This window comes from Cyprinus carpio, chromosome A16 (assembly GCF_018340385.1).
Source record: "Cyprinus carpio isolate SPL01 chromosome A16, ASM1834038v1, whole genome shotgun sequence".
Classification (NCBI taxonomy): domain Eukaryota; kingdom Metazoa; phylum Chordata; class Actinopteri; order Cypriniformes; family Cyprinidae; genus Cyprinus; species Cyprinus carpio.
Window position 1 is genome coordinate 16,350,361 of NC_056587.1, and position 288,358 is coordinate 16,638,718.

The following is a 288,358-nucleotide window of genomic DNA, read 5'->3' on the forward strand; positions in this document are numbered from 1 at the left end:
TTGCTGTTGAGACCAGGTTGCTTATTTTATTTATTTATTTATTTATCAGATACACACTAATATTGTTTTCAATACATCTTACAGGTAACCACTAAACAGTTTTGCTTCTAATTTACCTTGGTTTAGGGATGTTTACATATTTTAACCGGAAGGAAAATATAAATACAGTTTAAAAACATTATATTTTTGTGGTGAGCTCATGGTGTTCTTGTTTAGGTGGTCTTCTTGGTGCCATTATTTCATTTTAAATGTAGCTATGTTCCTAGAGAATGGCACCAGGAACATTTCAGTAATTCCAAAAGATCCCTTCTTATTTAAATGCCAAGGCAATTACCCGTTGCAGTCTGACATTAACATTCTTACAATTGTTTCTTTCTCTGTTATTTTCTTCTATGGCTTCTTTGTCTCAGTAGGACAGTGAATGCAGAAAGTTTAAGCAGAAAACCTGTGTGTGAGGAGGTTAGAAGTGATCAGATGGTTCCTCCGTGAGGCGACTGACTTACTGGTGACTCATATCAGTTGTTTGGGATGGAGGCAGATAATGAGCCTGAGTGTGTTTGTGTTCAACAGAAGAAAAAGCAGCTGTGAAAGACTGCTATTCTCATGTGTGTTCATTTATTGGGTTCTTCCATTTATTGTGAATGATCCAGCTAAGATCACAATGCTTCAGGCCTTTATTTCTCTGAAGACAGCCGCAGCTATCGGCAGAAGAATCTACTGATGCCGGCATCTCAGAATAAGTGCACGCTTTGATTAATCATTCATTCACTTGTTTATCGTTCATAAGTATTCAAATTCAGTGCACTGTTTGTGCTACAGAGATGAATGACATCTCAAATCGTGCATGTTGTTCAAGACCGGTGTTTCTATAAGAAATCATACTTACAAAATGTCAATAAAACAGGGAAAAGAAGGAACCCGAGACATCTGGTTGTGGGTTTTTTTCAGTTAATAGGACAATTTATCATTTACTCACCAATATGGCTTTCCATAACATTTCATTCTCCCGTGGAACACAAAAAAAGACATTTCTTGGTAATTTCCAGAATTTTAGGTCTGGTTGTGGACTCTTTTTAACTTAACCCTTTGGTGCTGTTCAGTCATTTTTGACACAAAAAACTTCTATAAATAAAATAAATTACAATTTTTTTTTCAAAAAAACATAAAAGTAAAAAAAATGGTAAAGATTTTGGCACTTGACATGTGAACACACACACACACAAAACTGTGCCCAAATAAAATTAAACTAAAAGCTCATTTTTTGAGATATCAACCTCAAATTTGGAACACAGCTTGTTTAGATTTATGGCTTTGATTTTCATGCAGTTATAGAGTAAAATATGTTTTTGAAAATATATATTTCATAGAAAATGTAAAAACTGTATTTTTCATAATAATCTTAAACTTCTATAACTGGTCTTAATTTTTTTTTTAACTTTTTTAATTTCATCAATAATCTGCCAAGTGCCTTTTTTAAAAAGAGACCAAACTGCATTCAAGATTCACGACAGTTCACATTGGAAAATTCATTTTCAGGTCTATGCTCCAAAAGTGGTCATCAGGTAATAAATGGATCATAACTATTCCATAAATATAATTTAGTACAATTAAGTATAATTTAGAACATTATCAAACTAAATTATAGTACACTCATTTAATTGAAATAACAAAAATTGAGGTTCAAACAACAATTTACTCAACATAATTTCATTATATGAAAAAACTGTATGACTTTCTTTCTTCTGTGAAACATAAAAGTATTTTAAAGAATGTTGAGGTTCAAACAACACTGGACTCAACTGACTTTCCTTATATGAAAAAAAAAAAAACTGTTCCAAAACCTATTCTTCAGAAAAATGAGAGTCATACAGATTTTGAATGCAATAACATAATTTTTGGGTGAACTATCCCTTTAAGCTAGTAAGCAACCACCTATGACAAATGCATAACAACGCCCTGCAAGCACCCTTAAAGCCTCAGCATCATTGTGATATTTTTATATAGAAAAAAAACATAAAAAATCCCCTATAAAAACAAAAAATATACACATTTCACATTCTCCTCATATATTTTTTATCAAAAAACAATAATAAAATAAGCAGATAAATTTTTTCTTATTTTTTCATTTATTTACAACTTATCAAAGCTAACTGTGCTTCATGCAAGCTTTCATTAGATGTTGGTGGCCAGATTGCATTATCGTGTTGTACTGTTCCTGTACAAAATGGCACAACATACTCCATAATCTACTCTGCCACTACTCGCAGACATTGATCTATCTCTGTATCTGCAGACGAGTCTCACAAAATAAAATACTAGCAGTGTGCACATGGAAAAGGATGGAAAGGCTCTGTTTGTCTTCATTAGGTGGCCTTCTGCTGTAAAACTGCTTTCCAATTTCTCATCGGCTTCTCCAGTTACACTATAATGGACTAGAGGACGGAAGTGCTGGAAAAGATGTTAGACTGATCTGTAGAGGCAGCGAGGCACTTACAGCGACGGCCCAGAGCTCAGCACACAGGTTCATAATTACTAATGATCACTTTGATTTGACTTTCTACCAAACTGGACTTGGAATCTACTATGAAAAAAAAGACTAATTACTTGATGATGTTTTTAAAATGTTTAAAAAGTAAATAAATAAATAATACTTAAGACAATAATGTTTAAAAAGATATATAAAGAATTAACTTTAAAGATTTCACGTTTGCATATCTCTCTTTTTATGGCACAGCTCTCTCTAGTAGTCGAGACAGGACATAATGGGATGTAAATTAAGCATTTTTTTTTTTAAACAAAAACATGTTTTTCTTTTTTCTTATTTCCAGCTAAAGAGGTCTAAGATCCTCAAAGGATTCCCTCCAATAAATCAAAACACATTAAAGAAAAACATAAACCACACATATATAAAGAAAAAACTACTGTGTTGTCACCAGGGTGATCTCAGACATCAATGATGTTGTAATTCAACACAATGGAACGGAACCATAATCACTCACCATGATATTTATCAATGACCAACAGAGGGCAGTGTAGCTCACTGCAGCGTCAGAAACGACTCCCACACAGATTTTGCTCAGGAACATCAATCATTGGAGTAAAACAAAGTCAAATCCTCAGATCTCGGACAACAAAGGGGTTTGATTTAGTGGTTTAGTCTGGGAACGGAAGTGTTTAGTAAACAAGCAATGTCTGTGGAGCAGTCGGCAGAAATACAAAGTTTAGGATTTGGGATTGGGATAGGATCTGTGTTGAACTGTGCCAACTATTTCTTGTTTTGGATTGGTTTTGATGGTTTATCTCATTTGTATTTGATTTTCCTTTCATCCTGGCTTGCAGCTACATATGCATATTTATGTAAATTATCAGTTATCCTGTTAAGCACATGCCATGGTCAGATTTTACCTACCTACCTACCTATCTATCTATCTACCTACCTACCTACCTAAATAAATAAATAAATAAATAAATAATAAAGTCATTTGTGTTTGATTCTCCTTTCAACTTGGTATATTTAAGTAAAATATGACACATGTTGAGGTAAGAATTCACCTTTAAATAAATAAAATGTGTTCAATTAATTATATATAATTTTGTATATCATTGTAATAGTATAGTTCTGTAAAAAAAAAAAATATTTTGAAGAAATAAAATGAAAAGTAAAATCAGCTTTTGGAACGTTACAATTTTTGCATTGTGACATTATTTTCACTAGTATTCTTCAATTCAACAATCAATTCAGATACTATAATGCTGCGTTCCAGGCAGGTTTTTGAGCCCGTAAGTCACGACTTCAAACCACGACTCACGACTTTGTAGCATTCCAGGCAAGTCACGCCAAACTTCCTGAGCGCAAGGAATTGTAGCTAGATTATTAATTTTATTGCAATGTTATATTGTCCTAAAATCTATTTTTCAACGTTTACCACTTGCATAAACATCGCATCCGTAGGCAATATTATGCGTAGGGGATTCCCATTGTTGTTTCGTGGGGTATGAGACGTCATAGCTTGGAACTGGGAGTACATCGATCTAGTACGAGTTCACGGATGGGAAGTCACGGGTTTGACTGCCATTCCAGTGCACTTTCACAGGTAGAAGGTTGGAAAAACACGGGTTACGGGTTGCCTGGAACCAGCATAAGTTGCTTATTTTCTGGCGTTTTCTGTGCCTACATAGGTAAAGACTGTTGCACCATAATTTACATAAATTTCATCATCTAATGCTGATACATTCACCCCTAAATGCCACAGGAAAGGTCATTTTACATGTCAGTAAGTGTCGTTTTTGGCTAGGATATGCTGCGACGTGGACCAGACCTTATGCTGCTTACCTTATGGGTTTGGCTACAATAAATATGTTAAATATGATTAATGCATGAAAATTATGCCACAACACACACACACCCACACACAAACTTAAAGGCCATAAAATAGGCCATTTGACAGTCTGCTGCTTCATTGTATTTGTATTTTATGGCCCAAAGATCATCAAAAATTCAATGGAGGTGTACTAGCGCTCCAACTAGCCAGCCTGTCATTATCCCTGCTCCTTCTACATGTGTTTGTTTTGAAGCAAGTATGATAGTCTGGTGTGTTTGGGCTGTGTGTGGTGTCTGTCTCTTATCTGTGGTGTGATCTCTGTACCCTCAGGTGGCGCCAGCGATCAAAGAGCATGATGAAATGCAGCCTGATGGTGGCTTGCTATCAGACATGCCGGAAACAAGGTGAACGTCTTCAAACAGATACTTATCAGTCACCCTGGCCTGCACGATGTCAACCTGCACATTGCCCAAAGCCCTCCACTTCAACTGAACCGGTGAAAGAACTGGAGAAGACCCACAGCAACCTTCACAACCTTTGGTGCAAGTGTTGCTGGCCCAACATTTAAAAAGCCAGTCTTGTTATGGTGGTGCATGTGGCACTCAAGCAAAACTTGATGCTTTGCAAGTTTATAAAAGAAGCAGACAGCAGGGGGAATCACTAAGAATGAATCAATCAAATGAATCAAAACAGGTACCTGAATCTGATCTTTAGAGACAGTATGTAGGAAAGACGGGCCATTTTCAAAGATTTTTTTTAAAGAAAGAAATTAATATATTTATTTAGCAAGGATGCCTTAAACTGATCAAAAGTGATAGATAAAAATCGTACATTTACTATTACTATTACTATTATAATAATATTTCACAATATTATACCGCATCAAATAAATGCAAACTGACTTTGGTTTAATGTTTTGAGACTTAAAAACCAACCCCTAAACTTTTGAATAGTGCACATGTGATTTTAAAAATTTCATACATTTTTAATGCATTTAGGGCCTGGTTGAGATGGATTGCATCTGATTTGTGAGTGTTTTGCGTAAAGCGGTGCCATTTTAGTGAATTAATTTGTTATTTCAGATTGACGATTAACTAATCAATGTAAGATCATCTTTAATGATAAATTTTACTTAGTGTCCTCAATGAAGTTTCGAAAACTTACCGTATATGCACTTTTTCTGAATTCTTCACTTTTGTCTGTTTTCACAGACACATATTTGAGGTCTCGTAAATCTTTTCTTTTAGCGTATTATATTTATACATTTTAGTACTCAAGCTATTTACAGCCACCTCTGAAAATGGAAACTAGAGACTAAATTGTTTACTCCATCTCTCCCGACAGAAAATGTGGATACACTACGGTTTCCTCTGGTCAGCTCTGCTCTCTCTAGAACACCACAACAACAACAAATGCCAAGACTCAGAACAAGCTCATAAATCCTATTCTGAGATCAGTGCCACAGAGAGATATTTATAGCCATTCAGCCCCACAGATACCGGTTTATTCCCTTGTCTGGTTCTTCCCCCCAGATGTTCCAGTGGTTTAGGGGCTAAAATAGTTAAAAAACAATAGACACTAGGGAAAAGAGGGATGGTGAGAGGAACAGGGGTGTGTATGACTGGTCTGAGGGACTCACGTTCCCGGTCAGGATCGTTCTCTCTGTCATTATGGTCACGGCCGTTCCCGGTCAGGAATTTCTAAACTCTCACTCCCAAACAAAGCCCAGATGAACCGCTACTGACTCCAATGTGAGAGCTCAATTCAAAACAGCCTCACGCCACAAAAGACAGTCAAATAGGGACATTATTTCACTCAATTTGACAACCGTCTGGCCCATCTCACGCTTTTGAACAACTAAGCATGCTCAGTGCAAGGCTTAATTTTATAATATATATATATATATAAATCCTAAGAAAAATATTTTACATTTACAGAATACTGATAAATAACGAGTTTCATGCCAATAACCCATATATATATATTACAATTTTATGCTATTTTGTCTGAATAAATAAAAACTACAAGTTTACTGCTAATAACCCATAAATAACAGATATTAAAAGTTTACTGCTAATAACCCATAAATAACAGATATTAAAATTCTATGCAATTTTGTCTGAATGAATTAAAACTACAAGACTAGTTTAACATGAGTTACATGCTGGTTACCGATAAATAACAGACACAAAATTTATACTATTTTGTCTGAATATATTAAAAATACAGCAAAAGTTTAGATAACCCATAAATAACCGATATTAAAATTCTATACCATTTTGTCTGAATAAACTAAAAATACAATATTAAAATCAATCATTTTAAATACTACATTGCAGTAACATTCTAATTATAGTTAGATGAATAGATATTCATTTTGTAATTTTCTAAAAATTATATTATCATTGTTCAATAAAACTGACATATAAGATGACAGCAAATCTAAAAGAAAAAAAAAGTGTAAATGAGTATGGACAATTAAATATCCAGTAAAGCAACCATATATCATTACCATGAAATAAAATGACTTGTATCATGATATAAGGTTTTGGTCATATCGCCCACCCCTACTCTGCTGTTGTGTTTTGTTGTGCTCGCACAAAACAATTCTTCATTTAGCAATAGCTAAAATCTTCTTGTAGTAGAAAACCTGAGGCTTATGTACAGAAATGCAGGTGTCAGTACTCCGAGGCATATCTGATGGTTGTTTTTCAGTTAAAAGGTTCGTTTCAACATTGAACTAGCGGGCATGCGTGACAACTTGTTAATGGAATGTTTGTTAAGACTAACTGAAAACATACTTGCAACAAGCGGCGGTATTACAGGTAATAATAATCTGGCTGTCAATCATCATTCATATGAAAAGAGCCTTCACATATTTCCCAGGCTGAAAGCTAAAATACTGTCTAATGATGGATCCCTCTCATAATTCAAAGTATAATACACAATGAACAGACTGTATTAAAACAAAATGAAAAAAATACAACCATTTTAGTGTTGATACTGTACATGAATTGGAATTTAATCATCAAAGATTTACAATATATTACATAAAAAAGTAGTAAAAGAGAAGCACAACTCAATATCCAGGATATGTGAATATATGAGGCACTTTGTGAACTTCAAAATACTGTTCATTTAACACATTTTTGGTATGTGCAGCATATACTCTTCCCTTTTTGGCTCTCTCAATAGTGTGGGTTGATTTTTATGTCAAAAGCAGTATTTACAATATACTTTTTTCTTTGGCTAACAAGCACAATACATTTCTCGGCAAAAGCAACTCCAAACACACACGCTAGTATTCTTACACACTCATGCACACAAACACACAAATCTCTCACTTAACCCATTCTTCCATAAATCTAGAAAATCCTGAAGTGATCTGTAGAAAATCTTATAATCTCCTATGAATCTTTAGTGTTGAGGCATAACATTTTCCTGATTACATTTGGCTCTTGGTCAGCTCTCAGAGGAGAAAACCAGCATCTGTCCAGCTCCTCTTGCTCGGTAGCATGACCTTCCTCAGTGTGAGCTATGCATAATCTGATAAAGTGCATGAAATCTTTGGTTATGAAAAGCTTAATGAAAAGGCCATATTCTTCCACTCCACCCCACTGGAAGGATCCAAACATTCAGTTTCTGCAGAGAGAGAGAAAGAGTGACCTTTCTCTCTCACTTGTCATCGCTCACGCTCACGGAGCAATCTTCTGGAATCTTCTCCTCAGAGCTGCTGCAGGTGGACAACTTGTCTAAGTCGTCGTCCATCTCGCTGAAGCGTTCAGCCACACAATGTGCCGTGAGCCGGGCTTCGGGGTCGTGATCCCAGCACTCGTTGATGGTGGTACAGACTGTAGCCACACCCTTGAAATAAAACAAGTGTTTTACAGTGCGTTATTATTACAATAGACAATATTTCGTCATCTCATGTGCATACTTTTTTGACTATTTAGGACTTTATTCAACTAATCAACTATAGCTATAATAATAGTTAAGCTAATCAACATATTTGGGATCAAAACTAATTAGTCCTAGTGTTTTTTTTTTTTTTTTTTTTTTACCCTCTTTTAATTTTTGTCACTACACTACCATTCAAATGTTTGGGGTCAGTTTGACAGTCAAACCAATACAAATAAAATTAAACAGCACAAAATAGTTTTCTTACTCAGTATTTTGTATTTCAGTAAAAATATCCAAACATCATTAAAACTAGACACATTAACATAGGAAGCAAAATTACATAAGATACACATTGTTTTCAGAGAAATCTAATAAAATGTTGTGTAAAAAATTGTCTTTATGTCTACTAGTTGTTTTGTTTTATTATTGTTATTTTAAAAGTCTCACCAAGGCTGCATTTATTTGATCAAAAATACATTAAAACTGAAATATTATTACAATTTAAAATAACTGTTTACTATTTAAATATATTTTAAAATGTGATCTATTCCTGTGATGCTAAGCTGAAATTTCAGCATCATTTCTCCAGTCTTCAGTGTCAAATGATCCTTCAGAAATCATTCTAATATGCTGAATTGGTGCTCATGAAACATTTCTTACTATTATCAATGTTGAAAACAGTTGTGCTGCTTAATATATGTATGGAAACCGTGATACTTTTTTTTCAGGATTCTTTGATGAATAGAAAGTTCTAGAGAACAGCATATATTTGAAATGTAAATATTTTGCATCATTATAAAAGTCTTTACTGTAACTTTTGATCAATTCAGATGCTGAATAATATACATTTATTTTTAAAAAATCTTACCGACCCCAAATTTTTAAACAGTAGTGTAATATAACTGATCATATCATCATCTCTTCAAAGAAATGTGCTCTTTTTCCAAAAGCTCCCCAAAAGAGTTGCTTGTCTCTCAGCTAATATGCTCTCTTTCACCATGCTTTGAAATCAAACTCAACCCTATGCTGTTTTACCTGGTGTTTCATCCAGCTGCTGGGGATCTCTGGTCTGCCCCGGTCTCTCAGCACATTGTCTTTCATGCTCTCCACACAGGGGTGCTCTCGGACTTTTGAGCCAAACGGAGGTTCGTAGTCTTTAACCTCTGCAAAGAAACACACGAGACGATCAGATAATCAGACATATATCCCATTTGGTTATAAGAAGTACTGAGGTTGGAAACTGGAAGCTGGAAAAGACCCTGAATGGGGAAAAGAAAGCATGGTTCATATGCTCTGGTTATTCTATCCAGTAAAACTGACAAATGTGGCATCTGGAGAAAAATGGGACAAAATCAGTTGCTCCATCAGACAATGCTGAGTCTGTGGGTCCTTCGTTTTGTTAATGAAAACAAATTGATGAAATATGAGGTTAATAACTGGACTGTGCTAATGAGCTCCAAAAACAGATTTTCCAGACCTTGTGAAACTTGCAGCTGCAGAGGCTCAATTATATATCTGTCTTCAGCCTCCATAGCCAAGTAATTGACCAGAGCCAGCTATAGATAACACACAAACACACACGCTGTGCTAAAAAATCTACAAGAAACACCAAAACCTCCAGTTTCCCTCAAACACCCGGAGATGTCATAAAACAGCAGTTATTGTCCTCTTCTCGGCCAATATAAAATCAATTACAGCGTTAACTTTGGAGTGAATTGCTCTTGATTGGAGAGTGTGTTTTGTGGTTCTTGCCCAGCGCTCTTGGCCTTCAGGAAGGGGCTAGGCCAGCATGCCGCCTGGGACAGGAAGTGGAGGACTGTGATTGGGCCCCTGCGGAGAAGCTGACTCCACAACCGAACGCATCCTGTTTTTGACAAGTGGACTTCCCCTGTTTCAGCTCTTAAACAAAATACTCCAGCCTCTGCGGTGCTATTTCTGCCATCCTCACTGCCCCGTGTGAGGGTCTGACCTGATGCTGGTAAAACGGACAAAATCGGATCTTATCATGCATGCAGTCCATAGACGAGGACACACGGCAGTTTGCAGCATTAAAGTAATCTAGAGTCTTTCTTTTTCAGTCTCTTTTTCTATACGTCTTGATTTGCTCAAGGGGCTGAGCTACTCAAATGCACTCGCTATGTGAGGAATGCCGTGGTTTTGGGAACAGATGTCCTGCCGGCTGAAGCCTCACACCCAGTATCCAGGGAAGCACTTTTTTTTTTACTACAGTTTCCCCTTAAAGGGATACTAAAACCTTTGTTTGTCTAATCAAAACAATCAAATACAACCAAATCTACACAAACCCCTAAAACCCACGCCACACTCCGGAACATAATTTAAGATATTTTGGATGAAAACCAGGAGGCTTGTTACTGTCCCATAGACTGCCAAATAAATAACAGTGTCAAGGTCCATAAAAGTATGTCCATCTGCCATCAGTGGTTCAACTATAATTTTATAAAGTGACGAGAATACTTTTTGTACACGAAGAAAACAAAAATAACGACTTTATTTATTATGCACAGACAAAAAAAAGAGAGATTTAAGAGTTCAGAAATCACAGTGAGAGAGGCAGTCAGTCAGGGCAGACAGTGTTTAAACACTAGGACCTATTTAAACATTGCCTAAAGAGTAATGCAGCAGCAATGTTGCCAGACCAGAGGATTTTTCAGGCTTCAGTCAGAAAATTTCGGGGTGGATCATGAGCGCACAACACCCTTGGCTCTTTTGTGTGTTTGTGAAGAGCTCGAGTCAGTGAGAGGCGTGGCGGCAGTGAATCTGAGACCTGTACTGATGGATGGCCACCCTGCATGGGGTTCTACCACCTGCTAGCCAGCTGCTGTCCTCCATTTACCTCCATCTTTCTCTGAGGAAGGGAGGGAGTTCTCCTCGGCTGGCAGGGTCTCAAGTTTGCTCTACTCCAGACCAGGCCGCACCCCGTGCTAATTCAGGACTTACTAGCATACACACTGAGCCACAGCAGAACAACACAGCCACAGCTTTCCATTTCACCATCACCCACACATAGACTTCTGCAGCTGCCGTCTGCAAGTGTTACATCCCTAAATGTTTCTTTTTATTTTACCCCTTTTTGAAAGAGATCCCCGGTTTTTTACATTGCATTCTGAAGGTGGTACTGCAACAGGGGAGACAGACCCTGGGATGTCTGTCTCTACCCCCCTCAACACAAACTGAAGTGAAAACAGCTCCAGCTCTGCAGATAAGGACTCCTGCAACCCGTCAACCACAGAGGGCATGCAGGGGCATGTGGGTAACACAACTCGACACAGGCAGAGGGACATTGTGTGAAACAATATACACATGCAAATACACTGGCACTCATATTACCAAAGTTGATTAAAGTAGTAAATCGCTGCACCTTCATTCAACGTTAGCAGAATTTTGACTTGTATTTTTGTTTAGTTTTCCAGTAAAATATCTAAATACTTAAAGATACATTTACATGGGAAGCAAAATGAAAATTGTTTTCAGAGAAATCTAACAAGATTTTGCTATATGTTAAAATTTGTAAGTGTTTTTGAAAGAAAACCTTATGCTCGCCAAATCTGCATTTAGCCTATTTGATAAAATACAGTATTATAGTGAAATATTATTGCAATTTAAAATAACTGATTTCTATTTAAATATATTTTCAGTTGTAGTTTATTCCTGTGATGGCAAAACTGCATTTTTCAGCGGCCTTGCTCCAGTCTTCAATGTCACATGATCCTTCAGAATATGCTGATTTATATGCGGATTTGCAGTTAGAGAGACATTTCTTATTGGTAGCAATGTTGTTGCTGCTTAATAGTTTTAATATTGTGGAAACTGCAATCCATTTTTTTCAGTTTTTTTTTTTTTTTTTTTTGAATAGAACGTAAAAAAGTAAAAATCTGAATTTATTTGAAAAATAAATCTTTTGTAACATTATAAATGTTTTTATGGTGACTTTTGATCAATTTACTGCACCCTTCCTTAGTAGAAGTACTAATTCCTTTAAAAAACACTTTTTTAAACACACCAAAACACTAATTAAAATGTTTTTTTTTTTTTATATATTAAATAAAAAAATAAATCATAAAAAATAATAAATATTTATATATACATATGTATGCATGTGTGTGTGTGTGTGTGTGTGTATATATATATATATATATATATATATATATATATATATATATATATATATATATATATATATATATATATATATATATATATATATATATATATATATATATATATATATATATATATGGCTCTTAATGATTAAGTCTTATTCATTCAGATAGGATTAAACTAATGGAGAAATTCTAATAAATATTATCTATCCAGGCGGCTTCATCCATCCTGTGCATTTAGCACTTTCCAAGATGAATATATAGTAGGCATCTGTCTTCCCACCTGACCAAAGAAGGGAAAGTTCTTAGGAAGCCCTTGACATTCCACACATTCCCCAAATAGAGTGAGGAGTATGCCATACCATCTCTGCTCTTGTTGAAAAACAGCTCCTCCAATAACAGGAAGCTGCAAATTGGTCAAAACACACTGTGGGCTGCAGTGGGCTTTCCATGCAGTGTAATCAAACAATAGCCCAACAATGGTAGCAAAAAAACTAAACAAAGTACCACTAACAGAACCAGACAAAAAGCAAGCCTATTTTCATCCCTGTTCTCCTTGAGGGACAATTACAGGCAGAATCGACAGCATTGTCTCAAGTTTACTAACCATATTGGTTTAGGAAATGCCAAAATAACAGCTATGTTTCCGAGTGAGATCTCAATGATGTTTCTGTACTCACCTCCGATGGCGTTACACCTGGACGTGATCTCCCACAGCACTAGGGCCATGGAGTAGACATCGGTTTGCTTGAATGACTCGATGTTCTCAAGGTTGATCCTTGATTCCAGCACTTCTGGAGCCATGTACCTGGCTGTACCCACCTGAGAATCAGATGCAGGACACTTTTTTAACTGCATATAAGTTTGATGTTGCATATCTCTGAATGTCATGACCGCATGAACACAGCATTTAGTAAAAATTATTTCATTTTTATCAGTTATATTATTATTACACACACACTATATATACTGTATAAAATAAAAAAATCTGAAAAAATAACTAGTAATAATTGTGATGATTGACAACAATTATTATTATTATTACAACAACTTAAATAAAATAACAAAATAAAAATAACTCTTATGGTTTTATGACAACACAAATTTATTATGTATAAATCTTAATTTATATGATCATATAACACAAATTTAATAATAATGGTAATAATTGGTAATATTATTATTGTTGTTGTTTTGAGGGAACCAAGCTATTTCGACATATTTTCTATTCCTTTAACTTCAAAACACTTCAGCTCACTTCATTACTTGACCTTACTTTAAGAGTACAAAAGGTCCCACCAATGAACCAACAAATCTAAAATGTTATAAATTAATCGCAACCTTAGCACTTAAGTCTAAACTCCCTTTGAATGTTTATAGGGGTCACAGTCTGAGACCAACTGAATGTTGACATACATCAAAGCACTCTGGGTAGACGGTGCAGAGTCAGGTGATTGTTAGCTAGTTTATTACTGATTCACTCGCCACCTTTGTCTTTTCATTTTCAGCCCGTGAATCATAAATCTGAGCAGACAGTTTGAACAAAGGGTGCACATGTATAAAACACACATTCGCACATGGTGAGATGGCTGAGGGGACTTTCCTTGCAAGTTATGACATGACGTGCCCACCACTGTAAATCTGCACAACTTAGTCATAGACCATGCCAATGCTTCACTTGGCACTTACCAAGCAATACAAGCAAGTGAATCTAGGAAGTCTAGTGCTGCACTGGGGTTGATGAAGTTTCAGTTAAGCTTCAGGTGACAGACTCCATGAAAGAATCAGATTCAGTATTAATAAAATAAACATTTTCGTGTGTGTGTTTTTAAAAATGTTATTTTTATATATTTTCTTTTTTTATTTAAAGCCTAAGGTTTAATCAACCAATAGTGCAACAGTCACTGGTCTATTCCCATTTATTTTTGCATAGGGATTTAAAAATAAAAACCAATGGTACAATATTAAACCACTGATTTACAGTAATTTGTTGCAAGTATAACAACAATATATTAAATATTATATATTTGTCTTAATGAAATCATTCACGATATTTTATGTGAGTGGACGATTGCTGCTGATCTCTTTCATTCTGATGTGTTTACCTATTGGGGAATCTTAAGTTATAATGAACTTCATGGTAATAGTGCCTTGAAAAAAAAAATACAAATCAATCGATTTCTCAAAAGAGAGAAAAAAAAAATTGACTTTGACTTTAGGGACCACCTGAGGGATGCACTCTATTGCATACTTGCGCATTTATATTAAATCTGAAGAAATTAAATTAATACTCCATATATGCATTTACACTACAGGTCAAAATACTTTTTGGAATAATTTACTGTTTTTTTTTTTGTTTTTTTATGTTTTTGATTTCTAAAGATCATTTGACACTGTAGACTGGAGTATTGGCTGCTGAAAATTCAACTTTGCCATCACAGGAATCAATTACATTTTAAAATATATTCAAATAGAAAACAGTTGTAATAATATTTCACAATATTTCTATTTTACTGTATTTATCATCAAATAAATGCAGCCTTGGTGAGGGACTTCTTACAGAAGCATTAAAAAATATATATTTGACCAGTAATGGATAAGCATTTTTTTTAAGTAGTGTTAACCAAAGTTTGTTGTATGCAGACAGACAGTCTAAATCCAACTATGAAGATGAAATATTGTTGCATAACCTACCTGTCCACTGTTGGCCAAGTCATCCACTGACAGCGAGTTGTCAAGACGGAGACCAAGTCCAAAGTCACAGAGGCAACAAGTGAGGTCATTCTTCACCAGGATGTTAGAGCTCTTCAGATCTCGGTGAACGATGGGCACTTTGGGCCGCCCACAAGGGGTGTGGTCACTATGCAAATGAGCAACACCTTGTGCCAGCGAGCTCCCGAGCAGCCGCAGGTCCTCCCAGCTGATGAGGTGTCGAATGAGGTACTCCTGCAGGTTCCCGTGTGGATGATAGGCGGTGACCAGCCAGTACTGTTTCTCCACCTTCCTCTCCTCGGCCGTCAGGAAGTGCAGAATGTTCTCGTGCTTCAGATTGATGTCTGAGAAGATGTCCTTTTCATTCTTCCAGGATGCGTACTCTTCGTAGGGGAAGATCTTCACCGCGACTGTCTCAAACTGTTCCGAGGGGCTTTGTCTCAGCTTGGCTTTGTAAACCTCGGCGAAGCGGCCTTTGCCCACCTGAAGGTCCAGCTCGATGGGCAGAGGTTCTGTGTTGTGGTTGAGGTTGTTGGCATGTGTGGAGCTGCTGTCGGAGCCGTCATCGTCCATCATGATGGCGCAGGCATCGCTACAGTCCAGCGGGCCTTTGGGGCCCTTGCGTTTTGACGGCTTCTTCGTCTCCCACTCATCGAGTTTGCGGCGGTGGTACATGCGATACCAGTAAAAGGAGGCGATGACCAGCACAGCCAGAACCAGGAGGGGCAGCAAACTGACCAGGATCACCAACACCACCTGGTTATTTGTGGGGTCTGGACCAATAGCTGGAGAGAAAGCATAACAATGTCAACATTTACCTCTACACAGCAAATGATCTTATTCAAATTGGCTAAACATTGTAGCATTACTGGGAACATTTATAAAAAATAGTTAAGTGAATAAGAAAATTAAATAAAGTTGAGACAAATTTACTTAAAGTACCTAAATAAAATGTTATTACAATACATTTAATAATAATAAACAGCTAATTCTATTATTATTTTGATCAAATTCAATTTGACTAAACAATTTGGTCTCACTAGGAATTTGTAAAAATCTAAGTAAATAAATAAATAAATGCAAAACATTTTATTTATTTATTTGATTTATTATTATTAAAATAAACCAACTTAATTTTAAATAATTATAAGACTAATTAACAATTAGTTTATAAAATAATAATAATAACAATAATAATAATTATTATTATTAATTTTGATCAAATTAAATTTAGCTTAACAATATAGCAATACAGGGCACATTTGCAAAATATGTAAATAAATTCATAACATGTTATTTACTTAATAATTTCAGCATTTTATTTAATTTAGAAACAAAATAACTATAACTTGTAAATTAATTTACAATGAATGTATTAAAATAAGAAAACTATAAATAAAAGAATAATAAAACATTTAAAAGATTAATTATAAGATTAATAACTTATTGCAATATCTAGAACAGAAAAAAAGTATTACAACTTGCCATTTGATAAAATTCAAAAGATCTCAATGCATCAAAGTTTTTGCATTAATTTTTTTTTTTTTTGATGATATGCATTCTAGTAAAAGGTAGTGAATCTTTGTGACCTTGAGCAAAGTATACTCTAAGTCATTTTGGATAGAAGGATCTATTAATTGACTACTTAGCAGAGAAGTTTAGAGCCATTTAAAATATGAGCCATAACCATCTAGTTACCTAGTACCCAGGTTAACTGAACTCTTTATCATTAACTTGCACAGTTAATGATAAAAGCTCACTGTGCAAGCTTGAGCAAATCTTGCACAGTGAGAGACTGTTCTGTGACTTCATCCTTCAAGGGAAAGTTTACTCTGCTACGATGTGTGCCTGCCAACCTGAGGACAGGCTTGGAAGCCCTAGCGCTGCAGGTTCAAACCAGAGACAAAGTGAGAGCTGCCAACTACGTGGGCAGAGAGTGGAGTCAGTGTTTCGTCTGTCTGCATGCTTCCATCAAACACACAGACACGCCTTATCATTGAGACACAGACATAAAAAGAACAGAAATGGATACACAACACTGAGAGAGGGAAACCGTCAATAAATGCCAAAGCGTTTGGCAGACAGAAGAGTCAGCAAAAATATTTACGCATTTTAGCAGACACTTTTATCCAAAGTGACTTACAGTGCATTCAGGCTAACATTTTTTTTAACCTAACATGTGTTCCCTGGGAATCGAACCCACAACCTTTTGTGCTGCTAACACAATGCTCTACCACTGAGCCACAGGAAAACAGATGCAAAAAGCATAGACATGCGTAGCAGAGGGAGCACTCAACTCCTCGCATACAGCGACAGAAACCTCTTCTCAAGCCAAACAACCAATATAAACAGGCATGGAATCACAGAGCCTTTTCCAGCCATATAAAACAGGATGCCAGGCACACTGCTGCGGTGCATGACATTATCAGGTAATAAGAGGCACTTTTCTGCAGGCTCCACTGTTAAACGCATCACTGTATATCTGTGCCAAGGTCTTAACAAGAATCAAGTGAATCACACTTTCCAAAGCCTCTGACTCACAAGTTAATCTATTAAAATGTAATTGCTTCTCACAACCATTAGACATGTTTCTCATTAGTGCATTAGTGAACACCACTAATACTACTACCATTGGTCACACTTACAGTAACTGGAAAAGGATTCATTTAGGATGCAGAATTTATCTGTACCATATTAGGTTTCTAAGAGTGTTGGTCGATATTGTATATTTAATTAGGTAATTTCTGCCCATGTTTACATGACCTTTGCCTTCCTGTTGCTCAAGCAGTAAAGTATGGTGCTAGCAACGGCAATGCCATGGGTTCGATTCCCAGGGAATACATGAATTAAAAAAAAAATGTAGAGCTTGAAGTCAAGTCAAGTCAAGTCATCTTTATTTATATAGCGCTTTAAACAAAAAAGATTGCGTCAAAGCAACTGAACAACAATAATTAGGAAAACAGTGTCAATAATGCAAAATGACAGTTAAAGGCAGTTCATCATTGAATTCGGTGATGTCATCATGCAGCTCAGTTCAGTTTAAATAGTATCTGTGCAATAATTTGCAATCAAGTCAACGATATCGCTCTAAATGAAGTGTCCCCAACTAAGCAAGCTAGAGGCGACAGCGGCAAGGAACCAAAACTCCATCAGTGACAGAATGGAGAAAAAAAACCTTGGGAGAAACCAGGCTCAGTTGGGGGGCCAGTTCTCCTCTGGCCAGACGAAACCAGCAGTTCAATTCCAGGCTGCAGCAAAGTCAGATTGTGCAGAAGAATCATCTGTTTCCTTGTTGAATGCAGTGTAAGTCACTTTGCATCTCCCAAATGCATTAAATAATTGTAAGATAATTTTTTTTTTTTGATTGGTTTGATAAAGAGCCATATGGCTCAAAACATCAGAGTTGGTGAGAACTTATAATAAATCATTTTTCACATATCCTTTAAGTTTATCAATGTAGACAGGCCAATTCTCTCCACCCTCTTGCGTACTAATGATCAATGCCAAACAAGCTTCACCCTGATTTCATTTGCTGGCTGGGCACATGGTGTGCTTGCCTTAATTTTGAAAATGTCAGAATTAAAAGTGAGGATTCCCATATGTACACGTTATTGCCTTTTACATCCCTGTCCCGATGCAAGTTTAGAGTACGCAGGAGTACTTCCAGACTCAGATTACTAATATGCTCTACATGAGAAACACAGACCTGTTACTGTTTGTTTGTTATGACTACGACTTTGTTTTATAGCATGGCTCATACCGCAAACAAGTCTGAATTTTCTTTTTTTTCTCTCATTAACACCCTCTTGGTCTCTTGTTGGCTTTCTCTGTGACTCAGACCTCTTAACTATTGGCTCTATCACCGGAGGCCAAGATTCCTCAGCATGTGAGTGTGGATGTGTTTGCGAGCCAGCATATATATATACGTGCAGGTCGGAGTTGGGTTGAAAATAAAGTCTGCAGATCCTCAGTCTGCACTCTTCCCCCTTTCCTTTATGTTCTTCTTTCCATCAAAATAACCTATGATAAAAGATCAACTGAGTAGAAACATACTGTCAGGTTGGAAATATTCCAGTGAGACAGACACATGCTGCTGCTTATTTGTCCTGTCAGGCAAATGGCCTGGATTATCATCCTGGAAAAAAATAATGAGTACTTTCCACAAGATCTGACAAAGAATATTTTGGCATCAGTCATTTTTGTGCGACAGTAAGATGAAGTCAAAATAAGCATGGTATATGGGTAATCAAACCAGCAGTGTTGGGAATCTGAATTTAAATCCTATGGAATCTAAATATTGGAATATAATAAAATTAAAAAAATAACAGATTTTCCATAATAGTTTAAATGACTATGAATAGATTGATAAATTTGTCAAAAATTAGTTCAAGGTTCCATATTCACTTCATGTTCCTTCCGATTGAGCCAATCACGTTTACAAGTCGAAAAACAGAAAAACATGTGTGCAAACCACAATGAAAAGCACAACACGCTCCTTCTGACAAGCTTTATGAGTTGCTTATTAGAAACAAATGTACTTTTGCTGGAGGACTCAGGCAATAACGGCCATCACTGTGAAGAGAGTAGCAGCAAATGTGTCTGTTTCAATCAGTGACATCAATCTGTCTTCATACCTCATCCTCATCCCATTTCAGAGCCAAATTTAAACTGTAGAACATCATGTTACAAAATCACTTTCATTAAACCGTTAACCATTTCCTTGGTTTATGTTTCCACTCAGTGGTTGCTTATTGTAATGTTTGCATAAACTCCATTTTGAAGAACAGCACTAACAGTCTGCAAGTGAATCAGATATATTTTAGCAGAAACTGCATTACAACATTTCTTTCTCTTTTTTTTTGGTCTGCTAATGACAGTAATCCTCAGTTAACCACTGTTTCTCCATTTCTCTTTTTTCTAGATGAAGCTCTATTCATTTGTCTGAAGCTTATTTGTCTGAAGGCATAATGATGTCTTCATGCAGACAGACAGTTTCTGATGCAGCATTCACATATGCAAACACCATAATGGCTCTGAATGTGGAAATTAAATATTGTAGGAATATCCTACTGGATGAAGACTGTGGATAGACCAATACATCAGTCACTATTTATCCGTTGCAATAATTTGTTCATCAGTGTTACTGAATTTTTTTTTTTTTTTTTTTTTTTTTTTTTTTTTTTTTTTTTTTTTCAGATTCAAATCCTTTTTTCACTGATTTCTTCACACTGTAAAGTGTCTCACCCTCCGAGAAGGCAAGGGAGGCAGCGCCTCTTCAAAAAATTGGATGAGAAAAAAAATTGTAGTACAAAAATAAAACAATGCAATGCTACAAACTACATAATTAAAATGAATGGGGAATGAATGGGAAAAGTCACATCAGAGGAGGCAATGCCTCCATCGTGATATGATTGGATATGACTGGTTATGATCGGCTCTGATTGGTTCATGTGATAAATCCTGCCTCTTGTGTTAATAGGAAGACTTATTAAAAAAAGTAAAAAACTCACACACTTATAATATAAACAACTCAAATACTTAAATGTTTGTCTGGTTTGAACTAATTCGTCTTGGCTAAAAGACACTTGCTAGGAACTGCTTTTTTGTGCAAGCTTCATGTTTAGTGAGAATAAAATATTTAAACTCAAATCAATATTTTGTGTCCAGCTATTTACTAATGAGGGAAGTTGCCATGCAATAAGTTATATAGTGAACATCCAGCCGGTCTTCAGAATGACACAAGACCTGATCATCCTGTCGGGTTTATTCGGTGATAATATTATAAAATAATATATAATAGAATATATGTATTACTATTAAATGTGGAAGAATATATCATATGATAAAGTTTTTTTTATATTTTGCTAATATTTTTATAATTAAATTCAATTAAAATACAAAACGTAAGAATAAAAATAAAATTAAATATCCGCTTTAAAAAACTTCTAAGAAAATATGGCAGTACTGACACTGTAACTGAAAAACCGTAACAATGAAAATAACTTCATGATTAACTTCAATATAAACTTTTGACAGTTCCTCTTGTAACCCATCATGATGATGAAAGAAGGTTTTGGGGCACTTGAAATATATGTTGTAGAGTATTTCCACCTAAAATGTCCACCTAGGCCAAAAGCAGTGCAAGCTTGACTTTCAGTTTATTTGATTCAGCAAAAAAATATGTGTGAAATTGCTATATGACAAAGCTCTGCTCTGCAGAATATAATCACGAACTGGCGTGTACACCATGAAGCTGCCATAATGAAGTCCAAAGAAACGGCGGCATCTCCAGTCCAATACAGAATAGGGAGCTTATCGCTGGAACGTGCAGGCTCTCAGCAACAGTTAATGTCATAAAAATTTTATGGTCCAGGAAAACAATGCCTGGCATTTCTGGAGAAATATGCCATGGAACTTATCCAATAAGTAAACATGGACTTCCTGCGATACTTCCTCACTCTGGCAGGGAATGAGGCCTCCTTCACCGGATGGAATTACAGCCTCCCTCGACTGCTCCTACATAGCAAACACTACAGGCATCAAACACCTGCTCAAACGACATCTTTTTGTAACATATATCCTCAAAGTAAAATCGGTAGAATCTGTCTTCATTAGCTTATGATAATTGTGTTTATGTACTGAAAGAAGGAAGCACACTCGCCTCAGGATACCCCATACCTCAGAAATCCCCACGTACTGTTTTAGGTTTTAGAAGGAAAGGAAAGGATGTGACTTGTGGCCAAGTATGGTGTCCCATACTCGGAATTTGTGCTCTGTGTTTCATTTAGAAACCATACATTGCGGATATTCCTTGCTTAAAAACGAAAATGTGGCTCTTTAAAATGTACGAAACATGTAATAAACTTTCCAAATAGTGTTAAATAAGGTTATTTTAGTGCATGCCTAGTGCACAGCTGTTTTGCCATGTGGTTGTGATGTCTCTGCTTCAAGTTACACAGACAGGAAACCACATGTCTGAGATCCTCAGCCGTCCACACAACCAAAGCCAGTAGAAAGTCTGCCTGAGACAGCACAGCCCGGCTAGCAACAATGCAGCTGCTTTAGAACGTTACGACAACCTGAGCTCACATACCAGAGCGTGTTACACGCTACGAGCCAGTGCTAAATAGTTAGCATTGTACAGCTCGTGTGTGGTAGATAAACATGTTCTGCTAGGCTTTGCAATTGATTTATTAGCTCAGTTGAGTGCCGTTTATCTAATGTGGTGAAACCAATGAACCAAAAATCAAAACCAAAACTAGCTGAAACACGGTTCATTATTTATACACTTACGCAGTGTTTCCATAGTCAATGGAAAACCTCAGAGAAATGTGATGTAGGTTGTCACTTGTCAACTTGCAGCCCACATGGAATCTGTGACTGCAGAACGCTGCAGATTTCAACTGAATTGGAACACCTGTCATTCATAAAATTCTTCAAAATTCCTGACCTTATTATCAGAGTAATTTTATCATTATTTATATATGTTTATAGCATTAATTAATATTTTGAATTCGCTTTAATTTTTTTTTATTTTCAGAATAGTTTTAAGTAATTTTGTTATGTGCTTTTGTCATTTTTATTAGCTTTTTTTCATACTTCCATTTAGCATTTAGATATTTTTATTTCAATTTTAGCAATTTTAGTAATTTAACTTATTTCAGTTAGTTGCCAAAATGAACCATACTAATTAAGCTTTATAAGTTTATGTTTTTCATCTAATATTTATTATCTATTTTATTTACACTTTATTTCAGTTAGTGAAAACTATTTTTAATAGTTTTTGTTTTAGTTAACAATAAAAACACTGTTTGGCATCTAAATGTAATTTCTGTCATTCTGTCAATAGATTGGATTGTGAAAAGTGGGTGTTACCAGAATGGGGCCAGGTGATTCGCTGAATTTAAAACATTTCATCATGCTTCCACTTTTTTAAAGTTTTATGTTTAAATCCATTCCGCAGTTTTTCCTTAAAAATCAGCAGAGAAAATGTGATTCTGAAGATTCCATCTGGGCCTGTCAGCTGTCTCAACCTGAAATACCTTGCTAAAGGACAAAATGGTTTGAATCTACAAATTTCCTTTAGCATCTTAAACCACTATTATTAATGACACAAAAAGGGAGGTCAGACAAAGCTAGAAAGAAAGAATGAAGAAAGACACTAACGGAGCGTGAACATCAGTATGTCGTTGCACTCCTCGGCGTTGCAGGAGCACATGTGGAAAGGGCCTCTGTTTGACATCCTCTTTTTCATTTCACACTTGGTGTTGTTGTAGTTCTCCACCATGATGCCGTAGAGTGGCTCAGAGGGTTTGTGGCACAACGTCTCGATCGTGTTGTTGTCATCACTCTTCCTCCTGATGTCATCGAGAGCACACAAACATAAACATAGACTGTTATTACAGGGATTATGATATCAAATGACAGTTCTTATGTCAAAATAAAATACAAGTTACTTGCTATTTTACATTCTCAGGTGACAGATTGACAATAAAAAATAAACTGCATGTCCCCATGTTGCTATATCAGTAAACATAATAAGCACTTAGATACAGCAATGACTTGTGGCTATATTTAACTGCACTGTTTCCATAATTGAAGACAACATGATATGACATTCACAGCACATTTAACCACAATGTCACATATTTCATAGTAAAACAGGACACTTGATAATATTTATTGGTATTTAATTGGATTACGAAGTATTAGACTTTCATATTACTGGATAATATTAGTTATAATAATATTGGTTAAGCAAGCAGAAAAGAAGAGTTGTTTCAGAAGTGGTGAAAGTTCTCACATTTAGATTAAAACTACCACTTTTGAAAGTGAAAAAAAAAAGTGAAAGTCGTGACATTTGCCAAGTATGGTAACCCATACTCGGAACTGGTGCTCTGCATTTAACCCAAGTGCACACACACAGCAGTGAGAAGTGAACACACTGTGAACACACACCCGGGGGAGTGGGCAGCTATTTCCAGCGCCAGAATAGTTTAATTGTTTTTCTTTAGAACAATATGTAGTGAGTCTAAGCATATTTATTAAGCAAGTCATTTTTAAAAAAAAATATGAGAATGATACTGCAAGCTGTGAACAAGATTCATTGGTGATTTCTGACTGTTGTGCAAACCAGATGTTGTAAGCTTGCAAACAACAGATGTTTCACACTTCATAAAAAGTTGTGGAAGAATATGACTTGAACAGTGACGTACCAGATAGCCACACAGATTTCATCAGTATTGGCACAAATGGAAGTGATGCTGCAGTTGCTTTCACAGGTGCCTGAGCCTTTACAGTCGGATGCCTCCACGTCACAGAACTTACACAGTTGACGAATTGGAATTGAATTATGTAAAGGATGCATCCCATCTAGGATAAAACAGAAACAAGGTCACCTATTAAAGCAATTTACTCTTATTAAACATTTCTGATCCAATACTGCATCTACTGCCCTTGAATAGTGTCCATAAAAGGGACCATTAAAGCATGCAAGATGAAATGCTGGATGCTTTTGTTATCAGATCTACATGCTGCTCACTCTTTTATCTGTTTTCAATGCTCTGTTTGGATGTGCTTTCGTCTCCAGCTCCCTTGTCAGGTTCCTGAGACTCTGACCTAAATGCACTGATGCGATCAAGCAAACACCAGCACAGAGAGCCCAAATGGCGTCATGCTCCTGTCTCTGAGAGTAGAGACGGACATCAAGACCTCAGATCAGTGGAAACGCTATGCTACTGCCACTGGTTTAGTCTGTAAATCTAGAGAGCAAAAATGTGAGTTCAAAAACACACAAGGGGTTACTAGTTTGGGGTAGCATGAGACATTTCTACGTGTGTTTGGTTTTTCAATTTCAGTGTGTCTGCATTTGGCCAATCCATAAGAAGTCGTTAAACTGTATTACGTAATTTGTTTGCTTAGCTGCTCTTCGGAGTACCACACACCTCCTAGACTCCCCTGTGATAAAAGGCCACCTTGGCTCTCCGGGACTGAAAGGGGGAGCGGTCATTCAAAAACACTGACAGACTTAGAAGTCAACTCATACAACAAAGCCTGTTTGATATTTAAACACATTAATCATAGTATAGTAGACTAATTAAAATTGCACAGTACTGTTCTGATGCAGGGTTTATCAACTCTGGCCCTTGAGATCCACTTTCCTGCAGAGTTTAGCTCCAACCCTAGTCAAACACACCTGAACAAGCTAATCAAGGTCTTCAAGATCACCAGAAACTAGGGCTGTCAAATCGTTTAATCACGAATAATCGCAAATAAATGTTTGTGTTTACATAATATATGTGTGTGTATTGTGTATACATGTATGCATAAATACACACACAAAAGTGAAGTGACATGTGGCCAATGGTATGAGTGACCCATACTCGGAATTTGTGCTCTGCATTTAACCCATCCAAGTGCAAACACACACACACAACCGGAGCAGTGGGCAGCCATATTGCTGCGGCATCCGGGGGTTCGGAGACTTGCTCAATGGTCTCACCTCATTCTTGGTATTCTGAGGGTGGAAGAGAGCGCTGGCTATTCCCCCTACCGACAATTCCTGTCGGACCTTCGGGTTACAAGTCCAACTCTCTAACCATTAGACCATTAAAGAAATATATGTAACATATTTATATTTATATATAGTACAATATTGGTTATGTTTTAGATTGCTTTTATATTTATATTCGTCAGAAATAGAAATAATAGAAGCTGAAGTACTAGAATTACTCAAACTAAGCAGATTTAAAAATAATGAAAAAAAAAAAATTGAAAACTGACAAAAGGATATAAAAAATGACTACAACTAAACTGAAAATAAAAGCCAATTTAAAATATAAATATAAGACTATAACGATATACAAATAATAATAAAATAACACACAGCATTTACACTATCTGCCAGTAGAATAGAAAATCAGTTATTAGTCGAGTTTTGTTTTTATTTATCATATGGGTCAATATTGTATATTTAATTATAAATTGTGCGCACGATTTACTAATTCGTTCCCTCGATTTGCTAAATCATGCACACGATTTATAAATCGCGAGAACGAATTAGTAAATTGTGTGCACGCTTTAGCAAATCCAGGGAACTAATTAGTAAATCGTGCACACAATTTTTATTCTTGCATGTCATGTGCGGGGCTCCGTAATTTTAAAGTGAAATAGTAAAGTAAATTTACAGCAATATTAAATTTTGTATATTGCATCCCTAGTTTAGTTTGCCGGAAAGCATCCAATTGAGATATGAACTCCACTCTCTGCTCTCCCATTGGTTGTTGCTGTATTCACATATGAATGAAGTTTGATTCATCACCAAAGACCTGTTCTCACTTATGAATCACAGTCAGTGTGAATGCCTCTTAAGATTGAAACCGGAGTCACCTGTAAATCAGTCCAGCAGCACTAATCCCTCACGTTCAGGTCAGTGATGGGAATCTTTTCTTATACAGAGAAGGCAGCACCATAACATAGTAGACAGACAATCACAAGACCTCCGACCCTCATTTTCCCTTAACTCAGCTCTCGCTCTTCAATCTGTCTCCACCGCTCTTCTGGAAAGCATGGAACAGGCGACCAAGGAAGGAAGCACAGATAGGGCAGATTTGTGGCTTTCCTTCCACAGACAGAATAACAGCCAGGACACTTCTACTGAAGAAACTACCAACCAATCACTACACAAACTCACCTTTGCAACACTAGCAAATATTCAGTGTTGGTTCATCACAGTTTTGTGGCATAATAGGTTTGTTTTGACTGCATACTGCAAATTAAAACTACAAATACGATAACATCTTGTATTAAGGTCAATCCACTGTCATTTTTTGCCTGCTCTGTTTTATGAGCTGGGCAGATAAGAAGGACTATGTGCCCTTTTAACCTCTGGTTCACTGGAGCGAGCCAAGAGGGGATTGTGTCGGCCACGAGGAAACGAAGACAAATATGGTCAAATCAGATGCCGACATTTTGAGGTTATGTGACCCCTCTTCTCATCCTGAGATAGCTATTTTTGAGTTCTTGGCTCAGAGGCCCAGAGAGGCTTCGGTAAACATAAGCTCGGATTCACAACCTTCATCCACTAGCCTGGATCTCACACGGCTTCAACGGCCAACAAAGAAGCTTTTTTACTCTGCAAGCACTGCTCACTGACTCTTTATCTACTGCCCGGCCTGACTGGATAACATTATATACTGCAGAGCCATTACCTCACACTATTTCCTTTGGACAGGATGCATAACATAGACAAAACGATTAAATTTGAACCTGAGGGATATGTTTTTTAACCTAAAATATGTGATTCTTATCCTAAGGGGCCAAATGAAAATTACTTACACAAGTTTGGCGAATAAATGGTTTTCAGATATGTTTTCCAACGTCATTTAAGGACTGTAAATTACGATAAGTAGCAGATCCAGATAAGCAGAAAGGGCTCTGGAGGTTCATCTGGGCCCCAAAAGGGTGTCAACTTAATTTAATGACGTCTGATAAGGAACTTCAAAAATAACTGTACAAAATGCAAATGTAAAATTTCGGACAATCTGTGCACCATTAATTGCACAATTGCAATTTTCCTTTTTAAACTTGACAGCAGAGTGACTCAACAACAATAAAACTATGAATTTAAGTGCAGGATGCAAGACAGGATGAGCTCAAATTGACCTATGTGGGCAGACACCAGCAGGAAGGCAAGTGTCCTGCATACAGGGGCGTCTGATGCTATTTGTAATGCCTAAAACAAGCAGGGCAAAACGCATGCACGTGGCTCAAACATAGCACACACAGCCCTAGTGTGTTTCAGCAGCGAAGTGTGCAGAGCTACATGCAGCCAAGCAAGGCTGGAAACAGGAAGTGGCAAAGATGTAGCTGGACATCTGGAAAATATGATTTCTGTAAGAAATATCTCTGTTGCTCCACCAAACACAGCGCTATGTGACAAACATATCCTGCTGTATAATCACAGACGTGAGATGGGGAGGAGTTCAGTGAGTGTAATTAGTGTCTACAGTAACCTGTAATCACAGAGGCTGAAATTAATGACAGGACAGAGAGAGATAAACAATTTATACCAGTGTGAGGAAGGATGCAGGGCTGGTTGAAATGGAAAAACGTCCTGCGCGCACTGTCAAACACTTCCTCTACAACTGAAAAGACAAACTTGTAATGTTTTTCAGCTGTCAGCTCATAAGGGCGTTCCCTTGTGTGAACACACATTTGAGGGAATAACAACAGAAACAAGCTTAACATGTTAAAATGTCCTGCACCCGATTCGAGGAATGTCTTGTCTTTCGAAGCATAAAGAGACAGAATGAATAGATGTGACTGCCAACAAAAATGTGCCCAAAAAGTACCACTATAACAGTACTTAGATGATTTCATACACTATAATACTACAATGTTTCTTAACGACTTGTATCATAGTACAACTAGGCTTTTTCTGAACATTCCTATCCTTTTGCGTATTTCCTTCAATTACTATAAATTATCGTTAAGGTCATCTTAAAGTAGCTAGTTTGTAACACAAAAAGGAAACGGTTCTGACATCATGTCATATTTTAAAACAATCATGGCAATATAATAATAGGCTATATCTTTATTCATTGTTCACAAATATGTAATCATTCAACATCATGGTTTATTTGGGCACCACAAAGTAAAACCATCACCATACCATTCAAGAGACACTTTACAAGGTGCATATAACTTACAATTTACATTACATGGCCCTATACATACATATATAAATCTGACATCAATTGTAATGAAACAGTCGCAAAGATAACGGATTTACAAACACAGCAACACCTCTGCCCAAGTCACTCACGTCTAAAACGCAGACGTGCAAAGTTTAGTCGGCACAGGACAGGACAATAAAACTGCATTTTATGGAACTGACGTCATTTTTAAACACCTGAGCAAATAGCTATGTGTAACTTCTTACTCTTACGTAACTCCTGAAAACTGCAAGGAAAAAATAACGCTGAAGTTGGCGTTCACTGAATGCCATCACCTGTTGCACGCCTTTAAAAGTAAGCAGTCAAGAAACAAACGCTCCACTATGAGTACACGAGCCACAGGAGATGATAAATACCCGGGTGTCCTGCATAAAACACTCCTTTACACGCGTATATACCTGCCAACTTAAGGAGAGCGCGAGAGGTGTCAAGATATTAACTCACCGACTCCGCTCCGCTCCATGACAGCCGAAGAAATAAAAAAAGTCCCCCAACAGAGCAGAGAAAGCCAATAATGCTCCATTAGAAACGCAGTGCTGTCCGTATCCCTCGCTTTAATGTGAACGTAACCAAGCTGGCGTTGTTTGACCAGAAAGCCTAGTGAATTTCAGCGGCTGATCCTGAGGAAAGGAGAGCGTCTCATGCTGCTGAAGTCAACAGTCACTGTGAGGGAATCCGATGGCTTGAGTCGCTTGCTTCTGCTCGCCCAGCGAAACAGGAAATCTTTCAGAAAGGGCAGGACTTTCCTCCGTCTCCCTCCCTCTCTACACACAGCCTTTACTTCAGCCTGTTATTATACATATGCCTTCACTTCTAATTTCATTGTGTAGGACTTTAAATGACACACTGACGGTATTATCGTGGGATTCGCGTCGTTTGAAGACGACGAACGCCTGCAACGCGACGCTCTCACTTGTCTGATGTGGTTCCTTTATTTTGAGGTTGAAATATCTATATGTCTATAGTGCTCACGTGTGTGTGTGTGTGTGTGTGTGTATGTGTGTGTGTGTGTGTGTGTGTGTAATTACGTTGTGTGTGTGTGTACTTGTTTCATGTGCTCTTGTTTTACTTATTTAATATAAATGGTAGACTAATGAAGAAAATGGTCCTAAATCAAAATCCTCACTAGTAATGAACATTAAATATTTTTTTCACATCTAATTACGTTAAATGAAAGATACATAAAGTATTTATGGTTTGTATACTCTATGTCCCCAATTAACCTAACTTTTTCCAAAAATAAAAAATAAAAAAATTGTGTATAGTTTTGTCTCATTTTATTTGTGAGTGCCTAAATGGCTTCATATATGAGATCTTTTAAACAGTCACATAAGTAAAGGGTTAACCACTGATCTATATAATCTCTATTGTAGATCAGCGGGGTTAACCCGTAGCTGTCATAATTTGCTGAATGTACAACAGAAGTCAATGGGAGGTCCTGACAAGTATATGGTATTTCTATGGCATGACTTCATTTAGATAGCTTGGTAAACGTGCATGCACATGTGTTTGTGTGCCCCCAGTGCCTTTGCCTCTAGAAACAGTTGCTGCTCTGTAATCATTATACCATAACACTTGTTATAGTGGACAACCTAAGTGATCATTTGCTATGTCAGGCATCAACTTTAAACCTTACCAAGTTAGAATACAGCTGTCTCTGACTTTGTAAATGCTAGGCCGACATAAGCTGTCTCTTGCTTGATTGTTACAGTGATCCTTTAGATTTTTTAATGATTTTTTTTTTTTTTTTGAGAGAGAGAGAGGAAGACAGAACAATGTGGTGTCTCAGTATTTACACAGGTCAGAACATGAACAAAAGTGCACAGCCAGCAGATATTGAGAGATAGAGAGCAAAAGAAGAGAGAAAGAGGTCTACTTAAAATCAAAAACAATCCAGCAAGCACACATGATGTTGTCACAGGGGTTGCAGACACACATAGCGCAACACATAGAACTTTTACAGTTGGGGCTGGCAAGATGTGAGAATGATTGAGTATTGTTGGTGTGTATGATCATAAAATCTTTCTCTGTATTTATATAACTAAGAGCACAGCCAACACTCTATACAACAAGCATTTCAGGAAACTTTATCCTCTCCACTGATCTCGGCACTTTTCTTTCTATTTTAAAAAAAGGATGTAAATCATTAAAGGTTTGATTCACCCAAAATTTAATATTTGCTGAAAATGTACTCACCCTACAGGCCATCCAAGATGTAGTTGAGTTTGTTTCTTCATTAGAACAGATTTGGAGAAATTTAGCATTACATCACTTGCCCATTAATGGATTGAATGGGTGCCATTAGAATGTGAGTCCAAACAGCTCATAAAATCAGTTAATGTCTTGTCAACTGAAAGCTGCATGTTTGTAAAAACAAATCCATCATGACATTTTTAACTTCAAAGCATTGCTTCAGGCTAAAATTTGAGTCAGCTAAAATATTGCTCTCGCTGGTGAATGTGGTGGGCATGTTACAAAAGTTCAACTCTGTGCAAATGATCAGAACTGCAATTACTGCATAGAATGATTCACTGAAAATCTTGTCAGAAATCACTCATTTATGCATTGATGACTCTTCTTCGTGATGATATGATAAAGTGAAAGTGAAAGTGACGTGACATTCAGCCAAGTATGGTGACCCATACTCAGAATTCGTGCTCTGCATTTAACCCATCCGAAGTGCACACACACAGAGCAGTGAACACACACACACTGTGAACACACACCCGGAGCAGTGGGCAGCCATTTTTATGCTGCGGCGCCCGGGGAGCAGTTGGGGGTTCGATGCCTTGCTCAAGGGCACCTAAGTCATGGTATTGAAGGCTGGAGAGAGAACTGTACATGCACTCCCCCCACCCACAATTCCTGCTAGCCGGAGACTCGAACTCACAACCCTTCGATTGGGAGTCCGACTCTCTAACCATTAGGCCACGACTTCCCAAATATGATGCATAATGCATTGCTGCAATTTATATACAAACATTTTCTCCTCAAGAATCTTAATTTTTATCATCTAGACATCTGATCCCTTGTCAAACTAGTATTAATATCTTAGAAAATCTCATTTGTGAACAGATTTCAAAAGATATAACCAGTTGCTCAGCCTGTTTGGTTAAGAAAATATAAATTTTTTGTTGCTGATGCACATGTGAGAGGTGAAGTACATCTCTCAGAGGTCAAACATCTTTGTGAAAAGCACTGGCGAGTTTGTTTGAGATCATGTTGCTCAAAATGCTCCTTTCAAAAGACAGATGAGGATGCCTGAGGGTAAAAGAACAGGAGATGAAGAAAGTGCACAAGGGGTTAATAAATATGGAGATTAAAACAAACAGACCTGGGGCACTTAGAATTAGTTTTAACCTTAAAATGTTTTACACATAAATGAAATACACCTGACAAATATGTTTAAAGCCACCATGAAATCAAAATTGACAATATTTTATGGAATATTATAGTTTTTGTTTTAAATGGCTTAACTGTGAAAGTGACGTGACATACAGCCAAGTATGGTGACCCATACTCAGAATTCGTGCTCTGCATTTAACCCATCCAAAGTGCACACACACAGCAGTGAACACACAGACCGTAAACATGCTGCGGCGCACGGGGAGCAGTTGGGGGTTCGGTGCCTTGCTCAAGGGCACCTCAGTCGTGGTATTGCCGGCCTGAGACTTAAACCCACAACCTTAGGGTTAGGAGTCAAATATTTCTATCACTCACATGAAACGATTAAAGCCATTAGCAAATGACAATGATCCAAGATGTTTGAAACTTTTATTGAGAGCGTGCTTTATACACCTGCGCTGTTGGCACCATCTATCACTCAATAATCTAACATTTCAGAGTTGACAGGTGTGTGGTCAGATCCCCTCCTCAGAAACACCTGAAACATCTGTTCTGACATCCACCAGCTCCACCGCAAGCCTGAAGCCATAAAAGTAAACAAAACTTTACTGCGGTTAGATTCATCTGTTATATCAAAGAGCTTAAGTAGGTCTTGATGGCTCTATTCTGAGCACACAAAGGCTCAGGAGAGGAGAGGAGTTGGGTTTCTGCATGAGTGCTGTGACAGGCGTGCTGTGTGTACCTCTGCTCTCCTGTCACCTGAACCTATTCCTGTGGAAACCAGGGTGATGCCAGAGATGCAATAGGAGGGATGACTCAGTAAACTGAAAAAGAGGACATATTCTGACTGGTTTTTATGTCTGAGATATTCATAATGAGGTGGGTAGGATGAAATGTCATCTGAAAGAGTAGGCTGCTAAACTCACCACATCGCTTTATGTGGAGCTCAATGTGAGTCAGATCTTTACTATTCTATTCTATACAGAGTTTATGTTGGTTCTCAATGTGTTTTACATGCATGTCATGACCCAAATTTTACATTGCACATCAAGCAGGCACTCAACATTAACTGTTTATCAGACAAAAGTAAAAAAAAAAAGACTTTATAATCAAACACTGAACATTAACCATGATGCAATATTTTATATTTAAAGGGATACACCATCCCAAAATGAAAATTTTGTCATTAATCACTTACCCCCATGTCGTTTCAAACCCGTAAAAGCTCCGTTCATCTTCGGAACACAATTTAAGATATTTTGGATGAAAACCTGGAGGCTTGAGACTGTCCCATAGACTGCCAAATAAATAACAGTGTCAAGGTCCATAAAAGGTATGAAAGTCGTCCTCAGAATACTCCATCTGCCATCAGACGTGCAATCTGGGTTATATGAAGCGATGGGAACACTTTTTGTAAGCGAAGAAAACAAAAATAATGACTTTATTCAATAATTCCTTTGTCAATGGTCTCCTCTGTGTCTCTCATTATCACCGTATGCTCTTCTGTATCATCTGTAGCATCCTTGTGGCTGTTTCTACGTTCTAAGAATGGATGCACAAAATGGGATGTCAACAACAAAATTTAAAGATTTTTTAAAAATAACTTTTTAAGCCCATTTATTTTTCTAAATATGCACAATTTGAATATATCACTGATTTCAGTCTATGATACTATATCAGAATAGATTTATGACCTATTTTTGGGCTGCAGAAATATAGTTCTTTATGTGTGGTTGGAAGTTTCCTGTACAAAGTTAATCTGACAGATTTATTTTTTAAAACCCAACATTTCCGGTCTTAGTAATGCAGTTTCCCACAGTCAATATAATACAATGCAACAAGCTCAGTAAAAAAGCATCCAAGATGACAGATGAAGGCAAGAATAGTAGCTTTTAGCTTAATATTTCATTAAATATTAAATATTAAAAACAGTCATTAGCTATTAGAAAAGAAACTAAAAAAAAAATTCTAAAAGGAGACAGAAAAGAACAGAAAAACTAAATAGTTTTTATTAAGGAGGAGAGAAAATGAGGGGTGGTTACAGTTAAAGACACATCATATCTAGATTAATTTTTCACACACTAGTTAAACTAGTTTCCTTTTAAAAAACGACGATGATGATATGAGACTACTAAAATACTATGGTAATTTATATATATATGTATATATATATATATATATATATATATATATATATATATATATATATATATATATATATATATATATATATATATATATATATATACCAATATACCAAATTCACATACTAAGAAACTTTCATGGTATTCAAAGAACAATACTAACATAGAACGTTGTGTCCAAAAAAAAAAAAAAAAAAAAACACACACAAAAAAAAAAAAGGTAATTCAGTGTTCCTTCTGTTTTCAGGGTTCTAAAGTATTGCAATCTTGTACGTATAACATGAAAACCGCTTTTAAGGATTCAGTGTGTAACAGTGTGGAATTCTCCAAATGACTGAAACTGAATTGTGAACTATATCGTTTGATTCGTAAGGAACTGACTCAAAAGATTCATTATTGTGTTAGGTCTGAACACCAAACCTTTCTCCACATCAAATGAGTTACAACCAAATCCCAGATAAGTCATACCATTTTCCCATTATCCCTAAGCTTACAGGGATGTGCATAAATGCACTTGGAAATAATAACACCTTTGAAAAGGGGGCAGGGATAAGGAGGGGCCTTTACATTCGGTCTATACTGACTAATCTAGTGTATTTAAACAAGGGAGCATGATAGATGATTCAAAGGATTAATGGAGGACTTGTTTTGGTCCAGGACAGGTCAATGTATCTGATCAGATCACACTCACAAGAATGGACAGCTTGTTTAATAACACAAACAGATAAATATGAAGTACACTATCAGACAGGAGATATACACATGCACACGGTCACAGCAAGAACATAGTGTTTGTTTAAACATGCCCCAAGGCTCAATAACTGAACGTACAACGTTTATTAAAAACAGGATGTGAGTCAGCGCGGTTAGAGGGTTTCTAGGCAAAACTCACCAAATGTAAATCACTTGCACTGAGTGGTGACCCAATCACTCTCAACAGCCTGGATGAAATCCTGAATAACTCATGGGAAGTCCGATTGGAGAGAATTAGACTGAGTCAGTGCACTGAATCAGTCCCAGGCTCCAGGCCTAGATGTGTTTAAGCACTTCCTGTGGTCTTAATCCCCTCGGAAGAGACCAATCGCCCACTCACTCATGCTCATTTGCCAGCTGCTACATGACACTTCCTACATTAAGTCACACACATGGCACTGGGTGAAAGACATGTCTGTTGACTTAATCACAGTCCAATGCAATCACAATTCAGAGTTGCGCACTCTTTCCTTCAAAACCATGAATGTACAGTATAACAAATAAAAAGGACAGAGAGGATCTTGAGCTGATCTTTTTCTTTGCATCAAAACCTTGTTGGGACGGGAGTAGTTATATAAAAGTGGTGGGGGAATGTAATAATTACCAGAGCTTCTCCTTGATTTTAATCCCATCAGAATCAGGCTTGTCAGTAATCTTCCCATGCCGGAAAAGATTATAGGTTTTTTTTTGTCTTCGATAAAAAGCACTGAGAAGACAAGACACCAGAAAACGCATGATGAAACATATAAAGAGGAATTAAACTGCATTAATAAGTCCATTAGATTCCAGTGACTTTCCGTTTTCTACCCACTTCAAAAGTTCAAAAGCTTGTTCACACAATTCCCCAGACTTACATCTAATTAACAACAACATAAGCCAACGGTTCTTCACAATAAAAGCAGAAGCCACATGGAAAAGATGAGAAGGAAAAACAAAAGCACTTGCTGTGTGTTAAACACAAAACAGGAGGTCAAAAACACAGATTTGCAGAAAACACAAAAAGGACTAATTTGAGAAAAAGAGAGTAAAACTACTAGCTATGAAAAGAAGTTGATTATAATGAAGTTACTTTAAAGGACAATATTTTTAAATATACAAATGATGAGAACATCCCAAACCGATATGCACATTGTCCTGTAGATGAATTGTGGGAGAGTTCAGGCGAGGAGGAAAAGGAAATGAAGTGTGTATCACACACAGCAGTATCACAAAGAGTTTCCCTGCCTCCTCATCCAAGCCATTGTGTTTAGTGAACTCAAGCAGAGAGGCCAGAAAATGTTTGTGCGAAATATAAAGGAGAGCGAGTGTGTGTGTGTTTGTGTGTTAAGCCACTCTTCCTTTACCTGCTGACCCTGTTCTCTTAAACTCTTGCTCCTTCTACATACATGCCGTCACCCCTATATGATCCCTGCTGCGGGCAGAGATGTGATTTCCAAACAGTAAGCACTTTAGAGGTCCAGAATGCTGTTCGGAATGTCGCTGACAGGAAAGCAGGAAGAAGGGTCCCTCCACCTTCAGATGCTGTAAAGTACGCCAGCATCTTTTCCTATCTTTACATTCAAGCACACGCCTGAACCACTTTCTTCACAATGAGGGCTTGTTTCTGAGGTATGTGGGATTTGCTTCCTCTTCCTTATCTCCGAAAGGATTTCTGAGGTTGATGGATCTTCATGCCACCCAGAAGAAGCACATACTCTATTAAAAAGCTATGGCCAGAGATCATTTTTAATGGCACTGCCCCCAGTAGCTCCCCACATTTTAGTTGCCTGACAGGAACTGACAGCAGTTTTATAGCAGTTCTTCCTTAGATGATCAAGAAATGATGAGGCTAATGGTTAAATTCCATTTCCAGAGCAGGGTTGGATTGGTCTGCGTGCATCTCCGGGGTGAAACCAACCCTCGACCACCCTCGTTCCCAACACAGAAAAGCTCCCGAGAGCGGCATGATTTTTGGGGTGGAAGATGTGGCTGCTTGGGTTTGGGGTCTGGCAGGGATTTAAATTCTATAATGAGGAGCAGGTCTGTCATTAGAGGATCAAAGGAAAAGGATGGATTTGAGGAGAAGATGCTAACCATCCTAAAAACAGAAAAGACTTGATTACAGGGCCTGCAGATGATAGACATACACAAATCTTACAATAATCAAAACATACAATATGCAAGTACGTGAATGGAATCGCTTCTATATGCAAGTGGAAATTGTATTCTGAAAGATGTAGGAATCAGGGTTGGCCTTTTCAGGATTTAAGAGCTGACTTCAAATTTGAATTAAATTGGCCACATCCCACATGAAGTTAAATTTAAATTAATGCTGAAAGTGAGTGAAATTAAGTAGAATTTACCAATCAGAGAATTTCATCAGGTAATGTCATTCTGGCAAATGAAGTATTCATCCACCCTGGCCTCCATTTGTTAAATATTTATATTAAATGTTGAATATTTAATTGAATTAATTGAATATTTAAATGAACAATATTTGATTTATTTTTATATAAGTATTTATTAAATATTATGTAAAATATAAACTATGTACACATTTCTCAATGTATATTTTTAAAGTATCTGTTTATCTGTCTGTAAGCCCTTCCAAACTTTTTTTTAAAAAAAAGGATTTGTCAAGCCATCATTCAAAATATGTCTTGACAGAATTTCAGATTTTAGTTTAAAGTTACACTTACTGCAGTTTAAATTTTAAATAATTCTATTTTAAATTCATCCAGTAAATCTGCCTCTGCTTGCTACCAATTCTGAATAACACCGGTCAGAACATAATTCATAACACAGTGCATTGTCAGCGTTGTTGTCACTATAGCATTCATATGACTTGCAAGTTAACTACTGAAATAGCATAGCAACAGTTTAACAGTTTAGCAACAGGTTATTTTCTAAATCCCATGCATAAAATAACCCTTTTATTTTACACAAGAATGCATTATAGAAATGCAATTGCAGTTTATTGGCCAAGTATTCATGTCAGAATTTACATGTTTGGGATCTAATATCAAAAGACTTGATGTGCATTCTCTGTATGCTGTCTGCTACTACATTTGAATTGGAACTTAATTTGAGACCGTTTAAAATGTATATTCTACATAGTATAAATATGGGTAATATGAATGAAAGATGTACTACATCTGCCACGTGACTTACCAGCATCAGTTGTGTCACTCCACGCCATTCATAAAACCTGTCCCGTGGCCTCATGGGACAGTAAGATGTCCATCGATTGCACACTTCAAAATCCTAGCAGAATTAATAGGTCATCCAGGTACTTTTCGCCTAATGTTTTTCGAATACTATCAATTTGGACATACTCTGTTTGCGTACTCTTTTTCACATACTGTACTATATAGTAAAGAAGTATTAAATTATAGAATCAGTTTTGGACTGTTTCTTGCTACAACATATATTTAAAGGACAATATTGAATACAAATAGTGCACAATTGGCTTACAGACTGGAATATCTTAGAAATTGCACACAGCATTTAAATGTCATCAGCTGATGTTAATGCAAAAAAAAAAAAAAAAAAAATAATAATAATAATTGTGTGACACCACAACAAAGATACAGCCTGAAAAAATATTGATGTTATGTAATGTAAATGGAGTCAAGTGGCTTGATTCTTCATAGTACATGTACCAGCACTGAGTCCACAGGCAGACATCAGGCCATAATGATTTACAGAAAAAGCCTTGTGTGTGGCGTTCTTATCTATGACACGAGAGGGAGGAGGGGACGCTAATCTTGCTCAAGAAGTGTAACAGCTGATAAATCTTTTGGTAGGATGATATGTGTGGGTGTGTGTGGATATTGAGACACACACGCGTCAGATGTTTTCCAGTAGAGGTCTGGGGGAGTTTTCCTCCCCACAAGAATGGGAATGTCCTCACATAAGACAGTGGGTAAGCCACATAAATCATGTGTGCCACTGTGTCAGCATGAATGGTAATAGGCCGATGTGGTATGGTGTTAAAGTGAACAGATAATTATTCTTACCGCAGCACAGATGAGAGAACTGCGGAACTTGAAAGGACTGGTTTAACCAAAACTCCATGTCATTCCTTTGTCACCACAGTATTTACTGCAAACCAAGCAGCAGAAAGTGTAGAAGGATATCAGCGATTTGAGAGAACGCTTTAGCAGAGCACTCAATGCTGCTTATCACCCATTGCAGAAGTTATGATCAGGAATTTATGGGATCCGTTCAAACTCATTAAGTGCGTGATGTCAACTCTGTAGATGGAGTGGTCACCATGAAGGAGTTGTTAACTTTACTGCTAGTCTTTAGTGCTGCAATTGAACAGACAAGTTAATTATATATAGATGTTTTTTAGACAGCCACCTGATTTAAAAAATATATAATTTATAAAAAATTTATTGATATACTTAATATTATCTTCTAATATATCTAATTATAATAATGTATATTAAATACAAAAAAAAAAAACACACAAAAAAAAAAAAAAAAAACACACACACACATATATGTATGTATATATAAATATTATATTTTAAAGACATTATTAATTTTTTTTTTTTTTAAATACTGAAATATTTAATTTTAATATATATTTTAATAAATTACATTTGATATAATTTTTGTGTATTTTTATGTGAATTTTTATATAGGCTAACAGTTCAATGGCCAAGAATGAAAAAGGAAAAACCAAGGCATCTCTCAAAACCCTTACGTATGGATCTACTGTCTTCTGTCACTGATTCAGGATTTGTTGTTTCCAGTTTTTCTTCTCGAGTCACGTTTGATCTCGGAAGTCTCCATGAGATCTCATGATGTCACTGTGAAATTGTTCTTACAATCAAGGTGTTTGGTATGCGGGCTGGTAGAATCATCTAGTGTGCGTATTCAGAAGATTATAAGGCTAAAAATCGGTTAAAACTGTCTCCAGATTTGTGGTCTGAAAATCAACTAGTGTGTACCAGGCTTTATTGGATGCAGGGTCAAGGACAGAGCTGCTGTCACCTCTATAGAAATAAGAAGGAGTGATGGTACACTTAAAGTGTGTGACGTGATGTGTAGCCAAGTATCTTGTCCTACTCGGAATTTGTGCTCTGCATTTAACCCATCAAAGTGCACACACATAGCAGTGAGTAGTGAACAAACACCACACACACACACACACACACACACACACACACACACACACACACACACACACACACACACACACACACACACACACACACACACACACACACACACACCTCTTATACTACAGAGTATATATGTAAATAGAAAAATCCAGACATGATGTCTCAAATAACCTTTTGCATGTATGAAATTTTCTTTTGCCGCAGATTCAGAATTTGCGTTTCTAAAGCCCATGCAATTTGAAAACATAACGATAAAACAGTTTCTGAAAAGTTATTGTAACAAGGTTTCAGTATGATTGTGTGTGCTTTCATATAACTTAACAGTAAATAACAAGAAATTAATTTTGAGCAACTTATATTTTAGATGCGATATTGCCGCTTTTTACTCAAGGCAAGGCAAACATCTCCTAACAAAACCAAACAGAACTTAACACTGAGTGAATCCGAGAAACACACTAGAAGTATTTTGTTCCTGAATGAATCAGTGTTATTGAACAAATCATTTGAGTAAATGACTCAACTGGTGATTTATTTTTATTTCTGATTTAAGCAGTGTTTTTGAATGAATGCTTGAATAAGGCTAATAAATGATTAAATGACTCATTCATTAGGACAGTCACCTACCGCCACCTACTAGCGTAATGATAAGCCTACAGAACCTTGTCATAGCTTTCTGTGGAAGCTATATTTTTGCCTATATTTCTCTAAAACATTTTGAAGGTCGAGTCTGGTCCACTTTAAAAGGATTTTAAGTGGTTATAGTTTGTTTAAAGACTGCACATAAGCAAAAATGCTTGTGAATCACTCTCAGACCCTTGAAATGAGAGCTTGGCTTATATTCAACCACTACCTAATCCAAAAATACATTTTATTCAGTATTAAATGATCCATTAATTCTTCATGTACTGCTGTATACTTCATAATAGTGGTAGTGGTTTAGCTGAACAATGACTCAGTGACACGTATTGACATTGCATTTGTGCAAAACACACCATGTGGGCATGTCAAACCAAACATTTTTTGTGATTGAATCACTGTTCCTAATCACGCAGATGATCCAAACAAATGACACGCCAGTGGCTAAGGAAGAAAACTCAAGTGACGGCAGAATAAATTAGGTGATTTCTTCTTTGAAATTGGGCGTCTCCTCGACAAAGCATTGAAATAGCTGAAGGCATGCCTGTTTGGCTCTTTGGATCCCCATCAAGGGATTTGACTGATTATGTGGTTTTTATTTGCAAAGAGATTTAATAAGATTTAAAAATGAGAAATACCTCTGTCTACTGCAGAAGAAATAAAAGCACACAGATGTCTGGCCTACAAAACTAGAACTTTATCAAACTAACAACCTTTCAAAAACAATCAATAAAAGAAACAAACATCTATAGCAACAACAGATGCTTTTACAAAGACTATTTTGAGATAAGTATGTGCCTTTATGAATTAAACGTATTATTTAAAAGGCATTTACATCACTTTTGTTGTAATATAAAGAAAAATAATGGCATAAGGAAACACATACATTTATAAAACATTTCTGTTTGGAAACTAGTTGCTCAAACAGATCACACCAAATATGCAGGATCTTTTGTTTATTCTGAATTAAAATCTGGAAATAAACAGAAATGTGCTGGTTTAGTTAAATAAATAAATAATACAGAACAATGACTATTCAAAAAGAAATATTAATTAATATCGAAAAACATAAAATGAAATTATGAAAATACAAATTACAGCCTTTTCCATTATTTTGAAAATTCAGCTGTATAAGTCAGATGCTTTATACAATCTACAATAAATTTTTACTGTTCATTTACCACCACATACATTTCAGGGTTGGGCGTGAGGTGTTTGGGCCTCACAGACTGCAGTGTAACTCTACCTCTCCTCTCAGCCAACGGTAACACAAGGGGCTCCAGGTTCAGCTGTTGAAACAATCAGAAGAAAAACAGAGAACATAAAATGCCATCTGCTTCACTGCTTCACTATAGTATGGTGAATAATGAAGGGAAACCAAGAAAAGATTTGACTACAGAACTGATGTTGACTCAACAAAGCCTTGCTTAAAAGATTAAACAATCTAAAAATTGAAGAGCTCCAAATCTTCTTTTCAGCTGTAGCTGTAACACCAACACAATTAAGAGGTTTAAATCACCTTGTGTACTGTATGAGTAAAACATCTTCCTGCAAGAACAATTGAAGAGTGGAACAAGAGAGCAATGTGAATAAATTATTGCTTATTATATTCAAAATCAAAATTACTGCGCCATGTGACATATTTGAGAATGATACCAATGAATAGCTTTTTAGGTGAGTGTTGATTCTCTGTACTCACTGTATCATCATGTTCTCATTATCACCACGGTTGCCAGTAATGATAGTTATTAGTGTAATAGATCATCCAAACATGAAAATTTGCTGAAAAATTTATTCACCCTCAGGCCATCCAAAATGTAGAGGAGAATGTTTCTTCATTTTAACAGATTTGGAGAAATTTAGCATTACATCACTTACTCACCGATGAATCATTTGCAGTGAATGGGTGCCGTCAGAATGACAGTTTAAACACCTGATAAAAACATCACGATAATCCACAAGTAATTGACTCCAGGACTCCAGTCTATCAGTTAACAGCTTGTGAAGTGGAAAGCTGCATGTTTATAAGAAACAATTCCATCAAGACATTTTAACTTTAAGTCCTTAATCCATAATAACGCTTCCTCCAGTGAAAAAGTCCATCCCGCATCAAAATCTCACAACATATTTCTTTAGAACAGTTTTGAAAGGTTTTCACTTGTAAACAGTAATTTATCAATGCATATTTCTCTCCTGATACCAATGAGATGACTTTTTCACTGGAGAAATTATTATTATGGATAAAAGACTTGCAGAGGATGCAGCCTTTTGCTTCACAAGACCTTAATTGATGGACTGGAGTCGTGTGGATTACTTTTGGATTATTGTGATGTTTTTATCAGCTGTTTGGAGACAAAAATAAGCAAAAATAAAATACAAGTAATTTTTATTTTCTTTCAGTTAACATTTATTTTAAGCAACATGTATTTTTTTTTCTTCATGGTTTTAGTTTAAGTTAACAATAATAATTCTAATAATAAGCTTAAAATCAAGGCAAAAGTCCTCATAACCACAGGTCAGAGAGGGGACCATAGGCTGGTGGAAATGTTATGAAGCTAAAATGCTTTTCTCAGAATAAAGTGTTTGAACATCTGGTCTACAGCTTTCTAACGTTATCCAATGCCACAGACAGTCTTAACAGACAGTTGTATTTACAGTAATATAACCACTACAGTTGACATGGCCGGAAGAACTGCACTTATTACTTAAGATGTTTTCAGGTGTGAAAGCAGCAGTGAAACAGTAACATGTACAAGACAAAGGTTACAGTACAGTATGTGCATCACGGGGATAAGTACATGCAATAACACTAGATGTTAACACAACTTATTTTATGCCACTCTTTAAATTACATTATACGACATAATTCTAACATTGGCAGCACAAACAAACAGAAAATATACAAACAGCCTATACGTGTAACAGAGTGAAAACTGACTAAAATTAAACTAAATAGAAAGGTCAAATTGAAGATAAACTAAGCTTGAAACTATAACAAACTCTGGGTTAGACCATCTGGTTGCTGCTTCAAGGTGGTCTACCTCCTTGCATCAGCTAATGACCAGCTATAAACCAGCTACCATGTTCCAAAACACACCATCAGTTTAAAAGGTATTTCCCAGCTGGGACTCTGTATCCATGTATGAACCCAGTGCAGTGACATTCAGACATTGTAATGTTCTACAATACAGGAGTGAGCGCATTGTGTGTGTTTTCCGAGCAGAGTGGTATGTGTTTCTAAATTATCCTTGTCCACTCTCCACGCTCGATCTCACCGCTCTGGTATGTAACACACACGGCCTCCTCTTCCTCTCCCTCCCTACTCCTTCCTTCACTTCACACATTCATACTTTCACCAGACAATTGGCCTTTTAAAATCAGTTTATTCAACTTGTTTTTATTGCCCTGTAGAGAGTGTTTGCGGTCTGCTGCAGACAGGCGGTTATGCTGACGGAAGTGGCAGAAGGTGACATGCGCTTGAGTGTTTTAATGCATCAGTCATGCATAGGCGAATTCTCTGTGGTGTCGTGTCCGTCTGTTTGAGAATGCACATGTCACATTGTAGGAAAGAAAAATGACAAATGGGATCTATTTAAATTTTCAATTTTTCTGGAATCGGTTAGACTGAGAGAAAACACAGTTTATTTCTCAGATTTATAAGATATTGAAATTACCTAATTATCTGAGAAAATGCTGTCTATATTCCTTTTTTTAGAGAGTACATTAAAGCAATATCACAGAAGCACGAGTGTCGTTGTTCCGAATGTAAGAATATTCACACCGGGAACACGATGGTAACTGTAATATTGCTTTTATTGCTCTTAACAGTTCAATAAACATTAAGCTAATATTGAGAAACTTACATTTTAGACAGAATGTTGCTAGTAACTTGGTCTATTTTTGTTTGGCCAGTGAAAACAACCAAATCAGTGCTTCTGAATGAATCATTTGAGTGAATGATCACTTGTTTTATTTATGTTGAATGAATTGGCTGAATGAACGATCTAATTACTAAATTTTTTGGTAACACTTTATTTTGATAGTCCACTTTAGGCATTCTACTACCTATAAGTAACTTTGTAACTACACGTCAACTAGCAGTTGTTAGAGTATTAATAGACTGTCTGCTTAATATCTGCTGACGCTTGATTTTGATAGTCTCTCAACAGATGTTCTACTGATAAGTAACTCTGCAAGCGCGGCAACTTATTCTACTAACCCTAACCTAACAGTTTACAAATGCTCTAATGAGAGTTATAGTTGACATGTAGACGCAAAGTTACTTAGAGTTAGTAGAATGTCTAAACTGGACTATCGAAATAGGTGTAACCATTTTTTTTTTTAGTTAATGAATTAATCAGTATTTTTTTTTTTAACAAACTGTTTGAGTGAATGATTCAGTGACTCTCCCATAACTAGATATCTAAGTATGCATATCTATGATAACAGCAAAGGTTTAATGACTCCCTCGCCTGTCGCCACCTACTGGAGTGTGCTTGCAACTTGCTAAAAAATCCACACCATTAATGCACAAACAGACTGTCGCTGGAAAGACAAATTAAGTGAAAGTCAATGACAATTCCCAGTGCATCTGGACGACCAGCACACCTTAGCAAATGCATAGCAACAACCTGACAACCATGAAAGTCTCTGAACTTGAGTAACGGCTGAGCAACACAAACACAAAAAATGTGTGTTTGTGCTGAACTTGCAAGGCCAGCACATGGGGAATTGACTAAAATGTAAACCAGAACTCTCCAAACCTGTTTTTATTAGTCTTTCTCGAACAGGCGCAACCACCGCAGTCTAGACTGTATGCATGTTTAGAGTGTAACATAACAGCTACATGGGCAGATGTGAATTCCTTTTACACCGGAAAGGTAGTAAAATAAAGAAAATTGTTTGAGAGAGAGAGATTGTGCAAAACCAAGAAATGGGAAGTCTGAAATCCTTTTTCCAACCAGAGCGCTAACCTCTGACCTTTAAATTTCAAGTCACAAAGCTGAGGTGAGACCAAATCTCCAGCTTAATTTAGGAAGACAAATCTGCTTTAATTAGTGTCAGTTCTTAATGATCAGGTGCCTTCTGCGGTTGTCCTGGAGACTCAGCCTGCTAATTGAGTTTTTTTTTCCTGTTGGAAAACATCACTCTCAGCGGGGGCAGAGAGATAGTGACAAAATCAGGTTTGGCAGGCTGGGACCATTGAGAGTGTTATGTGTACACAGCTAAGTGAATACATGCTGGAGAGACCCTGAGGCCTGAAACAACCTCTGCATGCACAGCTGGTTCTATGTGAGCAAGATTATAGATTTAAGATCAAATTTAGCACTTTCATATAGAGTAATGCAGTATATAATATAATGGCATCTGATCCTAAATTTGCAGTGTCAGCGCTAGATATACATATAAATATAATATTTTTATGAACAAATATTTATGAAAGCAAAAAGAGTAAGAGAATATGTGATTAGCTGATGCACTTCACTTTTGTGTGTATAAAAGTGCATGCTACATGACTACCTATATACTTACTAACTGTAGTTAATCATATAAATTAATAACAGGACAATATGGAAAATGTTTCATTGCTTCCTTAAACAATGTTTAAGGTTGTGTAACAGAAGTTAGGAGTCACACTTACTTTTCATGTTGTTTTTCTCCAGCCATTACATTTTGAAGACTCAACCTAAGGCATGATCTTACTGAGTAAAACATGTTTTTGAGTATGTGTGATTAACACTAATAACTGCTAAGTGCTTAAATGCTGGAGGTGGGGACATTGGAGTTGGTGGAGCTCAGAGCCGAATGAAGTAGAGACAATGATCTGATGGTCCATGTGACATTATAGGCCTAATTGGGTCCAGATGTGCCTGGCTTCCACTACAACTAAAACATAGCCAGAGAAAAGGGCCCCTCAGATGTCCCAACACTGCAATCCTAAAGGACAGAGTAAAAGCAGGGCTAATCTGGAACCCAGGGTCTAGGCTTACAATGAGACAATGTTTCAAGATAATAATATTATTATATATTTTCAAATATATATTTGATTTTATTAATATTATATTATATTAGCTTAGCATGTATATGCAAGTGCACGTCTAGATGACAATATTATGTAATATTTAAATACAATATTTAATATCTGAATTATACTTAAGTACTACATATTTTTAGTAAAATAGTAATTTTAATTTTATATACTTTATAAGTCCATGGCTGTATCCGAAATCACATACTTCCCTACTATATAGTGGGCGAAAAACAGCATGTGAACAGAGCAGATATGTTTACAGTATTCATAAACAGTAGGCAAAAATTCCTGGATGACCTACTATTTTGTGTGCATCCAGTGGACACTTTACTATCCCATGAGGCCACAGGGGAGGATTTCTGAATGGCAATGATGTGACACAACTGCCGCCGGTAGTCCACATGACAATGACAACATTACGAATTTAGTACCTACGGATTAAATTCATATTATATAGAAGTATTTTTAACATTTATCAAAATATTAATACTGATAAACTTGACTAAACTCTGGAAATATTGTCGTATTGTGTGTGAGACACATGGCCCTGATCTAACAGGCCAGTGTCCACGATGAGTCTGGGTTATTACATACCACAGAAGATGGAAGTGGTCAGCAGGCTTTAGCCAATATTCAACATGTCTGTGGGCTCAATGTAACATTTCATTTATCAGTCAGCTTATTAGCAAGCTTCCCAAACCCTGTTCCCATTAGACCCTTACATCTTTGCAGAGATAATCTGTAACATGCTGAAAGCCGATGGAATGCCCTAACAGCAAACGTGTACTCGTACCAGTGCTCATACACACACACACACACACACACACACACACACACACACACACACACACACACACACACACACACACACACACACACACACACACACACACAGCGCAGCAGTGACCCGTGTGCAGTTAATACACAAGGATGAGGTAATGCCCCATCCTGCTCCACAGGAAAACAAACAGGGCTTTGAAAGAAGCTATAATTCACCCATTCTTTACCATCACCCATATGTCTCTGATTCACTATCCACCCACCGCTGACCTAACCTGTCTGGAAAATAGACACTCCTCTCTCAGGAGGTCCTGGATCTCAGTGGTAACTACTGATCTCAGATCAGCAGAAAAATATTTGTCGTCTAAAGATAAGTACAGTGGAATCTTTGCAGCCATTTCATGTGATTTCTTGTTGTGAAAAGGGCAAAACTGGTCTTGACATCCTTTCAGTCTTCTCTGACTTGTTGCAAGTAAATACTTACTAATCATAAAAACATAATTAATATGCTTGAGAAGCAACACTGCACATTGCATTAAAACTTGATACATATTTTGCATCTTGATTATAATTGTCTTTTTGTATTATTTGGCAGGAAGTTGTTTATACTTCAGACAAATTAAATAAATTTGTCAGTGCAAACAAATCTTATGCAGTACTGCTTCTTAAGTAAATTGATCTTCTTTCATATATATATATATAAAATACAAAAATGATGTCCAGTGTTATTTTAGTATCACTTATATACTATACGTTTTTCCTCTGATATTTCGATTTTATTTCAGCTTTATTTCAAATAACCATTCTCAGTTTTTGACAATAACAACACAGATAATGGGCCTGTCCCAATATGCACACATGCAGCCATTGCACTCGACCACTTGTCTACTTAAATGACGCATTTCCTGTATTTGGTCAAAGTGTTCGAGTAGATGTGGAGACCACAAGAGTGTGCAGAACGTTTGATTACTCGATGGGACACACATAGTGTTGTAAAAATGCAAGTAAAGTTTTACAGAGCTTTATTAACAAATTTTTATTTTCAATACTTGACTTCAATAAAACATTTTCCTCAAAATCTGTGTGGATATAGTATGCATTAACAGCACTGAGCTTTGGCATTATTTATAGGTGGAACTATATGCACACTGTGCACATGCTCTCAAGTGGCCAAGACTGCAAGTGTGGTTGCATGGGACAGACCCAGAGTCTTGTTATTTCATATTTCAGTTTCAAGATCAGATATTAACTGTTGACTTAAAATGCTCTGACAACACTGTCAATCTTGAATAAAGCCTTAGCTAAGAAGTACAGCACGCAGTCTGATGTAAATGGCAGTTAAACAGTCACACATTCTGCCTTGGCTTTTACCCAAGATCTCACTGGGGTCACATCGTACAGTTTTATGAGCAGCGAACGTAAGGAGAAAAAGATAACTCCTGCACAGTGTGCACTTAGTGTGTAGCTTCTCCACCTGGATTCAGTCTCCAGCAGTCGGTGCAGTGCCCTGCTGAGCTGCCCTGGGATCTTCAGCACATTACACATTGCTACTGTTTGTGCCTGTTGTCAGCACTGACACCATGGCAACCTCTCTGCCGTGGAGTTCGTCATATCTTGAAAGGGGGGATGGAAAAGAGAGAAAAAAACTGTCTGTGTGATATTCCTACTAAAGCTTCTGGAAAACTTTGGTGGAAACGACTGAAAGAAGAGTGAAGAGGATATCAGCCTAGATCATAAGAGACAAAAAATTCATGAGAAATATTGTGAACTTATATAACTATAATATAATATAACTTATATAATGTCTCCAATAAATAAAAAAACAAAACTACAAATACAAATATAAAAAAAAAAAAAAAACAAATAAACCTAACAAATAATAAATAAACAAATATTAAACAATATTATACTTATAAAATAAGATTTATATTAGGGCTATATTTAAAAAATATAATATAAATTTACTAAAAGTAAAAATGAATAATTATTGAAAAAAGAATTATCTGTCCTTCAAAAGGACGGGCCTGCGCTTTCTAATGAGGGATGAGATCCTTCGATGAAGGCTTGGATTTTACTGCAAAGTCTGAGAGGACTGTTGTGTCATCCGTTGTCTTTGAGAGGTATGTGATTGTCAGTTTGCATTAGAGGTTGTTATAATAAAATGAAACTTGTCACCATCCCATCTGTCTCTGTTACTTACAAAAACGCAGAGACCCTGCGTCATAGCTCTGGTGTTATGGAGACATGGAGCAGAGCTACCAAAGCATGAGACACTGGAAAAACACTTTCAGTACTACAAAAACAATGTACTTTTCATCATAAAATATTGTTACGTCAAGGCACAAAACCAATACCTGTAACAAAAATCCAAACCAATAACAAACTTATTTGCAGAGACAGAGAGTACACACAGGAGAGGAAACGGAACTCATACAGATGAATGAAATATGAGAAACGACAGCTCTAAATGTAAGCCCCGCCCTTTAGTTAAAAGAACCAATCACCTTTCAGCATCATCAGTTTTTGTACTGCAATATTTTATAATTATTTTTGTTCCATGATTTCAGCTACAAAAACAATCAATGATAACACTGACCAAGATTCTTGAATAGAAAGTTCAAATGAACACCATTAAAAAAATAAAAATAATAATAAAATAATAATTATAATTGTTTGTAACATTAGAAATTCAATTTATTGCATTTAGCTGAATAAAAGTAGCAATTTCTTGAAGAAAAACAATTTACTGACCTCAAACTTTTGAATATTATATATTTTTTATTATATATTCTTGAATTCACTTTTATTACAGTATTATATGTAATATTTATGTTATTTATGTATCCATATGGTTTCAATTTAATACAATTTAATATGTATATATTTAAAAAAATATATAAAATATTATTAGTATTTATAAAATAATTTATATTTAAAATTGACATAAATTATTAGATTTTATTAGATTGTTATAAGATTATTATTTTTCTAGAATGTATTGCATTATTTCTGTTAGATTTAGAATAATAAAATAATATTCAATTATTTTTTGTGGAAACTGGGGGAATACATTTACTCCCCCAGGATTCTTTAATGAATAGAAGGTTTAAAAGAACAACATTTATTTGAAATTGATTTTTATTTTTATTTTTGGTAACATTATAACACTAATCTAATGCATCCTTGCTAGATAAAGGCATTAATTTATTGAAAAAAATTTATTGATTTAAAAAAAAAAAAAAAAAAAAAAAAATTTATATAACAATATAATATCATTTTAGAATGTCAAATGTCCGCTGCGTAACCTATCTGCCATAAAGAGACATTGTTATTGGTCTGCAGGTAATTGCATTAACAGCTCAACCAGCTGGATAGAGCTCAGGTCATCTAAAACTCTCCAGATGTGATGCTTGACCGATCCAGGACATCACAGACCTTCAGAAGTATCTGTGACTTCCAGAAGCATTTGCTCAGAACCTAAACAGCCTCAGCTGCCGGCTCCCATCCCATACACATTTATTTTGAAGGAAAATCAAAGCTTTTAGACTAAACTAAACAGGTGCAAAGTGCAAATGAATATGAAGTAGAATGATGTGTACCCTCACTGAAATTAAGTCTGCAGAGTCTTTTCACATTTTCTGCTCTGTTTATGTGGTAATCTATATAATGGACTCAAATATGCACAATAGTAATGCAAGCCTAAGTCAGCACCCTTAAAGGGATAATTCACCCAAAAATTAAAATTCTGTCAACATTTACTCATCCTCATATCGTTGTGTTCTGAAGATGAACGAAAGTCTTATGGGTTTGGAGCAAGTAAAATTTCCTTTTAATTAACCAAAATATTTAATAAACAAACATAAGGCAAGCAGGATGTGTGAAAGATGTTGCTTTTTATTCTGTGCAGCCACAGAAACAACTACGGTTGCCATGGCATAACTCACTTCTGTTAGAGACAAAAGTTGTTACAAGAAATAATACGTCAATAACCAGCTGCTACAAAACACAGTAACTCAACTCCAGAGGAATGCAGGATTGCTTCATATCCCAGTGATTTTGAAATCTGGTTCTGATTTAAAGGAAAAGCATGTTTTGGCTGGAAATAAGCAGCGGGACTATGAAAACTTGTTTTACTTGATCATTTCAGCTGAGAAGCCAGTGAAAGTCTTTTGATTTTTGAAAGTGTATGAGCAAACCCCCTAAACTAGTTGAATCAATGTGTCCTTTGACCCTGGAACTGGTATTATTTGCAGTGTTTTCCCCATTACGTCTTGGGGAGGGGGAGAAAAAGAGAAAGAAACAGACTGAACACCTTTTGGCAGCAGTTCCAGCTTCATATTATGCAAGCTCAGAGTGTTTGGAGGCAGTGCTAGCACAGCATGAGACAACTTATGAAACATTAACATTGAGAACAAGACAAAAGAGGGGAAAAAGATGCAGTGGCAGTAAGGAAGGAACGGGTGAGGCGTGTGGAACAGGGAAGGATGGGATGAAAAGAAAGACGAGACAATGGAAAGTGTGTTAATGGCACAAGAGCATGAGCAGTCTTTCCATGGGAAAGGGGAAACTAGGTTGGTTACAGAGTTAAAAGTGCCTTTTAAGCAAAACTGTCAGTCTTGGTAATGCAGCCAGGCAGCAGTTTTCTAGTCTTGCAAGTACAGGCCCGAGCTGACAGAACAAGACAGAAATTTGCAATCTGTTTGGCAAGATTACAGATATGTATATGTAATATTTTACTTTTTAAATGTTATGACTAAAAAAATACGCAATATGAATGAACATGAACTTTTTATGATTAATAAAACTTATTACTATTTACTATTACTAATGTTGTAAGCTAATGATCATTAGGATATTGTACAAAACATTTAATCAAAACAATAATTAAATAACATTCATAAATTAATGTCTAAAAAATTATAAAAACAATTCATAATCAGCTACTGAGTATTTAAACAAAACAATCTTTAGTGTATCAGTCAAAATAATAAATTTTAAATCTTAATCTTTTGCATTTAAATATAAAATCACTAATAAAATCTGACAAATATGCTATCATATATTTGATCTAGAATAAAATATAAATATTAAAAACATAATTTTTCTGGAGGCAGCCGTGAACACTGCATGCAAAAGAACAGAATCATGTTTTAAACAGCTTAATGTATCTACAGCAAATTAAACAAGAAAATACAGCGTGTGTCAGATGAGGCAGGAAATCGATCCAGCTCAGAAAAAAAAAGAATAAATCCTAAAATGTACATGCATGAGAGTCTCTACCCTCTTCTACTGTAGCTAATCGTCAGATATGAAAATGAGTATTGTATGCAGTAGAGGAGGATGGCTAGGGGTGTGGGGTGTGGGGTGGCCAGGTTGAAAGGTCAACACAAGACTGAAACAGTAACTTGTGTGTCTGAACAATCCCTCTGTCGATCAGTGTTGAAGGAGTGGGCAGAGGACAGTCCCAAATAGTTACAGGCCCTAAAGAGAAGGCCAGAGTTCACCGACCTCTCGTTCTTTCCAGTGGAGTGTCTGTGATCTGTCTGCTTCTTCTGTTCTGCAGAGCATATATACAGTAGTTTTTGTCAAGACACTGTATGGCCTTTGTACTGTTTTCAACTGCACAATTAACTGTACATTGTACATTTGTATATTTACAGCCCATGTCTTTTTCATAAAGAGTAACATAAAACCATGGTTAAACATTTACCTTAATTTGTGTTTTCCAGTTGTATTTAGTATATATTATTTGTTGCTCTATACCATGACCATGATTGAATTTTTAGGCATGTGTTTTTAGAATATTCAAATGTTGTGTTGATACAGGCTTACAGTCCCAAACTAACTTTCTCAGACAGTCGATTCATCCTTTAAGACTGCATATGCTAAACAATAACCAATAATATTTTTTATATTATCTATATATTCTTTACAACAAACATATGTTGTGAATACGTATCATTTAATTATGTTGTCATATAAAGAACCAGTCAGTAAATACTAATTTTAGAACCCCAAATTACACATTACAGCTTCAATTTGAATTGGACCAGTGTATTAAAAATATTAAAATATTCATCATTGATATACTATTGCAGGTTTTGTTAATATTTTAAATAAGATGATATTTTTCTATTTTTTATAAACATATAAACAAACATTTAAATATTAAAAATATATATATATTTTTTTTAATTAAATTTGGTTTAGTAGAATTTATTTTCATATTTAAAGTAGTATTTAGTATTAGTATTTTTTTGTAGTTTTAATTTAAAGAAAACTAAAATGAGAAATGTTGCCTTGGCAAGTAGCTGACGTACACAATGTTTAAGTTTCTTATATTTAATTTCAGTTCATTTTTATTTTATTTTGAGTAATGAAAATGTTTTTAAAGATTGTAGTTTTAGTTACAGATAACCATAGTAACCCTGAATCAGATGTACCTGAAAAATGACTCACGATTCAGTGAAGGAGTCAGTTGTAAATTCACTCAGTAATGGCTCCAAACGATTCACTGAGTGAGATCTGATTCAAACCACTAACCCACAAGCGACATTGGGGCTATTTTATGAATCTGACCCAACTAGCTCAAAAGAATAATTAGTGAATCGGACATAACGTCTTGGCCGTGTTCATTGTTGCGTGCAGAAAACACTGGCTGCAAGTGGACCACATACTGAGGATTTCCCTAACTAGATTTAAAATTATTTTTGGAAATATGTATTTTATTATTGCATCTAGGGTCCTGTTAAAGGGGTCATATGATGCTGCTAAAAAGAACATTATTTGGTGTATTTGGTGTAATGCAATGTGTTTATGTGGTTTAAGGTTCAAAAAACACATTATTTTCCACATATTGTACATTATTGTTTTCCCTTTATGCCCTGCCTTCTGAAACACTACAATTTTTACAAGGTTCATCGGTCTGAAAAGCGAGGTGTGCTCTGATTGGCCAACTATCCAGTGCGTTGTGATTGGCCGAATACCTCAAGCGTGTGATGGAAATGTTACGCCCCTTAACATGTTGTGATGCCCTGTCCGGCCGGAGCGACGAGACATAAACATAAAACCCATTATAAACGTGATATAAACATGATTTCTAGTAGTGTCCTCTTTTGGAAGGCCAAACAACAAACTTTCTTTGCGTGAACATCTGGCCAGCATTATGCAAATGTTTCCACATACTGATGTAGATATGTGGGTGCAAGTTAGAACGAGCCGTTTTAGGGGGGTGTCGATGAGTCTTAACTTTTATAAAGAATATCTCTTTAGATTTGAGACTTTAGTCTTTGCAACTTTACAGATCTTCTTTATGCACCAAGAGTTTGTAACACTCCAAAGAGAAAGGAAAATTTTAAATTGCATCATATGACCCCTTTAAAGAGTGTGCAATTTTTCAAGGTAAAATGTGCAGCGACTGCAATAAAGTTATAAGATTGATTGGCTGTTACAACAAAAGACTCACAAAAAGAAATGTTCAACCAGAATCAAAAAGTGGCGTGATTTTGTAGATTTTTTTATTGAAAGCTTCATCAAAAGAAAAAAAATTAAAATAATAATAAACAGAAGTTTAAACCTAACATCCACTGGTCTACAGACACTCTCAGGATCACAGCTCTAAGCACATGGGAGGCAAGAAAGTGAAGCAACTCAAGAAATCATTGTAGCATCGTAAAACTGTTCCGCATTCATATTTCAACAACACCTGTACAAAAACATTTCCATAAATATTTCTCTATTTCATCTGCCAGTACGTTAGTGTCTAGGTGAGGTTTTGCAGTTTGTGTTGAATTTGGTTGAACATAGTACGCTGTTTCCTGACAGTCCAACGAATGAATGGACGAACATTCGTCATTCAATGACCTCAACTGTGACAGCCAATCAGATGTACCTACAGATAAAAAAGCATGGCTTGGACCTCACATTCAATGAATGGGTGCAGAGTTTCTAGCCAGCGAAAACCTTCGTGGATGAAAGGTTTTTAGCTTACTAAATTACAGTTGGGATGAGAACTCCATCCTACAGTTAGCAAAACCTTCAGCTTAATCTGACACATTTATTCACTCTTTAATGAAAAGCATGAAGGCTGCAGAGTGTATAACGCAATGACATCTTCATACACCTCTCATATGAGATACCAGCTTGAATTGTCTCTCCATTCCCAAGGCCCTGACCACTTAAATACTGAATGCTTGATAGCAGCGAGCACATGATAAAAAGAACTCTCCAAAAAGACAGTGGATAACAGACACAAAACTGACTTTTTTATTTTCTTTTTTCTTTTTCTTTCTTTTTTTTTCTTTTTTTACTTTTTTGTTTAAACAGGTGAAAAATTAAAAGCTAGCTTGTCCTCATTGAAGCAGTGCTGTCTTGGTCATTATGAACTTGGCATCGCTTTAATCCACAGTGTGAACACAGTATCTCACTGCAATGGTCATCACCAGAGGATAAAGTACACCAATTTTGCTTTAATACTGTCCCCTAGTGGCTAATTGAGATCATTACGTAGCTGTATAGAGGTCATGAAAACAGGAAAAAAGACCAAAGTGTCCATGATGACGTTCAAAAGGAATAAAGTGATCTTGATCTCTCTCGCCGGCCCCTTAATGACAGATAATTTATTCCCAGAGCACCTCGACAACTCTAATTACCCGACTGTAAAACTAGGAGGAGTATTTATGAGCCGTATGACCATGAAGGCAACAAAGACAGACCATAATTCACCACGTGTACTGAAACTCTTTGCTGACGTAGTGCTTTCCTATCTGACTGCATCAAAATAACATCTACTTCATGGTAAATAAAGGACAGCAGCCTTGTTTGTATATTAAAGGGATAGTCTGTCCAAAAATGAACATTTACTCATGTTGTTCCAAACATGGCTTAATTTCTTCTATGCAATATAAAAGAGAACATTTTAAAGAATGTTGGCAACCAAACAGTTTCAGGTCCCATTGACTGTTATTGTATCTTTTGTCCATACAGTGCAAGTAAATGGGAACCGAAAATGTTTGGTTAACATTGTTCTTCATTTTGACAGATTTTTTATTTTTGGATGGACTATCCCTTTAATTTATGAAATATTCCCTATTTCTACTCTTCTGTTTGCTAGTTTCCCCCCTCTGGAATGGGCAGCCCGATAAAAAGAAAGCAAATTTCAGGTATGGAAGGTTGAAATGTCACATGTGATATTTCTAACCTTAATTCCGAGCTGTCAAGGCACCTGAGCAACCACCGAATCCCATAATGATGGGAACCTTAGGCTCTGTCCCAAATGGCGTAGTTGATGTGTATCCGCCATCTTGCGATGGTCATTGTGCATCCATATGACCATAATGTGTCACGATTGAGATTTTAGGGTTACTACGGATTACTAACTAGAATTATGCCACCAAAATGTGGCCATGACCAGCAAAGGCTTTGGGACAGAGCCTTTGTTTTTCAAGTAAAGACCTCCATTTTCACGAGAGATTTCCTATGGCATCTGGTTGATTAAGGAAACCTTGCATATAATATGAGGCATTTCGATCAACGCGACTGCAAATACAGACGGGAGTGCTCAGAACAAAATGTTATGCTAATGCTGCTAATTGCAAACGTTTCTCAGTGCCCCTGAAGCAAAGCTTGTGTTTCATGACCTGCAACACATTCGCCTGTGTTTCCTCACGGTAAAATTGCTTTAGATGAGGTAGTGATCTGTACACAGAGTTTAAATACACACTAGTGAGTGCTTTGATTCCTTCCTGTTGAGCTGAAATGACGAAAACGGCCTTCTTTGTGTGAAAGCTCGAACTGAACGGATGTGCGACGTGTTTAATAGCGACCGACCGTCGGTCGGCGACTGAGAAGGTGCAGCGATAGAGGTATAGTTCTTTCAGCCGGGCAGACGGGAGCTGATTGATGGTTCAGCCGCTCTCTGACGCTCTCTGGTGGGGAGATCACACTCATGAGAATCAGTGATGGTGGTTTTCTGCCTCTCAACTGAACGATTGACATAGATTCTGCAACAGTGGAAGGAAGTTTAAACCCTAAAGTACCAATTTGGCCGTCAAGGTCAAACGGATACTTCTGAAACCAAATGATTACGCCAAAAAATCTCAAATAGAAAAAAGAAACGAAAGAATTGATCCACTCCACTGTCTTGAGGGGGTTTCTTAATCTTTGGTATAAAATATGCCATCCACGGGCTGCATTTGATCCACAGCTAAGAAAGACTAAAGAAATTGTCAACAATTTCCTATTACTATTGCTTTTTGCACACATTTGCTTTTTTCGTTTTGATTTAATCCATAAGCTCTTATCTATTTAGATTTGCACTGCCATTTAACACCTTAAAGCTCATTTAGTTTTCTTTTTTTTTCGCAATGAAACAAGCAAAGCAGGCTAAAAACACCTTAAAGCTCATAAAAAAAAAGTATTATTGCAGATATAAAAACAATATAATGCCATTAAAAATGATCTGCACTACACAATAAACTGCATTTCCCATGATGCAGTGGATTAACATTTTTTTCATCTGTTCCTAAAAAATGCAACTCTCTTTAATCATCATCATGACCACAATATTTTTTTTTTTGTCTGTTCTCTCTTTTAAACACAAAGTAACCACTGATAATTTAAAACGTCTCAAGGAGACCTCTCTCTTTCTTTCTATGCTTTATACAGGTAATTTCCTTTCTTTGTCAGGTCATTTTCACTGCATTCATCAATCTCAAACAGGAAAAAGTCTTAGATGTTTCTTGAAATTAAGGCAACAAAGATGAAAAAACATTGATATTCTCTAGAAAACTAAAATCTAACTCATAAAAAAAGAAAAGTAATAGTAGCTTAGAATCCGAGGAAGACTTCTTTCGCGCCATCTCTCATAGTTTTACAAGAACGTGCTTCCTCATCTAATAGAAAACCCCACTGTTTCTGAAAACCTACCTGCACATTCAAAAAAAGAATAGGAAAACTTGTACTTGTTTGAATTCGTTCACTTCATGAAGGTAAGGTTTTTCGGATAGCCGATTAACAGTAGGCTCGACCTCCCAGACTGCATTTCTCTCGTTTCTGGTCTGGTTGTGAGTTTTCCAAAGGTCCTCCGGTGTGGGCCAGGTGTTAAATAAATTGTTTTTTGTAGATGTTTTTTTTAGATGCTTGTGCAAAAGTAGACACAAACGTGTTTTCCTGTCTCTTGCGCTCTGTCTTCAATGTTCCCTCGTTGCAGTCCCCCAGTCTCAAGGCAACGCAGTCACCTCAACGCCCCCCTCCTCCTCTGGTTATCTGAACCAATGAGAGAGCCATATACACTTCAAACACCACAAATTTAACACAACTAATACCACATTACCCAATAATACAAAATAACTAAATATGAGCTAAATTTAAGGCCATATTATAAATTCAGCTTGGCCACAGTTAACACCTATACTTTAAGTTGTGAAAAAGCTGTGAAAACTTTTTAAATGTACATACAGTACTTAATACAAAAGATGTGCATTTTTGGAATGTTGCATAATACTGTTATGAAGTTGTTAGCACTGAAATATATTAGGAACCTCACGGCTGTAGCCTGATTGTTTTCTGGTGTTTTCACTTCATTTTTGAAACATAGGTTTCAGTATTGTTTTAGTATTATTATTACATTTTGGACCAAATTATAACTTTTCCTTTATACTACTTTAGTATTTTATAATAATATATATATATATATATATATTGAATGAGCTTTGAATGAGCTTTATAATAATATATATATATATATATATATATATATATATATATATATATATATATATATATATATATATATATCAAAATCTCACCAAGGCAGTTTATATTTGATCTAAAATACAGTAAATAATAATAATAATGTGAAATAATATTAGTTTGTCTTATCTATGTGAATATCAAACTCACTTAGCGGGCTGAAAAGTGTAGGTGGGCGCGTGATCGCTGGTGTTGTCCACACCCAGAGGCTGTTGCTGACCGCTGGCATCCTGCGACGAGGGCGGAACACTCTGTGGAGAAGCCTCCGTCACCACTCCCTGGAAGGATATGATGTCATAATTACAGGATGTCCCCTCGCAAGAAACAGAAGTACCTTTTAACCTACTCCCAAAAAGAGGCCTTAGGGCTGTGTTTGGTACTCAGACCAGAATGAACTTAAAGCTCCACACTGAAATCAGGCCTAAAGCTGAAATAAAAGGCACTAAGGAAGTTGTGGGCAGATTTTGGCCCGAGGTGACTGATCTCCACGTTTTCAATTAGCAGCCCTCATCTAATCAGTTGGACCAGTGAATGGATTTGCAGTCACCCAGAAACTCACCTCCACTGAGACAGCTGAGGCAGGCACCGCAGTGTACTGGGGAATGTAGGTCCCCTGCATAGGAGCAGCAGTCATATACTGCAACAAATAAATACAGAAAGACAGTTCATTCACACATACTGTAGCAAACAAAACTATGCAGAGTATGGACCTTTTCAAATTATGACCAAACATCGGCGGAGCTGCAGCTGCTGCATCTTACAGTGCAACTGGTGGCACTAATACATCAAAATATGACCTAGGAGGAAAAGATTCTATTTTTACATGCATTTACAAACAGAAGATTTGCATTTGCACAGAGAAACTATTTTGTGAGAAACTTTTGTTGACTGATGATGGAAATAATATGAGATGGAAGGAAAAACTGTATTTCAATGCTTTTGGGAGGGAGGAGGAGTGCAAAATTTATTTAATTGAATGCAAAAGCATTGAAGTATAATTATTCCTCCAATGTCATATTTTTACCCATCATCATGTCCCTGGCTCCATATAGAATGAAGAATCTTGTTGAGATGAATGCTAAACGATAACAAACATTTTAAATGCTTCTATTAGTCAAATCCTTTTTGCTTTTTCCTTCAATTTAGGTACTACTAGAAATGAATAATTGAACTTTTACTTATTACATTTCAAATGATTTCCAATTTCATTTAGACCTTCAAAATATATAATACATATTTCACTGCTCATAATGATACAAATCTATTCTCTTATTAAACATTTACTGTATGTATATCTTTCTTGCTGAGTTGTATCTTCACTCAAAATCAATTTCAGTGTAAAAGGTAGATTTCCACAATTTACCATGAAGTACAATAGTGACTAAACCTAAAATAATGTTACTGATGAATAAATGCTTGAGTGAAAACAGTTTCAGTAGTCAGTGGCATTTTAGTATTTATATTAGTGCTGTCAAATGATAAATCACGATTAATCACATCCAAAATAAAAATAAAAGTATATACACATATATTATGTGTATATACACATAATATATGTGTGTGTACTGTGTATATTTATTATGTAAAAAACTTTTATTTTGGATGCGATTAATCGTTTCACAGCACTAATTTATTTATATACTATTACACTTTATAGTACTATACTATACAGTAAGTATTTTGAATTAGCTTTTATTTTTATATTTTCAGTTTTTATCTTGATTTTAGTTTGAGTTTTAATAATTTTAATAGTTATTTCAGTTAGTTGCCAAGTCAATAATTCAAATTTTCATTTTCTATCTAATATTTTAGTTTTTGTTTTAATTATCAGTATCAACCCTGCTGCAAACAACGTTATTCAAATGTCCAACAGTTATAAGATGAGATTTGGCAGAGTTTAACATTTAACAATGTCAGGTAAAAGGTTTCAGGATATTGGTTTATTTGATTCAAAAGCTAAGAATAAAGGTTTCCCTTTTTAAAATGACCTTTTACTTTTAAATACTTAAGTACAAATCAATGTGGAAACTTTACTTTCACTCAGGTATGTTTTTAGCTAGATTATTTTAGTTGAGTACAATATTGACAGAGTATTCATATCTTATTTCCCAGTACTTTTGACATCCCTGGGTAGAGCTAAACTTCCTTGTTCTTTTTCCATAACATTTTGCAAACTTTAAATTAGCATTTAATTTCTTCTTCAGCTCCTCCAAGATTTAGACCAGCAGAAGGTGAACAGGCCTTACGATGAAGGCAGCGCACACACTCACAGTGCCAGTGGTACCCATGGACAGGTGGTTCATCTGCTGGGTGAGGGGTCCCATCATGTTAGCGGGCTGCATGGAGATGGTGTGGTCCATGGCTGGCGTTATCACAGCACCCTACACACATGTACAAACACAAGCACACATTATTACAGGTCAAACCGCATGAAGGATGGGAGAGGAAATGAGTTACAGTACCATTCAACAATACATATGGAGAACTTCATTAGCGTCAATGTGCTGATCATGCATTCATGCTCCCCACAAAAAAACCCTCTCCTTCTTTCACTCATCTCACTGGCCCGTACGGCCACAGCTGGGCCCTATTATGAGGGCCAGACATGAGCTGTTCCACTTCAACAAGTGAAATAATGCGATCCAAATGCGAGTCATGCATAGTTCTGCAGACATGATGCATTGCTCACTTAACAGCAAAGCTGCTCCACACCATGGGTGTGTTTACGTTTCAGGCACACTGGGATGAGAGTGCTAACACATGTGAGGTACAGACAAAAGAGAGAGAGACGTCTGCAATTTGCAACCGCTGACCTGATCTATCATCTGATGCCGTCACATGACCGCTTTCACAGAACTAGGCCAGAGACGTAAGCACACGCTCATTCTCGCATGCCAACTTGATTAGGATTAACCTTTCAGAGGAGACCCTCCATCAAACAGTTTGTCAGAAAGTTCAATTCAGAGGCTGGGATGATGAGAAACCATTGTGCCGTGTATAACTCTGCTTACAGTTTATGAGGCACTCTTTCCTGTTAGTAGTGTTGAGTTTAAGACTCTTATCTGTACAAAATCACTTCTCTGAATTAGCGATTGGGAATAAATTCATCGGTCCTGACTGCAGAGTTAACATGAAATCAAAATGAACCCTATTTGCTGTCACAAAGCACGTTCTTGGCCTTTTTGTGAACGATTCATTAGAGCATGTTGTTTTAAAGAAAACGTTTGTCTTCATGATTTTCGTTTTTATTCACTTTTATCCAACAAGGATGCATTTAACTGATCAATAGTGACTAAAGAAATTTATAATGCTACAAAATATTTCTATTTCAAAGAAATGCTGTTCTTTGTGAACTTTGTGTTTTAACATTGATAACAATAAGAAATGTTTCTTAAGCAGCAAATCGGTATATTAAAATGATTTGTGAAGGATCATGTGATACTGCAGACTGGAGTAATGATGCTGAGCTGTGCAATCACAGGACCATGTGAAAATACATTCAAATAGAAAACAGTTATTTCAAATTGTAATAAGATTTCACCGTATTACTGCTTTTACTGTATTTTTGAGCATATAGATGCAGCCTTGATAAACAAAAGAGACTCCAAACTTAAGAACAAAGTATACAGCAATAATTTTTTTATCACATTAGCCCAGCGTACTGTTTTAGAGTGTAAGCCAGTAGCCAAAAGGTTTTTAAATATGGTTTTAACAAACACTAAGGCTTTATTCTGGTATTTAACACCACCGTTTCACCATCAATCAATATTCTATTAATAAAAGCAGGCTCCATCCTACATTTTCTCCCATTCAGTATAGAAACATGCCACATTATGCAAGTAAAATGGGTTGCAAATGGCAAACCATATTGACTTAAGCCCAGTTACAGTTGCTTTTCAAGATTTCAAGCTATCTATTGTCCTTATCTGGTTTAGATTTTGCTCTATCAATGTGTGAATAAAATTCATGATTTTCTATTTATTCTTTTCTAGGCAGAAGTATATATTTATGACTAAATGTCTGATTGCTCTCTTAAAACACTAAAATCTTGAAATTATATTTGTCTTCCCACTGGCACTTCAGTGTCTCGCACTGCTATACAGCCCTTCTTCTCACTCTGCGTCTCATCGTTGTCATGACAATCATAATTTTTCAGCTGTGGAAGAGCATCAGCTTTCAAGCATGTGACACTTGTGTTGTGACTCCTGACTAAGTGCAATAATGCAGCACAGAAAATCTGGCACTCAAAATCCAATTAAAAGTTGGAAATATGTAGTTTAATGATGTGACATTGATGCAGCATGAATAAGTAATTTATAATAGGTTATTTCCAAGCTAGAATATCTGACCAGTTTGTACAAAGGAGTTCACATGATCAGTGTCACAAACTGACTTATTTGATTAGTGACCAATCAAGTAAGTACATTTCTGACACTGATCATGTGACCACCTTTGTACACTGATCAGATATTCTTGCTTCTTACTGAAGAAAATTTGCTCTTTGGATCATCATAAATCATGATCATCGGATTTTACACAAACACAAATATACGATATGATGATATGCCAGTCTTGTATGTGAACTCTGGATATTTCGTCCTTTCTAGCACAAAACGGCTGGTTACTCCAGGTAAAATGTACCAGTTTCTGAAGAGCTCTGAAAGAGATATTCTCTTTGTGTGCACCAACAGTAAAAATAAAAACCTTTACACACACTCACAAACATGCAAGCTTCAGTCTTTCTCTCAGCTAGCACAGCTTGGTGCTTGCCTGCGCTTGAAGAATAAACTGTACAGGCACTTGGTGTCAGATGCGCTCTGTCTCTATTCACGCTTTCAGAGGTAAACCGTTCAGCCGCTCCGCTCAGCTTTCAGACGCGAGAGCCTCGAGCTAACAGTTCCCCCGCCCCACGACAAGCTTTCATAATGAGCGAAGGAAAAAAGAAATCCATGCTGAATAATTCTCCACTCTAATTTGCAGCCGTATCAGTGTGAGACTTAGACAGATGATTAAAGCTGCGCTTGTGCGTACGTGTGTGTTTTTCCTTCATTTCCCTGAGGGGAAGTATTTGGAAAGTGAGTGACATTCTGAGAGGGATTTCTGAGACAGCCAATGAGATTTCCCCTCTTCAGACAACAGCCTGTAAACTCAATTCCAACCTCAGACCAAATATACATTCATCTAAGCTGATGTTTTCGAGTTCTGGCAGCCAAAACGTTGGTGGCTGCCGTTTAAAGCCAGAGATTTCCGTTGTAAACTAGACGAGCAGAAATCTCCCGTGACATCAGAGGAAGGACTGTTTTTTTGCCAAGACATCTAAAATAGAGACAGGAAAAGGAAGTCGATCTTTTTGTCTCTCTCAGGTACCGGTGCTTTATATAAAGCAGGCTGCCAGGGAGGATGTTTGATATTAATCTTAAACGAAATGTGCCAAGGCATAACCACCAATTCCCACCATTTAAACACACTTAAGAAAAACATATAAAATGCATTTCTTCTTTCTCACGCACACACACAACACCCTGCCAATCCCAACAGAGCGTTCTCGGGCTGCGATAAACTCAAATCTTTACTCAAACATGGGCTTCTTTGTTTCTGCAAATGGCCGTGACTAGCAGGGGCTTAGAGAAGCGTTTCATTTCTTTTCTCTCCTCTTGCATGGCGGTTCCACTTTAAGCGGCTTTTCCGTAATGCACTGTGGCCTTGATTCATTAATGTTCATTTCCAGGATGTGATTTGGTTAGGGTGGCTGGGGATTCTTCTCTGCGCTAAGATGAAACGTAACAGGTACAGTTGAGTGATGGCCCTCTGGGTGGTGCATTGTGGGTAAGTGTATGCTTGCTGGTTGGTGTGTATGTGCCCTGCTGACAACATCTGTGCAGCTACCCTGCTGAAAAGACTACACATGCAAGAATTTCAGTGTTGGTTTATTCTAGTTAATACTGGTAGACCAGCATGGGCTTTCTTGTAAAGCTGACTGGCCAAGATACTGATTGGCAATACTGCAAAAATAAAAATAAACAGCAAAGAATCTATATTTTTTGTCATGTTATCCAGTAAAACATGAAATGAAATAAATACAGACAACAAACATAAACACAAAACAACCAACATCTGTAAATGTAAAATTCATTTGAAGCTAAACTAGTGAATGCATTTCAGATTAGTGAATTTCAGACTGGAGAAAGAATTTAGAGTTACAATATGAAACCGAATTGTTTTTACAAAAAACAAAAAAACAAAAACAAAAAAAAAAACTATTTTATAGATATGTTATATATACACTATATTAACTAATAACTGCAAATAAAATGGGGAATTAACTTCCTATTTAAATTCCCCTATAGGAAATTTGTGCCAAACTACATTAAGCAGGCTGAAAAGTGATCTCTTCTTGGCCATTTTGTTGCCAAGCTGAACTAATGAAACTCTTTTGTTGTGTGACTTTGTTGAACTTCTTCTGAATTGCATTCCAGTAAATTCCTCTTGTCATTCCAATTTAAATTCCAATTCTGCATCCTGGGGTTCACGGTCAATTCAATTCAAATTCACATTTGTTATTTAGAAGGAGACCAATTCCTAATTTCTGAATTTTACTCAACCCTTATAAGGACACAAGTGAGCCAACACACACACACACACACACACACACACACACACACACACACACACACACACACACACACACACACACACACACACACACACAAACATCATCTGGCTATGATAGTAATGCATAACTCAGCTATACGGCCAACATAATCAGCAGGTTACAACAGCAGGTGCACTTAAGGAACTGATGTATACTAAAACACACACACACACACACACACACACACACACACACACACACACACACACACACACACACACACACACACACACACACACACACACACACACACACACACACACACACACACACACACACTGCACTGCGGAGTAGGAGCTCAGAGCACTTCCATTGTCTGCTGATCTGCTTAAACCCTCATTGCCGGCTCCAGTCGCTATGGTCACGTGTCTCCACGGTAACAAGGTGCCAAATGCAGCGGCGTTCTCCAATAACAATGCTTCCCTTTCTCAGCCACTTTTAATTGCTTGCTTTCTCTGTTCACAAGACACCCCCCCCCCAAAAAAAAAAAAAACATGATTTCTCCCGCCTTTGTTTTCTTTCCAGGATTTTCAAATTAGGCAGAGATCAGCTCACAGACTCCCACTGCCTCTCTCTCTCTCTCTCTCTCTCTCTGTCCCAGGCAGCTGCGGTCTTTTTGATGGGTTGCCAGATCATTAGATATGAGGGTTTGGTTACAAACACATTTACACAACATAATCATGATCATCAAAACTCCCATCCAACTACACATGCACACACACACACTCACACAACAAGTCGGGAATATCATTATCTAGTCAGACAGACATCTGCCTCCTTTTCTATAACCCTGTTTCACTTCTTGAGTTGCCCAGGATCATATAAAGCCCTGCGTCTGCCTGCTGCGGATCTGGAAACAGCTGACTGAACACTTTTTTCAGGGCCTGGCAAAGAAAAAGCCCTGATCCCAGACTACCTTTGGGCATTTCCACAGTGGAATGCAGCGCCTGGCTTACACTAAATCCAAGTTCAGGTGGGAGCCAAAGAGACAGTGGGCAGACCTCCAGACCTCAGCCAAGGGGTTGCCTTCTTATACAAGAGTTAAAGGAACACTCCGACTTTTTGGGACTTTAGCTTATTCACAGTATCCCCCAGAGTTAGATAAGTCCATACATACCTTTTTCATTTCTGTGCGTTCTGTAAGTGTTATTTGACGCACCCACCGCTAGCCTAGCTTAGCACAAAGACTGGATGTGAATGGATAATGCTAGCATAGTAATCCCAATAAGTGACAAAATAATGCAAACATTTTCCTATTTACATGTTGTGATCTGTATAGTCACAGCGTGTACAAATAACAAGGCTATATGAGACAGAGACCATTTTTAATCGTATAAATACTGGGAACTATATTCTCACTAAGCGTAGGAGCACAGTTAAAGTTACTTGGGCGGAGTGGCTACTTGGGCGGAGTGATTAGCGCAGCACTCGAGACGCGCCGTGGTGAGGAGCAGAGAGTTCGCTCAGAGTTGGAGTAATAGAGTCAGCAATTACTAGATAGTACATTTATAGTGTACAGTCATGGGTGTTCGCTGTATTGTAAAGAGCTGCGACAATAAACAGGGGAGACTAGGTAATACTATGATGTTTCATAGAATTCCAACCAAAAACGCTGACCTGATGAATCGATGGCTACTTGTTCTGGGTATAGTTCCAAACACACCTGTAAACACCATCACGAAGTATTTCGTTTGCTCTGAACATTTTACTGTAGACGACTATTTTGAAAAAAAGCAAGTTGCCACACGGACCATGAAACGTGTGCTAAAGGATACATCCATCCCATCGATAATAAAGACATGACACAATTGGATCACCTGTTGCTGCGGTAAGTGTTCCGTTATGTTTTGAGATGACTAACATTAGCCATACTGTAACAGTGCCATGCTAATGTAATATAACCTTAGTAGTGACACTATTACGTGAATAGGGGCTCCGTGTATCCCCTTTATTGTTATTATTGTGTTGTCGTGAACACACTGTATCGCTCAATAACAAATGATCGGCGCTAAATGTAACTCTCAGGACTAATACATTCATCTTGCTAATGAATTGGAGGGGGATGGGCAGTTTTCTTTTTTGAGAAAATGTTTGTGAAATAGTAGGCTAACGTTACTGTCTGTGGGTTCATTGTGCAAAAACTATTTGCCTTTTGCTATTACTTTCCCCATATTCTTGGCTATTGTAATGCAATTATCTAACATTACTGTATTATATGCTGTTGAATATATTTGGTCAGCTGTAATAAATTGCATTTCAAATATATCAATTCCTGTAATAATTCTTTATACATTTTCTGTGATAATTATTAATCAGGATGAGATGAGTGTTCTACAGCACTTTGTAACTCCTCGTCTGTGTATCCTGGCTCAAAACTATATGGTTCTGGATCTTGGTTTGATACGCAGTAAAATTACTTTGAGTCTGACAATTCCTCAAAGTCAGCCATGATCACGAGTCACGTCTAGCTAGTTAGTCACATTTGTTTTGTTTACGGAACCATCAACAGGCCGTCTCGTGTGCTGCGCTAATCACTCCGCCCAAGTAGCCACTCCGCCCAAGTAACGTTAGCTGTGCTCCTACGCCTAGTGAGAATATAGTTCCCAGTATTTATACGATTAAAAATGGTCTCTGTCTCATATAGCCTTGTTATTTGTACACGCTGTGACTATACAGATCACAACATGTAAATAGGAAAATGTTTGCATTATTTTGTCACTTATTGGGATTACTATGCTAGCATTATCCATTCACATCCAGTCTTTGTGCTAAGCTAGGCTAGCGGTGGGTGCGTCAAATAACACTTACAGAACACACAGAAATGAAAAAGGTATGTATGAACTTATCTAACTCTGGGGGATACTGTGAATAAGCTAAAGTCCCAAAAAGTCGGAGTGTTCCTTTAAGGGAAAAAACACAAGAGAGGTAGTTTTTTTTAACCTGTGTATTTGTGCAGTGAGACAGAGAACAAGAAAAAAAAAGTGTCTCCAGGTTGACAAAGTTGTGTCGATGGAACTCAGACAAGGGACTATTTATCTGATCCAGACTGCAGACTGACTGGAGGAACAGATCCTTGAGTCGTCAGCCCTTAAAGGGCCAGTTCACCTGAAAATGACAATTCTGTCATCATTTGCTCATCCTCATGCAGTTCCAAATCCCTATAAATTCTTTTTTGCCATAAAAAAAAATGTGTGCTGTCGAGCTGCAAAATGACAAAGAGCACCATAACAGTTTCAGAAAAGTGGTCAGAGGCTTTAAATTGGGGAACTGCAAGAATGTGCTAAGAGGTGTGTAGAAAAGTTTGAAGAAAAAATTGTGTAAAATGAAATAAAAAAAGTAATAATAATAAAGAAAGTTTGTGTGTGTATATAAACATATAAAATATTTTCCATATAATATTAGTATTTTTAACAGTGTAAACTGGGCTGAAAATATATAGATTCCTTTATATTTTAGGGGTTTAAAGGGGTCCCTCGAAAGGTGTATCATCATAATTGGGGTTTTTGTGGCATCAAAAAGTTTGAAAACCCCTGGTTCATATCACTAATGCTCTAAGACTAATTGTCTTCTGAAGTCATACAAGTTACCCTTTATTTGAGGAAAAGACCAAATTGTAACCCTTTATTCACTTTAAGTGCATCTTCAAACTAATTTGTCTCATGGACAGCACTACATGAGGCAGAAAACAGACATTTTCAGTGAATAACAGAAACATGCTTACAAAATAGTGCTTGAGTTGTGTGAAACACTTTTATTATGCTGTTTTGTCATTTTGGAGCCTGACTGCCCCTGTCCTCATTCATTCTTACATATATTCTTACATTTTACCTTTTAAGTTCCACATACTATAAGAAAGAGACTTGATTTGAATTGACATGAATGTGTGTAAATGATCAAAAATGTTAAATATTTGGGTGAACTATATAAACACATATAAACCCCCTTTCACCATCCCCGCGCTTACTTGCTGGGCCACCAGAGGGCAATGGGGGTAAAGATCCCCAGCATTTTTTTAAAAATCAGAACATCCTCTCTTTCACAAAGATAAACAAAATCACTCTCGCCCTCTCCTCATTCCTCTCTATCTGTCTGTTTCCTCACGTCCCCAACACACACACACACACACACACACACACACACACACACACACACACACACACACACACACACACACACACACACACACACACACACACACACACACACATATCAAGATAAATGAACACCTCCTCAGCAGCACTTACCGTAGGTTGCATAACGTACTGTTGGTGAGGCATCCACGACGTACTCTGGACCTGTGGAAGAAACCAGCATTTCTTAATTTCACTCCTCACCCCCCTCCTACGTCTCCTCCCGCAGCCTCGAAGCCCCGATTCCCACAGAACAGACAAGCCAGGAGCAAGTAATACAAGTGCGATAATTACTCAGGGATCGGAATTCTACAGACAGCGATATTGCCTCCTAATTACAGCGCTGCGGCAGCAATTTCATCATCTAAGGCCGACTTGGACCCCAAAAAATCTCTCCTTTCATCTCGCTGCCATAGTATTTCTCGCAAAAACATTTACTACATTTAGGACAGGGTTTCTATATTTAACTAAAACTATTAAAATCATTTTCGTTACTTGCAATAAAAATAAACATTTAATAAATAAAATCAAATAAAACTTTTATTTCAGCTAGCTGGCAAGGCAACATTTCTCATTAGTTAAACTTGATGTACTAAAATAAATAAAACTAAAACTGATATAAAAATAATAAAAACTACAGACATTAAATAGAACAAATGCTAACAAAAATGTCAAAACACAACAAAATTACAAAATCTTTCCCTAAAATAAAAATAAAATAAATAAAAAGATACTATAAAAATTATATTGAAATAACACTGATATGCTTAAATAATATTTGTTATACAGTACCACACACTAAAGGGACTAAAATAAATAAAACAAAAACTGTAATAAAAATGAGTAAAAACTATATTAAAAAAAAATAAAACATAAAAAAACTTTGCCAAACGCATAAAACCAAGTTACAAAAACTGTAACTAAAATCAAAATAAAAAATTAAGATATAAAAATAAATACCAAGACTAAAAAATATAACTAAATTAACTGTGATATTTTTGAGTATTATTTCATACACAGATGTACGTGAATAACTAGACATTTAAAAAATTATAATAAAAACAAAAAACATGCACAAATATATGCATTAAACTTTAACTTTAATTAAAATAAAAACATAAAAAAAACCAACAAAAAAAAACAACTACAACACTAAAATAACACTGTTATGCTTTTTATTTTTATACCACACGGACTGAGAATAACTGGCCACTTCCTGTCTGAGAGGATGGAAGTATGCATTTATTTTCGTGAATGTGTGCTTGAACGGTTGTAGGTGTCTAAATTTAAATGCGGTGTCCTTTTATGTTGTTCTAGGAAGAAAAGCCTTTGGGATTTGTTCATCACTGTGATCCACCTTGGGCGTCTCTCTTTCTCTTTCTCTCTCTCTCTCTCTCGCTCTCTCTTTCTCTAAACACACTAAGTCCACTACGATGTGTAAGTGCAAACCTAGTCTCTCTTTTCCTGATTGTTAAAAGATTCATGCTCTCACTCTGCTCTCCCTCTTTCTCTCCTTCTCTCTGGCCTTTCACCGGAGAGGGAAACAGTTGTCTCTTGTTCCATTCTCGAAGTTCTAGGGAAGACTAGGGAAGAAATAAAGGTAGCAGCGAATTGATTTCCTGTCAGCTTGGCTTTGAACTTGTTTTGGCGGGTTCAGCACTGTTTGCAATTTAAAATTAATTTGCTGGCCAGCGGGGCACTTTTGCACATGATATCACGAAATTTGATTAAGAGATAACCTTGGTGGCGTGCAGAATTTATCATAACAAACGTGCGGCTGAGAGCGTAAACTAAGACTTGTGAGAGGATGAGATTCTCATGAGGACGGGAGGTACATGATCTAAAGGGCTTAGCAATTTTCTATGCTCAGCAATGTTTTGTTTAGTTTAGCCTAAGCCAAATCAATTAAGGAAGCTCATAGTCACTGTTTGCTCACTCCATCTGACTGCAGGGCTGGAAAACAGTGTTAATAAGCATTCCTAACATGAGAGCAAACACAGAGAGTGACGGAAAACATGCTATACCTCCACATGCTCTCCTCATATGTATGTGACACAAATTGTATTATGTTTGTATACAGTGGCTCCAAAAACATTTGGACACTCAAATTTCTCTTAAAAATGCCATAACGTCATTGCACTAGATATCAAACATCTGTAAAAAAAAATTGGTGCTAAACCTCTTCTCAGAACGAATTACACTTTATTTTTAACCAGAAAGTGTTAATTAATTTAACACACCACTTTTTGTTAAATGTTTTGCTTGAGGAACTGTGCTATCGTTCTTTAAAATAAATGCATATTTTAAGTATGACATCTTAAGTGTCCAAATGTTTCTAAGGGCCACTGTATGAATGTAAATGTAGGAGTTTGTTTGCCTGCAGCATGTGTTTGTTCTGATTGCTGCGTATATGCTGTGATCATACCTGATATGTGGAGACAGGAGAGGCTGCGATGAATGGAGTGATTGACGTTTGAGCGATCATGCGGTTTGTGGAGATGCTGTATGGTGAGGAGTAGAACCTGTAAGATACACAAAAACACTGTTAGTTCTGTTTGTATAAAACAAGTGTTACAACCTTGAGAGAGTCTGCGCAAAATTTAAGAGGAGAAAAAAACACAACAACAGCATATTTTTTGTGAAATGTGCTACACAAATAATTTTAAATGAATATGTTTGTACATGTAACATTAACAGTATTAATACACTTAATACTGTAAAGTATTAAGTATTAAAGTATTTTTAAAAAAGTATATTATTTACTTCAGCTTTACAATAATTTCATTATTTATTTTAAAATGTAATTTATTCATGTGATGGCAAAGCTGAATTTTCAGCATTATTACTCCAGTCTTCAGTGTCACATGATCCTTCAGAAATCATTCTAATCTGATTTGCTGCTCAAGAAACATTTATTATTATCATAATTCCTGAAAACATTTGTGCCGCTGAATATTTGTTGTGGAAAGCATGATACATTTTATTTTCCAGGATTTTTTGCTTTATAGAACAGCATTTATTTGAAATAGAAATCGTTTATATGTTTGTGTGTTTATGTACACAGGCTTGTGTCACAACAGTTGATGTGTTGACTTCTCTGTGTTACCCAAGCAACAGCATTTTCCAATAGCTACAGTTCTCGGGCAGGACTTTATTTATCATTGTGTACCTACTGCGGTCATGTTTCATCTGCAAGCTCCATTGCTAGGCTTCATTGATTGGCTTGTCTGGCAGCTGAGAAATAGAGCATGGGGAGAGAAATGCTGTCTGCACCAGAGAGCTCATGCCACCTTATGTCACAGTCACACAAGACGACCTGAGTGAGAGCATGTCCAGGAAGAAGGAAACACAATCTTTGAAGCAGGGTTAAAACGTTAGTGTGCAATCCTTTTTTTAGCCTAGCACTATGCTGTTATTTATGCTGGTCCGGCTATTAGCTTCAGCCCGTTGACACTGAGACAGCATGCACCATTAAACAGTTAAGAAGACTGTATGAACTCACTATATACTGTATATACACTAATGTGGTAGAAGTGATGGAAAGGAGAAAGGAAACAAATAAAGCATTTCAGAATCTGCCTTTTTTTCCCTGATTGCATATTTTTGTCATTTCTTATTTCATTCCCTTTCCCACAGACAGCAAGTGCTGAGTCAGGGCTGCAGAAGGAGCCGGAGCTGGTAACTAAGGTACGATGATGACTGTTTCCCCAGAGTGCCGGATCAGAGACAGAGCCCTGGGCCTTCCGTCCACTGGAGCGGACAGATAGAAAGGGTCTTATTTCCCCTAGTCCAGTACCCATCTTCCTGCCCTGAAACCAGCACCTGACGCAACACTTACACTTTTCAGTGCTACAATGGCACAAAATGCAGATTGATTATGACAGTATTTGTGTGTCTGTGTGTGTGTGTGTGTATGTGTGTGCCAGTGTGCAAGACGGCTCTGTAGAGTTCAGTATTACTCACTGCACCTCAGATGTTGTTAACACTGCTGAATAGACCAGATTAAACCTGCATGAACTGGCTGGCTAGTCAAGGATGTCTTGGTGGCTAAAATAAATGACCCTTTAAAGCCATATGTCTCATTAACATAATCAGTACCTTCCTGAAAAAAAAAAGCTTTTGTATATGATGAACCACATGTCTTCTGCCCTCTGGTGGATTATTCATATGCTTCAGGAAGTAGAAAGACTTTTTTTTAAGTTATAGTTTCCAAAATGTCCACCTTTGTGTTTGGATACAATTTTTTTTTTTTTTTTTTTTATTTGCTGTGAAATGTTTGCTTATGTTTATAAATTAACAAAAATAATAACTTGTATTTAGTTATTGATAGTCAAAATGCAAATGTACAAGCAACTTTCTTTCAAACATTATAAATAGAAAATCTGGTTTGAAAACTTTTCAAATATCATACAAAAACTAAGCAGGAATTCGAGGTATATTATTATAATCACAATTATAATGCATTTCAAAATGTATTATGCCCACATAAAATGATAACAAAATCATTTAATAATTAAATTAATTTCAAATTGAAATAATTTTACTAAGATATACTTGGAGTGGGAAATGATATTTTGTACTGTATGTATTTTTATATATGCATCTTTACTACCATTCAAAATTCAGGGTCAGTAAGATTTTTTTTTTTTTTTTTTTTTTTAGAAATAAATACTTGTATTAAGCAAGGATACATTAAAAGTGAAAGTAAAAACTGACTGTCACTGACATTTACATTACAGATTTTTAAATCAAATCATTACAACTATATCTGAATGATCATATAACATAATGATTTCTGAATGATCATGTGACACTGAAGACTGGAGAAATGATGCTGAAGAAATTTAGCTTTGCCACCATAGGAACAAATTACATTTTCAAATATATTCAAATAGAAAACAGCTGTTTTAAATGGTAATATTTTACTCCTTTTCATGTATTTTTGGTCAAACACACACACACACACACACACACACACAAAAAAGCGTAGCAAACTTCTTTCTAAAACACTTAAAAATATATTAATATGTCAGACGCTACTGAGGCAGGACTCCTTAGACTAGCATAATAATAATATCAAAAACACAACAATGTACTTTTTGTTGTATTGCTGGTCTTTTTAGCAGGAATCACTGGTATGAGGATGGATTCACTGCTACAGCTTATCCAAGTTCATCGTTTTACCCTCAGACAACCTTAAATGGATAGTTCACCCAAAAATGAAAATGATTCACCACAATGTCTGAACTGTCCTGAGCACGTTCTCAAAAGCCGGTGTGTGAGGCCTCTTCTTCTTCTTTTTGCTTTATGGTGGATTGCAGACTTATAAGTGCATTACCGCCGCCTATCTCTCAAATGGACCACTGACACTCTATCTACAATCTCAATAAGTACAATCTAAAAAACAGTTTGGTCATAGCAGTGAATCAAAGGTAAGAAACTATATAAATACTGTTCAGTTTCTTGCATAGACCGATTGTTTCGTGTCTTTACACATCAATGTATCGTCACAAGCCGCAGGGTTTAATTTGGCTTTGTTTGTGTATGTTTTTTGACTCTCAAAGCCGTGATTCCCATTCACTTCCATTATATGACTGACAGACTACAACGGTTTGAGTTAAAAATCTTTGTTTGTTTTCTACTGAAGAAACAAAGTCACCTATATCTTGTATGCCCTGGGGGTAAACAGATAAACATCAAATTTTCATTCCTTTAACAAGCATCGAAAACTCAAAACAACAAATTAATCTCTCTTACCCGTTCTGCATTGCAGTGGGATCATAGGTCAGCGCCATGCCACTCTGAAACACAAGACAGACAGGACAAAGAGTGAAAGATTGTTCTTGTGAAGCAAGTATCCTATAAAGTCTATTGAGTAATGCCGGCAATAGAACAGGGTCATCTAATAGGGGCCGGCCAAGTGCTCTTTATATCTTTAAAAGCACATGGCCGAGACTTGTAGCTGTGGATCTATTACCTCAGAGCGCTGGGCTGTAATACCAGACAGGCTCGGATTCGATACTGCACAAAGTTATTTGGTATTTACAAGGCTGCAGAAAGCATAGCTCATGTTGACAGAGCCATACTAGCTAAATGAATAAGGGGGGAAAGCTGGCCGCTTAGACCTGTATTGGACTGGAGCAGATAAACAACGCTCATATACTGCAGCTTTGTAAAGCGCCAAGTTTTCCTCAGTGGGGGAGAAAACCTGGAGACTGGTGGGAATACCAATGACCTAACCTAGGTGTGACTGGACACTCTATCTAGTTATTGTGGACCCCTGGGGTTGCATATTGAAATACGCCCTCATGAGAGAGTGCAGCCAAAGTCATGGCGGCTGCCAGCTCCCCATAATGGGCGATCACGTTCTGGTCGGTATCTGGGAATGCTTCCCTAAACCGCCGCATTATGCCAGCAGCTGGGGCTGCCCAGAAAATGCCAGTTGTACACCCTGCCGCCATTTTCCCATCAGCCAACCCAGACGGCGTGACTTGCTTTGTGAGAATAAGAACAGGAGAGGAGAGATTAAAGGACTTGAGTGAAAGACTGGGAACTTAAACATGGCCAGATGACTCCATCAATCAAATGTTTTCTCCTGCCTCCCTTTCTTCCATCCTACGTATGAAACAAAGGGTTTGTTTCCAACATACTCCCTTCTTCAAGGCTGGGTATTCTGGGAATGGGAATGCGCAGGGAAAATAGGGCAGAAGCTGGCTTGGAAAAGGTAAGTACATAGGATCAGGTTGTGTGTCATTTGGAACTGAACTGAGGCTGAATTCCAATGGCTGCATTTGAATTGAATTTGAACAGATGCAGAAAACAGGAAGTAGGAAGTAGAATAAAAAAAAAATATATATAAAATAAATATATATGCAATTTTTATTAAAAAGCCAAGCTGTGAACTGGCTTATGAACAGATCGATAGACAGACAGATTGATAGATAAATAGATAGGATAGATAGACCAATATTATTAGGTCTCTGAGGTCGCCAGCGCTCACCTCTCCTTCCCGAGGCCACGGTCTGCCATTTTGAGGGTACTTGCTCTGACTCTGCCTCTTCTTCTGTCCTCCGTCTGCAAACTTGCACAGCAGCGGCTCCGTTGGGGCTGTGGAGGAGAGAGAAGAAACAGAAGAATATAAAAGATCAGTCATCTAGTCAGCAGGGCGTGAGAGGGAGGAGTGGATGGATATCTTCATAGGTCAACCCCAGTACGATTGATGGAAAGGTCATGACCTCTGCAAAGAAAGTGGAGTGTGTTTTGAACAGAGAGGGAAATGTTACACCGCAGGTATCACACCCACACCAAGCCCACAGAGCGGCGGAGGAATATCCAATGACCTTTTGAAGTTCAACACCCCTGACTATCTCCCCTCGAATTCCTGCACCCCCTCCCCCACTTTCCATTATGTTTTTGACACTCAGACCATCGGCTCCACTTTTGGCACAGGCATCCTCTCAAATCCCCACCATCAAAACAACTTCCCTGGCAGGTCTTCAAAGCGCCTTGTTTTATATTTGCAAAATAATAAATGACCTGATTGATAACTTAAATGGCGTTGACTGCGCCAGCCGAATTGTTTCGATTGTTTTTTGGTGCTCACTGAAGTGTTTATCTCGCTTACTATCTCTTACCACACAGAAAACACTTGGAAAGCAAAGCGAGAAGGCTCCTCTACGACCCTCAGAGGGGCCGGTTCATGCAAAAGGCGAGCAGAGAGTTCAAAACAGTTTTCTTCCAAAAGTGCAAAGCAGGATGGCAGGCGCTGAAGTGAAACACTTCAATGTTCTCGCTCAGTCATGACGGCAATATGAATTGCAGGGTGTGGAACACCTCTCTGAAGTCTCCGAACACACTTGAAGAGTAGGAAATTTTGCTCTCCAGTTGAACAAGTTCCTGTACGCCACAGCTAAGCTAAACTTAATTTGGTTTCCTCGGCAACCAGAAAAACTAATTTAAAGCGAGCGCAAACTTCTTGGATGATGGGATCTGGCAGAGTGTGATGATAGATGCAGGAGGAGGAGTTTTTGCTTTGTGGAGTCCAGACAACTATTCTGAGTAATCCTGCCCTCCGGCGATATGACTCTACAGTCACCTCTGAAAGTATGTTAGTTTGGCAGAGAAAAATGAACACTTTCTCTTCCGCGTGCTCTCACCTGCACTGCGATATTTCAGCTGCTCTGTGGAACAATAGAAAGCTGTTGTATCACAGACCGCAGATGATGCTTTGTGCATAAACAAGCACATATATTGCATAGAACCAGATAAACAAATACAAAACAAGCAGCTGAAATGGCTCAACAGTACATTACGCATTCTGTAGCCGAATAGAATATTTAATAGCTGTTGTTTGTTCTTATTTGTCTGTTGTTTAGAATGAGAAATCAAACAAGGGATCAAGTCTTCAAAACAAAGATTTCAGAATAAAATATCCATTTAGAGACTGTAATTATTCAGAAAAACACTAACTGGACATGATGCCAAAGAGAGAAGATTAGATAAAAGAAGAGGACAGAAACGAGAAAACAATAGATGAAGAGAGATCAGAAGAGAAAATATATATATACTGCACACACACACACACACACACACACACACACACACACACACACACACACACACACACACACACACACACATATATATATATATAGTGTTTGTATGTGTGTGTGTGTGTGTGTGTGTGCAATTTCTTTAGAATATATTACATCTCTAACCAAATATAAATTGTTCATTAATTGTTTAAAGAGGAGGAAAGACAAAGAAAAAAAGAGATCAAAAAGAAAGAAAAGAGAAGAGACAAGAAAACAAGACATTTGAATGCGATATTTAAGTGTTTAAAAATAAGATACAAATGAAAAAAATACAAATTAGAATGAAAAACTAAAATGAACAATATGTGTGTGTGTGTGCGTGCATTTTTTCAAATCAAAATGTTTTACAATTTTAAAACAAGCTGTTCTCCATCAATACAAGCTGTTCTCCTAAACACCAATTTTCTCTAAATTATATAAAATCTCTTGCCAAATCATAAATTATTCATAAAAGATTACATAAGAAAAAATTAAAAGAGAAGAGAAGAGAAGAGAAGAGAAGAGAAGAGAAGAGAAGAGAAGAGAAGAGAAGAGAAGAGAAGAGAAGAGCAGTGTTGAGTTTTCGGCCCCTATGATCTCATTGTGCTTTCAGCTGTAGTGAGGTGAGGTAAAAGTGTTTCTCTTCCACCTGCAGAGAAGGCAGGATCTACACCTGCAGCCTTGTCATCACCCTCCTATTATACACACATGCACACGCTGGCCAGCGCTGATAACGGCAGCACACCACAAGCGGCTCTATTGTGAAGGACAGACCGAAATCGAGGCAGCAGAAAAGATCACAGCTTTTGCGGCAGACTTGAAATGTTTCAGCAAGCAGCTCTCCCCTGCCCTATCTCAAAAACAATGAGTGTGTGTGTGTGTGTGTGTTTGTGTGTGCGTTTCAGCTGAGACAGTGGGAAACGGCCTGCATTAAACCCCCTCACAGTTTAGGTCGAACTCTAAAATAACAACCAGCCCCATCATAAAACAGCGAAGCCAAATAACGTTGGGAGTTTTTGTGCTGCTTTTGGAGCGTGGTGTAATATCCATGCTGATTTTATGAGCAGACTCTGCTTGGCATTAGCTCTGTTTGTTTTGCTAGTCAGGTTGCCCTGAAATCAAAGTCCTGAATCTCACTCATGTGAGGAAAGTTTTGAGTCTTTGTTAAGAATGTCTGATTTTTGATTCAGACCCGAAATTCATCCAGGGAATTCATACCACATGCACACAAAAACAAATACCTCCAGCAACAACCTTACTTTCCTTGTGTCTACATCAGATACATTGTGATAAGACAGGCATAAATATTACTATTGCTTATAGAAGTTTAACTCTTAAAACTGTAATTAATTCCATTTGTGCTATGAACATAAATGATACCTGAAATCCAATCATGATCATTTATCGTAGAATTTTCACCAGGTAAAACAGGAAAAAAAGCAAAAAACCTTACACTGCTCTTTTGACTTGAGACAGTACATAATGGCCCTGAATACCTTAGCAACTTCCTAGCTACAAACTAACAAACACAAGATGCTAAAACCACTGCGTAGCAACACAAAACCCACTTAAGCAAAAGTACAGAAACATCTTGGTAACACTGTAGTAAAAAATGCTAAATTGTAGTTACTACAGCTGTTAAGACTGTCATTTTTCTTACTTTATTTTTCATGACTGTGGTGTCTAATACCAAATTCTACACAGGTTTATAGACACAGCTGTAGTATTTTGGTGGAAACTATGGTTACTGTGATAAATTTTGGCAAGGGAGGTTCACAGTCCATGCTAGACGGCTTCAAACCTATCAACACAAACAGAAACATATGTACAAGAACACACACACACACACACACACACACACACACACACACACACACACACACACACACACACACACACTAAAGCATGACGCTATTCCACAAACCACCACAGGGCAAACCACCAACACTCACACGCACTCACTCAAACATCTGCAGCGCTGCACACATGTCAATTCGCCAATATTTTAATCAGAGTCTCCTTGGAGCTCCTCACACCATTGCAGTAAGTATCTCAACATGATGACGTGTTTTAAATGTAACATGAACTATTGCAGGGAAAATTCATAATTTATTGACTCATTTTTGCATTTTTTTCTTACTCATGGGGCATATATGAATTATTGTTGGGCCCCTTTTCATTGCTTTGGGAGTTTTCCCAATAAAAACTCATTCTCGTTCTCTTAAATCCTGTAGAGACAAACACAAAAATGAAAGCATAATTTAACAAAACATTTTTTTTTTTTGTATTGAAAGTGTGTTTGATTGTGTGTCCATAAGTGCTTCCATAACATTTACCCAAGCAGACAGCTCTAACCACATGTATTTCCAAGCTGTTTATTAACTCTGGGTCATGGCACTGCAGATATTCAGTTGTGGAGGGAATGTGAAAGGGGTGGGGGTGGGGGGTCCGTCAGTAAGATAGACATGTGTTTCTAATCCATGGCTGTCGTCCTGTGTGCCAACTCCAGCTGGGCTCCCACAGACCTCCAGTTCTCATTGTGGGCGGCATGCATTCCAGGAGCCACACCCAAGTTTCCTACCCTCAGCCCCACGGTGGCCCTCAACTTCCCAGATATCTTTGTTATTTCACTCAAACATGCCATCCTTTCCTTCCCGATGACCTTAAACAAGCTGTAGGGCCCTATGACTTCCATTATATCCCCAATTTTGTTTTAATTTATCCCAAATTCCATGTTTTCTTTTGTTTTGTTTTTTTCTAGATTCAGTTTTAATGGTTTAATTTAATTTCAATAATCAGCACATCAAATAAATAAATAAATAAATATCTGCCAGTATATATTCTACTACTACTACTTATACTACTAGAGTCCTATGCAATGTGTTTTTCCCTAGAAATTATATTTTAATTTTTTCTGGATTTTGTGTTTTATATTTAATACAAAATTGTTATAAAAAATAGTGGCAACCAAATCAGTTGATAAAATGTTAATAATTTAAAGGGGTCATATGATGCGATTTCAAGTTTTTCTTTCTCTTTGGAGTGTTACAAGCTGTTCATGCATAGATAAGATCCCCAAAGTTGCAAAGACTAAAGTCTCAAACCCAAAGAGATATTCTTTATATAAGTTAAGACTCGTCCACACCCTCATAAAACGCCTTGTTTAAACACACCCCCACATGTCTACGGTCTACAGTTCAAACCAAATATTAGGGTGTGTGCAACACATTTAACGGAGGACTTTTTCCTGAACCTACAATGCCGGCTGTTCTGACTCACAACCTGTAAGTATGTTTTCATATGTAAAGAATTTTCCACTGATGATTCAAACGCGAGTTTTGAGCAGTGTAGAGTAGCGCTTGTTGTTTGTCATTTCACTGATCACAAATGCAGACATATGATTTTATGTTTACGTGGCGCGATACAGAATGCAAAGCGTAAAAAGACAGTATAAATCATTATAATCCGTAATTGTTTATAAAGGGGTTTTATTGTTTTTGTCTTGTCAGGGGCACAGCATCATAGTATGGTAAGGGCGTAACATTTCCGTCACACACTTGAGGTATTTGGCCAATCACAACGCACTGGATAGCTGGCCAATCAGAGCACACCTCACTTTTCAGAACGATGAGCTTTGTAAAAATCGACGCGTTTCAGAAAGGCGGGGCATAGAGAAGCAACATTAATGTACAGTATGTGGAAAATAATGTGTTTTTTGAACCTTGAACCACATAAACAAATTGCATTACACCAAATACACATACTAATGTTCTTTTTTAGCAACGTCATATGACCCCTTTAATTGATCAGTTAAAATTTAATCAAATGAAATATAAATAACTCCTTCCATTTTTGACAAACAAAGTGCTACAAAACAGTGATTTACTGTTTAAATATAAGACAAATTTAATTGAACAATTAAAACATGGATGAAAAATTATGTAATTTTCACAATGTATATTGTGTAATATATATTCCTTAAGAAATAATAATTAAAATTATATTTAAACTATTGTCAACTGTATTGTTATTATTGTTGTCATTACTTTGAGAAGTATATTGTACTGTACAATAGTAGTATATTTCTGTCATAATTTCAAGTTAAAGCAAACATCTTGGCGGCTTATAGAGAAGACCTTTGAGTATCTGTGTGTATATATGATTATAATCTTGATCACATAAAATGGTGAAATGCTCGTGAGGTGAACTTTTCAGAGTAGCTTTGAAAATTAAGTTTATGGATTCATGTCCTCATAAAGTGAGACAGCAGACTCTGAAAACACCATGATTTTTATGTAGCATACTAAGCATAGTAGACGAATCTGCACTACTTGTGTATTCTAAGACGTAGAACAAGCAGTATGTAGACCTGCTATTAAGTATATAGTCCTACTTTTGATTTATTCATCCAAATTTTGCCAAATTCCATGACAATTCTAAGTTATACAGTAAACAGCATTTTTATGACTGGATTCTGTGATTATGATTCTGCATCCCTGAAATCATATGGGATGCAACGATGCTAACTGCATTTGGGTTAATCAGGGTTTTCTTACTCAAAGACGCTCATTTAACTGGAAGATTGGTTTGACACAGAAGGCCTTGAAAACAGCATGTGTACATGTGCATCACATGGAACTTCTGTTCTAGAACACGCAAAGAGGAAAGAAAGAATGGTGTTTACCAACAGGAAAAGCACTGTTTGACCTGGAACCGTGTGCACTGAGTGGGTAGGAGGAGCGTGTGACCCTGACAAACCTGGTGTCTACACATCGCCCACGCTGTAATAGCAGCCTACCGCACAGATCCGTTATGCTGCCAGTTTGGCACAGTGGCTTTCAGGTCCAGGAACGACGGTGAACTCTGGTTTCACATTCAGCCACCGCTGTATGATACATATAGAGAGAAAACAGAGGAAAAACACAACCCAGAGTTGCACGCTGCTATGAGCCCACACACGCTCGGTGAGACATGAGAGTTCACTGAACGCAACAACACCACAACCCTGGTATTATACGTGTGTGGCGTTTGTTTGCAAGATGGGAAGCCTGGCCTTCCCATGAAGCCATGGGTGCTGAGCATTATCCTGGAATTTTATACACAGACAGTCTCCTGCACTATACAATACAGTGCTCCTACTTTAAGAAACCTCCCAAATATTTCATTTCAGTTCCCCGTAGGAACCTTGTTCGCTGTGCAGAGACACATTCATGGTAGAAGAAGGTTTGAGCACAGAAAGAAAATCTGGCTCCTCATTGCTCACCCAACTACCAACGTTAACTCTTAACTGTTTGTTTCAAACAGACAAAACAGACACACTGGAAACAATTCAATCAGGTTTAAGATTTAAACACATGCTACACTGTAAAAAAAAAAAAAGGTTTGTAACTTTAAAGAAAAAAAGTAAAAATACTACAGTAAAAACATGTAAATTGGTCAACTGTTTATTAAAATGAAAATTAAAATGATCTCATAATTTACAGTGTATTCAAAAGACGAGAAATATTGTTAATATTTGTAAGAGGTCTCTGTGATTGCATTTGATGATATTTGTGAAAAATTGCTACCGGTTTTTGTGTGTGTACAGAATCAGAATCAGAATCAGAATCAGAAAGAGCTTTATTGCCAAGTATGCTTGCGCATACAAGGAATTTGTTTTAGTGACATAAGCTTCCAGTACACAAAAGACAACAACACACATTCAAAAAAAAAAAAATAAATAAAAACCCTTTGCAGATAAATAAGTGTATAAACAATTGTGCTATAAATGATAATGGAATTGGATTGAGTAAGATGCAGGGATGTACTAGGATGAAGGGGTAACAAATAAATATAAGGATATTGCACATTTTTATTGTATAAGTGGGGAACATTTAACTGTTCATGAGGTAGATTGCCTGGGGGAAGAAACTGTTCTTGTGCCTGACTGTCCTGGTATTTGCGGCTCTGAAGCGCCGGCCAGATGGCAAGAGTTCAAAGATGGGGTAACTTGGGTGTGAGGGATCCAGAGTGATTTTCTGAGCCCTTTTCCTCACTCTGGATGTATACAGTTCTTGAAGGGTGGGCAGGGGAGTACCAATAATCCTTTCATCAGTCCGAACCGTTCTCTGTAGTCTTCTGATGTCTGATTTTGTAGCTGAACCAAACCACACAGTTATTGAAGTGCACAGGACAGACTCAATGACGGCTGAGTAGAACTGTTTCAGCAGCTCCTGTGGCAGGTTAAACTTCCTCAGCTGGCGAAGGAAGTACAACCTTTGTTGGGCCTTTTTAACAATGGAGTCAATGTGATTGTCCCACTTCAGGTCCTGAGAGATGGTGATTCCCAGGAATCTGAATGACTCCACTGCAGCCACAGTGCTGTTCATGATGGTGAGTGGGGGGAGTGCAGGGGGGTTTCTTCTGAAGTCCACGATCATCTCCACTGTTTTGAGCGTGTTCAGCTCCAGGTTGTTAAGACTGCACCAGACAGCCAGCTGCTCAACCTCTTGTCTGTAAGCAGACTCGTCACCGTCCTGGATGAGACCGATGAGTGTGGTGTCGTCTGCAAACTTCAGGAGCTTGACAAAGGGGTCTTTTGAGGTGCAGTCGTTGGAGTACAGCGAGAAGAGCAGGGGGGAGAGAACACATCCCTGAGGGGCACCAGTGTTGGTGGAGCAGCTGTTGGACATGAATTTCCCCAGTCTCACTAGCTGTTGCCTATCTGTCAGAAAGCTGGTGATCCACTGACAGATAGAACTAGGAACAGAGCGCTGGGACAGTTTGGTCTGGAGGACTGTTGGGATGATGGTGTTGAAAGCCGAACTGAAGTCCACAAACAGGATCCTCACATAAGTCCCTGTTTTGTCCAGATGTTGCAGGATGAAGTGCAATCCCATGTTGATTGCATCATCCACAGACCTGTTTGCTCGGTAAGCAAACTGCAGGGGGTCCAGTAAGGGTCCAGTGATGTCCTTCAGATAAGCCAGAACCAGTTTTTCAAACGACTTCATGACGACAGATGTTAGAGCCACAGGTCTGTAGTCGTTAAGTCCTGTAATCTTTGGCTTTCTTTGGAATGGGGATGATGGTGGAGCGTTTGAAGCATGAAGGCACTTCACACAACTACAGAGATCTGTTGAAGATCTGTGAAAAGATGGGGGCCAGCTGGTCAGCACAGGTTTTCAAACAGGCTGGAGTAACGCCATCTTGGCCTGGTGCTTTTCTTCTTTTGTTCTTCCTGAAGACCTGGCGCACATCATCTTCACAGATTTGAAGAGCAGGAGGTGTGGAGAGGGGGATTGCAGGAGGTGTTAACAGCTGTGTAGAGAGATGGTCAGAATGGGTGTTGGGGGTTTCAAATCTACAATAAAACTCATTCAGGTCGTTAACAAGTCGTTGATTAGCCTCAGTGCAGGAGGATGGTGTCTTGTAATTAGTGATGGCTCTCAGTCCACTCCACACTGAAGTTGAGTCGTTGGAAGTAAACTGGTCTTCCAACTTTTTAGCGTAGGTCTTTTTAGCCGCTCTAATCTCTTTGTTCAGTGTGTTCCTGGCCTGATTATACAAGACTCTGTCCCCATTTCTGTAGGCATCCTCTTTTGGCCTGACGAAGATGTCTGAGTTTTGCTGTAAACCATGGCTTATCATTGTTGAATGTTAAATAAGTCCTGGTAGGAATGCATATATCCTCACAAAAACTAATATATGATGTTAATTCAACCTTAATAAATCACATATAATCATAAGCAGCTTCAAAAACACTCCAATCAGTGAGGTCAAAACAGGCTTGTAAATCCTGCTCTGTTTCGTTGGTCCATCTCTTTACAGTCTTTACTACAGGTTTTAGCAGATTTAAATTTCTGCCTGTAGGTTGATATAAGATGAATCAGACAGTGATCAGACAGTCCCAAAGCTGCTCGTGGAACAGAGTGATATGCATCCTTTATTGTGGTGTAACAGTGATCCAATATATTACTGTCTCTGGTGGGACATGTAACATGCTGTCTGTATTTTGGAAGTTCACGGGAGAGATTGGCTTTATTAAAGTACCCAAGAATGATTAAAACAGAGTCCGGGTGTTGTTGTTCTGTCTCTGTAATCTGGTCAGCGAGTTTCTGTAAAGCCAGACTTACGTGCGCTTGCGGAGGGATATAAAACACTCACCAGAATGAACGAGTGAAACTCCCGCGGCGAATAGAACGGCTTGCAGTTAATGAAGAGTGTTTCGAGATCTGAGCAGCACATCTTCTTTAACAAAGTTACATCTGTACACCACCGTTCATTGATGTAAAAAGCATGTCCCGCCGCCGCGCGATTTCCCCGTTGATTCTGCGTCACGATCCGCTCTGAACAGCTGAAAGCCCGGCAGATGGAGCGCACTGTCCGGTATGGCGTCATTGAGCCAGGTTTCCGTGAAACACAGAGCAGCAGAGTGTGATAAATCCTTATTTGTCCGAGAGAGCAGAAGGATTTCGTCCGTTTTGTTGGGTAGAGAGCGGAGATTTGCCAGATGGATGCTAGGCAACGGCGTTCGAAATCCGCGCTTCCTGAGTCTAACGAGCGCACCAGCTCGCTTCCCCCCGTTTGCGCGTCCTGAAGCGTTTGATCAGCGCCGCTGCTCCGCCGACAACCAACGTTCAGTAAAACGTCTGAATAATTGAAATCCGGTAAAAAGATCTTGTGGTGTGTTCTGCCGAATGTTCAAGCAGTTCTTCCCTCAAAAAAATTACAAACACTGTTAAACCAAAAACAGGAAAAACGAACAAAAACAGTACAAACACTGTAGAGCCAAGCACTGAAGCAGCCGTCTGCTGAGCCATCGAAAATTGTAGGATCTACTATTCAAAATTGTAGGATCCAATTGATTTTTTTATATAATTTTTTTGAAAGAAGTCTTCTATGCTCACCAAATTGCATGTATTTGGTCAAAAATACAGCAAAAACAATAATATTGTGATCTTTTTTTTTTTAAATGTCTAAATGTAATTTATTCCTATGAAGGCAAAGCTGATTTTTTAACAGACATTACTCCAGTCTTTAGTGTCACATTATCCTTCAGAAATCATTTTAATATGCTGAGTTGGTGCTCAGGAAACATTTTTTATTATTATCAATGTTTAAAATCTAAATATATTTTATGTAATTTTGCGAAAACCATGATCCAAGATTCTATGATGAACAGAAAGTTATTTTGTAACATTAGAAATATCTTTAATATGTGTGTCCCATTACATAAAAAAATAAGATAGGATACTAGATAGGATACTTGAGGAATAACGACGACCCGCAGCATTTTCTTAGGTTACAAATGTCATGCATTAATTCTTTATAACCTCATGCTAATGCTAATAGTAAAGACAACAAATAAAACGTGAAACAACCGCTTCCCTGTGTGATGCCTCTGATCTTGGATCAGTGCTGGGAGAGCAGTTTACTCTGAGCACTGGTTTGTTTGTTTGGGCTAAAACGGGTAAATATCACTGGCCGGTTTGACATCTCCCCTCAGTGGAGAGAGAACAGGAGGAAAGAAACAATTCAGGGAGAGAGACAGAAAGACAGACAGCAAAAGCGAGATGCGCACTGAGTAGAATACAAACATTGCATAATCAGCTTAGCCTCCCCACTTGCTGCCTTTTATTGGGCCTGTCTGACTTTGGTTTGGTGGATGCTGGTCTGCACAGCCTGTCCTGAGAGCAGGTCACTGGAGAGAGAGAGAGAGAGACAGACTATTGTCTCATTTCTCTAATAAAACACTGAAGAATGCAAGGTCAGGAGCCAGTTCACTGCATGCTCGTTTAAAGGTTGAAGTTCATGTTTCATTTAGAAAGAATGTTCTTGCCGCATGAAAACAGAAAATAAGATTAAGTTGTCTCTCTGTGAGGTGAATTCACTAAACAGTTGCACCACTTTTGTGTGCAATATTTCAGCAAAAAATTTCAGTTTAAGCATACAGTCTGCACCATGCATATTTAAATTAAGTAACTGTCGTTTTTTTTTCTCAGCACAAACACTTTCTATGCGAATGTATGCATTTATAAATTGTACTTGTTTTTTTTAAGTAATGTTTTTAATGTTTTTTAAGTCTCTTATACTCATCAAGGCTGCATTTATTTGATCAAAAATACAGTAATATTGTGAAATATTATTACAATTTCAATGAACTGTTTTCTGTTTGTTTATATGTGAAAATGTAATTTATTTCTGTGACGGGAAAGCTGAATTTTCTGGAGCCGATTTTCCGATCTTTAGTGTCACGTGATCTTTCAGAAATCATTTTAACTTTCCAAATTTGGTTCTAAAAAGAAACATTTCATATTATCATCAGTGTTCAAAATAGCTCTGTTGCTTAATATTCTTAAAGGGATAGTTCACCCAAAAATGAAAATTATGTCATTAATGACTCACCCTCATGTCGTTCCAAACCCGTGAGACCTCTGTTCATCTTCGGAACACAGTATAAGATATTTTAGATTTAGTCCGAGAGCTTTCTGTCCCTCCATTGAGAATGTATGTACGGTATACTGTCCACGTCCAGAAAGGTAATAAAAACATCTTCAAAGAAGTCCATGTGACATCAGAGGGTCCTTTAGAATTTATTGAAGCATCGAAAATACATTTTGGTCCAAAAATATCAAAAACTACGACTTTATTCAGCGTTCTCTTCTCTTCCGTGTCTGTTATGAGCGCGTTCACAGCACTGCAGTTTAGTGATATCCGGTTCGCGAAAGAATCACTCGATGTAACCGGATCTTCTTGAACCAGTTCACCAAATCAAACTGAATCATTTGAAACGGTTCGCGTCTACAATAAGCATTAATCCAGAAATGACTTAAGCTGTTAACTTTTTTAACATGGCTGACACTCCCTCTGAGTTCAAATAAACCAATATCCCGGAGTAATTCATTTACTCAAAAAGTACACTGACTGAACTGCTGTGAAGAGAGAAGTGAAGATGAACACCGAGCCGAGCCAGATAACGAATGAAACATTGACTCGTTCCCGAGTCAAGAACTGGTTGCATCGGTTTTCGGATCACCGGTAGTGATGGGAAGTTCTGTTCTTTTCCGCGAACCGGTTCTTTCGGACAGTTCGATTCAATAAACCGGTTGAAGAAAACGGTTCACCAGTTCTTTTGCGCTCGACGTAATGACTTCATTGGCGATGATTGCACTTGATTCAAGCCTTCGGTTTACCCGCGCTCATAACATTAGCACAGAATCGGTTCAGAATCAATCACCAAAAGAACCAGTTCGGTTCAGACGCGCTGTGTGTCAGTCTGAATCACGCATGCGCAGTATCATCAGCTCCTCGGTTCTCGAACCGGACGCGTCCGACAGAAACGGTTCTTGACTCGAGAACGAGTCAATGTTTCGTTCGTTATCTGGCTCGGTTCAGTCAGTGTACTGTTTGAGTAAATGAATTACTCCGGGATATTGGTTTATTTGAACTCAGAGGGAGTGTCAGCCATGTTAAAAAAGTTAACAGCTTAAGTCATTTGTGGATTAATGCTTATTGTTGACGCGAACCGTTTTCAAACGATTCAGTTCGATTTGGTGAACTGGCTCAAGAAGATCCGGTTACATCGAGTGATTCGTTCACGAACCGGATATCACTAAACTGCAGTGTTGTGAATGCGCTCATAACAGACCCGGGAGAGAAGTCAATGCTGAATAAAGTCGTAGTTTTTGATATTTTTGGACCAAAATGTATTTTCGATGCTTCAAAAAATTCTAACGGACCCTCTGATGTCACATGGACTACTTTGAAGATGTTTTTATTACCTTTCTGGACGTGGACAGTATACCGTACATACATTCTCAATGGAGGGACAGAAAGCTCTCGGACTAAATCTAAAATATCTTATACTGTGTTCCGAAGATGAACAGAGGTCTCACGGGTTTGGAACGACATGAGGGTGAGTCATTAATGACATAATTTTTGGGTGAACTATCCCTTTAATATTTGCAGAATTCTTTAATGAGTATACTTTTCAAAAGAACATAATTTATTAGAAATAGAAATCTTTTGTAACATAACAAATGTCTTATTGTCACTTTTTATTAATTTAATGCATCCTTACTGAAGAAGGAAAAAAAAAGGCTAAAAGAGACTTGACATGAAAACTTGCATGTTACCATTTCGGGTTTATTTATATCAAGTTTTTCTGTGCTTACGCAAAACTGTCTCATGCGTATGTAAAATTGTTTTATAAGCGTCTCAAGGGTTTTTTAGACTTCAGACGCACTGTAAAATTAGTCTGGTAATAGATTTATTCACAAAAGTCAGCACTATTTGACATCCGCAATTAACTATTAGCACTTGTGGAAAGCAGGTGGTACACAGAACTTTGTTGAAAAAAAGATGCTTATGCAGCAGCAATTCATCGTATGATATATACAGACAGTGCATGCATGCATGCAAAAAAAAAAAAAACTCCCCCATGTTTGCTGGTTAAAAATGCAGGAAAATGTTTCCCTCATTTCAGGTGTTTGTAAAATGTTTTTGCCCGTTTATGTACGTATGAAATCAAATCTGTCTGATTTGGATATGCATGACACATCCCAGCAGCCCTAATGAATGCTTAATAAAGAAGAAGAAGAAAAAAATACATGCAATATTGCTTCCTAATTGGCTCTCCGCTGAAATCACTAGCCCACCGTGGGGCTGACTGTTGTCCTCTCTCGGGTCAGAGGCAGACAGAGCTATTAGTGAGCGCCCCAGATCAGATAGATTTCACTGAAAGATCACTTCTCCCCCTCATTAGAATTCTATCTTGTGTAAACGCGATTATCTGGGCCCGGCTTTGTTTGTGTCAGAACAGCACTAAATCAATCACGACACCGTCGAGGATGAACAAAGCATGAATAAATCAAAATATAATGCAGTTTAGAAAATTTGGTTTAGGGAAATCTCCAGTTAGCACTGGTGTGAAATGACAGAGGCTCCACACACTTGTCACAGTTTGAAGACCCGCTGGGCATGTCACTTTATTTTACTGATGATATTAGCTTTAGATTTATTGATTTGGTGTTCACACTGGTACACGGCTCTTTGACTGATGGTCAAGGTGTTCACATGTTGATACGATGCTCAAAAACTTCATTCAAACTGGAAGCATGGAAGCCAAATGCAGGTAATCTGATGCTAATTCAACTGTCACTTTGTATTGTGATGAAAGCCAATTGTTTATTCAGTCAGCGTCTACCTTGTATTAACCGAGAACATTCCATTTTTTCTGACTAAATGTATGTGCATCTGTTCTTGCAATTCTTATGCAATGCAATGCATGAAAATACGAACATGTGAATAACCTTTGAGTTTGGTTTTCACATACAAGTGTAGAAAATATGAATACATTTTACTCTGTTAAGCCATAAGCAACAAGACATGACCTTTATAGCAGCTCCACTGAAGATATTATTTTCACACCTCAACCACTAACACATATTCAAGCTGTTTTCCAAAACACCTGATCCCTTTACCACACCTGCGCTTAGAGACCCAGTTACCAGGTGCATACGCGGCGTGCATGTGTGTGTGTTAGAGAGAACGAGAATCATTTTCCACATGGATCTAATGTCAGCCACATAACCATGATTGATTGTGAGTCTTGGGTCAAAGGGCAAAACTGGGCCAAACTGGGCATTTGGGCATAAATGTTTTTTTTTATGATTTTGAAAAATTTAAAATACAGAAACATGAGTGTAAAATGAAATGATCACTAATCAAATAAGCAAATTTTGACACTGATCATGTGCATTCTTTTTTACAGATTCTTAGTTTCAGTGACATTATGCTGATAATCTAATTTGTAATGAAAAAAAAAGAAAAGAAAAAGAAAATAGAAATATTTTTCACTAATGATCATAAACGTTTAGACCTAGCTGTATGCACTATAAATAAGGCTGCAGGATTATGAAATACATAAATAAAACTATTTTTTCCCCTTGATAAGGATTATTAATTTTTAATTTTGATTAATAGAATTTACATAAAAAACTATTTTATATTTAGGCTAATCAAGGCTGTTCTTGAAATGAATGTTTTGATGTTTTATACATCAATAAATCCAGACAATGCCTAAAGAGTCAACTTATCACTGGCTCTCTTAGCAGAATAATAAAAATGATAATAATAATAAACCCTGTTATCAGATTTTGAATAAATTATACACCGAAAGTGATCAAAGCGTCAATTATAGAATGCTCCCATCTTGTTACGATCAATAAAGCTGTCAATGCAAGTTTACACAGCACCATGAGAACTGCAGTTCAGCACGAGCTCACTGAATATTATTTCATGGCAGCCAATTACTCTATTAATTGTGCAGCTCATATATATGAAGAAATGTGAATTACTTAATATATCAGTTCACATTTAGGACCCAGTGTTCTCTCCTCTCACACAAACACATAGCAAAGATTTAAATGCACATGCTGGTATGATGGGACACTGGAAGGATCCTGAGAGCCTGCAGCATTTCCTGTATACGAGGTCATGGGCGTCATGTTTACATGTTTACAAGTGTTGTAAAAGCCATCCATCTGACTTAGTGTACAGCTCTGCAGAGCAGGCCTCACAACAGAGAGTGTGGGGTTTTCACACTGCCCTTCACCACATTAACCACTGCCATTCTCTCTAAAGACTACAGCCAAATCTAAACACCTTTTATTCCTGCCTCCTGTATGCTGAGGATGCTTGTCACATCCCTGCAGAGAGAGAGAGAGAAAAAACAGGTTCATGCTTATTCAAAGGTTATGGGAAAAGTGAGTTTTAAGGACATGAAGAGCAGAGAACTGAAAATGCAGCAGTTTTAGAAAATGACGTGTGCAGATGCTCTCAGAAATTCCAACACGTAGTTTTTAGGAGGGGAAATGTGAGAGACAAGAAAACGACACATTTACAGTTTTAGCAGAGAATGTGAAGAGAACTCATCACTAGTGATGATTGGATTTTGCTATGCAGTTGCAAATAATTAATGTAAGTCTATGGGATTTTTACCACCAATTTCATCGTTAAAATGATCTCAAAATATGGTGAAAAAAATGTCCCTTGATGTTTTAGTCATTAATAAATTAAACATTCAAGAAACCCCATATAAAGGGATAATTCTACATCTTAATGTTTCTTGAGCTGCAAATCAGCATATTAGAATGATTTCTGAAAGATCATGTGATACTGAAGACTTGAGTAATGGCTGATGTAAATTCTGCTTTGTTATCACAGGAATAAATTCCATTAAATTGTCATTTCACAATATTGCTTTTTTTATTTTATTTTTTTATTATTTTTAAATCAAATAAATACAGCCTTGGTGAGCATAATAGATTAGTTTTAAAAATATTTAACAATTCTTAATGACTCCAAACACTTGAATTGTAGTGTCTTTATTAAGTATAAATAATTATTTAAATAAAAGTTAAATAAAAAGCAAAATATATAGGATTTTATAAAATTAAGTAAAGAAATAATACAAACTAATTTTAACAGTTTTATTAAAAACCTTATATATTAGTACTAATGTCAAGATAAAGTAATTGAAAAGATCATTTTGTGATAGAGTGGTGACATATTTTGAGAATTATCCAACACAAAGTATGAGCAAAAATGATAGCAATGCATGCCTTAGCAAGTGCCATTAAATATAGAGAGTGAGAGAACAAATACAGTAAAAGTAAAGAAAGAAAGAAGGAAACAGACAGAAAGAGGCACACAAAGAATGTGAGAGAACGATATACGCCAGCACCCATTATGGTCCCCAGTAAGTCCAGGGAAAATAAACAACTTCATTAGCACGTCCTTTATAGAATTTCTCTCTTACTCTCTCTCCCACACATAGCGTGTGAGCGCCTTGTCTGAAGCACACACTATCCAAACATAAGACATCAGTCAGAAGCCAGCTCAGTGCTCATAAATACATCAGAATGTTCCAGATACCTCCACGCCTCAGCGCCGGGCCGCCAAACCCTTACCTGAGACCCCTCCAGTATGACCTCACCATAAACACTGCAAGAACTGAACCCAAAAACAGTCCAAAAATAACATGTCACTAGACCATCAGATTACTCGCAGATTTATCTTGAAAGTGGGAGGGATATCTTACATTTAGTTTCGATGGTGTGGTATGTAAACAGACAGAGCGCTTTGTAATAGATTAAGGATACATTCAAACAGTGGAACAATATAGTTGTCTAGTGGTTTGGCCCCTGCTGGTAGATGTCGTAACTACACTATCTGGCTGCAAAAAAGCATCTTCGAAAAATAAAAATAAATTTATTTATTTTAAAATTAATATATTTTAAAATATTTATTTATTCAGAATTTTCAACTAGGTTTCTCCCGTGATTTCTGGCCTCACCACTGACACACATGCCCCGTTCAACTGCAAGCAAACAAATTTTCAGAGAGAGTATCGCTCCGTGGCAGCTTGATTTCCCAGTCTCGCTGGCATTAGCGAGTCGAGTGGAACCAAATTTGATGGGTCACCCCAATGTCGCACACACACACTCACTCACATGAACACACACATCAGCCTGGCCTCTCACACACTGACAGGCCCTATAATTTAGCTTCCCCTTCCATCAGCACAGACAGTGGGGTGTAAGTACTCTCTCTCACAGTCTCACTGTCAGTGGGCTTGTAAGCACTTCAGTACAGGCCTACATTTTCCCTCAGTCACAGCTAACACACATACACACAGCAATTTAACAAGTCAAGTCACTTTACTGATCAGTCTGTGGGAAAACACATACACAAGACCCTGCTCAACAATCTGTCTGTCTATCCCAGGATTTTCAATTCAATGTTCTTTTTTGGCATGATTGTTGGTGTATAAAATTAAATAAAAATAATTAAAAAGTTAAATAAAAGATTTTTTTTTTTTTATAATATTTTATTGAAAAAAAACAAAACATTTTATAAATTTTTAATTACAGGGCAATTTTTTTTTTAATATTGCTTGTTATAGTCCTCATTTGTAAGTCATTTTGGATAAAAGTGTCTGCTAAATGAATAAATGTAAATGTAAAAAAATAAATAAAACATTTGTTTTTTAAATAAATAAAGTAAAAATAATAACAACATATGAAATGAATAATATATGAAAATATATGAAAATAAAATAATGGCAACACATGGACAATTCCAAGCAAACCATCTTGAATTTTGATGTCAAAGGCATTAGACAGGAAAAAAATAAGACCGTATTATGGTTTCAAAAGCCTTTTGAAACAAATACGGCAATGGTAAAACATTCACTATGCTATACTGAAATATTAGTGATGTACTGTATAAGTTTTATATTTATATTGTCACAATACACAGCTGCTTTTGAACAGCCATCAACAGAAAAAAAAAGAAAAAAAAAGAAAATGCTTTTTGGAGCAAGATTGTGTAGTTACAGCATCTACCAGCAGGGGCTCACAGGGCCAAACCAACCTGCCAGACCTTGACTCCTTGCAACATGTACCCATTCCTCTTTCAATTTGTTATTTTTCAGTTTCGCGCAGAGTTCCGCTTCTTTCATGTGTCACACAGTCACAGTAAATAAGAAATTGTGCCTATATCTAAATTTTACTTTTAATTACCATCGGCTAAATCATTCCAGAATGAATGCATATGTGTGTAGTGTTATGGCAGCACATCCATGCCGTGATCCCCAAACCCACACCATTAAGACTTCCCTCAGGTCACTTTGCTCATGAATAGGGTGAGACGGAGAGAAGAAGGAAGGGAGAAAAAACAGAAGAAATGGATTAAGGCCAAGATCAGGATACTGGCCAAACTGCCTTAAACGCTCTCCAAGATCTGACAGAACCCACAGGCTTGAGCTGGGCATGTAGAAAAGATCAGCAGAACGGAAAGAGCACAGGATGTCCCATGACAGGGAGCTCGTGCATGATGGAGGGGTCACGGCATTACACGATCGTCATCATTATCTACCCCAGCATCAGCATGTTGCCTAAGAGCCTGTGTAATTATGAGAGCATGCAGGCTTGATGGTCCCGTCGTGGCCTGTTAGAAAAGCCTGAGTAAGCTGGATCAGGAAAACACGCGAGCAAACACACACCTACAGCAGATGGAGACAAGAGAGACGAGGAGAACAACAGAGCAAGTGATAGCAAGTGCTTCATGAAAGTCATACGGGTTTGGAACAACATAAGGGTGAGTAAATGTGTGAACTATTTCTTTAAGAGACAAATAAGGAGGTTCCATTTTTCTTCCTCAAATAAAAAAATCTGTATAAGAAGAAGCAGGTGGATGCAGGTGTGTAACGTTTTTCTGTAAAAGCATACTGCAGATTTGATTTCTTTTATGTCTGATGTTTTAATAATGCTACACCTGTTTGAGAGAATCTTCACTTCACAGCAAGTTTAAAGAGGAATCACTTGTGCAAAACACAGTTATTCCACATGCTCGTGTGATCCACTTACAAGATAGTAAGTACAGAGAGAGAGATAGAAAGATGGAAAAGAGAAGGGGAGGGAGAGAAAATCGATGAGACGCTATTTTAGAGCTTTAAACCTGGATATCAATACATGCACGGCTCCTTTTCAAGGCTGAATACATTATCAGAAGGCTGGCTACGGCTTTAGCAATATTCCTGATTTTAAAGTGCACAATATCACCTCATTCTCACTCTCTGCCTTTCATTTCTCAGAAGAAGCCTTTTCTTTTTCAGGTGAAGGAATATTACACCTGAAAATAAAATTTCTGTCATCATTTACCCTCCCTTTTGTTGCTCTAAACCTGTATGACTTTCATGGAGCACAAAAAAAGAGATGGTTTAAAGAATGTTCACACTGCTTTTTTTTCTCTACAGTGGATGGGGACAAAAAAACAAACAAACAAACAAACAAACAACAACAACAAAAACACATTGTAAAAAGAGTCCACATGGCCTGTACACTATATTTTAAGTCGTCAAGAGCCATAAGATTGATTTATGTCAGGAAAATTATTACATTTAAATCTTTACTCTCATTGGTGTTTAATAAGAGGCATAGCGATACCTATTTTGCGACTTAGTCATTATAAATATTTTTGAAGCATCGTTTGATTGTCTAAATGAGTCGTTCTTGAGTTCAACTCAAATTATTTAATATATTCTAATGAATTTCTGCTTTTGTGTTTCAAGGAAGAAACAAATTCATAGTATAAGCAATGGTAGAATATTCATTTTTGAGTAAAATGTTCCCTCAAGCATCAATCTATAATTTGTTTATCCATACTGACAGCAAAACTGCCACATCGTGTTTGACATTTAATATGCATACAATATCGTTTAAAAGTTTGGGTTCAGTAAGATTTTTTTTTCTAATTCCCTTTTGACATAAATAACTATTTTTATTCCTAAAATACATTAAGAGAAAAGTCACTTTTCAGACATTTGTAATTTTACAAATATTTCTATACAAAATATTTCTATAAAACTTTTTATAAATCCTTAAAATAGTATCACAGTTTCCACAAATATATTAAGTAGCACAACTGTTTTCAACACTGATAATAATAAGCGAATCAACATTGTATTTCTGAAGGATCATGTGACACTTACGACTTGAGTAATGCTGAAAATGCAGCTTTGCATCACAGGAATAAGTTACATTTTAAAATATATTCAAATAGAAAACAGCTAGTTTAAATTGAAATAATATTTCACAATATTACTGTTTTGATCGAATAAATGCAGTCATGGTAAGCCAAAAAAAGAATTCTTTCAAAAACAAATAAAAATCTTACTCACCCCAACCTTTTGAACGGTAGTCTGTATTAATATAATATACATTATTCTATATTTTACTCAGACCAGTCAGATTTCAGTGTGGACAAGGCCAGGAGAACGCTACAGAAATAGAAACCAAGTGACTGAAAAATGCTCATTGCTTGTCGTGGTCGCAGCTGGTTAGTAACAACTCAGATTTACATGGAAGACATTTTTATTGGTTGTCGCTTTATCATGTTGCACAAGGTTAAGACACGGTGTAAAGGTAAAGACAAGACTGAGTTGGCCAGGAGTCTGTTAGTACTGAGAAAAGAGAGAGAGAGAGAGAGAGAGAGAGAGAGAGAGAGAGAGAGAGAGAGAGAGAGAGAGAGAGTGGTATAGATGAAGTCATCCATCATCCCTCTGTCTTTGGGTCTGACACCGAGCTGCACGCTACACCCCACAAATCACACAGCAACTGCCAGAGTTGCAGGCTGCCCTCTCCAATCTCTCTCTTCCTATTCTCTCTCTCTGTCCTGTCAGTTGCTTTTACCCCCTCTCCCCCCACCCCCCAAACCCTCTGCCTATGCCTCCTTCAAACAGAAAACAGACAGATACACACACACCTACTGCATCCAACAGGAATCTCATATTCTCTCTCTCTCTCATCCACCCTAACCTCTCCAGCTGTTTCTATTGCCTTTACTCGCCTTTTCTCTCTCTAAGGGAAACAAGAAAGCTCGGCAACAGCAGGGGAACAAACACCAAGCAAATTACTGAGGAAAATACCGCGAGCTTTGCAAAACTACACCATTAAAAAACACTGTTTACACATTTGGTGTGCGCCTGTGATATAAAGTTTTAGTCATTGTTAAAGGCGACAGAATTCACTTAATAAATGTCTCTGTTCATTTTGAGCATGACTGTTGAGTGTTTGTTTATTTAAAGGAATATTCTGAGTTCAATACAAGTTCAGTCAGTATAATGTTGATGACCATGGAAAGTAATTTTGAATTATTTCCCATAATTTTCTTTAAAAATAAGCAAAAATGGAATTACAGTGAGGCACTTACAGTAGAAGTGAATGGACCAATTTTTGGAGGATATTAAGCAGAAATGTAAAGCTTTTAATTTTATAAAAGCACATCGGTTAAAACTTGAACTATGTGAGCTGTTTAAAACATTTTTACCTTCGTTTTATTGTTTACAACATAATTTTTTCATGGCAACAAAGTTGTGAAATTGGATTGAAATGGTTAGTAAAATATTTTTTCATCTTAAAATCATTAAAAAATTAATATCATACTTTGAAACTTTGAGAGTATTTTAACATTTACAGATTGGCCCTGTTCACTTTTTATGAAAAGGAGGGACAAGTGGAAATTAATTTTTGTTGCAATCAGCATTATGCCATACATGTTGTCAATTAAGACTGTAATCAGAATTTTCCTTTAAAGAAAAATCTATCAACAAAATCTAATAACACATTTGTGACCCTAGACCACGAAACCAGTCATAAGGGTAAATTTTTCAAAATTGAGATTTATACATTGTCTGAAAGCTGAATAAATAAGCTTTCTTTTTTAGGTTTGTTAGGATAGGACAATATTTGGTCGAGATACAACTATCTGAATATATGGAATCTGATTATATTAACCTTTATATACCTTCTGATATATTTAAGGTAGGAAATGTACAAAATATCTTCATGGAACATGATCATTACTTAATATCCTAATGATTTTTTGGCATAAAAGAAAAATCGATAATTTTGACCCATACAATTTTTTTTGGCTATTGCTAAAAATATGGCCCAGCGACTTAAGACTGGTTTTGTGATCCAGGGTCAAAATTTGCCATTTGAAATGATTTTGGAATAAGGCCAAAACATAATGCCAACCAATAACATCACAGCCCAGTTTTTACAACCCAATTTAATGTGGATAGATAAAATCAAGTCCCGCCCTACATCACATCTAACTAATATACTGTATCGCTCTGATATACATCAGGTAATGTAAGTTAAATGTGTTCTAAATGCGGTCTTCTGTATAAATGTTTGTCTCTAGTAGGCTATATGCAGTACATTCTGCTGCCCTCTGGGAACTGTTTTCCTCAGGCACACCAGGCTTAAATTAAACCTTAATCAACCTATAAATCAGATCCTGTCATATGAAGCTGATGAGCAGAGTGACTCAAAGTGGGGGGACGTGTGCTTCCTCACACGAGAGCTTTGGATCACACTGAGCTTAGGGGTTTAGTATATATCCAAAGCTTGACATGGTGAGTGAGACAGGTGTAATTTTGATGAATCAGAAATCAGAACATATTTAATATTTAAAAGGACAGTTCACAAAAAAAATTAAAAATAAAAAAGAGAGAGATTTCTGTCATCATTTACTCACAAAAACATATGGGTTTGAAACAACTTGAGGGAGAGTAAGGGATGACAGAATGTCATTTTTGGCTGAACTATTTCTTTAATATACAGCTGTATGGAGAGGGACTTCAGAGCAATGAGATTTTAGTGTGGACAGAGCTGTGAAAATAGACATGTGGGCAACAAAATGTCTAGATGATTGTCACTTTATCGCTTTGCACCTGGTTAGGGTACAATATTGTTAGAACACACTGTGTTGTTGACACTTGCCTGGCACTCCTGGTGGGGTTTTGAGGAACTTTCCATTGAAATGTTGAATCACCACGTCACATTTCTCAGTGGACTCCATTCTGTGTCAGAAAGAGAAGCGAAGTGAAACACAGCATGAAGCAATCAGAATTAAAGGAACACTCCACTATTTTTGAAAATAGGCGTAATATCATTGCGCCTGCTGCACCCATGGTACGGCAGCAAAGTTCCTTGATTATTACGCCAGAATGAGAGTATAGTACCTAACCATATCGGCCTAGAAAATCACAACTTTTCATTTTCCGTCGGTCTTAGTACACGATGTAACTACAGAAGAGACAAGTTTTAAATAGGAAAAATATCTAAACTCTTTGTTCATTTTTGAGAGAGATGCTAATGGTCTAATCAGATTCAATGATCTATGCTAAGCTAAGCTAAAAGTCCTACCGCCAGACCCGGAGATCGACTGAATGGATTCGAAAACGGTAAAACTCAACTGCTTAACTCTAGGGGAGTTGGAAAATGAGCCTATTTTTAAAAATAGTGGAGTGTTCTTTTAAAGTCATCAGTCATAACCGCAGTGAAATCACATTGAAAACTGAACAGATTTAGCGTTTTAAAAATCTGCTTTATGGCGTTTCTTCAGCTATGGACATGTTTGGCCCTGTGGACTTGTAGAAAATGAACTCTATTAAAACAGACTCTTTATATAATTTCACTACTTTAATTAGTCTACTTACAATTTCCAACAGTGGATATACATTCGTCACAGGAAATGTTCTGCTTTTTTTTTTTTTTAGAATCAACAAATGCAATTTCCACAATATTTAAAATAATGTATTTTAATTTGGTTTGATAACATTATGCAGTTGCAATGAAATGGTTGACTCCATTATGAGGCTAATCTCATAGCAAACATTTTATGAATACTAAATACACAGGTGAATAATATTTTCACTCTTTTGAATAAACTGACAAATGTACAAATTATGTAAAATAACAATGTTTTGCTCACAATTTAAATTTACCTTGATTTTTCTTTGTTTTCTCCACATATTACATGTCTCATATTTCACATCAACCTGTTTTTCCTATTATGACTGAAAGTCTGTGTCTATAGGTTCAAAGGTACACCAATTAAACTGAATAAACTGATACATAAATAAAATTCAAAAAGAGCCCAAATTAATGATGAAAGCATGACAAAATGCTCCCAGTTTGAATGCGATCTTCATATACCAAAAATAGGTTGAAATCTCTTAGTTTTAACCTCTGGGATGTTAAAGTTCCTTTAATTGAAGAAATATCCTTGTATGTTAATTTAGAGAATGGGAGGAGAGTTGTAGAGCGAGTGTATGAGGGAAGATAAAGAGCAGCAGGGGTGTTATATAGTGTTTGTTTCGGGCTGCTGGGAGTCTTGATTTAGTCTGTGCTCTCTGGAGTGGCTCCTCTCCTCTGTGCGGCCCCATTCCGCTCTGCTCACCCAATCATGGCTGAATGGCTAATTGCCTGGCTGGCACACTCGTACACACACACACACACACACACACACACACACACACACACACAGCCTCTGCAGGGATCTCTTACATAGCCATTGACCCTGAAACCAGCCAACCCACCCCACACGCGCCATACAAAAGAAGGGGGAGAAAAGCAGGAAAAGAAAGAAACTAAGGGATGTTTTTATATGTAGCATCTTGAACAAACTCTCTGGCTAGTCTTGCATGTGCCAAAGAGAATGTCGGTTGTCAAGGTTACCTGGCAAAGCCGACCCCCCGGCTGACCCCGTTGGCATCTCGGAGTATCCGTGTGGAGATGACATGTCCAAAGGGCTTCAGCATGTTCTCCAGCTCTTGTTCATCCATTGAAACCGGGAGGTTAGAGATGTACAAGTTAGTGGGGTCCTGCTCCTGTTGCTGTGAAGAGAACACACGCAGTCAAACATTAGAAATGTCAATCGTCATGGAGTCACATATATTCAGACTTCAAATTATCTGCATAAACTCTGGTTGCAAAAGACGACCCATTTAGATGGGATGTGGCCTTCTAAGTGATACAGAAATTGTCCAGGAACGCGCAAGACTCAACGAAACACAGTACAGGTGAGGATACCTTGTTTACAAAGTGTCTCAGACAAAACAAGCATCCTATGGTTGTTTTGGTCTGGTCTTCCATGCTGCTTTTGTGATTGGTGACATGAGAAACCCAGGATAGAGAGGAGACTGAGAGAGTGAGTTGTTAAAGCTGAAAGCTGTGTAAATGAAGACTACGAAATGCTGAAGGGCCTTAGATGGGTACATCTCTATCTGTCTCTCACTCACGCACTGGTGGAATCCACTGTTGTGTTGATGGCCTCTTCTAGAGACACTGTGAGGCTAGCTAATGGGGGTCTGAGAGGACAGCGTACACGAAACAGACACTGTATGCCCGTTGTTGAAGGGGTTTTGATGTGCGTGTGTGCAAAGACCAAAATGAGCAGCATTAAAGCACTTGCAAACTAAGAGAACATACTGCATCTGTCCTTTTGAAGCCCAGGCTAAAATGTGCAGAGGAAAATCACACACTGTAAAGAAAAAATTTAATTTACATAAAATCTCAAATGAAGTTCGATAACATTCTGTAGTGGAAATGACATTTAAGACATTTCTGGAATAAAACTGGCAATTCTCGCAAAAGCTAATTTCATAGCTAGCATTATATGTATCCGGAAAACACACACACTTTTAGCACTAATAATAAATATTTTTGGGGGAACCAAATCCGCATATTACAGTAGCATGATTTCTGAAGGATCATGTGACACTGAAGACTGGAGTAATGACTGCTGAAAATTCAGCTGTGACGTCACAGCCAAAATTAAATTTTGAAATATATGAAAATAGAATTGTGTTCGACCCTGCAGGATACCATCACTCTTTTATTAAGTGAAAGTGATTAAAAGAGCAACTGTAGTTTGCTTTATGATATCTCCTCACACACCATATGTTCTCTACGCTCTCATTCACTGACTGAGATCCAAACGGGTTATTGAACACCCCACGCAGAGCATTTCAAGTTCAACATCAAACACTGTTTGAAGAGTGTTCTTTATGCTGCCTCAAATGGCTATGGTTTAAACTAAATAATAAAACTGTAAAAAATGTTAATAAGAAATAATAAAAACTTGCAAACAAACAACAGCATATAAAGCACTATTCAGAAGGTAATTGTTTCTCAGGGTGACATCCATTAAACAACAATTTGTATGGCTCCTCTGTGATAAAACTCATGCATCTGGATGATTATCGTTACAGAAGCACCAATGCGATCTCATTAGTATTCGCAAGTAGTTGTATGAAAGCGTACACTTATGCTTTTAACATTTAGATAGACTTGATAGCAGTAACCTTTGATGCAAACATTCTGGTTTAATATGATTTTTCTTCTTTTTTGAAGAAAAGGAAACTAACACTTCTGTATAGCAAAGATGCATTAAATTGATCAAAAGTGAATTTTCTGTTTATCAACCAATGCTGCAAAAGAAAAAAATTAAGCAACTGTTTATTATTATTATTATTATTATTATTATTATTATTATTATTAATAATAATAATAATAGTAATAATAATAGTAATAATAATAATAATAATACATGTTTCTTGAGCAGCAAATTAGTATATAAGAATGATTTCTGAAGGATCACTGACACTGAAGACTGGAGTAATGATGCTGAAAATTCAGCTTCACCATCACAAAAATAAATTTAAAAGAAAACAATTATTTGAAATAGTAATAGTATTTCACAATATTACTGTTTTACTGTATTATAAATAAATAAATAAATGCAGCCTTAAATAAATGAGTCCCTGTTAAAATGACAAAACTTCAGAAGCATAGCCTATAATTTTCTCCTGGGAAAAAAAATATTGACATTTCCATTTATGATTGGCAATAAAATCACAGATTAACACCAGTACATATTGAAATGACCTCATATCTCTATGTAAAACACTTACAGTCTAATTAAGTTTCAAAACTGAATGTAAGTTGAATCCTAAAAGTAAGTTTAATCTGGAAATACCTTCAGTGCCACCACTTTAAAGGGGCTACCTGCTTCCATGGGGGCGAAGGGTTAACGTTTCAAATTGGACTCCACCCTCATTCTCAGTCTGAAACATCTATTTAATTGTATTAGAGAGCCAAAGCCTCAGAAATACAAAAGAATAAGAGCTCAGTGAAAATATCTCATAAATGTGTCACTCTCGTCAAAGCTGAGAGTTGGGAAAGAGCGACAGGCAGGTGGATTACATCTGTGATGTGGATGGGAAAATATATTTGGAATCTCAATATAAAGACGAAGGGCTGATTTTCTAAAGGACTGATGTGGTGAGAAGTATGAATGATTTATGAATATGAAATGAAAACACCGGCCCTTCCTTCAGGCCCCCAAACAAGACTGAAAACAGAGCTCTGTATGTGTGTGTGTGTGTGTGTGTGTGTGTGTGTGTGTGTGTGTGAATGTGTGTATGTGAATGTGATATATACCTTCAAGGATCAGTATGCTTCCAAAATGATTCAGTGTGGAGGACAAGGCCATGTTTTGTTCCTCGGGTTCTGTTTTGAAACCTTAGATGAACATATGTATGTGGGTCTTCATCATAACCTGAGGACACAATGTCTCCAATGCTCTGTTTCTGTCTATGTAAGCTCTAATGCCTTTCACCTTACAGTATATGAAAAGTGGTTTGGTCATGGTGAACAGAGCTACTGAATTGATTAAATTATACTCTTCAGAGTCTGCCTTTGACCGTTTACTGTGGATAATGGGCAAAAACAAATAAGATGCAGGGAAAGGTATAGTCTACTATATTCAAGTTATGAGTAACTCATCAGTGGAGCTTAGTACATTTAAGTAACTGTTCTCTCTCTCTCTCTCTCTCTCTCTCTCTCTCTCTCTCACTCACTCACACACACACACTGAAACTCACATGTCCACAACTTCCTAAATGAATGAGCTTTGTCTGATATAATTAAATTAAGCTACAGCATTTTGTGAAAAAATATTTCTCAATGTTACCATTATTAGTTTATAAAGCAGTATTTATCTTAAAAAAATATCTTTAAAAAAGGCATTTAAAAGGAACATAAAAATCAGAAGAGAATAGAACAAAGATTTACTTTATTTGAACAGTATTAAATTGAAAAGTTTAAATGAAAAACTTATTCTAATAGTACAGAAGAAAATAAAGTGTAGTAAAATTTTAAAAAGTTACATAAAATCATATTTACTTTAATAGTATGGAACAGAATACACTAATACAAATTACAGAATAAAGTAAAACATTTAGATAATAAAAAATATAAAAACATTATAAATAAATAATATTGTTATAGAAGACCATTTAAATAGAAATATATAAATTAGAACTGAAATAGGCTAATTCATTTCATTTATGTATTAATGACATTATATATTTATAGATTTTCAAAGATAAAAAAAAAAGAAAAAGAAAAAAAAAAAGGAGGCTTTTACATAAAGTGTTTGTTCCTGGCCTGCAGTGTTAAAAAAAATAACCAAAAAGAAAGAATGAGAGAAAAAGTTTATTGTCACCACAGGAACTAAGTAAAAAGCAGTTTCTGTATGACACAGTGCAACAAACAGCCAGAGTTCGTTTTGTCCTCGCTGCCGCCTTTCCCAGAACTGAGCGATGGGGATTTCAGCAAGCATCTGTGAATGTCATACCAATCCACATCTCACCTAGACCTCTGTGTCTCCTGTCGGACAGCTCTGGCACTGCTCAAAACATCACGAAACAGTCAGCACGCTCTCTTTTATTCTCTCTAACAGGAGCTCAGCAAAAAAAGACCACGCTACATTCTCACAGCTACTGACAGAGGAACATGCCACTCTTGCTGATGGCTCTATAAATAGTTTTTAAATGCTTAATGAATGTAACGTAAATATTTAATAATATCTAAACCATTTGGAGCCCAGGAGTCTCGTTACAGACTTCATCTGCAGGAGAAGCAAAGTCAAGGGCAGAACCTTTCATGCAAACTAATGCATTTGCATGGACTGTCTATGGTACATCTGAGAATCTTGCCATTGCAAGTTTGAGACAGGTGTCTAGGTGCTGTCGAAGCTCTACACTCAATATTTCTTTCGGGGCTGTACTCGCAATGGTCCACAATGCTGAAGCAGCACTTCAGAGTTCCAGAGCATTCCAGAGAGAGGAGAGATTAAACAGGGCTGGGAAGCTCACACACATTCCCACCGCCTGCATTACAACCAGAACTAACAGCCCAGCCAGCGGGCCTGTGCTCAGCTGATTAGCCCATAGGGACAGAGTGCTCTAGTTGGAACTCTGCCAGCGAAGGCCAAAGGGAGGGTTGGGAAAGAATAGAAGACCTAGACCAACCGTTAAGATGTTACAATGACGGCTGTTTTAAAACGAATGATAAAATCGATACAATCTTACGATTAACACCGTGGGACCATATAAAGAGTCGTTTGTCACTAAACCAGTCAGGTGATCAATTTCCATCTTATTCCCTCTCTTGAAATGATGTCGTTGCATGATGCCTAAATATAGCTAGAAGGAAGAGCTGGAAACTGAGAACTGGGTCTTATTCAGAACAGGTATTATATATATAATATAAAATAATAATAACAATGCAATTCATAAATAATACACTTAAAAATAATAATAAAATAAAACATATATATATATATATATATATATATATATATATATATATATATATATATGTGTGTGTGTGTGTGTGTGTGTAAACGTGCTGCGTGCTTTCCTCTCAGTAATAAAATTAACACAAATTAAATTTTGTAATGTAATTTTTATAAAATGCATCTGTTCATAACAACATGGGTATGTTAGCACAAGCTCTGCAAATTAGCACTCCTGTGAAGTCACGTCACGTGTGTTTACATGGCACTTTATACAATATATAGCTTAAAATCAAGCAGCAGTATTAAACATGAAAAACAGTGTCAGTGTCTCATTTCATCAGAAGCAAAACATAATTTTCTACTATAAAGCAGCTCTCCACTGCACGGACATCTCACTTCCAAGGACTCAACAGACTAAATGAACCCAGAGAAGAGTTCAGCGTGAAAGAAGGCGGAGCCTCAGCAGACACCTCCTATGATGTAACCATTATGAACCAATGGTAGTACGAAGGTGTTTTGCAGCCAGAACGAACTTTTCCGGAAACAAACACAAAACAAATTTTGTTTAAAATTATGTCACATCAGTTCTTCGATTTCGCTTGAAATATATCAGGGCCTGTCCCAGCTCTCAGCTTTGATGAGATTTAAGTAAATCTACGAAAATCTAAATTATATATTTGTTATTTCTAATATAATACTTTATTTATGCTTAAAATTATTTGCCATATTGTTGATGTAAAAAAAAAAAAGAAAAAAAAAAGAAAAAACATTTTTTTCCCCTGCTGTCCTGGTGCTTATGCTGAAGGCACAGTTTGTGTGTTCCTTCTACTTATCTCTCCACAAATGATTTCCCACCTATTCTCTACTTTCACTGTCAATAATAATTGATCACAAAAAAACCCTTAAACACAACAGCATGATGTTTTGTTTCAGAAACCATGACCTTGGAGCAACCTGAGGTTAAATGTCTTGCTCAGGGATGCAATAGTAATAACACATCTTTCACTACTAAGCTGTACTACCCCATATACGCAACAGAAAAGCCAGCATGTCAAACAACAGCCACCCAAATGCAACAGACACTCTATTCTCTGGCCAATCAGAGTAATTTGCAGGCCTGAGTGACAGGCTTCTGTCACCATTGGGTGGCTAACAGGGCTGGTAAAAGATGAACCCTCTCTCTCTAATGCTATAGATTGCCACTAAATTGATGCCTGCAGTCTTAATTGGAGTTGCCATCAACAGCTGTTGCAATTTAGAGTTAATCACCGCATCAGGGCTGCTGCTCATTTTAAGAGGATGGAGGGCAAAAAAAATGGGAGGCGATAATTGCAACTGTGGAAATAAAGAGTTTTTATCAGAAAAAGAGACAAGAGTGGAAGTGGACACATCCTTCAACATTCACAGATACGGATGAAAAAAATATGTGTGTGTGCGCCAGGCTGAAGGTGTAAAGATGCTGAGACTGTCAGTGTCTTCGGTGCAAACGCAGCTGAATCCCAAAATGGAAAACGCAGGTCTCCTGTAGCAGCGTGGTCACTGCAGTGGGATATCACACTTTCCAGCCTGGTTATTCTCCCTCTCCTGCTGTTTTTCTTTCTTCTTTTATTCCCTCTCTCTCAAAGGTCTCTCCACAGTTAAATGAATGACCACCATAAAGATTAGCAGCCCATGAACTGAAAACATGTCTGTACAATCAACCCACAATCATATATTATATACTGCAGTACCTCACAAGCCCCATTCCAAAACCTGCCTACATGGACAGCAGCCTTATAGGGCAGCATTCTAAATGAAACAGAACCCTTATAAGTGAGAGATTTGGAACACTCTACATGAGCAACTTCTGTTAGAAAATAGCACTTCATAAGCTGAATGCACAGAAAACTCAACTCAATGCAGTAAAGTATGATGCAATAATCTCAAAAGCAAAATTAAATTCATCAAAAATTAGTCCGTCTTACACATACTCTATAAAATTGTCAGCGTAAATTGGCTACTTTAAGTAATTTTAAATATATATATATATATATATATATATATATATATATATATATAATATATATATATATATTTATATATATATATATATATATATATATATATTTATGGATACATTTCTGTATTAAATAAGTAAAAGTAATCAATTTCTCTTGCTTTGTCCGCCATCTTTGATTATTATTTTTTTTCTGGTCTCATTGCAATGCGTTCTGGGATGTATTTCATCACTTGCTGACTTAGAATTTGGTGAAAACAAAAAAGCACACTTCTGCACATTTTGTAGCCATTTTGAAGGGGCTAAATGTGCTAATTATTATTGTTAAATAAAACTAAAACTATTAAACACATATATGTTATTTGAAATAAAGCTGAAATAATATAAATATTATATGAAAACCTTGACAACCACCTGAAATAAGTTTATTAAAATTACTGAAATACGCATTGAAGTTCTAACTGGAAATAAATAAACACTAAAACTGAAATAAAAATAAATTAAACCTAAATGTTACTTAAGGGGGTCATATGATGCTGCTAAAAAGAACATTATTTTGTGTATTTGGTGTAATGAAATGTCTTTATGCGGTTTACGGTAAAAAAAAAAACCACATACCACATACTGTAAATTATTGTTTCTCCTCTATGCCCATCCCAAAAAATGGGAGGCGATAATTGCAACTGTGGAAATAAAGAGTTTTTATCAGAAAAAGAGACAAGAGTGGAAGTGGGCACATCCTTCAACATTCACAGATACGGATGAAAAAAATATGTGTGTGTGCGCCAGGCTGAAGGTGTAAAGATGCTGAGACTGTCAGTGTCTTCGGTGCAAACGCAGCTGAATCCCAAAATGGAAAACGCAGGTCTCCTGTAGCAGCGTGGTCACTGCAGTGGGATATCACACTTTCCAGCCTGGTTATTCTCCCTCTCCTGCTGTTTTTCTTCTTCTTTTATTCCCTCTCTCTCAAAGGTCTCTCCACAGTTAAATGAATGACCACCATAAAGATTAGCAGCCCATGAACTGAAAACATGTCTGTACAATCACCCACAATCATATATTATATACTGCAGTACCTCACAAGCCCCATTCCAAAACCTGCCTACATGGACAGCAGCCTTATAGGGCAGCATTCTAAATGAAACAGAACCCTTATAAGTAAGTGATTTGGAACACTCTACATGAGCAACTTCTATTAGAAAATAGCACTTCATAAGCTGAATGCACAGAAAACTCAACTCAATGCAGTAAGGTATGATGCAATAATCTCAAAAGCAAAATTTAATTCACCAAAAATTAGTCCGTCTTACACATACTCTATAAACTTGTCAGGGTAAAATGGTTACTTTAAGTAATTTTAAATATATATATATATATATATATATATATATATATATATATATATATATATATATATATATATATATATATATATATATATATATATATATATATATATATATATTATGGATACATTTCTGTATTAAATAAGTAAAAGTAATAAATTTTTCTTGCTTTGTCCGCCATCTTGTTTTTTTTTTTTTTTTTTTTGGTCTCATTGCAATGCGTTCTGGGATGTATTTCATCACTTGCTGACTTAGAATTTGGTGAAAACAAAAAAAGCACTCTTCTGCACATTTTGTTGCCATTTTGAAGGGGCTAAATGTGCTTATTATTATTGATAAATAAAACTAAAACAATTAAACACATATTTGTTATTTGAAATAAAGCTGAAATAATATAAATATTATATGAAAACCTTGACAATCACCTGAAATAAGTTTATTAAAATTACTGAAATACGCATTTAAGTTCTAACTGGAAATAAATAAACACTAAAACTGAAATAGAAATAAATTAAACCTAAATGTTATTTAAAGGGGTCATATGATGCTGCTAAAAAGAACATTATTTTGTGTATTTGGTGTAATGAAATGTGTTTATGCGGTTTAGGGTAAAAAAAAAACCACATCATTTTCCACATACTGTACATTATTGTTTCTCCTCTATGCCCCGCCTTCTGAAATGCGAACTGCAGTCTTGAGTGAGCAGAGGCCGGAGGCCTACAGTGAGCTGCTGTCTAGAGTGAGCTGCGGCCGGCTTGAATGAGCAGAGGCGGGCGGCTTGAGAATGGTGCGGCGGGCGGATTCTGCGAAGGAGTGTACCTTGGTCTTGCAGCAACCACACGTGACGATCCCGGGCTGGACACCACTTCATCCACGGTGAAAGCCGATTCGGCAATCCACAGTGCAAAGTTGATGTATTTCCTCAGCGACCAGCACGAATTAGCCCCAGGCATGACGAAGCAGATATCATCCTCTTTTGGAAGGCCAAACAAAGTAGTTTCGCTTTCACAGTGAAACACACAGTGTCCATACGACATGGCGGCGGCAACAACAATACTACAACAAGAATAAAAGGTATGCTTTCTTTCTTTGCGTGAACATCTGGGCAGCGTTATGCAAATCTTCCCACATAGTGATGTAGATAGTGTTAGAACGAGCTGTTTCAGGGGGTGTGGACGAGTCTCAACTTTTATAAAGAATATCTCTTTGGATTTGAGACTTTAGTCTTTGCAACTTCACAGATCTTCTTTATTCACCAAGAGCTTGTAACACTCCAAAGAGAAAGGAAAATTTGAAATCGCATCATATGACCCCTTTAAAAAAGAAACATGAAATATAATAAAAATGACAAAACCACAAAACAAAATGTCTAAAAATTAAACTTAAATGAAATAAATACTAATATTTACAGAAAACTCTAAAAATAATAAAAGATAAATGCACACAACAAAATGACTAAAGATAAGCTCAAATTAAAATAATAAGCTAATTTAAAATTAATAAATACTATAATATTATATAAATACTAAAAATAAATAAATGCAAAATGTTATTTTCTTCAACTGGAAAACAGCAAATGCTTTCATATTGTAAAGAAAAAACTGTTCATACACTAGATAGTACACAGCACATTGTTACAGACTCTTCTAAGGCAGCATAATTAAGTTCCCTACCTACCAGAACAGACTTTGTGTCAGTAACGCACCTACGTTGCACTGAAAACCTTGCTAGGTTTATGAACAGAGCGGCAGTCTGTCTTTCACACATACACACACTTGGTCTCAGGGGCTTGTGGCTCTCTTCCCCATGGCACCCATCCATCACTCTCATTTTTCCACAATGTTTACTCTGAGCCAAATGAATTTATGATGCATTACCTTGTTAAAGAGGCCTAACCAGAGGGGGCCACATTTGTTGTTTGTGTGACTCACTGTGTATTTGTGTGATGAATTTGTGCATGTAATTTGGTGTATAATGTTTATAAAAGATTAGGTGTATTGTGCTCCGTGCATGTTTGTGTGTTTAACCTGCTTCACAAAAATTGGTTAACTATTCAAAAGGGCTGTGTGTGTGTGTCTTTAGCGATGCATTTAGTCTGGAGTAATCCATCACAAAACCATAGCGGCCGATCCAGAGCAGTGCTGTCTGTCATGAAGTAGAGCAGTGAATTATGGGTAGCAACAAACACAGGCTGCCAGCAAAGCTTGAATCAATCTAAAAAAAACTCAATCTTGAAAAAACAAAACAAAACAAAAACTAAACAAGCAAAACAAAGAGAAAGAACAATCAAACTGGCAAGATACAACATCAGATATTTAGTGCTTTTGTAACAATACGATTAGAGTCTGACTGGATGGCAATGTTAAACGTGCTGCTCAAAAAAAAATATACAGTATATATATATATATATATATATATATATAAGATAAAAGATATATATATAGTGAGCTGCCTGTAAGCAGCATTTTAAGGCATCACAGGAGCACTCCTGATGTGACGGACATTTCAAAACGTAAGCAACTTTTACTTGGCTTTTGTCCTGTCTCTTGTTTTTGCCAAAATCAGCATCTCAGATATCCTTTGCAGAAAATGCAATCTCAGAATGCACTCCAGTGAGCAACAATACCGCTGATAAAACAGGAGAAATTGCTTAAAATATACTTGATAATAATAAAAACGATAAAAAAATTGCAGTTTATTTAACACTGTAAAGTATCTAAAAAAATCTGACTATTTTAGTAAAAATATTAGAGTACTATGTGTAAGTGGACACAAGATAAAATGATGTAACTAAAAAAAAAAATAAAAAAAAAAAAAAAAAACCTTGATTTACAGTCAATGGCAACCAGCAACTCTTTGGTTACCAACATTCTTCAAAATATCTTCTTTTGTCTTCAACAGAAACATAAATCCATACAGGTTTGGAACAACGTGGGGGTGAGTGAATGATGACAACATTTCCATTTTTGGGTAAACTGTCCCTTTAATAATTTAAGTAATTCTAACAAGATTAATAAAATTTCCATTATATACATATTTAATATAGTCATATATATATATATTCATATATTAAATTGGCATAATTTCTTCTTCACACATAAATTTTTTTGCACACACAGCATTTTTTATTAATACAAAACTGAAAATTATTTAATTACAAAAATGCTATTTTCATTACTATATAATAATAATAATAGTAATAATAATAATGATAACAATAATTATATATATACAGTGTATATATATATATATATATATATATATATATATATATATATATATATATATATATATATAAAATCTGTTGGCATCTATTAGAATTATTATTCTTTTATTATTATTCTTTCAACATTTCTAATTAAATCATGTAGTTTCATTTCAGTTAGGATGCTGCTATAGAAGGCAGCTGCCTGTGTATGCAGTATAGGCTCACTAGGCTTTGGAACAGAGTTTAAGTCTGAAACCCCTGATATAAAATGGTATGAAAGAACAGATTTGAATGTGGGGTTGTTATTTTATTAGCTACCGACAAGACGTGGTTCTACGTATTGTGCATCCAACTATGTTTGACCCTATACTGAACCACAGTCATGGATAAGGCTCAGCATTAAAAATATGCCCTAAATGTTCCCAGATAAATAAAAAAAGAGAGTAGGTGAGATAGAGGAGAGAGCGAGAACAGGCAGAAATCATTCTGACAGCTCTGGGTGAGGGACTGCATCAGAAAGTGGCTTTAGCAGCGGCATCTTGGCGAACAGATGTGGGAACATTTAAAAAACGAGACCCTGGGAGGCCGTTTATTTGATGTATTACTGGGACACCGACAAAAAAGCAATGCTTGCTCAGGAGAACTAAATGAAATTATTTCCTAAAGCGAATAATAGGTTTTTCTTACAGAAAGGATTATTTTTTGGAATTATGCTATTGAGATTTTTCTATTTTCTTAGTTTCTTACTGTGAAAGTGTGCAGCGCCTCTATGGCTAAACCATTTAGGATTGTGTGTGTGTTTGTGTGTGAGCCAAATGTCCCCACAAGGACAGCAAAACCTGAAAATCACATACAGCAGCCAACGGCCCCCACAAGGAAAGCAGCTTAATAAACATACTAAATAATGTCTTAATGAGAATCTAAAAATGCAGAAAGATAAAGGTCCAGGTAGATTCTATCCTGTAGAAAGTAGAATTATCTCTGAATTTTTTTTTTCTATAACGATAGAAGACTACTTTGTGTGTGTGTGTGTGTGTGTGTGTGTGTGTGTGTGTGTGTGTGTGTGTGTGTGTGTGTGTGCGTGTGTGTGCGTGTGTGTGTGTTGATCTATGTGTCTTTGATGACTGACTTATGTTTACATGAATTCAAGAACCAAATGCAATGAAAACTACATTTTGGTTACTGAGGACGATCATCTAGGGGGTGTAGATGTGAATGAGAGTGCCATATTTTATTTGACACTAATGAAAGTGATGCTGTGAGGGACGAAAGTACAGTTTGCTAACTATATCAGATATTCATTTAATAATCAAATAAACAGAAGATTCTTGAAATGAGGATTTGACCATACCATTTTCCAGTTAAGATAAAGCTATATACAATTCACATACAAAAAGACCAATAAATAAATAAACACATTTATATTATTTATAAAATACTAAAATAATCCAAATATACATATGTATATTTAGATATTTATAATATTGACATTATATTAAACATTTACATGATACTAAATAATATGAAAATCGCATGATTTATAATTATTTAACTGATATTAATTATACCTATGGTTTATTTTGTAGCTCACCCTCACTTCTCTCATGTGTGGTGCCGGGTTCCACTCTGATCTCATACTGTCTCATGTGGCTATGAAGTTACTACACATGACATCACAAGCCAATAATACGAAATTGTTTCCCATCACAGCGTCCCAAAAAGCTGCCAAAAAGTGAAACTGTGTTTTTAATGGTTTTGTTATGGTTGTTGTGAGATCATACGGCTAGTGAACCTGTCACCACTGCTCTGACTCATAACTTCTACTACACATATTCACGGCCTCCAAAACACCCCCTTCCTCCTTGTCTTGGGGCTGTGATCAAGTCTAATGGAAGTCAGCTGGGGCTGGATGTAATTGGGCAGGAATGCAGACTGGGCCGCGAGGCGTCAGGACCTTTCCACACCACATCAGCTGGTGGGAGGAGTGGTAGAGGCGGCCTGGCCCAGACCTGGGCGAGGAGGGCGTCTGCTGGGAAACCGTGCTCTCTGCGGACCCTTCTTATCCGCTCCGTGACTGAAACAACATGAGAGAAGCATCTGGCCAGATGCCCTGTTCCAAGCGTGCTTTGCAAATAACGTAAAGCCTTGGCGAAATGCAGACAAGTTATAGATAGTGTAACAGGGACTGAATTGCCTTTGGCACATCCAAAGAAAGGTCAGCAGCCTCTGAAGAGCTATTCAGATCACAGAACCGACAAAAAGTGAGCAATTATGAGAACAGTTCTCACATTCAGAGAAAGCTACACTGTAAAAACACTATTTCAACTATAGTCTTGGCTGCTATAGTTGCCATACTTATATTGTTTTTACAGTAGCACAATATATTCCCATTAAATGACAACTGCATATAGTGAATGGAACATATATGATCAGTCTTAAAGGAATATAATTACACACAGTTTGACTCAAGTTAATTTCCCAGTATTCTCCCAGTGATCAACAGAGTAACAGAGCACCAAATCCCTTGAGCTCGACACCTTTAGAGGCTTAGTAAATGAGCGGCTGATTTTATCTGTAAATGTAATACAGCAGGAAGCAAAGGCTCTTAGAGTGAAGGAGCATGGCTAAGCTAAACAGGAAAGTACACCTGACGATGCGTTAGTGTCGGATGCAACGTGATGTAAAGAACAGGCCAACGGGCATCTCTTGTTCTCACTTTGTTATAGATATTTTAAACTGACACGCATATATTGTATGCTAGGTAGTGCTGCAAAGATCATGGCTACACTCTTAAAAATATATGTTTGAAAAGGTTTTTTGCAGCAATTTCCATAGAAGAAACACTATGGTTGCCCAAAGAACCTTTCAGTGAACAGTTTTTGGAACATTTTCAAATAATAATAATAATAATAATAACGATAATAATAAAAAAAAAAGATTAAAATGGAAAATTTCCATGATTGTTAGAACTTCATAAATGCCAATAATGAACCTTTATTTTTAAGAGTGTAGCTGCCATATGCCTGAAGTTTCCAATATGTTTTTAGTAGTAATAATTATATATAATAATATATATAATAATAATAATATAATATAATATAATATAATATAATATAATATAATATAATATAATATATTCCTTGTTACAGTAAAATTAAATAACTAAATACACATAAAAAATAATTAACTACATGAACATACTAAATGGCAAGTAATAATACAAAATTTTAACTTATAATGTTGAATAAGTAATACCAAAATAGAGCTTTATAATGTTGCATGTTGTGTATGTGTTACCATTGTTGAGCTTTATAGCCAAAATTAGATATGTTCTTATGTGCATGCTTATTTAATGTTAATAAAGAATAAGAAAGGGGCTCATATAATACTTAACTTGACCTCCTAAGGTAAAGCACCTTCATTCATTGACAACTTGTTGAAAAAAAAAAAAAAAAAAAAAAAAAAAAAAATATATATATATATATATATATATATATATATATATATATATATATATATATATATATATATATATATATATATATATATATATATATATATATATATATATATATTCCAGCAGGATGGAGGACAAAAGGCCCCTTTAACATCAAATAATTATTATGAAATAAAGTTTTGGAAAAACATCAATGCTTGAAAAAGAATTTTCTGTTTGTTCTTCATTTCTAAGCTCAAACGTACACAAATCCATTTAAAAGTTGCAGATTTACAGTTCTGCACATGAAAAGAAAAAGTTATTTTCCTTAAATCTTAAGTTTGTTAATCACAGCTAACTCGCCAACAGCGCAAGGGGCTTCCAGAGATAGAAAGGGCCACTTGAGCGGCTAGTGCGACACCTGGCCACAAGCCGAGACTCTGCTGGCCTGGGATGTTAAATGATTCATGCTGTCTAGGTAAAAGAGGAGAGCTGTCTCTATCTCGGGGTCTCTGGCACTGCCAGTATCTGCAGGTAGCCTTGTTATGCTAATGTCTTGGGAGGCTCTTTGAAGCCTCAATCATTTCCAAGATGGCTGATGAGAGAGCCTTTTTATGCCCGTCCAGAGGGACTCATTAGCCGAGAGATGAGAGGGGGGTGGATGGCACCCAGAAAGGGAGGGAGAGAGGAAGCGAGTGAATGAGCAAGGACTCAGGAAGAGCGGTGGATCTCGTTCCACGCGGACAGATTGGTATCATACGACATACTGGCAGGTTTACAGACTGAGTTGAAGATGTCTGTTCTCGGCAGACCGCTGATGCTCTCGTGATGTGGGGCCAAGAATAAGATGAAATGAGATTCTCAGAGATCTCTCCCAAAAACAGCACCATTAGCGCATGCTAGCAGACTAAATGTTGCCAGCCATTGACTGCGTTGTTTGTTCTAGTATTCAATAAGGTCACTTCAGGTGAAGGATTTTTTAGTCAAACTCAAAGACCCTTGGATTGTGCCGGAGCGTAGAGGATATATTTTCTTTCACTCGCAGGAAGCAAAGTTCTCTGATTGTTCTGTGATTCGGGATTTGGCGAGGGAGGAAACTGGGGGAGAAAAAAAAGAATGCGAGAGAGAAAGATCTGTGTGAAATCACCTCAATCTCTGCTGCTTTAATAAGAAGCCCAGAGCCAAAGGAACACAGCCACAAGTTCCACTCCATCGCTACATTTAATAACTTCGGCCTCCACCGTGGACAGAGAAAAAAAATCACTATCCTCCTTATTCCTGTGTCTTTCTGTCTCTCTCTCTTATATAAACACACACACATACCCACATGAGCACACACTCTGTAACGCTGTGTCTTCCAGGGCGCCTGGATTTTTTCATTAAATAAATGCAATAACCAAAGAGTCTGGTGGATTATGACTGAAAAGCACTTTTTGAGATATGAGGGTAAAAATTAATAATGAAAGTTTTTTTTGAGAAGGAAAGAGTGAGGGAATGACATGAGTGAGAATGAGAGTGAGGTGGAGAGAAAAAAGACAATCACAGTCAATGTACTTCCAGCTAAATGTGTCTTGAGTCTGCTATGACATCTCTACAGGGTTTGAAGTTAGCCGTGAAAAACTCAATGAAAGAGGTGTGGAGCTTGCATTGGACTACAGACTGCCCCATAAGACCGTAGGGCTCACTTTTATAAACATCATGCTCTGGATACGGGGGTCTTTTCAAAAGATGTAACTGTGAGATAGCAATCTAGATGTAGAGACCAATGAAGTCAAGTCATCTTTATTTGTATAGCGCTTTATACAATACTGGTTGTGTCAAAGCAGCTTTACAGAGTCAAACAGGAAAATAGTTTGTCAATGATGCAAGAAGACAATAACAGAGTAATTTTTCAGCTAAAGTCAATTCATTGACTCAGTGATGTCATCATCCAGTTCAGTTATATTCCAATAGTTTCTGTGCAATCAGTCAAGCGTCCCCAACTAACAACGACAGTGGCAAGGAACCAAAACTCAATTGGTGTCAGAAATGGAGAAAAAAACCTTGGGAGAAACCAGGCTCAGTCAAAGGGGCCAGTTCTCCTCTGGCCAGATGAAACCAGCATGGCGTGGTTTAAATCCGGGCTGCAACTGTCACACTACTCTGCCGGAAGGAACACGGAGCCGAGAATAATCGAAATAGTCTTTATTAATCCAACACAGGGGTAAATCTGACATGGAGAACAGGCAGAAGACACACGCATGGAACTGGTAGACCCAACCAAACATAACTGAAAGGACTGGGGCTTATAAAGACAGGATAACAAGGAAACACAGGTGTGGGGAATCAATTAATAATCAAACTAAACAAAGACAGGAAACAGACCAAATAAGGAAAAACAGGAACTGACACACATGACAACAGGTCCAATCCTGACAGCAACACAGGTGCAGAGGTCTTGTCTGGTTCCCATGGTCTTGTGCCAATGGTTGTCAAGGTGACGAGGTCTTAGCAAAGGATCTGTCTCTGGGGCGCATCTACACAGTAAAATCCCCAGAGCAAAACCAACTCCACCCAGAGAACAACCGATCCCACTCCAAATAGAGCCCAATCAACACTGAAGCAGAGTCAAAGTCAACGAGACAATCAAGTGACCAACCAAATGGTGACTGAGCACCAACAATGAACAAATCATGCAAAACATATTCAGCCTCTCGTGAGGAGTAGCTCACATGTCGGTAGGGCTCACCCATATGTACATGACGCTCTGGTTCCCATGAGTTGCTTTCAGAGTCACAGAGTTCACTGTTTACAACACACTCAGAAGTTCACTTCACCTGACAAAACCTGTTGATTCGGAACTGCCTATAAACATCTTCAAATGCACAATCTGAAACCATTTGTTCAGAAACACCAAATAGTTTAGGAATGAAACAAATGACTCTCTTTACTAGTCAATTAATGATTCACTAAACTGAATCTATTTATTCAAAAACTCCTGCTATACACACACACACACACACACACACACACACACACACACACACACACACACACACACACACACCTATTTGTATTTATTTAAAATACATACACTTATATATTTCAATTTAACTGATCATTAAATTTACTGAATTTATTTATTCAAAAACTCTTGCTTAGTCATGCACAGAAATTAATATAAAATTAAAATTGCTTATAACATGCAATATTTATAAGGATGAATATATATATATATTTATATATATATATATATATATATATATATATATATATTCACTTATTTGTATTTATTTAAAATACATATAATCATACATTTTAATTAACTTAATTTGTTAAATTCGAAAGCCCTAAATTTTGTGATAAATAACTGTTATAAAATTTAATATGAAAATAAATATAAGTTGGTTAATTAATGATACTCCAGTGTCTTCTTAACTATTATGTAACTTCACAATTTCTATATCAACCATCAACCATAGCCTAGAAATCACACCTGAGGTAAAACTTCATGTAGTACTCAGGTCGAGTGCAGTAACTGGTGGGTAAATTTCCTTATCCACTTCCTAAGCTGTCTGCACTGTCCTTCAGACTAAACATATCCGCCCTCTACGACCTGAAATCTCACTACAGATGGCAGAATACCCAGTGAAATCCGGATACATCTATAGAGCAGAATTGCAGAGCAATGCACTATGGGACAGCTCACACAATTGCCCATGCCTCTTACCATTACGGGGTAGTTGCATGTGTGTATTGTAAACAATGCCGTCAATATTGGCTATGAGTATATATCATTTTGAGCCCGAATCAGACCTAGAGAATTTTAGTGAAGAGGAGTGAGCAGAACCTATGCAAGCATGACTCTTACAGGATGTATCACAATGGTATGTTTTTTTTTTTTTTGTAGATGTCTCATACTTTGCAGATACGCTATGTTATTTGTGCTGTAAATGTTACTGCTGTTTATGTTAGCTTTTGATATAAGGTTTTATCCTTATTAAAGTGTAGCAAAATACATGATTGTGTTGTAGCATTTTTGTAGAGTAATTGTTGCATGTTCCCGGGGGCAGGATTTATGTAAATTTTAGGGTTCGTCATGTCACCAACCCAGGAAGAAGCTTGTTGTAGTGCTTACAAGTCATGTGTTGTAGGTCTTAAAAAGCGAATTCTGTAAAATAAAATATCTCCCTTTGCATTGAACTTTGAGCATCATAACTTGCATATGTTGTTTATGCTCAAACAGCAACATTACACACTAACTAAAGTTACAAAAGTGGAATCATAATCAAGGACCACTTTAAAAAGCATTTCTACTGGAAATCACAAGCTCATATGTCCATATATGGATAATGACATCATCAAGATTCTTCACACAGTGTCAACTGCTGTTGGCTACATAAGAGTGGTCATAATAATCAAAAAATAAAGTTTATGGCACTTGTGTGAGCTGTTACGCTAGCATATGCAGAACACATCCAGACTCTGAAAGCCTAGCAATCAGGGCAGGGAGAGGGTTTCTGGGCATAGGAGACATTGTTCTGAAGTGCGTACTGTCGGACGTGAGGGGTTTTCTCAAACACAGGGGTGTCCTACCTCTGCTTTGTATTCACTACATGTTGCCTTTCATGGGTTCCTGTTAAAATGCCAAGGTCAAGGGTGTTAGGTGTGCGTTTGTGTGTGTGTGCCGTGTCTCATTAATGACCAGAGAGGTTAAGGAAGAAGAGAATACCTGCCTCCACTCTAGTCTGATCAATTATCCGTTGGGTGATGCTTTGCAAAAAGATAATCTGTTGCCATGGTTATTTCTGTGTGCAAACCGGAAGGATTAACCTCAGTGGAGTGAAAGGGCTCTTACTTGGCAAGGTGATCAAAGCAGGGGGAAAGAGAGAGCGTGAGAGAGGAACAGTGAGAGAGAAAGAGAGAGGCCAGTGCAATGTTCTGTACTTCCATCTAAAAGTAACTCTTGCTTGTATGTGATGTTCACGCGTTTCTAGAAAATTCAATTCACATTTTATTGTTAGCTGGTGAGCTAACACTTTATAAAAGTAGTAATAATTAATGATGGGCTGTTAAATTATTGAAAATTACCGCACCCCAAGGTGGTAATATGGTCACAAAACTATGCCTGGTGTGCATTCATTTCCAATATTTCAACATTTCCTGACTTGAGTCATTAATTTTACTTAAACTACAATCAAATACCCATTATAAAACTAGCACAAATTATTATTATTATTATTATTATTATTATTATTATTATTATTTTACTGTGTTAAACTGTAAAGTAAACTGTTGTTTGGCAAATTTTCAAAGGCAAAATCCAGTCAATTCAATAAGAATCTATAGGATTGGGAATTTTGCATTAGGGCAAAAGATTTCCTCATGCAGATTTCGCAATGGGTTCAAATTGGTCATTCATTGATCAACAGAAAGCTGCTCGTTTTGAAAGTGACTTTAGTGTGATCTGTGCATCATATATCACTATATATATATATATATATATATATATATATATATATATATATATATATATATACACTTTCAACAATAGACAATGGCCAGGACATTTTGCAGACATTTTACTAATGTGACAGCATCTTAAAGCTCTTTGCAATAACTGAAACATTTTGGCAACAGGTATAAAACTATAAAGCAATAAAGATCCTCAAATTCATTCAGAAATGAAACAAGAACAGTTAGGCCTAAATCGCATACAATCAATGATGGATTACTCTGTCAGGAAAAAAATGGTATTCACTGAGAATTGCTACATGTGTAGACATAGATTGCTATCTATGTATGTACAGGAATGTAGTATGTACTTGTCTCTTCTTGTACGTTTGCACACACAAAATGTGTGTTTTTGTCCCTGTGTGTGTGTGTTTTCCTGACTTTGTTTGCAGTCTCTCTCTCTCTGGCCCTGTCTGTGTATTTCAGCAAGGCTGGTATGGGTTCGGCAGTACAAGGTTATTTAGAAGTTCTTTTGAGAGGTGAGGCTGAGCGAGTCAGCGGAAAGCTGACGGCGCCGCCACAAAATGGACTGGGATCACCACAGAGCCCAATGAATTCAGCCTCATTACCATCCACCCAACACCCTGCTCAACACCCTGACCAAGGACAACACATGCTAATACAACTCCCCTAACACTTACAATAAAAACGCCCAACAAACTCAGGCAAGCACACACACACACACACACACACACACACACACACACACACATGCAAACAACTCAACCGCCCCAGATATGCTCAAGTGCACACATTCATGCTCATAAAATCACCCAGCATCCTTCAATGTCACTTGAATATGACAAAAACACTTTACTATGAAGACATGCCATGCTTTTCAAGGCAAGCCAAATTAGCCCCTTTTTACTTCATTAACAAATGGTCTTACTTATATTGTGCATGATGCATTACTGCAGGTTATTCTGAAGAAAAATGTTTTCATAATCTTTCATTAAAATGTAAAAGATTTCTCTGCCTCTGAAACAACATTTTTGCTGACGCAACCAAGGCTGCATGGGCAGGAAGAAATAATTTTATCCAGTAATATCAATGCATAGCCTTTCAAGTCCTGCCCTACATTATTCCTTTATAAATATTGCAATGTACACATTATTGCAAAATCTCACATTAGGGAAATTCACTGGGTAGCTGTTGAATAAAGAAAATGATAATCACCAGGTTAGCCCAGTCCCTAAGGAACTTGTAATATCTTTACACAAATAAAATAAAACAAAATATAAAAATATAAAAATATAAAAATATAAAAATATAAAAATAAAATAAAATAAAATAAAATAAAATAAAATAAAATAAAATAAAATAAAATAAAATAAAAAAGGCTGTCACATGTCTGTTTTGTCCTTAACACAAACAGCTGAAATATAAGAATATGTGAAGTAGATTTGTCTTTCACAGCCTCATACATTTCAGCTCCTCTGATATACTGTATATGGCTTTGACATTTATCCTAGTTTTTAAATTTTACCTTTGGCCATCCATCTACTCTTTATGTATATTAACTTGCCACTGCAAACATAAAATTATTACATTTTCCCATTTTTTTTAATTGTATACTTATATAAATATATCTATATATATATATATATATATATATATATATATATATATATATATATATATATATATATAATTATTATTTTTAAATATACAATTTTAAAGATTTTTCATTAACTTGAAATAACAGTTATTTTTTAAAACAAGCCCTAGTGTGTCCAAGAAATGTTGGATGCTTCTAGTGTCATGTGCCAACATCTTAAGGATGCGTTTAGCTGGTCCTCTCTGGATGGCTTCAGGTGTGTCAGGTTAAAGCTGGGGTGTGAACGTTCATCTCCTTCAGCTTTGTATGAAGCACATTTATTCTAATCAGCCACTGCCAGCTGAAGCATATCCATTAACACACATTTATTCTAATGGATGCAGAGGAGCGGTTAGCCGCCATGCTAATGGGGGTGTGTGTGTGACAGCGCAGCGCGCCGAGAGGCCAGCGGGGACTCGTGTGTGTCAGAGTGTGTGTCAGCTCTGTCTCACTATCAAGGCCACCATCACAAGTTATAAATGTTAATGCATTCTCCCTCAGATTGACACAAATGGGCGCAGATGCACACTCACACATACACACACACACATTGATCTGAGCTTAACAGGCCAGTTTTATCTCAGCAGCGGCGGGTGGGCGGGATGAGGGAAGGAAAGCTGTGAGAGTGTGTGAATTCAATGATCCTCGGCTTGTCTTGAAAAACATGTAAAATGACTGAAAGACCGAAACAACCCCCACCAGCTCCCACCCACCCAGTGCGCAGTACACCACAAGACACCTGCACTGGCAGAGACATGATGTCCGCATGCCTCCCCTCTGTCTCCAACTTCGCATGCAGCTCAAGAACAAATGGAGGTCTCTTTTAAAGACCAAATCAAAAACTTGCCAAAAGCATTCTGCCTTTCAACCCAAAACAGTATAGGGGTGCAAGAGATTATTAACTGTTACTTTAGCACCAAATCAGCATTTAATAATGATTTCCAACCCACTTAAGACTGGAGTAAAGGATGTTAAAAATTTAAACTTTGTTTATTTTAAAATATATTTAAATAGAAAACCATAAAAATTGTATTAGTATTTCACAAAATTATTGTTTTTACTATTTTTTTTTTTCTGTATTTACTGCCTTGGTGAGCTACAGTACATCTTTACTAACTCTAAACTGAACGGCAGTGCATGTTTAAAATAAATAAAAAAAAATGTAATTAATTATAAACATTTTAATCATTGATATGACAACTAGTACATACTAAAAAATAGCCATAAAATTGTTCAAAATGATCAACCTAGTAGCTTTTGGAACTGACCAGTAGAGATAACCAGAATTACTTATAATTAAATGTAAATTCTGCAAATTATTTGTGGACATTTTTGTAGAGAAAGTAGAAAGCAGTCAAAAATCATACCTCCAAGAGGCAGCGGAAAATGTGTTCAGAGTCACCAGGGGTCTGATAGCACCCACTCCAGCACTGACCACTGAACCAAAACATGTTACAGCAAAACCTAATCACAAAACCTAACAGCAACTGCTGAGTCTCAGGGGAACACCGGCCCTGTTACCACAGAGAGGCTGTAAGAAATTACAGATGAACAGAGCAGAATCTTTATTTATCGCCACAAGACCAAGACTGATTTATTACCATGACTTTCCCCACAATGTCGACACAGAAGGGACAATACAGGGACAATTGCTCTGGAAGAGAGGCTGGAACAAGAGCTAATGTGGCTCAGAGGAATATTTCATGCCTTAAAGGGTTAGTTCACCCAAAAATGAAAATATATCTATAATCATTCACTCACTGTAATTGTGCTGTTCCAAATCTAATGACAGTCTCAAGTTACTGCTTGCTTATATTATATGGAAGTCAGTGAAATGCAATGAAAGCAAATGATAACTGAGGCTTTCAGTCCTTCTGTGTTTCAAATGAATATAGGAAGGAAGGAAGGAAATAAAAGAAAAAGAAAAAGAAAAAGAAAAAGAAAAAGAAAAAGAAAAAGAAAAAGAAAAAGAAAAAGAAAAAGAAAAAGAAAAAGAAAATAAATGGCCATCTTCCTATAAGGATCGAACTATCCACCTTCCAGATCTCAGGACTGAGTGGATGACACCACCCTTTCACATTGATTTGAGCATGCTGATCACTTTTTTTCTTCTTCCTCTATCCCTTTGTGTCAGTTTGTCCATCTCAGTCCTCACTCTTTGATCAATGGCTCTAGCTTCTTCCCGTAAATCCTCCCACCGTCATCCAATCAGCACAGCCGGGCCTGACGTCTCCACAAAATACCTTTTCCTCAACACTCCACAGATTATCCCAATCAAATGAAAGAGAAGAACACTCCTGTGGCCCATCTGTGCAGTTACACTAATCTGTCTGCTTTCAGTCAGGGACTCTGTGGTTGATGACTAAACAGAAGCGGACGTTTGTTGCCATTTTACTCTTGATGAAAGCCTGTTATTACCAGAGGCATTATAGAGCCGGTGGTGTTGAAGCGTCTCTGCTTTCGTCTTCACTCGCCGTGGCCTCTTCATCTTGATTGGGATAAAGGGTAGACTATTGAGCTCTGGAGAAATGAACCTCCTTTTCTTTATCACACTTACACACACACTTGACAACAAATAGACGCTTACAATCTTGCAAGAGATGTTTTCTCTACATTTTGACAAGAGTGCTCTGATATTTCTCAATTATTGTAGGACTGATAGAGTGGAATGTTTTTTTTTTTTTTTTTTGGATAAGCTACACACACACAAACCTGCCCACACACACATTGTGTACCACTGTGCCACATGGAGGCTTATCTGTCATGACCTCGGATTTAGTGGCAATAGAAAATGATAAAGGATAGGACAGGCACTCTGAGAGGCAGTGAGGGATCACACTGATGCCACTGAACCATGTCACCAGTGGCAACACACACACTGGCGAGTGATCAAATAGGCAGTGCTAAAAAATGTTGACACTTACAGCTCTTACTGTGAAGACTGAGGGAGAAAATGGCACGGAGAGAAGAGATTACATGGAAAAAAAATGAGAGAGCGACGGCCTGTATCTTATCTTGAACGTAGGGCTATTTTTCACAATACATTTAAAGCTCAATCCAGGCATTAGATTTTATGCTCAACTGACAATACAAATGATTTATAAAATAATTGAAAATAAAATAATTTTGAGTTGCCCTTTAATAAAAAAAAATTGTTGTTAAAGCCAAATCAATAGTATTTGTAGCATAATGGTGATTATCATGTTGATTAAACATTAAAATACTTGCAGTTTAGCAAGCATAGCTACAGTACAATATGCATATAGTATATAACGCACGCAAGGCTGCTGGCCCAGATGGCATTCCTGGATGTGTGCTTAGGGCATGTGCAGAGCAGCTTGCAGGGGTCTTCACAGACATTTTCAACCTGTCCCTCATCCAAGCAACTGTGCCAACATGCTTTAAGTCCACATCCATTTTGCCAGTGCCAAAACACTCCTCCCCGACGTGCCTAAATGACTACTGCCCCGTAGCACTCACACCTATCGTTATGAAGTGCTTTGAGCGACTGGTCCTAGCACACCTCAAGTACACCCTCCAACCAAAAACGGACCCACACCAATTTGCCTACCATAGCAATAGGAGCACAGAGGATGCAGTATGCACAGTACTGCACTCGGTACTCACACACTTGGACAATAACAACACATATGCACGGATGTTGTTTGTTGACTTCAGCTCAGCATTTAACACTGTCATTCCCTCCAAGCTGACCACAAAACTTGGAGACCTGGACATTAACAACTCCCTATGCAAATGGATTATGGTATTTCTGACCAACAGAACTCAGCATGTTAGGTCAGGCCACACCTGCTCCACCACCATCACACTCAACACCGGCATACCACAGGGCTGTGTGCTGAGCCCATTCCTCTACTCCCTCTACACCCACAACTGCAAGTCTGTGCATTGATCCAACTCCATCATTAAGTTTGCAGATGACACCACAGTGATTGGCCTCATCAGAGACAATGATGAGACTGCCTACAGGGAGGAGGTTCAGCACCTGGCTGCATGATGCACTGACAACAACCTGCTCCTTAACACCAGTAAGAAAATGAGCTCATTGTGGACTTCAGGAAGAAGAAAGGAAGCATGCATGACTCCTTCCACATTAACAGTATGGTTGTTGAATTTGTCTTCAGCTTCAAGTTCCTGGGAACCGAGAACATCCTGACCAGTTGTATCACAGTCTGGTATGTGAACTGCTCAGTTGCTGACAGCAAGGCACTGCAGAGGGTGTTGAAAACTGCCCAACGCATCACAGGAACACCACTTCATGCTATTGAGAACATCCAGAGAAAACACTGTCTACGTACGTTGAGCTCACAGCATTCTTAAGGACTCCTCTCACCCTGACCATTGACTGTTTAACCTCCGGCCCTCCGGGAGGCACTTCAGGAGCCTCTGGACAAGGACCAACAGACTCAGGAACAGCTTTTTCCTAACAGCTGTCCCTCTGACGACCCCCCCCCCCCCCCACACACACACACCCCACTACACACTCCTCACCACTACATCTTGTTTACAACAACAACAACACCAACAACAAAAACAGTTACACTTGTTACTACTTGTTATTGTTATTGTACTACTGTCTGTTCATTCATACAGAATACTGAATAATCCATTTGCACACTGGAATATTTTTCTATGCACTTTTTTAATGTTCATTGCACTAGTGTAAATTATGTTCATATGTTCATAGTTTCTGCTTATAGTGTACATACACTTATTACACAATACATCTGTATAGTATGTTCATAGTACACCTATCTGTATATCATGCTGATAGTATTTAAAAATCTGTAAATTATGTCCATAGTACTGCCTTATCTGTATATTATTGTACATTTGTAACATATTGTAGACACTGTATATCCTGTACTTACTGCTTATTGCACTTCTGGTTAGATGCTAACTGCATTTCCTTGCCTTGTACCTTACATGTGCAATGGCAATAAAGTTGAATCTAATCTAATCTAAAATATCCAATTTAACATGTGTTTTGTCATGACATAGTAATGGCTAAAACCTTTAAATGGCCATAAAAAATTATGATAAACTGCTTTGCAGCTCAAATAATTGGTAATGCTTTACAAAAAGGTCCCATTAACATTAACAATGAGCAATATATTTTGTTACAGTATTAATCAATCTTTGTTAATGTTAGTTATTGTGATTTTAGTAATGTATTAGTAATTGGTGAAATTAACATTAACTAAGATTCATAAATGCTTTAGAAATATTTTTCATTGTTAATGTTAACTTATGTAGTTAAAGTTAACAAATGAAACCTTATTGTAAAGTGCAAGTGCTTTTATAAAATTATAAGCTTTACATTTCTGGTTTTAATTCCTCCAAAAATCCATTCCATTCTAAGTGGCTCACCATAACCTTAAGTTTTGCTCTTTAGTGATAATCAACATTATGTCACAAATGCTGCTGATTTAGAATATTTCTTTACATAAAACTAGTGTGGTAGAATCACTTACTCACCTTGTCTATATAAAGTTATATTCAACTTTGTCATGACAACTTCTTTTGGTAAAGCTTGTAAACCCGATAACTTTTACACATTGTCTGCACAAGGATACCCAGAAGGCAGGTGACATAACTTCCTTGTTTACATGGAGCTCAGCAAGCGGCTTGCCAGACTGTTGTCTCGAAACAGCAGAAGAGCATAAACATCTCCTTCCTGTTGTCTGCATACGTTCCAAATGTCTGATGTTGAAATCCAGCCAGAAACAGTATAAATAAAAGCTGTCTGCTACATCTTTACCCGAGACCAGGTGTGTGACAACACAACTAACTTTTTTTTTTTTTTCATAAAATGTTAAAGTATTGAAAAATGTTAAATCATATTATTTTTTTTAGGAATGTTACAATCATTCATTTTTAAAAGCCAGGTCAAATCACCACATTATTTTAGAAAATAATATATAGAAAGGCCAATGTGGCCATTATTCACAGATGAAAAAAGATCTGTGCCTTGCTTAATCTGAGCAGTTTATTCTAGCAAGGCATGGGAAAGTGCTTAACTGCTACAGCTCATTTAACACACTGCCAAAACTTAATTAAAAATCCAAAAAAAAAAAAAAAAAAAGAGAGAGAGAGACATTCTAATGGGGAATTTAGTCACAATATTAGACGCAAACAAATAATGTAACAAATCAGATGGCCGTTACATTACAGTCCCATTTTCACGTACAAGGGTATTTAAGAGCCTTAATGTGTTGAATTTATTTGTTAATACAGTGAGACTTACTCCAGTAGAGCATTACACTACGGACATAATGTCCATAGCTGAACGATCTAATGTTTGCTCTGTCATAAACACACAGACTCTCAACACACACACACTGAGCTTATGTGAGCCAAAGCCTGTAATATTGCCCAACATAGCCTATCACGCCTCAAGACTTGCCAAGACCGTGAAACAGTGAGCTCATCTATACTGTGTCCAAGAGCACCATTTGCCCTGTGGTAATGTCTACAACTAGTGGTGTGTAAAGGAACCAATATATAACAAGCCCTTTGTGTACTATGCATATGTTTGTGTGTTTAATTGGTGTTTTTGGTCAATCAATCATAAAAGGATCTTCATCTTAATGATTAGTTAAAAAAAAAAAAATGAAAATGATGGCATAATTTGCTCACCATCATGTCATTCAAAAAATGTATGACTTTCTTTTTTACATGGAACACAAAAGAAGATATAAGGCCAAGTGTTGTTGCACCATTCAGAACTGAAAATCTCTTTTAAATTCTAATTCAGTTCCTGCATTTGAATTGAGAATTTGAATAGCAAACAGGGTCAACTTTGAATTAAAACGGAAGGAAACAGAATTAAATCACACATCTGCAATTTTTTTTCAAAGCAAAATTTTATTGATAAAAAGTTGTCTGGATATAATAATGGATAGAATGATACAAAAATAGATCGAATGATAGATAGAATGATAGAACGAACAAATGAGACATAGGCAGCTAGATAAAACCTTAAGACATAAGACAGTGTCCATTGACTTCCATGGTATTTTTTTCCATACTATAGAGTAGACAATGGGTACTGTACCGTCAACTGCAGTCTTAAAAATGTCTTCATTTGTGTTTAACAGAAGAAACAAAATCATATAGGCTTGGAAATGTAAAGGATGAAGTTTTGGGTGAACTCTCCCTTTAATTTAAATCCACACTCTTGAATAAGCCAATTCTTTAGTTCTCAATTTTACACAACCCTGGGGCATATTCAAACTTTAAAATCACTGGTTCTTGGATGTCATGCAACTGATCGCAACCTGCCAAGTAGTAATATGCAAAGATGTAAATGACATTAAAACGTTATGTGCTTTTCTGTAAAACTGAAGAGTTTCTTTCAGCTTTCAATCGAACACATAAAATCAGTATGTTGTAATTAGCATGGAGTGCAGTATATCTGTAGAATAGTACAATGGAGGCAGCACAGTTCTGTGTATTACATTATCAAACAGTTTTGGATGGATCAGTTGCACTTACAGTTCTATGATGCATCACAAATGGTTCTCCAGCGTTCTGTCAGGCCGTAACTATACTGTAGTTAACTGGCGAGCGCTTCAGTGAGCTCATATCTGCCTGACATTACAACAGCAGCTGCAGCTTAAGTCTCTGTGGTCATCTTTACTTGACATCTGGGTCCAAGACAGCTGTGTTTTGGCACGTATAGAGCCCGTTCTGACGTAGTTGCCCATACCGCGCCCATGACGGCTGGGTCAGTGCCACAGTGTTCTTGGCTGAGATTTTCGGAGCATATCCTCTCAGACTTCATCATTCCTACTATCCATCAATCATTTACTCATATCAAAATGATCAGCATCATCTGTGCCTCAGGTTCTTAAACCCCTGTGTTGTTTTTGCATATATGAGAGCTAGATCAAATGTAAAGAGAGGCATTAATCACTCATCGCTGGCCTTCTTGCAGCTGGCCTGCTCATCCAGCGGGAGATTTTTATGAATTATATAACTTTGATTTATTGCATGTCAAGAAATCAGGTCTATTGTTTGTATGTTTTAAATTCTTTTACAGCTCAAGAACAGGTCAACATTAGTTTCTCTTGTGCTGTACATCCCTCAGGCGAGCATTGCAGACAGCAAGATTTTTTTGAGAGGTGGAGTGAGAGGAAGTGAGGATCATTCATTTGTCTTTGTTTAGAGTGAGCTGCTCTTTGGAGCCAATCGATTTTGAATCCCGGCTAAGATTCTGCTCTAGCGCTGGCATAGACCGAGGAAAGGCTTGCACGCACCGACGAGGGTAAGAAACATGTGACGCACACACAGATGCTGGCCGTATTTCTGAGTTAGCTCATCAAAGCAGACATTTACATGAGATGTCCAGTGCTCTCACTGTCTGAGCAACAGACAGGAAGTAGGGTCAATCTGGTTATGTGACACAGTCAAATCTTCCAGACTACTCAGGAACTCCCTTCTCTTGCATTCTCTCTTACTCAGTCTGTTTCTTTCTCTAACTCTGTCTTTTCAGCCCAAGGAACATGCTGTTCTGCCAGTAGCAGCTGTTTGCACAACTCAATCCCATATGGAATGATAACCACTCATGGTGCTCCAACGCCTTTGCCTTCCTTTAGTCCCTTCAAACAAAGTCCACACGATGAAGCTAACAGAAAGCCTCAGGGTGTGTTTAGGAAGACATGTGCAATGATGATGAAAAGTGGACCAATCACAAGGTCATTGTGACACTGGATCATGTAGTGTGTGTTTACACATGTGCCAAAATATTACTCACATCGAGTAAGCCTAACATATCTCATCCACTTTATAGTTTAATAGTCTTGTGTATTAAATATAAATCAGTCTTATTTACATCATATTCTCTATACAAATTAAAATATAATTAAATATAAATAATAAAGGATTAACATTAATGTTAATATGCAATTTAAATATTAAGTAAGAATTAAAAATATAAGATATAACTAAAAATAATTTGAAAACTGAACAAAGACACTTTGATTCTGCTGCAAAACATATAAATAATATAAATACCTTTTTATATAAAAAGGGAAAAACATTATGCTTAATTTTTCTAATGTATTACATTATATATTATATCATAAATATTTTTAATAACATAAAACAGAAAAAATAGACTTTTTATTAAAAATTAAAAAGGATGAAATTTGTAATGCTTCATAATATACAGTATATATCATACAGTATATTACATATCATGTTACATCATAAACATCATAAATATATTTAATAACATGAAACTGATATATATTTAAAAAATAATTAATATTTAAAATATAAATTTAAATGATTTTGTATATTGCATAAATGCACTTTGACTATGCCAGTAAAAATTAAACTAAGCCACCAAAACATATGAAAATTAAAAAAAAAAAAAAACTAAACTTAACAAAAACAACAACAACAACAAAAAACCTAAACTTAAAGCTAGTCTCGAAAGTAAATTTGCAATCCTTTTCAAACTAAGGGAAAAAAAAAATATCTGTGTGACAAACATCTGATAATTCTCACATCCCAAGCAGCGCTTGAAAATCAACTATTAAGCAGATGGAGTTTTATAAGAGTGTTGAAGGAAGTGGAAGATTTATTCGCTGTGGAAATGACAGTCAGATCGAGTTCCCATGAGAACCACACGTCTCCATAATGGACGAGAACATCAGCGGCCATATCAGCTGTTAGTACAACTCACTGCCCGAGATGGCGGAGATATGTAGACAGATCTCAGACACTATAGTGAGGAATAACAACAGCGCTGGAGTGAAACGGGGCTGCATGTGTATGACAGGGACAGAGGAGACACGGCAGCATCCGGATGTGTCTGTCTGTGTGCTTTCCTCTCTCTCTCTCTGTCTCTCAAATCCTTTCATTTGTGATGGTGTTTCAAGTGCTAATATTTGTGATGGTGTTTCTAGTACAAACAGCTGGAGGGATGTGTTTCCTGTTTGATCAGTGGTATGGATGGAGCACAGCCGTCTGAGTTCTGGCGAATGGTTTGAAGCATGTGTACTACACCTTTCCTCTGGTCTTTGTGTGCCTCATCTAGATAATAGAGCTTGCATGCACATGCATCTTGAAAATGCACATTAGCATCATTATAAACAACAACAACTGCAACTCCTTGAGCGCTCAGCTTTCTTTTCGCTTTCTGTCTGGAGCCCAGCCCTCCAGCTCCTGAGTGCTCCCACTAAAAGCCCCTTTCCTTCCTCACACAGCTGCTAATGCACGGATAATGAGATTGGTGAGAGGCTGACAGAGGCTCAGAGATACTAACATTCTGACTACATCACCCATAATTCAATTGGGCCAGCTTGGCCGTATTCCTTTTGTTTGCGTGCAGACATTTTTAAGGCCACACCACTCCCACATCCTCCTACTCATTTCTGGCTGTGTTTGGACTGGAATACTACCATACGGGGCGTCATGCAGCTATTTATTTATTTTTTTAAGGGGAACCAGTCTCAGTTCTGGCCAAATTTGTGCTTTAAATTAAAAGAAAAGCATTTTAACAACTTACAGCATTGTATACTTCACTTGTCTTGAAAATCTGAAAAAAAGCACATTCCGCCGTCAGTGTAAATGGGCTAAATGATACCATACTACTCTCTGCACACTACTTCTTCGATTTATTATTTGATCTCAAAAACAAATGCAAAATCAGGTGAAGGGTACACATGTATCCTTTACAGATGAAGCAATCCCAGAATGCATTAGAAGGTGAAAGACCGAATTACAGAAAAGCTGATTATAAATATACTTAAATTTCATTCAAAGCATTGCTAAAAGTATTTAAATCTAATTAGAAAGATTTTTTAGCCAATACTGTATTTTTATGTATTTAATGTACACTTCTGTTCAAATGTTTGGACTTTTAAGAGAAATTAATAGTTTTATTCAACAAGTATGCATTTAATTGATGAAAGGAGACACTAAAGACTTCAATTATTTCTATTTCAGCTTTTCCATCACAGGAATAAATTGAATTTTAAAATATATTAAAACAGAAAACCATTATTTTAAATAGTAATAATATTTCACAATGTTTATACTGTACTTTTGATAAAATAAATGCAGTCTTTGTAAACAAAAGAACCTAAATATGCAACAGCAAGGTCTTATGACAATATACCATGTTTATCATTGCATAACTTGCAGAGTTTCACTTATTAATTTTTTTGAATAGCCTGTATACAGTATATATTCTCAGTATTCAGTTCACAGTATTCCAACTCAAAAAAGCTGGTAAATAACACATAAAAAAATACTATTGAGTACAACAAAGTAGAAACCACAAACATTAGATATATTTGGATAGATCATTATGGTTTAATAATAAAATGAGAAAAAAAGGATAAAAATAAAAACAATTGAAACAGTCGCCAGTCAAAATCCCAGATAACCCCTTATAAGTGAGTAAAGCTTTGAATTACAAAACCCCGAGAACAAGACACTGGCAACAGCCCTTCATGGCTCAATTTCATTTTGGACTCTACTTACATGCCTGTTTTTTTTTTTCTAAATGCAGTATGATAGGCAAAAGGAAGGTGCATTATGTTATACAAATCATCTGTGAGTGAAAGGGAGTGAGAAGCCACCATTTTATATAACCAGAATGCGCCTGGTGCTTATTGCTTCCCGAGCCCATTTCATTGTGTCGCAATAGATCTCGTTTATGCTTTCGCTGTCCTGTGTTCTGCTTTGTCCATTACTTTCCCTGGCGAGACAACTACACAAAAACAAGGCATCTGTTTTCAATCACTGTGGGCCCACACCAAAACCGAACGGCAACAACACAACACACACCACACACAGAGACGGTGAGCCAATGGAGAGGGAAACACACTTCACAGAACATTTAGGAAATGGGAATTTGATGTCAATGGTGGAAGACAAAGAGCAATCACATCTTTCCTTTCTCTTTCTTCCCCCACTCTTTCCAGCCCCGAAATAAGAAGAATAAACTTGAAGCAATGGTGGTTGGATTTTTAAACACGACATGGTGTTGGATTTCAGTGGTTTGCCTTTATTATACATAAAGTATGTACAATTTGGGAGACAAGGAACATTATACAGTATTTCTCATCTCGTCAGTTTTTGACCTGGCTGAGTGACTTGAACTAAGAGCAATTAGGAACAGTAAGGAAGTTATGTGCTATGCTTTGTTAAGCAACTACAAAAGGTAGTTCGCTTGTATAAAGACTTCTTCTTTGTCTTTGGCTTAGTGTTCTACATCCCCTGAGAATGGTGAATGCTAACAAATAAAAAAGCATTCCCAAAGCAAACTAAATAAACAGTATTAACTCAGAACTGATTTTAGAGCATCAATATGTATCATATGATCAAATGCAATAATAAATGAAAGACTTTATATTCTACGCATTTTTAAAACACAAGCATCATCACAACTACTGCTCATATATGTAGAGTAAGGGTTGTTTCCTTAAGTACTATTTTTTTTAAGTACTAACATGAATGATACCTTAAATCTTGCAGCTTTTCAAGGAGATGTGTGATTTTACTTTTCTTAGCCATCAAACTTACAATTTTCACCTGGCAAATTAATGAAAAAATAGACAAAAAACATTGAAGGAGAGTTTAATACTAAGCCCTTGAGGCTCGTCTAACTTTTAACCACCTATAAACCTAAATGTGTATGTGTATATATATTAGGGCATATATATATATATATATATATATATATATATATATATATATATATATACACACACACACATATATATATATATATATATATATATATATATATAAATATAAATATATATATACACACACACACAAAAAACACACACACACACAAAGCTTTATAATGGCAGTGGGTAATGTAGTGATCCAGATTTTGAAGAAAAATAAACTGTGTCCATCCTTCATAAAAGTGCTCCACACGGCTCCAGGGATTTAATAAAGGTTTTTAATAAGTGATGCGCTTGTATAAGAAAAATATCCACATTTACAACGTTATACATTTTAATCTCTAGCTTCTGATAACTGGTACACGAGAGAGTGACAGCGGATGACGTAAGATGTAGGCGTAGCATAAGCTCTGGTGAGAATATGCTAGTCTCATGAGAACCAGTTGTTTACAGCAAAGGAAAAACTCCAACCTCTCTGCTTATATTGAAATATTTTCTATATATCTGCACTTTTGAGTCTGTCACTTCCGTGTTCGTCACCGCGTTTGCCTACGTCCCACGTCATCCGCTGGACATCACTATTTTGTGTACGCGCATACGACAGTTAGCGTAAGCTAGAGTTTAGTTTATAAAGTTGGAAATATGGATATTTTTCTTATACAAACCATCACTTCACTTCAGGAGGTCTTAATTAACCCTCCAGAGCCATGTGGAGCACTTTTATGGTGGATGGACTCTGCCACTGGCATTATAAATCTTGGAAGGGCCAGGATATTTTTTATACAACTTCGATTGTATTCGTCTGAAAGAATAAAGTCATACACACCTTGAATGGCTTGAGGATGAGTAAATCATGTGGTAATTTAAATTTTTGGGTGAACTATGCCTTTAATTAGTTATGGGAAAAAAATGTGTTAAAATTATTAACGCAATTTAACACTCCTGCCCACATACCTACTTGTATTTCATAAGATGAATGTGTTCCATTTGAACACATTTTCCACGTCCATTTCTATTTGATTCGCTGTGCAGAACAATCAGTGTATGCCATCAAAGTACCACGATTCAAAATACGGAGCTGCCTGCTCTTTAGCAATTTCAGTGTTTATTTTCCATACTGTAAATATAATCCTGCTGTACCTAAATTGATTTCATTTTAATGTTTGTGTTTTTATTTTATAATTCATCAGTTATTAAAAAAATCATGAAAATTATTATTATTATTAATATTATTATTATTATTATTATTAAGACAGAACACACCAGCAACCCCCACAATACCTTAGCAACCTAACTGTAACACCCAGCAACCACCCTGGCATCATGGTGGTGTTTTTCCCTGGGCAAGCACCACTTATTCTTTTCAAAAAAGAATAAAAATCTTGTTTAATATAGTCGTTGGATGAAAAAGAAAACTTTGGAAAAAAATGGATTCAGGCAATTCAGCTAAAGTAGTGGGCTCCAAGGTTTCCTAACACTCAGGCTAGACATAAATTGGTCTGTGTGTGTGTGTGTATGTGTGTGTGGAAGACCTGTCAGTCACCCAGCAGTAGGAATCTTTGCGACAGGTGCAGCTCAGACTCCCACAGCGTAATTCACGTCTGGGCTTCAGGTGTGATGGGGACTGGCAAACAAGTACACACACACACACACATACACACTCTAATTACCAACATGACCTTGGTTAGGTTATTACGAGTACTTTCTACTGCAGGGAACGCTTTTCTGTGCAACTTTTCAGGACAAATGAAAAGGATGGAAAGGCACTCTTCTATAAGGAGCAATTATTCACCCTCATTTAGCGCTACTGGAATGCCATGACATGCGCAAAATTGAGAACGGAGAAGAATGAGAGCATTTTCCACACTTCCCCTTGAATGTTACCCTGAGGGAATTTTTCCGCTTCCTGCTATACGGCTATATTAAAAACAAAACCATTTTTAAACATGAGAATGTGCTTCAAGAAAGCAATGCTACTAAGTCATGAAGGTAATACAATTACAGTTTGCAAAGACATGTAAATACACACTTGTGCACACAATGCAAATCTCAACGCAGACATAAAAGGAAAAGACCTTCATTTGCGCGCACACTCACAACCTCACAACCTCACAATATTATATGAGTGTTCACACTTATTCAGACGGCCCAGAGAAAGAAATCATAATGGAAGCCAAAGGTGCAGCAAAACCTGTAATATTACCACTTTGCTGCTGCTCACAAAAAGCCAAGGACCAACTGGACTTACACACACATGTTCAGACAGACTAGTTTAATCCAGCAGTTACATAATGTAATGCTAATGAGGACATTCAAACATGTCTGGCCATCTAAAGCTGTTAAATTACAGAAATATGAGTATGGTATCAATAAAAGATTACTAACATTACATTTCAAAATGCTAATGGCTAACGTTTCAAGTATTGATATGACTCAAGTTTTGGCTCATTTTTATAGCCTCATCACACAACACCTCAAGTCTATTCTTGAATTTACATATTCAAAGCTCTGATGCTGGCCTTCAGGATAACCGCTGAAACAGCACTCCTATGTTCCCTGCCGTTCACGGCAGTCAGTTCCATCACAACAAGGTACAAACCTGTTTTCCAAAACCTTCACTCTCTCCATTTTTCTTTGGAAAAAAGAGCTGCCAAACTTAATCCACTGGGTCCATTACAATCTTAAAAAAATGTCAAAAAAATTACAAGATCATTTGCTTAAACTAAGGAAAGGAAAGGACGTGTGGTCAAATACAGTATGGTGTCCCATACTTGGAATCTGTGCTTTGAATTAAACCCATTTAAGTGCACACACACAGCAGTGAGTAGTGAACAAATAAGCACACACACACACACACACACACACACCAGAAACAGTGGGCAGCCAATGCTAATCTTTTTGTTCACCCTTTCCTTTGTATGATAAATTACTAATCAAGACCCTAAGAGACGGAATGTCTGTGAGGATGGTATATTATTTTCATAATGATTATTTATTTTCATAATTAACTGTTCATTATGGATTTTTGGAACTTTCTCGGTCAAATTTGAATATGAAATCACAGACATTCTCTGTTTTTAAGAGAATTTCATCCTTTCCAAACTCTGCTATCCACATACAAAAATAACAAAAACAACACAGACTTCTGGTATCCAGGTGCAATCTGTCTAAATGACAAAGTAGGCCGCACAATGTCTTTGATCTTTTCTTTTAATTTCTTTTCTTTCATTTGTTCCTTGTCTATCACGCAAAGAAGAAATTTCAGAAAACAATACGACACACCAATAGCATTCAAACAAAGAGCCCTCAAACGGAGACTCTGAGAACATTTGACATTTTACATGATGATTCTATTCCATTCGCCATCGTAGAAAGATTCTGGCAAAAATTAGTTTACACAGGGTGGAAACTCAAAACCAAAGTCCTCTCTTTGAAAATACACACACACACACACACACACACACACACACACACACACACACACACACACACACACACACACACACACACACACACACACACACACACACACACACACACACAAACAAGCATCACCAGCAGGCATGTGGGTACACAAAGAGTGTGTGGAGATGTTCAGATGTGAAGGACATGTCTGCAGGCAACTAATACACACATGCACACATTCTCTACTTCTCCCTTGTTCTGATTATACAGTTAACGTACTGCCTCATAAATAACTAATCTCCTTACAATTACAGTATTCCATACTAGCACCTCATTATAGCATCATAATTATAGCGCATTCCTGCCAAACAAATTCCCTGCTTGATGCAAACTAGTTTTGTGTGTTTAAACGTGTAACAGTAACAGACACAATAAGATTGTCAGAGCAGGACAAGCACAAAAAACAAGAACACAAAGGACTGGAAGTTTGAATACCATCCACATAATGAGGTTATGAAATAATAATTGGTTATCCAAAATAAATAAATATCTTAAAAGCCCACAGTAACTCGACAAATGTTCATTGAACTGAGTTCTAACATCAGACACACACACACACACACACACACACACACACACACACACACACACACACACATGTTTCTTTTTGTGAAAAGTGGGGACATCCCATAGGCGTAATGGTTTTTAATATTATACAAACTGTATATTCTATCGCACTACACCAACTCTACACCTAACCCTACCCCTTACAGGAAATTTTGTGCATTTTAACTTTCTCAAAAAAACTTATTCTGTATGGTTTATAAGTGTTTTGAAAAATGGGGACAAGGGTTATGTACTCATAAGTCACCCTCTCCTTGTAATACCTGTGTCATACCCATGTCATTATACAAAGTTGTGTCCTGATATGTCACAAAAACAAACACACACACACACACACACACACACACACACACACACACACACACACACACACACACACACACATACTTACATATATACTGTATATGGAGCTGTGTTTCTTACATTAGCATATACAATTTCAATTCACATCACTCTATGGCATTCATGCGTATGTTTCTGTCCAATAAATACTTCAACACTTAAGTATTCTACTCTGAGGTACATTTCATCGTGAAATATTACAATTGCAATTCTCTCTGAATATCTAAAGCTGAACATGAACCCTAGATGGATTTGTTTGCATCTTTGCATCTTGTATTCTCATAAATATGTCCTTTCATATACTCTACAACATATTTTGACCCACAATCTAAACTGTATGTCTACCATGTAGACATTCTTCACAATAAGCAACAACCACCACAGGAGAAGCTTGATACACTGGTGAAATAAGTTTAAGAGGTTAGTTTTGTAGCTCACAGGCACTGTTAATGTGAGAGAAATCTTAATGTAAACAGGTTTAATAGGGCAGAGGGAAACTCTTCGATTGTGCTCCTGTTTAATTTGATGAGCTTTAAGTCAGGCGATTTAGTTATTTTAATTGCCTTTCTCTCATTGTTAAAAAGACGTATGTGGCCGTTTTCAACAGTGTAAATTCTTCTGAATAACAGTTTATGTTTCTTCCAACCAGGAAGGACTCAACTGTTCTCTGTTCCTCTTGAATTCCACTAAAAACATCACAAAACAATTTCAAATTTTATTTGAAATAACTTTGGATGATTAGATTACACAGCTATTTCCTACCTGGTCTCATGGCATAAACGTACCTGGGTGCACTTTTTAGCGAGATGCGAAATACGTTCCAAAAAGTACATATCACTGCAGTTTCCAAAAGTAATGAACAGTAGAGGCAGTAAAACTCTGACACCTTTTATTGGCGATTTCAGCAAAATTCTTATTCAGACGGAGAAAGTAAATTGTGTACACACACACATATATATATATATACTGTATATATAACAAACCACTTGCCAATAGTGCAGTAAAAACTTGTTTTATAGAAAAACTAAATGTTTCAAATGTATTTTGTTTAAAGTATTTTTAGATATGTTTGACTAGACTTGATGACTCATTTATGTCAATAGTTTGGCAATAGCATACATTTTTTTAAAGGGGTGCTATTATGCTTTTTCACTTTTTCAACTTTAGTTAGCCTGTAATGTTGCTGTTTGAGCATAAAAAAATGTGCAAAGTTACAAAGCTCAAAGTCCAATTCAAAAGGAGATATTTTATTTAACAGAAATCACTTTTCAAAAACTACAACGAACGACTCGTTTGGACTACAACACATATTTTCCGGGATTTGTGATATCACAAAGATCGACGAATGGGATGAGACCTGGTTGAGCTGCACTACAGACGGCAACAAGTGTTATCTCTATGTCGGAGACAGGCTAGTGTTCCCAAGGCAGATGAGCTTAGAGTGGTTACAATCATCCGGGTTTAAATCTCGGTCAAATTGATTTGATTTTGATGCAATATTTACACTAAAGCTCACAGCAGGCAGATATGATAGGGGGCATGACATTTCCCGACCAGGCGCCGAGTGCTGTCAATCACAACACACACTGGCCCAGCTAACCAATCACAACGCAGACTGGCGCAGCTTACCAATCACAGCGCATTTCGTATTTCAGAAGACGGGCCTTCATTTGATGCAGGAACTTTTCCAGCTGCTCATGCCAGACTGGGGAGAGAGGTGTTGTAATAATGTAAAATACGTGCAAAATATGTTTTTCGAGCAACCTAGTATGTCAGCCTGTTCTAGTACACCCCAAAACAAAATCAAGACTTTGTAAAAGAGCATAATAGGACCCCTTTAAGTTAACAACACAACACCCTTGAAAGCACATAAATACACTACAATTTGGGGTTGGTAAGATTTTTTATGTTTATGAAAGAAGTCACTTATACTCACAAAAGCTGCATTTATTTAATAAAAAAAAAAAAAATCTAGAAAAACTTTATTATTATTTCAGTCTCAAATAACTGTTTTCTATTTTATATATTTTTTATGTAATTCATTCCTGTGATTTCAGTTTTAATCAGCTACAGTATTACTCCTGTCTTCAGTATCGCATAAATCTTTCAGAAATCATTCTAATATCATATTAATTTGCTGATTTGGTGCTCAAGAAACATTTCTTATTATTATAAATGTTGAAAATCAGATGTGCTGCTTAATTTATTTATTTATTTATTTATTTATTTGGTGTTTGTGGTGTTTATTTAAAAAAAAAAAGTTGCGATAAATAGGATTCCAAAAGAACAGAATTTATTTGAAATAGAAATCATATAATTTAATGTGTCTTTGCTGAGTAATAAGGCACATTTCTTTCCAAACTAATAAATAAATCTTACTGTCATACACCAGTATGGTAGTGTAAATTAAATACATAAAATACAATATTGGGTAAAATATTCAGTTTCTAATTAGATTTAACTACTTATTCTTGATATTGAATGAAATTTAAATATATCTTTATAGTTAACATTTCATTAATCAATATTTTTAGTACATTCTAATGCATTCCAGGACTGCCTCATCTGTGAATGATTTCAGCCCATGAAATAAAGTTTCTTAGAAGGTAGTAGTTCACTAAGTTTTGGAACAGAGCGTCTGAAGGCCTCCGAATTGATTAAATGCTCTTCTTACCAATTAGATACAGTTTGGAAAACAGCTTAAGTCATAAGGCTGAGAGCAATGTCCAAGGTTCAATGCAAGTTAAGCTCAATCAACATAAATGTGTTGAACTAACTTTGAATTTTGCATTTACTACAAAAAACTAAGGTCGAAGTTATTTTCTGTGGTAATCAACATTATACAACAAAGGCTGTCAATTGAGCTTAATTTAAATGGTAAATTCTATAACTCAGACCACAGAAAACATGCAAGGATGAGTGAAAACACAGTCTTTCTCTCTCACTCCCCGCCTCCCTCTCCTCCTCTCTGTAAGATGACCTGCCTGTTTCATACGAGCCCTGCTGAGTTGCAGATAGCTCTGACAGGCATGCATTTAAATGGGATTTCAGATACACAAACCATCTGCATCCTGACAGCCTGCAAGCTTATGAATATTAGAGGACAGATGCTTTAAACAACTGTGCGTGAGCCTGAATGCACACACTGGACATCGAGCTACATGAGTCCATTTCTACCACTTCCAGATAATCATACATATACAACCTCCACAGATGTTTACCACTACAGCCGCCGTCATCACATCTTCCCTATAATCATTACCACCCTCAGGAACACCATAATTAGAAATAGCAGCAACTTTCCCAATATCCTCATTCATTTCTGAAAAAAAAAAAAAAAAAAAACAGGTTTTAAAGCCTAGCTTACCTTTGCCATCTGTGCCTGCACACCACTGGCCTTCAGGGATGCTACAGCTTTCTGTGCCGCCGCCGGACTGTCGAAATCCACAAAGCCATATCCTACACACATATGTACAGAGTGAGAGTGATATAAAAGTTATTTATACACATTATAACACACATATCAGAGTTTTTGCCAAAAACCGAAGAATTCTTTATCGGACATCAATCAGACATTATCAGACACATTTATCAGATTTAAAATGCAAGGGTCAAAACAAGACCGCTCCGTTGTTTGTCTTATCATACAGATGGTGGCGACTGCATGTTTGAGCACAGCCGCTTGTGTCTGTGTGTGGGTTTGTGTGTGCGCTTGGGGAGACAGGAAACGGCCATTTTGTTCAAGGCTCATGCTTGTCAACTATTTCCTCAGGAACAGGACAGAGAAGGATTCAGCCTGACCTCACCCCTGCTGGGAAATCCAGCTTAAAATTCAGCCAAAAATGAACATTCTGTAATTATTTACCTTATTTCAATCCAGTGGAACTCTTTCTTGGAATGCTAAAGGAGCATTTTTGACAGAAAAACTATAATTCATGCACTATATTCCAAGTCTTCAAAGTCATACGACAGCTTGGTGTGATGAACATCAAAAGCTGTACATTAATATAGAAAGGTAATTAAACGGTTCTAATGCACATCAGCATTAAGAAAGACCATGGTCTCTGTGTGCTTTTTTTTGTTGTTGTTTTTTTTTTAATCAATGTAGAATTTCTATATTTCTGTGTGTGAAAAAAAAAAAAAAAAAAAATGTATTGTATTTTGCTGTTTTGCTTTACAATGCTTTTATGCCTTTTGTGTGGCTTAACAGTAACACAGAATAGTGCACACAATATCGGATTTGAATCAGCCCTGTCTGACCGATACCCAATCCAGAAAAAGAATAGCAGTATCGGATCAGCGCATCCCTAATCACAAGTATTATGGACTACTTTGATGATGCTTTTTGAAGCATGCAATTTCTAATTACATGAGAGAAAAAAAAATGTTCCATAGAAGTTATATACAGGTTTGAAATAATTTTTTGTAATATATATATTTTTTTTTTTACTAATCCTTTTGGCAGGTTCCAGAGTGTACTTGGAAAGATTTCAGTTTTGTTTTGATTGAAACAAACAGAGAACTTGACCTTAAAGTAAAAATAGTACGGCTGTCAAAAGACTTTATATATTATAATTATATAATTATAATAGGGGCCCAATAGGGGGCCTTTAAATTAATTTGAAGTTTTTAAATTAATTAATTATTATTAATAAGTTAATGATAATATCTTGATGAATTGTGGTTAATATATAAATTATATGTATGTTTGTTTGTATGTATATGGGGCCTGGTCAACTGGCTAAGAGGCAGCTTAGACTAGTTAGAAAGCACTATGTTTCAAAACACAGCTACTATTCCAGCAGGGTCCATTCCACCACCCAGCTCTTTAACCAAACAATTATTTGGCAGCAAGCAAGTGAGAAGATCCATGACTTCCTCTACAGCGTATCATAATAAAAACTGCAGTGGCGGAAGCAGGGCTGGAATGGGACACAATTTCAGGCTGCAATCTCACACTCATCCAGGCCACCCTAAACACCCACAACAAATCCTAAAAAACCACAGACAAACCTATTATCTATATGGCCATCCCATAAAAAGGTCTAATTCCTTAGTCTGGGGCCGTGGAAAATAATTAAAGGTTGTCTTTTGAACTGCACATTCACATTCACTTCCCTTTTCCTTTTCTTCATTTTCCCCAATATCTCTGCCTCTTCCTTTTTTTTCTTTCTTGTACCTGTCACTTCTTCACCAGCAGGTCTACTGTCATGAACAGGACTAGGTCCTTGTTGCAAAACAACCACCTCTTTGCAATATTTGTCTGCATATTGTTATTTATCTTTAAATTATTTAGATTTAACAAACATATGTTTCATACAAATATATTAAAACACATTTTCTAAAGTGCCTAAATGTCAAAATTAGTAGGCGGCATTTATTGAAAAATCATAATACTGAACACACTATATTGCATTATTAGGCTGTAACTCATATTTTTTGTATGTTGCTGACTGCTCTAGCTCCCTCCCTACCTATAATTTATTAATGTAACTTTACAATCAGTAATGATGTCCTTTAGCACAGTATTCTGACTGATGATAATAATGGGGTGCTCCTAACAAGTGCTAGCAGTTTAGCAGCTACTCAACTAGGTTCATAAAGACAAAACTACAGGCTATTTACAGATTTAACTGTCCTGCACTTGAAACCCTGAACAGGTCAGTAATTTCGCTACATTTCGCTGCTCCTTCTGGCTGCTTCCTCTCCTTCCTCAAGTCCCGCGCATTGATTGCTCTGTTCGAAAACCATTTGACGGGAGGGTGAAACAGACGAGACGATTATAGTGCAGCGCTGCCAGTCAAGACTGACCGATTTATGATTTATTATCTATTTATTATCTAATGACAAAATTGGAAATGATCACTTTGGTACATTGGGTAGGCAAAAATATAAAATGTTTTCAAAATAAATAATATAGCCTAATGTTAAAAAAAAAAAAAAAAAATAAAATTGGGGCAACAGGCCAAATCAACTGCCGGTTGGCCAATCCGGGCCTGGGTGGGAGTTTCTAAAAGACCTCTGGTACATTTGAGGCACATTTGAGGCAGTGTGTCTTAATTTGGCGGAGGCATTCTTACCATAAGCCTCTCTAAACTCTAAACACACACACTTCTCAAAGCCTGACTGACATTCGAAACCACAGATGGCAGAACGCAGAGCTTTGGAGAGGCCGCGAACAGTTGAAGCTAACAGCTCTATATGCCAGACATATGTGTTCATTTACACACCTTACATATAGAACATCCGCTTTTAAGCCTCCTTGTAAACATGGAAGTGAGAAAAAGAGGGAAAAAGATCTCTACAGTGGAGAACTGAGCCATCCAGATGCTCCAAAGACTGCAGATGTTTCAAAAGTCTAAGAAAACAGAGCGTGTGTGTGAAAAAGGATTTCTAGTAGACTGTTCTTGATCCAGAGAGAGGAACACTTCTAGTTTGAGAGATCGCTGCGAGCATTCCTGAGGTCACTGACCAAAAGAGCTAAACAGCAGCCATCAGGAAGTGGGCTGAGAAAGAGGTTTCAAGTTGAAGGATGCAGGGATCAATTCCCATTAACAATGTGACACCCAGAACCGGAACAGGCCTGATAAGGAGCTCGACAAAGAGGTAAAAAAAGATAAAAAGCGCGTGTTTGTGTGTAGACGTATGTGTCTAGCATATGAGGTTTTGGCTGGAAGTGTTTTGGAAGCTTTACGTAATTAAATCCATAAATACAAATACGCCTCAAATGGGTGTGCATGTTCTTTTCATTTTTTTATCTCTCTCTCCATCTTTTTTCTTGGATGTCAAAACTGTGGGAAAAAAAGAGTGTGCGTACTATCTCCTTCCTCTGCACATAATTCCAATTAGGAAAGGAAAAGGAAAGCGAGGTAGTGATAGAGAGAGCTTGTTGGTGTGCTCGTGTGTTGTACGACACAAATATTTACGTTCACTCCATTTAATGAGAGGCTCATGATTGAGTTGAGGAGAAAATCAAACACACCCTCAACGTTGCCCACAACCCCCACCACTGTCACCCTCTCCATCTGTCATTGCGGACAAGGGGAAAAAACAGCTGTCTGAAACTGAAAATATGTCTTTTTTTGCACAAACAAGTTCGCAATTACCGAGTCTAGCTGCCTAATGCAAAACACACAAAGTAAACATGCATTTAACCATGTGTGTTTAACAAACGGCCAACAATCCATGTAAGGATTTCCATATAAGAGTGATTAAAAATGTTGCAGAGCTTGATAACTTACAACTGATCTTCAGAAGCAAACGGACTGAACAAACTTGATTGTAAACAACCCTCCATGGCTTATTTTATCACATGGGATTAATCTACAGCAGACAGGCCTGTAATTGTGATCAGTCGACATATCTTGAAATGAATAGTGCATATCCTGTGCAAAAAAAAAAAAAAAAAATGGATGCATGGAAGCAAGCAGGACAAACATATTTAGAATCAGTGAAGCTGTGAATGAAGTGAATCCATCTTTTTGTTCTTTTCCTGTCTGATATCCTTGGCTCCCATAAGTCCTGGCTGGAAGCCCATCAGGGTGGAGAAGCCTGGCAGAGTAGGAGGGCTGTTAACTCCAGGAAGTGGAAGTCCTCTAAAGCCTGGAGTGATTTCCTCTGCTTCCCAAAAACACCCTCTCTCCCCCTTTCTCATGTGGGCATTAATACTCTTTTTTGGACATATTAGACGTGCCCTCAGAGAGAAAGCATAACAAAGAGAAAGACACACACATGCTTACACACGAAACAGGAGAAAAACCTGCAAGACCCAGTTTGGCAGATTGTGTAGGAAGCCAGGCTGTTTATTTACAGCACTGGCTGAGTGTTTCCTGAAAAGATGGTGTCTGCTAAATCATCACTTTCAGCCGGACGCTTCCCTCTCCCCATGGCTATTTTTAAACCACCACGACTAGGCCCGGACTTTTCAAATCAACACAGGAGGAACCCTGTGCTTTTCCTCGCTACGGCTAACCCTGCTAGTCACGCTAACGTCTTATCCGGTTGTAAAGACTTCACCCACAATCACGCTAACACGTTTCCGCCTCTTAAGTTCATCCAGACAATCTCCAGACTAATCGGAGTCTTTCAAAAGCTGTCATTTTAGAGGGATTATTGATTATTTTAAGTGAGACTGTAAATGCTATGTGAGCGTGTTTTTAATGCAAGCTGATATTGAGTGCGGTACTCACCTTTGCACTGGTTGGTGTTTTTGTCCAGGATTGCCTTTGTTGACACTATTTTTCCATACCTGCAAAGGACAAAGAGAACAGCAGGATCAGCTCAAATGAAAGCTAGCTAGATCAAGTACATTTCTATCTATTGCATGAAACTTTGTTTTTCGGCCTGATCACAGTGTCTAATCATTTTTGTCATTTTAATTACCATGAACCTTTCCACCACAATATAATTTTCACCATTTCTCAAAATACGTATTGCTTCACTACATTATGTGGTGGGAATGAACATGATTGAAACAACAATTTTAACACTTTGTAATATATGAACTCCTATTTCTAATGCTAATTTCACAGTTAACATTTTATGCATCCTAATATTTTTACACAATTTGCATAATTTGACAATATAACAGTAAATGTATTCATTTAAACACAACAATATTAATTTATTTACACATTCGATGCATTCATTTAAAAATCAGAAATGTTTTTAAAATATTATAAATTGTTAATATTTGCTCACACGTTATGTATATATATATATATATATATATATATATATATATATATATATATATATATAGTTTAAAAACTGTAATACTGTTAAAATGTGTATCATTTTCATATTTTAAAGGTACAATGAAATGGAAGTAATAAAAAATATTTTTTTCAGTATTGTGACGTACATTCAAGTAAAATGGATTATCATAAAAGAAGAAAAAATAGAAAATTAAAGACAAAAAAATAAAAAGAAACCTATAAATGGGTGAATCATTCACAACAGGATTTATAACATGCATTTATAAAAATAGATTTTCATTCAGGTCTGGGACAAAAATCTATAAATAAAAGATATTTTTTTAAAAATGTCAAAAATGACAAATTTTAAATCCTAAAATGACACGTTTTAATGTGACCTTCATATGAGAAAAAGAAAGAGGTTAAAATGAGCTTAATAGAAGTCAACCCCTGGGACATACAAGTGCCCGAACTTGAAGAAAAACCCAAGTGTAATGTTTGCTCCAAACTTAGTTAATTAAAAAGTTTGAACCTAACTCGTAGAGTATGTTTAATAAAGATATAGTTTAGCTTCATTAAAACCTTGATGAAAGGATGTTTATCAATACATCAATACCTTCCTTAACAGGACACCGTAAACAGGGGGAGGTTGATTTTGAGTGCAGGATGTGAGTCTCATACACTAGTGATTTAATTAAAGGCTGGAAGCATCACAGAACCCCAATCTGTACCACAAAAACCCCTGCCCTCGTTTTCACTTTTTCACCTCAACTCACAGCACTGAGTACTCCTGTACTCTTGCAATAATCTTTCTCTTTTTTCTCTCTCTACCCCACAAAACCCCTATTCACATAGCGAAATCAGTCTTGTCGCAGAATCACGAAAGTGTCTGCACAACAGATGAATCTCTTTCCTCTCTGCAGTCCCTCTTTTGCCTTATTCTTCCTCTATCGCCTTCCTTCCATCCATGATGGAAGTAATAAAGTTACTTATTGCTTCCGTCTCTGCCTGAAGACCGGGAAGACTGATATAAGCGTGGCACTCCTAATCTGACTTTTAATTAATATTTAATGTGGCTCCCACCTCCAGGTAAAAGCGGGAGACTATATTACCCACCTTTATAATGATGGAGGGGTTTAATAAGGAAAAGATCACTGTCACTGGAGAAGCAGCGTCCCATTGAGGCATTGTACCGCTGATGTCTGGAAAATGGCAGCTAATTCATCTCATATCCCTTATAAGCTTGCAAACGGCAAAGCTTATAGAAGAAATACAAATAAATATTGTAAGCTGCAATAGAGAGCTATGAGGTTGAAAGTACAACCAGTGTACAAGGTTTTGTGTGAATTTATCAACAAAGTCTTCTCCAATTCACACCATCACATAGCGAGTAAACATGGGCGGACGTTTTTTGCGAAAAACGGATAATCACAACTCTGGGATTGCAGAGACTCATTATAGAAACAATACTGGTTTTGTTTGAATTTTTTTTCTCGTCAATATGGTTTGTCAGTAAACAAAGTAGAAGCCTGGGGGACGAGAGCAACCACATAACAGAGAGTGAAAGACATGAAAATGAGGAGCTCTGTTGGAGAAAGCATGTAGTAGACCAAACTGAAGGAAACACATGAGAACCATTTGACTCGAATGCTTGACTTGCTGCCATTTCATCTTGCAAAACAAGTGGCTGGACAAATACAGGCGTCTCAGATGAGTGAGTGGGTGGAGGTGGAGGGAGGAATGTAGTCAACATAACTGGCAACGTTTCCACAGGCCAGTGCCACACCGCGGTCATGCACACGGATGTCTCACTAACACGAAACTCACGAACAGGAAGGTTTCCTCACAAACACAGGCGTAGATTCATTCTCTTGCAGCCAATAAGGGGGAGCAAAATGCCCCTCTAATCATGTGCCTGTCTTGTTTTGTTTGTTTAGATGCTGATAAATGAAGCATTGCGAACTACCGAGGTGGGGTAATGCTTAATAGACAGAGTCTGTGGTTATAATTTATATGTTACAAAATGAAAGTCTTTGCTGAAACCTCAAAAACTTGAATTACCCCTATGCCGTTACTTTCTGGTTAACGTAATGCTCTTTGGGATCATTTGTCAGGATGATATGGCTAACATTGTAGCCAAAGGCAGACGAGCTCACTGTGAGAACATCTGGCGAAGCATCCTGATCACGCTCACACTAAACAATGAACATCAGGGTAGTTTTAAGTTGATAGAGAGCAGTAATACCGGAACATTATTCTACCCAGGTTAAAGATTCATTTTGGAATTTTGGCCTCTCTATCGCCACCTGTGGTTGAAATACAAAACTTTCAAAATCATTTGATTTACAAAGTGAATTGGGGTAATGCAAGAACACAGTTTTGAACATTGATTGTACTTGCTCAATAATGTAATTTTTTTTTTTTTGCAATTTTTTTTTTTTTTCAATTTTTACCCATAAAACTTTCTAAAGTGCATCTTGAATCAGATAAATAAAGAGTTCTGTCATTTACACACCCTCATGTTTTTTCAAACCCAAACCCAAACCCAATTTTTTTTTCTGTGAAATACAAAAACGCGATTTATTTTATTTTATTTTATTTTCAAAAAATATAATTAAATTAAATTAATAACTATGGATTTAAAATGAGGGTGAGTAAATTATGAAAGAAGTCTTATTTTTGGGGTGAACTATTCCTTTAATGTGGTCTTAATGTTATTAGCACCAAAATATACACTAACTTTACTAATTAGCATTCCGTGCATTTCATTACAGTGTGCACATGTAAAATTCAAGCAAATCTCAAGAGTTATAAGTCACACTAACGAAGTGCTGAACCCTTTTATTGAATAGAAGCAAGAACAAGATTCAAGTGTGTTTACTAGTTGAAAACTTTCAGAACCTCAAGCATGGAGTTCCCCTCATGGACGGCGGAGTGCCAAGAATACAACCTTAAATAACATCAAGCCAGAGGAGCCAAATGGTTTACAGTGAGAGAAGTTGCATGTTACAATATTAGTAAACCATCTACTCTATGATATATGATGATTACCATATACAGCAATATTATAAACACAAGAACAAAAATAGCATATTAAATTATGTCCCAGCTTTTCCAAACACAGAGCTGCAAATGAATAATCATTTAAATCTCATTCATATCAACTTGACTTTTGGCCTGATCAGCCATGACTACAGATAGCAGTGCATGACAAAGAGCGTGGTTGTTTGGTTTCCATTTTTCCAGTTTGCAACTGGTTGGCCTGCTTATGTTGAAATTTCACTAGTCCAAAATCTTGCTCTAAACACTTGTGTATAAAAGAAATATCTTTTCACTTTCAACTCAACATTTCTGGTGTAATTGGGTGTATTTATTTGGTAGAGCACATCAGTAGGAAAAAAAAAAAAAAACTTTTAAATGGCAAATGTTGATATTGCCAAATTTCCGTTTTGAACAGCTGTAAACTTTCATAATGCAATAAAGTGCCGTTTTAATTTTAATTTTATTTTTTCTAATTATGCTATTTCACTTATGTCACATACTGTATATATTATGTCCAAACATCATGTTAAGAAAACACATAACATGTAAATGAGCGTTGAAAAAAAAAATTGGCTTTAAACATCAAACATGTTCTAAAATGTAAATAAAAATCAATAAATAATTTATTCAACAAAGATGCAATAAAAATTGATCAAAAGTGACAGTAAAATTTAAAATGGTACAAAACTGTTCTATTTTAAATTAATATCTATAAAATGTATTAAAAATGATAAAATATTATATAAAAATATTATATTATTTTATAAAATATTTTGTGCATTCTACACAAACACAAAAAAAAATTAAGCAGCACAAAAACTGATAATAATAAGAAATGTTTCTTGAACACCAACAAGCCCACAAGCACACAAAATCAAATAAACATGAACACAAAAAACTATAAACACCACATGAGGTTAACCAAAATGCCTAGAATGACTTTCAGTGAAGATGAATATATTTCTAGATCCACACGCACTTTTGAAAGATCGCGACACAGCTCGATGTGCTGTGACAGCCCAAGCTGGGAGCAGATCCCAGCTGATTTGATCACCGTCAAGACAACGCGTCTTGTGTACGAAGCTTTCAGCTGCAGTGTGTGAAGTGCTAATGACAGCTCTCAAAGGGCCGTCACAAACTCTGATCTGTGTTTTTATTTTCCCCAGAGCACCAGCAGCCACGGATGCTGGACCGTTTGATGTCTCGTGCCGAAAGATGTGAACCAGCATTCTTTCAACTTCTATCCAGGTGGGTGTGTAGGATCTCTTAATTGGCTACCAATGCAGCTGTCTCATCTGACACGCTGCTCGACACTTCTGTGCCGTGAGTTACAAGCATCTGATGTTTGTTTGTACGCTCGCTTGAACCACTGGATTTGAGAAAGTGGTCCAGTGACTTTCCAAAAGGTGGATTTGATTTCCTAAAATGCCATATTGATTTACTGAATGTTTGCATATAAAGCCTCGTCCAAACTTGATAGAAAGTGCAAAATTTGTGAAATTTACAGGATAACACGTAAGCTGTGGTTGCCGAAACTTTGCCATTAAAAAAAAAAATACAGTAGCAACATTTTAGTTATTATATATATGAAATCAAAAACAGGATAAACATAATTATATAGATAGTTATATAATTATAGTTATAATTATATAAAAACATAATTATACAAATAATAGTTGGAAAGTCAGTTGATGGTTTTTCACTTTAAATGATAAGACTTAAGTTTTTACTTCCAAAATGTATACATTTAACTGTAAAATGACCCGTAAAATTTATTTATTTTTTATTTTTTATCAAAGTAAGGGAAATTACTCTTAACCAATTAACAGTGTTTTTTAACCATTAAATTTACGGAATTTTTTTGTAATGTATGATTATGTCACATACCAACTTATTTGCAAATGTGGATGTGCATAGTTAAAGAGATTGTTCACCCAAAAATGAAAATTATGATTGTCCATGATTGCCCCCCCACCCCATATCAATCATTCACTGCTATTATAAAGCTTGGAAGAGCCAGGGCATTTTTTAAATGTAACTCCAATTGTATTTGTCTGAAAGAAGAAAGTCATATACACCAAGGATAGCTTGAGGGTGAGTAAATTATGGGGTTATTTAATTTTTGGGTGAACTATTACTACTTTGGTCTTAGTTAAATCACCTGTAATAAGCCTACAGAGCCTACATGCAATCTGTATAGTGTACTAGCAAATTAGTACCCTTTTGTTGGGTACCTTACATTATTAGTGGACTTTATTTATTATTTATAGTAAATCTAGGTCTGTGTGTCCAAAACGCAACAGGAGCTGTGCTAACAAGACAAGTCTTGTGTTACTTTTTTTATCCTTGGTACAAAGGATTGGCAAGCGAGTGTGTCTGTGGTTCGAACTGTTGAGAAGAATTTGAAAAGATGACTGACACCTTCTTGCTGCCTCAAAAGTCGGGGAGGCACTAGACAATACTGATGTCAATAAAACAGTCGAATCCAGCCTAAAAGACCTTTATCCCAAGTGTTTAGGCTGTTTTTGACTAAACTTCCTCTTCCTCTCCACACATATTGACAAGAGCTATGTGATACTGAGGGAGACTTCAAGAGGACTCTTGATGGCTAGCGGATTTTTGGTCCTCGTACGCTCTTCTGAACATAACCAGGGCAGCTGAGCTTCAAGAGGAGTCGGCCACTCATCTGATCTCAGGTTAGATGTGAATGCTGGAGACACATTGCCGCTATCAGGTTTAAAAAAATAACAGCAGTGAGAAATAACTGCAAAAATGGCAGAGAAGTCTCATAAGGGAAAAGTCACTTTAGAGACTTTACCCTGCAACTCGAGAAAACATAAAACCGCTGAAGCGGAACCAACTGCAATAAATTTTTTCTTCAGGAAACTAATTTTTCATTGGCCATCACGTAATGACTAAACACAGCACTAATATTACAAAAGTAAACAAAAAATGTCCTTAAATTCAAACATTTATATTAACAATGTTTCTGGTGAAACTGAAGATTAGAGTAATCAGGTTTTCTGAAGCCATATGATAGCTCTGAGTGAAGAACAGACTGTGAAGATACTAAATCCTATAGATTTAAATAGTTGTTTTGGTGATACTGGATAAAAGTCACTGTAGAGACGTTTACTTTTAAGAGTGTACCGGATGCACATTTGATTTTGGCACACTCCCTGAATGCTTTTTGAACCATACCAGCGACCTGAATAATACTCATGTTAAAAAATATGAATTATGAATCAGTCTTCAAATCATTAGCAATACTAGCCTGATTATCTCCCTGTGATAAGACGTTTCTACAGTGGTGAAAAGGAGACTTAAATCATAAGTGCAGAAAAAGAAGACGACAAATGTATTGTAAGAAAGCAACACTTTGAAATAAAAACCATGACCTGTTACTAGCCTTGTCACTGGAAATGGTTTGCATGCTCTGGATGCCTGAGTTATTCGAGCCCAAGGGGGGTTCTACCGACTGAAAATGAGATCCTACCCCAGAGGCCCCCCCTAGATATGGCAGCCCAGTACACAAGGGCAATTCCTCCACTGCCTCAGTTAGTCAATCAGGCTGATAGACAGAGAGCAAGGGAGGGGGTGCATTCTGTGCAGCAAGCCTTGGCTGCCTTTCAGTGAATATAAAATATATATTAGATATTTTGTATATATATATATATATATATATATATATATATATATATATATATATATATATATATATATATATATATATATATATATATATAGGAGAGGAATATAGAATAAAACCAGGAAAATGCGAACTGCTTAATGCCAAGATACCACTGGAAGCAATATAATAACTTTCTGATCTTACTCACACAGGAAAGAAAAACACAAATGAGATAAATTTTATATCTCAGTTGTTCTCCTAGACAGCAATGAGATTAAATGGAAAGCAAATGAAATCTCCTGCTCCCTAGTTTTTGCTCTTGAAAAAAGCAATCTTCATAATCTTGCATCTGTCTCTTTTCAAATTTAGAATCAATAGTCAAAAGTTTTCAACACGAACCAAAACATTTCCCATCAAATAAAAGACAAGAAAAAACAAATGAAATAAAAACTAGAAATGATATGCTAACCACGCTAATTTTAAACTGTATACTATATGTCAACTCTTTCATTTGTTGTAGTTTTATTTCTCCTCAAGGAATTTTACTAACGCAAGTTTTTTTTTGCATTTTCTTGGGAAAATCTGTGGAACTTAAAAATGACAATAAGAGTGCTACTACTTATTTGTAATTGAAAACACAATCAAACTATCCAAGATATTAATAAGAAAAAGATAATGTACAGAACATTTCTGTGTGCACAGGTTTCATTTACATCTCCAAAAGGGCAATGACTTTTTTTTTTTTTTAACTGTGCACATATATAGTAAGAGACAAATTGGCTAAAAACATACAGAACTTTGTTGAAATGAAATTCCTAATTCATCCCTTAAAACCTTGCTCCAAGTGTGAGCAGAATTGAGTTGGATTGGATTCACTTTCTCTCTGTAGCATTAGATTACAATCAGAGACATAATGAGGGGCTCTGAAATGCAATTATTTTAAATGGTATTGTAAAATGCTGTGTCCTGAGGGTTAATACTCCATGATATCGAATCATGAAAAGGAAAAGTAATAAACTGGCTCACAGACATGACTCTCTGCCCTCTGATTTCTACCAACACACACACACAATACCAGATGCATAATGAAAGCACATAAACATTATGACGACATGTTCACCTAAGGCTTTCATTAATAATTCATGATTCATATTCAGGCCTTTTATAAATACACCATGGTACGTTTTCAGTTTTTTGTCTCAGTAAATGTCTCAGTAAACACTCTTTCAATCTGACCTTTTTACCTCTTCTAATGCAAAATTTTAACATCGTTTAAAATTTAAAAAGTCGTTATGTGGCAACATTCCGCATCTGCATTTGCATCTGCCACTTGACACCATGCCATTCCTCAATTATCAGATAATCTAATAAAAAAACTATGAGCACGGTAAGCTGAAAACTAAGGGCTTATTTTCATAGCTGAGGTTTGAGATTCTGCTGACGCAACATTTTCTCCTTTAGAGTCTAATCCCATTGTACCTTCAGCCTCAAAACCCTGCCAATCTTCTGCAGGGAATCACACAAGAGGATCTCCGAAATGTCAGCCTGACAGAAGCACTTTTCACTGCCCTTCCTGCCACTGCAGCAGAGCCACTGGAGGATGGAAAAGGGTCACTAACTGCGTGTGCATGTGCACAAAATGTATGTGTATGCATGCACGCAGCTGTAAGCTTTAGATTGCGACACTAGGGTGCTAGATATGCATGCATGGCATCTAAATCACTGTGGAGTTATGTAAAAAAATGCAAAGAGTGTTTGTGGACACTCTTTTTTTTCCTGCTGAATTCCGGAAGTGAGCCCCAAGGCGAACCCCTTTGACCTTTCCAAAATGTTACTGCCCATTTGGCACAGCAGCCACAGCTAATAAAACTTTTTATAATTTTAGAAGGCCTTGGGCTAACCTGGACCATGGTAACCCAAGACCCTGAGAGAGATTGAAAGATGTTGTGGGAGGCTGTGGCCTGAGTTTTGACATGTTAACATTTTGAGTGGCATGCATTTCATTTTTTTTTTTTTTAATGAAAATAATGCTTCTTTTTCTGCCTCTTCCCTCTCAAAAAACAAAAAAACAAAACAACAATAACAACAAAAAAACAATCACAATGAATTCTGGGAACTAGCTGCAGCCCAGTAATTGCTCTCTTCTGTGTAGGGTCCACAAGACAAAGCAGTCCTTGGTTTTAACGTTGCTTAGAAACTGCTGACCCCAGATCCACGTTCTCATGGTCAAATTTGCATGGGTGAAATTAGGAAATTCTGAAATATTCACAGAAGGTCATGGCGCTGGAGTCTTGGGTTTTAAGGCAGAAAGCCCCCACACAGGATTTACATCTACATGAGTCATAAGAGAAGAAGATTATGCAAGCTGCCCCATGGTTCTTGTACAGCATTTCACAATGACCTCCCTACATTCTAATGATACTTTCTTGCCATCGCCATTTATGGGGCTATATTCTTCTCCGTAACCAAGTAGACTTTTTTGTTTTTTACATATCCTGTGACCTTCTGTGCATGGATTTACGTGATTGCATGAGTCCTTGCATGTGGGTACTTGTGTCTTTGCAACTATAAATAGGAAGCCTACAGAGCGGCTGCTGATATAGGTGTATAGAACGACACACATGTTAAGACAGAGAGAAAGAGGGTAACAGGCAGTGACAGATAGGGGACATCTGGGAAAAGATACTTACGGTTGGCAGAGTTTGATGAGGTCCTGGTCAGTGGTGCCAGGTGGAAGGCCCCGAATGTACAGGTTGGTTTTACTGAGCTGCTCCGCTGCACTATGGCTGCTGCTATTGGTGCTGGGGCTTGGCGGAGCCATGGGAGGAGGGGGCGGGGCATATGACTGCTGCAAGACAGAGAAAGGCATAAGTTGTTATTAAAAATTTATATGATTTAAATTAGATTACTGTAATATTCACTTGTGAACAGCAAGATCTCATGACTTAGAAAGAAGATAAAAATTCATCTCTAATGGGCATCTCTAGCCACTGTGAGCTTAAACATGCCTTTAGGTGAAGAATTTATGAGTCAATGAACCTTAGTGAGAGTCGACACTATATTTACTATAAAACAAGGCTGTGAGGGAGAGATCTACAGTCCATTCAATAATTTCTAACACCTTATGTACAATGAATTTGTCTTGTAATTTGGTTTCCAACCACATATATGCAGTTAGTGATACTAATATAACGGGGAGGTCTGGTCCTGGCTTCTGAATGGTGAGTTATAATCAGCATCACAAAAACCGAATAAATGGTCTTTGGTCGTTATTTAGTTAAGAGAAATAACCCTGTCAAGCTCTGGCAAACTCTGCTCTCTTCTTGAATATGCATTGCCCGTGAATGTCTGTATTAGGATCGATATATGTTTATGTGAAGACTGATACAACAAGAGCATTGAAATTTAAATTTCAATCCGCCCATCACTACTGAAGTCTGGCCTCATGTTGATTGATTGGTCCAGTTAATGCGCAGTGCACCTGGAGAATCAACGCCTCCAGTTTGGATGTTGGAATATTTTAGAAGCTTTACCAGCTAAATCTTTATTACAATTCTACTTATATCCCTCACAGTTTATTTTAATTGGCATCAGTTTAAATCAGGGGAGGCATTTCCATATGGCCATACACTAGCCTGTAGCCTCCGCCGCCATACTGCCAAACGGACAATGGACCAAGGTCCCCAGTAGGCAATTTCTGCCATACCCTGGGGTTTTCTGAAATGCTGCCACAGGTTTAAATATGACATCTTCCCTGACAAAGATTCAGTGAGGATTTTAAACCGCATACATACTGTGCGTTCCATATTTTCTGACAGATATGGCAGTCAGATATAGAAACACCACTGTGACAGTTAGACTGTGGTATGAGAGCTATTATTTTAGTGTTTGCGCGCGCGATTTCCTAGTGATGTCTATGTAATGGACTGTGCGTGTGTGTCTGGCCTGCGCTTTCTCTGTGTTTGCGATAATCATTGGCTGTCAGTTGTGCTGTACACTGGCAGGTCTCCCCTGGCATTAATCTATTACCTGCACTTCCCCACAGCCTGCAATTTCCTCCAGACAGACGTTCAGACAGACAGACAGACAGACAGAAGGGCCTATCGCGGCTAGAATAGATTCTGCATTCATATAATTCACACACCCTGCCTCAGGCTACAGTTATGAATGAACCCATTGAATACTCAGGAATAGGCTTACAACACACAGACAGGGAATAGAAGACAAAGAATTGCCATAAAAACACACTGTGCGCATGTGCTTTGAGGGAAATATAAACCCCATGTTCCAAATAAAAAAGTAGGGGGATTTATATGAATATAAGAAGGCTGGGCATAAGCACATTGAATGAACAATTATAAACATACAGCAGTGTTGTTAGCAGGCAACTAAAAGTACTACTTACTCAAGTCAAGTCAAGTCAAGTCAAGTCAAGTCAAGTCTGCTTTATTGTCAATTCTTCCACATGTACAGTACATACATACACAGAATCGAAATTGCGTTACTCTCAGACCCCCTGTTCATACAGATAACACTAACAGTAGAGCCTAAAAATCTGGATCAAATATAAAATATAAGATACAACTATACAATAAGGGAATGTAAAAAAGACATGACATATAATAAAAAATAAAAATAAAGTTAAATAAAGCAGCGCAAGGCACATGGCATATAGAGTGCAATCCAGTGAACAAATAGTGCAGATAAAAACATTTTTAGTGCAAAAAAAAAGCTTATTCAGCCTGCATAAAGTGACAAAAGGGCACAAGAGCAGTTATTTTATTTAAACTGACTGAAGAGGTAGTAGAATGACGTCAGTTCCATGGTGAATGAGGTAGTGAGCAGACCAATGCTGCACAAAGTGACTGGTGCATGTCATCGTATGTTAATGGGGGGGGGTGGAAGGACCTGGGGAGGTGGGATCTGGGGTGGGGGGGGGGGGGGGTTGGAGGGTGTTCGTAGTTCAGTGGTGCCTGGGGCAGAAGAGGGACGGGGGGGCAAGTTCGGGAGCGAGTTCAGCTTCCTGACAGCCTGATGGATGAAGCTGTCCTTCAGTCTGCTGGACCTGGCCTGGAGACTCCGCAATCTCCTCCCTGATGGCAGCAGACTGAAGAAGCTGTGTGACGGGTGGGTGATGCAGAGGGCTTTGCGAGAGAGACAAAAACAACTACTTACTCAATTTCATTTTCAGTCGCATTAGAGTCGTTCAGGTGTTGAAGTGTTTCCAGTAACAAGCTTCTTATTCCAACTTATAGTAACCAAATGCTTCATTTCTGCGAGCTCAAAGAGTGAACAAACATGCACTCTTAAAGGGATAGTTCACCCAAAAATGAAAATGAATTAATTACTCACCCTCATGTCGTTCCAAACCCGTAAGACCTTCATTCATCTCCGGAACACAAATTAAGATATTTCTGATGAGATCTGAGAGTTTTCTGAACCTCCATAGGCAGCAAGGTAACTACCACAGTCAAGGCCCAGAAAGGTAGTAAGGGTATCATTAAAATAGTCCATGTGACATCAGTGGTTCAACCGTAATATTATGAAGCTATGATAATACTTTCTGTGCAAAAAATAAATAAATAAAATAAAATAATGACTTTATTCAACAATTCTTTTCCCGCAAAGAATTGTTGAATAAAATCATTATTTTTGTTTTATTTGAGCACAAAAAGTATTCTCGTAGCTTTGTAAAATTGGTTGAACCATATGTCACATGGACCATTTCAACAATGTTTTTACTACCATTCTGGGCCTTGAATACCTTGCTCTCTATGGAGGCTCAGAAAGCTCTCAGATATCATCAAAAAATATCTTTATTTGTGTTCCAAAGATGAACGAAGGTCTTACAGGTTTGGAATGACATGAGGATGAGTAATTAATGACATACTGTAATTTTCATTTTTGGATGAACAATCCTTTTAAATGGTCATGCGTATGTGTAGGATAGGCCTGGAAAGTAATTCTAGTGAATTGGTTTGTTGTAAACCATACCCCTAACCATCCCCCTATATTTGTTGTGTTGGAAAGTCCAAATCATTCTAGTGAATCGGATCATCTTGAACAGCCCACTCTTTCATGTAGTTCATTCGAGAATCCGTTATAGTAAGCTGAATCTCAATGTAGCGATAGAAGTCCGATTCATTTTTATGAATCGATTCGTTTGGACTGTTTATGCAAATGAACCTATTCAAATAATGATTCACTGATTTGAGTTGCAGTACAATAACCGTAAAAAAATGACATGTATAATTATATTTAATGGAAATTTATTTGATCAGTTTGATCTTGTCACCTTTATTGCAATTAATTAAAAAAACTAATAGTTAAAAAGAATGTTGAGACGCAACTGATTGTTTTTTAAAATATGTAATACAGTGTTGTATAGCATTAATTTTTAACCTAATGTTCCCCAGGACTGATGCACACAAAGTTCTGCCCTAAAAGCTGTGTCTTACTTTGCTAGAACCCTACATGAGATCTGGATATAATAAATACACCCAATTCCCAGAAACTATACACACCGTATGCGTGTCTGACATGCCTGACATAGCTCCAGGCAGTCATGCACACATGCATGATATGACTGCACAAAAAGCTTCCTGTGTGAATGGAAGCTTATCAGACCCACCCAGCCCGGTTTTCCTGAGCAGATCGGAGGCCTGGCCTCCGCAACACGACTCCAGGATGGAGACAGACCGAGCGCAAGAGAGCAAAAGCTCGGCTGATCAAAGTGCTCGCCACAGACACCTCTTTCAGCCAATTTGTGCAGCTGTCAGGGGCACGGCGATAGCGCATCAGGGTGTGTAGTGTGTCAGGAGTCATGATGGGGGAAACCTTTGAAACGTCAAAGGGGTTCACTTCACCATCAGACAGGCTGGGATTAGAGGTAAAGGGAGAGATGATTTTTTTTTTAAACTCCAGCAGCAATCACACATACTCTACACATAATCTAGGCGTCTCTATAGCCACACACGCTAACAAATCCAATTCAGTAGTACATACAGCTTTTAGCAGATGCACTTAACTTAAGCGAGGAGACCCTGGGAGACCAATTTTCTGATGATAGATGTGCTATTATGCTACACATATGTTGTCTGAAACAAATTAGCACATATAACGTTTACATTTGTGATATGTTATCAGGTGACAACTGTTTGTCTTGGGGTTTTGCTTTGGTAAGAATTATGTGTGTGTGTGTGTGTGTGTGTGTGTGTGTGTGTGTGTGTGTGTGTGTGTGTGTGTGTGTGTGTGTTATATATATATATATATATATATATATATATATTAAATTAAATTAAAATTTAAATTAAACTTTAATTTAATTTAATATATATATATATATATATTTATATATATATATATATATATATATATATATATATATATATATATATATATATATATTTTTTGTATTACAGCATGTAAGCATGTAAAATGTCACTTGGGATGAACGTTTCTGAGTTTTGGATCAAATTGACCTTTTACCTTTATTTTTCAAATGGACAGCTGAGTCAGAAAAACAAACAAACAAACAAAAAAAAAACTTCCAACTCAGCATTTTAACAATCTCACACTCCGATCTGTTTTTTTTTTCTTTTCTTTTCTTTTTCTTTTTTTTTTTGCTCAGGGCAAATGGCAAAGTCCTTAAGACACGTAATGGCCAAATAAAAAGCAACTTAAATTCATTGCTTATGATTAATTTATATCGGAAAATATATCATTAATACAACTATATATCAACCAAGCCCTAGCTAGTAATTAGTGGATGTTGTTTAGCTTTGGTGCTCATGCGGTCTGCATGAGTTTGAGTCTGGCTTGCATAATTTTTTCTATTCCTCTCCCATCATTTCTAGCCATCTCTATTATGAAGCTTTCAATCAAAGTGGCAAAAAGGCTGAAGCCTTCCAGAGAAGAGGAAATCAGTTATTGTCTGCTAATTAAACAATTCCTGCCTTTCTTCTCCTTGTCTTTTGCTCTCTCTCATCCTTGCCTTCTACCACTCTAATGACTGTAATCTGTCCATTCAGCCCCCCTCTTCTTCCGCAGCCTGGCTTCTGTAAACTGTCTCCTCCTCTCCCCCGCCCCCTCCTCTACTATGGATAAATCCATCCCTCCCTCCTGCTTCCCCTCCTTCCCTCTGTATCCCAGGGTTGGCCAGTGCGTAGCCAGGCTCTGCTCTTTATTAAAGGGTGAGTGATGTGCACACACACATTATCTCCTCGCTGCACGCCCAGATAGCCTTCATTTCCCTAAAGAGTACTCCAGTCACCAAACAATTAGTACTTCATGGAGAGCCCTCGAAAATGGGTTTCGAATGGTCGCCTCTCCTCTCCTCCAACCACTCTCCCTCCCTCTGTCTCTCCGTCCTCTCTCTCTCTCTCTCTCTCTCATTATTTCTCTTCTGCTGTTGTTCGCAGAGAGAGACTGACCTCTATCAGGTCAGCTTTCTTATGCTGCCTGCTGAGTATGTGGAGTTAACCCCTGCCTCCGCCACTGTGATTATTCTTGGGCTATGGAAATATACATGTGTGCACACACTTCATCTGCATGCATTTCAAATATTCCTTGTTTTCACATATTGATGCATTACTGCATGTGATATGGGTAAATGACTTATAAGAGTGATTTCTTCATCCATGGTAAAGGGTTTTTATTTTTTTTAATAATCTAGTTTAAAAATGAAGTTCTATTCATATTGGTTTTATATGATTTGACAGCAAAAAACAAACAAACAAACAAACAAACAAAAAAAGAAAAAACCCTGACTTTATGAAAAATCTAATTGTAATGTGGTGTTCTCATAATGTAACAAGATATTTTATTTTCCTCCAAGGAAAAAAAAAGATTATATTTTCAGGTCAGTATTTCATGGAAAAAGTATTATTATTATTTTTTTGTTTGTTTGTTCTTTACAGATATTATGAATCATACGCCTGTACATTTTTGGGGAATTCACATGACATGACTGACTGAATTTTACAATATGAACTAACTTGGTTTTGTCATAAAAACATCCTACAGTATCTAAATTATTTTTCAGAGACTTCACAAACACAGCCATGTTGTACTTTTTTTTTGTTCAAATAATAATAAACAGTGAAGCAATTTTGTTAAAAAAAATGTTTTGTTTTGTTTTTAAAAAAAAAAAAAAAATTATGCTAAACTCCTAAAAATGTAATTATTTTAATTAGTATTTTTCCCCTTCATAATGACACTAGCTGTATCACCCTGACATTTCTGACTTTTTGTAAAATATATCAAAGTGAAGTTTTATGACAGAAATGTAAAACTTGTTCATTATAGAAGAGGTGTATTCAGGGGGTGTAAATGCATTTTTAATGTATTTTTTAAAAACATTAATGGATTGAACAAAGGAAAGACCCTAATGTCATTGACAAATATGCTATGAGTTTTGCCACTATTTTCCCCACATGTGAAGGAAAAGTCTCATAGCTTTTCCATAACAATCTGGATTGTTCTGCAGACAGAGTTCACAGCACACACACATGCACTTGGCCTTGCTCTTGACGGTAGTGATCGATAGTACACGCCATGACCCTGCCGTCACAGGGACCAGAGCAGGACACGGCGAGCATTGCTCTCCTTCCCTCAACTCTACCCCCAAGGCCCCTTGGGGCGAGGGAAAGAATGCCGGCTATTTAGGGAAAGGGTTTGAGATCCCCTGCATCCGGACAGCGGAGGCCCGAAGAAGCCCCAAAGATTACACTGAACACTCTGCGCAAGCACACACACTCAACATACATAAACACATGACTCTATCTGACCCATGAAATATATTACCACATGCATTAGCCCATTAGGCTCTCAAGAAGATCTATATGTTAGAGTTACTGCAGCAAAAGTAGGAGGGAGACTTCTTGTGAGAGAGAGAGCGAGTGAGCGAGCTTTAAGCCCTCTGTGCAAGTGGGCATTGAGTGCTCTCTGCCATTAAAGCTCATAGTCGATAACATGCACCATTAGAACCTCTTTGAATAGCAGAATTTGGTATGAAATAAAGGGACAGTCTTCTTCTACAGCTTTCTTTTGTGGTAGAGACATAGAAAGCAATCATTACTGATGAAATGATAAATGTTTGGCTTCGCAGGCATGACATTGAGCCTGCCATTGGCTTGTGACTCAAACAAAGGACACTTGAAGGAAGTGAGCATGTCAATAATCAGTGTCATACATCATGAAAATTTCATGTCAGTATCATCCATCATAGGCCTTTTCCCAGAAACCATGCCTCCTTATACTAATTGTCCTGTAAATATTGAATCTTATCAAATATTTTTTCTGAAATAACACTGTTTAAAAGCAGATTCAGAGGGAGGCAACATCTCTTTTCTCTTGCTTGCAATCTCATTAGATCCTAAAGCATGGCATGAATGTGTAGGAGTAACTGCAAGAAAGAGGCTAAAAGTCATGTGATGAGGCAATGCCTCTTTAGCACTATGATTGGCTGTGAATGGGATAATACCCGCCTGTTATGTTTGCAGCTGCTCCATTAATTGGCCTGAATGGGTCGAACTGGTGGAAATAGAAGGACTAATTGACCCTTCACTCCACAACTGTTGGCCATTTTCTCAGACAAGCTTTTGCTTGTGTTTATGGAGGGCCTGTGTTTTTGGATAACAATATTATGGGCATTATCCAAATGTACAACACCACATTGTTGCTGGGGCTCTTATAGTAGTGGCACAAAGTACCCAGAGATTTTTTTTTTTTTCATATCTTTAATTAATCTTTAGAAGTGCTTGTGGATTTGGCCCTCATTCCCAAATGAGCGTATAACATCAGCAAGAACAACTAAATTTGCTCTCAAGTAAATGAATGCTACTTCTCTGCAGTTTTTAATCAGGTTACAGCGTAATTTAAAAAGACTCTTTAGAGAACAAAGGCAGATAAAATGCTTTGCAATGCCATAATTCAGTATGCCCCATGTAAGAATAATATAAAATGAGCACATTTACTGAATCTCTAGTTCAATCCTTTTGGAAATAATTATGTAAAGTTTGTCTGAGTTAGTAACCAAGGGGAGCAGAGGACAGGGAAGGGTCAGTGTTGATATGGCCATATTTGGTCACATCCAGAATGTTTAGAAAAAGAAAAGAAATCTGTAAGTGTAAGGGTTTTAGCAAGCACTCCATTTGGTTAAATTAAAGTTGAACTTTGACATTTCCTATCCCAGTTTGAGTCATCTGAAAAGTTTAAATGCTGTGGCTCTCTGGTGCTTTCAGAATTTTGTTCTGTTTGTTTTTGCATCACCTGACACATCAACTGATCATCCAATAGCGTGTGTTTGGGGCGGGATTAACCATTTAATGGCAGACATTTATAGTGTTAGGGAAACCTGTTTGAAAATATTCATTATTTTTAAAGGTAATTTATCTGAAATGAATAATGATGTTCACTTCCCTACCAGAGACTTTTTTACTCACATCTTTCATGTGCTTGACCCTTTGAGAAACTACAAAGCGGAATGGACCACACACATACTAAACAGGTACCAGAGCACCGTACATTTTATAATTCTTTCTGTCAGCAGGAAAGTGAGGACAAATAAGCTGGCTTTAATTTAGAAGAAACACGCTGCTCCAGACACCTAACCACACTCCAGCTTGTTAACGTCAGGCCCACGCACCATTAATGTCATGAACGAGTTACACAAACATTCGCCCAGACAGCACTAACAACATCTTCCTCACCAGCCTCTCTCACGACAGCACAGCAAGCAAAGGTTCACACTCAGTTTGCAATCAAACTTATCCGCCTACGCAACATATGACAATCGGCGCCTCATTCCGCACAGAATCAGCTCACATCTGTGGCTCCACTGTGATGACACTAAAGGATTATTCACCACAATTGTTCGACCTCTCGAGTATTTGCAACGCATGAATAATCATCACCACCTCCTTGTTATGCAGATACATGCTAATTTCTCTTAAATATATTCAAAATGTCAAGGTTTAACTAAGTTGGCATGTAGAGTATGAAAACAGCAAATGCAGAGGGGCTCAGGCCGTTTTTTTTTTTGTTTGTTTGTTTGTTTTTTTCAGAGGCGGACAATTTCAAATAAAGTTTGCATGGATTTAAACGCATCTGGAATTTAGACCAAATTCTGAGTTAATTCGTAGACTACATTAGCAGATGTCCCACTATTTAAATACCTCTTCCTTCATGACCCGCAAAATCCCCAGCCCCTCAGGGACAAGCACAGCACATTCAAATACGAGGAAACAATCAGAGTGTGCTTATTTGCATATGAACAGGAGATGGAAGCCCGCAAATCCGCGGCAGTCCATTTTAATCTGAGAATGATTTCCTCTTGTATTGTTACGAGAAACAGTCTGATAGCATTCTCTCCTCTCGTCTTCCAATCTTCCTGCTTAAATTAACATCCGAATGTGCTGCTTGCTTCAGACCAGACCGCTCGGAGAGCCATGCAAACGGTAGCAGTCCGCCAACCTCTGTTGCCCCAGCAACAAAGTGGAGGACATGGTGAGGTCTTATCAATCAATTAGAAACGTCTCTTTTCACTAGAAGCATTGAGCCACTGGGTCATGATTTCTCCACAGTTTGTCATATTCATTCGGGCGCTTGCCAAAGCAGTATCGCTGTTCAAAAAGTTATTTTTAACGTCTGTCACCTCAGTCGGCAGGTAATTTTTTTTTTTTTGGTGTGATTTTATAGGCCAATATTCTACATTGCCTTTATGCTAATTACTGCACCAATATAATTAAACTCCCTTTATAAAATGCATAAGTGTTCAAATTAAAACTTGAGAAAAATTTGAGGAAGTCATTTAGTCCTTTTTGGTCAAGAGTCATCCACAATTAATTTAGCTCGAGAAGAGCTCGCTTCCGTTGCCTTCATTAAAATTCCTTCGTCAGGTTTGTTTTTGCAGCAGGGCTTCCAAGAACTCCGGACTCGACCCATTCATGGGAATTGAATTCATCCTGTCTCCAAACTCCTTTTTTTTTGAAGATCATCCACTGTTAATTAGCATCACATGACAGCTGGGTGGGTTTGGGGGTCACATCCATCTTACAGTGATTTGATGGAGGGAAGCTAAATTAAATCATTACTTTATTCAGCACTAAAAGTGGCGTGTACATAGCAGAGTATCAGGGTAAATGTTCTGCTTCTGGAAACTTCCACTGGATGGGATTCATTCAGCAAAGCAAAAATAAATATAGAAGTGAGTAAAATAAAAGTTTTCTGCACTGAAGGATTTTTGGACAACGTTTCAGATTATAGTTCATTCTTTAAAAACGGCACACAAATATACCATATTACTGACATACTACTGATGTGTGTATGTGTATATATATATATATATATATATACATAGATATATATATATATATATAGAGAGAGAGAGAGAGAGAGAGAGAGAGAGAGAGAGAGAGAGAGAGAGAGAGAGAGAGAGAGAGAGAGAGATGGTACTAAAGAAAGCTCTAGCACTTGGTGAATGAAATTGTGCACTGCAGTTCTTGGCCTTTCTCTACAGCTGCTGTACCAGAACACACACACAGATGATAAAGAGTCTTACATGCCGCGTGTCCTTGTGCCTCCATCCACATTGAGTCATCAGCTGTGCACTCCATTAATCATACATCATCAAATGTCACATCTTGTTAGTAAGTATGTGTATATGTGTATGTGTATGTGTATGTGTATGTGTATGTGTATGTGTATGTGTATGTGTATGTGTATGTGTATGTGTTTGTGTCTGTGTGTGGTCTCCAAATTCCATCTATATGTTGAGGCCCCCATAAAGCCTTGCACTTCCATGCTCTTTCAGACGTAAATAAATAAATGATAAAAAGGCACAGATCCATGTCTCAATGTCACCCTCTCTGGGTGTTACAGAAACCTCAGCTAAGCTCGATGCTGACATTGAGATGGAGAGAGATAGCCAGTCTGTGGACAGAGTATTATATTCCCTCAAATGGTCACTGAATACGAGTGACATTGAAGCAGCCATTAATCAATTTTCATACCTAGTCCTTTATCAGTTCACTAAACGCTGGAGCCTGATTTGATCGATAATAGAGGAAGAGGGGAACAAAACAGATGCTGGCCGTGCAGATGATGATCAAGACATACTCTGTGCTAGGAATGATTTAAAAGCCATATCAAATTACCATGAAAGGTTAAAACTTTTTTTTCCCCTTCCTTATATTGAAGGGGATGAGAGATCCTTTAGGCTAGATGGTATACAACCATTTTCTGTGTTAAAATTCGATGCACTAAAAATGTACAGTGTGTCATTTTTCTCAATGATAAAATTCCAGCTTAAAATGCAAAGACAAATGAGCAATTACTTTTAATTGCTTATAGTGCAATATTTGCATGTTACAGTAAATATATTTTATGTACATTTAATACATTAAAAGGTATTTAATTCAACATAAGTGCTAAATTAAATATTATATAATTATATTAAATATACACATAAACATATACACATGTAGTTACAGCATTTACCAGCAGAGGCTTACAGGGCCATGCTAACCAGCCAAACCTTGACCCCGCTGGTTTGAGCATCCCAACCAGCCTGACACCCGTTGGGGTGACCAGTGGCAGTGTTTTGAAAACAGTCATTGTTTTTTGTATATTTATAATTGCATTAGATGATTTCAGATTTGAAACATAGCTATATTATAGTCCAGCATCATACCGTAGATGTGTGCATGTCCTGCAGCTGTGTGGCGTGACGCATGTAGTGTTGCGTGGGCGTGTGGCCGCTGTTCGGTGGAGCTGACGGGAGATCCACAAGGGTGCTTCTGTGTCAGAGCACACACTCAAGGACGTGGCTGTGGTCCATGCGTAGGACATGAGCAAAGCTAAAATGATCTGTTAGCCCATGTGGAGTCCAGGCATTGAACACATGTACAACAGATGCATAATATGAAGTTAACAGGATGTCATGTTAGAATATATAATTTACGCTGTTATTAGATTGCAGAATACAAATAATTAGCTGCAGCTCCACCTGTCTTATATGTCGTCATAACTCAAGATAACCTGATACATATGGCACTACACATACTTGTTGTGTGTCTAGGAGATTCAGTTCTGAATGATTCACTTGATTCTCTTACTCCCTGATTCAGTGAATTGGTAGCAACAGTTGAGAGCATACTGGAGAATATTCCCTGAGAACATGACTTAATTTTCAGTCTGTTTTTTATACAAAACTATCATATCCCTTTAAAGCTTGTAATATAGTGCAGAAGTTTTATGGATCACTTTTATGATATGTTTTATGTATCATCTTTGAAGTTTCACAGCTCCAGTTTACATTTACCTTCATTATATTGAAAACCATGGCCAGGAAAATTATTTTGTGTTCCACAGAAGAAAAAAGCCATGCAGGTTTGACCTGACATGAGGGAGTAAATAATGACAGATTTTTTTTTTTTTTTAGTGAACTCTTCCTTTAATGCTTGTGTTATTTTTTTCATGGGATGGACAGTGTTCTCTCTGTTGTTAATTCCATGTTGTTTGTCCACCCACTCGATCTAATTATCTGTTGAGATATTTGTGTTTGCCAGACACAATGTGATCATTCATACAAATAATCAGGGTTGAGTCTCGGTGTTATGTCAGTGTGGCCTGTCTGCTTTAAACGCTTGATGGAAAAGTGTGGGAGTGAAGGGAATAGAATGACACAAAAAAGAAAAATCCAATTATTTGTGCATAATAACAACCGTGTGGTATACGCAGGCAATTGCCAGCACATACTAACCCGGCCCCTCGCTGTCTCTCCTACTGTCTAAGTGCCAATTGTGGTACAGGCGTCTTGAGCCAGGCATCTTTCCGCTAGACCCATTAGAAGTTGCGCCGTGCATGATAGTGCTGTTTAGTCGAACACTGCACCTTAAGAGCTGTATACTGCTCCAGTGCACCAGCTCGCAGTACACACACACACACATATGCATGCGTGCGCTGATCAGGTTACCAAAGTAGATGGCATGCTGTTCCTTTGCAACATCATTAAAGCAAGGGTGGGGATTTTCCTACAGCTCTGCGTGTCTAGCACAATGCAGTCGTATCACTGTCCTCTTCTGGAATGCAGCAGTGTTACCTAAGAAAGGCCTGCGTGCATCGAGAAGGCAGGATGAAGAGAGGGAGGGATGCATAAATGATTCGGAATGGTGACCGAGTGAAAGAAAGAGGGATAAAGGACCCAAAAAGGACATGAGGGGGTCAGAGAGAGAGAGAGAGTACATCAGAGGCAGGCCCCTGTGAAGTACCTCTTGTTATTAATAATTGATTATTTCAAAAGATTGTGCAGATTAGTTGGTGGTAAGGGGTGATCCTGGCACACACACACCTTAGAGTCTCTATGCAGCTGGTTTCCAGTAACGCAGGCTCAACATGAGGTCGGGAGAGCAGCGCTCCACTCGAGAGAGAGAGAGAATGCATTTGAAATTGAAACCTACCTGGAATAACTCAAGCTGTGTCTGCAGTCTGCAAGGAATTCACTCCAAAGCACTGGAAAGTATACACCTTTGCATGTCAGACTGATCTCATACTGTTGTACCTGAACCAGAGGCCACAACCTGCATGTTTTGCTTTGATGACCACTGCAGCTGCATTTCATTTTATAAAATTTTATAAATTTAGACAAACATGTATGACTGATTTAGATCTGAATTAGTTCATAGAACCACAGAGCAACATTATATTCTTAATAAACTATTTTCAGTTAAAATATCTAAAAAATACTTGAAATAAAATGAATATACTTGAGAGGCATAAGATATAAAGTCTTGCTTTCCAAGAATGTATCTTCAAAGTATGTATCTTTAGTGTATTTTGTCTCACTGAGTGAAAAAAAAAATAAAATCTGCCAATGCAGGACGATAAATAGTGATATTAAAAAATCATATCATAGAAGATCTAGGAAAACAAGTCTTACTATTTTGTGCAGTCTTGCTTCTCAAGTGGATTTATCTTATTTTTATATTGTTGCTGTAAATAAGACTTTATATATATATATATGGTTAAAAAAGATTTTAAAAAAGTCAAATCCAATTTAAAATCCTTTTTTTATGATTATGATGATTAAATTGATCTTAATTAGATCACTTCTAAGCTTCAAAAATTGCAGACTTTGACCTATATTCCAAGTCTTCAATGAGCAGTTCTTGAGGCAACAACCCACTGGAAGGGATGATTATCAATAAATCTTCCTTCACATAAAGCTATCATATGGCTCCAGAAGACTTGGAATGTAGAGCACAAGTCATATAGACTGCTGGTGCTTTTTTTTTTTTTTGTAGGATTTTGGGGCCTAACAGATATAATCATATGAACTAATCTCAGCATGAAGATTCTTCAAGCATTCTTCACATGTGAACAACAATAGCACAGGTTTGGAACAAAATGGGTTTTCATTTTTAGGTGATCTGTTTCTTTAGGACTGGAATATTTTATGTGATAATTATTCTCATTAACATTCTGACTGATACAAAAAGCTGCAGCCCACAAAATCTGAAATCTGTTCTGTACATTGTGCCGTCCATGATCTGACCTTCTCCACATACTGGATTAATTCCTAAGTCAATGTTCAACACAAACCAGTGCTACATTGGAAACAGTGAAGCATTTACAACAGACACCCACAGTACATTCAAAAAGGAACACACTCTTGACAAAGACCAGAACCAATTTGACCAGATAACATCTGTGGGGACCAGAGGAAGCTTTTCCTTTTGTGCAAAAACCAGAGCTGCCGCCTGTGAGAACTCTCGGCTTTGAAGATTCTCTGTCCTATTACGCTAAAACCCGCTCTGGAGACTAGATTTGCCTCAGGTAACACAGGTTCTTTTCTATAATCAACAGAAGCACAGCATCCTCCATTAGGACCTTTAATAAAATTCTCTGGAAAAAAATTGTGCGACGATCCTTTGGCAAAGTTGAGATAAAATTGAATTGCTTGAAAAGCTAAAAGGCAGCAGAAAAAAGGATTGGCAGTGTGTGCTACGAGATGACAGAATATCAAGCCGGTATGACAGAGAATCAAGCCAAACAGCGCATCGATGCGGTTTGAAAAGTTTAAAACCTGACTGAAAGCTGTATGAAATCTGAAGTGTGGCCCAGAACAGACCTAACTGCTGTAATTTGTGTGCACAGTGTGCGAATACCACTTTTGGTGGCTATAAAAGTACGTAATCAATATTGAAGATACAGACATGGAAATACTGTGTGTGTGTGTGTGTGTGTGTGTGTGTGTGTGTGTGTGTGTGTGTGTGTGTGTGTGTGTGTGTGTGTGTGTGTGTGTGTGTGTGTGTGTACATGTGCGTGCGTGCGTGCGTGTGTATATGTGTTTTCTTATCTTTTCATCTCTGCTCTAGCTCTTATGTACCTTTGTGCTGTTAGCCATGATAATCTGCAGATCTGGATTTGCCCAACCAGCTGAATTATGCAAACCCAGCTCAGCTCAGGCATGAGGAGTTAAACTGGGCTGGCTGTGGGAGATAGACAGCTTGTGGCCTTTCTTTTAAAGTAAAGAGGAGAGCTTATGCTATATCCCTCTGTTTTATTCTTTCTTTGATAAATATATGTCACTGTCTACCTGTCTGTCTGCCTATATATCTATCTTCTCTGTCTTTCTGTCTATTTGTCTATGTCATATAGATTGTTTGGACTACTTTTATGTCGAGCTTGGCAGCTCATGTACTCATTCACTTTGACCTGGCCAGGATATTTAGAAATTCCCCTTTTCAGTTCCACTACAGAAAGAAAGTCGTTCAGGTTTAGAATGACACAATGGTGAGTAAATTATGTCAGAATTCTAATATTTTGGTGAACTATCACTTTAAATTTTGATATTGTACATATGTCTCCATTATCAGACCTGTTCATTCCTGTTATGTGTAATGCCAAGGTTGAGCTGCAGACACTGGTCTTCTGTGAATTCCTCCAGCAGACCATCTGCAGTGCTCGATGGTTCGAGTGTGTCATGCATCTGGGAGGAGAAGCCAGTAAGTGAGCAGGCCATTAAGCTCTGAGTGTGTGTGTGTGTGTGTGTGTGTGAGAGAGAGAGATATGAGATACTGCTCTTAGACAGTGATAGGCTCATTAGTAAGCCTAGGATGTACTGCATTCGAGTGTGAGTGTGTGTGTGTGTGTGTGTGTGTGTGTGTGTGTGTGTGTTTCCTTAATTATTTACACATCATTAAGCGTGCACGTTTGCAGTCTAATTAGCATTGGAGAGTTAGAGTGACTGTGACCCAAGACTTTCTCCGACCTCTCATTCTGACCTGCCTGCCGGCGTCCGCAAGTTCAAACCAAACCCCACAAACACACGGTCATTTAAAGAGACACACAAACACCCACACAACCAGACAAAGAGAGAAAGACATCCCTTCATGAATGGCAATACACTCTCTAATTGGCTTGTACAGGCATCCCTGTTTTCTTTAAACAAATGTTGGCCATTAAGGCCTGAGTGAGATGATTAGTGTGAAGTTGGTGTGTGGTGCACAGATACACACTTCCTCTTATGGAATGTGTCCGCACAGCCATTAGCACGCCGTCCCTGACATGCCCCGCGGCCTCTCTCCTCTCACACCTATTTGTCAAACCGGCCCTCTGTTTCTTGTAGAAATAATGACACCCCAATCAGAGACTGCGACTATTGTGTGTCTAACCTTATTTTTTGAAGTGCAAGATGGTTTTTTGACAGAAAAGGAAGCTGATGGAAGTCAGGCAGACTGTAGTGGAATATAGATGCGGGTGTCGGAAAGTTTAAAAGACATTTTAAAGTTTAACATCCTCCCCCAAAAGGCCCTTCTGCTTTCTGGCTACCGCAGTGCGAGATGAAAGCGCTTGTGCTTCTATAAAAGACTTATTTTTTTGTGCCTAGCACCACTTTAGCCAGCTAAATGCATCTCATCCTGACGACCAGCATTGGGAAATACAATCTCGGTGCAGAGGGAAGATTTTGGGCCAGCATTTCAAACAAAGGCACTCTAGCACAAAAGGATGAGAAGGGTAAAACCCTGGGACACTGGGTAGTGTAGGCCTTTAGGGGCCCACTGTTTTCGAGAGAGAATTATGTAGAGATACACATGCGCAGATAAAGCGATTCACACGCACACTCTAGTTGAGGGTGAGACCTGGCTGCAGCCGAGCGGCGCACACAAAGGAGCTTAATCATTCATAAAACTGGAGAGGCTAATCAAATATGCAGCACATGAATGCAGCGAACAGCAAAGTGCTCTGGTGCTGCCTAAACTTTTAAAAAGACACATCGAATCAGCCACACATAACTATTGTGTGTGTGAGTGTGTGTGTAGGCCGATTAGTTTGCTAGGGCTGAAAGGATAAGGTCACATTGTTTGTAGCATCTCTAGGGCGGATCCTGACAGGACTGCATCCTTTACTTCCTGTCTTCTGCACTACTTTAAGCATTTGTCTTGTTCAATCTTTGGCCTTCTCTTTGTGCCTTTTTGCTACTTTACTAAAAGGGACAGTGAGAGAAGATACAGGAAATGACAATGAGAAAAGGGAGGGCACCACAGGAAGTAACAGTTACAAATGAGATTTTTAATAACATCTCCATTGTTTTCCTGGCAATGCGATTAAATAGACATCAAATGGAGACTTCCTTCTCAGATATTTCTCTTGAGAAAAGACTGCAATCTTTTAGCTTTCTCCTCTGGAGTTTTAGAAGAGATCTCAAATGTATTTCAAACTGGACTCAAGGATCAATAATTCTACAATCAAAAGTCAGAGATTAGTTTGGGTTCTTTAAATTGTCCTGAAAGAAATTAATACTTTTATTCAGCAAGTATTCACATGAAATTAAAGTGACTGTAAAGATATTTATACTGTTACACAATATTTAAATTTTAAATTTCTGAACACTCTATTTATCAAATAATCCTAAAGGTTAGGTTTAAGTGTGGGCTAAGGGTTCTTCTTCTTTCTTTAACTTCTACAGAAGTTAATTACAGCTGTAACTGCATGCAGGTATTATTATTATTTTTTTTTTAAATATAAGTACAATGTAAAAACATGTACACCTAAAGTGCATTATATCAAATGATTAATTTAAATGTTAGTACATAGTAGTTAAATACACCTAGTATAAAGTGGGACCATAATAATAATAATAAAATAAAATCTTAACAACCCCAAATCATTGGTGTAGCTCTATGCTCTCTATTTTTATTTCTCTTACAGAATTTTAGGAGAAACATCCTGAAGTTGATACTTTTATGACAGATATCTGAGAAATGTCCTAAATAAAAAAAAAGCAATAATATTTTCCTTTAGGACAGTATCAGGACATAATATAAGACTCAAACTTCAGTTGCCCAGAGCTTTACCCCTAAGCCACAGCTCTGACCTCTCTGCCCTTCTGTCTCTCATTATGGTTCTCACAGCAGTTTGAAGGAGCGTTAGAAGATGCAATCCAGGGTGTTGTTGTGTGACAGATAGTTCAGCTAATAAGTCCAAGCTTGGTTTCTCCACCACCTAGCACCTCTAGCATCCACGCACTCAAGTGAACTGAGCCATCAAAAGCAGAGGCAACTGCTTTCAAGCTTACCATGACTAACAAGCACAGCTGTTCACCGAACCCACCACAGACCAGCTGAGGATATATTAGTCACATACAAACAAATGGATAAATAAGCAAATAGGTTAATCATCACCATTTTTACAATAGACTTCACCTCAGGTGGACATTTGGATTTTTTAATTTGAAAGGGTTGTTAATTAAATTGCATTCAGAATTGATTTGTAATTGTGTTTCAAATTCCGGTTCAGATTTGAATTTAGTTGAGTTCTTTTGAATTGAGTTAGCAAATAGGATGCAGAATTGCATGATATTAAATTTGAAGGAAGATCAATAAATCTGAACTGAAATTTAAGTTAAGCCTTGTCTGAAAACTTGAAGGTTTTACACATTTTGTAAGTCTTAGACAGCTACACATATATAGGAATGTGTAGCAGAATATAGGAATGACCTTTAATTTTTAGTAGAAAAATTTTAATTTTTGTATAAATTTCTAAAAACCCTTGAAACAACACTGCTTAAAATGCTGCACAATATATTAAGACTTGTTTTCATGAAATTAATTTTTAATTCAAGTGCATTTTGTCTCACTGAATTGTCAGATTTTTTGCACTTAAGTATTTAAATATTTAATGTTTAAATATTCATTTAGGAAAAAGAAGATAAAATGTGGAAAATAAAAGAAAAAATTGGATTTTTGCATTGTATTTGCTTCTTTATATTTATTACATTTACACACTTCATTTTCCAAAATGCAAATAATTGTTTGTTTCTCTGAATTAAAATTGAGTAAATTCCACTTCCTGTGATTCTATTTCAACTTCCTGTGAAGTATGGACAATGTAATTCAAATTCATCCTCTTAATTTGAAAGGGCGCATATTCTTAAATTCAGAATTTTGCACAACCCCCGTATACATTAAAGCTGTGATTCACCTTGGCATTCAATAGTAAGCATATGACCTCAGTGGTTACATTTAGCATGATGGGAAGGCTGGAAAAAGGCACGTCACACGTTTGAGTGTCATTACTAGCTCTGTATTTAGCCTTGAGCCTGGGGATATGTTTGGACAAGTCTTTGAGTGTCTGCTGCACAAATTATCCTGATAAAAGCACATGGGGCGAGCAAATTAATTCAACCGAAACCCAACAAAAGCACTGTTTACATAAGCTAATCCCAGGCAGCGTGCTAGCCGCCATGCCAACCCCAAGCAGTCTCCGCAGGCTGGGGAAACCTTTATTGAATCATCACCCGCTCCCTGGGCACTTTTGAGACCCCAAAGTGTCTTTATCCAAATGGGGAAGTGAAGGGAGGAACGGGTCCTTTCAGATGGCATCTTTACTGTCTTTAGTGGTTTGAAATTGAGGCCAAAACAAATGGCCTTTCCCAGAGCAGTTTTTAATGTACCTTTTTGGGACCTGATTTTCAGCCAGACTCTTGAGAATTGGATACAGTTATGGTGAGTTAAAATCGCTGTAGCTCTATGTTATTATAGGAGGCTCTTTTGGCACTCAAAAGGGATGTGTGTAGTCCTCGCGTGCACTTTTCATGACACGGAAAAGGTTGGAGTAGAGGATGAGTGGGTGGGGGTGGGGTCCATGGAATGAGTAGCACATTCTCAAGGATTTATGACACTTTATGACTCCTACTCTGTCCTTGGTTGCTTTCAGGGGGGAATGCTTTCCAATGAGTCTCTAGATGAAAATGCATGGGAGGGGTGGAAGAAAAGATGACAGGAGTGGCTAAATAGCACTACACTGTGAAGGAAGGGCAGGTTGCCACCAACATCCCTCCTCTTTTTCCCGAAATCGAGTGGTTATCGTTTGTGACTGAAGCTAAGCTTCACAGGCTGTTTCTCTCCACTCTCTGTGTGAATTCATAGCAAAAGCAGCTTTCTTAACCGCTAATTACAATTCAAAGCTCATTAAACCACCAGTTTTATACACATGCACATGCATGCGCGACCACTGATGATGATGTCATACGTCATCCTTTACATCCAGATGATTGATCCATTCCAAAATTCCAAATCAAACACATCCCTGCTCCCCAAGAAAACACTATCCCCTTCCAGAATCCACACCATATTACAGCTGAACACTCAGCCTTTAACTAAAATCTTGTTTCTTTTTAATCTCAAAGATACAACGAGGAAAATCCCAGAAGCGACAGCACCAATAAGGAACTGGATCAGACGCCAAAGCTAAAACATCGACGAGTGCCCTTGTTGCCGCAGCCTTCCACTGCTTTGGCTCGTTCCTTCTTGCCCTTTTATCCCTGAACACAGGCTATGCCGAGCACTTACACCAGTGGCCTAAAAGCAATCTGTGTGTAAAAAAGAAATGACAGGGCCCTTAAAAGGGGAGAATCCATCAGGCTTGGGTTGTTACAAAGTGGTCCTCTATTAAAAATGCAGCAGGGCCATTACCTCAGGACCGGTGCTTTCTCCTCTGGCTCTCTCAAGCCCACAGAAACCAACTAGCTAACTCAGATCGCCCCATTACAGCCTGGACCACACATGAGTGCTGGTCATGGATGAATACTAGAAGTGCCTGCAGTTAGTTTCAGATAAAGGTGACAGTGACCAGATGCACATGCAAAAGACTTTAAATAACAGTATTGCACCTCATAGTGTAGTTTATGAATCTATCTCTATCCCACACACTAAGCAAATAATTTTTTGCTGCTTGTTCAATTTACTTAAAGGGGTCATATGATGCTGCTAAAAAGAACATTATTTTGTGTATTTTGAAAAATGAAAATTTTTTATTTTAATTAAAAAAAAAAAAAAAACATTATAAAACAAATAACATAAATTATTCTCCTCTATGCCCCCCCTTCCCAAACAAAACACGTTTTTACAAGGCTCATCGCTCTGAAAAGCGAGGTGTGCTGTGATTGGCCAGCTATCATATTGGCCACTTCTTAACATATTGTGATGCCTTGTCCGGCCGCAGCGATGAGACATAAACATAAAACCCATTATAAACGTGATACAAACATGATTTCTAGTCGTGTCTTCTTTTAGAAGGCAAAAACAAAGTAGTTTCGCTTTCTCAACGAAACAGCGTCACACACGCCTTGAGTGAGCGGAGGCCGGAGGCCCAGAGTGAGCCGCATTCTAGAGCCGGCTTGAGGTGGATTCTACGAAGGAGCATACTTTGTGCTTGCGGCAACCACATGTGACGACCCCGGGCTGGACTCTTCTTTGTCCACAGTGAAAGCCGATTCGGCAATCCACATTGCAAAGTTGATGTATTTCCTCAGCGACCAGAACAGATCAGATTCAGGCATGACAAAGCAGATATCTTCCTCTTTTGGAAGGCCAAACAAAGTAATGTTGCTTTCACAGTGAAACACATAGTGTCTATACGACATGGCGGCAGCAACAACAATACTACAACAAGAATAAAAGGTACGCCTTCTTTCTTTGCATCAACATCTGGGCAGCGTTATGCAAATCTTCCCACATAGTGATGTAGATATGTGGGGGCATGTTAGAACGAGCCGTTTCAGTGGGGCGTGGACGAGTCTCAACTTTTATAAAGAATATCTCTTTGGATTTGAGACTTTAGTCTTTGCAACTTTACAGATTTTCTTTATTTTTACCAAGAGCTTGTAACACTCCAAAGAGAAAGGAAAATTTGAAATGGCATCATTTGACCCCAAAAATGAAAATTCTACCATCATTTATTCACCCGCATGTCATGTTAAACCTGCATGATGTTATTTTAAGGAACACTGAAGAATATATATTGAAAATTGTCAATGAAAGTCAATGGCGACCAGTGTGGTTCTGAACACAACTGACATTCACTGTATGGACAAAAACATTTGAAGCCTTTTCGAAATATCTTCTTTTGTGAGAATGAGTAAATGATGACTTTTTTATCCCTTTAAAAATGTGCTAACAATTCTTGAACATTGCCGTAACTTAATTTCACTACTTTCAATTCACTTGAATTTTATATAAAGTGGAAGTTATCTTAATCCTTTTGTGTTAGAACTACATTAATAATTTCTGCATTAAATGAAAGACTCTTAATTTTTTTCTTTCTCTCATATGTTAATCCCTACAATTTGTAAATGTATTTATCATGTGAACATTTTTTTTTCCTAATAGTTTGGTGCGCTAATATAGAATGAAAATGAAGTGTGTTCTTTTGTTTGTATATTGACGTGTCTCACCGGATCAGATTTTACAGCCAGATCTATCATTTTTATCAGTGCTATTGTACGAGTACTTTAACTCATCAGCATGTGAATGACAATGAAAGTTTCTTTTTGCACATTCTCATATTGGTTTTGTGTGACTAGATGCGCATGAGAGCTATTACTCTCTGATGCAAGATGTGAAAATCTAGAAAATATTGAACTACTACTACAGACAGCTCTTTTGTGCGCTTTATATTCCTTTCTTTTCATGTTCGTGACTAATGCAGAGCGTTTCACCACTGAAACGAGGACAATCTTGGGCATAAAATTTTATCCACCTATGAGGGTATGCTTGCCAAGTATGTTCCTCTTTTCAGAGTGAACCGCACCCCTCTGAACAGATGGCTGGAGAGAATGCCCAGGACACAGTAGGAGAGGGAGAGAGAGAGAGAGAGGAAAAGGGAGGAAAAATGAGAGAAAGACAGGGAGGAAAAGAGAAAAAACATTGTTGGACTAAAAATATGAATGCTTGTATTTAAAAACATTTGTCTAGTGAATATTAGACCACATATGATGTAGTTTAACATGCTTTCCAACAAAATTAGATCATGTGACTATATTTTTGTTCTCAAAACTTACTGACATTCAACATTAAATAGAAACCTCGAAAAGACTCTCACAACCTCATAAAGTATTGAGTATCTAAATAGATAGATAGAATAGACTGTAAGAGTTTCTTCAAACATGAAAAGATTTGTGTACGGCCCTATGATTTCATTGATGTGGAAAATGTGGACGGAATTGTGGAATCCAATCATAAAAACGAGAAACGTTACAGAATGGCAAAGTTTGATGAATAAATCAAATAATAATACCGTACATTTTATTAAAACTTTTTTTTTAAGAAATATCACACAGTATCATTTGTGTTTAAAAAGTATATACATTTGAATTTTTTATTTTTTTTTTAAATGACGAATCGTTTCGCTAGATAAGTCTCTTATTCCTCGGCTGGGATCATGTAGAGCATTTTAAACCTGCACTGAAACTGCAATTTGGACCTTCAGGCCGTTGGGTCCCAATGAAGCCCATTATATGGAGAAAAATCTTGGAATGGTTTCCTCAAAAACCTTAATTTTCTTTGTGACTCAAAAACATTTTTGGATAACATCGGGGTGAGTAAATGATCAGGAATTTTTTTATTTTGGAAGTGAACTAATCCTTTAAGGTTTTATGCATTCTTTTGATTACTGCCATTTTTATAATAAATTTGTTTAAAATCATAAAACAATTTCAGAAAAATTACAAGACAAGATAAATTCTGGAGGGGGTGGGGGGGATAACAATAGGACAATATTATTGTTAAAAATTTAATAAATTTTTAAAATGTTATGAATTAAATTTTTTAGACATCAATTTAGATTATTAAAATTTAATTAAACCATTAAAACAGAATCCAGAAATATGAAAAAATAAAGGCTGGGGAAAACAAAAAGGTTGGGAAAAAATACAACTGAATTTATAGGGCCCTATTTGTGACTTAGATGCACACTCAGATGATAACCGAAAAATGACATACTGAAAAGCATAATTTAGCACTCTAGGCAGATCTGACATCCCCAACTCGATGGTTACAGGCAGAAACTTACAGCAAGAATTTTACAGTGCAGGCTTTCCCGAAGGAAGTGTTTACATGTATAATTCACACATGCATACAAAGCCTGCACTCTTGTAAGTTCATGTTTCTGCATATGTCATTATGGATCACTTCCAACAGGAACTCTGAAGAAAAACGCAAATAGCAAAAAAATGCATTAGAGTAAAAACAACCCAAATTTTTGATTTTTTGTAGAAACAGTATTATAGCATGTAATAATGCTATTACATGTAATGTTATTGTGCTCTCACAGGGAAACGCTGGGTAGGGCAAGTCAGGCTTTGTCTTCCAGCGATATCTGATGGACTGAAAAACCACATTTTTTAAAATAACCTGACAATTATTCAAAATTATAAGCATATTTTAGGTTTAATTTACTTAATTTGTTGCAGTCAGTAATTTGTGTGTAAAACTGAGTGTGCTTGTGAATTTTAATCTATACTTTCACCTGTTTAATGACAGTGTTGGTAATGAATACCGAAAATCAAATTGCCGTTGATACCTGAAAATTGCTTGTCCATTAATGAGTTTAATTATTCAGATGAAGGTTGTTTGGAGGAGGGGAGATGAGAGCATTTTCAACAGTGTGGTGAAAAAAATGAAAATGAAGCATCATTCTGGTAATTATCCACAAGCGGAGTAAATATCACAAAGTAATAATCCTAAATGACATTGAGAGCAGCAAAAATATAATGAGCCACATATATGCACCATTCCCATAATGCAGCAGGAATGTTGCTGGCAAGCCGCGTGTCACCTCACTGCAGGGCAGTTAGCGTGCACTCCCACTGAGAGGAGAGGTTTAAACGGCCGACTGGATGTTATTTCTGCTGTACATAAAGCTGACCCCACAGAGTGTAACCGAACACCACACACACACACACATTTGCTCGCATACGCAATCTCATGGCTCTGGATTTGAGTGCTCGCTCTGGCTCTCTTCCCCTTTCCCCTCTTTTGAAACATCAATGCACACACACACGGTAAAGCTCTGACTTCTAGCCACTGATTGAATGGAAGACGGGGCCCCACTGGCCTCTGTTGACACAATACTAGGGGGGAATTACCTCCCTTAAAATCTATTTTATATCCCACTGGTGTATGACTGCTGTCAAGGATGCCTGGGCTCACACACTCACGTTTATACACCCACCCATATTCAGCTAAAACCTGCAAGGGAAAAGGAAGGGGTGGTGTGATATTGGTACTGTAGATGTCCGCATGAGGGGAATACAGTTACATTGTGACAGTGTGAATCCATTGACTTGGGATGTGTTGAATTTAGTTTTTTTTTTTGTTTTTTTTTTGTAGTTTTTTTTAAATGCAATTCTTGTATTTGAATTGAGGTAGGGATGAAGAATTGCAATTCGAATTTGACTGTAAGGGATTAGAATAAAAATTAATTAATTTTTTTTTTTAATTACATACATTTTTAACTAGAAAAGAAAAATTTGTCTAGACAAACTGTAAAGCCTTGTTTGAAATCTTTAAAAATGTTCTAAAACCACTGAAGTTTTAAGGTTTGTAGGCCTTGACAGAAAGACAAAGCTAGACAGACAGACATATCGGGAAGAAAAGTATACATTTAACTGCATTTGCAGCCTCCTCATTATGTATATCAAATAAATCTTGCTGTAATGCCTGATGTTTGCACCTAATTTCATGTTCAGTGATATCTATGACCCACAATATAGAACAATGGATGAATTTCCAGCCACATTTCATTTTCTTTTGAACCTCCTTCAATGAAAGTAAGTCATTTACATGTAATTGATACCAGGGTCTTTATAATAATTTAACCAAATTACAGATTCTTGACATTAACAGCTTACTGTCGCATCATAACTTCCCCTGCTTAACATTTGCCTCTCATTGAGTACAGAGCGTTATTGGGGCAGAGAGGGAGAGAGAGCGAGGGCAGTGATTGTGTGTCAGTCGCCCCTCTTCCCCCTCGTGATTGATTTCCCCCAGAGGAATGCCTCCACTCAGAGAGCACGCTAGAATCAAGATTAATAACAGACCATTTACATCCTCAATCACGCACACACACGCAATCGCACTCACACTGACCCGTACTCACATGAGGTCCCCATCCTTCACAGGCAAGACCCTGTAATATCTGAAATCTGAAACGCCATCCCTGTGCTAAAAAACCTCCTCCATCTCCTTTAATAATCTACAGATCAATAATTATTCCCAGACTGGCCCATTTGACCATTACCCATGATGCTCCAGTTTTCGTCATAGTGCTCCACTACGATAAGGACCACCTACATACTTTGCACATTTCTGAACCTTTTGAATATGCATGCATTTTCTTTGACAGGCCCTATTTAGCAAGGTGAGTTAGTGTTGTGAGGACTTCTGGTTGCGACGAAAGAGAAGGACAAAGACATGATGCTCTGGACAAGCCCACACATCCCTTGGAGACACTCTGAGAAACTCATTAGACAGCAGAAGTGGGTAAGATCCAATTTGACATGACCTTGAAGGCAGCTACAGGGAGTGGGGAGTGTGTGTGTGTGTGTGTGTATGCGTATTGCTAGTGTCATGTATAAACTAGCGATGAAGGGCATCAATCAAGTAATTTCTACAAGCTCCTCTGATATTTACGATGCCTGGGAGGTGACATGTTCAGTTCACTTAGTTGTGTCGTGGCCATGAAATAATAACTTGTGGGAACGTGATAATATGTCGTGGCCACGAGATATTAATTTGTGTAAACTTCATATTAACTTGTGGGAACATGATATTATGTCATGGCCACAAGATCATTTTGTCAAGGTAACGACATCCTTATGTCGTGGCCTTGAGATGCTATGTTGAGGGGACGACATCCATTTCTTGTGGCCATGACTTCTTATGTTGAGGGAACGACATATTCAGAAATGGATAAAACAATTTTATTAACATTAAATATTTAATTTTATATTTGTATATTATTATTATTATTACATTAACTTATTAGAGCTATATTTTTATATTTATTGTTATATATGATTATTTCTCCTTTCAATTTGTGTATCTCTTAACCTAGTTAACGTTTTATATAATTATGGTAGTATTTGTGAGCCTACCATATATTTTGCAAATAAATGCCTGACAATTTATGCCAATTAAGTTTTGACTTTACGATTGAATTTTTGCCCATGTGTGATAATAAATGAGCATATTGTGTTTTCCTTTACAAGTGAAACTATGTGAATGATTAATTCCTCAACGAAACACTATAGTAATTATGAATGTTAAATGTTAAGAATGTTAAGTAAAGAGATCAAAATGAAGGGAAAAAAATAATATAAAGGAATATAAAAATGCAATATTATATAATATAATAATAATTATAATAATAATATACAAATATTACGGGGAAAAGACAATCAGTTAATGGACTTACAAGACTGTAGGATGGATAAAAATGTTTTCTTGTAGGCCTATTTTATATTATGCACTTTATGTAACATTTATTCATGATAAACTTCATTTGAATGCTGATTATCATAAGTACAGTCCAGTAGCCAAGGCCCATGGTTAATATAATAATTTAATAATGTAATAATTTCTATAATAATTAACATAATAATTTCTTAATTCAAAATAAAATATTAATGAATCCATCTCTGATAATCCTGGGTTGCTATGGTCATGCAGGTCTGTTTATGCATTAAACTCGTGGCCACGAGAAAAATATGTTGTTCCCTCAACATAAGAAGTCGTGGCTACGAGAAATGGATGTCGTTCTCTCAACATAACATCTCGAGGCCACAACATAAGGATGTTGTTACCTCGACAAAATTATCTCATGGCCATGACATATTATCACGTTGCCACAAGTTATTATGTTGTGGCCACGACAAAACTAAGTGAACCGAACATGTCACCTCCTGGGCACTGTAGATACTGGCCAAGTGCTTACTAAATTCTGGTAGTGTAACACTGGTAAGAAGGAGGGAAAGAGAGAGGTCGTAAACACTTGCTAATGGAGAGCAACTTGGCCAGTGCTGTTTATCATGTGTTTTTTGGTAACGCTTGCATATTTGGCCAACGTTGAGCAAGCAACTCCTCCAAAAGACTTTCCATAAATTTTCGTCTTTTGCACTTTGTAATTTACCCACCCCAAGTTGATCAGGAAAATGCATCTTCACACCCTTTGTTCTGACAGCCATTGTTTTTGCTCTGATCCAATCATAGTCCTCTCTCCACTTTCATTCACTCAAACATGTTACACAATTGCCGGGCCTCTTATGGGGCGCGCCGCATAAAAACATTCATAAATCACACAGGGAGGCTGAGATCATGAGTGCCCCCGATAGCATCACAGCACTATCGATCAGCCCATGGTAATCAATTGTCCACGTCCGGGTGGTGTAGGGGCTTAGAGAGATGGATGCAATCATTCAAGTCGCTCCACCACAGGCTACACAGCTGAGAGGACAGAATCTTGGGATCATGAGTTTGCATGCGAGAGTGTATGCATGTGTTCTTGATAAACGGGCACTCTTGCACCTCCAGAGAGCAGCCCATGTCAAATATCGGTCATGTGGTTTGTGTGTCAGAAATCTGTCAGAACTGTGCAGATGCAAGGAAGCATTTGAGGCAGACATGAGTACATCACAAAATCAGATAACCAAGGTGCCTTACCTTAGTCTGAAGGTAGTGAGGGTAATAGTAAGTGTACTGGGGGTACATTGGTTGCTGTTCCAAGCGTTTGCCCATGTAGCTGGAATCCTTCTGACTGTGGCTGGATACAGAGACTCGCGTGTGGGATCCAACAACTCAAAAAGCCTCCGCTTGTGGTTCCGCAGCTAGAGGCTAGATCCGTGTGAGGGATGGACCAGAGGAAGGATGGAGAGAGAGAATGAAATGATACGGCACACAGGCAAGTGTATGTGTGCCGTGTCTCTCCGCTTCACGCTGTCTTCGGGAGCAGGCAAGGAGGAGGTGATGGAAGAAGAGCTTAGGTATGAGGATGGGATAGCAGCGAAGGTGTGAGAGAAGAAAGAAGGAGTAGCAGCACAGGAGAGAGGAGAGAAGGAAGGAAGGAGGTGAAGGAAGAAGAGGGAGCACTGTGGCAATCACTTCTCTGGAAAACTGGCTTTTAGTCTCCTGTTCATGCCCTGACTTTGACTCTCTCTCTTTCAATCTATCTTGCTAATTCTTTCTCTCTCTCTCTCTCTCTCTCTCTCTCTCTCTCTCTGACTGTCGGTGTAGCGTTGGTACCCAGAGGAGCTTGTCAGATATCCCAGTTGCACACTTTGTTCCCCGTCTGGCGGATGCACAAAGCGGCAATGTAGACAGTCGTCGGATTTGGATCTCTGCACACACAGCTGATGGGACTCAAACCATCCACAAGAAGGACCAGACGTGAGAGTTGAGGTTACGAGGCACACAGGAAACGGCACAAACTCCAGGCAGACTGCAGTATCCGAAAAGTCCAGGTGCAGCAACGCTGTTTTTCCTCTGTGATGTTCTTTCCTTTATTACCCGCCTCCCTCGTCTGCCTGCTTTGTTGCGCATGCGAGTGTGTGTGCGAGAGTGAGTGTGTGTGGCTGTGTGAGAGTGTGTGAGTGTGTGTGTGCGCTGCCGGCTGCTCCACACTGTGAGGAAGATTGAAGGGATCAGCTCGGGCAGTGCCGTGTTCCTCCTCCTCCTCAGCCTGGTGGGTAGGGCTAAGGGCTGGCTGCACCACTCCCAGCCAGGGGAGTGTCTTAAGCAGCCTATCTCTGTCCTCATGGGAGAGCTGCCGCCCACTGCATGGTTTCACTAGAAGCTGAAGCGGACAACTTACTCCTACTCTTACACTCTGGGGGAGGAGACTGAGGACGACACAGCAAGGAGCCGAGGCCCCCTACTGGTCAACTGAAGACTGTACCTCATCTGATCTCCTTTTTTCCCAAGATTTTTTCTTCTCTTTTTATCCTCTGAGTGTATTTTTTTTTACTTCACTTTCTTCAATAAATAAAACATGAATGACCGTAAGATGTTTTTTTGCTCTTGCCCGACACATGCTGGTTGCTTTGCATTGGCTGATACACTGACATACTGACACACTGACATGCATACTAGTACATAAGTGCAGTGCAGAAATGGCCATGAATTAGATTGTTCCATATGGGTAAAGCACTGTTGCTTATTCAAAAACAAAAACAAAAACAAAAACTCAAGGAAGTAAAATGCTGTGCTATGAAAGAGAGCAGTTTCATAGCAGATGCTTTTCCCCCCACAACCTCTGCAATAATATTTGTTGCAGTGGCCAATTATTTGCAGCAGAAAAATTGGACACAAAAAGAAAGCAAATGAAAAATCTCTCCTTAACTATTCCTTTACCATCTTTATTTCTTTGTGTTTGCACTTTGATCATTTTGACATTGTTGTGGTATTTTTTTCCCAGGATTCCCAGTGCTTTTTTAAATGAAGTTTAAATGAAGGCTGTTAGAGAGAGACAGTTTCAGGGTGTGACAAATTTGCACTAAAAGTAAAAGCAGGCTTTAAGTGTTTGCAGACTGACGGCAGTAATTATGAGAGCAATCTTTTGCCCAAAGACTGCAGTAAAGTGAAAGGAATGTGAAACCTAATAAACAAACAGCGATTGGAAAAGACAACAATACATTTTCATTAGGACAGGCTCTCATAGACGTCTGCAGTGTCAGGAGAGAGAGAGATCAGGAGAGAGAGGTGTACAATCTAGCTTTCTCATCACTATGATTGGAATGCTGAGGCACAGAGGGAGGAAGAGAGAGAGAGAGAGAGAGAGAGAGAGAGAGAGAGAGAGAGAGAGAGAGAGAGAGAGAGAGAGAGGGATGAGAAGCCGGTGGAAGGGGTTCCAATAATCCACTACACAACAAGTGCATGGCCACTAAAAGTCAGAGCAGTTAACAGCAATGAAAACATAAATGGAGCTTCTTTTTAAGAGATGACAATGGAAACACTATTAAAGGGGTAATTTCATACATTATTTATTCATTTATTGTCCCTGAGGTCCTTATAAAATACAAAAAGTTTTTTTTTTTTTTGTGCCAGAACATTCATAGTTGAGTTATGACAACATTCACCCTGTATCTGATCCTTAAAACTGAACCATCTATTTGTGTTTTTATTTATTTATTTATTGCTCTCCCTGAAGTTTGGACACTGTACAAATTGAGTAAAAAAGGAATGGAATAATTTACAAATCTCATAAACTTATATTTTAATTACAATATAATATAGATAACATATCAAATGTTGAAAGTGAGACATTTTGAAATTTCATGCCAAATATTGGCTCATTTTGGATTTCATAAGAGCTACACATTCCAAAAAAGTTGGGACAGGTACCAATAAGAGGCCGGTAAAGTTAAATATACATATAAGGAACAGCTGGAGCACCAATTTGCAACTTATAAGGTCAATTGGCAACACGACTGGGTATAAAAAGAGCCTCTCAGAGTGGCAGTGTCTCTCAGAAGTCAGGGCAGAGGATTACCAATTCCACCAATGCTGTGGTGAAAAATAGTTGAGCAATATCAGAAAGGAGTTTCTCAGAGAAAAAATGCAAAGAGTTGTGAAGTTATCATCATCTACAGTGCATAATATCATCCAAAGATTCAGAGAATCTGGAACAATCTCTGTGCGTAAGGGTCAAGGCCCAAAAACCATACTGGATGCCCATGATCTTCGGGCCCTTAGATGGCACTGCATCACATACAGGAATGCTACTGTAATGGAAATCACAACATGGGCTCAGGAATACTTCCAGAAAACATTGTCGGTGAACACAATCCACCGTGCCATTCGCCGTTGCCAGCTAAAAACTCTATAGGTCAAAAAAGAAGCCATATCTAAACATGATCCAGAAGCGCAGGCGTTTTCTCTGGGCCAAGGCTCATTTAAAATGGACTGTGGCAAAGTGGAAAACAGTTCTGTGGTCAGACAAATCAAAATTTGAAGTTCTTTTTGGAAAACTGGGATGCCATGTCATCCGGACTAAAGAGGACAAGGACAACCCAAGTTGTTATCAGCGCTCAGTTCAGAAGCCTGCATCTCTGATGGTATGGGGTTGCATGAGTGCGTGTGCCATGGGCAGCTTACACATCTGGAAAGGCACCATCAATGCTGAAAGGTATATCCAAGTTCTAGAACAAAATATGCTGCATGTTGCATTTTCCAACATGACAATGCCAGACAACATACTACATCAATTACAACATCATGGGTGCGTAGAAGAAGGATCCGGGTACTGAAATGGCCAGCATGCAGTCCAGATCTTTCACCCATAGAAAACATTTGGCGCATCATAAAGAGGAAGATGCGACAAAGAAGACCTAAGACAGTTGAGCAACTAGAAGCTTGTATTAGACAAGAATGGGACAACATCCCTATTCCTAAACTTGAGCAACTTGTCTCCTCAGTCCCCAGATGTTTGCAGACTGTTATAAAAAGAAGAGGGGATGCCACACAGTGGTAAACATGGCCTTGTCCCCACTTTTTTTAGATGTGTTAATGACATGAAATTTAAAATCAACTTATTTTTCCCTTAAAATGATACAATTTCTCAGTTTAAACATTTGATATGTCATCTATGTTGTATTCTGAATAAAATATTGAAATTTGAAACTTCCACATCATTGCATTCTGTTTTTATTCATAATTTGTACAGTGTCCCAACTTTGTTGGAATCAGGTTTGTATATTGGATAACAAAACAACCTATGAAGAAATGTGATGCACAAACTGTTAGATCAGACTGAAAGGTCAGAAAATCAGAACAAGCTGTTTTTTTGCAGCTTAGTTTTCTGTGATCATTTTGGACTAGGGAGTTTTGAGTTACAGTGTGTTTTTCATAGTACATCAAACTCTTTCTCAATCTCAAAGGATCAAGACACATTGGATTCGGTATGATGATACATTTATTTGCTTGATACCATATGACAGAATATTTTTGTCTTTGAAAATATTAAAAGTAAATATATTTCTTTTTAAAATAATGTATATATATTTTTACATTTACAAAAGAATTCAGATACGAACCTGTACTGTATATTAAATATTATATAATGGCAAAGACCCAATCAAAGATTGAGATCACAAGATTTGTTTTTGTGATGCATATTAATTCCATATTGCTCCACGTAGTTATGTGTATTGCTTTGAAGAGTATCCAGATGTTTTTTGAAGAGCAAAGGAGTTGAAATTAGTAGGTTTTTTATTTCCTTACTTAGCCTAATGTTTTGGGGCTTTTCTGGAGTGATTGTGCAGGGTTAGCATGAGTACACGCTCAGAAAAAGAGGCCGGTGCCATGACGCTGTAATTGTTCTTGCTACGGTCTTCAAAGGACTCTGCAAATGAAGTTGGACACGCTCCCTGCAACTCGGGGTACCATTCTCAAAAAGTCAAAGAAGAAAAAAATGTTCTTGTCTGGACTGCTGCACAGCTGGGAAAATATAGTCGGCTGTTCTCATTTGTGGGACGACAGAAAAAACATGGGATAATTGTGTCCCTTGGATGGAAGGAGGGATGTAATACTGTAGTGTCAGTCGAACGCCTGTTTAATACGTAGGAGAAACAGACCTCTACTGTTTGCTTAAAGTGTTAAGTTTTGGTTTAGTATTCAATATTGAACACCAGAGTCTGTGTCATAGAGAATATCACTACATCAAGAACATATTAAGGTAGACATTGTTTTCCAGTAGATGGAAATACTTAAATCGATGTGCTATTCCATCACACCAGTCTCTAGCAAACGTAATATTAAATCCTAATGCTTATACAAATGAACCAGCATGATAGTTTATCCCAACTAGCTCTGGCCCAGCCAAGCTGCTGTCTAAGTGGTGCTAGCAAACACCTTGCTCGTCCAGTGACAGTCGGGCTAGATAAGTAACAGCACAGGCTTACCTGAGATAAAAGCTGCAAAGCCATCAATCATGAAGAGGGGGAGGGAGAGTGAAAAAAAGAGTGTTAGAGACAAAGTGTGTGAGAAAACGAATGAGAAACAGAGCACATCCAACATGCATGCATAATCAATTTGCGATCAGACCTCACAGACACAATTTATCACAGCAGTCTTTGACTATATTAATATTCATTTCTTATCTACAGCTCATTGTTTGCAAACAATGAAATGGAAACGATCTGAAGTTGGGAATTTATATCTAGTCTGATCATGGAGCGCATGTGGGGTGAATCGTAGTACCAGGCACGTAAAAGGAGTGCATTCCATTGGCCTACTACTTTTGGGACAGGTTCTTTCCATGCCGTTTCCATTTAAAAAAAAAAAAAAAAACTAGCTGTTACAGGGTCAGATTGACCTTGCATGGCAAATCACATCTCCAGAAATGCAGTTTGATTGATAGTGGCTGATTGTGTGTGAGAGACATGGTAAGCATTTTACATTACCATGTTTACAACACTTTTGTTCACATTTTAGGCTGAAAAGATGGCAGATTGCAGAACATCTGTGATTGCATGGAATACAAGTGGTAAATATTGTGTGATATCTACTATTTTTTTTTTTTTTTTTATTCAACAATATTTTTATATTTTATAATTTACAGTAATATTTTATCACTGGGGCTGTACTCTTTCAAAAGTTATACTTTTGTACCTTATTTACCCCTAAAGTGAACAAACTGGTACCTTAAACTAAAGGTATAAACATGTACTTAAATTGTACATAATAGTATCTAAATAGAATATATAAGTACCGCTTCAGTGACAACGATGCACCCCCCCCCATCCCCATCCCCCTTTTTTAAGTGTACTGTATTGTGGTCACGTAACCTCACTACTTCTGTGCATGTCAGTAGTGTCAATTTACGATCTTAGATTTTATTTACATATTTTGCATTTTAAATTCAGGATATGAGATTTAACATGTTAATCTTCTGAGATAAATGTGGTCTGTTTAACATGTAAATAAATAAAAAATCACATTAAATGCAACATCTATTTTTAGCTTCCTAAAGCCATACTACTATTCACCTAATACTGAAATGTACTAATATTCACTTGTAATTAGTGCTACATGCTCTCCTGTCAACACTCACTCCAGGCCCTGCAAACCGTGGTTTCCTAGACGCACATGTCCCACAAGTGGATGGATGCCCTATGTAAGACACCCGACCAAAACAAACATTTGGCAGTTCAATCAACTAATCAAGAAATGAATAGCAACAGTATATGTTCAGAATAGCATACTAATTATTTCAGTATACAGTATACAATATACAGTAGTGTATAGATATGGCAGAAATAGTACAGTTGTAGATGTAAAAAAAAAAAATGTAGATGTTAAAAAACAACAGCTGATACTAATTCCGTTTTATCCATCACACTGAAAATGAAAAGTCAAATTGAACACATGCAGATACAATATTCCATCCAGCATCTACTGTTGTATACTGCTCATTTTTATAAATGTAGTAGTAGTCTGTTCAGGTATTCTGTTCATACAATACATTTGCATACAGTGCACAGTATGCATATTATATTCTACAGCAATAACACATGTAGAATATAATTCCGAATATAACCTGTGTTAACCCTCTGGGGTCTGAGGGTGTTTTGGAGGCCTGGAGAAGCTTTGACATGCCCTGACATTTGTGCTTTTTTTTCTGTTTCTTATAAACTTATTAATGGCTAAAGTCTGAAAACACAAACTGGGCTACAATAATATGTGAGCAGCATGTATGTACATAATTGTGTTTTTAAGAAAGCAACGTTTATGCATGGTTAGTGAAAAACTAAAATTTTGAAGTCACTGAAATAAGGCCATAAAACACATTCAGAACATTTGTTCAGATCTTTTGAGAACTTTGCTTCAAAATGATTTGGAAATCATCTTGTTTACTCGCTCACAGAAAACAATATATTGATTTAAATTTTCTAAGACACTTTTTGTTTCAAAAGGGCATATCCGAGGAGGTGATTCACACCTGAGAAGACAAAGGCCCACATGATGAGCTGCATAATGAGCTTTTCAGCCAGGTATGTGACTAAGAGGGAAGAGTTACAAGAAAGAATGTGAGGACTGAGTCAAAATGACCCACAACTATAACAAAAAAAAAGGGTTAAAAGGCACTTTTTAATAAAAAAAAATTGAAATGACGGACACATAATACCAGCAATATTTCAACTTCCTCCCAAAGCAGTACTCAAATGGGTAAGAAAACAAGATATGTTTAGAAATATTAAGGAAGTAGGTGGGCTCAAAACCAACCCACCCTTCTCCAAGAAAACGTCTCAGTGTTTTTTATCACTCATGAGCGCCTTGTTAAGTCCTGGGGTAGATGAGGTTCATTTCACACAGCTTTGTTCCCCACGCTTCGACTCGAAGCCATAAAGTTTAATAGAGTTCCTCTAATCTCACACTGGGCGACCCACAGGACAGCGGCGCACTTATTAGATCCTCTGCCGGCAAAGAGCGGCCACAGATTTCACACCAGACATGCAGCGCTGCAAGAAGTGCAATCTTCTGCTCTTCAAATGACTGATTTCATCCTACGTTTCTTTAAGTGTGTCATTTGAGTAACTGGTGGTACTACAGTGAGCTGGCCCGAAGAGGAGGGCGGAATGAGTTTGTGTGAATATCTTTGTGTGTGTGAGGAAGGATGAGGATGGGTTTTAGATGCCATAGAAGAATGGTTAATGTTAGAACAAAATGAGAAAGAGCTGAGTGGAGGGGGAAAAACAAACAAACAAAAACAATTAAATTTAAACCAATATACTTTATTTATTCACCCTCATGTTGTTCCCAATTTGTATGACTTTCTTCCTTTGGTAAAAAGAATGTTTCAACTAAATTTGTCCATGTAATGGAGGTTAATGGGGTCCAAAACAACAGTGGGCCCCTTTACTTTCATTGTAAGAACAAAAGAAGTTGACATTTTTCAAAAAAATAAAAATCTGTTATTTGGGTGAACTATCCCTTTAAAACATATTCTTGGTCTTACTGTGCATGTTATTCCAAAGAAATATGTAGCACATTTGTCTTTGTAATTTCCCGCCCTACATTTTTATCTAGCTGAAAATCCTGTTTCGCTCTGAAATACATCAAATTGCCCAAGTAAAATGGGTTGCAAATGCCGTTTCATGTTGAAACGGCTGGATATTAAACTAGTTCCTGTTTTTCCATTTGGCGTGTACACTGATAAACAAGTGATGGAAAGGCTTTTCTCAGAAAATCACATCAAGCAGAGATTATGGCTGACAAGTTTGTATTAATACGTTGCCACTCACTGTCGCAGAGCTGGAGAAACGGCACTAAAAATACCAGTTAATTTTAATCTCTCCTAAAGTGGCAATGGATAAGTTATTTTTTTGTTCATAGAGCCGAGATGTAGCATTTTCTGCCATGTTGCATTCATTAAGCTAAAAGCTAACCAAGCTCAACTGATCTGTGTCCGTAAGTGGAGAGTCATGGTGGCAGTGTATGAACATTCAACAGACTGGTTTCATTAACCAACCACAGATTAATGAAAGTCACTGCCTTTTCCAGAAAAATAACAAAAAAAAAGAGCAAAACAATTTGGCTTTCTGTCTGGAATTCCATCATGAATGAAATTATTGGCAAGAAAAGATATGTTTCATGGGTCTCCCTCTCTCTGTCTGTTTCTCAGCAGGTGGAGGTGTTCCTAATGTAGGTAGGTGAGACTGGTCTAGCGTGACTGACGCATGAAGCACCAGTGGAAGGTAATTAATTTCTGTAAACGACTGCCATGTCTGTCAGCTTTTATAAACGAGAGTTTATGTGTTATGGACGATTTAACCAACCCCATTGAGGGGAGCTGACAGAGACAAGTGGAACAGAGACAGAGAGAGAAAGAGGGAGAGAAATTAACGCAAAGCGCTGACCATGTGAATAGACCCGCGCTTGCAGTTTGAAATGAGCTCCCATCTCATGATATGGCCACCGTTCAGCTGTCACACAAGCGTTATAAATCATCCTGTGAATCTCACATATCCCAGCGCTTCAAGCCCCTTGAGTGGAGTTATGGCAGACTGGGGTTCACATTCCACTTCTCTGCTGTATAGAGTCACAAAAGAAACTCACAAATGTCTCTTTACAGTCTGCCATAACTCCACTCTCGAATGTTTGCTCATTGCACAGACGTACAGGAAACATATCATATAAATGATTAACTTCCCCCAAAGCACTCTGGGACAGTCAAGAAATCAATTTGTGCATATGTAATGCATATATTGAATTTCAGGCTTTTGTGATTCTGTTTAAAAGGTTACTCTATGGGTGACACCACCGGGAAGCTACTTTGAAACTGAAGCTTGTCAAACTGCAGGCTACTCCTACTTTAAATTCACACTAGACTTTTGAAAACATAGTTAGCTATGCTACTTAGTACAAAAAAAATGAAGTTACTTATTTTTAAGCTATTTAAGGAGTGATACTTAATAATAGTCATTTATTTAGGTTTACAATAATTTTGGTCCTTAAATCTGATTGGCAGATGGAGCTGCATTCCAATAGTGTTGATATAGCAGTCCAATGACAGTGTTTGTGCATTCCAGACAGACTAGTCTGTGCACTGGTGGGAATTTTACAGTGGCTCTTTCTGTGGGTTACATTGTTAGACCAGTAGGTGGTTACAAGTGACTGTCTTTTTGAGTGAGTTATTCATTCGTTCATTGATTCATTGATTCATTCATTCATTCATTTGTTTGCTCAAAAGCACAGATTCATTCAGGCATGAAACAAGTGGCTGTCTTTTTGAGTGAATCATTTATGAGTCAATGATTCAATGACTTGCATGAAGACAGCCATTTGCTTCATGCCTGAATCAAGCAGTGTTTTTTAATGAATCTGTTGAGTCAGTCATTCACTGACACATTCTGGCATGAAAAAAAAAATGAGTTAGCCATAGACTGAATCTTTTTTTTTTTTAACTGATTCATTCAGGAATAACTGTACTGCACATTATAGTGTTCTAATGCTTTCAATCACTTGTAGCATTTAACATGATTGATTTTAGTGGTTTTTTGTTAATTATTATTATTTATTTAAATAAAATTGCATAGATTTTTAATATCAGATTTTAATCAACCATAGCATGAAAATAATATCTGTGCATTCCCTATTATTTGCATTTAGTTTTTTTTCTCCTATTGTCCATGAAAATAGACTTGGACAGTGGGAACTGAGAATAGACTTTTGGACAGTTTTGACCTGTTTTTGAGTCACAACAGACTAGCTGACAACCACTAGTGCAGAACAAAGCTAAGCTGCTGTTACACTATATAAAAATGTAGTTTATTTAGTAGTTATGGTACTTTGAGTTTGTTAACCCCTCAGTACTGGTGGCTAAGCTGTTACGTTTGACACAAAAAGCTTGTGTAAAGATGTGTGCAATATCTAAGAATGTGTGTTGAAAACGTGTGCATGTACCCTGGAATTAATGTTCCCTCCACTGAGCTCCACATCCACTAGGTCATAATCATCTCCTCTAATGTCATACCTCACGCCGGGCCCATGCAGAAATAATTACAAAATGGAGGTGCAATTTTCATACTGTGATACTGAGAAAAGTGGCACACAAGGCCTTGGAAATGAAAGCAAGATAGACTGTAGATTCCAATGAGGACTCATTGCCTTTTTCCAGATCCCAAATTGTATTTCTCTAACAAATATGGTTTTTGGTTGTTAAAACTTAACTTGAAAGCCATCCACCGGGCCTGTCGAACAGCAGGCGAGAGACACAGAGAGAATTTCCGAATGCCATCACCACCGAATGAGACATGTTACCCTCACACTCACCATGTTACCATGAGCCCTAGAGGTCCAAAGACTTTTTCCTCTCTCTCTTACTCGTGCTGGAGAGGGAGCTTTGATGAAGGGCTAACACATCATTTGGCTTTAAGCGGGAGTGTCTAATGCAGACTCCAGGTCCTGTCTCTAGTTGTGCAGACACCCAGGGTAATCAGGTCCATGAAATGTGTTTTCACTGCTGATTACAGAACAGCAGAGTGCAGACGGCCTGCACACCAATGGAAAAGACCCCCCAAAACAGATACAGTAACACCGCTTACTACCGGTGTGGAAAATAAAACTTCATTCAGAACATATAGAGCTTGAGAGCTTAAATCACTCCATTATTTCTCTCCATTAACCAGATAAAGGGTTGTGGGAGGATGGAAGGAGGATAAAAAGACTTCTTTCTTTCCAAAAATAAACCTCTGAATGAAAATGGCCCAGTGGCTGAGTGCCATCTTACAACTACTGTTCAGTCTAGCTTAGAGAGCTGGAGTAAAGGCTAATGGATTCTCTCTTTATGTATTTGTTGATATACACTCACCTAAAGGATTATTAGGAACACCATACTAATACTGTGTTTGACCCCCTTTCGCCTTCAGAACTGCCTTAATTCTACGTGGCATTGATTCAACAAGGTTCTGAAAGCATTCTTTAGAAATGTTGGCCCATATTGATAGGATAGCATCTTGCAGTTGATGGAGATTTGTGGGATGCACATCCAGGGCACGAAGCTCCCGTTCCACCACATCCCAAAAATGCTCTATTGGGTTGAGATCTGGTGACTGTGGGGCCCATTTTAGTACAGTAAACTCATTGTCATGTTCAAGAAACCAATTTGAAATGATTCGAGCTTTGTGACATGGTGCATTATCCTGCTGGAAGTAGCCATCAGAGGATGGGTACATGGTGGTCATAAAGGGATGGACATGGTCAGAAACAATGCTCAGGTAGGCCATGGCATTTAAACAATGCCCAATTGGCACTAAGGGGCCTAAAGTGTGCCAAGAAAACATCCCCCAAACCATTACACCAACACCACCAGCCTGCACAGTGGTAACAAGGCATGATGGATCCATGTTCTCATTCTGTTTACGCCAAATTCTGACTCTACCATCTGAATGTCTCAACAGAAATCGAGACTCATCAGACCAGGCAACATTTTTCCAGTCTTCAACTGTCCAATTTTGGTGAGTTCGTGCAAATTGTAGCCTCTTTTTTCTATTTGTAGTGGAGAAGAGTGGTACCCGGTGGGGTCTTCTGCCGTTGTAGCCCATCCGCCTCAAGGTTGTGCGTGTTGTGGCTTCACAAATGCTTTGCTGCATACCTCGGTTGTAACGAGTGGTTATTTCAGTCAAAGTTGCTCTTCTATCAACTTGAATCAGTCGGCCCATTTCTCCTCTGACCTCAAGCATCAACATGGCATTTTCGCCCACAGGACTGCCGCATACTGGATGTTTTTCCCATTTCACACCATTCTTTGTAAACCCTAGAAATGGTTGTGCGTGAAAATCCCAGTAACTGAGCAGATATAAATGCTCAGTGAAATACTCAGACCGGCCCGTCTGGCACCAACAACCATGCCACGCTCAAAATTGCTTAAATCACCTTTCTTTACCATTCTGACATTCAGGTTGGAGTTTAGGAGATTGTCTTGACCAGGACCACACACCTAAATGCATTGAAGCAACTGCCATGTGATTGGTTGATTAGATAATTGCATTAATGAGAAATTGAACAGGTGTTCCTAATAATCCTTTAGGTGAGTGTATTTATTTATTTTTATTTTATTAATATTGTTTTTTGTTTGTTTGGGGTTTTTTTGGTCGCTGCATTAACAATTAATAAAGTGAACACATGCTTTTATCATTCAGATTATTATTTTTTTATATGTTCAACTACATATTTAAATTTTCTGCTACTGATTATTAATTTATATTCTTTAAAATAAAGCATATAATATTAAAATATAAATTTATATAAATAATGTGTTTTATATAATATTTTAATTTGTTATATAAATATATACAGTAAATACATAAAAAGCACTTGCTGTACATCGCAGTGAGTGTAAACTACACACTATTTGTACATACAGTATTGTTATTTAATAAAATTTAGTAAATAAATGAGTGTTATGACATATATGGCATAACAGTAATACACACACATATTGTTCAATTTAAACTTACGTTTTACTTAAAAAGCACTTGCTGTACATAAACTACAAATACTTTGTTACATATATTAAATATAATTAATGATTAGGGGTGTTTAACAGTTAATACGTGTTTATTTAATGCAACTGATTATGAATATATGCAATGAAAAATTACCTACCTTTGGAGCAATTCAAGCCTGAGGTACCCTCATGGTCCTTGTGTTCAAAAACAGCTGTACTGAGCATAACAGAATAAAAAAAAATAACTTTTTGTAATGTCCATTCAGTGTAATAATTTATATTATCTTCATTTTACCCTTTATTTAAAAAAAATGTGATTAATTAGCATATCATATATTTAATTTACATTTTTTTATAATCAATTAGCAGCTCTAGTAAACATACAATTATTAGAATGTAACTGGCAATCTGTTATCAATTGGATGTCCTAATGGTGTGTTTCTTGCACAGTTGTTCTATCAGGTGTTATATTAGGAAGATGGTCGTTTAGAGGATTGTCTCCCTGGAAGCAGCTGTGAAAAGCTCTTTGCCATGATGGTTTCTGTTTTTCCACTTGGTGAGTTTAATGACAGGAGAGACTCCAGAGTGCAGCTGATCAGGGAACGAGGGAAAGAACTGCTCCCGTAAAGGGTGCCATGAACTTAAACATCCTTGTCCTTCAATAACATCAAATTGTCTGGTTTACATAATCCACAGCTCCTGCTCAAGCACTCTCTGTTCTCTGACTCAGCATGGTTGTGGAGATGTATAAAATAGCACCCATCCTGAAAACAATCTTATTGTCAATTTACATGTAAATAATATTGCTGATCCTGTAAAGGGCACGTCAACATTATTTTATAGATTCAAATAACCAATTCAGCATGTACCTGACGTACATTTATAAGTAAGCAGCTTGCTTTTCAGAATATGTAATGGTGTTGCTTTTTTGGGATCTTTCAGAATACATTTTCCAGTTAGAGAACAAAGGTTTAAGATTATCATCAGCACCACCTACCCATGATGCTTTGTTTTGCGGGAATTTGACAGCTCCCCTAGGGACTTTTATGCCATATTAATGGTAAGAAATATGGTGACTTCCACTGTAATTACAATAGCACTGCAGGCAAATATGGTGTGTCGTAATTCACCCACTTCCCTTCATGTTTGCACTGCAGGGCGGAGAATGGCACTATCTATTTATCAATGTCTTAATCCTTATCTTTCTCATTAAACATGTGCCACACATTGCGGCTAGGCCAGTCCACCTATAAAAATTGAACTGGGAATGAAACTTATGTTCACCTGTAAGCAGTTCCTCTCTGTTAAAGGGACAATTTTGTTTTACACTATTCACACTATAAAACAATCCTGTTAAACTGATAACTCTCTGGCAAGCTGTGTTTGCCAGCAGTTCACTGTAATAAAAGTACATACACTGGGTTTAATGTTTTTGAAAGTAGTGGCTTATGCTCACCATGGTTGCATTTATCTGATCAAAAATACAGTACAAACAGTAAAATTGTGAACTATTATTACAATTTAAAATAACTGTTTTTCATTTAATTTTATTTCATTTTATTATTATTATTTAAGATGTAATACTGTATATTCCCATGATGGCATAGCTGAATTTTCAGTAGCCATTACTCCTGTCTTCAGTGTCACATAATCCTTCAGACATCATTCAAATATGCTGTTTTATATAAATATGATGTATATTTAAAATATATTGCTATATTGTAAATACAAAAAAAAATATATATATTTTGTTATTTTTATTTTATTTTTTATTTTTTGGGGGGGGGGTGCATTTATTAAGGTGGTGTTCATGTTCGATGTTTTACAATATATGGTAAACTAACTTAAAGTTAGACAGTTAACATGTTTTTACTGTAATACATTCTTACCTTCTGTTTCTGTGAAGATTATTGAATCTTTTTACAGCGAGAGCTTTGGGAATTGGAGCATCAGTGTGAGTGGTTACTGGCTGAGTTCCTGTGTTGTCTAACAATGCAAGTTCACAGAATATGCTTTGGGTTTGAGGAAATCAACAGTTCCTAAAAATGATAGAACAAAGTTACAGGTTGAGATGGAGATGGATAGAAAGTACTTATTCAGCACAAGTTTCATTTTGCCTTACAATATGTAACATGCTCTTCCCACAAACTCTCCCTTTCCTAACTTTCCAAATTGTTTGGGTAAAGGAATAGCTCAGACAAAAATGAAAATCATTTCTGTCATTCAAATCTCTTGTGCTTCCATATGTTCAGATTTGCTGCATTAAACTGCAACTCAGTGATGCTGAACGGCATTGGTTCTCCTGTCTCGTAACTGTGTAGCACCAAGATTAAATACATGGAAATGCAGTGATTAAGGGAAGAATTTCTAATGACTAATGTCTTAAATTTCTGTTTCTTGTGTGAAGATTAAATTTCAGAAGACCTGCATTGTATGAATTGTTCCATGTTCATTTTTTGTCATTTTTTCTACTCGACAGATCGGGTATCTCAAAAGTGTTTGGAGTGACATGAGGGTCAGTAAATGATCATTTTTGGTTGAACTATTCCTAACTTATCAATTTCTGCTTTAGCTAAACAGTTGTCCTTCTGATGAAAACACTAGCAACACTGAAGTACACAATCAGAGCTGCTTCCGGTCTCATTTCCATCTCAAAACACTGGTGTGGCCAAACCTCTGGGGAGAATCTCATCACTGATGACTTTCATGTTCCAAGCCCGAGGATTCTCATTTTCCTCTGGATCTGTGATGAGAAGCAGGCAGAAATGTGCAAAGCAGGTTAGGCACGTTTTTTTTTTTTTTTTTCTTTAGATATTCACTGATCTGTTTATATCTCTATTTTGTGCCCCAAATGTGTTCAAGTCTTCCCAGCAGGTCTCATTAGCTTTGAAGTGACAGGGAAAAAATGGCTCACAGCTTGTGTGTTTAAAATGTGGTGTATGCTGAAATAATTATTAATTATATTGGCATTATTTTCAGGTGAATTATTGTCATATCATTTATTTTGCTTATACATTTTATGACTCTTGTTTTGTGCCCTTGTAAAAAGGTAACTTTTGTGAGCTTTGTAAATGCCAAAACCAGCCGGCTGACATCATCTCCAAAAGACTCATAAAATGTCAAACCTTGATTAAAACAGTGTTTCTGATATAAAACACCATAGCAATGCTACATAACTAAAATAACAACTTTTAAGAACTTTTAAAGAAGAAAGACCAGATATTTGAAGTTGGTCCAACATTTTTTGTATGGTGAACTTGTCCCTGTAAATCTACAAAACAATTCTTATATTATTAATAATAATAATATATTATTATTATTGTATTTATATGTGCATATTTTTCTTTCATTTAGTTTGAAAATCTTAAACCAGCCTACACTGGTTTGTTGGTTTTGTTGGTCAGGCCAGTCTATTGCCCGGTTTCAGGCTGGAAAACCAGCTGGATGGCCAGTTAAACCAGCTAAACATTAGGTTGGCCAGGTTGAGAGGCCAATTTAAACTAGCTAATGCTGGTTTAAGCTACATTTAAGGATAAATAATGGCAGTATTACTAGTTCATTTCTGAAAGCTAGTGAGCTGCTTTGCTGTCTGCTGCATACATAGGCAGCTCCCTTCTAAGGCAGCATCCTAACCATCATTGAACCTTATAAATGAGCAATACTTCTATATATATAGCAATTCCGTACATCATATAGAGCTCTGTACATCTTGCAGTTGATTTCAGTAGTTTTACATTTGTGTGATGAAGCTAATAATCACAAGTGTATGAAAGTGCACTTACATATTAGCTCATATTCAATGATACATTCGATGATGTTTTAGACTTTGGCCCAAACTAGGTATTTTAGCAGCATGGGGAGCTTAATTAAGCATAAGTTTCAACAGCCTTCATATCGCCAAACACTTCTGATGCCTTAAAATGCTGCCTACGTAGGTTTTAGAACAAAGCGAATGACTTGCCATGCTGTAGGTAATGAGGCACTCTTTATGCAGAGTACTTCCCAGTTGCTAAAAAAACAAAGTCAACAAAGCATATTTCTGAAGTGACTCAGAGTGTCTCACATCTAATTTGTGTGTTTATCCTTAGTCAGTCTTATAATTTGCAGCCATCATCAATGCAGTTCCAAGGTAGGATTCATCGTGTCTTTTGTTGTGAGCCATCCAACAATAGCTTTTCACTATAGCTTTAACTTTTTACCGCGAGGCTGAAAAATAACCCTGAGACACACACTTTAAAACTCAACATCTAAACTTAGGACTAAAGGATAGATGTAAAACCCACAAAGAGCAAAGACGTGTGTGGAAGTCTTTTTACTTCCTAGGGAAAAATTAGGTAAGAAGATTTTTAACAGCACAAGACTGATTAAATTCGGCTAGCTCACAACCGTCCTGAAGGCATAAAAGCCGGTTTCGGAGAAATCCGAATAGAGTGATGAACGAATAGAAAGATGTACTGACATGAGAAGGATGAAGAGATAAAAGGAAGTAGAGAGAGATTTAGGTGCTCATCAGGAATGTCAAGCACAATGAATGTCATGGGAGCCGCTGCTGTCCCTCAGAGGGACTCTACAATTGCTCTATCATGGCGCAGAAACCATAGTCGCCATTTACATGCTAGTTTAGCTCTGCCAATTCAATCATGCCATGATGAACATGATGTCAGCATCTATTACATGAGGGATGGTTGAAAATCGGACCGAGTTAAGCAGGGTCCTGGGGTCTGCATCGCAATTGCGGTTGATACGCTAAGTCTGTGGCTCATCTAATCTGGTTGTTCACACAGGAAGAAGTGGATAAATCAGAATTCAAAGGAAGCGGGCTGGGGGAGGATGCTGGCAGCCAGACTGAAGAGGGGCCCAAAAAAGTCCTGCTGTCAGGCAGCTCATTCATCAAACGCAGAGAGGGTGGCCTCACCCGGAGACCCAGCCAGCCTGTCCTCCTCTCCAGTGTTGGGGAACACTTTGGCCTGGTCTCATTTTAGCTAGAGAAGGTGTTAATTAAACTACCCAGATTGGTCTGAACGCAAGAGAGGCGAGCATACAAGCCGTGAATCTTGCTGGGCTTCTCTCAAAGCCCCCACTGTGTGTTGGATATGTGATCCTGGCACTGTGCAATCCTCATAGCCTAAAGTTTTTTGATGGTCCACGCCTGCCACCTCAGCCATGTTGATCTTGGGCAGTTTACTCTGTTTTTTTGTTTTTTTTTGGCATTAGAGACTTGTTAGTGACTCAAAGATTCACTAAATAAGTGCTTTAACTTTTGTTATACCTTTTATAGTGTGTTACAGAAATAGTTCACCCAAAACTGAAAATTCTGACATCATTAATTCACTCTCAATCAAATCATAAATGAGTGGTTCATGAGAACAAAATATAAGCCATACTTCTATTACTTACAATATAATGCACATATGGACTACTCTCTCTTTTTAAACTGTAAAATCAGACACTAATCAAACACTTTTATGTATTTATGTTAAAGCCCAGTTTTAAAGCATGCTAGGTAATGGACAGTGGTGCATTTATGGTGTTTTTGTGTCCTTTTTGAAGCCTACAAGTTTCAGTCCCCATTTATTGTAATTGCATGGAAAAATAAGTACATTCCTAAAACAAAAAAGCATCATTTACCTCCATAGAAGATTTGAAACAAAATGAGGGTGAGTATGTTACATAATTTTAATTTCTGGATGATTTTATGTTCAACTGAAGTGCCAATAAGATCAGGTGTAAGAGTCAGTCATTTCTCTTATGATGAATGACATCACATTTTTAAGGGGCATGCAAAAAATGGGCCATTCAAGGGTAAAAGGTCGGATTTTTTTTTTCTTTTTCTCTCCACACTTTTTAGAGTCCGGGTATCTTTTAGATGCAGAAGGAATAAGACCAAAGAAACAGCAACAGCATTTTAGCAATTAATTGAAGGCTATGGAGAAAATGATCCTAATCACTGTTACTCTACTGACTACCTGTGAAAGCTCAAAGCAACATATTTGTTTCCTAATCTAAAAAATGCTTGTAAATTGAGGTAATGTTCCCTTCTATACTGCGATAGAAATAGATATGAAAGCATATGAGATCAGTATCAAAGAGCCTGATGCAATCCTGAGTAACACAGACAGCCTGTGTCTTCTTGTCCACCATATTTAGTTCCAAATACACAAATCAAGCTCCCAGATGAGACTGCATATTTGCCCCTACTGCATGCCTTTGTTGAAGTTTTATGATAAATTTGAACCGACAATTCCACTGCTGGGATAAATAATGTAGCCGCATTTCGGGACATCATTAAGAGTAATGTTTCGCTTTCAGTCCCCTAAAATCCCTTTCACACATTTAAATAATAAACGGTTTTGTGGATTAATCTGAAAGCTCAACCTGAAGTCAAACTTGAGCTGGTTCCACCGCGCTCGGATTAAAACTCGAGACCTGCCGCAGGATGAACGCGCGTCGAGCCCATTTTTCACTGGGTTTCGGCTTCTCCTGTTCCTCCCCACCGCGAACTGGAGAGATTTAAGCGCCGTGCAAAATAAAACACATGATGAATTAGAGGAGCACTGTCCTTGTGTGACGGATTAAACTGCAGCGAGGAGCACATGTGTGAGCGCGTGTCCTCCGTCTGCCGCGTCTCTCCTCTCGCTTTGCCCTGGCGCTGCTACACCGGCACGAAGCTGACAGATCACCTGTCTTCCGGTGCGCTGGAGGGGTCTCTTCCTGACCGACACAAGGTCGTTCAGTCACTCAGAGAGTTTGGATGGGCTGCCTGCTGCATTAGTCAGCACTTTCCCGCCACTCCCCGTTCTCTCTGACTAATTTGCGTTTTATAAATGGAACGAGCTCCGAGCACATTGAGACATAAACATGATCATTACTTTGAAGTATGAGCAGTCAAATGCACAGACCCACATGCTCTATCCATTGTCAGTTAATCTGCAGTGCTGTCCTCAAGACGCGTGTTAAACATACTGCCAATGTTGAGGAGTAGCGATTCATTTTACTGAATCAGTTCGTTCGAGCGGTTCAAAAAACGATTCATTAATCTCTTGAGTCCTTGCAAGGCATTGAAATTTTCATCTTTTTTTTTTCATGTTGATCAGTATTCTCTCAAATTAAAATATCGTTTGATCCTACCACATAATCATAAAGTGATTATTATTTAGCATGAAAATGAATGTTTATCATGAACTTTAAAATGAAAAAAATGAACTGTAGGTAGATCTGAACACTTAAATTAATGCTGAAAAATGTTATATTTATTATAATATGTGAAAAGTTTATCTATGCAGTTCATATGCAGTGTATCATAAGTTTATTACATTAGTAGCCTAATATTTATAAATTATAATTGTATGCATTTTATCAGTTATATGATCATATTTCTAACTTATAAATATCATAATGTAATTTTGATTATAACTAGGCTACATATTTATTATAATATGTGGAAACTTTATAAAGAGAATAAATACATTTATTATATAAGGTTATATATTAACTGATAATATTTATAATTACTTTATATTTAAAAGCACCTGCAAAGTCCATAAATAAAATGTATTGTAGGTCATGATAGATAGATAGATAGATAGATAGATAGAAATCTGATCAATTGTTTTCAAATATTAAATGCTAAATGGCAATATTACCAGATAGATTCTCAGAGAATGCAAAAATTATCAGGGCTGAGTTTCTCAAAACCATCATAAACCCAACCATTCTTATCGATTTCTTCAACCAATTCTCCCTACAACCAACCAAACCTAAAAATCAAAATATAAAGGCAGCCCAGTATATTAGAGGTATTGATATCAAAATCAGTGATATTAAAAATAAATAAATAAATACATTTTATTATGTCATGCAAACTTTATAAATCTGACTTAAATATATATATATATAATATATATATATATATATATATATATATATATATATATATATAATACTTAATACATTATTAAAATTCAGTATTTTACCTATTTTTTTTATTAACTTATTGCTACTTGTTTTGACTGTAGTTGAGATACTGTAACTCATGAGTAGCTCGTATTTTTGCAGGCTTCAGTTTTAAAATAACTCCCTTAACACTGTGTTATGCTTCATAGTAACAAATGCTGTTCCATGATCTGCAGGGTTTTTTGCAGACACAGGCACTGCCAGAAGAGTCAACAGGGCTTCCGCAGGCTAAGGGAACTCCTCTTCCCCTTCTTCCTGTTGGGCTGGCCAATTTCCGCTAACTGTATTTGGACCTAGATTATTCTCTGTTAATATTGGCAGAGCCTCAAATAAATCAAGTATTCCTTTACTACTGAGTGTCGGTAAAGCCACTGGGTGAAGTTATTTACAGAGCCATCTACAGTGGCTTCTGTATCAAACCAGACAGGAAGTTTTATCTGTAAAAGTTTATCTTGTACATTGGTCTTACTTAAACGTTCAGATTTCTGTGATGTATTCTACATTGTTGTTGTAAATTCTGCTGAATTATCACCAAGATAATGTTATCTACACTCTTAAAAATAAAGGTGCTTCAAAAGATTCTTCAAGGTTCTTTAAAGAACCATCTCTTTCTTACCTTTTTATAATCTGAAGAACCTTCTTTCGCCACAAAGAACCTTTTGTGAAACAGAAAGTATGTATAGGCTAACATACATGTTTGAGGTTTTGTCAAAAAAAAAAATTACAATAATTACTAAATCTTCAGTAAGCATCAGTAAGAATGTATTGAATACTAGAAATCAGTCCGTGATATTTTGCATCATATTCCATCATTGTACAGTAAAAAACAATTCATACTTACATTACTGTTGTATAATTTGAAGCTTGTTGCAAATTTTCTTTTTGTTAAAAAATTTGAAACCTCAAGAAAGTAAAAATTTTTGGGGTCATTTTTTTTTAAAGAATCTCTATACAACAACATGTATATTTAAATATAATTTAAGTAATTTTAAGTAAATATTATTTAATTGTAATTTATTCCTATGATGGCAAAGCTGAATTTTCTCCAGTTTTCAGTGTCACATGATCCTTCAGAAACCATTCTAATATGCTGAATCATTTCTTATTATTCAATTGTGCTGCATTTTTTTTTCTTCAGAATTCTGACACTTTTTTTGACAAAGTTATAACATAGATGTCTTTACTGTCCCTTTTGATCAATTTAATGCATCTTTTCTGAAAAAAAACCCATCAATTTCTTTAAAGAAAAAAAAAAAATTAAACCCAAACGTTTCAGCTGTAGTGTAAATATTATTTCTAGCAAATAAAAATACATTGCTAACAATCAAATTAATCATTCTTTTGTGGGGTAACTGAAAATGTTAGCAGGGTATCTAGTGGACCCAGGCAGGCAGCTCTTTTTTCAAGTATATAGGTACTAAGAAAGCTGTTTCTTGTGGTTTATTTGTACACCTGATTGTTGACTTGTTGAAGGTCAAGGGTGGATGTAGTATATCTGGGAATGCATTTTCTCCTGTATACCTAAAGAAGTTAGTTTTGTATCCAATTCAGTACATGCTATTAATGTACAGGAATTTAGACGGCTTACATGTTAGCTGTTTCTTTGCAACATGAGTGGAATGAAAAGCATTCCTTGTAGTAAATGAAGAGTCGCATGAATCGTGCATAGAGCACATATTGATTTATTGATGCTGAGGAAAATTGCTGTCATGTACATACACCCACAGGGGACTAATGGAGGATGGTTATCTGGCATGCTGGCTGAAAGATGAAGGATGGAACTGTGGCTTTACAAAGGTCACAATCCTGCCCTGCACTACAGTAAGTAAAATGCCTCCAGGGGGATTTTCTGCGGGATTGGCCTGGTTAAAATGACAATTGTGGAATTGTGGGAAGTTTTCATTTATCCTTTAATCTTCTTACTTGTTTCTCTCTCCCTCCCTCACTTTCTCTGTCTCTATAGTTTGGTAAGTATTGCAGTGACTCTAAATTCCTCAGGGTGAATCATCTTTTACTTCGTGCCTTTCTGAATATTGTCTTCCCGAAAATTCCCTGCTGCTCAAAGCCTTTTTGGCTCCCAATGAAAGAGTGAATGTGCAATGCCTTACTCACTTCCTGAGGAGCTACGCAGCATGAAATGACCCAACTCCAGCACTAATTTCCCATGAAGCGTTGTGCACACATGGAACAATATTTGGTGTAAACAATTTTTACTCAGAAATTGCTAGTACATTGCACAAATAATTAAAAAGAAATGGCAAGTAACACAATTCAATTAAACAAGATATTGTAGAAAGACTGAAATAGTATTTTCTTGTAAAATGTACTGCAGCAGTTTGTTTGTTTGTTTTATTTACAAGTTTGAAAAATCAAAAATCACAGTGCATGCTTACGCCTTGATGCACTTGAGAGCAAGGCTATTACAGTTAACTAAAACAAAAACAAACAAAAAAACCCTAAAAAAAAACCTTTTTTGTTACTTTAATATTACCCGAAATTAGAAAAATATATATTTCATTCTCATTTTTATTTAGTTTCACTTAATAATGCCAAAAATAAATTAAATTACTAAACTAAAGTAACTAAAATGAATAAAAATATATAAAAATATTAAACTATTACTTTAATATAATAATTATTATAATTTATTTATTTATCTAAAAATATGAACGTGCTTGCCTTTACAAACTTCGCTGCTACCATACTAACTAGTTGTAAGTGGTTTCCGGGGCATTGCTTTGTGGTTCCTAAGATGTTCTGAATGGTTGTTAAGCCATTATGGGTGGTTGCTAAGTATTCTGAGTGATCTCTATGGTGTTCTGGGTGGTTTCTAGGGCACTGGTGGTTTCTTAACAGCTCAAGTCAAAAGAGCCCACTTTTAAGTCTTTATGACAGTTTGATTCTGGAATATGGCTTGGTTTTATGTCAGTTTGTATGGCAGGCAAAAATCCTTCATTTACTTAAAGTAATAGAACAATTCCATTTATTCTCATAGTGCAAATATATAGGTTGAGTTACCTGATGAAGTTTAAAAGTAATGTTGCTAGTACTAATAATGCTAGTGATGCTTACCTAACAAACATAAATAGTTTAAGCATTCAGGTCACTACTGATAAAATGACTCAGAAACTCGATTATTATTAAACTGCAATATGTCTTGTTATTGTTACATGCTGTGCAGGACATTTAACAAAGTGTGTCATAGCACAAAGAAAGACACTATACCAGCACATCTATCTGTGCCAGTTTCTCTACAGCGGTTGTACAGCGACACTATTCTTGAGGATGTATTTTTCTAGCAAAGTCTTTATCCTCCTCACTTTGTGTTGCCCTTCACAGTTTATGTCCTTTTGCTATTTTTTTTCCCTCGGCTTTGATATATCTAAAAGCAAAGCATCGAGTTCTTCAGGGCCTGACCAAACTGATACAAATAGTAAGTAAATCCATATAATTCTTTGTCCTTACTTTATAATACATTGATCAATTTTGAAAAGCTCTAGATTGTGTCTTTCAAATTCAGACGTTTCAATACCCCTTTAAAGCCTCCCTACTCGCATACTTTTCTGTCTTGTCATTATTAGGAAAATTCACAGTCACATGGTGAGAGTGACGGCCAAAACACACTAGCAGTGAATCATAAGCGTTTTAGGACTACAGTGGCTCCAACCTGCTTTTTGCGTCAAATGTGATTCAACACACATTACACATTCTATTTTTCTTTTTTTCATATAAGAGATGCCCAGAACATTCCAGACTTTCCCGAAAGACCCATTCACTTGTTTGGAATGGACAAGCACTATAAACTATAGACATGACTATAAATTACAGATGTGAATTGATTAGAAAAAATTTATATATTATAATATTGAAAAGCATTAAACAAACACAACAAAAAGAATTTAAGTCAATATAGAAAGTGACGTGACATACAGCCAAGTATGGTGACCCATACTCAGAATTCATGCTTTGCATTTAACCCATCCAAAACACACACAGCAGTGAACACAAACACGGAGCAGTGGGCAGCCATTTATGCTGCAGCACCCAGGGAGCAGTTGGGGGTTCAGTGCTTTGCTTACAGGCACCTCAGTCATGGTATTGCCAGCCCAAGACTTGAACCCACAACCTTAGGATTAGGAGTCAAGCTTTCTAACCATTAGGCCATGACTTCCCAAATGTATATAATTGAAAAATGAATCCTTATTACCTATCATATATAGAGGTTTGGACATGATTTATGATGCTAAGAATTTTTTTTACATTATTTATATTTTTTATAATAAAATAATCACTAAAGTGACATGTTCAAAGGACTTTTTATTTAAGAAAACCTGACATGTAGATATTTTAAAGAATGTTCTGGAACAAAATGATCTGGCAAATCTGAGCTGCGCCGCAGTCGATTCCTTCCAAATTCCTTCTCTGTGACTTTTACACAGACTTTTAAAATCAATCTGATCCACATAAAAGCATTGCAGCATATGTCTAAATATCACGTTCACTCCCATCATGTTGACAGAGGGTGGAGACTTTATTTTTTTAACCACAGCTGAAAGGCCATGTCTTAGAGATACTGTAATCTCACTATCAGGAAACAAAAAACTGCAGGGAGACTGGTATATTTTGAGTTCACTCTGCCGAACAAGTTCTATCTTTGCCACAAGGATCTCCAGCCCACTCGGATGAGATTCAGGTATTTGAGTTATTCAGGGCAAGGGGAAAATAACACTCCAGCAGACTTGGTGTAATGAACCAATATGAAAAACGTCAAAGTAAAGCCACAGGTCAGAGGAAAGTGGAGACCATTAAATGGGAGGCTGTGAGACCGGCAGAGGAGGAGGGCACAGTCTGAAAGGTCACAGTCACCCTGTATTGCAGCTCATGTCAGTCTCTTTTAAAGACCTGTGCGCCACCCACCAAAAGACACTAATAGGATTCGAGCTGAGCACAAAATGACAGTAACGCCTTAAAGCAATAGTTTACCCAAAAATTAATATTCTACCATAATTAACTGAACCTCATGTTGTTCCAAACTCGCATACAAGGAGAGATTTTGAATAAATTGCTGATCACTCTTCTAACTGCCAATGTCATAAATGGAACTACAGCTTTTAAATATCAAAAAGGGATGCAAAAGCAATAATTTACCCAAAAATGAAAATTTGCTTAAGATTTACTAACAGCCAGGCCATCCAAGCTATGTAGATGAGTTTGTTTCTTCATCTGAACAGATTTGGAGAAATTTAGCATTACATCACTTGCTCACCAATGAATCCTCTGGAGTGAATGGGTGCCGTCAGAATGTCAGAGTCTAAACAGCTGATAAAAGCATCACAATGATCCACAAGTAATCCATACATCTGTTGTCCTCTCACATCAAAACCTACCAACATATTAGTTTAGAAATATTTTACAAACTGTAAAACAGATTGTTTTTCACTTGTAAAAGGTGCTTGCACTGTGCATATTTGTCTTCTAATTCAGACATGATGAGTCTTTCACTATATAAAGCAAAATTATAGACAGAGGACTTGCATTTTACCCAGAAGCAACAATGTTTATTACAAACACGCATGCAATCATCAGGTTTCTGTTAGCTGTTTGAACTCTCATTCTGATGGCACCCATTCACCGCAGTGTGAAGCAAGTGATGTGATGCTTAATTTCTCTAAATCTGTTTCAATGAAGAAACAACCTCATCTACGTCTTACATGTCATGAGGGTGAGTAGATTTAGCAAATTAATGAATGGTTAATCTAAATTATTAAAACTCAAACTCAAATTATTAATTCACAAATCTGACTCCATCTATCATGATATTGCAAAGAAAAGCTCAAGATATGTGAAAATCACTTTAATATTAGTATGGTCCTCAGACAAAACTATCATTTGACATAAGACTTGTTTTTTCAGCAGGGATATTCCTTGAAAAAAATCATATGGAGTTGGTACAACATGGTGAGGGTGAGTGTACATGACGAAATAATTTATTTTTAGGTGAACTACTACTTAAATGTTTTAAACAAAGGAAGGCAGGGAGGGGAGGTTATAATGAAAGAGATGGAGAGAACAAAGGGAGGAGAAAATCAATAATGAATAGCTCTGCAACACGAACATAATCAGAATGGCAGGGCGATGTATTACTTAGGATTAATACAGGCACTGGTGAGGTCGATTTAATTTACTGGGAAAAGCAAAAAAATAAATAAAACATGGAAACAAATAGAGTCCTCATTCAAATTCATTAGAGGGTTATATACCCTATATATATTATATATATGAAGATCATTTTGCCTGAACATCATGGCCAACATGTTGCTTGTGTTTCTTGAAGTATGCTTATTTTTCTGCAGGGTGTGCAACAGCCAAAGAGTGTTCATGTCTGAGCACAGACGTCAGGGCTGGACACGACACAGTCAGACACGGTTCACATTTTCCACTTTGTATGCTGTCTCTTATTAACAAGTGAAATGTGTAGAGCTGGTCTTACTGCCAGTTTGTGTAAGTGTGTGACCAATCAAAACTCCTTCATGGAAATATGGGAATGTTAAAATGACCAAAACTCTGGGTTTATAAGCCATAGGCAGACAGGCAGATAAAGCAGCACTGAAATCAGTCCCTAAATATAACTGCTGAACTTGTGAACTACAGAGCTCGGAACAAAGCATGAACTTTTGCAGTGAAAGGAGAACGGAAGTGAAGTAAACACACAGATAGAGTTTTTCATGGGTGACGTGACTTGTCCTACATCATAAATTCACATGCGCAGCATTTGGCTTTATTACTGCCAAATGCTGAAACCACAGGTGCATTTTTCAGAGAAGAATGAAATATTTCCTGTTTTTTATTTAAGGTATTTGTATACATTATATATTCTTGTATTTTGATCAAATAAAAGCAGCATTTGTTAAGAAGCTTCTTAAATAAATAAACTAACCCTAAACTATATTTTAGGAATCATCACTTGTTGGCCTTTAAATGCAATATCACATATATAAAATGTATGGATCAAATATGATAAAGCACACTCTTTATTTTGTTTCTAACCTGTATATATTTGTGTTCTTACTCTTATTTAAATATTGGTATAACATCTCCTATGACACAAAGAAATGATTTATATGTTGCTGTCAAAGTATTTTTTCATCAGAAAACATGCAACTTTTGATTGTCTGTTTTAGTTGTGGAAGCCTTCTGAAACATCCCATGTGTTAAGGCAACCCCATCAACATTCCCCAGGCCCTCATAGCAAAAGGAGATAAAAAACAAAACAAAAAAAACAACGCGACTTGATTCTGGTCCTCCCCCAGCAACTTCTCTAAGTTAATTGCAATCAAGGTTTCAAAGTACGGCCCGGCACACACTATTGTATTTATGTGCACAGAACCAGAGAGATTTGTGAAAGAATGAACTTCACAATTATATCCGATGTCTAAGTGATTTTGAAAAGGCTGCTGCCTGGTCTGCAATTTTTCTCAATTAGATGGCTAAGACACCTCTCTCTTCTAGACCAGAGACCTTCCATGAGCTGACAATCAACAGGGAACATTTTCATTCTTTTTTGTCTTGTTTTCCACTTCTGACATCTTTCAGTTTAACACAGCTTTGTCATAGGAAACAATAGCACTGTCAAAAACATAAAGAGAGTTTATTTATTGTTTAGTGTGTTTTGAAAGAATGCCTAAGGCTTTTTCATCAAAGCTTTCGCCCACTTTTAGATTGACAATAAACACAAACAACAGTATGTTATCTTCTTCATGAAGTCCTTAAGATGGAGTGCTTAAATACTGAAGTCTTTTATCGGAGTTGAGGAAGGGCGAAGCATCCGGGTTTTTTTTTTATCCGCTGGTTCTCCAGATGCTCACAAAGAGACAAAGTGTGCTCAGAATGCATTTATATTTGCAGACACTTTTGGACCAAAGTGATTTCGAATAAAGTGGATACAGTATATTGTGTAGCAGGCAATTATCAAAGAATGTGGGAAGGGATTCCTGAGAACTGGCCTTTTAAAACAGTTTTAAAATGACTGGTACATGGCAACTAAGCCTAGATTTGAATAAAGAAAGTGACCACTTAACCATGACATTTTTGTTTTTATAGCCTATAAAAATAGCCAACATCCCATTGAGTTTCTCTCAACTTGGTAGAGAAATTGACAAATATAAAAAAACACCCTTGTGGCACGGCTGATACAGAAGAGCATACGCAGCATACAGTGATATGGAGAGACACAGAGGAGACTGTTGACAAAGGAATTGTTGAATAAAGTCATTATTTTTGTTTTCTTCGCTTACAAAAAGTAATCTCGTCGCTTTATAACGTTATGGTTGAACCACTGATGGCAGATGGACTATTCTGACAATGTCTTTCATACTTTTCTGGACCTTGACAGTGTAACTTACTTGGCAGTCTATGGGACAGTCACAAGCCTCCCGGTTTTCATCCGAAATATCTTAAATTGTGTTCCGAAGACGAACGAAGCTTTTACGGGTTTGGAACGACATGGGGTAAGTGATCAATTACACAAATTTCATTTTGGGGTGGAGTATCCCTTTAATTAAGTTTGTCTTTGGATTGTTTTGTATGCTGTTGAAATTGAATGTTTCTTTTTTAGTGGAAGTTTTACTATACAGGTGGGATTCTAAAATAATTTCAGCTCAACACATATTTATTTATTTGGAATCGATATTGAACACCTAACTGTACATTATTTCTTACAGATAACATGTTTTAAATGTAACGTGCACCTGTATCCTATAGGGAAAGCACAGTGTCCTCTGGGTTTCTTCATTTTCTCCTTTAATTTGCACAACAACTCTCTCATAATATATATTTGTGCAATGACACGACAGCAAGCTGGAAAGATACTTAATGATATAAGTTATGTGAAAATGTAAATTGGATTCCATGCCCATGAGCAGCGGTAATTAATTTCATTGAAGATGGTGGAGCTCTAGAACTTGTTGGCCCATGCACATCTTTTTTCATAAGAAGCAGAGAACAGAGAATAATGTTATGCCGCAGCTGAATGAATAAGTTTGAATTTCCCAAAGGTGGAGGTTGATGTTTTAGAAAATGCCCCGTAATTAATGTACAGTCGTCAAGGAGCACAAAATTAAATTCTCATTAAGGTTGATTTTCTCACACTTATACATCTAAGAACCAGAAGGCCATAGAAAAAAGCATAAGAGAGAGAGGTTCACAACAGTGAAAAGTAAGGCCAGAGGGTAGCACGAGAAAAAGTAAAGAGGTTAAAAAAGAGCAGAGGGGTGGAAGACAAAACATACTTTGCAAATGCGAAGCAGGTGTCTCCCCTAAGTGTAACACAATGAGCGATCAGGAGCAAGTTAATTAGATTGACTCTCCATCTCTCCTCCTTACCTCTGTTTAGTTCCATCGTGCAACAGATTCTCCATGGGAAAGGAAGGGGGGTGAGCAGCTGTCAAATTTTTCTCTTCAGACTGGTTCGAACGCAACTTTGAAAAGGCGTTGAGCAGCTAGCGAATTTGAAGTGAAGAGCAGCAAAGATTAAGTCACCATCGCCGCAGATGTCACAATCAAAACCTGAATAATACACAATCTCTCCCACAATCTCTCGCTTCATAGACCAGCTTCCTGCTCCACTTGGCTTTTCAGCGGCAGCGGCTCTCAGCAATTTTGTTCCATATGTGTCTGTGTGTCAGAATGTGTGTGTCAGAATGTGTGTGTGTGTAAGTGTGAAAAAGACCCCTGCAGCTGGTGCTCAGAATCCAAACTAATTTGTCCCAATCACAGCTTTGCTCTTGGGAGTCCCCTTCCATTTATCTCTACTTTCTCTCCGATCATACTGTCACTTGAAAGATAACTCCCCTCTAAAAAAAATGCTTCTCCACAATTCCTGTCTGATTTGCCACCATGTGGTCTACGTCTTGCCCACATCTGTCTTTGAAGTCTTAATTACAGACCACAGCACTCTCAAGCAAAAAAGACAAAAAATGTCTTAAACACTGTTCTACTGTAGTAGCCGTGTAAAACACACACACACACACACACACACACACACACACACACACACACACACACACACACACAACACACACACGTGTATATATAGGGCCGGCTGCATGAATTTAGCCTCTATGTTAAGATTTTGTCTTAAGTATGAGTTTGACCAACTAGCAGTACAAAGGAGTAATCAGTCTTATTTTTGGATTCAACGTAGACTAATCTACGATTTGATGTAACTGAATAAAAAAAAAAATTATGGCCAGTCTAAAAGAAAAAAAAAATGTTGACTAACTCTTAAGACTAGTCTAAACCTTTTATGTTTAAAATGTCTTGGTGGATTTTGTTTATTATAAACACCTTTTCACTTAAGACATTAATTGATGGACTGGAGTTGTGTGGATTACTTGTGGATTATTGTGGTGTTTTTATCAGCTGTTGGACTCACATTCTGATGACACCCATTCACTGCAGAGGATCCATTGGTGAGTGATATAAAGCTAAATTTCTCCAAATCTGTTCAGATGAAGAAGCAAGCTGGAAGGCCTGGAGGTAAGTACATTTTCGGCAACTTTTCATTTTGGGGTAAACTATTCCTATACCATTTTAACACACACACTCAGAATTACCTTATAGAAGAATCATTGTATATGTTAATTTATTGAGTGTATTTCTGGCCACTCATTAAGAAAATATGTTGATGACTTACAAAATATTTTAAAATCACTAAAGAGACCAAATCCTTTAAAATGCATTATATGAATCAGCCATGCATCTCAGTGGTTATGAGTTATTGCCAGGTTTCATTTAAACTGCTTCATGCATTCTTGGGTTCTATTTTAAAAGAATGTGGAGTGTCATTCAGCATAAAGTGATGTATTATAAACAAGAGAGACAAAGTTTTGCCTGGGTTTCATTTCTCAAAGATAGCCTATTGTGTGGCAATGAACTTTTTATGAAGTTTCCCTCTGTATGTCTGTCAAGGTGTGTATTTGTGTTTGTTTGCACACGTGTGCATGAGAATGCATTTGCACTCATCTGGGTAAAATCATGACAGCTTTGTGAGAAGACATGGTGGTTGTTACAAACACAAACTGAAAGATCTTTATTACCTTCAGCAGGCAACCATCATTTCCAAAACTAATATAAAATGCCATTAGTCTTTTTTTTGTTGCCAACTACTGTTAACATGACAGTAATAGTGAAAACTGCTGACTGGTGGGAGGGTTCGGAAGAGTTCACTTTTGAGGGGTGGCCTTTCTTACAAAAAGTAAAAGTAGGTTGTCGTGTATGCAGTTCTATCGCAGCTTAAGTGTCTTTCTCTGTTCTTGATTGTAATGTTGAAATTACCTCTTTTTTTATTCCATTATGTCACTCGTTCACAATTGCTCACCTCTGCAGTGAATGGGTGCCATCAGAATGAGAATGCAAACAGCTGATAAAAAACATCACAATAATCCACACAAACAACTCCATCAATTAATATCTTGTAAAGCTAAAATTTGCATGTTAGTAATAATAAATTAAAAACAAATCCATCAAGTTGTTTTTAACTTCACCCATGCTTTCACCAGTCTTATCTAAATCTGGAGAGAAATATTAAGCACGGTTTATAAGTGAAAACAGTTCTAAACAAATGTCTGTTGATGTTAGAGGACAAAAGCAGACAGACTTTTTCACTGGAGGAAGCACTATTATGGATTACGGATAATTTTTTTCTCCTTCAGAGGTAATGGTTTAAAATTAAAATGTTTTTTGACAAACACACAGTGAAGTGTTTCTTACAAACTGGAGTTGTGTGAATTAGTTGTGGATTATTGTGATGTTTTTTGTGATGCATTTTTATATTCTGCAGATATCCACTTGATGATGGTCATATAGGCAACAGAGCATCACCATATTATTGTAAAGATCTTCATTAAATATTTCTCCTCGACAGATAACAACACATGTCTGGAGCTATGTTGTATGGATGCTGCCAGAAAACAGCACACTACGGGCAGACACAGACCAGCCTTGGGTTCAGGCTCCAGCCCAAAATCTACCTCCTCTCGGCAGCCAACAGCTATCGTTTCCCTCATAAGTCTTCATTAAAGAATGAAGGGCCCTCAGCAATCACAAACCTGAAGGTACTGCTAAGTCCCTGAGACAATTAGCTCATGCCGTAAAATAACACACCACGTCATTATAGTCTGAGAGGCTCAGGATGGGGAAGAGCTCTGCTGAAGATTCTGAAGATGTTTATAATAAGCCATTCAGTGTTTTAGCACTGATTCTCAAGCTGCTTTGGAGAAAATCCCAGCCACTCTGCATGTTTTGCTTAATTTACCTCATTACTTCTCGTAGCTGATTAGTGAGTCCTTGATTAATGAACTTACTGAAGGGTGCTGATGCTTTCTTGGTAATTTATGGAAAAAAAATGTGGGATAACTGGACTCTCTTCGATCACAACATTTGCATTTTGCACTAATTTGTTGTCATGGTGACTCTGCAGTAAGCTTATGATAAGCATAAATGCATTGCATGTATGAAGGGTTTTTGCTAGCACTTTATGAATACATACTGCCTATGCAGTATATATATATATATATATACACACATATATAATCATCAAGGATGAATTGAATTGTCAGTATAGACATTTATATGGACATTATAATGTTACAAAGAATTTCTCACAGTTATCACAAAAATATTAAGCAGCACAACTGTTTGCAACATTTATATAAATATCAAATGATTTTGAGCACCAGATCAGAATTTCTGAAGCAATGACTGCTGAAAATTCAGCTTTGATATCACAGGAATTACTTACATTTCAGAATGTATTATTTTATTAAACCATAATAAAAAATACCAATAATATTTCACATAAATTACTCAAATTATGAACAAATAATTGCAGCCTTAGTAAGCATAAGAGACATGAAAAACATGATAAAAGACTGAGACAATCTAAGGACCAGGTGAGACTGTACAACTATAAACACCACACACTGCCAGTCTGTTATAATGGTTTGGTATATGGATGGGAAACTCCACTTTCAGGCTTCATTCGATGCCAAGAGTCGGGTGAGACTGATGCGTGTTAACATTCTGATGACAGGTAAAATCAAACAATACTCCAGCAGCCATCTGGGACCAGGCTCTGGTGCTGAAGACATTTAACGTTCCGTATGTTAGCGTTTGCTCTCTGTCTGAGGCTCTTGAGCGGTGTGTGGGATGCAGAGAACCGCACAAGTTCAACAGTGTGGGCTGGAGATGGACGAGACTAAACAAGCAGAGCTGTGACATGTGATACATTCTTGAGATTAGCTTTAGGTTTGGCCCCTATGTTGTATCTCTCTCTATGGGACCGCATCAGATGACCGAGGAAAATACATTTCAAGAAGCAACTTGCCTAAAGCCACTGTCTGTAGTGAATCACAATCCATGGCTCACTATTTCCTACTGTATTATGAGCGTCACCCGGGCAGTTTGATGAGACACTGGAGCGATTATTCTCCATGCTCAGTTTTAGACAGGAAGAACTGACTTGGGGCAGTAAGCTACCACATAGCAATGTCCTAGCAACCAATCAGAATACCTAGCAACAACCTATGTCCTATCAATTACCCACAATACCTAGTAACAACCTATGGCACAGAGCAACACCCAAACAACCACCTAGAAATGTTCTTGTAATGACCCTTAATACCTTGCAACAACCTAGCAACCAACCAGGATATCTATTCATGCCCTAGCAATGACCCAGAATACCTAACAACCTCAGAGCAATGCCCTAGCAACCACACAGAATACCTAACAGTGCCCTAGCAACCAGCCACAATACATAGCAACCTCCCAGAATACCTAGCAACGATTTAACAATGCTCTACCAACTACCTGGAAAAACCATACCTAGCAGCCACTTAGAATACCCTAGCAACCACCTAGCAACGCCCTAGTAACTAACCAGAATACCCATCAACCACCTAGAAATGACCCAGACACCCAGACAGACTAGCAGTCCACTAGCAACCACCTAGAAATGTCCTATTAACCAACCAGTATGCCCAGCAATGCCCTTTCAACCACCTAGCAACAACCCAGAATACGAAACAACCCTGCTTTTAGTTACAAAGCATCACTGTTATGTAAAATTCTCTTACAGTATGCATATTGAGAAACCAGAGGTTAAGCGTCAAGAGCATGATGATGATCATTCCTTGATCAATGTCTTTGGGTGTTTAAACCTCCGAACTTCAGGTACCAACCATTATTATCTCATATTATGTGATTCTAATTTAGCTGTTATCCGAACACTTAGTGCAGCAACTGATCTCAGTTCAGGGTGACTGTGTGTGTGTGTCTGTATAGTTGGTTGAAGTAGGCACAGCGTGGCCTGACTAAACAGCAGACTGGTTATGCAGCTGATTTCAGGTGAGAGAATCAGGTGTAGGCAGCTGCACCCAGCCGAGCACCGGTGCCTAATGACGACTCTTTTAATGAGCACTGATACATGATGAATGCGGCCATATGGTCAGACAGCCTGCCGAAGTCAAGAGCACATTTTTTTTTTAGCATTTAGCAGAGGTAAAGAAGCGATTGTGCGGCATAGGTTTGTGAACAGCAGGAAAAGAATGTGACCTTCATCCACCCTGCAGAGATTCTGCATTTTAGCTGTACAGTTCAGGAAGTGTTCTTATGAACCGCCGTGACCTTTCCTTTACATTACCTACAAATTAGCGTGTGGTATGCAGCCTAATTAGCTTTCACTTCTTTCAGCATTTCACTGCACTGCTGGATCATTTCCTGTTGAAAGCCCAGTCAGTGTGAAATCTAGGAGATAACAAATGGCCGACAATCCCATGAGGCGTTAGTATGGTATGGCAATGCGTGGATAAAAATTCAGAACATGAGTGTCTGGGAGATTATATTTTGAATCTAAAATGCATGATATTACTGCCTCAGTGCTTCAGAACTTATACAGTCAAATATTTGGCCACACATATTCGATCTTTATTCTATATTTATCATACAATTTTACATATTTTAGAATAATATTGAAGTCATCAAAATGATAATATAACACAAATGTAAGGACTGGAAAGAAGGCAATGGCCAAATAATGTTAAATAGCTCATAACATTCTTTTAGATTACAGCTGTGCATACATGGGGCATTTTAAGTTTTGTGGATTTTAGTTCATACTTATTAGCTCTGAAGCCATCTATATGATAATGTTCTCCTAAAAATGTTCTCATTATACACTCAACTAACTCTTGTTACATGACAGATTTGAAATGCTCCCTATAATGAGAATCTCCCACCCGCTAAAACTACAAAAATATCAAATCATGGTTAATGAACGTTACATAACTAAAACGTACTGGCTATTTACAAAAAATTGCAGTATGTCCCACCCAAACTTCCTATTTTTAACAGGAAATACATCAATTCCTCTTTTTAACCCCTTTCATTCATTAATTTCAAAACGTTTTTAAAAATACATTTAATTATTTAGGTTAATTATTTATTGATAATTAAAATTAAGTCACTGAAAATATTCATTTAACCCATTTGTTCAAATGCACTGATTCAGTAACAAAAGTTACTGTCATTGAATTGTTCGCTCAATCAATTTGTTCAAATCATTGATTTATTCAAATCGCTGATTTATTCAGGATCAAAACCAGCGATGAAACCATTGCATTTCTTACAGCAATTTTTCCTTACTTTTTAAACAACAATGCAATAATGGTAGTCTTGGAATTCCTTCTCTTCCATGGAATAATTTTATTTATTTATTATTATTTTTTTAAAGGTAACTTTAACTTTAACTAAGCGGCTTCTTTATTCTTAAGTCAAAGTAACTGTTAGTTAAAGTCATGGTTACCTTATTATTATTATTATTATTATTATTATTTAAAATATCTATCATACCTTATCATGATTATATGAATTAATTAAAAAAAGGTAACCTGCAATGGATTTTTTTTTTTTTTTGTTTGTTTTTTTAAATTAAAAGGTAACTGTGACTTTTCATCTCACAATTTGGTCCTTTTTTCTCAGAATTCTGTAAAAATAAATAAAGAAAAAGAAAAGTTGTAGGAACTCAGAATTCTGAGTTCTGAGTTTATATCTCACAATTCTGACTCAGAATTCTAAGTTTGCATCTCTTAATTCTAAAATAAAATTTAAAATCTCATAATTCTGTCTTTCTGTCTCGCAATTCTGAATTGTGAGATATAAACCCACAAAAATAAACTTTTTTATTTTTTCATTCTTTAGGAACATGTTTCTCAACCTGTTTTATTTCCATCCTCACTGAGAGCTCAGTTAAATACCGTACCGAGCGTTTGGTTCCGTTAACTAAATAGCATTTCAATCTGATCTTTGCTATCCTCCATCATCACTCCATGCCCTTCTCAAATCTACCAGTAATCCTGTTTAGTCAGGCTGTGTGTGTTTCTGTGAAGTGTGTGCGCGTTCAGAGATAGAAAGGGGTAAAGAGAGCGAGCAAAAGAGAAAGTCATTCAGCTGTATCAGAGTAGCTGGGGCCATATGCTATTCCTTCTCCAGTTTCCCAGCATGCCTGCTCAAGCCCTCACCGCTTCAGGGAGAGACACTCACTTAGGGGATGTGAACGGAGTCGCATTGTCCTCTTGCACCAGATGTTATCACACTCGCTAATTGGCTCAGCAAAAACAAAGCAAGAGGATGGAATGCCCCGGCCCACAGGAGCAGTACACAGCCTTTAGCCCAGAGCACCAATAACGATCATACAGACCTCACTGACAGCTCTCTGCAGCAATTAGCAGTCAAGACATATGACTTCCTCCGGCTCTGCCTGTTCCGACACAACATGTCAGTTTTTTTTTATCATTTGCGGTGAAGCTGTAATACAAAAAAGCATGAATAGTCTTCAAGCAAACCTTTGATTTCCTCAAGCGGCTGGCAACACCAGTATAAATGGCTGAGCCGAGCTTGGTTTTCAACATGGTGGATTTCCCCACTGTCCTCAGGTTTCTTATTATTGTAACAATTAAGGTGTTTTCACAGCCATCCTGCTAGACTGCTAGACCATTAGCTGATTTTACAACTGAAAACAGAAAGACGTAGGAAGGAAAGTGTGAAACTTCCTTTTTTTTTAGTCAAGCTATAATTACATAATGTCTATCTATACTACTATTTTAAATTAATACCTCTATTCAGCAAGGACACAAAATTGATTAAAAGTGACAATAAAAACATACATAATACAAAATATTATTCTATTACAAAAGGTTATTTTGTTTCAAATAAAATGTGTTCTTTTGAACTTTATATTCATCTAAAAATCCATCTATAAATATAATATATATAACTTTTTTTGTTCTGAAAATGATCTAAGGGCAAACTAATTTTAAAATAAAAACATGCTATTTAAATATTTGCAAATTAAACCATTTTTACACTTAGGTTCAACTAATGATGTAATGATGAGGTTAACCAACCGCCACTTTATCATTATTTTAGATGTCTTATGCAGGTTTGACACTGTTAGCTTGGTGTAAGAATGGTCCAGGTCTATTTCAAGGGGATTCACTTTGAGAATGTGAGAATTTCACTGTGATGTGTGATAACCTTGAACAGTGTGAAAAGAAGCAGTACTCTGTACGTCCTACATCACTCTTGGTGCTGTTCCACAGCATGTGAACTTAGCATAACCAAAAGTTATTGAGCAAACTGCTTTGCATATAAACATGCTCATCAGTCTTCATACAGCAGACATAAGTGTGTATGTGTTCAATTTATTTTCATTTAAGGTTATGTTTGTGAGGCACAATATGACTGTATCATCCTGAATATTTCTCACGAAACAAAACATTTTTGTCTGCATCCATTTCATTTGTCACAATTTCTACTCCAGTTTCACAATTTTCTACATCTGTAATTAAATTCAAAGTAGTTGAAACTCATAATAAACTCATCACTGCAGGTTGTAATTTTAAGGCATCTGGATTCAAAGCAGCAAACATTATCAATTGTATTGAGCTGAAATGTTTTAACAGAAGAAATGTAAATCATTCATAAAAGCATTCGTATGTAAATTGTCCCATTAAATTTAAGTAAGAATAGCTTTATGTACAACGAATGCAGAAATTTCTTCTATAGTGCTTGTATGCCTAATTCCTAAGTCCTAATACAACTGGGAAAGAGTAACAGTTTTTAATTACAATTCTAGATAAGAGGCTTTTCTCTCATCGCAACAGTGTTAGAATAACTGCAGGTCAATATTATGCATTAATTTTCTGTTTGGTGCTATAATGGAATTACACTGGTGATCACCCTCTTCTCTGTGCAAGGAAATCAACTGGGTCTATCGGCACAGAAAAGTTGTATTCTGTCAATCTCCTGTCGTTCTATGATAGATTGCCCTTTGCGAATGAAAATACAGTCATGCATGATAAGTAAGGTTGATATCTGGCCATGTAACTGAAATCCATACCTTATGAACTGCTATATTTCAATTCTATGAGGCAAACCGCAGGGTTTATCCCCTACCGTTAGATACACCGTTCTGCAGGCAAAATGCTGAATAAAGAATAAATAACTGAGTAAAGAATAAATGCATAAAGATGGCACAAGTTATGTAACATTGTAGCTTGTAGTAATATTGTATCACTGCAGTTGAGATGAGACTTCATGACAGACAGACAGCATCCTAATATGTCATGGGTATCAGCAGCTGTCAGTCATCATTACTTGGCAAATATGAGTGGCAATCAACCAATCAAAATAGAGCAATGGCTAAGGGTGTGTTTACAGTTGTAGTTCGTTCTTTTGGTTATTTTGGTCCAGACTAAAAAAGAAAATAATACTCTGCATTAAATCTTAGTTTGCTTAGCATTCACACATCCAAAACAAAAGGCATAAGAATAGTCAAAACCTGATTGGACATTTGAGTCAAAACAGCAGCAGGAATCCCTCTGTTGCACACAAAGAGACGGCGGCTTCATGCCTGTGTTGAACTGTTATGGCCAACATGGCCTCTATGACAAGAAGAACCTGATAAGCTTGAACATTCGATAAGTTTTTGGGGTCGCATCTTTTGACATCATGTCCTGTTTTTGGTTTATTTAGATGTCTTTGGTCCATATTGCATACGTATTTGAGGTTGTGTTCACACTTATCATGTTTGGTTCAATTAAATCGAGCACTGGTGTGATTTTCCTCTCAGTCCGGTTCGTTTGAGTAAGTGTAAATGCTTCCATCCAAGCTTTGAAGTGCAGCAAACAAGTGGACTGAGACCCCTTAAAAAGCTTTTAAATTAACTTTGGCACAGTTCAACTGATGCATGAATGGAATACGGACCAAACAAACCAAAAAACAGTGCATAATGTCACAAGATGTGACCCTAAAAAGGACACAATGCAGAAGCATATCTGGCATTCAAACAGCCATTTCCTTGCAGTGGATCTCCATGTGTGAAACGGGGAATTCCTGCTGCTATTTTGACTCCTTTATACATTTTATAAGCTCTTCGGTGTTACAAACTGGTAAAAATACCACCATATGTACATACATCCTACAAGTGCATTTAGCCCAGCACACGGCATTTTTTGTGATGTTTGTAAAGTTCTATAAATATATGTCATAAAAGGTGTCCAATCAGGTTATAACTGTATCTTTATGTCTTTCATTTAGGTTTGGTATATTTTTTTTCTTTTGGTCCAGACCAAGAGAACTGAACTACACCCTAAGTCCAGCAGGTGATCTGTTTGTGACACCAAGTTTGCATGGCAACGTTCACACTTATTCAAATTAACTGCACTAACAGAGAAATCGCACCAGTTTGTTTAAATTGCACCAAAACTGTGAAAGCCCTAATTCAGGGGAAAACACTGAATCTGAAGGAAAGAGGAGAGGGAAATGAACACCAGGTGCATTGCAAACCCACAGTAAATGGACTGTGCAGAAAGGTATAAGAATGAAGGAGAGAATGTCTAGAGAGTGACAGGCAGCTGAGTAAACAGAGAGTTTCACAGTACCTGCTCCCTTTAGTTAACATTTCCATGATATATCGGTATGTCTGGGTAAAACCAGACGCTGATGAGATTAATTTACCATCAACAGTGAATTCATTTCAAATTTGTCAATACAGTTTATGTGTTAATATCCATTTCCACAATAATCTGCTGCTGCTTTAAAGCATGTTGTGACTTTAGTTGTGGGTCTAGTACAGTACATCAACCATGGTTTATCTGCCATGCATGCTTGACGAAGAAAATTAGAAGTGCAGATGGTTGAAAAGAACAAACATGATGAAACGGCTGAGAGTAAAACGATGTAATAGCACTGCCTCCTGCTGGGAGAAATTGGGAATAATGACCTAACTCAACCTTTAGGTCTTTTTAAGGTCTTTTTTTTTTTTTTTTTTTTTTTTTGATGTGTCAGGTTAATTTGTAGAGATTACAGTAAATAAGATATAAATTAATTCGGTAATTAAATTAAAATGCTGTGGTGCTATCAAAATAATACCTGGAGAAAGAATCATGTTAGAATTCTGTTAGCAGTTTATTCGACGGGTACATGGTCACCTGGATATATGCGATTCTGCCATCTTTGTTCTTGGGCTTTCAGTTCTGCATAATTTTTTTTTTTTTTTTTTTTTTGGTGCTAATCACTTCAGCCGTAAATGCCAAGTGACTCACTCTAGAGCCACAGGAAAAAGACATCCTGACGACAGTAATTGACTAATGGCACCACAAGAATAAAAGAAGGGGGGGGGGGGGGGGGTAATATAATGAAATATAATATAATGAAATCTTATTACAATTACTTATTAAAAATTTCAATTTTTTATTTTAAACTGAACTTTATTTCTGTGATGGCAGAGATGGATTTTCAGTGGCCTTTAGTAACATTTTGTAACATTATAAAAGTCTTTCTTTTTTAATAAACTTAATCCATCCTTGTGGAATAAAATTATTAATTTCTTTAAAAAAAATCTTACTGACCCCAAACTTTTAAACCATGCACACACCTACAATATAATAAACTGATAATGTAAGCCAAATAGCTAGGCATTGCTTTAACAAAATCACATTTGCTTTATATCTTGTTGAACATCTTATTTCACTCCTGTTTGCAGTGTCACATTACAGAAGTAAAATGGTTGCGAACATCAATCCACAATGACACATTGATCAACAGAAAAAAGTAAAAAAATTAAATAAAAAAAAAAACAGATTATGTTTCTCTCAAAATGCATCTTAACCTGTCAACCATGTTGTTTGAAAAGGCTTAGCCATTTAATTTCATAAAAATACACAGGCTGATTTCATATTCATAAAGCCAAGTGTGACGGTGACCAGTGGCAATGGCAAACATCTCAGCGGAATGTATGGAATGAAAGAGAAAGTTGGATGTAGGACAGAACATGACTTAAAAAGCTGAATATTTTCCCTTCATGTAGCTCCCTCTCTTTCTCCAGAGATTCATGAGTTGCGGTTGTAGCCACCCCCCAGCTTCCTCCATTTTAATCAACAGGATCTATTTACAAAGCCGATGCCTCATGAATAATTCTACAACCTCTTCAGGACAAAACATTGACTTCCTCAATGCTGGAGTTGATATTTTGGTCATGAATCATTTAGAAACACATGAGATCCATTGTTTGTTGCCAGTACTTAACTTCGTATTTTCCCAGTTATTATTAAAGGCATTTGTATTTTCCATTCAAATCATGATCATCTCGTATGTTCCACATTCGCAAGTCCTCTCTCTCTCTCTCTCTCTCTCTCTCTCTCTCTCTCTCTCTCTCTCTCTCTCTCTCTTTTTTGTTTTGTTTGTTGTTGTTGCAATCCCTTGCATACCACAGTAGACTGTAATTGCATACAGTCATGTTCTGGCATACTATTTATCATATGGAGCTGCAGAACAAGAGATACCATAATAGCTTTGCCCAGCTGACAACCTCCAATACAGTGGCTGCAAATTGCTGATTGTCACATGAATTATTTTCACATTCATAACATAAATGGGGAGGGTGTACAAAGAGAGTAAATTTGATGTCTTGAGTCATTATTATTTTTGTAATTTGTAATAATGAATCTCTGGATTGTTGGGAGTGCAAATGAGGCCTTAATTTAGAGACCAAACATGAACATGCATTTTAATGACATCATTTGCATACATTAAGGTGGTAAATGTGGCATCCTGACATATTGGAGTGCTCAGGATTAATTGCTCGGTTGACCTGCTAAACAGAGCAGTTTAACAGTGTGTTGTCACTCACTTATCCTTTCTGCCTCTCTTGATTAGTAACCTTTAACCGGTTGGGAGTGCTGTCTGAGTTATTCTGTACGGAGGTTTTGCTTAAAATCTGCTGCACTGGCTGCTTGAATACAACAAAATAGTATTCCTTAGACACAGGCGGTAAATAAAGAATAACACAGCTGTGTCTTATTAATTTCTGTTGGAGATGCTCGACTAATCAAATTCAAAAGGGAATTGAATACACACAGTAAAATGTAAAGCAGTGGTCCCCAACCCAGGGGTCACGACCCCCACTAAGAGTCAATGAAGATTAATGAGGAGTTTATTAACAGTTTGTGGGTTACAAGTAGGGATTAAATGGTCACCACTTTTGTGATAAACTGATAAAATTACCAACAGTTAGCATTGCAGTTTCATATTTTAACCGTATTTGATTACCATGACTTGAAAAACCCATGTCTAGTTAAGTTAGGACCAGACCAATCTCATGCACTTTAAAGATTTGTAATGTTAAAATAGGGGTCTCCTGAAATAAAATACAAAATGTGTTTTAACACATGCCTGTTGTTAAATCTTTCCTTTCTTGCAGCATACATTGGAAAATAGATGTATTTTGTATTTTATTTTTTCTTTACCATTGTTCGCTTTTGCTTTCTCACTGTCACTGTTCTCTTATTTGCTCTCTGGTTGTAAAACTGCTTTGCAACAATATTTATAATATAATAATTTGTTTAGTACAACGGTCGTATCCAATCATTTATTTTCGAGAACAACTTGTCTTAATATCATGCTTAATATTTTTGGAGCTTTATACATTAAAGAGCTGATATTTTAACAAGGGTTGTCTCACAAGGGGATCATCATACTTGGGATTTTTTGACTTTAATAACCCCTGACTGAGAGGACTTATATGTTGAAATTATGTGACGCTAGTGTTCGTGATGATGTAATTAGCGCCGACTTCCCGTTTTGAAGATGGCAGCCGCCATAAACACACCGACACCTGAGGTCGGGACAACGAATCAGACCGATGATGAGCATGACAAAAAATGTATTTTCTGTAAAATCGTGAAGGGAGAAATGGGAACTGAGCTTCTGCATGAGGTGAGTTTGCTGTCAGTGTTTTATTTAAGATATCATAATCTCATGCAGATGCCGAATGATGATGAAGCTAAAGATCACAACACAATACATGATTCAGGAAATCAGTAACAAAATACTTCCTTGCATTTTTTTTCCATTGCAAAATGTCATCAATCCGTCATCAAATGTCATTTTATCGAAGCTAAATTTTGCTTTTATAAAAAGGTAATGTAATATTTGTTCGTCAAAGCCAATCGTCATCATGAAGAAAGTAAGAAATAAAGAGTTATGTATTTTAACATATAATCATATTTGTGTTTTGTAAATTAATTTTAATTTATAATGTTTTACAATAGGAACAATAACTTAATTTATTAAGTCACATTAATCATTGCACAGTTTGCAATGTATTTAATCACATTTTAAAACATCAGAAGCAGTAAAAAAGTGCTGGCAAATTACGACAAAGTAGAAAAATAAAATAAAAAATATTAAATGAAGCACAGTCTAAAAGCACAAATGTAACAAATTAATTAAAATATATGTATATTAATGTTTTTAGTATTATTATTATTAATATTGTTGTTGTTATATTTGATATTAATTTAAAACACTGTTTTTCAGGATGAAACTGTGTCCTGTTTCAGAGATATACACCCTGGAGCTCCTCATCACTATCTGGTTGTACCAAGAAAACGTGGGCAATTGTAAATCTCTCGGCAAAGAGCATGTACCATTAGGTAAACACGCTGTGAGTTATTCGAGACTGGTGTAAATGTTTAGCCATTTCTGACAGTAGCTACTCTGGAGCCTTTCTACAGTAACCATCTGAAATAATGAGTCAGATTCAACGTGTACAAATAGTCAGACTTCCCATCCTAGTTACACATAGCATGCTTTACTAAGCAGTCATTTGTGCAAATTCTGTTTTTGTGGTTTTTAGTGGAGAAGTTGGTGGAAACCGGGAAAGAGATACTTCAGAAGAACAATGTGACTGATTTAAATGATGTTAGGTAATGGAAAACATCTGCCACTTCTATGAAAATTAAGTTTTTATTTATTGAGCATATAAAACAACATGAAATATGTTTTGACGTGTCGCATATCGATTGTCTTTCCAAGTTTGGGTTCCACTGGCCTCCATTCTGTTCTGTCACACATCTGCATCTCCATGTTCTCGCACCTGTCAGTCAGATGGGCTTCATGTCCCGCTTGGTCTACAGGTTAAACTCGTATTGGTTCATCACGGTAAGCAATCAAAAGAACCGACCAACAATAGAATCCACTATTCACTATAGTTGAGTTCACAACTAAATTACATCCACTAAAACTAATAATCACATTCCCTTGGAGCAAGTTATTGATGCAATAACAAACAAGATGTTTTCTGAGCATAGCAAGACGTCTGTTGAATGAGTCCCTTTGTCATGTAATTGGAACAAGCAAATTGTATTAAATTTTAAACAAGCTGCTACAGTGGCAGGAGAATGAAAACCTTTTTGTTTTTGACAGCTCAAATAGATCTTTGTGGAGAAATGTCGCAGTCTAACCAATTCTACTACTATAAAAATGTATATAAATCATAGGATTTTTGACTTACCTTTGCTTTGGAGTGTGCAAATGTATTGCTTACCCTTGTACATCTTCATTTTCCAGGCGGACCAGTTACTTCAAAGGCTGAACTCTATGAGCTAAATGTACAGGAAGTTAGAGGAACTCAAAATATGTTAATGTTTGAGATGCCCAGAGCAATGTTACTCATAATAGCAGTCCAAGTCAATTTGTTTGTGATGACAAAAGGTCACAGACATGTGCCTCAGGGTTGTAATACTCATAATACTATGTTTTCTGTTAGTTATATCGTCAGCCAGATGGTTTAATCAAATTTGAAGCTACAAAACTGCAGCTAATTTTCAATTGCTTTAGGGGAAAAAGCATGTCGACTAGTAATTTAAAATGTTGATAAATTTGACAGAATCATTAAACTTTTATAGAGAACAGTTGGGATTCTTCCAGTTTTACTAAAGTAATATGATTTTAAGGATACAGAGCTGTGACAAAAGACTTTTTAAATATGAATGAGCTAAAAATGGTAATTAATCTCAATAATTAGCTTTGGCCTTTAACCTCACACGAATCGGTCATATCTAGAGCTAAATGATTTTGATCAGAATATGGCAGTCTTTTTGTTATTCTGTACTGCAATGATGATTCAGGAACAGTTCTGTTTTTCTTCCTTCATATGACACTAAGTGAAAAGTTTTAACTCTGTTTTTGCCATGACATAGATTGTAATATATTGTGTCAGATGTATTAATTATTGAGTGATGTAAGGTCGTAATTGCACTGTATGATATGCATAAGCATGTAAAGAAAATAAATAATAACATGCATGTTTTGTCTGCTTTTTAATAGTTTTTGTGCTTCAAAAACAAATCACATGATCATCACTATAAATATTTTATATTAATTATATTTATAATAAATTCAAAACAACTCCATACAGAAAAGTTTACATGAACTTTCATTATGTGAAAACATTCCAAAAAAAAAAAAAAAAAAAAAATATATATATATATATATATATATATATATATATATATATATATATATATAATAAAACATTGTGTGCCTTAATACTATGCATCCAAGTGATGGCATATTAATGTGATAATGGTTTGAGAATATGGCTTGTCAACACTATAATGTTATTGTAGGTGTTCACTTAAAAGTGAATGCTTGATTTTATCACAGATCATTGTGCAGTGTTATCTAGAATGTAATTTGTAGGTTGCCCTGCTGAAAAAAAAAAAAAAACCTGCTTAAAGGAATAGTTCACCAAAAATTGAAAGTTTACTCACCCTCAGGCCATTAGCATTACATCACTTGCTCACCAGTGGAACCTCAGCAGTGAATGGGTGCCGTCAGAATGAAAGTCCAAAAAGCTGATAAAAACATCACAATGATCCACGAGAAATCAACATGACTCCAATCCATCAATTAACATCTTATGTAGTGAAAAGCTCATTCCGACGGCACCCATTCACTGCAAAGGATTCATTAGTGAGCAAGTGACATGATGCTACATTTCTCCAAATCAGTGAAGAAACAAACTCCTCTTCATCTTGGATGGCCTAGGGGTGAGTACATTTTCAGCAAATTTTCATTTTTAAAGGTGAACTATTTCTTTAAAACAATCTTAGCTGGTCTCTCAACTTGACCAGCTGAAGAATGCACAAAACACCAATAAAACCAGTAAACAGACCAGTCTAACCATGCTGGGAGACATTTTCAGGCTTTTTTTCCAGCAGAATCTTGTGAAAAATAGGCTTTGTTGCTCTGGTTTTTAGCAGCCTCTAACAGCAATGGTATGAGAGGGGCGGGGCTAGTTATTTGTTTGACGTACGACAGGCAAAATCGTTTTGAAATCCTGTTTAAAACTCATTATTTTTCCAATTCTGTTTGGTGGAGCAGAAATGACTCTCTTCACCTTAATAAAGTAACAGAATATACCAGTTTGCTACATTTAAATTACATTACACTTAGTTTAAATCTCAATAGAAATAGTTTATTTGGCCGAGAAACTGACTTCTAACCCATGTGCAAGTAAAATGGATGTCTTTAAAGCAATGTTGGACAGGCAGGCACAAGGTGTCCATCACTGCTGTAAATCACTCTAACAAGGTGATGAGCACTCCATCATCTCTCCCCTGCCACAGCATCTCTCCTTCAAAGTGCACCAGCCCTTGCTTGCGTGCTCGCAGCAGAACTCCCACTAGTTTATTAGAGATGGTGACATATCTTTCAAACAGCGTCCCGAACCGCACAGCCGGCCTGCCATCGTCTCCGCTCTCTCCGCTCTCCATAATGACCCGGCAGAGCTCTGTGACCTCTCTGCTGATGTGAGAGTGGGCGTCTTTTCCTCTCTGCTCTGTTCTGGACCCCTCTAAAGGCCTGCCGTAGCCCTCCTGTCCTCGTTGGACCTGTGGGGGAATCACCTTGCCGTTGCTGAAAGGATTGTGTTTCTGATACTCGCAGTGGTCGTTGGACCATTTCTGCCAGTTCTCTGTCAGACCTTTGACGGATACAGTACAGGTCTCTGCCCAGTCGTCACTGGTCTGCACAGGTGCGTCGTCTGTTTCCATGGTGACCTTTGGCTCACAGGACACCTCTAGTTTTCAGTATGCTTCACTGTTGGCACAACACAGGCTGCGAGTGAGAAGATTGCATTTCGTACAGCCTTTAAATAACTTAAAGCTTCAAGAAGTCTACAAGTAATACTGACCCGATGTAATCAATACTAATCTGGGCACTTAAGCTAAACTTTATCATATAGATATATTAATATATAAGAATTAAATAGTGATTGCAACTTTTTTATATATATATATATATATAGAAAGAACCACATAAGTGTACTAATTCATTTTACATTCTAGGACAAATATTCCAGGACAGAGTAGCTAATTATTGTTAACTAAATCTAAAACTATAAAAAAAAAAAAAAAAAAAAAAAACATTTTTGTTAATTGAAATAAAATAAAAAATATTAGATGAAAAACTAAACGAATTTTGACAAATAAATGAAATAAGTTTAAAATGAAGCACATACATAATTCCATATATGAAACTATGTACAGAACACAGTATAAGCCTATAGTAGAGACAATCTGACAGCTTAGTTTAACAATGTCATCAACTTTACAAAGATTTATTTGACATCGAAATGTATGCATCACACGTTTGGTGTACTGTAATAAAACCTTACCGCCTTTGTTTGGCTTCTTGAGGATGGTTGTCATGCTGTGGAAGTGGATACGATACAAGTTGAGCAGCAGATACTTTTCTGACCTCTGATGAGAGTGATTGACGTGTAAACCAACCAATGAGAACACGAGACACATGTGACTGTACCAGATGATGAACCAATGATAGGGAAGATTCTATCCTCTTATGAAGTTAATGAGCGTGTAGATACGATTCAAATATATCATCAGGTGACACTAAATCTTTTCCATTTTTAAAAAGAACTATATACATAAAGTCATAAGAAAAAAAATCACTTGGCTTTCACAAACATACAATTGTTTTGACCACAAAGACAATTTACTTAATTTTACTCATTGGTATGACTTACAGTAGTTAAAACAGTGTACGTCTAATCCTTTTACAAGACTTTTGCTTAGTACGTCCGGGGATGCCACATAGGAACTGTTGTCACGAGCACAATTTACTCATCGGATGATGTTGAATGTAGCACACAAACATGGCTCTCCACTGTGGTCGGGCGTGCAGACAATATTTACTTCATCTTGCACATGATAATGTCGATTTTAGATTACCGGTACAAACTGTAAACTTTCAGTTCACTCAGACCTTCGTGTCAGAATGCTAGAATTAAACTGTCAGAGTGTATTTTGGATTAGAGAGCTCATTACTCACAGTTCAATTTAGTATTGTATAGTTAATTATTTTAATTATCGGGTAAGTTAGATATTCATATATCACTCTTTGAATTATTGTTTACAGGAAATAAAAGCATTGCTGTCTCTAAGGAACCGTCCATTTGATACATCAGAAACATTCAACGAAAAGGTGATCCCAAATTGTTTTTCACATGACGTAAGATGATTATGTTATTTATTTTCTAACAACTCTAACTCTTTCCGCATATCTCCCTTTTGGCAACTAAATGGCTTATCGGAAGATGATATACGGAGTGTTATGTCCAGAACGGTTTGTGGAAAGTAGGTTGTAGTATTTTTTTTTACACTTAGATTACATGTATAATGCTAAGGATGACAAACGTATATACTAATCTAATTGCATTTACAAGGCGACATTTATTAACCGAAATCATGAATTACTTTGCATAATTATATGATTCTGTGACCCTTTGACCAATCAAGACTCTGCCTAAGTTAATATAGTAAATATAGTTAATGATTGGCTTAAGATCATGTGTGAATATTGCATGGGTGAAAACATGGATTACCAAAGATTAATGCATGTTAAAATATTGTTAAATAATGTTATATATTGCTCAATTTAAGTTTGTTAATTTACATTAACAAATGAAAGATCTTATTGTAAAGTCTTGATTAAACAAAACAAACAAACAAAAAAATCTGTCATAATTATTGAATTGCTATATTTATATCAATTTTAATATTGACTTCAAGGTCTGCTTTTGAACTTTGGGGTCATGGAACAACAACAGATGAGCTTAGGATGTCGTTGTTGGAGTATCCAGCAGAAAACATGGTTTGTTCATGTTCCCCCTCCTAATAAAGTAATTTAAAGTGATTTATAGAGAGCATCTCTGAATAAACTGTATGTTGTATTAATTCTTCACAGGCTCCGTATCTACAACAAAATTCTACTTATAAGATCAATGTCTACACTTTCAACAAAACTTTAGTGTTTAAGGACAGTATCGAAAAGATTGATGTAAGTATGTTGCTGTATTTTACATATATTCGTGCGTTTTGAATACCTGATTCTGTGGCATACAGTCCATAATTGGCGTTAATTTAGCAATAGCTTTAATTGCAATTTTGAATGTCTTCTGTTATGGACTGTGAATATCATGTGTGTAATAAAGTGCGTTTTTGCCACAGGCTCTAGACTTCTTGCCGTTTAAAGGGACAGTCAATCTAAAGGCTCCGGAACATATTTTCTGTTTGCTGGAGGATTATGGATCTGATCCTTATGAGATCCCAGAGGAGCCTTTCCATATGTATTTTGGCAGATGGGTGAGCTGCTTATAACGGTTCAGTACATTTCTTCCATAGTCTTTACAAGGCTTCATGTAGGAAAATTGTCTCAATTTGTAAAATGTTTGATTTGTGCCTTAGAAAGTAAACCTGAATGTCCTTGAAATATAAGGTAACATACTAAAATTTAATTTGAAACGGTTGGTTTTCTCTTCAGATTGCAGATGGACAGAGAGAATTAATTCGCTCTTACAGTGTGAAGAAGAGACATTTCATTGGGAACACTAGCATGGATGCTGGCCTCTCCTTTATCATGGCCAATCATGCCAAAGTAAAGGCTGATGATTTGGTTTATGATCCTTTTGTTGGAACAGGTGAGGAAATGTCTTTGTGCATAGAAGTCTTTGGAAAAACAGCCATTTATGTCTCTTGACATAAATTCAGATATTAATATCTGATTGGATGAGCCACATTTGAGGCTGTTATAAAAAAGCCATCATATACACTACTGTTAAAAAATTTGGAGTCGATAATATATTTAAATGTTTATTTTTTAAAGTCTCTTCTGCTCACCAAGGCTGCATTTATTTGTTCAAAATACAGTAATATTGTGAATATTATTCAAAATTAAAATACCTCTTTTCTTTTTTTATATTTTTCTATATATAATTTATTCCTGTGATGCAAAGCTGAATTTTCAGCAGACATGACTCCAGTCTTCAGTGTCACATGATTCTTCAGAATTCAGTCTAATATGATGATTTGGTGCTCAAGAAACATTTATTATTATTATTATCAATGCTGAAAACAGTTGTGCTGCTTAATATTTAGTGCATTTTAAGATTATTATTTTTTATTTTTTGATGAATATAAAGTTTTAAAAGAACATCATTTAATTGAAAACATTTTTAATAGTATTACATTTTATCAATTTACTTATATTTATTTGTGTTTATTAATTATTTGAACATTGTATTGGTGGTTCTTCGACAACTTGTATTAAAAAGTCAGTTATATAAAAAGTAATTAGGCAAAGTCAGTGTATAAGTTTCTCATCTAACACGTCTATGATGTCAGATAAATTTCTTCTGCAAATTAATTCATTTAGTCTTGCAGAATGTGTTCGTTTGGCATGTTGTTAATCAGAACAGTTTAGACGCTTCATTTTGGGCCAAACTGAAGCAGGTGTTTGTGTTTTTTTCTCGTTCTGAGTGAAATCACATCTGACAGCTTGTCTGGGTGATTGAAGATATGTGCCATCATCTTCTGTTTCTTATTTGTGTCTAACACGAACCAGGAGCAGATCTCTATCTCATTTTTTTTTGGTGATGGCTCACAGAAATTCTCACTTTTCAATCTCAGTTGGCCCACTTTTCCTCTTCCTTTTGACTTTCAAAAGTATAACTTTCGAGTGTCATCAGTCAAATGAAGAATTGCTGGCTTTCGAAACAGCATGGGGCTGCATTTCTCACTCAGTGTCTTTCCCAAAGCGAGGCTTATTGTGTGTTTGTAGCGTGCCGTGATGTTGCCAGGGCTTTATCATAAGTCTGTTGTCACCACATGCACGGAGATCTGCAGGCCAGATGTGCTTATGTAGTTGAACGCTCTCTGGTTGCCTGGAAACACTTATAGGCCATACTTTTAAAATGTCAAGCAGGTATAAAGATCTACACTCAGATATATTCCAGATATTACTTGTATTATTTTCTTAAACTCTGTGATGAGCATTTTCTTACTCTGTTTTGATTTTCAGGTAGTCTTCTGGTAGCATGTTCGCGCTTTGGGGCTTATGTATGTGGAACAGACATTGATTATAACACTATCCATGGAGTAGGTATGTGTGGTTTTTTTTAAGCATTTAAGTCATTTTCTCATTCACTCCTTCAGTTTTTCACACAACGAAGGTTTAGTCATACTTTTGTAGTAGGTGCCCACCTGTGAGCATTTAAAACTGTTGCAGGAAAAGCCAGCAGGAAGAATCAGAAATGGAGAGGACCGGATGAGAACATCCGAGCAAACCTGCGGCAGTATGGGACTGAGAGTCTGTATGTGGACGTCATGGTGTCTGATGCTTCCAAAACTGTTTGGAGAAAAACTGCACAGTTTGATGCCATTGTTACAGACCGTATGTTCCTAGAAACGTAAGGTCTTTGAATGTGAAGGGTGTATGATTTATTTTTATGTTAAAATACTATAGTATACCTGATTAGACCAGCTAAAAAACAGCTACCATGTTCCAAAACACCAGTTGGATTTTCAGTTGCATGGGAATTGTTCAGTTACATTAAGTGGTGCATAAATTACACACTTCACCTTTAAAGCCACCTTATTTATTTATTTATTTTTCGTCAGTATTAACTGATGTTTTGTAGCTTCAAATGTTTTCTTTTCCCTTTTGCAGCTCCATATGGTATTCGTGAATCCACAAGAAGAACGGGATCTCATAAAGATATCATCAAACCTCCTGAAGACTTGTAAGCCTATCACTTTTATTCACCTGCATTTTTAATGGGTCCACTTGAAACACTCCTTAGATATGAGCCAGTCATCCTTTGCCTCACGTCTAACACAACAAGTGGTACAAGACTATACAGTTACACTAGCATTCAGAGGCTTTTTAAAATGAAGTCTCTCATGCTCACCAAGCATGCATTTTTTGATCAATAATACAGTAAATAGTAGTAGTATTGAGAAATAATTCAGCAAGGACACATTAAATCAAAAGTGACAGTAAAGACATTTATAATGTAACATAAGATTTATATTTCAAATAAATGGTTGTTCTATTCATAAAGGAAACATGGGAGAAAATTGTATCAGTTTTAAAAATAAATAAATAATTGAGTAGCACAAATGTTTTCAGTATCGATAATAAAAATTATAATTGTTTCTTGAGCACCAAATCAACATATCAGGGGAGCAAAATACCCAATTTTAAATTGATATGTTCGTAAGATTTTGATTAATTTGTGATTGGTGAATGAGACATTGTTTGGCACATCCAAATTTCTCTTGATTTCGTAATTTCTTCTCCATTGGAACAACTTCAGGGCAAGTAAATGATGACAGACTATCCCTTCTGAGTTTCTGAGTTGATTATATTTTCTTGTTTCATATCCCATTGCAGCTCTGGAGAGAGTCACATACCTGTTTCAATGGCTTACCACCTGAGTGATATCTTTGCCGACCTCTTGAATTTTGCAGCCCACCACTTGGTTTTAGGTGGACGTCTCATCTATTGGCTTCCAATCTACAGACCAGAGTAAGTACATCTAATCAGACTGCCACAGTTTTGATAAGTAGACTGAAATATAGCACCCCCCTTTTTTTTATAATTACACTATGTCATCTAAGTTGGTATTGTTGCTTTATATATGATCAGACACTTTCACTTAACATTTTATGAAAATCATGCTCAAATGGAGTTAACCAGGTTTTTTACCATTGAATGGCGGAGGTATGTTTTTGTCCGTCATTAGAACGGCCACACCTGAGGCAGTATGTGCATCGCATTACGTTTTCATCAACTTACAGGTTATACAGTTTATTGTATCTATATGGGAGCTCAGATTTTCTTGTTGTTTAATACATTTGGCCAAAATCTCATGATATAAGAGATGAACTGCTATGCACAGGATATTTAAAATGTACAAAAGTATATTGGCTGCTACTAGACAGCAAATGCAAACTCCTTTTCCCCATTTCAAACACACAAAAACATTAGCCTTTATGGAAATATTGTTTCTTGAGTAAAGAAAATGCTGTACTTATTCAAACATCAGTTATTTATTTACCCTTGCATTGCAAACAAGCAGAGATCCATATCCAGATGGAGGTGGGGTGGAGTAATTACAAGGTTTCGCTGACAATTTGCTGATCCAATGGAGTTATGAGGTTTAGTCACAAGCTCTTTTGAATGCTTTTTATTGGTTAAATATTTGTAAAACCCACAAACAGACATAAGGATGACCAATAGCACTGTTTTAAAACAATGATAATGAAATATAATAGAGATAGGAAGTTATGATAATTTTCCAAAGCACAACTGAACACCTGTCATGGCACACTAATGTGCCGCGGCTCAGTGGTTGGGAAACACTGCTTTAGCACATGTGTACTGAATCAGTCACTAGGGGTCTATCTTGTACATTCCTATGTCAATAGATAGGAGCTCAAAGCATATCAGTATCTGAAGCCCCTTGTTGAGGTGGTAGATGTTAAACCTGCTCAAGCTTGTTGAACTGCGGTCAGCCCAGCAGAGTAGCAGGTGTGAAGCTGTGGGGTATTTCCCACTGACCACAAACAGCAGTGTCCACAGATCTTGCTACCCTCTGATTATAGGGCCCGGGAAGAGCTGGGACTCAAAGGAGGGGCCCGCCGCTTGATCTTCACCTTTACCTCACCTTCGTCTCACTTATAGGCAGATTTTCCATCATATAGTTACGGGATTCACTCCCTCAAGATTGCTGATGCCAACAATAATGAATTTAGCTTGCTTTGCCTATTTAATACAGTGAAGTGCTTTCAAAGTAGGGCTGTGCAGATGCAGTCATATCACAGTTCTCATTATTTTTTATTTTTGTGTTCATTTATATAATATCCTTCAGATTAATTAATGTGATCAATATCCAGCTTTATTTCACAATATTAACTAAATAAAGTGGAAGTGAAAGCGCATGACCTGTATTGTACACTACTTTTAACTTTTATTCAGTAAGTACAATATGAAATTAATTGATCAAAAGTGACAGTGAAGTTCTATTTCAAATAAATGCTGATATTGTATGATCGATTCATCAAGAATTGTGAATTTTAAAAATTTATTACGGTTTCCATAAAAAATATTAAGCAGCACAACTGTTTTCAGCATTGATAATAATAAGAACTGTTTTTTTGAGCAGCAAATCAGCATATTAGAATGATTTCTAAAGGATCATGTGACACTGAAGACTGGAGAAATGATGCTGAAAATTCACTTTTGCAATCACATTAATAAATTACATTTTAAAATATATTAAAATAGCAAAAATTTGTTTTAAATTTGTAATATTATTTCACAATAGTACTGTTTTTACTGTATTTTTGATCCAGTAAATGCAGCCTTGGTGAGCAGAAGAGCCTTCTTGCAAAAAACATAAAACAATTAAAAAATATCTTTATCACTACGTGCAGCAGAGAGTCAGAACCAAACTACACAGAACTGAACTCCAGTATACCCGGCCGACGGGTCAGAAGTGTATCTGGTGAATGTGTTGGGGTCTGCAGACAGGAAGGATTTAACTACGAAACCATTAACGCTATCAGTGACATCACCACAAGGAGGCGCTGGCGTCAGGAGCTTTATGACTGCATCTTCAGAGCCGGTGTTAATATAGCAACACTTGTGTTTATAAACTTTGGTGTCAAAGGAGCAGATGACTGCTGCTGGAATCTGGGGCTTCGATGCAGATTACCCTTCTAACAGTTAGAAGTGGATACAGTCCTCTGTGTCCAATTCATCCAATTCATCTTGAGGAGAAATTTCATAATCATGCCCCAGACCAAATTAAAACACATCCTCCATAGTAAACATTGAGATTTCTTGATTTCTGGTGATGCAACGGGTCACCTGTTACAAGCAAAACTAATAAGGTTATAAGGTGTGACCATGGTGATCTAGACATCAACATGATGGTGAAAAGTAAGTCTTTTCATTCAGTAGGTAAATCTTTGACCTTTATATGTTAATTGCTTTGTTACCACTGCGTATTATTGCAAATAGAAGAATAATCTGTTTTACGGGATGTGGACGTCATGAAGTGAAGGCAGAGATGAGTGTAAGCCACATGGGATGTAAGTCAGTCATTAGTACCCCATAATGCACTAGTCTGTTCTGACTCATTGCCCTATATTCAGAAATGTGATTCTGTCATGTGATTTCTGTGGATGGGGCTCTTCAGAGGCCCCTTTCCTGGAAAACTGACATTTGTTAGACATTTCTCCAAGGTGACAGGAGTAGCTCCGTGTAAACAGTGTGATGGAGAATATGTATGGTTCATATGCCTCCTTGTTTTGCTTTGTCGGGTCCATTGAAAAGAGGGCACATAATTTATGATTTGTTTGAAACGCAGCTAACTGCGTGTGCGCAATGGTTTTTGGATCAGTGGCTTTGTGTGGATGAGGTTCAGCTAGAGCTATCAGCCCTTGAACCGATTTTCTCATTGATTTCAGGCGCTAGCCATATTTGCGTAATCGTCTGAAAAATGAAGGGAGTCGGTTCGTGCGAACGCGTCTGTCAGCACGTGAATGTTAACAGCCCACCAGCTCAACTCCCTGCTGAGTTAATGTCCCTACTTAACGTCTTCACTGCCTCTGGGAACAACGAATAGTTCGGATGTTCTCAGTGGTCCTGGTTAGATGGGTTCTTTTGGTTGTGGCAGGGCTTCAGATTGAGATTTTAAATGCAAAAAAAAAAACAAATAAGCGTCAACAATCTAGTTACTATCTGTGAAATGTGTGTTTTCAGAAGTTATTTTGTTAAATCGGTCTTCAGAGCATGATGTATTAAATCAATGCAACAACAAACAGCGAAAGCTGTGTAGTCCAATTCGAAGAGAAAGGACTTTTATGAGCCGATTATTTTTAATGAGTCAGCCAGAAGAATTCTAGACACTTGCTGTGTCCCAATCCGCATAAAATCCATTTTAAATAGTATATTTGAAATTAGAATTAGCTTGTCCTAAATCTTAGTATGTTCAATTGAGTGTCCTTAAGGTATCCGGATAGTCTTTCTAGGTGGTAATTCAAAGTGCAGATACATGTACACAAACCATTGCGGTTTTAAGGAGGGTTTGGTTCAGAACTATAAACACAAATAAAAATAGTAGGCAAAAATTGTGATGCAGCAAATGCTTTGAATTTGCTTGTGAGTTAGCAGTTTGTGTCAGTTTTTCTTTTTTTTTATTTCTATCATCTTTGAAATGAACCAGCAATTGTTGTGATGCATACTTTATTTTTGAGACAATATTGTTGTGGTTTAGCATATGAGGTCTAATTATAGGGTTCACTCAGCTGTAAAAAAAAAAAAAAAAGGTATTTAATTATTATTTCAGCAATCGAAAAAAAAAATCTATTATTTGTCGATTAAAAATCATTTAGATGTTCTTAATATTCCATTTTAAGAATTATGTATTTTTAGCTAGCTTCATGTTGAATTTATTAACTTGTACAAGTGTTAAAAGTAACATTTAGTGAGAAGTTTTGTCTGTAACCCAACAAATGTGGTCAAACATTTCCTGTTATATTTGCATTGTCATCTTTTCCGTAGTGAACACAAAGATATAGTAATTGCTACAGCAAGACGTCAAATGGTTTCCTTTTAATGATCGACTACATTCATGCATCGCTTCTGTTGTTGTTTTGGTGTCTCTCTTGTTGCCTGGGGAATAATTGGCAGGCAGTCTACGAAAAATGTCAGTTTAATCTATCACACTTTTTCCATTGCTATGCAGTGCATGTGACACACACAAGTGAGCAATGGCACAATTTCAGCAACAACAGCTGATAGTTGTGACATCCCCTACCACTATCAAGGTGTTCCGTTCGGTGAGCGTGCAGCTGGCTGATCTAAAACTGTACTGTGGTCTGCAGGTACTGTGAGGAGATGGTGCCTCTTCACCCTTGTTTGACTCTCATCAGCAACTGCGAACAAACTCTGTCCAGCCACACGTCACGGAGACTCATCACCATGGAGAAGACCAAGGAGCCTGAGGTAGAATATGTGAGGGTTTTTTGGGTGGAGACCCCTTGGTCTAAAGATGAGATTGATAAATGCAAACTGTCCTGAATATGTTTTATACGGTTAAGTCTTTTATTGCACCAATCTGAAAATAATCCTGCCATCTGGCTGTGATTGACTCTGTGTTTTTACGCCGATTTAATGACTTAATCACACATTGTATGGAAAACAATCCATCTTTGGATTTGACAACCGCTTCACTTTAAAACCCCAAATTGTTCCCATAAATGCTTCCCTGAAACACACTCACGAATATTTATCCAGACTGGCGTGCATCTCCTCTGACTTATGCTCCAAACCTGGAACACATACTGTATGTTACCTACATATGTCATGTCCTTGTCTTCCTCCTAAAGCTTGCTTCAAACCCAAAAGATGACAAATGACTATCAAATCAGTCTCTTCTGTAAAAACTGGCTCATTTCCCAAAGCTCAAGTAGCTCTGATGTGATCTTGGCATTATGGAGATTATGGAGATCTCTGCAAAACTTCTCCTCGTGTCCAGCAGTAGCTAGAAAAAATCTTCTGAATAGTGTCCGCCGCTCGTTGTTTATGGATGTTTATCCTAATGTCCTTGATTGGCTCTGTAAGACTGTTCTACAATGCTCTTCACATGAATTATAATATTAGGTTTAGAGTTCTGTTGCTTTTGTTTGAGAACAGAAGGAACATGTCTTGTTGCATTATGGGATAAATATTACCCAGTGTAGCTTATTTTTAGAACAGAAAGCAGGACATTTAGGAGCTTAGCAGATCTAGCATTAGTCCAGGGCTGTCAAACAACTCAAGAGTCAAGATGAGGCCCTGTTTCTGCCTTGTCTCTTTCTCTCTGTTTCCATCTCTCTCTCTCTCTCTCTCTCTCTCTCTCTCTCTCTCTCTCTCTCTGTTGTTTCTCCTTACATTTCACATTTTGGCACATAGAATCTGTGTGTCCTCATGTCCCGTGCTGAAGTGCCTACACCAAAGATCTGGTTTTCTTCATTGGGTAAATCTTACAAAGAAATGTCCGGGTCACAAACCAAAATTACTGAATTATATTTAGCAAATATATAAATATAATTCAAATATATATATAAAAAAAAAAAAAAAACTTGTGCACTGTAACTTTCTTTTTCTGACAGTTATTTACATTATTGTTAATGCTACATGAAGTTAATGCTATCTGGACACAATAATATTTTTTTTAATTTAATGAATTTATTGGATTAATATTTAAAATCTAACTTTCAATAATTACATATTGAAGTGGTTTAAATTGTTCTAAATATGTGTGCGTGTGTATTATTTTAATTTTACTATTAAATTTCATATAATACTATTTAAGTATATATTTAATATATAATATTTTGTATACTATTTTAATATTTATTTTTCTGGATTCTTTAATGACTGGAATGTTCAAAATAAGAGCATTTATTTGAAATCTTTTTATGAAAATATAAATGTCTGTATTTGCATTAGTCACAAAAGATTATTTTTTCATACAGTATACAGTGGGTTACTGAGAATCGAGAGGGTTGAGGATAAATGTGTATAAATGTCATGGAAAATAATGCAAAAGAAATATTTTTTTATAGTTTCAAAATAGCTGTAATTTTCTTCATGCACAGATGTAGGTCCTTTGTTGTTGTTGTTTTGATTTTGGAGTGAAATATGACTTGGACTTTTCATGAGATTCACTGTGCTTTCCATCTTCATTTGTTCATCCTGTCATTCTAATTGACATTACAGCCCACTTAAGCCGCCACAGACACTAGGGTCTGTTCCTGAGGCTTGTGTGGTCTGTGTTGCGTAAGTTGCCTTGTAAACTAAGGGCCCGGCGTGTATGACCTGAACTGAGTCCTTGCTGACTGGCAGAAGGGAGTGTGTTGTAGAAGGTGCCGTTGATGGTTTGCAGGCCCAGAGCTGGAGTCATCACTTTCAGCTCACAGTCTTTCTGCCACCTCGTTAGCCTGCGGTGCAGTGTGCTTCCCTCCTGCCCTCCTCCAGCAGGTCCTGCTTATGATCCTGGCCTCCACCCTGAGCAGGAAAATCTGAGGAACTTAACACTCTGCTGTCTGTCATTAGGCACTTGACTGTGAGCTTGTGAAGGGAAGACATAAAAGTGTGTTGGACGTTTAAACCTGTTTCTGCCATTTAAACTGATAAAAATGTAAAAGGACATTGCCCACTACTTGTTTTGCATTACATGGTATTTTAGAACACTACCTGTCAAAAGTTCGGAATAATTAAGATTTGTTCATGTTTTTGAAATAAATCTGTTATGCTCACCAAGGCTGCATTTATTTAATCAAAAATACAATATTGTGAAAAATGATTTACAATAACCATTTTCTATTTTAATATATTTTAAAATCTAAATTATTCCTGTGATGGCAAAGCTGAATGTTCAGTAGCCATTACTCCAGTCTTCAGTGCCACATGATCCTTCAGAAATCATGCTGATTTGATGCTCAGTTGTTATCAGTTATTTACAGTTTCTGCTTAATATTTTTGTGGAAACGATGATGCATTTTTTCAGCATTCTTCACAAGTTCAATAAACAGCATTTATTTGAAAAAGAAATCTGTTGTAATTACAAATGTCTTTACTGTCACTTTTGATCAATTTAATGCATCTTTGCTGAATAAAATCTGTATATTAGAATGATTTCTGAAGGATCATGTGACACTGAAGACTGGAGTAATGACACTGAAAATTCACTTTTGCCACCACAGGAATAGATAAAAATTTTAATTATAATAAATAAAGTACTAAATGCAGCCATGGTGGGGATAATTGTTTTATTTATTTTTTTTAATTATTAATTATTCCAAACCATATGACTTTCTTCGAGAAAATAGACAATAAGAAAATAACCAGCTCCACTTGATTCTATAGGCTGCTACTATTAAAAACCAATCAAGTCTAGAACCAATTTGCATTTTAATACTGACTGTTGTTCATAACTTCTAAACCGAAAAATCCAACTCCCCATCGTTAAAGAATTTCTTAAATCTTGCACTCCTGATTTTCTTTATTTAAGCTGTTTAATATGCTTTCTTGCAGGAGTCAGACGGACTAGCGCACCTTGCTGACCCTCGCTTCACCCCGTACCACGGTCACAACTCTTTCAGAGAGAAATACTTCTGTGGTCTCACCAAGAAGAATGGAAAGGACAGCAAAGCCACCCCAGGAAATAAAGATTAAAGCATGAAAAGAATGTTTAAGTTCTGTTTTTATGTAGATAATCATTTTTTTCTATATATATATATATATAGCATCACTGTTTTTTTTAATGTTTTTTTTTTTTCAATAAAAACCCTTGTTTTATCAGTCGTCTCCACTTCTTTTTATCTGTCTCCTCTCTAAAGCGAGGCCTACAGACGCGATTGAATTTATTGCAGCATTAGCAATATGGGTTCAAGATAAATTGGTGACTGGGATTAGCGTAATACTTGTTTCTCTGAGTGCTTGCAAAGTAGAAAGATGTAGGTGTGTAATGTAATGTGCCTACTGGACATTTGCAGTGGAAGATGGAGCGCTGGGCCTTCTATTTAAACTCCCTTAAGAGTTTATACCAGGTCAGGTAAACATCTGACTAATGAATCTGTCTTAGACTTAAACTCACCTCAAAGAGAGCCGTCTAGTTCAACATAAATAAGATCTCCTAAGAAAATAAGGAGAGATCTTAGAGGGATTTGGGCAGAGATTTAACATGTGATGTCATAAATTGGTAGATGTATGCATTTCTAGTAGGACAGACCTAATTTTTGCATTCTTAAATCCTCAGGCGAATCCCAAACATTGTAAAACTGAGTTTTTGTTTTCAAGTGCAATTCCTATTTCTGGTTTTTCGGTTTCTTTTCCCATTCAGGCAAAGTTTAGAGTAAGCAGAAATGAAACGGATCATTGTTCATCTCCCGCAAGCAGATCCTTTAATTCCTCAACTCTCTTCTGTAGAGGATTGATGAAGTGAAAAGCCACAGAACTCTCTGTGCAGCATTTAACTGTTCCAGGCTGAAACCCACTTCTAATTACAAGATGAGCTCACATTTTTTTCTTTTTACATGAAAGGGAAATTAATGAAAAATAGACTGCAAAAAGTTCTGCACAAGCTAACAAATCAATTAGTGGATAAGTTGTGTTAAAGGGATAGTTCACCTAAAAATGAGCATTTTGCCGTCATTTACTCGCCCTCAAGGTGATCAAAACCTGTATGAATTTCTATCTTTTAAACACAAAAGAAGATATTTTGAAGAATGTTGGTAACCAAACAGTTGACGGTAGCCATTGACTTCCATAGAATTTTTTTCCATACCATGGGTTAATAACAACTGTTTGGTTGCCAACATTCTTAACATATCTTCTCAACGTTCTCAACATATCTTATAAAACATTTTTTTTGAGTGAACTTCCCTTCAATGTCAGATGAGATCTTATAATATTCCCCAGCGTTCATAGTTGAATGATATTGGAATTCTATTTATTTATGTTAAAGAAATATATAGACCATTAAATTTGAAAGGACAGTCCTTTCCTCACAATTTCAGGCTAGAAAGAAAATTGGTTAGTATTAATTAGTAGAGAACTCTCTCTTTTTTTATTTATGTTATTGCTTATATAAGCATTGAAAATCTTATTGACCCCAAACTTTGAATGGCATTGATATTTAGAAGTTTGTTTTAAAGAATACTTAAAAGTAGTATTTCTGAAAACATGCCATTGTTATTTTTAGATACAATTTGGGGGAACATCCCAAATGTGAGTATTCAGATTGTATAGAATTTTTATATATATATGTCCTAATTAAATGATTGAAACACAAAAAGTACACATGGGATAAATAATGAGTGCAATGAGTGCTTTAATGTAATTTATCCTGGTGTGATTGTTCTGCCAGGGCTAGATGTTTTCAGTTAGAAGTGCTTAAACATATCTAAATTGACTCTGATACCCAACATTTCCCTTTTGTTTTCAACTGAGCTGGGCAGCTTAAATGGGGTGCTCACAAACACCCAATAAAACTAATAACCTTCAAAAACAATAACCACATGTGCTCTCACTAGCTCAGAGTCTTAAGAGAAGCTTTGAGACAGTTTTATTAGGTTCATATGGCAGCAAAACAAATATGCTGCTCTTTCACACCAACGCACCAAAAACTGTATAGGAAAAAGAGGAACAAAGACCAAATAACATTCAACAATTCTTCATAGTTAGCTTTTAGCTTTTGTGTGTTCAGATGGTTTACATGTGCTTACATCATTTTGTTTTGTTTTGTTTTGTTTTGTGTGGTGTCTGAATCAACCTACATAATAGAAAGTGAATGTCATTGTTGTGTGCTTATTTTATGTCATTTGTGTTGTTTCAGGTTCCTTGTGATGATCTACTTGAGTTAAAAGCTCCACATCACCTCCGTCACCCATTCATCTTCTCCGGCCTACACAAGCAAACCCTTCAGAGAAACAGATGAGCAGTCTAAGCTTGCTGTGTTTCATTAATTTCTCTGTGGAACTCAGCCATTTTGTGGTTCCCAAATGTTTACTCACAAACTAGGGTGTTAGGAGTCTGTTATTCTAGCTTTATGATTCTGTACGTTCTCAGCTTTGTCTTGTTAAGCTGTGTTGGATTCTGCAACCCCTTTTTCACTTTTGCAATACAACATTTCATACTAACACAGAATGTTCTACAGGAAGTATGAGGCAAGTTTTAAAGGAACAGTTTACACAAAAATTAAAATCTACTCAACCTCAGACCATCAAAGAGATTGTTTGAGAAATTTAGCATTACATAATTTGCTCACCAATGGATCCTCTGCAGCGAATGGGTGCCATCAGAATGAAAGTTCAAACAGACAATAAAAACATAACAACAACACACAATCAATACAAATGTATGAAGCAAAAAAGTTAATGTTGTGTGAAAAACTGAATCTCTGTAAGAAACAAATTCATCAAGACATTTAAACTTTAAACAGTTGCTTCTGGCTAAAATATGAGCCGTCTTTCCTCATTTTTGGCCTCAATGTGGCATTGCTCATGAATATTATTTTGGCTATGGTGTGATATTATAATAGGCTATAATTCATATTTTGCAGCCAGATGTTGTAGTCACAAAATCGATCAGCAAGTGCTAACCATCCAAACCTTGACCAATTGAGTGCAAAAGTGGTTGTTTCTACTAAAAAATACATAAACCACCACCAACTAATGACAACAATCGACGACTACTAAAAAACTCATCAATTACCACAAAAAATATACAAAAAAAAAATTACTTTACTGCTTCAGTGTGGGCTGTTCTGTTTTGACCGCAAGGAAGGGTCTACTCATTCCAGCCACTTAAATTATTATCTCACTTCCTCCCACTGGACATTCCACTACTGTGCCGACCTTTTCTCACTTCAGTGGAGTGGCTGGGATGCAATAAACCCACTTTGATTATGACTTACTTCATCTTGAGAAAACCCAGACAAGTCTAGAACGCACGCCATGCTTTGAAAAAGTGGAAATTGAGAGTCAGTGACCGGCCTGTCACCGAATCTCATCCTTTATCGTGTCCGTTTCCTCATGACCTTTTGTGACCTGCAACTAGCATTCTAATTTTGTTAAAAACAACAAAAAAAGTGTTTTCAACCCGTCGGTCAAACTGCTTTTTATTAGCACTAGAGTTTCAGTTGTATGCCACAAACTTCCCTTTTACCCCAGTCTGAGGCAAAGTTGACAAAATTTGACAAACACTGAAAACATGTGTCACTCACTTTTAACTAAAACATACAATAAAACAACAACAACAACAAAAAAAAACATACACAAAACCAAATTAAACCCTGTGGCTCGTGACGATAAATTGATGAGTAAAGACACAAAACGATCGGTCTGTGCAAGAAACTGAACAGTATTTATGTCATTTTTTACCTCTGATTCACGCAATGTCCAAACTGTTAGAACTCTCCAGAGCGCATTCTCCTGACCATTGACACTCTATCTACAACCTCAATTAGAAGTGTCAATGCTCCACTTGAGAGATAGGTGGCGGTAATGCACTTATAAGTTGCGTCATAGCTACACAGCGAACATGGGTTACGTGAGTAACCTGACATGTTTTTTTTTTACTCAACTGTTTAAAAACAGAGAACATGGGTTACGCGAGTAACCTGAGATGTTTTTTTACTCAACTGTTTACATTCTTGTAACAATGTTCGTAGATTGGGATGTGAACACAAAACTTTAATAAACAAAGTAAAAGTGGCAGCCCCTCACGGACATCATAAAAAACATCATAAAACAACAACATAAAATTCAGGCTGGTCTCCTCTTGTACTGTCGTCACTCCTCCTTTTATGCTTCCAGAGCTCCTCCGTGGGACTCCAGACCGGTGAGTGGCGAAGGTGTCGCTCATCATCATTTGCTCCACCAGCCTCGCTCCACTTCCATGGCTCTCGGCACCACCCCACTCGTCACATACTCCTATCGCCCCTCACAGGCCAGGGGTTGCCCATGAGACTGAACTCTAAAATCCAGGCCTGGTCCTCTCTCCTCTTGTACTGTCGCCACTCCTTTTATCCTTCCGGAGCTCCTTCATGGGAATCGAGACCGGTGAGTGGCGCAGGTGGCGCTCATCATCATTTGATCCACCATCATCACTTGTCACAGTTCTGTTAAGACATAATAGACTGTGTTTATGATGATATTTTGACAAATTTTTGTGTGTATTTGTCCTTTCAAATGCAAAAAGACACGGAAGAGGACTCAGTTCAGTATCACCCACTATACAGTATTAGAGGCGGATTTCTGTGTCAATGTCTTGCATGTGTGTGCAGTAGAGAAAACAGTGCATGAGTTTTCTTGACTTGAATGGTTTAAAATCACTTTTTCTGTGTGCACATTTTGGATATGCGTGCAGTACAGAAAACAGAGCATGAGTCTTGACAGATAAATCATGTTTTATCTGTCAGTAAGATGCATGTAAAAATGCATGTGCTCTTATTTCAATGTTGTTGTTAATGTTAAGGTTATTTCAGCTTCGTATGGTGCTTGTTTCGTATGTTTAACTGCACTGTTAAAGAGGGAAAACATTACCATTCAGCTGAACTGTGTACATGCATTTTAGATACTTATATAGTTCTTGCTCTGTCCATGCAATTACTGCTTCCTTCTATCAACCGAGTTTACTTAAACTGCTGAGTGCTCTGCTAATATCAATGGTATGAACCATTTCAGTAGCTGTCAAAATTACAATTTAAAATCAGAGCATAGCTCACGTACATTCACCTGTCTTTTTTGTATTACTTTTGGTGAAAAATAAACGTAGCGAAGTTGAATACTTTATTTTTATTACTAAGTAAAAGTAAAAATACCACAGTTTAATTATGCTCAAAAAATCAGAAAGATTGGAAAATGTTCTCAAGTACTGTAACGAAAGTATTTGTAATTAGTTGCTTTCAACCTCTGATTATATAAAATGTTGGACCACACAAAAATTCTACCAAAAACAGCTTTTAATTAAATTATGTCTGTTGAGACAAACGGTTATACATATTAAAACTATTCTATATAAAGAATGTTGCATAAAAATTTACAGTGGCTTTTTCTTCTTAATCTTGATTTTGTGTTCACTTTATTTTTACTTTATTCACTATATTTTCTTTAAAATATACAAATGAAATAATGGAAATTATATAAATGAAATATAAAATGTATTTATATGCACTAAAGCATACAAATGTTTAAGCATTACTTTTTACTTCAAGGATGCATTAAATTGATAGAAATTGACAGGAAAGATATTTATAATGTTACAAATTATTTCTATTTCTTTCTATTCTATTCTATTTCTATTAATAAAAAATAAAGAAAAAAAATCCAAAATGTTTAATTTATATTAATAAATAAGTAATTGATTAAATAATCACCACATATATGATTATTTACTGGGGAAAAAAAGTGTAGTCAAGATAACAATATATTTTAAGATTTTTTTTCCCTCTCTGGGTCATTGGGTTTGAATTTCTGTGATTTGCTTAAGTGCATACAGGGAGGATGTGATTGCAGCGTGAGGGTGTGTAATTAGGGGTGTTGAGCCACCAACACCAGGTTTTCATGCCTGACTTGCACCGTGGAATGTACTGTACATGAGGGTCTACGTTAACCGAGTCCAGGAAATACGCAGGTGAATTCTTGATTTGTCCCCCATGATCCCTCAAAGACCATCACCCCTATAGAGGCTGATAAATCTGTGCAGGTAAACATGACCCCTGAAGACTCACCTTGGCTGAGGTGGCGTTGCATCTGTCTTTGGCCCACAGGTGAAGAAGCTAAACAGGCCTTAGCCCAGAGCACCCAGGCTTCTGAAAACCCCAGTCAGGAAAGATTCTGTCCTCTGTAAACCCTGTATTATGGATGCTGTGTGCTGGGCACACAAGACCAGATGTGTTTCAAATCTGAAAAACATCAGTAAAAGGGTGATGCAGTGTAAAGACTGAGTAAGACTGTGCTCATCCAGTGGACTGTGTGCTATTCTAGAAGTTACTGAAGTGTTTTATATGTACTTTGTGTGTATGTGAACAAACCACAAAGTACAGTATTCTTTAAACACTTGCTAAAATAGATAGTCTGTTACCTAGATCAACTAACTTTGTGGAACTTACTTTTAATTAAAATCTGTCCTTACTTGGACCAACAGTTATATACTGTTTATTACCATATATGTAATGTATACATTTAATATAAACGTGATAGATAGACAGACAGAAAACAGATAGATTACTTAGTTAGTATCCCTTTTCCTTTTTTATATTTTTCTTAATCTTGATTTCATGTTTACATTACGTTTTCATAAAAAATATTTATATAGATCACTGTTCAAATTTTTGGGTCAGAATTTTTTTTGTGATGAGATTTATTTATTTCTTTATTTTTGTGAATAAGAATGAGCTTAATTTACAAATATAATCTTAATTTTTAATTTATATAATCTGAATTTTTATATTATATTTATCACCATTATTTTATTTATATTTATCACTTACAGAATAAGTCTGTTGTAATCGGTGTACAGTTTTAGAAAATCTCTTTACAGGCTATGTTATATAAAGGGGTTATTTGACTGACATGTAAAATAACAAATGACTCCTTTTTATTTCTTTTCTTTTCTATGACATTTAGGGAAGAACTGCATTAAAAATCTGAGGGCAAAGCAGAATATACAGGTGAGAAAAATTACATTTTATTTGCTTACTACGAGACTTGCTGTGTTAAATCTCTTGAATAATTTTCAGAATTTCATGTCACAAATCTCCTAAACCTTTGTGAATCATCCATTATTATTAAAATTTGTAAACACGATTTTGTAACCCAGATAAAAACTCCAGCTAATCACATAGAAGCTTATGACATTAAATAATATATTGTGATCTAAACATTGGTATTGTGTCTGACATTGAGAATAAGATGGATGTATATACCCTGAATTTTAAAATGTTCTATGTAAATCATATTTATTTGGAATATACCATCCTTCTTTTGGTGAATGCACTTGGAAAGGTTGACAGGCGCTGATTTTTTTTTTTTGATTTTTTTTTGCAGCTGCAAATGAACCACAGAACGTTACAGCTTGGTCACCGAAACTCAAGAATCTAATTGCTCAGTGAGACAAAATTACACTCAGATCTGTTTCACTCATGGGGGCCTTTGATTTGGAAATGATTAGTGGTTTTTGCATGTGGGTTGATGCCAGATATGGAACTGGTTTCATGAATGAATGTGTGATAGCATTCAGTTTTTTTATGATACAATATAGAACAGCATGTTCTATATTGAGGGGGATTGTGAATGCAGGCAGAATGCAGTTATGGGTTTGATGTGCAATTTCCATGTTTGTTACCAATATTTTTAGACCGTGATGTTTGTAGGCCGAGATCAAAAGTTTATTTAGATTATGGTCATAGAAAAATACATTATACAGCCTTTAGACCATCAAGAAACCATAAATCAATGTGCATTTTATCTTAAATTTTTCCATGTGTCATATTCACAGGAAGAGAGACTTGTATACACACAATGGGCTTCAGAAGTCTGAGACTACATTGAAAACCCATGCCAGACTTTTAAAGGTAGGCTAAAACATGTCAGAAGTCATATTTTTATTGTCTCTAGGAAAACAGGAGAAAAATAAAAGAAACACGAACATTTAAAAAATGAAATAAAAATGCAATAAAGTATAGCATGTGGCCTAACTTGGCAAGGTGTATGTTTCTTGGTTGCTAGCACCATAGTGATGGAAAGATGAACCTAATTTCTCTAGGTGTGCTGTTCGCACTCATGCAGAGTTATGCCATCAGGGAACAACATCATAGGCATTTCCTTTTTAAAGTTATTGAACCTCAGCTTTATTGAATTTGGCTTCCTGTAATGCACTTTCTTTCCTCATCTGTGGAGAAAGGTCCAAAAGGTCAAATTTTCCATTTTCTAAACAATTATTTTAAAGGGATTTTTACACCCTTAGTACTAAATCCTCAGGTCTTAAATGCTTTCACAATTCCACCTTGTAGGATTAATATTTAGAATTATTACAGGTTTGGTGAATAAGTTTAAAGGAACCATTCACCCAAAACACATTTGTGAAGAACTGTTATGCAGCTTTTGTTATATGGCAATTCATACATTAATTTGCATTTTCATCCAGTCCATCTGCTGTGTTCAGACCATTATATATAACATCTGTAATCATTTATGACTATGACCTTTTCTTAAAAATATGGTTTAAAGGCTGAAATGAGGTCTCTCATTTTATAAAACATTTTGTTTGGTCAAAATATATATTAACTGAACTGTAAAGTTTTTTTTTTTTAATTTTCCTTTTTACAGACTTTTTGTAGAAGAATTTAAAGAGAAGGCCTGAGTATTAGTTGATCCCTTTTCTTCATACAACCTGTAGGTTTGAAATATAATACAATGCAATACAATATAGCATTTTGAGTGTTGTTGTTGTTGTTTTGGCATGTGGGTAAAACAGTACACTGAGAAAAAAAAAAATACACTGAAAAATGTTTGTGTAGAAAAATTTTCACTGTACAAATTTCACATGTAGAATCAGCAAGTAAAACATTATATTAAAGGGGTCATATAATGCTGCTAAAAAGAACATTATTTTGTGTATTTGGTGTAATGCAATGTATTTTTGCACTTTAAATTATTTTCCATATAATGTACATTATTGTTTCTCCTCTATGACCCGCCTTTCTGAAACGCGTCGATTTTTACAAAGCTCATCGGTCTGAAAAAGTGAGGTGTGCTCTGATTGGCCATCATTTGTGTTGTTGCTATCCAGTGTGTTGTGAATGGCCGAATGCTTCAAGCATGTGGCGGAAATATTACGTCCCTTAACACACTATGCCGCCTCCCAGGCCAGCAGCACGAGACTCAGTCCAGCTGCTCTGCTCGTGCACATCCCATCATCGGTTCTCTTTTAGCAGTTCAGTCAATGTACTGACAAAACCAATAAAACCCATTACAAATGATGCATTTGTTGCATCCAGTAAGGACATAATAACTGATTATAATGACTTATACTGTCTTTTTACGCATTACGTTGCATATCATGCTGTGTAAACATAAAACCATGTCTGCATTTGTGAGCTGAGAAACAATAAACAACAAGCCTAATCTACTGCTCAGAACTTGCGTTTGAATCATCAGTGGCAAATGTAAATGTAAAAAACATACTTACAGGCTGTGAGTCAGAAGCGCCAGACTGTCCTTGCAAAGTTTGAACTGCCCAACTTTATAGAAACAGCAGTTGTGCCACAGATGCATTGTAGGCTGCTGGTCTTCCCACATAGTGATGTAAAGTTGTGGGGGGGGTGTTAGAACGAACCGTTTTAGGGGTGTGTGGATGACTCTTAACTTTTATAAAGAATATCTCTTTGGGTTTGAGACTTTAGTCTTTGCAACTTTACAGATCTTCTTTATGCACCAAGAGCTTGTAACACTCCAAAGAGAAAGGAAAAATTGAAATCGCATCATATGACCCCTTAAAATGTGAAATTTTAAAGTAGAAATAAGCCTACTAAAAAAAGCATTTTCTTGTGAAGCGTACTCCAATAATCTTTGTTCACAACTTCATAAAATAATGATTTTTACATTGTATACTTTGATTTTAATTTTATTCAAATATTTTTAAATGAGACAGACCCCCGAGGAAAAAATTACCAGTCAAGGGTGGGAAATAATCAGTAGTTGTGACAGCATTGCTTGGAGCAGTAAAACCTTTAGCTGTACACGTAAATCGTAGTAGCTTACTCTTTCAACAGTTTCCTTGGCTTATGAAGAAAGAAGAAATTCACCAAGCGAATAATGGCAAATTTCAGTTAAACATCAGTGAATATAATTTTTTAAGCTGCAGTTAGCTCAAGGTTTTTGAAAGCTAAAGAATGAAAGAGCTCTCACCTGATTTAGAGAGTGTTGATCTGCCTTTATGACACACTTAGCACCTCATCATACTTCCCCAGATGCAGCTGTAAAGATCTAAAGCTTTGCCCGCCACACTTGGAACAGTTCTGATATTTACACAACAGGTTACAGCCTGCCGTTCCACACATCAGACTATACTGCAGTGGTAGGAGCTTCACTTTTAAAGTTAATGTTACATTATTTCATTACTTCTAATTAAAGTAACTAATGACATTACATTGTTCATTTGTATGTACAGTAATATGTTTTTTTTTTTTCATTTAAGTGTAGAGACATTTCTAGCACTTCATCAGCACTTGGGCATAGTCCCCCTATCAAAAATTGTGCATATAATTTGATATGATATAAATGGATATAAATCGTGTTTACCTGCCACACGGAGTTGTTTACAAGCTGCACATGCAAAAAAAAAAAAAAAAAAAAAAAGGAGCTGTTTTGTGGTTGACAAACAATAGAAATATCCACCTCATTCTGTAGTCTTTTTGTTTTCTGTCTTATGAAATATCCGGTTTCTATTTCATTGTGAATGAATAACCATCAGAATGATTCAGACTGTACATTTTTTAACAAAGTTGATGTTCCCAAAAGTTATCAGCAATATTGAATGTCCAAAGAACAACAGTATGGCTGATATGGACAGGAAAATATGATTACCCTGTAATAAGAAACAGGTGCTGTGTCTGGTTACTAAGATACCCTTCGCTTGATGCTGTTAACAAGACTGAAATATGAACAAATTAATTAACCTTGAATGCAGCCAAATTGCAAATACCCAGAACTACGTAATGCTGGAACACATGACTTAATCTGCAAGCAATGCACTGTACAGTATGATTGGGGATGTTGAAATCCCTGTACATCATGCATTATACTGAATATACTGAAAAACATCAGCCCCCAAACATCTGATCTGGTAGTAAGTTTGGTGAACAGGTATGAAGTTTCTGCAAAAAGGGCAGATTGCTTTATGACAGCAAAAAAGGGACATGTGCGGTTATCCACTAATTACAACAATGATATATTTACGACAGTGAATTCTACTCACTTAACTGGGGCTCCAAAGTAGCAAAATACACAAAACTACGTACAGTTGCTTTAAAAAGCAGCAGTGTACAATGTAAACACCATAAATTTTAACATTTCAAATTTCAAAACATCTTGTAAATGTGTTAGCAAAACCCAACTTTTTGTGTTTATTTTTTTTTTTTTATTTATTTTTTTTTTTAAATTAACACTTTTTGTTTTAGCAAATTAAATTAATCAACACAAACATTATATAAAAACTATTTATACAAAAATTCATATTTCAAATTAAATTAAAATTAAGTTTCCCAAAAATATTAATACTCGTAAGAAACATTAATAATAATTGAGCATCAATAAAAATTAATAATAATGATTTCTGAAGGATCATACATTTCAAAATATATTAAAATAGAAATCAGTTCTTTTAAACTGTAAAATAACATAATCAATTATATTGAAATTATATTAGTATTTTTTCAAAACATAAAATATGAATTATTTCAATCTTTTGACCACAAATCTATTGCAATATTTTATATATATATATATGGTGCTCTTAAGCTAAATGATAAACTTGTGCCATGTGTGTCATGAAGATGCATTACTGCTCTGAATGAGCTACACTTCTCTGCACTTGTATCCAGCATCTGTATCCACTTGTCATGGTCAAATTGAATGATCCCATCATATCCTTATAAATGCCAGTCACTCAGCTGAGGGGCGAGCCCTTCGGAAGAGCCCCATTGTTTGATTTGACAGAGTACAGTTTAGAGCTCTTCCTTTAAGTTGCAGCTGTTGGCCCGAGCAGAAGGGAGTGAGACCACGGACTGCAGATATGTGAAGGTGAGCAATGACAGGCTTTTTAAGCCTCCTCTTTGATGTTCTGCCCCCCTCTGGGAGCTAAAAGGGTAATGTGAGACGTCAGGGAGCACAATGACTCTCTCACCTGCACCCTTTGAAGATCCAAGCATGCCTAGGACATCCCCATCAGAGGATCCACAGACGTGTATGGGTCCTTTTTCTTTCTTTCTTGTTTTGAGTGCACAAGTCAAACTACTCCCCAAGTCTTTGTGGCAGTGTGTTTCTCAGCACTCTGGTTACATCAGCTCTTGTTCGGGATGAGAGCGGTGTCAACCTGCTCCGTGGCGCTATCAGCAACAATCGCTCAGCCTCTGTATGTCAGTGAACCTTGAGGGTGACCTCCTGCACTGACCGATTCTCCAGCCAGATTCTCTTTCCAGGACGTTTTTTCACGACTTACCTCTGCAACTCTGACCTGTGGTCTTTTCTCTATAAAATACTGTTGCTTCTCAAGACTTGCTGTAGATATAGACTTACAGCTGTTGCAAAGGATGCAAGCTCAGGTTTACTGTTCTTCCTAGGCAGAAGTCACTTTTATCTGACAATATATATATATATATATATATATATATATATATATATATATATATATATATTCTAATTAAACCTGAGGTGTGGAATTTCTGTACCACTATCATTATAATTTAGAGCGGTGGTTCTCAAAAGATTATACACTGTAATGTAAGTAAATAAAAATGAAAAAAAAAAAATGAATAAATAAATAAAATGAAAGTGTTTAATTCAATATATTACTTGGTATTTCTTTGTAATTAATTGCCAAATTTACTTGCAATTTTGGTGTGAAAATTGTTTCTATGCACAGTAGGTTTTATATGGCCACAAAGAGCTGGGAAAAACAATAAATAAATTACCAGGTAAAAACTGTAAGTCATACTACTTAGAAAAAGTATCATGATTTGATTACTTGAGATAAATTTAACTGAATAAAAAAAATAAGTGAATAATATGTGTGCCATATCCATATTTTCTTATTCTTATTTGGCTTATATGTTCTTGGTAACATTAATAAATTTCAATGTTCAATTTATAAAAGTATTTTAATAAATAATTGTTTTCTGATGAGGCAGTCATCTCTCACCCTGACATGGCCACAGGAGGGAGTCGGAGGGTCAAGAACATTTTCCAGCATTGTTATTTTGAACAGTTCTGTTTCTAAATATTGCTGTACTAATGGATACTCTTGTTGTAGGATGCTGTACAGCCGGACCACAGGAGCCAGTGTGAATCAAAGCAACTATAGCCAATGGCAACGGTTCATGTGCAGACAGGTGAAAAAGATACTTCTGTAGGTCAGCACAAGGTCATCAAGCAGAAGACAGATAAGTGACTCTGCATGAGGTAATACCACATCAACCACACACACCTATTTGGCTTGGCAAAGGGAGCTCTTTGTTAGTGCAGAGAAGTGCTGATGGCTTCTGTCCCCCTCTGGTAGGGTCACAGGGGCCCTTTTCTGAAACAAAATAGGCCATGCACCTGCCAAAGAGCCAACATCATCAAATATTGATCTATATTTACACTACTAGTTAAAGGTTTGGACGCACTGAATGAATATGTTTTATATGATTTTAAAACATTTGACATTTTTCATATATGCTTGAAATTAGATTTGTAGACATAAATTGTGCCTATGTATTTCTATGCAAATTTAGAATTTGATTTTATTTTTGAATTTTAATTTTATTTTAAGTATAATTTGCATGTCTATTTTATTTTATTTTATTTTTTAAAATTTAATTTAATCTTTAAATTAATTAAAATTTTATGAGTCCCTTTGAACTTCCAGTTTTATTTATTAGTTTTAATGACTTTCTATAAAATGTGGAGAGAAAAAAAATGGGTATGTGCGTGTCTGGTAGTGTATATGCCAACATAACATTTTATTATTTCTCTTTGCAGTCATTCTCAGAGTCCTATCCTATTTCCATCTGAAATTAATGACCACATTATTCGGGTCTCTCTGTTACTCATCACCCATAATTCCCTGCTGTGACCTCTACGACCCTCACCTCCTCTTGTGTCTGTCCTCTTTTCCTCCTCATCCTCTTTTCTAGCAGCATTCACCTCTGAATGACTCGAAGCTCTGGCAGGGTGACAGCCCCTGTCTGTCTCTCCAGGACCAACTTGAACCAACACCAGTCTAATCTCTGGGATCACCTTTCTTCCATGGGGACACAAGTGTGGATCAGTGGGACAGAGCTCCAGGAATCTCCTCTTTTAATTTAGGTACAGAACCACACCGCGCCATACATGAAACATTAGTACAGAAGTCACAAGCATTTTTATTACCTTTTGCTATAGGTAAGATGAAAGCAAAAAAGGTTCTGATGCTGTTCTTATTCAGATTTTTTTTGCCTTTGAGTTTAACAAAATCTGCTCAAATTGTGTTTTCTTCCTTGGCATTTTAAAGAATTTTGTCCTCCATAGCTGACAAGGGCTCATAGCACTCACACCAGAGCAGAGTGGTGTCAGAATCAGTAGCTCTCTAACCATGAAAAACTACTTGCATCTGCTTAATTTCACTTCCCCTGTGGCAACTCAGAGAATGAATTACCAAGAGGGAGGATTTATTAACCATGCAGATTTAAACCCATGGGTTATCGCTCTGTTTTGCGTCCACTGGGTTGTGAGAAGCATACGTAAGAAGAACATGCAAGGCGTCCGGACGCCGCAATTTTTGGTGTCCGATGGTCGATAAAGATAAGATCTTGCACAATGGAAACATGTCAGATGAGGAAAAACCCTAAGACACCAGTAAAAGAGAGAGCGTGGGGGGACTCCAGGCATGAGAGGCATCTTAGCTCTGTACACTCATATGTTCACAGGCTGAGGTCAGTGAACCTGAGAGTAAAACAAACCGTTAAGCTAACAGAGGGCGCCATGCATCACTGCACATGCATTCTTGTCAGTGGGAGATCTCATGGCTTATAGAGCCAGACTGGTGGATGCAGAAATTTTTTTTTTTTTTTTTTTTTTACAGCATGGTAGTCAAAGTTGAGAAGAGTGCAAGTATTTGCACATTAGCCTGGGTAGATAGTATGATGTGTGTTTGCCACAAAGAAAGTCTCACAACACTATTTAAAATAATAATAATTAAAATAAGCAAAATTTGATTACTCACAAAGATTACTTGAATAGGTTAGATGATTATTCATTTATTTATTTATTATTTTTTTTATGCATGGTTTGCCAAAGTCAAAAAGAGTGCAAGGATTTGCATATTAGCCTGGTTAGAAAGTTTGATTTGTGTTTGCCAACAAGGTCTCACAACAATATTTAAAAAACAACGAGCTGTGATTACTTGTAAAGAGTATTTGAATAGGTAATTTATTTACAGCATAGTTTACCATAGTCGCACATTCAGTAAATATAGAAAAGAATCACCCCCATTTAAAATAATCAGATTTTGTTGCTTTGCAGCCTGAAAGGAAGACAAGAAAATTTTTGTTTTATCCAGCTCTATTTACTCAGTGCAACTTATAACATCCAAGTGAAAGATATAACACCAACATTGCAGTAAATAAATAATAATAATAATTATAATAATACAATTAAAAAAAAAAACAGCATCACTGAGTTGGAAAAAGGATCATCCCCTTGTGTCAGTATTTTGTTGAACTTTTGATTTAATTAAAGCCTTTAGTCTGTTGGGATTTGTCTTTACTAACTTTGCACATGTAGCCTTTGCAGTATTTGCTCACTCTTCTTTGCAGAACTGCTCAAGTTCAGTTAAATTTGATGGTGACCATTTGTGGACTGCAGTCTTCAAGTCATTCCACAGATTTTCAATGAGGTTTAAGTCTGGGCTCTGACTAGGTCATGCAAGAACATTCACTCTTTTCTCCTTCAACCACTGTCTGGTCAGTTTTGCTGTGTGCTTTGGGTCATTGTCTGTTGGAAGGTAAACCTTCTTCCCATTGACAACTTTCTGGCAGAGGGCAGTAGATTTTCCTCGAGAATTTGACAGTATTTTGTCCCATCCATTTTTCCTTCTATCCTGACGAGTGCATCAGTCGCTGCTGCAGAGAAACACCCCTATAACAGGATATTACCACCTCCATGCTGTACTGTAGAAATGCTGTAATTTGAATGGTGAGCTTCAATGTATTACATCCATACATATCGATTCCAAATAATTAACAAATAATTCAATTTTAGTCTCATCTGCCTCAGAATCTTAAAGGTCAGTTTTGGCAAAGCTCAGTTGTGACTGCATGTGGCCTTTCTTGAGAAGTGGCTTTTTTTCTTGCAGCCCTCCCATACAAGCCACATCTGTGGAGAATTTGTGATATTGTTGTCACATGCACACCATGACCACTCTTTGTCATAAATTCCTGCAACTGCTTCAAAAATGCTGAAGGCCTCCATTATTATTTATTTCTCCTTTTTTACAGCGTGGTTTACCAAAATCAAGAGTGCAAAGATTTGCACATTAGCCTGTGTGTTTGCAAACATAGTCTCACAACAATATATTAAAAATGGCGAGATGTGATTACTCACAAAAGGGTACTTGTATAGGTAAGACATTTATTTATTTATTATTTACAGCATGGTTTAGGTCAAACATAGTGCAAAGATTTGCACATTAGCCTTGTTAGAAAGTATGATTTGTGTTAACAAATGTAGTCTCACAACAAAATTTTAAAAATAGTGAGATGTGATTACTTGCAAAGAGTACTTGAATAGGAAAGACAATTCTTTTGTGTATTTATTTATTACAGCATGGTTTTTACCAAAGTCAAACAAAATGCTTAGATTTATACATTAGCCTGGTTAGATAGTATGTGTGTTTGCCAACAGTCTCACGTCAATATTTTAAAAATCCTCAAGATGCAATTACTTACAAAGAGTACTTGAATACTCAAATGATTTATCTGGTGAGTACTAGAAATACCTAGGCAAAATAACTAAAATGGCTATACTTATTTGGAATGCTTTTCTATATGCGTTTCTGTGTGTCAGCTTATGTGCATGCACCCTCCATGCCCCGTCACCCTGGTGCCCTGGGGTTAATTGGATTCAGACAGGGCTTGTTGATGGGAGGGAAGAGTGTGGCTGTATTGTTATCTGAGGGTCTCAGCATAGCATCAGTCTGATAACATAAGCGCTGCACTCCCTGAGCACTGCCCCCTTAGCACAGCGAGATGCGTTCTTACACAAGACTCACACACACACCACACAAACATTCTTGCTTGGTTGTTGTACCTTTTGATACTGTTAATTCATATAACTGAAAAAACTATATGCCAATTAGTGTCTTATGCTGACCAGGGCTCTAATATATTTTTAATTATATTACAATAACTGTTTTCTATTTTAGTATATTTCAAAATGTTTAGTTTCTGTGAATTTTCAGCATCATCACTCCAGTCTTCAGTATTACAAGATTCTTCCGAAATCATTATTATATGCTGATTTGCTGTGAATTATTATTATTATTTTTTTTTTATAGGATAATGATGAATAGAGAACTCAAAAATGTTTCGTCACTCATTCAATTGCTTTTAATTACATGAACAAAAGTCATTTGAGTTTAGAATGAAATTTGGGTGAGTTGAATAAATAAAAACAAACCATTTATTATAACAAAATTATTTTTTGTAACACCATTATAATCGATTCAGTGAATATATATATAAAAAAAAGAATAATATATATATATTGCATTTAAAAAATGGAAACTCAGTTTTCTAGCTTGCTGCTCATAAAAAATTTGCATGAACTTTCCCTTGTCTCCTGAGTTCAGAGAGGACCTTAGAAGGGAGAACAGTGAGAAAATGTGTGTTTGTGGATGATTGTGGGTGTTCATTGCACAGGGGTGGTAACTCAAGTCTGGACAGTTTTATATAGTTGAGTACACTCTGAAAAGGTGGCGTAAATCTATTTTATTTGCTGTTTGCTCTGATCACACCTCTCTTGACCTTTGACCTTCTTGGCTTGACAGATATTGTGCTGCTTTAGGTTTGCTTGAGCAGTTAGGCCTGTTCATGTTTTCCTTTTTTTAATGCATATACTTTCTTTGTGCAAAAGATTTTAGAGTGGTAAATGCATTTCCCTAGTCAGAATTAAAGGAGTATTTCACCCAACGATGCACTTTTTCTGTGCTTCCGGGAATAGAGAAAATAATACAGGATTGTAATTAGGATGAGTGAATAAGGACAGACTATATGCACAAGAAATAGCCTGTATGTTAGTGTTTCTAAAGTGGTTGAGGCCTAGCACGATATGATGAAACGCTGCAGTCATGCAGTGCTGGAAGACAGTCGTGGGAGCTTGTGATGTTCTGATAAGACAGTAAGCTAGTTGGAATATCCACTGTATCTCTGACACCAAGGAATGTCATCAGATAACAAACCATATGAAGTGAGACAGGAGTGTAAGTCACTCCAAAGATCCACAGCCAGGAGGGAGAGAGAAAGAATGAGTGAGAGAGGATGGATTAATGGTCAGTAGAAGCATAGATGTGGACATTTGGGGGGGAAAAACACTCCTTTTCTGTAGCGTGTCTGGCTTGAATTCCAAGAAAGCACAATATTGATGTTTAAGGGTGATTTTACAATTAGGGGAATTTTTTGTCCCTGAAGATTATTTTAAAAGGAAGGAAAGGAAAGAACGTGATGTGTGGCCAAGTGTGGTGACTTAAAGAGAAAATGCTTAAAAAATGTGGAAACTGATGCACAGGTTTTAAAAATGGAAAATGTCTGGTGATATGCAGTAGCATCCATTTCAGTGAAAAAGCTTTGTATATTAGATATTGGGGTACATATATGCATATTCAGAGTAGTAATATTGATCTTTTTAGGAGTGATTCAACAATAAAGAGAATGTTTTGTCCTTGAAGATGATTTTAAAGGAAATTATAATATATATATATATATATATATATATTCTATATATATATATATATATATATATATATAATATATATATATATATATATATATAAAAGCTTTAAAACTTTTTGTTATTTAGATTTTAAATTATTTAACAATTGATTTTTAAAATTATAATATAATATTATATTTAACATTTATAATATATGATATATATAATTTAAATAAATATTTATATTTAAAAAAAAGAAAAAATTGCAGGAAAGTTCTGCAATGGATACCAAAATCAATATTCAACAATCAGATCTTCATTCCAGAACATGAGATTAATGTTTTAACATGTATGTTTAGTTTAAAAATATAGAATTTTCCAAGATTTTAAATAGGTAAAAGAACCCTTAATGAAGAATCACCAATTACACCAAATACATTCACCCTGCATGGTTGCCAGCATCTTTTGACATAACTTCTACTTCATTCCCATAACAAACAGTCCATTTTGTCAATAGTCTCTTTGTTTTTCTTCAGTTAGAATCAGTTTGCTGCCCTGTTTAATCCATAATCTTGTTGCTATTTGTCATGGTAAATGCAGGGCATTCCAGTGTCCCCCGTTCACACGGCTACAGTCAGGCCTGCCGTCATGCAATGCACCACAGTGGACATAAACATAAAGTGGGAATGCAAACAAACTCCCCCTCTCTCTTTACTATTTCTGCTTTTGCATACACTTACTCTCAAATTCTCACTTCCACAAGTGATTGCTCTTGTGAACTCCTTGGATCATGAGAGGCATGACAATGCTGGTTAAATAAGCACAAAGATGTAGGAGACAGACATTGACAAGGCAATCAAAGCATGCTTGAATGCAGAAACTGACAAATCAGAACTAAATATCCCTGAAAGCTAAATTTTCAGCAGCTCTTACTTTTTCCTTAAATCTTCTTGACCCCACACTTTTGAACAGTATATTTAACATTATGTGTGTTGCAGAACACGTGATATTTTCTAAGCAAATTATGATTCTGATTAAATGTACTTTTTTTTTACTCTCAGAAATCCAGAGTTCATGGATCCATGACTGACTGACCATATTTGCAAAAAAAAAAGTATCTGGAAATATGTTCATGGACCTCCTGTGGAGAAAACTGCCATAAACACAGTTCCTGTCCAAGAAACATATGAACATGATCTAATACAGCCAGGAATCAGAGACTCCCATGATGCTGCAGGAAATGCATTAGCCAACAATAAGATTTTCCATGGTAGCATCTTCAGAGTTATCTCCACCAGAGCTACATATAAACGTGCCAACATGTGATTTTCTTTAATCATATGGAATGAGTTTCAGTTGCCTGCAACCATGTGGTCATGACGAAGCGGGATGATGTTCCTTTCATTTTACAGGACAAGCAGACACATAAGTTATTTCTATATTTAGAATAGAACTAATTTAAAATGTTAGTAGATTTTATATCTCAGAATTAAGAAAGTCCACATTGTAAGATAAAAAGTCACAATTACCTTTTTCAGAAAAAAAGGCTTAGTATACTGATGAAATGTAACAGATTTGGATAAAAATGTCTACGAAATGAATACATATTAAATATTTATTTACATTGAAATTCTATTCAAATGTTAAACATGTATTGGGCATAGTGGGGACATATTGCAATGCTTACTTTGCACCTGTTCACAAATCCACATGTGAAGCATATTTACCAAGGTGTTATGACATTCAGCAGGAGCTGAGAAAACCCTTAACACGTTTCTCCTGCAAATGTGTGTGTCGTACTGCAGCATTTATACACCTGTTTTAAGTTGGAAATCAATGCTGGAGGTCCCAACTCTGTTTTTTCCTTGAAAATGTACTTTTAGAGCCTTTACATTGAGATAGTTGTTATTATTATTTATTTTATATATATATATATATATATATATATATATATATATATAAACTCGAATAGCTCCCAGGTTGCCTAAAATTTGATGCATTGATTTTTTAAAATGTAGAATTGTCTGGTACTGTGCACTAACATCCATTTTAATGGAAAACTTTGAATGGTAGATATTAGTGTGTTTATGTGCATATTTAGAGTATCTGTACAGAATCTAATGTTATCTTAAAATAATATCTGTTGACCACCTGTTTAAAAAAGCTTGTTCTTTATCAAAGTCTTGCAACAAAGTATTAAAGGCTCTAAAGATTTATAATCGATTTGCTCTGGTTTAAATTACCCCTTTTGTAGCCATTGTGGCGAAACTTCAAACACTGGATCAGTAGGACTTTTTTTGAGCACCTTGTTACAACATTCATCAGCTATGATAAAACAATTTCATGACCTCCATTACTTGTTCTGTTGACCTTCGGTGTGTGCTTTACGTAGATACTGAACAGCGCAAAACAGATGAGCCTTCTTAGGTAGCATTTCATTGTCAGTGAGTTCCTATCTAGCTAATGAATTAGATGCACATTGGGACAATGTTTGGACAAGTTAAGTTCACTCGTCCTAATATACGATCCCTTCTAAGACCTCTTGATCCACCTGTCCGCATTGCTTGATTTACCAAAACAGTGATATCCACATAATATTATAAATCTTTGGCTTCTTAAGTGGTTTGGACTGAATGCAGAACACATCTAAAACTGGAGTACTTCACCGGTGACAGTCTGTATTTTTGTGGCATTATGTCTGTCTGCCGTTGAAACATGTGTCTGGTTCATACTCTTACCTTACAAAGGATGCAGTGTGGAGGAGGAAACTGAATGAGAACTCATCTCCATAACTGCACAGCTTTCTGTGAATGAGACTCAGCTTCACAAGATGAATGAGGGAAATGGAATGGTTGGACCTGGTAGAATAAGATGTGGAAATGGTGGTGTGTGTGAAGATGAATGTGATAAAGCTTTGTTTTCAAGAGCTGTCATGGCAGCACTCTCGAGTAAATGATGTATGAAGCTTTGGCGGAGACTTCAAGATTCCATCAAAACAGGAAATGGAAAAATATGTTGTAGAAACCTGATGAGATGCTTAATTCTAAAGAGAATTGTTCATGGTGCAAAATTCTTTGTAATAATGATAAAAAAACTAAAAATATTCCACAATGTTTCTCTTATGTTTATATGTGTGGTATATTTTCCTCCCTTTGAAACAATATTTTTTTAGGTGTGTCTAGACCAGTGTCTAGCCAACCAAAACCAATACCAAAATTCAAATACACAAAACGCATAATGCAATCACAAGCACTTGGAAACAATATATACTGTATATATTTAATTCTCATATTAAATATGGCACATATTCAGTTAGATATCTGTGATTTTGGATCTTGTCCTGTGTGAAATGTATGCACTTATCCATGTAATCACTAGATCCTTCAACAAAAAAAAAACCAAATCCACGAAATATGAGAACAAGAGCTACCACTAATCAGTCCCTTGAAGTGTGACTCAATTCCTCGTTTTTTAACATTTAAACAGAGAACAAGAGCTACCAGAGCTGCCCTAAAGCTCCATATGAAGAAGAACACTAATATACGGATAGGAAAAAATGCAGAATTAAATTTAAATTAAATAAAGCAAATAAATACAAACTCAAAAAATCTACATTACAAACAACTGCAGCTATATTCAAACTCACAATGTCTCCATTAGAACCATATGTCCGAGCATTTTCCGTAACTGTGAGACCACAGACCTCCGACGGTAATGATTTGTTTGCTACCAGTGCAAAGTTCTTGCCCATCTTGTCACTTAGGAAAAGACCTAATTCTAGGATCAGGAAACCACAAATGGGCGGACAAGCCAATAAAACCAATAAAGACCACCAAGTTGTGACTTTTTTGAAGTCGACTTTATTTTAAGGAACTTGGCCCCTTAGCTTAGCAGATGTGTTTACATTTGTTTAACGTTTTATATCCAAGCTGCACTGATGAAACCAATTTGTTTTATGCATCATCAAGTTAAGTGGCCACTGTAAATGTTGTTACATGCATTAGATGTATGGCAGTGTCGCATGCTGCCTCTTTGATTGCTTGATACTGACCACTTCATAGCTTAAGATGATTAAAAGGAACTTCAGTTTTCAAAAGGGGAGTCCAGTGGTTTAGGCTGATTGAGGTTTGCCTTTCGGCAGGCTTGCCTTGTGTTTTCCATGGGAATTAGGGAATTGCTTATCCGTTGTTTTAAGTTGAGGGGCACTGTACATAGTTGGTTATGCTGTGTGTGTGTGTGTGTGTGTGTGTAGGATGTCCGTGCACTAACAGGGTCCTAATTAAAGGTCCAATGCAGCTGGTATTTCTTTATGGAGACTGGAGGTGGGGATGTAAAAGCCGCCTGAAAGGTGCTCTGCTTTACAGGGGTCTAATCCAGCCATTAAATTAAAAGGAAAATGCAGGGGGAAAAAATGAAAAAAAGGTTTTTTTTTGTCCTATGAATATGTACTGGTTTGATCTGGTTTCCTGTGCTTTGAATGACAAAATTCCTAATAAGGCCCTTCAAACTTTGTAGACCTACAATTACAAGTATTTCCAGCACTGATATTGAATCTGTAGCTTCAGAGAATTTTTTTTTGATTGCATTCTGAACTGGATGTGATAAGATAAACACAATAAATCCTATATATATATATATATATGTTTGTTTGTTTAAATCAAGAGCAAACATGCAGCTTGACCAGTGTAGTCTGATTCACAAACAAATGACTCTTACGAGCCTGTTCTTTTAATGAATTGCACCAAAGACTTCAATGACTATGAATCATTCAATGTATGATCTTTGAATCCTTCTAAATCTTTAGAAAATTCAAATCTGAGTTTATATTACAAGTCTTCTGAAGCCATTTGATAGCCTTGTGTTTTCATGAGGAACATACTAAAATTTAAGTCATATGCAAAAACAGTTCTGCTGGAAACAAAATTATTTGTACTGCAAGTATTTATACCATTTACAGAGGCAATTTTAGTTCGTAGTTAGCTTAAATAGACTGGTAGAGGAGATAGCAAATGAGAAACAGAGGTGTTTAAATCCAGAACACTGATTTTGAACTGTAAAATAATAACAGGAATACATGTTCAGTTTCCTGAGAAACTTTTGATCCAGTTTTCCAGCATAGCATGACAATCTCCTTTTTCCTTACCTATTCTGTGCTCTATTAAAAGTGCTTAGACTCATGTTTCCTGTCTCCTGCATCAGATCTCACTCTGTAAGCTCAGAAACAGTTTGTGAGATTATCCCAGTCATACTAATTCATCTCTCCTGTTTATAAGTGGGTCCTGCCAGGTGGAGCAGTGGCTTAAGACAGCACTTTGTTCCCCCTGCTGAACTGAGATAGCCTATATTGCATTTGATGGTTGATTGAAAATGAAAATAGTCCGCTGCATCCTGCAAAGATGCCGTGAACAAGTGTGTGTTTTCTTTTTCCAGATATTCCCCCAAATCATAGACCCACTCTTGCCCCCCAACAGCAATGTTTCCTCCCTGGTGTTAAGAATCTCTGGGAAAGTGTAGAAAATCAAAGGGCTGTTTTGGCAGCCCAGGCCAAGAGCTCCTGGCATTTTCACACCAGGTCATTAGAAGTTGTGCTGGGTTTGTGTACTGTAATTGGATGATGGGTTCCTGAGTTGAAATTGGTGGTTGCAGGTTATTCAAAAGTGTTTATTTAAGAAATGATAATTGCAAATCCTGGTCTGAGTCTGGTGAGGGAAATGTTTTGAATTTGTGCTTTTTCAGAAATGTGAAAATCTTGCATTGTTAGAATTAGGGCTGCACGATTAAACAAATGTGATTGTCATGCATATCTTGTCAGTAAAGCCGGTTCTGTGATTAGTATTAAATCTCTAGCACGTGCTTTCAGATGGAGCAGCATTTACTACACAGAGCCATAGTTCACTGACAAGCTACGCAAAATCGCATTCATAATCTCAGACGATTTAATCGCTCGATTATGAAATCGAAGAAATTATTCTGCGATTATGAAAACTGTTTGTGTAGCTTGTCAGTGAACTACGCCTCTGTGTAATAAATGCTGCTCCATCTGAAAGCACGTTAAAATACCACATTTTTATTCCAAACTCACTTCATAAAGTCAGTCGAGTGTTTGAAATAAATCCTTCTGTGAGATGATGTGGCTTCTTACACAAAATAAGGCACGCAATATATTTCATAGTATTCTAAGCACTGCTAAAGGCTATGTCGATTAGCACTGCATTATTATATACTTTATTATAATAAAAATTATAATAAGATGAACTCAAATAAACCATATATTGTCGTAGTCGTGTGGTTCAATTAATGAAAATAGTTAAATCTTCTGTTTGTTCAGCAAGTTTCTTCTGCGAGGCGTATTTGGAGTTTCAGCACGAAAGCGCCCTCTGGCCTTTGGATGGAGATTTACTGCTGATCACAGAACCGTGCTTCACTGAAAGATACGCATGACAATCTTAGCTTCTGCCTAATTGCGATTTATTGCCTTTTTGCGATTTATTTCGATTAATCATGCAACCCTAGTTAGAATTGATTTATGTTGCTTGCTAGTCTTCTTTCTTGCATCTTGGCCAATATTATTATTTTTTACATTTGTCAATATAGGATTAAATTGTGAATGCTCATTCTTTAGCTATATATTTTTTGACATTTATTGTATTACATTGGCATCTAATGATCAGTGATGATATTTATCCAGTAAATTATAATGCTGTGATGGCCAAAATTGAATTAATCCCTGTAAAATTTTAAATGATTGATTTTAGATATTATGTAGACAATTTTTTTTAGTTTAGTTGGTACAATTTAGTTGGTTGGCTAGATTCCCTAGGAATTAAACCTGCGTTACTAGTGCCATGCTCTACTGTTTGAGCTACAGGAAGGCATAGAGGCCAATAAACATCAGTGGCTGTTGGTTGTTTTGTATCAGAGTGTTGTTAACTTGTCTGGTGTTTGATGGTGCAGGTTGAAGTAACCTTGAAACTTACAAATTCTTGAAACTGTAACAATTTTCTTTTTCTGCAGTCTAAGCAAAGGGATTTCCTTGAGAAAATGTAAATCCAGATTCATCTTGTTACACTTTCTGATACAAGACCAAGGTTAAATTTGGACAGATCACAGGACAGTGTAAGTCTGCACTGCACACTCTGAAGCAGAAGATACAGACTCTCTTTAATGTTGATGCTGCTGAGACCGGTTTTCTCCACACTCCTCTGCCCTCGGAGAGGATTCCATGTGATTTCCGTGTCTGAGCGAGGCAGCAGAAACGGCCTCTGCTGTAATCAGTTCAGCCCGGTTGTTATGTTTTGGCAAAGCCTCTGGCACAGGGGAAGCCTACATGGGCTTCTCAGATTCCTTCTCGAAAAACACTCTCAAGACCAGCTGTTGGAGAAGTATTCAGACGCCCCAGAGATGACCCACAATTATGAAAATGAGGTATTAATAGATTTAAATTACATCCAAATGGCATTGTGTAGATGCACAAGAAGCGCTGCGTTTTTTCAGCTGAAATCATTAGGAAAACTAGCTGAATATGGTTCAGTGGATGTGGTCACTTGTTTCATTCATTTATACACATTTTTGAGACCGAGAGAAAGTGCAGGAGATAATATACAGAACTTTCTTCATAAAGCAGCTTGTAGCAGTACATAGCGCAGACCACAGTGGAGGTGAATGTGCAGGAAATTTTGTTATTAGAAATATTAAGAATATGTTCACAACGCAAAGCTCCTTCCCCAGTCCGCTCATTCAGTTTATGAAAACTAAGTTGTAAAAACAGGCCTGTAAACATCAATATGATGTTATAAGTCTTTGATTTTAGAAGTTTTAAAGGTACAGCATCAAAAAGAGTATGTTGCCAGACTGTCAGTTAGAGAATCAAAATCATTTTGTAATATAGCCTATATTGGCAGATACTGGATATTTTAATATTTAGATTGCTATTTAGATCTCTTTGTAGGGGATAGATAACAGATTAGTGAATAGGACACATAACAAGTTGTGATATATAAATTCATATTAATATAGCAACTATTTATTTTATTTTTCCTCTCTTTTTTTAGTAAAGATTTATAATATCAGCCATTTATCAGTTAGTGATCATAAAATGAATATTGTGATGCACCCTCAAAAGCATCTCATTATGCATGTAATGAATATTCATACACATGGTTATGGCTTTGTGATTCATAACCACCTAAACTGTTTAAATGATGCTGGAAAAATCCTCAGACAAGAGAATGACTTCATATCTGCATTATAAGCTACACCAGGAAGACACATCTAGTATGTTTTATACAATGTAGTCATGTTAGCACAGGTTCCAGCACAAGTGATGATTTTAAATACGTAAACTTTGAGCTCAAAGCTGATCTGAAATCCATCCCCAAGTGCAGAGCTCTGTTCAGTAGCTCGTGACAAAATGGGCAAAGACAGATGAAGTGCTGAAAATGAAACTATTTCCTGGTCTAATCCTTGTGCAATCCGACAAGGTTGCACAAGGATCCATGTCTTTGGGGAGGGCTGGAAGATTTGTCTTTCTCTGACATCCCCCCCCCCCCCTCTCCTGGATCTGCATAACAGTTCCTGTAACATAATCCTCCTTTACGGCAGCACTTATCTGTTGATCCATGCACAGGTATAGGGTTATAACTCTGCATGCTACACCTGGCGGAACAACGGAGTATGATGTTCACTTGAGTCGCTCAAAACTGATAGTCCTCTTGACTCCAAGCGTTTGTCCTTTTGTGCACCAAGTTACTAAGAGTCTCTTGAAAGGATTACATGGTCATCTATCACTTAAGCATTGGGGTTCTGTTTAGCTCTGGCTTAGTTTTGTAGGGTTTTTGGTTAAAAGAAACTGATATGTTTTCTGCCTTTGCGTGTTTATTTTGAGTAATAAACCCAAGTAATTTGTGCAATAATTTCTGCAAACATTATTTAATACATTTCTTTAATTGTAGCAATTAATAGTTGTTCTCAATGTATTCCATTCACATGCTCTAAATTGCTCCAAGGGTATGGTCTCTGTCAGCTAAATAACTAATTGTTTTTTCTCTTGTGTCCACAGGCCCAGCTCAACCTTCTGGTTGTCCTGCATCGTCTAGCAGAGGAGTCCAGGGTGAAGGCCTTTGAGGAGAAATCAGCAACCATCAAAGTTCACCACGTCAGAGCTGTTGCGAAGGTATCCAACACCACCATAATAATTAAGCTAATTAAAAGAGCTGCTCTCTAAACTGCATTAGCTCAATGTAGCTATGTAGAAATTAAACCTTTCAAGCAAAATAGAGTAGCTGAAAATATTGAAATATTTTATATTTGCTCTGCAAAAATCGATATTATACATTTATATAGTAGATTTATTAGATTTTATTTAATACATTATTTTATTATATAAAATAATAGTCATTATATGAATTTTATTAAATTGTATTAATTATTTTGAAGTATTTATTGTCATTTTTATTCATTGTTAAATGTGTTACAAGGCATGACCTTTAAAATTGTCTTTAATTGTGCACGCCGTATATCTTTATTTTCCCCTAAATAAAGTGAACATGATCCTATGGACAAAATATGCTGCTTTCCTTTTGTTCTGTATGGTCTCTCATGTACACATTTAGTTGTTTATTATTTTATAAAGATAGAAAGTGACTTGTTTTTATCTCTGGTCCGTGCACCACTGAACTATCAGACAAAATGTACTTCCAACTTCCCTCCTTTATACTTCACTTGATTTATTTTACCCTGAGGTCCAACAATGTGTTGAGGCAGTGATGTTCTCTAACAAGCACACTGGGTACCTGAGATCGGCTGGGTTAGGTTTCCAATGGATATTAATATAATCAGGCTGCATTGTTAGCAGATGTCACCCATGGCCTGTCTATTGATCATCTCAACAGTATGTGTTACAGCAATCAATTTGTTCATTAGCAAACTGCCAAGAGCTACATTAGGTGAATGGCAGCTTATCTCCAGGTCCAGTTTGTTAGCTGTGCAGCCTGTTTTTTAGAGTGAGACTGGATGAGTTCATATCAGTGCTCACAAATGGAAAGAAATTGGCAGCTGTGTGCACCCTGTGCTGATTATGATAGATTCTAGTATGATTTTAAATACCATGCTGAAGTGCATGGAATTTTGCTTTAAACAAATCAGAATAACACACTCCCAGTCACCCGATCATGTCCAGGTCAAAAAAAAAAAAAGAAATTATATTTTCCATAAAGAACGGAGGCCTAATTTTAGGACCATTACGATTTTTTCACTGGCACATTGTTTTCTTGACAAATTTAAACAGTTCAACCCAAATTCTGAAATAAATAAATAAATAAATAAAATCATTGACCCAGACATGTGGTTGACAAGCTTTGTGACATTCACCAAAGTGAGTGAATCCTTGGGAAGGCACATCTTTTTTTCTTTTTTTAACAGACTAAATATTCAGGAATGAAAGCATGTGTCTGAAGTTTCATCATAAATGCAGTCCATGCTTTGACAGAGTTGCCGTGTTGATTGCTGTTAGATTTAGTTTAGATATAGTGTTTTACTGTAGATTAGGCCCAGCTGAATCTCCTGTAATTTTCATTTATTTATTCATCTATTGTTTTGAGGATCATGACCTGAAAAAGTAATTAAAACGGCAAATGTACTGCAGCCAGAATCCGGCTACATCATCTTACAACCACCCCTTTGATGGATATTTTCTCCAGCGCTATAGATCTGAATGGGGCACCACATCAAATGAGTCACCATAACACTGAACAGAGATCCGGCCAGTTTTCGTGCTAGTCATCGTTCTCCGTTTATTTTCACGAGGGCAGGCAGCTTATTTGATTAAGATGTAATTGTGTGCAGAGTGCTCCTTGTACAGATGCACTTAAGCAGCAGGAGCACGAAATATGCTCTGCTTGTTCCAATCCAAATCAAGAGCGAAGTCATGATGGCTTGTCACAACTAAACATGTTAGGAATTACATGCTTTACAGAGTTCAGGCGCAGACCGGTTCAGCATGGCTGCCTATGAATACAGGTGTTTAATGTAGAGCTCTGCCATGGTAAGTGGGAATTTGAGAGGGCAAAAAAACAGGGGCATAACTTAAAAACTGGGTGTTTCTAAACAATATAGGTTATTAATAAATATAGTATAATATAATATAAATGTGTACTTATATATGTTAAAAAGTATTTTTTTTAATTATATGATATTTTTTATAAATTATGATTATTATTATTATATATTGAAAAAAATATAATATAAAAATTAAATTCTATGATTTATTATTTTATATATATATATATATATATATATATATATATATATGTATATGTATATATGCATATAGGAAGCATAACCACTGTAAATTGACATTGTACAAAAATGAAATGAATACACTGTGACTATTGGTTGCATGATCAATGAGTGATTATCCCTCAATGGTCAATGGTGATGACCCCTGATCTAAATAGCCTAATTGTATTTCTTCCCTTTGTTGTTGCAGAAACTGTTAAAGAGCACACGTGGATAATGTGGATGACAGGAACTCCCCATCACACCCCTTTAATTGTTCAAAGCGTTCACCGTGTGACCTAAAATTTACTTAAAGACTTCAGAATGTGTGAGCTACGTATATGGACTGTCTAAGATGAACATTTTACTTTAATTCTTTCCTTAGAACTTTTATGTCTACAATGGAATTTATGTTACCTTGTTTCAGCGTTGTGCCCATTATTAGGCTGTGATCCATGATAAATTTCTCTTGCTTCTAGTTTTGTGTAAATCATGTATGATGGACAGTATCTAGCTCAGATATCTAAAGCAACACGTGTGCCTCATCTCTTTAGATCATATTATGTCTTATTACCTGTTAATAAACAATTTGTACCACTTGTAACTTGGGTAACACATGGTTGAGTAACCGTGTAGTGTTTCTTTCCTCACTCTGTAAAGCAACAAGTTATTTGGCTCTCAGCCATCGACAACATTGGGACCATTATCTTTGACTTGCTCACAAAAGCAGGTTCACTCAGACGATATTTCACTTTCCTGTGTATCCAGTATCAGATGGATGTCTTGTAATGAGATAATCATTTTTATTTCAAATTTAATTACTAATATCTGACTGACATATAATACACAAAATTTGTTAAGAACATGGCCAGGGCACCTTAATATCATATTAAAAATGAGTAAATCAGTGTAAAATGAAGTTAAGGATATATATATATATATTCATTACAAGCAGTAAAACACTTGAAGAGGTTTATAATAAAATCTGAAACTTTCACTTGCTTTGATTCCTTTCTACCTTTGGATAGTACCTGACTGTGTTTCTGACATACTACTTTTCAAAAGTTCAGGACTGTAAGATTTTTAAATGTTTTTGAAAGGAGTCTCTTATGCTTACCTAGGTTGCATTTATTTGATCAAAAAATACAGTAAAAACAGTAATATTGTGAAATATTACCATTTAAAAAAATTAAATTTATCCCTGTGATGGCAAAACTGAAATGTCAGCAGCCATTACTCCAGTCTTCAGTGTCACATGATGAAGTAAAGAGAGAGGGAAAAAAAAATCTTACTGACCCCAGAATATTGAATGGTAATGTATGGAGTGTCACTAACTGATCACCAAAGGTGTCAAGTCAGTTCTGTGCTTGCATCTGCTCCATGCTTCCTGCCCATGTTGTGTGGGATCAAAGGGCCTGACCCCAGGACCACAGGAAAGTAAATGTTTGGGTCTCACTTTTCGGGTGTATACCACCGATGATCACATGACCTGGCTGGGAGTCACCCTCCTCTAATCCTTCTGTCAGAATTAATTGGGCTGCCAGGGATTGAGCAGCCTAGTGTTTGTACTTTCTGCCTGCCTTTGAGTTTTGAGAAGAGTTGCCTGTTGATAACAGTCTAGAATGTTCTCCAGACCTCTAAATCCAACTTTATCTTCATCTTTCATGTACGACATCTTCATCCTCTTTATCCTCATCCATCTTCATCATCACAATGGGAATGGTGCCGTTTATTCTTCAACTTTTTCTTCATGGCCTTTCTTGATGCTGCTTCTTGGAAAGTAGATGTATGTATCTTTTACAGGAGCAGACTGTGGGAACAGCGATTATTATTATCCTTGTCATGCAAGACCAGAAGAGGGCAACAGTGAGAATACATGCAATATGAAAGCATTTTTATTTATTTTTTTCCTCTCTGGATGATGATTAAAAATGGATGCAACAAATGCAAATACAACTTTTGGCCTTTAAAAACATTTACCACAGTCCATAGAGATCAAAACGCCCAGAACAGCCCAAAAGTGTTGGGGGTTATTATCATTATTAACATTTCTTGTATGCGTTGATGCTATATAGAATATGCTATTTTTTTATTTTATTTTTTTACTTTCTATTTTTTTATGGATGTAAAGTATAAAGTAGCATCACATATACATTGCCTAAACTTGTGGTCATAATGAAGAGTTAGTTATTCATATTCATATCCCTTTTTCCATTGACGGAGCAGCTCTGGCTCAAATATGGTTTACTAAAAAACACTATTTCTATTTCTGCACACCTATTCCAGCCACTTGAATTTTTACTCCAGTAAATTTACATGTTGGTTGTTATATAAATAACCTCCTACTGTTAAGCTCGAATAAAGATGCTTAAATAATTGTTAATGTCAAAAATATGTTCTTGATAACACCAAAATATGTCTGTTTATGGGCAGCAGGGTTTGTACAGGTGCTGGAAATCCTTGAAAATGCTTGAATTTGCATGTAGTGTTTTCACAGTTTGAAAAGTGCTTGAAACTGTAATCGCATTGCTTTCACAATAATTCACTATCTGATTGAACAGTTCGCTTTTTAGATAGAATAAGTTGGAAAGGGACTAATTGTTTTTGCCTTTATTGTAAAATGAAGACAAATATCCACTTGAGATAAGTCTTTCTGCATTACCATCAGTAACAACTCAATTTTATATCTTTATAAAGGCAACTGCTTTCAAACGTTTGTGTGCGTATTTATAAGGGCAAAGGTTTGTATTTACTGTGTGTATTTGCAGTGTTTAATATCATAGCCTATTCATTGTGTGTCTTTTGAATGCAATGGGCAATCAGAAATCTGACAGGGTACGTCAATGATTGTCTCTAAAGTGCAGTGGAAACGGACAAGTTCTAAGAGAGATTTGCAGGTACCCTGTTTAAGCACTGGCTGCAGCATCAATTTAGTAGAAAAGGGGTGTCATAGTAATAGTATGTATGTACATAAAGAAATAAGTAATGCATCAAGGTCCTTCTGCTTTCTCTGCCCAAACCAGCTTCAGGAGCCAAATGCTCCCTATGGTGATGCCAAGCTGACCTTCTCTGGCATAGCAGTTTGTGGTAGGGATTCCTCATCCCCACCTGCTTGTGTTACTCAGTGGTGTGCACTGACCTTGGTGTTAAAAAGCCCAGCTGGGACATGATTTAACAGGGCTCCAGGCCCTCTGATGTCATGCAGGATGTACATGTTATGCATGGGTGCCAGGCAAAGGATAGTGTTTAACTTAAACGTGGCTTGCAAAGCACTTCGCTTTTATTATTGAGTTGGAAACACACCTTCACTCGCCAAAACATGGGCACGATGCATTGGAAAGACATTCACTATGGTAAAATATATGTGATGTTTCTCTGCTATGGAACATTGATCATTTGGGGTGTTTAAGGCAGTGCTGGTTTCCCAAAACACTTTTTTAAAACTCAATGTGGCTTACCACGTTTATTGCAGATTTCCCGGAATTTTGTGTTTTTGGTTTTTTTTGCTCTCGCACCATCTCAAGCCTCCATCCCAGAGCCTTACGAGATTGTCTGTTATTGTTTTAATTTAGTTTTTTTGACTGTTTTATTGCCACTATTTCTTTTCAGTTTCGTTTATTTTTTGTCAGTTTTTACTCCTATTACTGTTGTAGTTTAATTGTAGAAGTTTGTGTTTTCTTGTTTGTTTGTTTGTTTGTTTTTACTTTTTGTAGTTTTAATATTGCTATTTGTATGTAAACTAAACCAAATTAGCACAATTTCTGGTTATTTCTATGTGGTGACATTTGTAGGTGGATTATAAGGTTTCAAATTTTAAAACATCTATCTAAAACTAATATTAATTCATGTTCATTATATATTGTATTTTACTTAGTATTGAAGTCACAAAAATCTAATTTTTCCCCAGTGTTTTTTTTCCCCTGATAATTATGTACCCTCAAATAACTCCAGTTTTAAACATTAAACATTGTTTTCTTTACAATTTATATATATATATATATATATATATATATATATAGCTTTATATATATTTATTTATTTATTTTTTTCCCTTTTAAACGTGACAATCTTGATAATAATTGGAGTCCCTTCATGAACCACACCAAACAAACTCTTTCAATCAACTTAATATAAGCTTTTATAATCCCTCTGTGTACCAACTAAAATATGAACCTGCAAAAAAAAAAAAAAAAAAAAAAAAAAACAAAACAAACAGATTAGATCCTTTCCAACATTTAATAGATGTTTTTCTGCTGGTAATGGGCGGAAGGAAAGTATTGAAACGTATCTGCCATGCTTGATTTCATTACACCACAGAAGTCATTACATTTAACCAGCTTTGCATTTGTTTGTTTGTGTTGCTGATACCCTCATGCAAGGTACACAGCGTAGAGCACTCAACACATATGTAATTGCACAGCTGGATGTTTACAGATGCTGTTCCAGGTGAAGGAGTTTAACACAGTTTCTTACCTCACTAGTTAACCATCAGTACCAGCTGGCTCATGGCCCACACATCCCTCTTTCTCTGAGCCTCTTTTACTTTCTCATGCCACTAGGCCCCCTCAGATCTGCATCTTCTCCAAATGCACATGACTGGCCTGCGCCTTTAGTGTGGTCAATGTCTGCAGTGTTTGAAATCACCTAATAGGCTAAGCATTTTCTGATGACTTTGCATAAGGGATAACATAACCTACATGAAGCACATTTCATTAGAAAAAAAAAATAAAGAATACAGAAAAGCCCTTTAACATTTATGTCAAGAAAAGGCAAGGATTCATACTGATATTGCCTAGAACATCATTTTGAAACCTACACTCAAGGAATAAAGGTACAAAGCTGTCACTGGGGTGGTCCCCTAAAGTATAAAAGCTAAAAATGACAAAATTTGTACCTTATTTACCCCTAAATTGTACATATAGTACTATAAATGTATATTGGTGCCTAGTACATTTTAGCTTTTGTTCCACCCTACTGTCTGAGCCATTCAGTCACATGATTTGAAGCAAAATTATGTTTTATTGTATATATTTGGAAACTTATTCATGTTTCCATCATAGTTTATACACATCTTCTGATCAAATTATTTTTTTATCCATCTCAAGTGGAATTTTTATGCACATTTTGAAAATTTGATTCCCGTCCCATGCATTTATTTATTTATATATATATATATATATATATATATATATATATATATATATATATATATATATTTATTTATATAATATCTTTAAATTAAAATGTGGATGAAAACCTGGATATTAAGACCAAGTCTTTATGTGAAATGGTCCATCTAGAGCACAGATGCAGAATGGCCCTTGATTTTGAAGAAAAAAAAAAAAGATTCATTTTAAGAGGACTGTATGTGTTAGATGAATGGGAATCAATCACAGCTAAAGCTCTAAATCCTTCTGGCCTGTAGCCTAATGTTTAGATGGGTAATGGGATTACCCTTTTAACTGTCTAAACCCTGGGCTGAAACCAAAACTATATCAGTAACAGATACCTTTTCCAACATCTTTTTTTCTTGATTCATCCTCTTTTCCTTTGTTTTAGGCTAAATGCCAGTTATGACGTAGCTACAGTACATAAACAATCAGTATTGCAGGATCTCCTTGATCCACACGGAAATGTTTGGTTTTCGTCTCTAAACCAGCTGTTTTAATTCCTAGATGGTTGATTCCAGTGCAAAACAATTTAGTATGCCGGAGCAGAGTAACAAAAGTTTACTCTGGTTTTACCCCAGGCAGAGACGAGATGATGTAAGCAGAGCTGGTAAATTCTGTGGACCTCATTCTCTAATAATAGGGCTTTTAATATTAACATGATCTTCAGAGGGAATTAGAACCAGCACGATTCAGGTGCATTTGATTACAGGCACTTCCAGATCTTCATTAGACTTATTGGAGGTGGAGAATATTTGGAAGGCCCCTGTGTGTCCCTGCTCTCCTTTCATCTAGCTTCCAACCCGCTTCTTGTGGATGATCTAATTAAGCCCTCCGTACCTTAATTCATCACTGCAATCATAAAAATTTATAAATCAAGTCATTTTGTCACTGCAAATCAAGAATTATTTAATATCGACATGGATTAGGATTGGCAAAGGTTTTTTATTTTTGGGGTGCTTACCCAAGCATAATCTGCAGCCATAATACTGGGATTTTGTGGATGCCAGGGTGTTGCTCTTTGGTTGTTAAGGTGTTCTGAGAGCCTTTAAACATTTTGCTATGTGGTTGTTAGGGTGGTCTTTGTGGTTGCTCACTGGCCCAAGTCTCTGTGTACTTCGCAAAGTATTTTGGGTTCGGTGTAAATAATGATAGTGTTATTGTGTCATATGCTGTTCTAAGAAATCCCAGATGCTGCATCATTAAAAAGCCAAACATCTGCTCACTGGCACATAGTGACAGATCTGCAGTAGATTGGTGTAATGCACGAATTGACTTTTGCACAAAAAAAACAAAACACATTTAGTCGTTGTTTCGAGCTCATTCCCACACTCTTCCCCTGTCACATGATTCCCGCTGCTTCATTGCCTTGAAACATCTGTTGACAAAGGAGGAGTGTATTGAATGGCTGAAATATTCTAATACGCCAGACATTTGACTTCAAACAACATACCGAGGGGAGAAGACCCTCTAGAAGTTTTCACACGGTTTAACCAAATCTGTTTAGATGATTAG

At 36.8% G+C, this 288,358-nt stretch overlaps 6 protein-coding genes across 14 annotated transcripts; 3 read left to right on the plus strand and 3 right to left on the minus strand.

Moving 5' to 3' along the window:
* Nucleotides 1–7,311: 7,311 nt before the first annotated feature.
* On the minus strand, nucleotides 7,312–29,712 carry LOC109106613 (TGF-beta receptor type-2-like). 2 transcript variants are annotated; one of them, XM_042772959.1, is made up of 7 exons: nucleotides 29,236–29,712; nucleotides 24,271–24,427; nucleotides 23,222–23,412; nucleotides 15,038–15,840; nucleotides 13,024–13,165; nucleotides 9,258–9,385; nucleotides 7,312–8,186 (listed from the first exon to the last, which is right to left on the minus strand). In XM_042772959.1, the coding sequence occupies exons 1-7, from the start codon at nucleotides 29,312–29,314 to the stop codon at nucleotides 7,998–8,000; spliced, it is 1,689 nt and encodes a 562-aa protein (XP_042628893.1). In that variant the 5' UTR covers nucleotides 29,315–29,712; the 3' UTR covers nucleotides 7,312–7,997. The 2 variants fall into 2 exon arrangements, with proteins under 2 accessions (XP_042628893.1, XP_042628892.1); XM_042772958.1 differs by lacking the exon at nucleotides 29,236–29,712 and adding an exon at nucleotides 28,126–28,285.
* Nucleotides 29,713–58,028: 28,316 nt separating this feature from the next.
* Nucleotides 58,029–204,482, minus strand: LOC109105379 (RNA-binding motif, single-stranded-interacting protein 3). 6 transcript variants are annotated; one of them, XM_042772964.1, is made up of 16 exons: nucleotides 204,348–204,482; nucleotides 202,617–202,675; nucleotides 159,864–160,021; nucleotides 149,994–150,052; nucleotides 145,172–145,263; nucleotides 135,300–135,329; nucleotides 102,775–102,932; nucleotides 101,035–101,114; nucleotides 77,128–77,234; nucleotides 75,885–75,928; nucleotides 72,553–72,649; nucleotides 70,242–70,292; nucleotides 61,616–61,726; nucleotides 59,905–59,982; nucleotides 59,496–59,623; nucleotides 58,029–58,859 (listed from the first exon to the last, which is right to left on the minus strand). In XM_042772964.1, exons 3-16 carry the CDS (start codon nucleotides 159,992–159,994, stop codon nucleotides 58,856–58,858), a joined length of 1,170 nt encoding a protein of 389 aa, XP_042628898.1. In that variant the 5' UTR covers nucleotides 159,995–160,021; nucleotides 202,617–202,675; nucleotides 204,348–204,482; the 3' UTR covers nucleotides 58,029–58,855. The 6 variants fall into 6 exon arrangements, with proteins under 6 accessions (XP_042628898.1, XP_042628894.1, XP_042628896.1 ...); XM_042772960.1 differs by lacking the exons at nucleotides 202,617–202,675; nucleotides 204,348–204,482 and adding an exon at nucleotides 189,177–190,419; XM_042772962.1 differs by lacking the exons at nucleotides 70,242–70,292; nucleotides 202,617–202,675; nucleotides 204,348–204,482 and adding an exon at nucleotides 189,177–190,429.
* A 29,080-nt stretch (nucleotides 204,483–233,562) lies between these two features.
* LOC109105092 (histidine triad nucleotide-binding protein 3-like) lies at nucleotides 233,563–236,117 on the plus strand. The gene is given in 6 exon segments (XM_019118442.2): nucleotides 233,563–233,745; nucleotides 234,349–234,419; nucleotides 234,421–234,464; nucleotides 234,668–234,737; nucleotides 234,846–234,972; nucleotides 235,381–236,117. Coding segments are annotated over 6 exon segments (480 nt in total). The 5' UTR covers nucleotides 233,563–233,616; the 3' UTR covers nucleotides 235,420–236,117.
* A 720-nt stretch (nucleotides 236,118–236,837) lies between these two features.
* Nucleotides 236,838–238,587, minus strand: LOC109105610 (actin-binding Rho-activating protein-like). Its single transcript, XM_019118878.2, has 2 exons — nucleotides 238,493–238,587; nucleotides 236,838–237,915 (listed from the first exon to the last, which is right to left on the minus strand). The coding sequence occupies exon 2, from the start codon at nucleotides 237,867–237,869 to the stop codon at nucleotides 237,396–237,398; it is 474 nt and encodes a 157-aa protein (XP_018974423.1). The 5' UTR covers nucleotides 237,870–237,915; nucleotides 238,493–238,587; the 3' UTR covers nucleotides 236,838–237,395.
* A 325-nt stretch (nucleotides 238,588–238,912) lies between these two features.
* LOC109091941 (tRNA (guanine(10)-N2)-methyltransferase homolog) lies at nucleotides 238,913–251,509 on the plus strand. 2 transcript variants are annotated; one of them, XM_042772967.1, is made up of 13 exons: nucleotides 238,913–239,068; nucleotides 239,254–239,319; nucleotides 239,398–239,471; nucleotides 239,907–239,988; nucleotides 240,082–240,174; nucleotides 240,345–240,479; nucleotides 240,658–240,814; nucleotides 242,194–242,274; nucleotides 242,401–242,565; nucleotides 242,842–242,914; nucleotides 243,568–243,702; nucleotides 248,070–248,190; nucleotides 251,266–251,509. In XM_042772967.1, the coding sequence occupies exons 1-13, from the start codon at nucleotides 238,991–238,993 to the stop codon at nucleotides 251,404–251,406; spliced, it is 1,401 nt and encodes a 466-aa protein (XP_042628901.1). In that variant the 5' UTR covers nucleotides 238,913–238,990; the 3' UTR covers nucleotides 251,407–251,509. The 2 variants fall into 2 exon arrangements, with proteins under 2 accessions (XP_042628901.1, XP_042628902.1); XM_042772968.1 differs by lacking the exon at nucleotides 239,398–239,471 and having other exon boundaries at nucleotides 239,005–239,068; nucleotides 251,266–251,507.
* A 25,147-nt stretch (nucleotides 251,510–276,656) lies between these two features.
* Nucleotides 276,657–282,279, plus strand: LOC109086858 (centromere protein W-like). 2 transcript variants are annotated; one of them, XM_042772969.1, is made up of 4 exons: nucleotides 276,657–277,826; nucleotides 279,460–279,573; nucleotides 281,374–281,442; nucleotides 281,887–282,279. In XM_042772969.1, exons 1-3 carry the CDS (start codon nucleotides 277,566–277,568, stop codon nucleotides 281,428–281,430), a joined length of 432 nt encoding a protein of 143 aa, XP_042628903.1. In that variant the 5' UTR covers nucleotides 276,657–277,565; the 3' UTR covers nucleotides 281,431–281,442; nucleotides 281,887–282,279. The 2 variants fall into 2 exon arrangements, with proteins under 2 accessions (XP_042628903.1, XP_018956677.2); XM_019101132.2 differs by lacking the exon at nucleotides 281,374–281,442 and having other exon boundaries at nucleotides 277,241–277,826.
* The last annotated feature ends 6,079 nt before the right edge of the window (nucleotides 282,280–288,358 follow it).

Bases quoted from the DNA above. Each gene is read 5' to 3' on its own strand.
- LOC109086858 (XM_042772969.1), top strand. From the start codon at position 277,566: ATGTTGATGCTGCTGAGACCGGTTTTCTCCACACTCCTCTGCCCTCGG. The intron at 277,827-279,459 runs GTATTAATAGAT...TTGTGTCCACAG, and splicing joins CCCACAATTATGAAAATGAG to GCCCAGCTCAACCTTCTGGT. The intron at 279,574-281,373 runs GTATCCAACACC...CATGCTTTACAG, and splicing joins ACGTCAGAGCTGTTGCGAAG to AGTTCAGGCGCAGACCGGTT.
- LOC109105379 (XM_042772960.1), bottom strand. From the start codon at position 189,251: ATGGGCAAACGCTTGGAACAGCAACCAATGTACCCCCAGTACACTTAC. The intron at 145,264-149,993 runs GTGAGTACCGCA...ATATGTGTGTAG, and splicing joins AAACACCAACCAGTGCAAAG to GATATGGCTTTGTGGATTTC. The intron at 72,650-75,884 runs GTAAGAGAGATT...TGTATCTTACAG, and splicing joins CCCACTGCAATGCAGAACGG to GTTCTACTCCTCACCATACA.
- LOC109105610 (XM_019118878.2), bottom strand. From the start codon at position 237,869: ATGGAAACAGACGACGCACCTGTGCAGACCAGTGACGACTGGGCAGAG.
- LOC109091941 (XM_042772967.1), top strand. From the start codon at position 238,991: ATGGCTCTCCACTGTGGTCGGGCGTGCAGACAATATTTACTTCATCTT. The intron at 242,566-242,841 runs GTATGTTCCTAG...TCCCTTTTGCAG, and splicing joins TGATGCCATTGTTACAGACC to CTCCATATGGTATTCGTGAA. The intron at 243,703-248,069 runs GTAAGTACATCT...TGTGGTCTGCAG, and splicing joins CTTCCAATCTACAGACCAGA to GTACTGTGAGGAGATGGTGC.
- LOC109106613 (XM_042772958.1), bottom strand. From the start codon at position 28,270: ATGTGTGTTCACACAAGGGAACGCCCTTATGAGCTGACAGCTGAAAAA. The intron at 24,428-28,125 runs GTATAAATTGTT...GTTTTATCCTAG, and splicing joins CTGCATCCTTCCTCACACTG to ATGGGATGCATCCTTTACAT. The intron at 8,187-9,257 runs GTAAAACAGCAT...TTTTATTTCAAG, and splicing joins GCAGCTGGATGAAACACCAG to GGTGTGGCTACAGTCTGTAC.